General features: G+C 41.2%; 2 protein-coding genes across 7 annotated transcripts; both read left to right on the top strand.

Annotated features, from left to right (window-relative positions):
- The first annotated feature begins 71808 nt into the window (after positions 1 to 71808).
- TRIM2 (tripartite motif containing 2) lies at positions 71809 to 199060 on the top strand. 5 transcript variants are annotated; one of them, XM_082605496.1, is made up of 12 exons: positions 71809 to 71918; positions 141987 to 142171; positions 146649 to 146886; positions 158034 to 158185; positions 159571 to 159751; positions 160564 to 161287; positions 174987 to 175090; positions 175329 to 175496; positions 182667 to 182835; positions 183899 to 183969; positions 188645 to 188785; positions 194647 to 199060. In XM_082605496.1, the coding sequence occupies exons 2-12, from the start codon at positions 142038 to 142040 to the stop codon at positions 194797 to 194799; spliced, it is 2235 nt and encodes a 744-aa protein (XP_082461622.1). In that variant the 5' UTR covers positions 71809 to 71918; positions 141987 to 142037; the 3' UTR covers positions 194800 to 199060. The 5 variants fall into 5 exon arrangements, with proteins under 5 accessions (XP_082461622.1, XP_082461621.1, XP_082461623.1 ...); XM_082605495.1 differs by lacking the exon at positions 71809 to 71918 and adding an exon at positions 96818 to 96905; XM_082605493.1 differs by lacking the exon at positions 71809 to 71918 and adding an exon at positions 105519 to 105564.
- A 13396-nt stretch (positions 199061 to 212456) lies between these two features.
- MND1 (meiotic nuclear divisions 1) lies at positions 212457 to 284710 on the top strand. Of its 2 annotated transcripts, none has more exons than XM_082638201.1 (8): positions 212457 to 212515; positions 222141 to 222206; positions 225561 to 225618; positions 229079 to 229227; positions 264330 to 264404; positions 267817 to 267931; positions 279138 to 279182; positions 284470 to 284710. In XM_082638201.1, exons 1-8 carry the CDS (start codon positions 212513 to 212515, stop codon positions 284574 to 284576), a joined length of 618 nt encoding a protein of 205 aa, XP_082494327.1. In that variant the 5' UTR covers positions 212457 to 212512; the 3' UTR covers positions 284577 to 284710. The 2 variants fall into 2 exon arrangements, with proteins under 2 accessions (XP_082494327.1, XP_082494328.1); XM_082638202.1 differs by lacking the exon at positions 212457 to 212515 and adding an exon at positions 213103 to 213194.
- Positions 284711 to 288358: the final 3648 nt, after the last annotated feature.

The raw sequence follows: 288358 nt of genomic DNA, 5'->3' as shown, positions 1-288358 counted from the left end.
CACCTTATTTTAATAGTTTTTCTTTAAAAGGTATGGCCTCAACAGGCACATGAAAAGATGCTCAACATCACTATTAGAGAAATGCAAATCAAAACTGCAATGAGGTATCACCTGGTCAGAATGGCCATCATTAAACATCTACAAATAATAAATGCTGGAGAGGGTGTGGAGAAGAGAGAACCCGCCTACACTGTTGGTGAGAATGTAAATTGGTACAACTATGGAGAACAGTATGGAGGTTCCTAAAAAAACTAAAATAGAGTTACCATAGGATCCTGCAATCCCACTCCTGAGTATATATCCGGAAAAGACAAAAACTCCAATTGGAAAAGATACATGCACCCCAATATTCATAGCAGCACTATTTACAATAGCCAAGACGTGGAAACAACTTAAATGTCCATCAACAGGTGAACGGATAAAGATGTGGTACATATATACAGTGAAATATTACTCACCATAAAAAAGAATGAAATAATGCCATTTGCAACAACATGGATGGACCTAGAGAATATCATGCTAAGTGAAGTAAGACAGAGAAAGACAAATATCATATATCACATATGTGGAATCTAAAAAAAAAATGATACAAATGAACTTATTTACAAAACAGAAACAGACTCACAGACATAGAAAACAAACTTATGGTTACCAAAGGGGAAAGGGGGATAAAGTAGGAATCTGGGATTAACTGATACACACGACTATATATAAAATAGATAAACAACAAGGCCCCATTGTATAGCACAGGGAACTGTATTTTGTAATAACCTATAATGGAAAATAATCTGAAAAAGTATATATATATGTATTACTGAATTGCTTTGCTATACACTAGAAACTAATACAACATTGTAAATCGATTATACTTCAATAAATAAAAATTTACATTTAAATTTAAAAAATAAAACAAAATTTTTAAAAAACCTGACGTTCAAGCCACACCCTAGAATAATGACATCAGTGTATCCAGGGAGGTACCCAGGCATTTGTAGTCACTTGGAGTCCCCAGTGATTGCAATGTGCAGCCAACTTTTTTTTTTTTTTTTTTTTGGCAGTACGCGGGCCTCTCACTGTTGTGGCCTCTCCCATTGTGGAGCACAGGCTCCGGACACACAGGATCAGCGGCCATGGCTCACGGGCCCAGCCACTCCGCGGCATGTGGGATCTTCCCGGACCAGGGTGAGAACCCGTGTCCCCTGCATTGGCAGGCGGACTCCCAACCACTGCACCACCAGGGAAGCCCTGCAGCCAAGTTTTATTCATTCACTTAATAAATATTCATTTTATTTTTTAAAAAAGTGTATTATTATACATCAACATGGATTACTGATTTAAAATTAAGCTGCTTGGGAAAATGGATACTGTATAATTTTCAAAGCTTGCTTTCACTTTTTTGATTCAGATACTGTCTTAAAAGTTGAGGTATTTCACTTAAATGAATTTCATTCTCACGAAGTATAATAAACCTGTGGCATTAGGTTTCTGGGATTTAGACTAAGTCAGGACCCAATGTCCCTTTTTTAAAAAATTTTATTTATTTAATTTATTTAATTTTGGCTGTGTTTTGTCTTCGTTGCTGCATGTGGGCTTTCTCTAGTTGCGGCGAGCGGGGTCTACTCTTCGTTGTGGTGTGTGGGCTTCTCATTTCTGTGGCTTCTCTTGTTGTAGAGCAGGAGCTCTAGGTGCACGGGCTTCAATAGTTGTGGCACACAGGCTCAGTAGCTGTGGCTCACGGGCTCTAGAGCTCAAGCTCAGTAGTTGTGGCGCATGGGCTTCGTTGCTCTGCGGCATGTGGGATCTTTCCGGACCAGGACTCAAACCCATGTCCCCTGTATTGGCAGGCGGATTCTTAACTACTGTGCCACCAGGGAAGCCCCCAATGTCCCTTTTTTTAAAATGTCGAAATTTCTATAATCTCTTATGCATAATAAAAGATTAACAAACTTGGAAAATAAACAAACAAACAAACAAATAAATAAATAAATGGTATGGCTTCACTTTATAGCCAAAATTTTATCTTAAAAACCAAATCACTTATTTTCTTTCTCTATATAAATTTTTTTAAGCATATGATTTAAAACTCCTTCCCTTTTAAAGATTAGAAACAGAATGAATAATAAGGGTGTGTAGGACGTTTGCTTTCAGTAAAGGTAGCTGGATATTTAAAACCATGATAAGAGTAAATTACTTTTTGTAAATCTCAAATCGAATTATTATCTTGTGTATCAGTAACTTATCACAAGTGCTTAGGACAGCTTTACTCCCCTAAAGTGCTATTTGCCAAAAATGAAGAGTACATTTTACAATCCCTCCCTAATGGATATCAAAGAGTAAATACTCTGTATTCCACTTTTTTTCACTCAGCAGAGGAGGGGAGAACAGAGCATGGGCATGGCCTTGCTCTTCCTTAACTTGTGAGAATATTCGGTTTGTGAGTCGTCACCAAATTTTAGGTGTACCACTCACTAACTTAAGGCCTTGTTGAGGTTACTTAACTCTTGTAAACCCTTAGTTTCACCATAGGAAAAATGGAGGTAATAGTGGTGATAATAGAATTAAATTAGATAATCCATTATCTAATTAGTAAGTGTGCAAGACATGTTAGCTGCCAGGACCAATACCACTACCACCACCATCAAAATCACTCTCTGTCTTCCTCTGTTCCCCTCTCTTTGCACTTTTTTATTGTAAAATCAAGCATATAGAACCCCCCCAAATAAACACAGAGCTTTAATGAGTCATCATAAGGTGAACACTCATGTGACCAAAAGTGCTGGCCTCCCAGACACCTTGTCCATGGCACAGTTCCAACCTCAGTTCTTTCCCTTCCCTGGAAAGTAACCACGATGCTGACTTTTGTTGTAATCACTTCCTTGTTTCTTCATGGTTTTATCAACCAAATGTGCATGCCTACCTAGACACGCTATAGTTTAGTCTGTGCGCCTCCCCCCTTATTTTTACATTTTACATCTTTTGTTTGTTTGTTTGTTTGTTTTTTGCGGTACGCGGGCCTCTCACTGCTGTGGCCTCTCCCATTACGGAGCACAGGCTCCGGACACGCAGGCTCAGCGGCCATGGCTCACGGGCCCAGCTGCTCCACGGCATGTGGGATCCTCCCGGACCAGGGCTCGAACCCGTGTCCCCTGCATCGGCAGGTGGACTCTCAACCACTACGCCACCAGGGAAGCTCCTTTTTATATCTTTTGATATAAACTTTTGAGTTTACTTTAACCTACAGGCTCCGCTCTGTTCCTTTTGTTACTGACCAGGGTTCTTGGCCTCCTTAATCGATAGAAATCGATCAGAGGCCAGACAAGAAATTCAGGGAAGGCTCTACGGGGGCCCCTGCTGCAGCAGTGGGGAGCGAGAACAAACACCAGGTTCCCTTGCTCACTTGCTCCCCAAAGTGGGGCGAACTGGTTCCTTATATGGGGTGAGGGTAGGGGCAGGTCCAGGGGTCAGGCCAGAGGCCTGGCTTAGGTAGTTTGCCCACCCCTTGGTGTTGGTGTGTGCAGGGGACATATGCAACACCCTGCTATTGCTCCTTCTGCTTCAGAAGTGGCAGCTGGGTTTTTTGGTCTTTTGGTATCTTGTTGTCCAGAATTCGCCCCAACTGCGCATGCATGCAGTTATTTTTAGTCCCTTATAGTTTCTTTGCATTTTGTTGCTCAAGGAGATGTTTGTCCAGGTGCAGGCACTGCAGCAAAGGGTCCCAGGTCCCAGGTCCCAGCTTGTCTCACTTTATTTCCTTTTCAATTGAGCTGTTCACCTAGGGTATTTGACCTACAGAACACCTCAGAGTCTGTATTTCCCCGACTGCAGATTTGTGGGTACAATCCAGCATCTCCCCCGTCCTCTGTATATCTTGCACATTTGTAGCTGGGTCCAGAGGCTGGATCACACTCACGTTCAGTCTCTTCTGCAGGACTCCAGGTGGTGGTGTCTTCTTGTCTCTCTTTTTGTGAGGTTACCTGCTGTTGCTACTCAACATCTATCTCCATTAATTCACTGAGGTATGCAAAGTTGTGATATTCTTATTTAATCATTTATTTTTTATTCATTAGTTGGACATTTTCGTACAGGGTAGCTTCCCTTCTTTTGTATTTGCTTTCTCAGTGGCACCATTCACATAGAAATAGCTTAATTTTCTTTGCTTTAATTACCAGTTTCTGAGAAAATGAATTCGTCCCTGTGATGGTTTTAAAACGTGGCTGCGAATTCTCTGGCACTTCTGAGCTTAAGTGGTGGGGTCTGTGTCCCCTCCCATTGAATCTGAGAGGGCATGTGACTGCCTCAAACAATAGAGTACGTAGAAATGACCTACAAACCCCTGAATTGAAAAATATTTCATGATTTCAGTTGGTCGCCTTTATTATGCTTTTTGATTCTCAAATTGTCCCTTATTTGGTCAATGGTGCCCCTTCAAGTTGGTTTCTGAGTCCTTCTGACATGACTCTAGTGGTCTTTGCTAGTTGAGTCCTATTTTGTATGACAAGATAGTCCAGGCTAATACTGTACCGGATTCAAACATTGCTCCAGGAAGCCTTGGTTTCTTTGAGTGGAAAATGGTATTTCAAGCCACCATCCGGGTATTGGAAATGTTCACTGCAACTGGATTGGGTGATTGTTTCTAGGCCCCTTTCAATAGATAGGTAGATACATAGATATCAATACATAGATTGATAGATAGAGATAAAATATCTCATGAATTCCTACTGATATTTCCAGTTCAATTCAGGACTTCAGGTTTTTTATAATCTCTTTTCTGTTATAGTTGTATCTCTTTGAAAATGACAATCCTGGTTCTCAAGGGACGATAGAATTCGTATATCCATAATACTCATTTGCTTTAGTCCACATTACATATATAACAGCCTCAGAATAACATTACTACCATCACCAATAAAATTATTGAGAATAGTCTAAAATTTTTGCGTGCGTTCTTTCTATTCTCCTCTATTATTTTTTATACTTGTTCTATAGTCACATTGTCTGCACTTTCAGCCATGACACACTATATACTCTCCTTTTTAACCCTCACTTAGTTTTAGTTCTCTATGTCTAATGTTCCCCCCTCAGTCCATATATCAATGTATCTCTAATCATTCTGGCTTTTCGAGTCTTTCTCTAATCAACTCCTCAGGAAAAGCTCATGGAAACAATATTCTCTGATGTTGATAACAGTTTGTACCTTTTACCCAAAAGCCAGTTTTGCAGGATATAAAATCTTTGCTCACATTTTCTTTTCTTGAGTATCTTAAACATATTATTCTGTTTTCTTCTGATGAAAATCTGATTTTCTTTCTCTTATAAGTCTCTCATCAGTTTTGCATGGACAACAAAAGGTTATTTTTCTTTTCTTTCTTCCTTTTTTTCTTTTTAACTCCAGTAATTTTACTAAAATAGATCTTGGCATCGATTGTTCGGTCGATACTCAAGATGTGTGTTCTCTCTCAATACATAGTTTCAACTCTTTTTCATTTCAGGAAAGTTTTCTTGAATTATAGTTTTCAGTATTTCTTCTTTTCTCTTGTTTTGATATTTTTCTTTAGAAACTCCTACTATCTATGTGTTTGATCTTCTTCGTTTCCAATATTTGTCACTTTCTCTTGAATCCTTTTAATATCTTTCATTTCTTTTTGATTTTAAAAAATGTCTTCCGTTTCACCTTCTATGTCTCTTAAAACATTATCTATTGTTTTTATTCAATCTGTTGTTTCTTGTAGTTTAGTCCTCGTTTCTGAAAAGATTTTTTTCTTTTATTTCTAATTCTTTCTGAATTCTATCACCTCATTTCTGAGTTTTGAATTCTGGTTTATATTGTTCTTTTATGTCTTTTATAATTTTCTTCCCTTAAACAAGTGCTTTATGAAATAAAATTCTCATACCATACAATTCACTTATTTAAAGTGTACAGTTCATTGGGTTTTAGTTGTATTCATGTCATCGAACCCAAGTTCACGTGCCTGATGCACAGTGAGGCCAAACAAACCGAAACATCGGAGTTTGGAGCAGAGAAAGGTTTATTGCAGGGCCATGCAAAGAACACGGGTGCCTTGTGCTCAAAATACCCAAACTCCCTGATGGTTCCTGGGGAAGAGTTTTTAAGGCAAATTTGGGGGTGAGGGCCGCAGAGTGTGTGATTTTTTTCTAATTGGTCAGAAGTAAATTGGTGGTGAGGTAACAGAGTGGTGCTCCAGGAATCCTGTGCTCAGCCTGAAGTTACCATCCTCCACCTGAGTGGGGGCCTTAATTGCTACAGAAGAACACAAAGATATTGTTCTGTATATTCCTTGAGGAGGAATTAGGACTCTGCTTTACTGCTGCTCTATTGTTTGACTGCTTTTCCTTTGTTTCTGCATTCCCTCCCTTCCCTAAGCAGTAACGCTTCGAATCTGCCCTTTGGAACTCAGGGAAGGTCTAAGAGGTTGAAGACTTTTTCCTATAAACAAGATATGAGGGACACATAAAGGATTTTGTGCTCAGGAGGGCCCCACAGTGTCCTGCTCAGTTTCAATCACCCCTTTTCTTTGATACTCCTCAATCTTCAGGGGAACATGTTTTGGACAAAGAGGGAATAACGTTTTGCATAGAGAGGTTAATTATAGACTCGGCAGAGGAACTCAGTTTTAGGGGAACTCTGTTTCATTCACAGAAAAGTGCAACCATCACAGTTTTAGAACATTTCATTGCTCCAAAAAGAAACTCTATACCCATTATCACTCCCCATTTCCCCCCAACTCCTGAGGCAACCACTAAACTACTTTCTGTCTTTATTGATCTGCATATTTTGGGCATTTCATAGAAATGAAATTCAATATATGGTCTTTTGTGCCAGGCTTTTTCACTTAGCATATGTTCATCCATGTTGTAGCATGGATCAACACTTCATTCCTCTTTATGGCCAAATAATATTCCATTGTATGGCTGTACCACCATTTGTCCATCCATTCATCAATTGATTGTCATTTAGGTTGTGTCCACTTTGGGGCTATTATCAACAACGCTGCTGTGAATATTCATGCACAAGTTTTTGTGTGGATGTAGTTTTTCAATCCTCTTGGTTGAATACCTAGAAGTAGCAATGCTGGGTCATATGGTAATTCTGTGTAACTTTTTGAGGAGCTGCCAACTACGTTCCAAAGTGGCTGTGCCACCACCAGCGATGTATGAAGTTTCCAAGCCCTCCACACCCTTGGCAACACTTGCTATTGTCTGTCTTTGTGATTATAGCCATCCCGGGGGTGTGAAGTGATTTTTTATTGTGTTTTTGTTTTTTGTTTTTTGTTTTTTTTTGCAGTACGGGGGCCTCTCATTGTTGTGGCCCCCCCCCCCCCGTGGTGGAGCACAGGCTCCGGACGCGCAGGCTTAGCAGCCATGGCTCACGGGCCCAGCCGCTCCGCGGCATGTGGGATCCTCCTGGACCGGGGCACAAACCTGTGTCCCCTGCATCGGCAGGCAGACTCTCAACCACTGCGCCACCAGGGAAGCCCTTTATTGTGGTTTTGATTTGCATTTCACTGGCGGCTAATGATGTGGAACATATCTTGATACACTTATTGGCCATTTCTATGTTTTCTTTGAAGGAATGTCTATTCAGTTGTATCATTTTCTTAATGTATTTTAGCTCATTTTTAAAGAGAAAGTTATAACTGTGATCTTTCCTGTGAACTTTTTTTTCTGGTATACTTTCAACATCTGTATATAGTTATTCGGCTCTTTTATTCCCCCTTAAGAACTTTATATGGAATTTGACTTTTTATATTGTTTGTTTATAGGAAAAATTAATTTTTCTCCACTTGTAGAAGGAGGTAGGGTAGCTTTTCTATCTTCACAGAACTCCCTCTTGGTTTTTGATTGTGTGTGTGCGTGTGTGTGTGTGTGTGTGTGTGTGTGTGTGTGTGAGTTGTGTTCTGAGATTTCCTGGCTCTGTTTCCCTTCATTACCTTTATCTGGACTTTCTCTCTCCTGTCTTTCTTGTCCATGTCCTGCTCTATTTTGATTGCATAGTTTCTCCTCCACGTGGAGTTCTGTGCCTGAAGGGGGCTCTGGCTGGATTGCTTCGGGGGTTCATAGGGATTAGGCTGAGCTTACCAAGGACCTCTTGGATCCACCTGCTCTTGGACTGGATGGACGCCTTCTGGTTTCCTCTCAAACTGCTCCATCAGGCTTTTCGGTGAATACTTGATGATACTTTGGGATTCTCCTGTTCAACGGTCTGTCAGTGTCTCAGCTACTTGTAGTTTGGGGTTCGTGGGGATGGTTTAAATTCCAGTTTCATTGTAAAGATTGTTCATGGGGTTTTGGTTTTGCTCCTTTGTTGTTTTTTATGAGGAAATTTGATGTGATTTAAAAAACTATTCTTTCACAACTGCCATCTTTCCAGAATCTCTCTCAGACCGTTTCACTGCCAATGAAATTTAATTTGCCTTTCAATTTGCTATTTGCTTTGAACTTAATTCATCTGTATAGTGCAGATTCAGGTCGAGGTTGATCATCATAATGGGGATTGTGAGTTACTTCAAATGGTGTATATTCTTCATCACTATGGTTAATTAGAGCTGAATGCTATGTGAGTTCTGAGTTTTTCAAATCACATTCAGCAATCAGCAGCCCTCAAAGCCAATGATTCAGCAAGTCTACCTTAGGCCTCTGACCAAGAGCTGAGCTGCAACAGCTCAAGTTCTGGCTCATCATTCCTCGTGCCTTTGCATGTCTACTGTGCATCTGGCAGATTACATCTTACTGAGAACTTACTATGGGCATGTTTTTTGAAAATTTCAGGATGCCCCCTCTAATCCCATGTACTAAATGTCTAGGATTCCATGGACTCTGGACTCTGTACAAACTCACAGCCCCCGGAGCAAGAATAACCTCAGTCTAGACTAACCTCCTCAGATTGCATTGTGCTTGTTATCAGTCCCTTAACAGGTACTTATCAGGTGCCAGCTGTGTACCAGGCACGCCATGCTGGATGCTATGAATGTAAAGATAAATGGATCCTGCTCTCTCCCCTCTAGCGACAGGAAGGAATGATACACAGATATTAATTGTGGTTTAGGGAAATAATTGCTAGACTAGAAACGTGGATTACCTGATGTGCTCTGGGGGAGGTGCAAAGAAAGAAACCACTGTCGATAGGAATTCCTTTGTCACCAAATAAAACTGTATGTTTTCTGTGATCTAACATATAAGATGTATGTATTTGGCAAAGGTGGGAATGGAATGCACAACTACAAATATATTTTGTGTGTTAGTAGAAGAATAATGGGTGGGGTTTTGTTAAAATGCTTTTATAGTTTTACTGTTCAGTAATGATACATGTACACACACACACACACACATGCACAGTATGATCCCTTGCTATTTTCTTGATGCACGTTCACATGAGTCATAAGCAAAGTTCTTGGCACAGAGGGTAGACACCATGAGGGTTTTTATTCACTTTCCCTCCTCGTGTGTACTAGTGGGATTTCAAAGTGTCACCAGCATTATGATTTTCAAAAGAGAAAAGTAGAAAAAACTGACTAGGAAAGTGATCGTGACATAAAACCCTGACAGAATCGTTTTGAAGCAGAAACTAAAGCAGGGAAACGCCAAGCAGGTGTTTCCAGAATCATAATGAGACTTCCAGCAAGCATGGCAGGAGCATCTTTGCGGATTGAGAGACGCCCAGGGAACGGCCCACGGTGGGGGCGGGGCAGCAGCGGGGTATTCACAGGCCCTTCGTGGGGGGGGGCGGTGCAAGAATGACAGATGTAACGGCCCCAGAAGTTCACCAAGGACAAGGTGTGCCACACGTGGTAGAGCGTGGGATTTTAACACGGGTGGAAGTAAAGTTGTGATTTCAAGAAAATGGGGGGCTTCCTGGTGGCGCAGTGGTTAAGAATCCGCCTGCCAATGCAGAGGACACGGGTTCGAGCCCTGGTCTGGGAAGATCCCACATGTCGCGGAGCAACTAAGCCTGTGCGTCACAGCTACTGAGCCTGCGCTCTAGAGCCCACAAGCCACAACTACTGAGCCCGCGCGCCACAGCTACTGAAGCCTGAGCGCCTAGAGCCCGTGCTCCACAAACAAGAGAAGGCACCGCAATGAGAAGCCTGCGCATTGCAATGAAGAGCAGCCCCCGCTCGCCTCAACTAGAGAAAGCCCGTGCACAGCAACGAAGACCCAACACAGCCAAAAATAAATAAATAAAATAAATAAATTTATTAAAAAAAAGAAAAAGAATATGGGCCATTTGCACTCTTCATGCAGACAGAATAAGAGAGTGCGAGCTATGTAAGAAAGGGAGAGACATTCACTTGATCTTGGACTTAATCTTGGATGACTGTCAGCCAGGGCGCCAGCAGATACATCTGCTTCTGGTTGTTGTAACATCACCAAAAGTGCCCTAGAGCCCGGCTCCTAACTTCCAGCACCTGCTCCCCTATCCAGCCCGTGTTGGGACACACAGTCTGAGCAGTGCCAGGAGCTGCAGGTAATTTCCTCCCTACCCAGCTGGACTATATCCAAAAACCATAAATGAAAGTCTGGAAGCTTCCTGAGTCTGAGACTCTCCAAACCCTGCTCTCCTGGCTTACGTCCCCAGCCCCTCCCTAAACTCCGAGGGTGAAGAATCACAGATGAGTCACAGGATTCTCCAGCGACTGCCAGACAGAGCATGGTGTCTACTCGGCTTCAAACCTGCCAGATGACAGACACAACATTTCTATGTGTCTGAAAAACTGAATTTTCCTCAGTCAGATTCTATTTAATATGTCTTGGGGGAGTTCTCTATTTTTTGTAAAAATGGTTTCAACAGGAGAAAGCAGGAAGGGAAGGTTTCAAAGGGGGTGGTTTCCTCCCTTTACTTTATTGAACTTTTTAAAAGGTATTCCCCTTCCCCCCATGGATTCAGTAGCAGACGCATGACAGGTGCTTAACATCAAAGATTCTTCAGTCTGAGTTGTTGGGAAGGAGCATCTCAGGAGTGAGGGTGGAAGAATGCTGAGGTAGGGGATGGGGTTGAGGATGGGAGCGAGCCCTGAACACACAGCGTTAGGGACGGCCAGAGCCTCCTGAAGGCAGAAGCTGCTCTCCAGGTGCCAGCTCCAGCTCTGGACTCCACAGACCGGCAGCATCACCTCTAGAACAGCCCACGACCCAGTTCCAGACAAGAATCACTGACTGCAAACATCATGGGATCAAGTGTTCCCAGGAAACTGCAAAAGCTGGTGTTGGTTGCAAGGGAGAAAGTACCAAACAATCTCATCAGCATCAGCATCTTTCTCATCACCCTCAGAACTGCATTTCGGGTTTTATTTTATTTCCCACTCTGGTCATGTGCAGCCTTTATCTGAACAAGGACGCCCGCCCCAGGCCCGTGGGTTCTGGTTGGTCGGTGGCTGGCAGCTTATCTAAAATGACAGAAGGCTTCTATGACTCAGAGAGCTAAGTGCCTCTTTTCTTCTTTTCAACAAAAGGCTTTGGTAGCAGAAATGTTCATTTCTCTCTGATTTTCTACAGACTGTGATATATAGGCTCCTCTTCCAAGTTCTAAGGATTACCATATTTGGATTGTTGCCTTGACAATGAAATGTTAAATGTGCCACAAAACATCTTAGGTGAACTGTGTGAAAGTATGTTACACTTAAAATCTGATAAATGAAAGTCTGAATGTACAGAATGGAAAGAACTATGGTCCAATCATCTTCAGGGCGGAATCTTTCTCTTCTCCCTGAAAGGGTTTATCAAAAGCTCTTTTATAGGTTTTTACAAGGTTCCTTTGTACTTTGGTGATAAGAAAGAGCTCTAACATTAGGTAGGGCTCTGATCTTAGGCCACCTGAGCTCAAGTCTGGCTTTGCCATGTATGCCCACTGGGATCTGGGATGAGCTAAGGAATTGCTTTGTGCCAAACTTCCTCATTTGTGCCCTGAGCATAGGGCTGCCTAGATGATTCCATGAGACAAAGCATGGGGGGAAAGTTAGCCCCGTGCCTGGTGCAGGGAAACACTCAGGAAAAGTTAGCTGTCATTGTCACGTGCAACAATTGATGTCCCCCCACTCTTTGGGAGTATATCTGTAACACAGAATCACATCTATAGCACTTGAGTACTCTGGCCTCTTTTGAGTCCATTTCTGAATTTTACAAACCAGTGAATGCAGATTTAGGAAATATGAATGGGGATCTTTCTCATGCCTGATGAATTAAAAGAAGAAATTAGATGCTATAAAACACGGAATCTGAAAGGTGGCCTCTGTCTTCACCCTGAGGGTTGTTTCCTACCACGCGCTGGTAGAACACAGGAAATTCTTTGCTTCCAGCACCTGCAGGGAAAGTGATTTCGTGCCCAGTATCTGCCTCAGAGATGCCCCTTCTGCCAGGAGCTCAGTCTATGCGCGGTGCATTCGTAGGCCAGGGACTGCTGAGCCTTGACGTACGTTGTTTCTAAAATTGCAGACACAGGCAACAAGGCTTCACCAGGAGGCACGAGAGAGACCCACACCTAACTATCTCCGCCTGTGCCTGCCCCCTCGGACTGACGGGGCTTGCAGGGTAGGACGGGGGTGGAAGGGACTGATGCTGGGTGGAGGGCAGGCAGGGAACACTTGGAGGAGGGAGGGCACAATTAATAGCTCAGGCTCCGGACGATTTGGGCGTGACCATAAAGTCACAGGGCCTAAACAGAAGTTGGTGAAGAGTTTTGGTAAGCACTTGGTAATCACATTTTTAAAACTGTGATAAAATAGACATAACATAAAATTTACCATTTTAGCCATTTTTAGGTGCAGATCCACAACACTAAGTGCATTCACTTTGTTGCGCAACCATCACCACCCCCCACCTCCAGAAAGGCACATTTTTTTGTTGAGGTTGTTGAAGACAGGGAATTGAGGATGAAGTTTTATTAAACAAAATGTCATAAATCCCTGTAATGAGTGTCCGTACAATCAGGAGAGACTGAGGTTCAACAGGAATTTGGAGGAAGGTCCTGCTTCGTAGGAAGCAAACTGCTCAGTCAGGTTCCAAGAACCCATGAGACTGATTTTCGTCCTCTGTAGCAGTTAACTCCTGCTGACTTTATTCCCAGTTAGGGCTGTGGTCACTTTGGGCAGAATGGAGGGAAAATGAGTTTGCCTTTGCTTCTGGCCCTTTGCCACATCCCTGGTCTCCCACCGCCTTCCCTCTTGTTTCTCACTCTAGGACGTGGTCCCCTCAGCCTTCCATTAGGTGTCATGTGGGGGCTTGACTCCCGCTCCAGGGTGAATCCCAGCAGCTTTTGGTACCCACGGTCCAGCATCTTCTCGCACTCCCGGTCGCCCTCTGGCTGCAGCGCTGGCTCTTCCCTGGGTGTTACAGGCCAAGCCCCATCTGTTTCCCCCTCCATAAAGTGGGAACAGGTCCCGCCTCCCAGAGTGCGGCTGGCTGCAATACAGGACCTGCATCCAGCGCCTGGAGTAGGTGCTCCAAATATGCCCGCGCCCCTTGTTGACCCATTAGCTGTGGTGCAGCATGCTGCAGTCCACATTTTTTCTTTCTCTTTCTTTTTTTCTATTAAAAATGACTGACTCAATACATTGGGCCGATGCTATGCACTCTGAGTTACAACAGTGAGAAAAGGCAATATTTTCATGGAAAGAATGGGACAAGTACACAAAGAGTGGTGCACACAGTAGGTGTGCAGTCACACAGTAGGTGTGTATTCTCAGTTCTGGAGGACAAATGGAAGGGAGGTGAAGGGCTCTGAGCCTCCCCAGAGGGAGCTGTTTCCTTCGGTCTGAGGAGGGTGGTCTCTGGCGAAGGGTGCGTAGGATTTTGATGGATGGGGTGGGAGAGCTAAGTGTGATCTTCAGAACCCACAGCTTTCCCACCTCTGCAAGGTGTTTGTTTACTCCTCCCCTCCTGTGTGTCCAGCCCTGAGAGAGGACTAGTGGAGGAGGATGGTTCACTTATAGATAAGAGAATGCTTTCATGATAGAGTGCAGCAGGGAAAGGTGATAAAGACTGGCTGTTATGTGGATGAAATGCTGGAACGATCTGAACTGAGGTGGACAGGCTGAACTGGAGACAAATATGGAGAACTGGTTAAAACAGAGACTTTGGTTTCAGACCTGGATTTGGGCCCCCGCTCCGTCACACATGTGCTGTGTGGTCTCTTACTTAGCCACTCTGAACCTCAGTCTCCTCATCTGTAAAATGAAGCTGCAACTTTATAAGATTATCTGAGGATCAAATGAGGTGAAGCATATCACGGTGTCTGACATACAGTCAGCAGTGATAAATGTCAACTACTTTCATTTGAGAGCCATAAGATGGAAAAAATAAACTTATGTTTGCTCAGTAAAAGAAGTTTTCTTCATATCAAATCACTAATGAAACTTTTAAAATAAAGGTGGTAAATCAGACCCTGAGGATCTGTCTTTGATCACAAGTACCATACATTTTTCATGCTACTGATGTTCTTCAGAATTACTGTTCGCATTTTGAGGATCCAATCTTCTCAGGTGGATCAGACAAAGTAGCAACGATGCCTCTGTTCCTTTGTGCCTTTAGTTTTTCTCCTTGGCCTTTTCTAGGCTTTTGCTTCAAGAACTGGCACATACATTCTATGTTGCATCGCAGTAGAAAAGCCTTACAAAGATCAGGGAATTACTGAGTGTCAGGACGTTGGGCAGCAGTCAACCTGGTGTCTGCATGTTAGAATTCTGAAAGTTTGAAAAACAGTTGCGAAACTTTTGTGAAAGATTTATGAAAAATCTAGGCAAAATAGAACTTTCAGGCAATGTCTAAATGACACTGTAGTTTTAATATGAGCATCCTCAAACTAAATGTCACATCTTAAAATTGTAAATGACAGAAAACTGAAATCAGTTTGCCTTATAAGACAAAGGGAGTTTATTGATTCAGTGGTAACTGGAAATCTAGAGGTGCTGACTTCAGGTGAGGTTTGATCCAGCAGCTCAACAGACGCCACCTGGGGCCAGATTTCTCTCCTCCCCACTCTGCCTTCTATGGTGTTGGTTTTATCCTCAGCCTCCATAAGGTGGCCACAAAGGCAGCTCCAAGGTCTCCCTTAATGGAAAAATTGCTACAGTAGCTCCAAAGTCACATTCTTATACCATACTATCCAGAGTAAAAAGGATAGTCTGTTCTCCCAGAATCGCTACAAGAAAAAGAAGGTTTATTTTCCCCCAAAGTCTCAGCAAATATCTTCTTGTGGCTCACTGGCTCTGATTGGGTTAGTGCCAATCCAGGTGACTTGGGGGCACAAGTGGGTGTGCCACTGGTTTAAGATTATGGGGCCCACTCCTGGAACTTAGTTTCAATCTGACCAAGCCAAACTTTCTCTGGAAATTCAAGCATCTGTTGCCAGGCTGGGATGATAAATGCTGGGTAGCAAATAGCCAATGTGCACTATATTGCATCTTTAAAAGGGAGCACCAAATTTGTGCTTATAGATTTGTATACTAAAAGCAGAGGCAAGGGAAATACCTATTTCTCACCTGACTTTCCCTGTTGATAGATCACAATAACCAGGAAGCATTTTAGCACTTGGCAGTTTTGTACCTTGGCTCTGTCCTGGAAGCGGGTGGGGGGGGCAGTGGCGGGTGTGATGTTTACAAATAAGTAACCAAAGACCAAGGTCAAATGAATGGAGGCCCTAATTAGTTCCCTAAACAAAGAAATATGTCTGGTGCCTTCCTGGGCCCTGTTCTCCTCTGAGGGCGCTGTCGGCTCCAGCCCAGAGGGCTCTGCATTCTTTGGTTTCTGTTCGTGTTACTGAGATCACCCGATCTTAAATGACATTGCCCTCTGACTAATGCTAATATACATATATTTTTAAAGGTTAGATGAATCACGTGTACCTTAAAGAGAAAACGGAATTTAAGCCTTGGAGTGAAATAGGGTGCTTAGTCTGCCGTGACCAAAGAGGACTGGAAATGACAGGAAATCGGGAGGGGGTGGGGGGTGAGGGGAGGTCCAGCCAGAGCAGCCCACAGACTCAGCCTCAGCTGCTGTACTTCTCCCCTCTCAGCCCATGTGGTGACACTTGGAGTGCACCCTGGGCTTCCAGCCCAGAAAACAGAAGCCGGGATAAGTGGTTTCTATAACGTAATGGGGCTAAATGAATGGTTTCTAACTCCAGCTTTCAATTACAGTTTAGAAAATGTTTTAGTAATAGATTTGAAGGTAACAAGAGATCAGCTGGAAGAAAGATGTGGAATCAGATTTTCCAGTGTTCCAAATAGCTCTGGGGGAGGGGCTATTCATTTAATTAACAAATATTTTTGTAATCCAGCAAATATTTATCCAAGGCCCACTCTGGGCAGGTCCTGGGTTACAGTGGTGATCATGACCCTGTCCACATGGGGTTTATGGTCTAGCCCAGAGGAGATAAGCAATAACCAAGTGACTGTGCAATTCCACTGAGGGTAAGGGCTAGGCATGAAACGTACAGGCACATTTATACACAGTTAAGAAAGTCTTAGATGAATTTTGTGGATTAAATGGATAGAGAAACTCCCAGTATAGAACACCCTAAAATGCTGGATAAAATATAAAAACCTTAGTCTTTTTTGTCCATTCTGTTCAGGTATTATTTACATAGAATGAAATTCACTGATTTTAACTGTACCATTCAGTGAATATCGACAAATGTATAGAGTCACGTAACCAGCACCATAACCACGATACAATACATTTCCATCACCCCCCAAAGTCCCCTGTGCCCCCTTATTGTCAGTCTTTTCCCCTCCCCCTCACCCCTGGCAACCACTGATCTCTTTCCAATTACTATAGTTTCGCCTATTCTAGAACTTCATATAAATTAAGTCATACTGCATGTAGTTTCTGTGTTTGTTGGAGGAGGTCATCAAGAGAACATGACCAATAGTTGACCCAAGAGCTGGGCAATTGGAGGCTCCTTACCTCCTCCCCGTCCTTGGAACGTGAGCTTTGCCTGCCTTCCCTGTGCTAGAAACCACCCAAGGACACAGCCTGGAGATGGTGATGTGGTGCTGAGGCCATGGGGACAGTATACAGGACTAAACTAAGTTAAGGCCTCTACATAAACTTTTAAGATTCTGGCAGGCAGGTGTGACGATCGACCCATGTTTCAGCTGCCCCAGACAAGCCTCGTAAGTAAGCTCCCTTGGTGATTAAACCGGCCACCTTCCAATACGAAGCGGGCTGCCTCTTTCTTCTGTGTATGGGAGCCAGTTTCAGGTTTCAGAATAAAGTAGACCAACAGTAGTCACATTCTTCCCCTGAGCGCCATGATTTGTCGATTTCTCCATGCCGTTGTGCATGGCAGGAGCCTGCTCCTTTCCTACTGATGAGTGGTGTTCCACTGAATGGATATACCACAATCTGTTTTATTAATTCACCTGTTGATGGATATTTGAGTTCTTTCTGGCTTTTTGCTACAATGAATAAGTGGATATAAATATTTACCTTTAAGTCTTTGGGTAGACACATATTTTCACTTCTCTTGGGTAAATACCTAGGCATGGAATGGCTGGCTCATATGGTATGGTAAGCAGAATTCTGAGAAAGACTCCCAGTGATACTCACCCTTGCCTAATTCCCTCCCCTTTGAGCGTCAGTGGGACACGTGAATATGATGCGCTATCGCCCCCATGATTATGTTACCTTACACGGCAAAGGGAGATTAGCTGGGTGGGCCTAATCTAATCATGTGAGCCTTTTAAAAACTTTCAGACAAAATAGAAAGTCAGAGAGATGTGAAGCACAGGGGAGATGCAGTGTGTCCTCACTGACTTGAAGACGGAGGGGACCCCTAAGAAGGAATATGGACAGCTTTAAGAGAGAAGACCTCACCTGACAGCCAGCAGGAAATGGGGACCTCAGTCTTGCAACCACAAGGAACTGCATTCTGCCAACACCCTCACTGAGCTTGGAAGTGGATTTCATACTAGAGCTTCCAAAAGAGGACTCAGTCTGGCTAACACCCTGACTTCAGTCTTGTGACACCATGAGCAGACAACCCAGCCACACTGTCCCAGACTTCTGAACTTCACAGCTATGAGATAAAAACCAAAGGTAGTTTTAAGCCACTAATTTGTGGTTTTGTTATAGCAATAGAAAACGAATACAGGGCTTCCCTGGTGGTGCAGTGGTTGGGAGTCCGCCTGCCGATGCAGGGGACACGAGTTCGTGCCCCGGTCTGAGAGGATCCCACATGCTGCGGAGCGGCTGGGCCGGTGAGCCATGGCCACTGAGCCTGTGCATGTGGAGCCTGTGCTCCACGGAGGGAGAGGCCACGACAGTGAGAGGCCCGCATATCGCAAAAAAAAAAAAAAAAAAAAGAAAACGAATACATATATGTATGTTTAACTTCATAAGAAACTGCTAAGTTGATTCCCAAAGTGGTTATACCATTTTAAATGCCCATCAGCAACGTCTGAGGTTTGCAGTAGCTCCATGTTCTTGGCAATACTTGATATTGTCAGTCTTTCTCATCTTTTAGCCATTCTTGTGTAGTGGTATTTCATAATTTGCATTTCCCTGATGTTCTTATTTGTTATCTATATATCTTCATCAGTGAAATGTCTGTCTAAATCTTTTGCCTATTTAATAAAATTGAATCGTTTGTCTTACTCTTTCAAAGCACTGCGGAGCTGGTGGTAAAGTAAAGGGAAGGCAGAACTATGAAAAAGCTTGATTGTAGAGGGGAAAGCAGGCCGTTGCTGAGAGGGATGAAGGAGAGGGGGCATTGGCCAACCCCAGAGTCTCAGTTTGAATGAGCCACATCCAGGAGGCAGGAGATGAAAATCAGTGGGCTTGAGCAGGGTGGGAGGCCAGAACCCCTGAAAGACAGCACAATGGCTATACCAGAGCACAACCTGCCTGCATAAGGAAATGTTACCTACCTCAGTCCTGGCACTGGGAAGAAAACTCTGCCCAAAGTACTTCCAATTTTAGGCTTCCACTCACAAGTGTTTGAGCCTGAAATTTACATCTCCTACATGGACCTGAACACTTTAAACATAAAATTTATTTTAAAGTGGTCCCATGTTGGTAGTGCTCCCACCTCTCCAGCCCATCTACCTGGGCATTTCACTTTAACACAGGACTCAAAGAGGTCCCACTGATAAAGTTCAAAGGTATGTGAATTCACAATAAATAAAAATCACTAAATAAATAAGGAAATGAGAGTCTTGTGAGCCAATAAACTGTAAAGGCTATGAATACTGGATGATTGGGCATAGAATATTAAATAAGTGTGTTTAATATTTTTAAAGAGATAAGATAATGGAATAAGAGCATAACAAAGAACAAAACATTCAAAGTTGACGGATATCCTAGAAAAAAGTGAAAATTACACGACAGCTATTCTTCATTAGCAACAGTGAAGCCAGGAGACAGTGGAATATCTTCAAAGTGCTGACTGAAAATAACCATGAACCTAGAATTATATGTCAAGTGAAACCATATTTCTAGAACAAAATCAAAAGAAAGACATTATCAAACCAATACTGGGAGATTTCAGTAACAAAAATCCTCACTATGAATGTTCTTAGGGATGTACTTTAAGGAAAAGGAGATTAATCCCAGAGGAAGTTCTGAGATGCAAAAAGGAATGATGAGAAATATAGGTAAAAACTGTGGACAAATGTAAACAGCATTGCATATATGAAACAATAATTTCTAAATGAAGTTTCAAAACTATTCAGTGTAGAATTAAAATCCTGGGAAAAATAGCCTAAAAACTGGGATTCATGTATTTGCTATAATGAACACAGTGCCAGGCCCTGTGCTGAGGCCTCACATTACTTAATCCTCCCAGCTACCTTATGAGGAAGGTGTTATTCTTAGCCAAGTTTTTCAAATGAGAAAACACACATAGCCAGGAAGTGTCAGCTGGAACTTAAGCCAAGGCTATTTGTTTCTGAGCCTCTTCTCTCAAGCAGCCTACCACACTGCTCTCACTGGTAATATTTGTTGTGGAAATCATAGGCAAGTGTAGAGAAAATATAGGCAAGTGATATAGGCAAGTGTAAAGCCAAGAATTCCCCTGCATCATCATTGTCATATGTACAGGTACACACACACATAACTTTGAAAAAAATTGGGATCATAACTATCTACTGTTTTGAATCTCAGTTAATCTTACCTATGAATACGATATTTTAAATATAATCATCTTCCTCTTAATTATTTTTTGGAGCAATATTTTTAAATGGTTCATTGCTTAGTATTTTTTAACTCCTTTACCCCTATTCTTCTGTCTTCTACAGTATTCACTGTTAAATTTTGTTAGACGTGAAGATAATCTGCTTGATACTTTTATTTTCTCAGACTTGAAATGTAATAAGAGAGAGAAGTGGATGACTATTCTATTGCTGGCTGTACTTTTTTGTTTTAGAGATCTTCATTTGCAAATAAACATCACGTCACATGATTCCAAAATTATGTGCTTCAAAGCAGATTCAGGATACAGCATGTGGATTTTCAAAACATGTAAATTAGATGGTTCTTCTTGATGAAAGTCTTTGCTTTATGACAAAAATTTCCTATATGTTTTCTTTCACATAAACTGTTTTCTTAAAATATAGAAATATCACTTCCTTTATGAAAACTAGGTGCCTGTGGAACTTAACAGAAATGCATTTATGACTTTTAAAGAGATGAGTTTGTGTATACACACACACACACACACACATACATACAAATATATGTATTTCAGTCTCAACCCAGAGGTTAATTAAAATCATCATCATATTATAATGTGTATAGTAAAATCTCCTCAATTCAAATATGCCATTGATTTTAAACTTTCAATAACTCAGATTCGAAACATACAATTTAGAGTAAGGAGAAACCAGTATGGGGTATGTGTGTATTTGTCTGCAGTCCTATTATACCTTGCACAAAGCACATTAAGTTGTTTCATTTTACTTGTGAATACCGACTTGTTTGACGAGTATAAAATGCCCGTATCCAAAAGTAACAAGATGGCATATGAACGTTGAACCTTTTAACAGATATGGATAGTCTCATCCACCCTTCTCCTTTTCCCCACCCAAACCAGCACATGCGTTTAATTTTGTAGCCATGTGTTTTCCGTGGCCTGATAGTGCAGAGAGTGCACAGTCAAATGTTATTCACACGAGGTCTCCCCTCGGCTTCACACATCTTTGTGGGCCTCTCCTCACTTCTCCCGGGAACTAGCTAGTGCTCCGTCTGTGCAAAATAACTTTTATATAGTATCTTAAGCAGAATAGAGAAAAGTAAATATGCTGAAGAGAATGAGGGAATTTGTTCTAAAACCAAGTGTAAACTCGTTTAGTGGGGGGTAAGGGGGGGGAGACATGCGGCCCCCCGGGCCTGCGATGTCCACTATCCCCACCCACAAGCAGGCTCCCGCGGCTCCGCCTCCATTCCCAAATATCACTCACTGCCCTCCTGTTTCTGCCCTCCCAGCATCGAGAATCTCTCTGAACCTGTGATTTAAAGCAGGCATCCATTGCCATCCCTCCTGGACCGCCTGATGCTAGGTCGCAGTTGTCGGGGTAACAGCGTGTCCGAAGGGAGGACTGGCTCTCCGGAGTTTCCACGGAAACCACTCCCCGCAGAAGCAGGTGCGGCGGGCGCAGCGGGTGGCGCTGGGAGGAACCCTCGGGGCGGGGCGGGGCCCCTAGCGCCCTGTACGGGTTATATATGTACTATATTTTATCAAGTACTACCTTCGATGTGGTATTTCACATGCAAAACAGAACCACTAATTCCTTCCGGCTTGATAAAAACCCAGTGGCTCTCGAGGCGCTGCCCGCGCTTTGGAGATGGTCCAGGTCGAGGAGGAGCTGCAAAGGAGCCCCCCACCCCGCAAACAGTAAGGCTCTGCTGGCCAGTGTCCTCTGGAGAGGCTGGAGCATTCGTGTGCGCGACAAAACGTGAGCGAAACCCAGTTTGATGAGCTTCTTGCGCTTTGCATAGTGCCAGGATATTCCACCAGGGCCCAGAAAATCAAGTATTAATAGGTTTGAGGCTGGCTGCGTTCCTCTAAGTCCCCTTTACATGTGAGACGCAGGTTGGGTTAACTGGAAAGGCACTCGCCCTCTTGCTTTGTTTCACGAGTATGGAAGAGTATCAGTTTTATGCTCAGAGCGACTAGGAAAGAACTGAGGTTTCTGGAGAATTCCTGGGTCAAGGCTGGAGTCTGAACCTTTTCCCGGTCCGTGCCTGCGCAGTCATTCCAGCTGCGGCATCGCTAGGGATGAGGCAGGGTGACTGCGGTCGAACATGCTCTCCTTGGTCCCCAGCCTGTCATCTTTGTGTCTCTTTTTGGGGGGAGGGGCTGTCTGACACAGTTATTAAACCTGGCAGCTGCGTTGGCGGCACCGAGGCGCATTTTGAGGGAGCTTTTGCAGAAAACCAGGGGCTTTCAGCGGGGCGCCAGCTGGTCACTTCTCGCGGCCTGAAAGGCGGCTCTCAGAGCGCTTTCTCTGGCTTCTATTAGTGGCCGCGGGGAGTGCGCGCGCTTCACGAAAACAATTGGAAACGTGAGTATCTGTGGCTCCGCACTGCTTGCAGGCGGCTCGGCTCCTAGGGCTTCCAGCCTAGTGGCGGGGACGCAAAGGCAGCGGGAGGAGAGGCCGGCCCGCCGGGGATCGGGCTGCGGGAGGGCCTCGCGACGCGCGTCGCCACGCCTTGTCTGTAGGTGGTGCGCGCTGGCGCGACAAGGAGGCGACAACCGGGCTGGCTGCGAGAGGAGGCTGGATCTGGTCCTGTGCTTTGGGGACGCATGCACAAAGAAAAGACCTCGGGCCTAGGCAGCCGGGGTAGACAGTCCTGTTCAGCCCCCAGTACCTCGGGTCCTTTTTGAGAAAGGGGAGAAGCTGCATTTTACGGTTGGCTCGAAACAATGAGATTAGGCCTCCCGCTCGGGAGGACCCTTGTGCAATGGCAGTGACCACCGCGGCCAGGCCTGCGGGGACCCGGGAGTGGCGGGGCCTCCGGGAGCATCGAGCCTCCCGACGGCGGCCCGTCCGGATTCTTTTGCGATTTAAGAGCCTCTTGGGCCTCAGGTCCCAAACCCGGAGCTCGCTCCTTCCCTTCGCCTCCTCTCACACTGTGTTCTAACAGGGCAGATATTTTATGAACACCATGCGTAAATAATTCCCTTTTCTCCCCGAAGTATGAGGGTGAAGGGGTGTGCTTTTTCTTACTGTTGGTTGCTAGAGGGAATCTTGAAGTTCAGCTTCGGTTTTATATGTATTTCTGGACAAGACTTCCAACATTCCAGAGCTGGCATCATGCCAGGGTGGCTCCGTGGTTTATGTATTTCTTAAAGAACCTTGGCCTTCCCCTAGGGGTTCCAAGGAGCGTTTAACAGCGTCAGCTGGCTCCGGAATATCATGTTCAATATTTCGTGTGCGTTTCCATGTCAATCTGGTTCAGGCCCGGATGTGCAATACCCAGACATTGTATCGAAAGCCTCACTCTTGTCATCTCTGAGGCTGGATTTCTTGCTGTGCTGTCTGATATCCAGCGTCAGGTGAGGTTCAGGGGGCCTGCCAGAGCCAGGACTCCTCCGATGTTGGGTGTGTGGGCAGTCAGCTGTGGGTGGGGGAGCCTTTCCAGGCCTCAGTTTCCTCATCTATAAAATGAGCACAACAAAATGATAGAGAGATGCTGGTGTTCCAATCCCGTCTCCCACTAAGCAACTTTTCTGTTATAACCTGATAGTTGAGGATTATGTTAACGAAAACAAAAAGGAAAGAAAGGAGAAGCCTACAAAATGGAAAAAAAAATTAAATAACCCTAAGAAAAGCAGTTATCAAGTTAGCTTGGAAATTCCCTAAAAACAGACTAGCCTGTTGGGAGGAAATTAATGTATAGGTAAAGAAGTAAAACTGTCGTGGACACGAATACGGCCTATTTATTTATTTATTTTTGGCCCCACCATGCCTTGAGGGATCTCAGTTCCCTAACCAGGGACTGAACCCCAGCCATAGCAGTGAAAGCCCGGAATCCTAACCAGTAGGCCACCCGGAAGCTCCCCATATGGCCTCTTTAATTTTACATGATCAGGTTGTGGCCCTTGAGGAAGTTTCATGTCCCTCTAACAGGGAAACGAGGACTGATATTCGGTGCTTTATTTGCCCCCAAACTTGGTTTTCCATCCTGGAGTGTGGTGTCTCAGGTTTTTGCAAATGAGTTCCTTGTTAACAAAAACCAGATGATAATGAAGTTAAAAAAAAAAAAGGCATTGTGAAAAGAAATTAATGTGGTTCTGAGGCGTTAAGTATGATATGATAGAACCAGGAATAAATGCCCCTACTGAATTCTACTATAGTAAAATAATGGTTAGGGTATTGTTTCTAACTTTGTCCATTGTACTTTAAAAAGAATGTGGAGAAACTGGAGGAGGGGTTCAGAATGGAGCAACCAAAATAACAATGTAGCAGAAAGAGGTGAAGCTTTCAAAAAAAAATTTTTTTTTTAAATCCTGAGGCTGGGTGAGGTTCTGAAAAGAATGGAATAAGAGAAAACCAGGTTCACTAGAACAGAATGAACTTCTAAAATGGTGAAAGAATAAAATGAGGCACTGAGGAGCTTCAGAAAGAGAGTAATTTACCACCTGCCCTTCGTGGTCTAGCCCCAGCCCTGCATAAACCTGGCTGCCTGTTCGCGTCATGTAGGGACTTTAAAACTCTTCTAAGCCCCAGGTCCCTCCCTAGGCCCAGATTCTGCCTTCACTCGTCTCAGCGTGGGTGTGGATATTTTGTCAGAGCTTCCTAGGTGAAACATTAGGTAGGGAAACATTGGGCATGCCTAAGAGGGCAAAGTCCATGGCTGCAGGGGCCAGCAGGGAGCATAAATGCCGGAGGAGGACCAGGGGCTGCCGGGGCTTAAGGAGGGAAGGCAGCTGTGATGCACACGGGGATGTCAGCCAGCTTTGCCAGATCTTCCGCTTTATCAAGCATTTCTGGAAATCCAGTTATCTATTTATTAGTATGAAATCTTCAGATCTTTAAGGGTTGCAACTAATTAAGAGTAAAACATTTAAAAGTAAGCTGTGCTTGCCAAACAAAACACATCCCACAGGCCAGATTAGGCAACCTCAGCCACAGACTTGTGCCTTCTCTTCAGGGGAGGAGCAGGGGCTGGACTAGGGCCTATCCCAGGGCCTCTTCTAGTTTGAGTTCTGTTGTTTTGCTTTGTTTTGTTATTTGTTTTAGTAAATTTATCTTATCTGTTTATTCTTTTTTAAGTTGAGATATAGTTGATTTACAATGATGTGTTAGTTTTAGGTGTACAGCAAAGTGATTCAGTTATACATATATGTGTATATACGTATCTATTTCAGAGTCTTTTCCCTTATAGGCTATTATAAGGTATTGAGTAGAGTTCCCTGTGCTGTACAGTAGGGCCTTGCTGGTTCTCTATTTTATATACAGTCGTGTGTGTATGTTAATCCCAAGCTCCTAATTTAACCCTCCTCCCCTTTCCCCTTTGATAACCATAAGTTTGTTTTCTGTGTCTGTGGATCTATTTCTGCTTTGCACATAAGTTCATTTGTATCATTTTTTTAGGTTCCACATATAAGTGATATCATGTGATATTTGTCTTTGTCTGACTTAATATGATAATCTCTATGTCTATCCATGTTGCTGCAAATGGCATTATTTCATTCTTTTTTATGGCTGAGTAATATTCCGTTGTATATATGTACCACATCTTCCTTATCCATTCGTCTGTTGATGGATACTTAGGTTGCTTCCACATCTTGGCTATTGTAAATAGTGCTGCTATGAACATTGGGGTGCATGTATCTTTTAGAATTATAGTTTTCTCCAGGTATATGTCCAGGAGTGGGATTGCTGGATCATATGGTAGCTCTATTTTTAGTTTTTTAAGGAACTTCCACACTGTTCTCCATAGTCCTGCACCAATTTACATTCCCACCGACAGTATAGGAGGGTTTTCTTTTTCTCCACACCCTCTCCAGCATTTATTATTTGTAGACTTTGATAGATCTCTCTAGATTATTTGAATGAAGAAACATTCTCTGTTCCCTAAGCTTCCCCTGACTGTAAGTTAAAGGGGCCGGCCCTGGGGATTGAGATAGTGCCCACAGGCCCCCGAGGTAAGAAGTAACCAGCATGCCCCCTGCCCAACGCCTACCACTCAGAGTTTCTGGCTGCCTCTGCTGATCACGGAGATAAGGCGAGTGAGGATTGAGAAGCTTGATCCGTTCTATGGGAGGCCTGGGAACTGTCCTGAAGCTGCCTTCTGCTGTCGCTGGGTTAGGGTAGGGGGAGGGCATGGGTACCATAAATTGTCCATGCATATAAGCAGCACTGATGTTGAAATGTGATTTCAAAAGTTCCCAGTTCACACATCTTTTAAATTTCCCTCAAGCCTTCCCTAAGCTGCACAAGCAACGGAAGAAGGTGTGTCTCCACGAGCAAAGAGGAGGCATTCAACACCACTTTCCACAGATAAGAGCTTAGCCAGAAGTAGAAAAACTCAGAGGACCTTAAAATGCGACTTGGCTGGATTCTCCCTGCCTTTTGCCTCTGGTTTAGGGCTGCTGTTATTTTGTTCGGATGTGGGGTCAGGTGAAGTAACAGGAAGGCAGGACACCTGCCTCTCTCTCGCTGTTCCTCCCACCGTAATGCTGAGACCAGGGTGGTACCTCCCTCCCCAGACACAAGGCAGCCTTGCAGGCTGACACAGAGACCTGGGTGTGCACAGTGGCAGGGATTCAGCACAGAGGAGATGACCACTTACCCCAGGACAACGAGCAGATGCCAGCTTTGTTCAAAACAGCTTTGTCAAGTAAGGCGGCACGGTACGTAAATGAAAAAAGCACTCTTTAGCAGCTGCCATTTTCGCTTCCCATAGGCTCTGGGTAGGCAGGCAAAACCAGAGTAATTGAACAGATGCCTGGTTTCCCTCTACAGGCTGTGAAAAGCCTCCCAAAGCCATGGCCATGTTGTCTTCAGTCCTTTTGCCAGCCCCCCGGTTCTCCAGTCAAAAAAGCAGTACCCGTAATCAAAGATTTCACTATCAAGGAGAAAGGAAGGAGAGTTTTGCAGCTAGAATGTGGAAACAGCCCTGAGAAAGGGAAGGAAATAGGATCCAGGTGTTTGGTTGGATTCGGGATGCCAAAACCCAGAAATTAGTTTCTTGCGGGGGCAGAAATCACATCAGCTCTAATGTTGAGCTGCCCAGGCCTTAGGCTGCGGCAGAGATGCTCTCCTCTGGTGTAATCTTCGTCTCTCCTAATGGCTGCCTGAAAAACAGTGGTTGGTTCCCCCATGGGAATCCTAGATGACCACATTCTACCCCATCAGCCTTTGCCACTAGCCGGGGACCAGCTTCGGAGGACCAGGGTGTAAGGGGCGGTGCTGTGAGGACCCTTTGAGGGTCTGACTCACTTCGCAGCACCGTGCAGCCTCAGGACTGTGGCTCAGGACTGGGCCGCATACAAGACTCCTCCCACTGGTGCCCCGTTTAGTCCTGGGACCAACCTTCAGGGTGTTCTTTGGAATCGGCTTCCCTTCATGTCTGTCCTTCTTCCGGCCATAGCCCAGGCTGATGGTTAAATATACCAATTGCCTGCCCTCCAATGCCTGGAACAGCAAGTTCCGTCCATTTCTGGCTTGATAATGACAGGTTGCCTATGGAGCATCCTGGCCCGTGAGCTGTCTACCAGGGTTACGCAAGCAGCTTCTAGTTTCTCTTGAGGTAGTTTATCCAGTTGCCTTTCCATTCTATAAACTTCCGGTTGGCTCTTTTTAGTAAATTACTCTTAACAGAAGATCTCTTTATGTGTGTCCAGGGACAGAGAGAAAAGGTAAAACTCCATTCCACTTTTTTGAATTTCTTCATGATGGTGGTAGAAAAATTGATTAAGGGGAAATTTGATACTGTTGGCTAAAATGCAACTATATATTCATGACTCTTCAATTCATCTCTGTCCTGCATGATCAAATATTCTTGTTATATGAGATTAATAAGAATATTAGTAAAGTTCAATTATGCAGTGATATGAACTGTGAAGGGTTTAAAAAAACAACAATTCCACTGAAAATTTTATTTTAATGTAGATTATTCTCATCACCATATAGTGGTAAGCCAAAAAGTAAATTATCCTAATGTGTAGTTATATATAGTGGGTAACCAAAGTGCAGAAAATTTTATTTTTTAAGTTTTATTGAAGTATAGTTGATTTACAATGTTGTGTTAATTTCTGCTGTACAGCAAAGTGATTCAGTTACACATATATATTCTTTTTCATACTCTTTTCCATTATGGTTTATCACAGGATATTGAATATAGTTCCCTGTGCTATACAATAGGATCTTGTTGTTTATCCATCCTACATATACTAGTTTGCATCTGCTCACCCCAAACTCCCAATCCTTCCCTCCCTGGCCCCCCTGCCTTGGCAACCACAGGTCTCTTCTCTGTGTCTGTGAATCTGTTTCTGTTTCATAGATAAGTTCATTTGTGTCCTATTTTAGATCCACATGTAAGTGATATCATATGGTATTTGTCTTTCTGTTTCTGACTTACTTAGTATGATAATCTCTAGGTACCTCCATGTTGCCAAAATGCAGAAAATTTTAAATTAAATCTATGAAATAGTTACCCTGTTTCTCCCACTAAGTATGAGAAAAGAAGGAAGCATATGACCATTTTAAAAACTAGCTGTTGCCATCATGTTTAGAAGAAAGATTTACACACACAAAAACAGATAAAGAGTATAACAAAGAAAGTGTTAGGTGGAGAGCTAGACTGACTAATCAAATGTGGGAGCAAGTGACACAGACAGTCTGTTCTATGCCAAAGCCAGAAAGGGGGACACTGATGCTTGCGGGTATAATCAGGTACTCTGTGGTGGCTCCAGGGCTTTGAGGAATGGTCTAGAACTGGAAAGGTAAGCAGAGAAGGTGGAGGTATTTTTCACCTAAAGGCAGACAGCTTAAGCAGTGGCTCAAGAGTCAGGGATTTGGGAACTTAACTTTTTTTTAAAAATTGAAGTATAGTTGCTGTACAATACTATATAAGTTACAGGTATACAATATAGTGATTCACAATTTTTAAGGGTTATACTCCATTTATAATTATTATAAAATATTGGCTATATTCCCCACATTGTACAGTATATCCTTGTAGCTTATTTGACACATGATAGTTTATGCCTCTTAATCTCCTACCTCTGTCTTGCCCCTCCCTTCTTCCCTCTCCCCACTGGTAACCACTAGTTTGTTCTCTATTTCTGTGTGTTTCCTTTTTGTTATATTCACTAGTTTGTTGTATTTTTTAGATTCCACATATAAGGGATATCATACACTATTTGTCTTTCTCTATCTGACTTATTTCACTCAGCATAACGTCCTCCAAGTCCATCCATGTTGCTGCAGGTGGCAAAATTTCATTCTTTTTTATGATGGAGTAGTATTCCATTGTATATAAATACCACATCTTCTTTATCCATTCCTCTGTTGATGGACACTTAGACTGCTTTCATGTCTTGACTATTGTAAATAGTGCTGCTATGAACCTTGGGGTGAGTGTATCTTTTCGAGTTAGTGTTTTCGTTTTTGCTAGATATATACCCAGGAGTGGAATTGCTGGGTTATATGTAATTCTATTTTTAGTTTTTTGAGAAACCTCCATACTGTTTTCCACAGTGGTTGCACCAATCTACATTCCCACCAACAGTGTATGAAGGTTCCCTTTTCTCCACATCCTCACCAACATTTGTTGTGTGTGTTCCTTTTTTTTTTTTTTTTAAGGAAAATAGTTTATAATCATTGGAAGGAGGAGAGTTCTTTCTTTCTTTTGATGAAGGCCATTCTGACAGGTATGAGGTGATATCTCATTGTGGTTTTGATTTGCATTTCCCTGATGACTAGCGATGTTGAGCATCTTTTCATGTTGGCAACTCACTTTTGATGGTTAACAGAGAGAAAGAAAACAGACCTTCTCTCTGGAGGCAGATGATAGGTATTTGTATCCCAAAGGTGTGTGACCTTGAGCAATTTGCATAACACATATAGATGAGTTTCCTTATCAGTGAGTGGGGATGACCATTTCATTATTTTAAGGAATAAAGGGAATTGATGTAAAGGGTTCAGCATGGTTCATGGCACCCAGATTATTAACCTATCATGAGCATTGTTAACAAGAAAGACATACGGTAAGACTCTACCCAACTTCAACATTCTCAAAGAATGAGGAATTTGAACTTGTTCTTAAGACAATATGGCACCATCGTAGAATCTTTAGGAAAAGGAAAATGTCTTGTACCACTTATAAAAAAGCTCATTAAATTTTCACAAATTCCTATATGACCATTTGAATCTCTGCTTGGATTTGTTTTCTCTTCTTTTTTGTGTTTGTAATTCAAACTTTAATACTTGGACAAATTAACCAGAATTTAAATACACTCCTCTTAATCTGTGAGAAGATTGCCACTCAAGGTGGTTTGTCAGGAAACTGTGATCTGTGGTCAGTATTGTATTGGCCTCCAGCCTGTCTGGAGGACTAACCGTAGCTCTGGGTTTAATGATGTGTTAAACTCTAACTGCCAGTTCCTTTTTTGACAGATGAACCTTGTGAAAATTCACTACTCAAAAATTTTTATTAAATATATAGGATTGCCTCATTTCCACTAGCATATTCTTCTTCTTGGACTTTTCCCCACAACCCTTTATTTTTAGCTCTTTTAAGTAAAAGTTACAACTTTACTATGCTTTTGGTTTGGCAATGAGCAATGTGTTTCCATTGTTATATCTCTATTTTACAACTTTCCAGAATTGTTTGGTGTTATTTTTAGAAGATGAGTCCGTTGCAGTCTTCACACTGTGGTTTTGAGAGTGTTTTTATAACCCTTCTGAGGGAGATGTTTCTCTGAAATTTTTCTCCCTACTCCTCCCCTCCCTCCTTTCCTTAATTCCTTTGAGTTTGTCTTTATTAAACATAATCTTGAAGTGGAGTAAACTATATCTGACTCTCGCCCCCCACCAAGTTCCTAAGAAAAAGCATTTCTGAGATAATCCAGCAAAAATCACTGATCTCATTAGTTTCCCCAAAGGAAAAGAAATCAGTCTTGTGAGGTAGTATCAGGATTTTTAGAAGATGATTATTTTCCAGGCTTAATTTTTAAAGGGGGGTGAGGAGGGCTGGGGGCCAGCTCTGTGCCTCACAAACAGTAAAGCCTTCCATATTCTGTTCTTTCATTCACATTTATGTTTCCCTAGGAGGGAGAGGGAGACCAGGCACGGTCTTCTTGCCAATGTGGATTAACTCTTCATTGGCCAGATTCTTTGGACATCCACTTACCACCCATCCTCTAGTTTTCTGAGTAACCAAGATCCTGTTTTACTTGGAACTAGCATAGGTCCTTTGTTCAAAAAGCTGAACACACAATTTTGACATGAGAACTGTAATCCTTCCTTTATAAAGAAATGCTTTGCAAGCTAATGTTTATAACCAACCCTACTGCCTTTACAAGCACAGAGATGGGATCAAAATCCACTCCGTGGATTAGCATGTGTGCTATCGAGCAGACACCGTCCTTGTCACCGTGCAGCTGGGATCCCATTGAGTCCTAACAGGAATCCTGTGAGAAGGTACTGTTGTCCTCATTTTAGAAGGTCCGGGAGGCTGGATCAGTTGTCCAAGGTCCCCAGCTACTAAGAAGCAGGCCCAGGAGTCTGCCTCAGACCTGTCTGACTTTAAAGCCATAGTTCTTTCCAGTACACTCTATTCTGCTGTCAGACAGTATGAGACACAGCAGAATCCTTTGGACTAGTCTGTTCCCCAGTTTGGGTCTCATTAGAGTTCTCTAATGAGTGAATGGTTCACACTCAAACAATTCTCACAGACAAGACCAGTACTAGTTTTCCTTGAATCATCTAGTTCTCATAAACCAACCAGTACAAGGCAGGTCCAGCAAATTTCCTGGATGATCGACTATTGGCCAGTAGTTCAAGGTGGAAAACTGTGTCTAAGACCACTCAGAAGTGTAGTAAGGGTAGCTGCATGGACCACCAGCAGGTAAATGCACTGTGTCCTCAGCAGCTGGCCTATTAGGGTGTGGGAAGTTGTAGCTTTTCACTGGAACCTTCCATCCACTGGAAAAAAACAGATAAGGCAAGACTGGAAAAGCCAAGTACTTAAGCAAATTTGATCAGGCTCTAATCATGAATAAGCCTGATGAAGCCTCAAGCTCCTAGATGAAATTCATGTGTCAATTCTCTCTTGCCAACTTACTCTTAGGAGAAACTATTTGTTGTCATCATTATTGTCAAATTTCTAAGTTTCCAAAGGTAAAGACTGTCATTTTAACTCTTTATCCTGGCACTTAGCTTGTTGCTTGGCACACAGTATATGTTAAATAAACATTTGTTTGAATGAGTGTATTAGTCAGGGTTCTCCAGAGCAACACAGCCAATAGGATATTGATTGATTGACTGATTGGAATTGGCTCATGTGATTTTGGAGGTTGGTAAGTCCAATCTGTAGGGAGGACAGCAGGCTGGAGATGCAGGGAGAGCCAATGTTCTGGGTAAAAGCCATCAGGCAGGAAGAGTCAATGTTGCAGATGAAGTCCAAAGGCATTCTGCTGGTTATTTTGCTCTTACTCGAGAGAAGGTCCGTCTTTTTGCTCTATTTAGTCCTTTTTTTTTAAAATTTTTTATTGAAGTATAATGGATGTACAGCATTATATGTTACAGGTGTACAATATTGTAATTCACAATATACTTCATTCATAGTTATTATAAAATATATGCTATATTCCTTGTGTTGTACAATATACCCTTGTAGCTTATTTTATACATAATAGTTTGTACATCTTAATCCCCTACCCCTGTATGGCCCCTCCCCCTTTCCTCTCCCCAGTGGTGACCACTAGTTTGTTCTCTATATCTATGAGTCTGCTTCTGTTTTGTTATATTCACTAGTTTGTTGTGTTTTATTTATTTTATTTATTTTTTTAACATCTTTATTGGAGCATTATTGCTTTACAATGGTGTGTTTGTTTCTGCTTTATAACAAAGTGAATCAGATGAGGCCCACCCACATTATGGAGGGCAATCTGCTTTACTCTACCAATTAAAATGTTAATCTCATCCAAAAACACAGTTGCAGAAACACCCAGAATAATGTTTGACTAGATATCTGGGCACCCCGTGGCCCAACCAAGTTGACACATAAAATTAACCATCACAATGAGAAGGAGCAGTTTCTGGACTGCAGCAGAGCAAGTGAGATGTCAGGGGTTGGTCTCTTATTGCAGGCTTCAGTTAAAATGACATCTTACTAATAAAAAGGACTCTTCTTCCTCGTGGGGCAGCTCCAACAGACTACAGAGTTTGAAACCATGATGCCCAAGCTTCTGGGAGAATCTTCCTTTGGCCACTTGTGCCCAAGTGATCAGTAATCACTGGATCAAGTGAATTAAAGGGGTTGACACACGTATCATGCTCTCTGGAATTCAGGGGTAAGATTTTTTTTGGCATCAGAATCCTAACAACATGAAAGAACCTAGCTTTTCCAAGACGTAACGGAAAAATTAACCTTTATGTTTCCCGAGTATACATAGCCATATTCAAGACTACTTTCTTTAGTTGCTTTTTTTTTTTTTTTTTTTTTTTTGCGGTACTCGGGCCTCTCACTGTTGCGGCCTCTCCCGTTGCGGAGCACAGGCTCTGGACGCGCAGGCTCAGCGGCCATGGCTCACGGGCCCAGCCGCTCCGTGGCATGTGGGATCTTCCCAGACTGGGGCACGAACCCGTGTCCCCTGCATCGGCAGACGGACTCTCAACCACTGCGCCACCAGGGAAGCCCTCTTTAGTTGCTTTTTAATGCAGTTAGGTGGTTACTGAAGATTTCTGAAATTAGTAGATTATTGATTCTCTAAAATCATAACTCATGTCATGTACTCTGGGATCAGTTTTCTAGATTTACATGTTAAAAATGTGCTCTGATGTAAAGAAACTTAGGAAACATGTCCCTTCTTTGAGATTTAAGTAGTATTTATTTTGTTATTCTCATACAAATTTATTTTCTACTGTACCTTTTTAGACAAAAGGTGTTTGGGGGGGAAAAAGGTGTTATTAAAGACATTAACATTTTGCTCACTCAGGGTTGACATCTGCATAAATTCCTGCTGTAACCAGTTTTCTTTCACCTCACCTAGTTTACCTTTACAATTGTTCTCATAGTCTAATTTTGTCTGACTTTTTATTTATATAAATACATGCACTTCATTTTAAAAATAAAATGGTATTGTTAAAAGCTTATACCTAAATACAGCAGGCTCTTATCTGTTACCCCATCCCCCGGTTCTCCTTCCTAAAAATAACCCCTTTGAACAGTCTTAACCATTTTTCATTAGTTGTTTCATGTTTCTAAAAATTATCCTCTTTCTGCTATTTCTTTTTAATTATTTCTTTTCTTTATTCAAAAGGTAGTATATCAACACAGTTCAAAATTCAAAAGAAAAAAGGGTAAAAATAATGAAAAGTCTCCTTTTAACCCTGGTCCCCAGACTCTCTAATTCCCTCTCTGGAGGCAACCAATATCACCCAACCCTCATATATTTTTCCTGAGATTTCCTTACATATACATACACTACTGTTTACTGATCAATTTTGGGTATTATCTGTTGACTCAGTCACAGAAGATGAGAATTTAGGTTTCTCTCTTATACTGTGTTTCCTCACTTCCTTCCCCACAACTTAGTTATAGTACAAGTCTTGATTAAATCATTATTTACATTATGACTATATAAATGTTGTCACTGCTGAGCAATGTAGTTTATATACTGCATTTTATTTTACCCAGAGCTAATAAACACTTCATTTTTTCATTAGATTTTCTATGGGCCAATTGTTAACATTTTTTCCAACTGTCCTAGCAGATGTGTCACATGGCCTCTGTTTTCCAGTTTGGACTGTTTTTTTGTTTTGTTTTTTTCTCTACTCCCAGTGAGCTGTTGTTTGGAGACATGCTTTTGTCAATTCTTCTGTGTTGGATTCTCTTTTCTTGGACCCCAGTGTCTTTTTCTTTCTTGATTTAATTCTGTTTTTCTGAAATACATCCTCCAGTAGCTTTTTAAAGAAAAGGTACATACAAGGTAAATTTTGAGTCCTTGTATATCTGAAAATGTCTTTATTCTACCCATACACTTCATAGTTTGGCTGGGTATAGAATCTCTAGATGAAAATAGTTTTTCCTAGAATTTTAAAGGCTCATGTACTCGCCTCTGGTCTCCATTATTGCTACTGGCAAGTCCTTTGCCATTCATTCCCTTTCTCCATCTCCTTCAGTGTTTTTTCTCCCTATATATTCTGCTATTTCACAGCTATTTGCCATGATTTGAGTGTTTTTTCATTAATTATTCTGATCACTTGGCCCTTTTTAATACAGAAACTCATGCTTTTCATTTCTGGGAAAATGTACTTTATTTTCACTTTACCGATTCCTTCCCTTTTATTTCCTCCTGTTTTCTCTTCTGGAACTCTGGTTAGCTGAACAACACACCACTTGAACTGATCTTCTAATTTTCTTATCTTTCATGCTATTGAGATCTTTTGTTTTCAAATTTTTAATTTCTAAGGTGTCATTCTTGTTTTTTAATTTTTAAAAAATATCTTGTCATTTCATGGTTGCAGTATCTTCTTTTTTGGCTCCAAAGATATTAAACACAGTGGATTTTTAAAAACCTTTTTCCTACTCCCTGTATTGTTTCTATGGCCTCTGAGTTCCATTATTTTTATTTGTTTGTTTGTTTGAGACTCACGTGTCCGGAGATCTTTGTCCACACACAGTTAAGAGTGAGGCTCTAAAGCGTTTGATTGCAGTCTTTGTGTAATTGGTTGGTTTGGTAATTGGTGGACCTCCTTTGAAGAAAGATCTGGCAGTGAGCCACGTTTTTCTTTGGGCGACCCCAGAAGGCAGTGTTGTAAGGATTTTTCTTTAATGGGAACATTTAGTTTCTTCTAAGACTAAGAAGTCTCCTAAGAATACTTCTGCTTTGGATGGATGAAATTGATTTCCACCATTCTGGGAGCATGAAAGAGAACAGAATCTGGAATGCTTATCATTCGTTATGCAGACTTCATTTTAATCTTTAGCTTTTAGCTTGAGATGCTTTGACCTCCCAGGAGTCCATCTGGTGAGCTCAGATTAAATTCTCCTCTTGAATAATTTTTAAACTTTTTACCTAACCACAAAACTGGGTGTGTGTGGTGGAATCAGCCATATAGTATATAATATCAAGAATTTGGACTCTGCAGCCAGAATGTTTGGGTTCATATCTTAGTTGTGACCTCGGTCAAGTTCCCTAAGCCCTGTAGTTCATGACTCCATGCTAAAGGTGAACATCGCAATGCCCAGGGAAGAAAAGAGCACATTTCTTTTTCAAGTTAAAGAGAATTTATTTCTCTTTAATCTGAACTATTGATTTTGTATTTTTAAAATGATTTCTCTTGTACAACCAAACCAATGAAAGCACAAAGGAGTACAATTGCACACATGATCTTTCTGCAAAGATGGTATGGAGTTTCCCACTGAAGTAATTCATTGTTCACAGAACTTGGCAAAAAGAAAAGAAAAAGTCTCTAAACAAATAGCCCATTGAGAAATATACCATGACAGGAGGATGATGCAATGGCAAATTGCAGCATAGAAAGAAGTCCTGAATGAAAATTTTGTGTTACAAAAGGATCAAAAGCAGTCCAACAAAATGGCAAGGAAACAACATTTATTTTGAAATCTTATTTGGTTTTCATGTTTGGAATCTTTAACAAGTTATTTGTTTCCAGTTCACCACCACACGCCATACCTAGAGTTAGCATGGGCTAGACCTCAGCTCCTGAATTCCCTTTGCCTCTGGGAAAAGTATGACTATGGGATGCAGAGAACCTGACACCTCCCACAGTGAGAATGGGAGCAGAACAACTGCCCCAAGTGCAGGAGAGGAGAGATGCAGACAGACTTTGGTCAAAACCTCACTAACAGCACAATTCAGGAAGAAGGAGACAGGCCTGAGGTTCTGTCCCCCAAGGGCCTATGCTTGTCGTTGAAAGTGTCCCTAAATCCCTCCACCTAGAATTTCTCTTCTTCAGATTCTCTGGCTCAAAACCATAGAAAATGACAAAATATGAAGGGTTTGAGTAACATAAAATATAAAAACATGTACTTTCCAAGGCTCATTTGCCCATTTCCTTCTCACTTAATTCTTGATTTATCTATGGTGATTTAAAGAAAATAATAAAACAGGGGAAATATAACCAGCTACTTATATGTCAAGAGAACATTTTTTTCTTTTTTGGCCGCACCATGGGGTATGTGGGATCTAAGTTCCCTAACCAGGCATCAAACCTGCTCCCCCTGCATTGGAAGTGCAGAGTCTTAACCACTGGGCCACCAGGGAAGTCCCAAGAAAACATTTTAAATAGGAGAAATTTGCAAAGGTGTATGTACAAGAATTTTTTTTTTTGCATTTGTTTATGATATTGATTTATCCACATAGGGGATTGGTTAAATAAATTATGCTACATCCATAAAACAGCATACTATGCAGCTACACACCAAAAAATAGGCTTATAGGCCCAAACATTTCCATAAGGGAAGTTATCCATGATATGTTATTGGTAGGAAGGTAAAAGAAATGATAAATTATTGTGAATTATTTTGTTTTAATAAACACTGTTTTACTAATATGTTTGCCTAGAAAACCATCTGACATGATGCTGAATTGTTAAGTAATCATTTCTGTGTGGTAGGATAATAGATGATAGTTGAACTTTTGCAAAGAGCATTTATTGCTTTTGAAACTAGAAAAAAAAAATATATATAGCTATAAAGTGACCAAAGGCAGACAATGGGAAGCATGGAGTTAGCAAAAGACCTTAATATACACATAGTGGATAATCAGGATTGATTGAGATTAAAACTATAGAGACCTTCTTTGAAATAACTCAAAATGTTAATTCTCCATTTTCTCAAATGAAACCAGTTTAATAGGCTTAAAGATATAAAAAGAATGTTTCTTCAATTAGAAAGCGTAGTGATATACAGTGGTTGATTTAATTGCATTGTTAAAAGATCTTTAAAACACATTCCCAAAGTGTTGACTTTTCCAGCTCTAATCTAGCACTTACTCAAATTTCTTTAAAAGATTTTCATGTGATATAAATTCTGTGGTACTGGAGGCACCTTGTTCTCTTCAAGAAGTCAATCCACGTTGAAGGGTGGAGAGGTTGTTACTCATGACATGCAGCCAATTATTTCAAGCAGATTCTTGGAAGAAGTGTATCATTGTGACTGGCATGCCTTAGAAAATGTAGACTCACACACCATGCTTTACTATAGATTTAATGTTTCTTGTCTGCTGTTAAAAATTATCCCTACCCTTGTTATCTGGAAGGCAGTAGTCTTCGTTATCGGACAAGTCAAAGAAAAACTGTGTAATATGCTGCGCTATTGCAATCTACCTTGGTATATGAATTGGGATTTAATTTCCCTTGACTATTTGAGGCAGCATTTTTTAAAAAATAAATTTATTTATTTATTTTTATTTTTAGCTGCACTGGATCTTTTTTGCTGCGCACGGGCTTTCTCTAGTTGCGTCGAGCGGGGGCTACTGTTCGTTGAGGTGCGCAGGCTTCTCATTGCAGTGGCTTCTCTTGTTGTGGAGCACCGGCTCTAGGCACGCGGGCTTCAGTAGTTGCAGCACTCAAGCTCCGTAGTTGTGGCACAAGGCTTAGTTGCTACGCAGCATGTGGGATCTTCCCAGACCAGGGCTCGGACCCGTGTCCCCTGCACTGGCAGGCGGATTCTTAACCACCACGTCACCAGGGAAGCCCTTGAGGCAGCATTTTTTATCTGTCATTTTTCTGGTGTAATTCAAAATTTATAAATGTGTACAAATGTATATGTAATTAAAGGGCATTTTACTAGAAAAGATAGTCCTAAGCCGTAGTATTTGTAAAGATGTTAATATTGATGAAGGCTCCCTGTGATCCTTGGCCATAACAATGACAGAAGTGCCAACCTTGTGAAATATTTCTCCAGCCTTCCAGATAGTCTGGAATGGATTTGAATATATTTGCATTTTTGATTTCTGAATGTCTACGTGTAGCATCTGGCCATGCCTGAATGTCCTGAATGTGGTACACGTGAACCATGTACATTTCCCCCTACAGCCCAGTGCTTTGCATGAATGAGGCACGTATCCCTTCACAATGGCATCCACACAGTCAGGCACATTCTAGCTTCATCTGCATCTACAAAACAGATGTGCACTTGTGTGACTGTCCATGGAAGCATTAATGGCGCCTGCAGCTGGGATGTGGATGGTACATTTCAATCCACCACATAGCAAAATACTTGCTGAAGTGAATGGCCTGATTGTTGGCCGTAACAGTGTTTGCCTTTTTTTTTTTCTTTTTTTTTTTCTTTTTTTTTTTTCGGTACACGGGCCTCTCACTGTTGTGGCCTCTCCCGTTGTGGAGCACAGGCTCCAGATGCGCAGGCCCAGCGGCCATGACTCACGGGCCCAGCCGCACCGTGGCATGTGGGATCTTCCCGGACCGGGGCACAAACCCGTGTCCCCTGAATTGGCAGGCGGACTCTCAACCACTGCGCCACCAGGGAAGCCCCCAGTGTTTGCCTTTTAATTAAAGCAGGGTGGGGGGGAGGAGGAGGAGGAGAAAGAGGAGACAAAACAAAGTAAGGGATAATCAAGACTAGAGATAAAGTAACTTTCATTCCCAGTAAAACAAGCAATTAATCTACATTAATACATTGGTCACCATTCCTATTACCGTCATTTAGGAGAAATGAAAATACAATTTTAAAATCCATCCATAGGATTGAGCACTAGGAATGGCATGGTTAACAAGACCCCAGCCGTGTGAGGTTAAGCCTGGTGGTGGAGGGGCAGAGTGGGCCTGGGGGGAGTTGGTTGTACAGCGTCTGCTCTATAGGTGGTTGTTTTTTCTTAACCTGGCAATCCTGCCATAATAACCCCCAAACACAATTTGGTCAGCGCCAAGCACCAGTGTGCTTTTTGAATGCTAAGCACGTTCATCCACATGCTCAATTGTAGGCAAGCACTGGAGCTTTCCTTCCTTCTGGGAAATTTGAGGGGGATCAGGGTGGGCCTGGGAAACGTATTCAGAGGCCCCACATATGATATACAGATTGATCCCTACACAGGGGAGCCCAGCCAGGCCCTTCACCCTTGTTTCTGGCCGTGCAAGCCCTGAGAAAAGGGCACTTTTTTCTAATGGCACAAAGGGCTACTGCTAGGCTGCTCTAACCAGACCATGATGTTGGTCATTGTCATTGGCTCTGTATCAATAGCCTAAGCAGGTACTAGGCTAAGCCTGTTATTATCTTAATACTCATAACCAGCTCACGAAGTGGGTCCTACCATTAGCTGCTTTTTATAAATGAGGAAACAGAGGCTTAGGAAAGGTAAGTGGCTTGTCCAAGACAGCCTGGTTAGTAAGGGGTGTGGCCAGCTTTAGAATGGAGGCTGCTGACTACTGCTGAGCATACCCAGCTTCCAGGAAGAGTCAGGGTTTTCCATACCCAGGCAACCAAATATAAATCACCAGAGATATTTATCCTGTACATATTTGATATTTGATCATGTCTTATGTAGCTCTGTACCCCTCACAGTTCCTACCTCAATGCTTTTCACATAGCAGGGTTTCAGTAAATATGCATTGAATTAACTAATGGAAAAAAGATGATACAGCCTGGTTCAGGGGTTGGAGACTGTGGATTCCACTTGTAAAATATTTTTCTTTTGAAAGGTTTCAAAATTACACAGAAAGTAGAAAAAATGGTATAATGAACCTCCACAAATCCAAACCCAGTGTCAACAATTAACATTTTGCCAGCCTTGTCCCTTCCGTGCCAACTTTTTGTTGTTTTGTTTTTTGCTGTTATAATTAAAGCGAATCCCAGACAGGTCATTTCAACTATAAATACTCAATATGGATAACAGACTAAGACTTAAAAAAAACCCCAACAACATAACTACCATGCAATTGTCATACCTAATGACATTAACAGTAACATTTTAATATCATGTAATACTTCATTCATATTCATATTGGTTGTCACAAAAACATTTTTTATACTCTGTGGAATCAGAATGGAAATTATCTGCACATTGCATTTGGTGGTCTCTTGTATTTTTTCTCTTATAGTCCCTCCCATGCCTCTGTTTTTAGTGACTGACTTTTTCTTTTTCCCTTCCTCCCTCCCTCCCTCCTCCCTCCTTCCCTCCTTCCCTCCCTCCCTTTCCCTTTCTTTTCTTTTCTTTCTAGAAACCAGGGCATTTGTCCATTACAGTGATTTTTAGCTGACTCAGGAAACCCTTCCTGGGGGGCGTTGATGGTGCCCAGTTTTCAGGAGTTCTTCACTCCCAGTATCCTCTGGAACGGTGTCTATGTTGATGGGTTTCTGGGTTAGACCGAAATCCTTCCTTCAGTGCACAAATGTGTATTGAAGGCCTGCTGTGTGCCTGCCCTGTATCCACTGCAGGAGATATAGCAGCATCCCAGTGGGGCTACAGCTGGATGGAGACAGAAGTTAGAGCACTGATGTCTCTGTCTTTAGGTTCAAAGTTCTAAAAAAGAAATGCAGGTGACACCTTCTCATAGTGGCCTCAGGAGGGACAGCCCCAGAGGTGCCAGGTCACAGGTGGGAGCGGCCCGCCACACCTCTTCTCTCTGCCATCTGGCCTGGAGCCCCGCTTCCCTCTAAGCCGGCCCACCCTCGGCCATCACAGCATGCGCAAGGGCAAGGACGCCCGTCTGACAGCCACAGAAGGAAGTACTTTAACGACGGCTTTCTTCTCAGGGGAAACGTTTGCACTGACCATGGTTTTCTTCTCACCCATCCGGTGATTCTGAATCAATGCAACTGCAGTTTGAAGATGTGGCAGCAATTATGCAGACAGTGGTCTTCCCTGAAAGTGCAGTCAATGACCCTCCCACCCCATCCCTATTCTTTCCAGCTGGCTGGAGTCTCCAGGCTTCAGCCTGAGACCCCAGTTCAATGGAGAGAAACAGCACGTAAGTGTCTCCTAGGCCAGTGGGGTTATCGTTAGGTGTGGGGCTTCCCTGGCTCATCAGCAGGATCCCCAAGGGTGTCCAAAGAAGGGGTCCTTGTCAACTCACTTATCAGGCCGCCTGCCCTCCCCACAGAGCGGCAGCCAACCCGCCCCCGATGATTCCTCGGTAACTCTTTCTTGGGAGCAGAGAGACTACTTTAGTAATATACCCATCTATGCCTATTAGTAAATTTCATTCATTAAAAAAATCCTATCTCTTTCCTTATAAAATGGAAAGAATTGACTGGTGCCCAAAGAATAAGCTCAGTGAAGATGCGGAGAGCTCTGCTGTACATCAGCGATGGGCTGTCAGCAAGCCTGGTTCTTGCCGTAGAGACAGATATGGTGGAAATAAACCCTCAAGGATGAATAAATCATACCTCCTAAGTCACCTTATCAAATGCATTCAAGATATCGATTGCTGCTACATCTGAACAAAACTCAGACAGCTGTTTAGTGGCTGGTTACATCCAGTAGGCTTAAACGATCACTGTTCCCCCCTCTTTGTCAAGTGCCCGTGCAATTTTTTCCAGTATTGAGTCCATCAGGCAGTTATTGGAAATGGTGTGCACGACGGGGTGATCTCCACTCCTGACTACCCCGTAGGTGAGGACTGCTAACACTGAAGTTACCGCGGCCTCGCTGTCACTGGGACGCTCAGAACTCCTGGAAGTAGCATGGGGAATAATGGGAGAAGGGGGTGTGGGGAGATCTAGAAAGACACAGTGGGGCGGGGGTGCTGCTGCATTCAGGGGCCTAAAATGGAGCTTGACAGCAGGAGAATGGCGGATTGTGCATCATTAAAGAGGTAGAAGTGGCGGGGAGCTGGATATGCAAATAATCTGATTTCTTTTAATTTGGATTCTTCTTTCTTTTTCTTTTTTTTTTTTTTAAGAAATACTCCATTAAAAATGGTTATCTGAGATACAACAAATAAATATATGATTCTAATTGGATCCTGAACTTTTTCTTATGGTTAATAACTTTTAATGAGACTGTCCTTTTTTTTTAAAGCTTTTATTGAAACATAGTTGACTTACAATGTTGTGTTTCAAGTGTAGAGCAAAATGATTCAGTTATATATAAATAGGTATATATATATACACACACACACATAAATATTCTTTTACAAGATATTGAGTAGAGTTTCCTGTGCTATACAGGAGGTCCTTGTTGGTTATCTGTTTTATATATAGCAGTGTGTATATTCTAATCCCAAACTCTGAATTTATCCCTCCCTCCCTTTTGGTAACCATGTTTGTTTTCTATGTCTCTGTTCTATTTCTGTTTTGTATATAAATTCAGTTGTATCATTTTTTTTAGATTCCATATATAAGCAATGTCATATGATATTTGTGTTTATCTGTCTGACGTCACTTAGTATGGTAATCTCTAGGTCCATCCATGTTGCTGCAAATGGCATTGTTTCATTGTCTTTTTATGGCTGAGTAATATTCCATTATATATATACACCACATCTTTATCCATTCATCTGTCAATGGACACTTAGATTGTTTCCATGTCCTGGCTATTGTAAATGGTGTTGCTGTGAACGTTGGGGTGCACATACATTTTCAAATTATAGCTTTCTCCAGATATATGCCCAGGAATGGGATTGCTGGATCATATGGTAACTCTATTTTTAGTTTTTCAGGGAACCTCCATACTGTTCTTCATAGTGGCTGCACCAATTTACATTCCCACCAATAGTGTAGAAGGGTTACTTTTTGTCCACACCCTCTCCAGCATTTATTATTCATAGACTTTTTGATGATGGCCATCCTGATCAGTGTGAGGTGATACCTCATTATGGTTTTTTTTTTTTTGCGGTACGCGGGCCTATCACTGTTGTGGCCCCTCCCGTTGCAGAGCACAGGCTCCGGATGCGCAGGCTCAGCGGCCATGGCTCTCGGGCCCAGCCTCTCCGTGGCATGTGGGATCTTCCCGGACTGGGGCACGAACCCGCGTCCCCTGCATTGGAAGGCGGACTCTCAACCACTGCACCACCAGGGAAGCCCCCCTCATTATAGTTTTGATTTGCATTTCTCTACTAATTAGTGATGTTGAGCACTTTTTCACGTGACTTTTGGCCATCTGTATGTCTTCTTTGGAGAAATGTCTATTTAGATCTTCTGCCCAATTTTTGATTGGGTTGTTTGTTTTTGAGCTGTGTGAACTGCTTGTATATTTTGGAAATAAATTCCTTGTCGGTTGCATTGTTTGCAAATATTTTCTCCCATTCCGTAGGTTGTCTTTTCGTTTTGTTTATGGTTTCCTTTGCTGTGCAAGAGCTTTTAAGTTTAATTAGGTCCCATTTGTTTTTGTTTTTTTTTTATTTCCATCACTCTAGGAGGTGGATCCAAAAATATATTGCTATGATTTACGTCAAAGAGTGTTCTGCCTATATCTTCCTCTAGGTGTTTTATAGTATCTGGTCTTAAATTTTGGTCTTTAATCTGTTTTGAGTTTATTTTTGTATATGGTGTTAGAGAATATTTTAATTTCATTCTTTTACATGTAGCTGTCCAGGAAAAGACATTATTCAGGCAACTGGCAAAATTGGATTATGAACTATAGATTCGGTAATAGTATTGTATCAATGCTAAAGTTCCTGAATTTGGTGACTATGGTTATGTGGGAGCTCTTGTCCTTGTTCACAGTGAAGTACTTAAGAGTAAAGGAGCATGATGTACACAGTTCCTTCTCAAGTGGTTAAAAATTGTGTGTGTATGAAGGGAAAGTGAAACAGAGAGGTTAAGAATGATAAAGCAAACGTGGCAAAATATTAACAAATTGGCAAATCTGGATAAAGAGTATACCAGAATTCTCTGTAACATGCATTCAACTTTTCCGTAAGTTTAAATTTATTTCCCAATAAGAAAATGTTTAGGCGCTATCTGTTGCATTAGTTAAGACTTAATTGAGCTGTGACAGAAAACACAATAGATTAATCAAGAGGAAAATGTATTTCTCTCTCAGGTAAAAGGGATCCAGAGGTGAGTAGCCCAGTTCATAAAGTTGTCAGGGTCTAGGGCTCCAGTGCTCACGTTTTTTTGGGTACCCTCTTTAACTGGCTTCTACCTCATGGACTAAGAGGGCTGCTTAAGTACCAGCCATTTCCCTCAATCTAGTCAGCAGGAAGGAAGGGTTTGAAGAAAAGGGTGAGGGAGAACAAAAGGGCCCAGGTCAGCTGTCCTAAAACAAGGTCTCCTGGAAGCTGTCACTCAGTGTTTCCACGCACATCTCACTGGTCAAAACGTAGTCTCTGGCCACAGCTCGTTGGAAGAGAACCTATGAAATGAATCCTTTATAGGTGTTCCTGGGTCCATTTAAAAATCAGGGCTTCTAGCAACCCCACTCTTGGGTATATATCCAGAGAAAAACATGGTTTGAAAGGATGCATGTACCCCAATGTTCATAGCAGCACTATTTACAATGGCCAAGACATGGAAGCAACCTAAATGTCCATTGACAAATGAATGGATAAAGAAAATGTGGTGTATATATATACAATGGGATATTACTCAGCCATAAAAAAGAATGAAATAATGCCATTTGCAGCAACATGGATGGACCTGGAGATTATCATACTAAGTGAAGTAAGTCAGACAGAGAAAGTCAAATATCATACGATAACACTTATATGTGGAATCTTTTTAAAAAAATGATACAAGTGAACTTATTTACAAAACTTAAAAAGACTCAGAAAACGAACTTATAGTTACCAGAGAGGAAGGGTCAGGGGGAGAGATAGATTGGGAATTTGGGATTGACATGTACACACTGCTGTATTTAACATAAAATGCCTTTCCATGAAAAAAAAATTTTTTTAAATCAGGGCTTCTGGTATATGGAACAAAGGGAGAATGGACAGTGAGCAAACAATTAGCAGCCCCTACCAAATGAGGTCACCTGACAGAGACAGCTTCTGCCCAGCAGCCTCCATGAACTTGTGGCCCAAGAGCCCAGCTGGGCCCTCAGGCTGGCCCCCTTGAATACAATTCAGGTAATGCAGTGGGTGAGGCTTGCAGGCTGTTGGTGCCATAACACTCTACCGTTTCAAACAGCGCTCCACCACCACCCCAACCCCACTCAGCCAAACTGGATTTGTAGGAGACTCACTTGCCAGTGACCAATTATTCTACTTGTTGAAGATTATTCCCTCAGAAGGTTTTGGTCTAAGAGGACAGACTATTAAAAATAACAACAAACTGAAGAGGATATCTTGAGTCGGAATAAAGACTCTAGTGACTTCTGGCTGCCTCCCGTACTTATGGGCAGACGAGTAATATTCCTCTGGGGCTTCCCTGGTGGCGCCGTGGGTAAGACTCTGTGCTCCCAATGCGGGGGGCCCAGGTTCGATCCCTGGTCAGGGAACTAGATCCCACATGCATGCCGCAACTAAGAGTTTGCATGCCACAACTAAGGAGCCCACATGCCACAACTAAGGAGTGGGTGAGCCGCATCTCAGGAGCCTGCCTGCGGCAACTAAGACCCAGAACAACAAAATAAAAAAAAAAAGAGTAATATTCTTCTGGCTGCTTACAGAGACACAAGAGTCATATTTATTTTGCAGTTGGTAGAGGATAAAAAGGCCTATTTTGTGGAAAAGTTTGCTATGCTAATAAGCAGTTTTTATAGTCCCTTGAGATATTGGCTTTGAGGCAAGGGGAATGAAAAATGATTTCTGGTCAAACCAATTTGAGGATCACGTATACTATAATCTTGTTTGAGGATCATGTATACTATAATGTTCACAATACGTAATAATACACTAAAAACTCTGAGAAGTTCTGCAGTGAGGAAGGCTGTTTAATTCACAGTCCCCAGCCTTCTTGTTGCCAACTTTGAATTTTTCCTGCTGTTCCCTACTTGCTTCTCTCCCATGGAGCCCTTGGAAAATGGTATATCAAGGATGCTTTTGCGTCATGAAGCTCTTATTAAACTGCCTTCAGCTTCATACTGATAAAGCAACCCTGGATTCTGATGGTACATATTGCGCAAAAAATGGAGAATAAGTCACTATTAAACATAATGACAGGTTTTTTTCAGATGGCTGAATTTGGAAGCAAATGGCAGCTGCAGCCCTGCGGGGAAAGGTGGATTGGCACCTGAGTGGTTTCTAAGGAAAGTATCAACACGTTGTTTGTGGCAGCAAGCCTGCCGGGGCCCAGAATGGAGATGGCCACGGCTCTGCGTGCGCTTAGGGTGCCTCGTCAGGGGGAAGACCGCCTTAGCTGTGAGACTTTCATCACCCGGTCTATAATGGTTAACTGGACAAGGAGTGAAGACCTGGAGTTCTCTTCCAAACCCTGTCCAGTGTTCAGAATTCATACTAGGTGAAGTTTTATTTAAGCTAGTGAGGAGATGAGGGAGGATAGTTTCACTTTGCATTTGAAAGCTGCAGTGAATAAATGGATTTGCTTTATCTCCAGAGAGCTGAGAACACCGTCCCCTTGCCTCTGGGAAGGGAACTAAACAAGAGGAATTGGTCTTCAATAAATGAACAGCCCCATTAACTCAATGTGTTTCGGGTACATTTTAAATACGGTTGCTTTATAGGAATAAATAGTAAGGTTTGCTTTTGCAAATTTCATGGCACATTTCCCATGCCGTCTCATGAATTTTGACCATACCCCTAGGATTGGGTGGTGTTATTCTTATCAGAAAACAGAGGCTTTAGACAGCCTCAGGTGTTGCAGCGAATTGGGACATGGCTGGAAGCAGAGGCAAGGCTCCTGGTCCCAAGTCTTAGCTGTGTGAGCACAAAGCCTTTGAAAGGCAAGTTGGGGGGCTTGCAATCTTGCCCAGAAATTAAAAAAAAAAAATACTCCTTGGGAAAAATACTAACTAACCACTCTCGCTAGCTCCTAGACATCCTACAGAGTACTGCATTCATTCATTCATTCAGTAAATACGTGTGAAGTACCTACTGTGCCAGGCCCTCAGAGGTGTGCCTGCCATTTGTCCCAAGTGTCACATAGAGCCCTCTGGGTGTGTAGAAAGTGACAAGGGCTGAGGAAGAAGACCACAGGAGAGTGAACGTTTATAATTGTAATAATAGTGAGAACAAGAGCTAACTCTCACATAAAGAGCCTTGCACTGTTCTAAGTACTTACTTATGTATTCTTATCATGATGCCGAAACTCAGCCTCTCTGCACCAGTTGCCAGATTGAATCTCGGACACAGAGTTTTGGGTGAAGTAGAAAAGAACAGCTTTATTGCTTTGCCAGGCAAAGGGTCACAGCAGGTTAATGCCCTCAAAAACTGTGTGTCCCAACCTGGGAAAGTTTGGTGAGGAGTTTTATAGCAGTGGTTCAAGGGTGGGGTTGCTGATAAGGATCAGGGTGTGTGCAGGGCCTGCATTCCTTTAGTCTGGTCTCAGGTGATCTCCTGATGAGCTTCTGTGGTTATCAAACTGTGACCTTCTCTGGAATGAAGAACGCTTCACCAGGTAGTGAACGTCTTCCATTTGTTGGGGGTTTTAGTTCTGTAAAGAGCTCAAAGATAGTGTTCTGTGTGTCCCTTGAGGGGGAACCAGGACCCTGCCCCAAGGCTGCACTGTTGTTCCTTGGCTGCTCCTCCCTTGTCTCCACATCCCCTCCCTTCCCTGATTAGCAACTGTTTGAACCTGCCCTTTGGAACTCAGGGAAGATCATGGAGGCTGGAGTCTGTTCTCTACAAACAAGGAACAGAGACCCAGAAAGGCTTCCATGTCCAGGAGCCCCGCAGGGTCCTGCTCGGTTTCAATCACAACTCTTTGAAGTGGATACCATGATTAAATCCATTTTACAGATGAGGAAATAGAGGCCCACAGTGGTGCAGTGACCTGCCCAGATCTCACAGAAGAGGTGGAATCCTATCCAGGCAGTTTGCATTAACCACTCAGCCATACTGCATCTCTAGAAAGCCCTTAAGAGGCAGGCTAGGGAAAGGAGGCAGTTCTGAAGGTCCCATGAGCTCTGATCACAAGTGTCAGGCCAGGGGAGTGGTTCTAGCACACGAGGCAAGGACCATGTGATGGCCAAGGGCTGAGTCAGTTTGGAATAGCCGTTGAACAGAATGAAGGTTCACTGCCTTCCCAGCCCCCAGCAGACACACCAGAAAGACTTACACCAAACAAACACCTTCCGGACTGTGAGAGGCTGTGCGGACTGTGGTCCTGCACCCCACCACCTCCCGGTCTGAAGGCAGCTCTGGCTTTCAGCCTTCCCTCATCCATTAGGGATAAGGGTACGGGGCCAGAATGCAGGATACAGGGATGTGGCAGTAATGAGTCCTGGCACCCTTCCCCTCTTGTTTGGACTCAATCCCAGCATTCCTGTAGACCAGGGCTGCAGGTAGCACGCACAGGGCATCCTGCTTACTTGGGGCCGTCAGATGCTCGTTGGCTGCCCTGCCCCTTTCGTGGCCCAGCTCATGACTCCCTTCCTGTCCCCAGATGACACTTGGCGCCCTGTGCTGGGGAGGGTGCTGGACAGGAGTCAGAAGACGTGGGTTTCCACCCTCCAGACAATTGTCTGGCAATGGAGTACTTTGCTTTTAGAAATGGGCGTGCTCTAGAAAATGGTGGGGCTGAGTCCTAATGAACAGGTTTGCTTCATCCGGGCCTCTGACTCCTTCTGGTATTTGAGGGGAAAGCTAGGAAAGGGCTGAGAAGGCTCCCTACCCACTCAAGTCCATTGAGGACTCACAGCAGCCCATTTTACAGGTGACAAAATTGAAGCCCTTGGTCAGATAATACGTGATAGGAGGTGAGGAAGAAATCCTTTGGTTCAGAATCAGAAGGGAAGCCAGAGCGGCGAGGGCGCTGGGATGGTGAGCCTCCTGAGGCCGCAGCCTGAACTACTGTACTTGCAGACACTGAGTGTTTTTTGAGATCATAGAACTTGGGAATAGTAAAGAGACTGGAGTCCAAGTCAGGCTCCTTGATGTAGCTGCCCTTCTCCAAAGGCCTTACAGAAAAGATGTCAGAGGTGGTGGTATGACTGAGCCCAGGCCTGGAGCCCGAGTACGTGGGTTTGAGCCCCCACCTGCTACTTCTCAGCCATGTGTCTTTGGGTAACGTGTGCCTGTGACTCAGTTTTCTCATCTGTAAGTAGGGCATGCTCCATAGGGCTGTTATTAGGATTGAGTGAGCTACTAAATGAAAATAAAAGCAGTGAGCACAGCGCCTGCCATGCAGTAGACGCCCACCCAGTGTTGGCGTCATGGAACAGGAGTTCATTTTCAGAATAATGCCATTTGCGGCAACATGGATGGACCTAGAGATGATCGTACTGAGTGAATTAAGTCAGACAGAGAAAGACAAATATATGATAACACTTATATGTGGAATCTAAAATATGACTCAAATGAACTTATCCATGAAACAGAAACAGACTCACAGACACAGAGAACAGACTTGTGGTTGCCAAAGGGGAGGAGAAGTGAGAGAGGGATAGAGTGGGAGTTCAGTTATATGTATAACAGAATTACTTCGCTGTACACCAGAAACTAACACAACATTGTAAAGCAACTATACTTCAGTAAAATTTTACAAAGCATTCATTTTCAGTATTTGGAGTGCATACAATATAGAATTGTTCATTTTACGGTTTTGTGGATTTCTTCCCCAAACCATCAGGTGTTTCAGAATAATTTAATTCTTGAGTTAAGTTAGTGAAACTGTTAGTGTCTTCCAGCCCCATTGGCCTCTTTGTGTTCCTCCTTCTCAAAAAAGTGCTTCCCTACCTGAGGGCTGCTCCTTCCTCTGCCTAGGGTGCTCTCCCCACTTCCTCAAGATGCACTTCCTGTCCCTTGAACCCTCTATCACATGACCCTGGATAGTCCTTTAGAGCCGTTGCCCCAGCCTGTGATCCATTATTGTCTGATTTCCCCAGAGAGCATGTTCACTGCTGTATCTCCAACACCCATCATAGGACTTGGAACACCATAAAGATATGATGAATGAATGAATGAATGAATGGGCATCTGGCCCCAAAGCCTGAGCCCACCACACGACGCTGCCTCAGATGCCGCTTGCTCCGGGGTCTTTCCTGCCTGTGCTGGTGTACAGCCACCTCTGTCTCTGCAGATGTAGCCTTTGTGTCTGTGCCATCCCTGGGAGACAAGGCATGGGCTGCTTCTCACCCCTCAGACTTGTCTTCATGATTTCACAATTGCAGTGTTTCCCATTCCCATGACGAAGCCCTGTGGCCTCAGCGGGATGATGAATGTTCCTGCATTGTGTGAAGGAAAAGAAAAAGACATCTGCTAGGTAGCGGAGGGCTGTATTGAGAAGGTGACAAAGCTTGGAACAGGGATGGGGACCATGCCTCCAGCCACAGCTCTGCACACAGGTGCTGAGAACCTGAGCTACACCCAAGGGGTAAGACAGGATGGTCCAGAGTGCTATAGAGGAAGGGAGAGGATGATGTGAGACCAGGGCCAGATCAGTACATCCAAATCTGTAGGAAGCTCATCCAGGAGAGAGGATGTGGAATGCAGGGGCCTGGCCTGTGGGTGAGAAAGAGCCTAGGGTGTCCCATGAAGGAATAAACAAGGTCAGAGGTTCGCAATGAGAAAAACGCCCAAGCAGAAGTTAGCAGCCCTTGCAGATGTGGGTCAAATGACAAGGAGCTTTCAGAGCTGTGTTCTATATAATTCCAGCTCCACAACACAGGTCAGTCTTTTCTTGGGCAAGTTTCTTAACTGTTCTAAACTTCACGTTCCTCATCTGTAAAGTGAGGATGACAATTGCCAACCTCATAGAGATTCAGTGGGAGCATCAGGGTAAAGCATGTACACTCAATAGTGTAAAAGCCAGGCTGCATGGTGATGAGCTTCCAGAATGGACTGGGTGAACCAAGGGCCTTTTACCTTGGGCAGGGCATTTGCTTGGGCTGCCATAACAAAATACCACAGCCTGGGTTTCTTAAGCAACAGAAATTTATTTTCTCATACTTCTAGAAGCTAGACGTCTGAGATCAGGGTGCCAGCATGGCTGGGTTCTGGAGAGGGCTCTCTTTCTGGCTTGCAGATGGCCACCTGCTTGCTGTGTGCTCACACGGCCTTTCCTCAGTGTGCGTACATGGAGAGAGAGAGCAGAGCTTTTTGTTGTCTCTTCTTGTGAGGACACTAATCCTGTCAGGTCAGGGCCCCACCCTTATGACCTCTTTTAACCTTAATTACTTCCTTGAGGGTCCATCTCTAAATACAGCCATGTGGGGATTAGGGCTTCAACATATGAATCTGGGTGGGGGCACAAATATTCAGTCCATACACGGGAGGATAAGGAGTAGCTTGAGGGACAGGACGTCCTCTGGGCACTTTGAAGAGGGCCTGTTCTCCCCAGCTGTAGCCTGGGCGGGCTTTGGATCCCGGGTGCAAGGATGGATGGGTTCAGCATTGCCCTCCTGTGACTGGCCTCACAGTGATATTCCCGTGTGCATGGCAAAGATCGGCCCTCTGGGATTCAGGACGTTACCATCAGTACCGCTGCTTTTTTCCTGTCCTCGGGAAGTGGCATGGGCATCCTCAGATACTAGAACCCTCACCAGAAGCACAGGCCCCCCCTTCACACCTGGCGATGCCACCCAGAGCACACTTCTGCCTCATCATCTTCTCTGTGGTGGGGATGCCATGCCTAGTTTGGGGAGTCAAATACAGTCCTCTTTCAAATACCACTTTCTAGGACAAATTCCCTAGCAGGGCGTTCTGATGTTCCCTCAGCAGCATTGTTCCATAATGATTCATCCTTTCTGACACATACATTCTTCCCAAGTATTTATTGAATGAATTACAAAATGAATGGGTGAATGGATGAATGAATGAATGAATGAGTCTCTTTCATTTTGACTGTAGTTTCCTGAGAGCTGAGTTCCACAAAAGCTTTCTGGCTGAAAGAGCACCTAATATGGTTAGTTCCTTAAGTGACAGACTCATCATACAGCTATTTACTTAGTATATACATTTGGAAATCTCAGGAATATTTTCATTTTTGCCGTGTTGGCCTTTTTACCCCAAGTGAGTTCCAGCCTCACTTACATAAAGTGAGAAAGAACGTCGATCTTCAAGACTTTACCTCCGTGTGTTCACAGCCTGTGCGTTCTCCGGATGACTCCGTGGGTCTTGAGCCCTAGAGTGACTGTCCTTGAGTCAGTTTCCAAGGGACGTTCCTTTCACCTTTGCTCTGATGTTTACACATGGGATCTGAGCAGCTGTGCCTTTGTGTTTGAACAGAGCCTTCCTGAAGAGTTGGTTAGCCAGTGGCTAACACTGCAGGCAGTAGGGGCCGCCATGGGTTGAGTTACACCAATCAAGGAGGATACACCTCCACCCTCAGGAGCTCAGAAATGATTTGGGGAGGCTGTACATAGACAGGAAATCACGTGAGAACTGATTTCTGAGGGCCTGTTAACCCAACTGGGGCTCATCTCTCACTGAGGAGGAGTTTGATGAGAAGTGTTGAGTTCCATTAGCAGCTGGTTAGGGGACGGGAACTAAGGAAGGGGGGCTTGTGCAGACAACCTTGTTATTAAAACTGGGTATCCCTTAGCCCACCGTGGGAAGGGGGCCGAGGAAATTGCTAGACCAGTGGTTCTCAACCAGGGCTGATTCGCCACTGCCCCACCCCGCCTGGCCCCCTGCCACCGGACCTTTGGCAATGTCTGGAGACATTTTGGGCTGTCACCACGGAGGAGGGAGAAGAGGTACTCTGGCTTCTGGTGGGTAGAGGCCAGGGATGCTGCTAAACCTCCTGCAGGTTTAGGCCCACAACACAGAATTCTGCAACCCAGATAGCAAGAGGGCCGAGGCTGAGAGCCCCCGTGATAGGCTGGCGGAGAGGCTGGAGTCCGGTCAGAGTGGTGGGAACTGGGTCACTTCGCCTCCCTGGGTCACGGTCTCCTTATCTATGACGTAAAGACCTCTTAGGTTACATTTGGCTCTAACATTCTGTGATGCAGTGAAGTTGACTCAACCTGGAGATTAAAGACGGGATGTGAATATCTTCAGAATTTCATGCTTTTAAAGAAGCAGAAGAAATGTAGAGGGTTTTTAAGAGACTTACTAAGAAATAGTGCTTAAACGCCAGGCGAATCTTCAAAAATTTGAACCATTTCATCCTCATAAAATCCATAAAAGGAACTGCAAGAGCCTCATTCTCATGCTTTGTCACTAAGGAAGGAATTCTTGCTGGGACTCAAGGGACAGCCTGGAACAGAATCTTCTAGAGTTACACAGAATCTAAGATGCTACCTGGCTGCACCTGAGGGCAGCTTTTCAAGTATTGTCCCAGCTGCCAAGTCCCTGAAAGGGAGGCACAGCTCTCTCAAGCCTGGGCCTTTCTTCCCTGTGCTTTGAATGAATTAGAGCCGCTCCCTGTCTGCCACCCGTCTCTCTTGTTATCAGAAGGAGCCTGCTCTTCTAGACCTTAAGAAAAGACCAGAAGGGAAAGAATGAGAAAGTAAGCTTTGCCTGCATGGGGAAGCTGGTCTATGGAAAACACAAACTGTTGGAGCTGCCCAATAGATTGATGATAGTACATTTATTGGTACTTTCCAGAAAAAGAAATCAATTCTAATAAATTCCCTTGCCACAAAATAGCAAAGGCTGTTTTTGTACTGCAAATTTTTTTTCCACTATTAAAAATTCAAATCATATTTGTAAAACACACTGTTTACAAAGAGAAAATTCTATATAACTCTAATTAAGGATCTATTATCATATCACAAATACGATAAATTCGAATTTCAGAAAGTTTGAGCAATATTTTCATGGAAATATCAAAATTTATTTGTAGGTATTTACAGTCACCAATCATATATATGTAATTAGAATGCTAACACAGAATGCTTTCTGTATCGGTGAAATCAAATGCTCCAAAGGTCAAGAAAAAATTAGTAGATGCCGCCTACGCTCAGGAGCAAAAGCAAGATAAGTTCTCCGTGAAGGGCTTACCAAGGCGGGGACCAGTACCTGTTCTGGGGCCCTGAGCCCATCACCCAATTTGAGGCTTTCTTTGGATCTTTGGAAAGGTTGTCATTGTGTGCGTTTCCCTGTCCCACCCCCGCCCATGGCCGAGGGAGGGCGTGCTTCTTGCTCACCTTAAACCACGTGACAATGGGAAATTCAAGAGGATTGTTCAGAGTTTGACACTCATCCCAAAGGCTGTAAGAGTGTAAGGACTAGTATGAGACAGAGGGAGAGGAAGAAGGTGACATTGAGAGTCACTGCTGCCCCCGAGTGGTGGGGACAAGTTTCCCTCTCCTCAGGGCCCAGTGGGAGCCACTTCAAGAGGCCCTTGCCCAAGAGAGCTGCGTGGAGGAATGCCTGGGCCTTGACAAAGGGAGAGTTTGTGTGAGGTCGACCCCAAATAATGAGGCACTGACCCTCAGTGGCAGCTACATCATGGGAATTCCAACTGGGGTTCACAACCCAGCAAGCTCCAAGACCCTCAAAAGCCTTCCAGGAGACAAGTGACAGCTTCCGACATCTGCCAAGTCCCAAGGGTACCAGTGTCCTATTATATCTGTACCCAAAGACTGTGACCATTTTTCCCCAATTCTCCCTCCTTAGGGTAACTCTAGAAGGTTAGAAACCTCACAGCATTGGGAGAAGGAAGTAAAATCTAGCAGAAAGAAAACAACCCAATTTTTCCCCATATCTCCACTCGGGTTTGGAGATGAAAGCGTAAAGGAACTGGGGAAGGAGAAGCCCTAAATAAACCAAGGGGTCGAAGTTGTCATCGCTACACTGGAAGGGGTAAAATTCCCTTTGTTAAGAGGTCTAACTTACATACAATAAACTGCACCCATTTTGGGTGCACAGTTCAGTGAGTTTTGACAACTGTGTGTCAACTGAAAATAAAAAAGCACAACCTAAAAGCTGAGAATTACGTTTTATTTAGCAGACTAGCTGAGGACTTAAGCCTCAGAAACAGCCTCTCAGAGAGCTCTGAGGGACGGTTCCAAATAGATAAGGAGGATCCGGGATGTACAGGAGTTGGTTTTGTGGTTGTTGTTTTTTTTTTTGCAGTACGCGGGCCTCTCACTGTGGTGGCCTCTCCCGTTGCGGAGCACAGGCTCCGGACGCGCAGGCTCAGCGGCCATGGCTCACGGGCCCATCCGCTCCGCGGCATGTGGGATCTTCCTGGACCGGGGCACGAACCCATGTCCCCTGCATCGGCAGGCGGACTCTCAACCATTGCGCCACCAGGGAAGCCCTGTACAGGAGTTTTTGCAACAAAGACCAGGCAGTCGGAACATCAAAAGATTACCGTTAATTAAAGAAAAACAGACATCTCAAGTTAATGAACTTAGTGCTTTTCTGTGTACGGGAAGATGCAAGAGTCTGGGCTTAATTGACCTCGTTCCTTTGATAGGTGCCTTAGCTATCTAGGGCCAGTATCATGTTTTTCTCCATCCTGAATCCCCTCAGGCTGCAGTGGCTGATGGCTAGATGGCCACAGCATCCTTTGTTTACTAATGTAGCCGGTGACGTTCTTTGTCCACCTGTCTATACCTGCATACCCACCACACCGTCAAGACACACAGTATTTCCACCATCCCCCAAAGTTCCCTGTGCCCCTTGACAGCCACTCCCTATCCTCCTCCAGCCCCAGCTAACCGCTAATCTTCTCCCTTCTGCCACTGCAGATTAATTTGCATTTTATAGAATTTCATACAAATGGAGTCATACCAGTATGTACTCTTTCTTGTCTGGCTTCATTCACTCAGTGTAATATATTTGAGATTTATCCATGTTGTGTGTATCAGCAGTTTGTTCCTCTTTATTGCTGAGTAGTGCTCTATTGAATGGATAGACTATAGTTTATTTTCCATTCACTTATGGATATACATTTGGGTTTTTTCCAGATATGGGCTAATATTAATAAAACTATGCACATTCTTTTACAAGTCTTCATTGTACATGATTTCATTTTTTCTGGGTAATTACCTAGGAGTGGAAATTGTTGGGTTGTTTGATAGATGTGTGTTTACCTGTAGAACGAATTGTCAAAATGTTTTCCCTTACTGGTTGTTCCATTTTCTACTCCAAACAACGTATGAGACTTCCAGTTGCTCCACATCTTTGACAACTTTTGGTCATGTCAGACTTTTAAAAAAAAATTAATTAATAATTAATTTATTTATTTTTGACTGCATTGAGTCTTCGTTGGTGCATGTAGGCTTTCTTTAGTTGCGTCAAGCGGGGGCTATTCTTTGTTGCGGTGCATGGGCTTCTCATTGTGGTGGCTTCTCTTGTTGTGGAGCACGGGCTCTAGGCACGTGGGTTTCAGTAGTTGTGGCACGCAGGCTCAGTAGTTGTGGCTCACGGGCTCTAGATAGCTGGATCAGTAGTTGTGGCACACGGGCTTAGTTGTTCCATGGCATGTGGGATCTTCCCGGACCAGGGCTCGAACCTGTGTCCCCTGAGTTGGCAGGCGGATTCTTAACCACCACACCACCAGGGAAGCCCAGACTTTTAAATTTTAGCTATTCTAGTGGTTTTGTAGTGCTATCTCATTGTAGTTTTAATTTTCATCTTCTGGGTGACTAATGATGTTGAGCATCTTATTATGCGCTTATTGGCCATTCATAGACTTTTGGTTGTCAATACCTGTTCAAATGTTTTGTCCTATTTTTTATTGTTATTTGTTTTCTGATTATTGGGTTGTATGAGTCTTCATATGGTCTGGACACAAGTCCTTTGTCAGATATAGTTGCTAATATTTTCTTTCAGTCTGTGATTTGCCTTTTCATTTTCTTAATGGTATCTTTTGGAGACCAGGGGTTTTTGTTTGTTTGTTTGTTTTTTTGCCCTGCTGCATGGCCTGTGGGATCTTAGTTCCCCAACCAGGGATTGCACCTGTACCACTACAGTGAAAACACCTAGTCCAAACCACTGGACCACCAGGGAATTCCCCAGGAGACCAGATGTTTTTAAATTTTGATAAAGTTCTATTTATCAAATTTTCCTTGTTATTGTTTGTGCTTTTTGCTTTATAAGGCATTCAAATTACTGAAATGAGATTTCCCTGGTACTGAAAGTGCTCAGCAGACCTTTACTTATTTATTTTTTATATTTGTGTTTTAAATTTTTTGGTAAAATCCATATCTATATATATGTTAAAGTTTCACGTATACAACATTACATTTCTAACAACACTTCATGAAGTTGTGAGACTGAAGGAAACGATACTTAGTGCTCTTCGAACTGTGTGCCACATGACAGGGTCTCTATAAATACAGACTCTTGTCAGAGCTTTTAATTACCTGCATGTGACTGAAAAAGCTATTGGGGACCTGCCAGCAATTCCATCCAAAGGGCTGAGAAAGACCAGCTCCCTTGGGGGCCACCTCTGTGTCATGGGCCATCCCAGAGAAGGAGAAGTCACTATAAATTGGACAGCTACCATCAAGTGGATGTATAGAACACAATAATGAGGAACATGGGTACCTTAAAAATGTTTAAATCAGAATGCATAGTTGTACAACTGATTCAGTGTACCACAGGGTTCAGTGGAACTCAAGTAAGCTGTGCTTGGGGAAATGTACTCAGGCAGAATTCTAGGGAGATGTTAGCTAAGCTTCCTGTTTTTTGTAGGAATATATATATATATATATATATATATATATATATATATATATATATATATATATATATTCCCCTTCCTTTCAATAATTTCAGAGACTGGGGGTGAAACAATCTGCAGTGTTTTTGTTTGTTCGTTTATTTACAAATGTCCTTAAAGTCATCATGCTGCAAGTCAAGTCAGTTTTCTTCCAGTTTGTTCTCAGAGGAAATGGGTAAGAACACATAAGCATCTCTTCTTCATACTAAGTAATTGCATGCTCAGACCCTAAAATGTCCCTTCTGGATTTATTTTCCAATTCTTTTATTATGTTAGTTACTCTCTGCTACAAGCCCCTCAACTATCTCCGAATTCCCTGTTGGATGCTAAGCCCAGATTTAAGTGGTCAGTCATCTAGTGAAGCCCTGAGGACAATGGGGTCATTCCTAGCGCCCACTGCTCTGAGCATCGTGGTGATTGTGTAACCACAGTGCCACGTGGCCCACTCATTTCATTTCTATTCCACCATAACCAGCACTGTATCCAGATGCTAAAAAGTGTTGAGGCTCTAAATTCACAATCAAAGTCTCAATCTCTAAACATTTTGGAGAAAAAAAAATGTCAAGATATTTTAAAAATTTAAATGTCAAGGTCTGCAGGTAAAACGCATGAACTTAATGAAAGTTCAACAAATTGTGCCCATCCACAGTCAGCCAATCCACAATAGCCCCTGAACAACTAGGTGCCAGGGCCTCTGGGCCTTTGTACCTGTTATTTACACTGCCAAGGATGGTCTTTCCCCAGGCAGCCCCATGGCAGTCTCCCTGGGCCCATTCAGGTCTTCCCTCAGAGAGCATCTTCCAGGCAAGGCCTTTCCTGGTCATCCTCACCACAGCTCTCTTGTTCAGCTCAGCCCACTCCAACCCACCCTTGGAAATTCCCAATCGTCCTTTTAGGCTATTTTATATTTCCTCACGGCATTTAACAGACATGGTCTATATTTTTAGTTGTCAATTCGTGTTTTGTCTGTCTCCCCTAGTAGAAAGTAATTTGTGTATGTTATGTTCACTGCTTTATTCCCCAGCTCTTAGAAGAGTTCCTGGCACAAAGACCTCCTCAATAAATAATTTTTGGGTGAATAAATCTATGAATGCAAGTAGAATTCTTTGTGATGAGAAAGAGCACTTGAACATTCATTTTCATCTCTGTTTTATGGAAAACGTATATAATGTTTACTACGTGCTAAACACTATTCTAAATTATCCACAAATATACCTCATCTAATCCTCATGACAGTCGTATGAAGTAGGACTATTACTGTCCCCAGTTTGTGGATGAGGAAACAGAGGCACCTGCAGCCTGTTCCAGAGTCTGTGCTCTCAAACACTACCATGCTGCCTCCCCTACTTAACTGAAATATATTTGGCAGAAACCCAAAACTGCACAGATTTGGGCTGGGGCCAACCATAGGATGCTTTCTGGATAAGGTGATTGAGCACAGATGTTGGAGATGAGGCAGTGGATCACATCCAAGTGTAGAAGAGTTGAAGTTGGCAACTCGGAAGAGGCAAAAGAAATAAGGAGGCCTATGCAAGTGAGAGTAGGGGTGGGGGGACCCAGGTAGACATGGGGAGAGGAGCGGGCCTCGGGAGAGGCTGATGAGAAGCAGCTAAATTAGGCTTCAGTGGCTGCCTTACTAGGACCCTACTCTCCAGCGTGGAATTCAGGAGCCAATGGCAATATTGAGCCAGTGGCAATATTGGGCCAATGGTTGATGCAATGAGGGCCGGAGAAAGAAGTGTGGACATGGGCCTGAGCATGTGAGAATAATTTGGAGGTGAGGCAGGGAGAGAGAAGGAGGAAAGAAAGAGGAAAACCCAGATTCTTCATGTTCTCTCATCTCTCCCCCAATCTTGGAATATCAAATTAATTCACTGATTAAAGCACTCCTTTAAGAAGTGAGAAGATAAACAAATTGTGCTATGTTCATATAGTAGAACAACATTCAGCAATAAAAATGTATGAACTACTGATACACCCAACAACCTGGATGAATCTCAAAAAAAGGTGGAATAAAAGGAGTTTCTGTGGTCTGCATGTTCATGTCCCCCTCAAATTCATATGTTGAAATCTTAATGCCCAGTGTGTTGATAGTGTTAGGGGTTGAGGCCTTTGGGAGGTGATTAGGGCATGAGGGTGGAGCCCTCATGAGTGGGATTAGCGCCTGTATAAAAGAAGCCCCACAGACCTTCCTACTCCCTTCCACCACATAAGGATACAAACAGACGTTTGCGTCCAGGAAGAGGGCCCTTACCATGCTGGCACCCTGATCGTGGACTTCTAGCCTCCAGAACTGTGAGAAATGTCTACAAGCTAATCAGTCCATGGTATTTTGTTCTAGCATCCTGAATGGACTATATTTTGTATGATTCCATTTTAAAATAAAATACTAGATAAGCAACTTAATTGATAGTAGCAGAAAGCAGATCCATGGTTGCCTGGGGCTGGGGCTGGGGTACAGGAAGGGGCAGGAGAGAGGGATTATAAAGGGCTACAAGGAAGCTTTTGGAGGGGATGGATATATTCCTGTCTTGATTGCGGTAATGATTTTGTAGGTGCACAAAAATAGTCACAAAAAATTGGGGATGATCAGATCCATAAATCTGTTCTTTGGGGTTGTTTTCCCAAGGCTTTTAAGTTGAGAACTTTCACCTTTTCTTAAGATTTGATAAATAATTTCTCTTCTTCTTAGTTTTTTCTTTAAGTTGGGGATGAGGGGTGGTAGTAGAAACACCTTTGCTCAGCAGATTTTCCCTGTATAGGGTTAACTACACTTGCCCCTCTCCTCCTTTCTGATATGAGGAACCCTTCCTGGCCCTGGAGGTTTCTCAGGGTTCATAGTGGATTGAAATGTGACCCACAAAACATATTCCACTTGGAACCTCAAAAGTGACCTTATTTGGAATAAGGGTCTTTGTAGCTGTAATTAAGGTACGGATCTCAAAATGAGATCACCCTGGATTAGGGCCCACCCTAAGTCCAATGACGAGTGGTCTTAAAGCAACATCAAAGGAGAAGACACAGACATGCTGAGGGGAAGGCCATGTGAAGACAGAGGCAGAGATTGGAGTGATGCAGCTGTAAGCCAAGAGCTGCTGGCACCCACCACAAGGTACAAGAGAGGCATGGAACAGTCTCACCAAAGCTCCAGAAGGAACCAACCCTGCCAACACCTTGATTTTGGACTTCTGGCCTCCAGAACTGTAAAACAATAAATTTTTGTTGTTTAACACATAGTAATATGTTATGGCAGCCTTAGCAAACTAATGCAGGGCCCCTAGGTATTTTTATTCTTTACTATCCTTAGCTGGTTATAACTCTATATCTTCTTTCTTTTTTTTTTTGGCTGGTGCCATGTGGCTTGTGGGATCTTAGTTCCCCAACCAGGGATTGAACCTGGGGCCATGGCATGAAGTCCTAACCACTGGATCACCAGGGAACTCCCCTTATATCTTATTTCTGCTGTTTGTTTTTCCTTCTTGGAACTAGTCCTGTTAGAATTTTATTTTCTTGGTATTTGGCTACTTCTACCTAGATGGCTATTCATTAACTTCTCTAACCTTCAGTTTCCTTGTCTGTAAAGTGAGTGTGAGTACCTGCTGCCTAGGGTTGGTTGGGAGGATTAAATGAGTTAATATATGTATATGCTCTTATAACAGCACCTGGCATATTGCAGATGCTGTATACATATTTTTACCTCTATTATTAAGTTCTGCTCCCACTTCTGAAGGGGTGGCTCAACTTGTAGCTTCCTCAAAATTGATGGTACCTTTTCTTCCATCATATGGGTTATTGGTGAAAACACTGCATTATTCTTGGAAGGACCTTTTCTTATGGGTCCTGGGCTTAATTCTGAACTAGGTTTTCAGCAAACCCCCTCATGATCTTTACAAACTAATTGAAAGCCTTTGTGGTGTCAAAGCTTGTCATGCTTTAGCTCAGTGGGCTGGGTGAGCAGATGGGCCCAAGGTCATTGCGTGGTCCACCATATAAGTCAATTTACCTTTCTTTTCCACGGCTACAGCCTAACTTTAAGCATTATTTTGCAAATGTGGGCCATTGCTCATTTAGGGACAGAGCAAAAGACTATAGGAGGGCTTCCCTGGTGGCACAGTGGTTGAGAGTCCGCTGGCCGATGCAGGGGACACGGGTTCGTGCCCCGGTCTGGGAAGATCCCACATGCCACGGAGCGGCTGGGCCTGTGAGCCATGGCTGCTGAGCCTGCGCATCCGGAGCCTGTGCTCTGCAACGGGAGAGGCCACAACAGTGAGAGGGCCGTGTACCGCAAAAAAAAAAAAAAAAAAAAAAAAAGAAGAAGAAGAAAAAAAAGAAGACTATAGGAGGCTTGTAAAAATCCACCAGCATGGTTGGAAAAATAAAAGTACGTTCATGTTGATGTGTGGTTAGCAGAGTCCTCTTCATGGCCCATCTTCATATGAACCTGACTTTAAGCATTACCATTGCTGTCTTCCTCAGAGAATAGAATAATAATATTGGAACATCCACATAATTAGTTATAAATGCCTCATCTGCAAAGAACAAGTGAGTTTGAGGATGATGAAAACTTAGTGGAATGTGTTTAGAACTTTTCATCTCTTTAACAAGCTGTGGGCAGACCAAGAATGAATGATTTTTATCCATAATTGACAATGCATTAGGGAGCAGCTAAGCAAACAAAATCAAAAGCTTTGTCAAGTTAATAAAATATTGTAACTCTCATTCCTTCTATCTACAAAGTCCTTCAATGTCACTGATGGTTAAATTTCAGCTTCTCCTCTTTATTAAGACATGTTGCCTATTGATCACTTATATTTCCCTAAAAAGAAAGTAAAGGATTTAGCCTTAGAAGTTTATAATTTCCAGAATCTTCTGAGAAGACTTAAGGCATCTGACCATTCATCCATATTTTACCCAAAGGACCTCTATTTTGACTACACAATTCCATTAACTGTATGCTCTGCTAACATGAGAATCTAGTATTTGTGCATCACTTTAAAAAATACATCAGTAGACCATTTAATAGTTTTCCTTCAGTATAGTGTGTTGTATGTTGGCAACTCATGGGCTTGATAACAAGAGCGCTGTGGGATGTTGAACTAAGTCATTTAATTGAGGCTTCAGCTCTTAGGAGGGTTGGGTGAAGCTCTGCTCATGGGTAATTGAAGCTTCAGGTTGCCAAGAACTGGGTGACTAAGAGGTAGCTGTTTCGGATCAAGGGTAAAATTTTAATTGGATGATGAGCATTCTCAAAGAGGGTATAGCAATTTTCTGAATTGCATAATCTAATGGTTTGAAATTTAGAAAGTAATGATGTCACCTCTCCATCTTTTAAAAGAACATACATGTCCCTCTGTAATTATTTTGTGTATTATGTTTAATAACAGCAATAGGCCAATGCCAAAGGATACAGGGGTCAGTAAAGACCAGGCCTCAGGGTTGTGTGGGACAGCATGCTCAGAGAGTTTCAGTCCTACATGGTTGTGTTTTCTTGATGAAAGTCCTGGCAAAGTCTCCTTTCTGTGTTTTCAGAGCCTCCTCCTTCTCCTTGTTCTCAGTTCATTTACTGTTCCAGCTTTCCAAGAGGCTTACCTGTGTTAAAAACAACTGGGTCCAAAGATAATCCTTCCCAAATTATAACTTGTGAATCTCTCTCTTGTTTATTGGTGTTTAACAAACTACATGAAGAAAGAAATTGTAAACTCTCAGAGAACATCAAATATATGCTGTAGGTCATTACACTTGGAGTTTATAATAGAGAGTCAAATTATGTCTGCTAATTCTATGGACAGGTAGAGAATTTGAGATCTACTCAGAAAAAGATTAATCTGGGAATGGTTTCTTAATTTTGTGTGTGTGGCATATAAGTTAACAGACTTGAATCCGAGCTTTGGTTTTGCTGCTATTTTGCTGTATAATTCTGGACATGTCACTTAATTCTGCAGGGAATTGGATTTCCCATCAGAAAAATGAGGGTATCTGGTCAGATTACTTAGAAAATTCCTCTGCGTCAAAGTTCTGTGGTTGTTTTCTGAAAATGAAACTTTCTGAGTAAGGCTTTGACAAGTTTATGTTTTCCCCTGGTTTTGTGTCTTTATCCCATTAGAAAGAGAGCCACACAGTTTTTTTTGACATCTAAAATGCTTCTTAGTACATTTAAGTCTATGTATTTTTTCTTTCTGCCTTGGGAATGGATCCTATTTCTCACACATCTCTGCTCTGGGAGCAGCTGGTGGAAGAGAAAGAACATGCCCCATTGCCTATGGGCTGGGTGACTTTGGGAAGGTAATTAAACTCTCTGACTCTCAGTTTCTGCCTTGATAAAAATGGGAACAATAATTCTAACCACCTCCACTCCCAGTGGTTTTGAGTAGTCAATGAGATCAAACATGAGATGACCTAGCAGGTGGCAGCCATTTATCAAACATTAATTCTCTCACCCTGCCTGCCATGTTCCTTTCCCGGTTGGGTGGTCCTGTTCTTTCTCACCTTTGAGAGACAGGGTGCAAGTGGGTCTCCTGGCACCCACGGCCCCACAGTATCTGACGCATAACAGATGCTGAACAATACACAAATAATGAATGAATGAATAAATTGAATTGAATACATCTTCTTTTAAAAAATTTTTATGCATATCGTTAATTACCTTAAATGTGAATGGATTAAATGCTCCAACCAAAAGACACAGGCTCGCTGAATGGATACAAAAAGAAGACCCATATATATGCTGTCTACAAGAGACCCACTTCAGACCTAGGGACACATACAGACTGAAAGTGAGGGGATGGAAAAAGATATTCCATGCAAATGGAAATCAAAAGAAAGCTGGAGTAGCAATTCTCATATCAGATAAAATAGACTTTAAAATAAAGGATGTTACAAGAGACAAGGAAGGACACTACATAATGATCAAGGGATTAATCCATGAAGAAGATATAACAATTATAAATATATATGCACCCAACATAGGAGCACCTCAATACATAAGGCAACTGCTAACAGCTATAAAAGAGGAAATTGACAGCAACACAATAATAGTGGGGGACTTTAACACCTCACTTACACCAAGGGACAGATCATCCTGACAGAAAATTAATAAGGAAACACAAGCTTTAAGTGACACAATAAACCAGATAGATTTAATTGATATTTATAGGACATTCCATCCAAAAGCAACAGATGACACTTTCTTCTCAAGTGCACATGGAACATTCTCCAGGATAGATCACATCTTGGGTGACAAATCAAGCCTCAGTAAATTTAAGAAAATTGAAATCATATCAAGCATCTTTTCCGACCACAATGCCATGAGATTAGAAATGAATTACAGGGAAAAAAACGTAAAAATCACAAACACATGGAGGCTAAACATTACGTTACTAAATAACTAAGAGATCGCTGAAGAAATCAAAGAGGAAATCAAAAAATACCTAGAGACAAATGACAAGGAAAACACGACAATCCAAAACCTATAGAATGCAGCAAAAGCAGTTCTAAGAGGGAAGTTTGTAGCACTAAAAGCTTACCTCAAGAAACAAGAAAAATCTCAAATAAACAGTGTAACCTTACACCTAAAGGAACTAGAGAAAGAAGAACAAATAAAACCCAAAGGTAGTAGAAGGAAATAAATCATAAGGATCAGAGCAGAAATAAATGAAATAGAAACAAAGAAAACAATAGCAAAGATCAATAAAACTAAAAGCTGGTTCTTTGAGAAGATAAACAAAATTAATAAACCATTAGACAGACTCATCAAGAAAAAGAGGGAGAGGACTCAAATCAATAAAATTAGAAATGAAAAACAAGTTACAACAGACACCACAGAAATATAAAGCATCCTAAGAGACTACTGCAAGCAACTCTATGCCAATAAAATGGACAACCTGGAAAAAATGGACAAATTCTGAGAAAGGTATAACTTTCCAAGACTGAACCAGGAAGAAACAGAAAATATGAACCCACCAATCACAAGTAATGAAATTGAAACTGTGATTAAAAATCTTCCAACAAACAAAAGTCCAGGACCAGATGGCTTCACAGATGAATTCTATCAAACATTTAGAGAAGAGCTAACACCCATCCTTCTCAAATGCTCCCAAAAAATTGCAGAGGAAGGAACACTCCCAAACTCCTTTGAGGCTACCATCACCCTGAGACCAAAACCAGACAAAGATACTACAAAAAAAGAAAATTACAGACCAATATCACTGATGAATATAGATGCAAAAATCCTCAACAAAATACTAGCAAACAGAATCCAACAACACATTAAAAGGATCATACACCATGATAAAGTGGGATTTATCCCAGGGATGCTGGATTCTTCAATATATGCAAATCAATCAATGTGATACACCATATTAACAAATCGAAGAATAAAAACCATATGATCATCTCAGTAGATGCAGAAAAAGCTTTTGACAAAATTCAACACCCATTTGTGATAAAAACTCTCTGGAAAGTGGGCATAGAGGGAACCTACCTCAACATAATAAAGGCCATATATGACACATCCACAGCAAACATCATTCTCAACAGTGCAAAACTGAAAGCATTTCCTCTAAGATCAGGAACAAGACAAGGATGTCCACTCTCACCACTCTTATTCAACATAGTTTTGGAAGTCCTAGCCATGGAAATCAGAGAAGAAAAAGAACTAAAAGGAATACAAATTGGAAAAGAAGAAATAAAACTGTCACTGTTTGCAGATGACATGGTACTATACATAGAGAATCCTAAAGATGCCACCAGAAAACTACTAGAGGTAATCAATGAATTTGGTAAAGTTGCAGGATACAAAATTAATGCACAGAAATCTCTTGCATTCCTATACACTAATGACTAAAAATCTGAAAAAAAAAATTAAGGAAACACTCCCATTTATCATTACAACAGAAATAATAAAATACCTAGGAATAAACCTACCCAGGGAGACAAAAGACCTATATGCAGAAAACTATCAGACACTCATGAAAGAAATTAAAGATGATACAAACAGATGGAGAGATATACCATGTTCTTGGATTGGAAAAATCAACATTGTGAAAATGACTATACTACCCAAAGCAATCTACAGATTCAATGCAATCCCTGTCCAATTACCAATGGCATTTTTTACAGAACTAGAAAAAAATCTTAAAATTTGTATGGAGACACAAAAGACCCCGAATAGCCAAAGCAGTCTTGAAGGAAAAAAAACAGAGCTGGAGGAATCAGATTCCCTGACTTCAGACTATATTACAAAGCTACAGTAATCAAGACAGTATGGTACTGGCATAAAAACAGAAATATAGATCAATGGAACAGGATAGAAAGCCCAGAGATAAACCCACACACCTATGGTCAACTAATCTATGACAAAGGAGGCAAGGATATACAATGGAGAAAAGACAGCCTCTTCAATAAGTGGTGCTGGGAAAACTGGACAGCTACATGTAAAAGAATGAAATTAGAACACACCCTAACGCTATACACAAAAATAAACTCAAAATGGATTACAGACCTAAATGTAAGACCGGACACTATAAAACTCTTAGAGGAAAACATAAGAAGAACACTCTTTGATGTAAATTATAGCAAGATCTTTTTTGATCAACCTCCTAGAGTAATAGAAATAAAAAAAAATAAACAAATGGGACCTAATGAAACTTAAAACCTTTTGCAATGCAAAGGAAACTACAAACAAGATGAAAAGACAACCCTCAGAAAGGGAGAAAATATCTGCAAACGAATCAGTGGACAAAGGACTAATCTCCAAAATATAGCTCATGCAGCTCAATATTAAAAAAACAAACAACCCAATAAAAAAATGGGTAGAAGACCTAAATAGATATTTCAGCAAAGAAGATATACAGATGGCCAAGAAGCACATGAAAAGCTGCTCAACGTCACCAATTATTAGAGAAATGCAAATCAAAACTACAATGAGGTATCACCTCATACCAGTCAGAATGGGCATCATCAGAAAATCTACAAACAACAAATGCTGGAGAGGGTGTGGAGAAAAGGGAACCCTCTTGCACTGTTGGTGGGAATGTAAATTGATACAGTCACTATGGAGAACAGTATGGAGGTTCCTTAGAAAACTAAAAATAGAACTACTATATGACCCAGCAATCCCACTACTGGGCATATACCCAGAAAAAAAACATAATTCAAAAAAATACATGCACCCCAATGTTCACTGCAGCACTATTTACAATAGCCAGGACATGGAAGCAACCTAAATGCCCACAGACAGATGAATGGATAAAGATGTGGTACATATATAAAATGGAATATTACTCGGCCATAAAAAGGAATGAAACTGGGTCATTTGTAGAGACGTGGGTGGATCTAGAGACTGTCATACAGAGTGAAGTAAGTCAGAAAGAGAAAAACAAATATCGTATATTAACGCATATACGTGGAACCTAGAAAAATGGTACAGATGAACCAGTTTGCAGGGCAGAAATAGAGACACAGATGTAGAGAACAAACGTATGGACACCAAGGGGGCAAAGTGGCAAGGGTGGGTGGTGGTGTGATGAATTGGGAGATTGGGTTTGACATGTATACTCTAATATGTATAAAATGGATAACTAATAAGAACCTGCTGTATAAAAAAGTAAATAAAATTCTAAAATTAAAAAAAAATTTTTTTCAGTATACTCGTGGGATGACCTTTCAAGGAAGGCTCCTGTTGAATCCAGAAGATAGTGAAGCTATAAAAAGTAAGATAAAACATAAAATTAACCATTTTAAAGTGAACAATTTGATGGCATATAGTACATGTGCAGTTATGCTACCACCGCCTCTATCTAGTTCTAAAATAAACTCTGCACCCATTAAGCAGTTTCTCTCCCTTCCCTGCTCCCTCTAGTCCCTGGCAACCACCAATCTGCATTCTGTCCCTATGGACTTACCTGTTCTGGATATTTCACATAAATGGAGTCGTACAATATGTGACCTTTTATGTCTGGCTTCCTTCATTTACTATAATGTTTTTGAGGGTCATCCATATTGTAGTCCTTTTTATGGTTGAACACTATTCCATTGTATGTGTATACCACAGTTTGTCCATTAATCTGTTGATGGGCCTTTAGAATATTTCTATCTGTTGGCTATCTGTGAATAATGCTGCTGTGAACACGAGTATACATGTATTTGTTTGAGTACCTGTTTTCAGTTCTTTTGGCTACACACCCAGGAGTGGAATTGCTGGGTCACATGGTAGTTCTATGTTTGACTTTTTGAAGGAATGTTTTCCACAGTAGCTGCACCATTTTACATTCCCACTAGCAATGTACTGTACCAAGATTCCAGTTTCTCCTTATCCTCCTCAACACTTTTTTTTAATAGCCATCCTAATAGTTGTGAAGTGCTACTTGCTTTGATTTGAATTTCCCTAACGACTAATGATGTTGAGCATCTTTTCATGTGCTTGTTGGCCATTTGTATATCATTTTTGGAGACATTTCTCTACAAGAGCTTTGCCCATTTTTAAATTGGGTTATTTGTCTTTTTGTTGTTGAATTGTAAGTGTTCATTGTGTATTCTGCAAACTAGACCCATATGAGATATATGATTTGCACATACTTCTCCTGTTCTGTAGGTTGTCTTTTCACTTTCTTGACAATGGACTTTGATACACAAAAGCTTTTAATTTTGATGAACTCCAATTTATCTGTTTTTTTCTTTTGTTCATGCTTTTGGTGTCCTGAAGCTTTTTTTATGACAGGGACGTAATGCTTTAGAGGAAAACTAGACCTTTTCCAGAAGGTAACTTTACTTTAAAATCCAGAGCCTTGCAAGTACAGATGTAACAGCTCCTTTGGAATCAATGGAAGAATAGAAGGGCCAGAAGCCACCTCAAGCACTGTTTAGAGAAGCGACTAGAGGAATCTCACTTCAATACAAATTAAACATCAGTGGCAGAATCATAAGTATTTTAAACGTATCATAGATCAGAAAGGACAGTGTCTTTGAATTATTATGTTTAAAATCAAAGTCAGAAGGTTTGATACAAAATTTGTGGAAATGATGATACTGGGTTGGCCAAAACGTTCATTCAGGTTTCTCCATAACATCTTATGGAAAAACCAAAACGAACTTTTTGGCCAACCCAGTATTTCAACATTTTTCTGTTTCTATGCTAGTTAATTTCGGTAGCTACTGTGCTTCCCTTTATCAATAAGGAGACTATTCCAAATTACAATGACTGTATTTTTCTCACAGTTTGTTTGCCTATAATTTACCTGATACCGCAAAGCAGCCAAATGGATCTTAACTTTCTTTTTACCTCAGTGTATTATTTAGAAATATATACAAGGGAAAAAAAGCCACAGTTTATTTTCTGGTTCTTGGTTATTGTCATAGGGTATTGAAAGGTTAAGCTGATCTAGGAGCTTTACAAGCTCAGAAGAGAGAAAACAGCCAGTGTATTTGCCTTCTCCCAAATACACGGAACTAACTTGTTTCGTGTGCATAAGTATGATCAGATTAAGTGAGCATTTTTTTAAAAAAATGTGAGGCATTTATATTTGGGGAATAAAATAAGCCCACTTCTCTGGGTTCTGAAGACAAATGTATCGAATCAAGCATTTTCTCTGTAGATGTAGTGAGTACGTCTCATCGGATATTATATTCAACAAAATAAGCGGGTCATGAAAGCATTGTCCTTGGACTTTGTTCCTTTCCTTTGTTCTTTGATTGAAAAATTCCATTCTACCCCAATGAATACTATATTTTTTATCCCCAGGAGACCAGAGATGGCTAGTGCAACACAAATGTCTGAGTTCTAAAAATATATATTATTATGTGCGAGGCATGCGAACGCCTCCTTGAAAATGCTCTGCAAGCGGTGATTAAACTTTTCAACTTGGACCCCTTTCATGCTGCTGGGCTGGGCCTTCCAGCGTTTGCTCTCTGTCTCCCCTTCTTCAAAATGAAACACAATATCTTAAGCTAACAGAACCCGAAGAGGCTGATCATTGGCTCCCATTGTCCACTGAGGCTGAAGCCCCGCCCCCTTGGCTTGTGCTGACAAGCTGTTTATATTTTTGTAAGGGCCACCCCTTAACTGGGCAGCCTGATGACTATAATGGGCCCGATTGTCTGTGGGCTGCAGAGAGCTGAGTCCCCACATCTGAGGAGGCTGGGGCCCGGCTCTGATGCACTGGAGTGGCTGATATGGAACGCGGGTAAGGGCGCTTCTAAGTGTGTGGTGATGCTTTTTCCGGGCTGGCTGGTTGATCCTGAGCACTGTTTTGGAGAAACGAGTTGTGCTTGAATTGCTAGCTTTTTCCTGGTTTTAATTTTCTGCCTGCTAAAGACGGAGGGAAGAGATCGGTTCTCTGGATTTGCAGGCGAAGCTCATAGGGATCCCTGTCAACGCTGACAAGAAAGGAGAAGGGAAGGAAAAAATTGGGGAGAGATGCAAGCAAGCGGGTTTGACACTAAAGCAACACGGAAGAGGCAAAGCGTAGGGCTACTTTGGTGATGCTGTGAGACTCAAAGCCTGTTTTATTTTCTAACGTAGCTGTTCACAGACGGGAGTTTAGCTTTGCCACTGTGGGGTTTCTGTAAGCCAGCTGTTAGCCCGTGTAACTCAGCTAACCCGCTTTGAAAGGGTCTAAACTCTGCTGGTGTTTTCAGAGGGCAAACCGTAGTAGTCTTGTTTGCCATAAATAGTTCTATTCAGAAATTTGGGAACGGTTTAGAGCTGCAGGCTGTAAAGTTTTATTGCCCCATAAAAGTGCTCAGAAGGTACTAAAGCCAGCTGCAGTGGGGCTCAGGAATGACGGGAAGCCCCGGGCGATTAGAGCATTTGTCCTTGACTAGCCAAGAGAGAAGCCCGCGGAGCCAGAGGACATCACGTGAGAGGTGGCGCTGAGCCCTGAAATGGGTTTCGCTAGCGCTGCTGGGGCTCTGTCTGGTGTCCGGCATGTCGGTGAGCGAGGGCAGACGGCTGTTCATCGGTGCCTGGCTTCATCGCCCTGGACGCCCCCTGGGGCGGAGTAGACACCCCTCCCAGGGCAGAGGGCTGTTCATCGGTGCCTGGCTTCATCGCCCTGGACGCCCCCTGGGGCGGAGCAGACACCTCTCCCAGGGCAGAGGGCTGTTCATCGGTGCCTGGCTTCATCGCCCTGGACGCCCCCTGGGGCGGAGTAGACACCCCTCCCAGGGCAGAGGGCTGTTCATCGGTGCCTGGCTTCATCGCCCTGGACGCCCCCTGGGGCGGAGTAGACACCTCTCCCAGGGCAGAGGGCTGTTCATCGGTGCCTGGCTTCATCGCCCTGGACGCCCCCTGGGGCGGAGTAGCCACCTCTCCCAGGACCGTCATTTTCTTTCTTATTCTCTCTGCCCACCAGCTCGCTGTTTTAAGACCCACACTGCGTCCTGCAATGGAGGCAACTCTTGTGCCAAACGCTTATCAAAAAGGTGCCAGGGGCTCCTCACATCCCAAGACCGGCGGGGTTGGGAACCAGGGTGGCTTCACGTTCTCTCCTTTTCTCTCCTGCCGCTCTCTTCCTCTTCCTCCCTTCCTCGCTCAGACATTTACGGATCCCTAGTCACTATGTGCAAGTCCCTGGGGACATAGAGCTCAGAAGCATGGTGTCGGCCCTGGAAGAATTCACAGTCTGTCAGAGAACCACCAGGGCAGAGTTATGATAGAAATATGTACGAGGCGCGGTGGGAGGGTAGGAGGGAGCACCCTTAGCCAGATTGGGGATATCAGTGAAGGCTTTGTGGAGAAAGGGAGGATTCCAGAAGGGAGTCTTGAAGACGCAGGAGGAGTGGGTCAAATGGACATGGAGGGAAGGGTGACGTGCTAGAAGTCTCTGGTGTGGTCGGTCAGTGGTGGGTCTTGTGAACACCTGTGTACCAGGGCTGGAAACCACTGAGCCGAAGGGTCCAGAGGCAGGAGGCAGTATTCAGGGAACAACTAAACTGCTCGTTTAGTGTGTTTGGAACCTAGTATGTGAGTGAATAAGTGATCCTGGCTGAGATGAAACTGACAGAAAATGAAGCCAAAGAAAATTGTTCCATAAGGCTGAAGCAAAGTGGCAAGACCTTGACACCTGTTTTATCAGGGTAGTAGATATTTAGGGATCCGTCATCTATTTTAAAAAATATATAAATTTATTTATTTATTTGTTTATTTATTAATTTATTTATCTTTGGCTGCATTGGGTCTTTGTTGCTGCGCGCAGTCTTTCTCTAGTTACGGCAAGCGGGGACTACTCTTCGTTGCAGTGCACGGGCTTCTCATGGCGGTGGCTTCTCTTGTTGCAGAGCACAGGCTCTAGGCACGTGGGCTTCGGTAGTTGTGGCATGCGGGCTCCAGAGCACAGGCTCAGTAGTTGTGGCACACAGGCTTAGTTGCTTCGTGGCGTGTGGGATCTTCCCGGACCAGGGCTTGAACCCGTGTCCCCTGCATTGGCAGGCGGATTCTTAACCACTGCACCACCAGGGAAGTCCTCCATCATCTACTTTTGTGTTTGTTTAAATTTTTCATAATAAATTTTGTAAAAAGTAGGATGCACCAAGACCAGAACATAGCTCAAACAGAGCTGAACTTGAATCCCAGGTCTTCTGGTTTCTAGTGACTACAGGAGACCTTGTCAAGTTACTGAACCCCGCCAGTTCTCATTTTCCTCATCTGAAAATGGGAGTAATAATGTCCACCTCACTGGGCTGTTATGAGGATTGAGATGATAGAACATGCAGACATCCCTCCATAGTGTTTGGCATGGAATCATACCTTTTCCCTCTCCGATGAACCATCTCATCCATTCTGACTGAGGTTTCCAGATGATGCTGTAGGGGGTTCCAAGCAGGGAACCTTGAAATGTTCTGTAAGCTACACGAGCAAGAACCTGCAAAGCAAGATATTGAGCTGGAAGCAAATCTGGGGCTAGACAAGTGGCCTGAAAAACATCCACACCACAGACTGACACGTGTGAGTTTACCAAGGTTAGCCCTGCAGATGGCTAAGGGACAGAGAGCCCAGTGACCTTGGCTCTCCCAAGGCCTCCCTACCTAGAGCAATGGAACCCCAATTTGATTTACATTTATAATCCCTTGCATTTCACGTATTCTCTGTCTACTTAAATTGTCAAGTGAGGCACACTCACACCGCCACTCACATGCAATTAATGATAATTAATAAGCATGCAGTTTGGTCATCCTGGGGGTTAAAAGGACCCATCAAGAAAGATGGAAAGCAGATCAGAACCATAGACAGGGATTTCATCCCCTGGGGAGCCCCTGGGAGCCATTTAGATAAGCATCATCTCACCTCAAGCCAAACCTGCTGGGAACAGGATCCCTTATCACACCCGCAGTCCTGTTCAGCCTTTCAAGGAGAGCATTTCCTGGTATGTAGGTCTTTAACTACCAGGTGTGTTTGCCCACTCTTGGCCCTTGCTTTCTAGTACCATACCTGAGGAGTCAACACTGAGGGAACGGCACCCTTCACGTTTTGCAGCTCTTGTGCAAAATAGGACTTCAGTGAAATTCCTCAACCGGTTGACTGTACAGAAACCGCAAGGAGCCAAAGGGCCAAGCTCTGACTTTACAAGCGCCAGATACGCTTCTTGACACCGGTCTCTGCAACTAACTTGGCAAATGCTGTCCATCCTTAATGGTTGTGTAGGGGGGAGGTATTTAAGTCTATAGCATCCTCAAAGCCTCGGTACAGACCTGGTCAGGGCAGGCCGTGTCCAATGTGTGTTCTTCAGTGTGTTACGGAGCTGAGCCTATCTTCACTGAGATCCCACCAGGGACCCTCCAAGGACAGAGTTCTCACTGGGTGTGTTTGTCCCCCCTCCGACTTCTCCCACTCTGCCCACAAGGGTAAAACAGAGTTCACGCTGAACTTTGAAGCTGTAACCTGGCCTCAGAACTATGTACCATAAAGGGCACTCACGTGTTTTCCAAGGTAGTTTCAAGTCCGTATAGTTTCCTAGTCACAACACTGGGTGATTTCACTTTAACTGCAGGAGCTTTAAGCAGAATCTTTCTGAGGAGCCTCTTTGTGCAAAAGCCCTGTGAAATCTGCGAGGCCAACTCCTTCCATGGTCCTCAAGTGCTCCGCGGGCGCCTGGACCATCACTGCATTTCCACGACTGCCCAGGAGAGCCGAGTCTCTTTGCTATGTCACTAACACACAGGTTTTCGCACTGGGAACCAAGCGACAAGAACCAGGACTCTTAGGATACAGGATTCTTGTCCTGTGCTCCTCACTGGATGATTCTATTATCTTAAGAGCATTTTTAATGAGAAAACAGCAGCCATCGGTGATTTCTCAGAAATGTGGCCCATTTCAGTATACCCTCAGGGAGGCTAGCTCTTGTGTCTTCTGGATACTTTCTGTGATCTGGGCACACTGAGGGGGGGGGGCAGCATAAATATTAATTAATGCCAGTCCATTAGGAAAAGAAAATGGAAAGACCCCTAGAGCAGTGACCCTACAAGCCCCAGAGGCCTTGCTGGAACTGTGACAAGGAAAGGCAGTGACACGGCCTGAGAAAAGCAGCTTTCTTCCCACACTCAACTCAGGCACTGAAGCAGGGGTGGCATTGTCTGCGCTGTCGCTGGCGGGCGGGAGGGGTCCCTGGCAGCCCTGGCAGCCGCCCAGCATCCCCCATCGCTGTCCGGGGTATTCAGGGACCACGGGCCTCCTCGCCGACCGGGGCTCCGCAGCTGCCGTCTGCACACAGACCTGGGGCTCATTACGAGGGGCAGGGTCCTCGGGGGAGGGGACCTGGGCTCAGGGCGGAATAGGGCCGGTGGAGGGAGGGCTTGGCGACCGCCGATCCTTGTCCTTTCCGGGAATTGGAGTCACTGGGTCAGAGAAACGTCTCAATACCTTCCGGGTTTCCAAGGCTGGTTGTAAACCTGCTCCTTTAGGGTGGAAACCACGTCCTTGTATCCTCACCCTTATGAGGGCTTTAGGATCCGGGTGGGGAAGGGAGTCCATCAGAGCAGCTCCCAGTTCTTTCTGTGGAAGCTGATACTGCAGATCCCTTCCCCCGAGTGGTTGTAAATCTCCCTTCTCCTCCATTTTTGTTTAGTCTATGAAAAGCCTGAGAAGGGGATGGGGGCGGCAGGCAGGGAGAAGAAAAGAGGCGGAGGGGGGCGGGGCTGGAGAGGAGGAAAAGCTTCCAGCTCCTTCCTCTCGCCAAGGCTTGTTTGTTACTGCGGTGGGAGGTTTTGTTTGGGGGCCTTTCGTTTTTTCCTTTGAATCGACGCAGCCCGTTGTGGTGCAGCCCGTGGAACAGCTCTTTCCAGCTCGTAGCCCCCAGGCCGAGGCTTGTGTCTCTAATGCCTTCTATTAACGCCGGGGGAGCTTCGGTTTTGTTCTGATCTCCTCCAGTTCCCAGTCATGCACTTTCCCAGCCCTGGACTGGGGAGTTTTGTGCGTGTGGTAGAGCACAGAGCCGTCAGGCTCCAGCCCTTAAAATGGAGGGACTAACACTGATTAAGCACCAACTGTATGCCAGGGACTGTTCTAAGTGCTTTGTGTATACGAACCAGTTACCCCTCCAAGGTAGGTATTATCATTCTCTGTTTTCAGGTGAGGAAACCAAGCTTGGAGAGTTAAGAAAATTGTCCAGGGTTGCACAGCTGGTCAGGGGCAGGCTGGCATTCTGGCTCCGGAAGCTGCATTTTTAACCAATATGCGATACCCCCAGGGATGCATGGTATTCTTTCATATGTATACAGAAGAGTGTATGTATTCAGGCCCCTATTTCTGGTTATTTAACTTCGTTCAAAATTTTTTCCTATTATTGATAATATAATGATGAATGTTTCTGTAATAATAGCTAATAATTCTTAACATTTATTGAACTGCTAACGGTGACAGACACTGTTTCAAGTTCTTTATGCATCGTAACTAACTTAATCTTTGTGACTACGATGAGTACTGTTTCACCAGTGAGGAAAGCGAGGCCAGAGCAGTTGGTTAAATATTTTGCCCCAGGTTGCACAATTAGGACGTGGCAGACTTATCTCAAAGCTGTTGGTCTTATGATGCTGTCTAGACATAGGTCTGTGACCACACCTCTGATATTGCTTCAGGAAAGATTCTGAAGCTGGAATTACTAGGGCAGAAGATAGAAATATTTTTAAGGATCTGCGTATATATCACAAAATTATTTTCCCGGAACACCGGATACTTATGCTAATTTGTATTCCCATGAGTGCTATGCAGTTGATTAAGGAATCTAAACAGTTGCATGAGCCCCTGGGCGATGTGCCCATAAGCCTTTTGGATGTTGTCAGTTAATCTGGGCATTTACTATCATTCATGATATTATTTTTATGAAAATAAAATATATGTCTGCTTCAAAACTACATTTTGGTGGGAGCATCTGAGGTGCTGGTAATGTTCTATTTCTTGATCTGGATGGTGTTTACCCTGTTATCACAAGGATGAACTATCCTTGTGATAATTCATGAAGCTATTGCCTTAGAACTTATGCACTTTTCTGTTTGTAATTTATACTTAATAAAAGTTTATTTACACACTACTATGTGTAAAATAGGTAAACAACAAGGACCTATTGTATAGCACAGGGAACTATATTCAATCTCTTTTAATAACCTATAATGGAAGAGAATCTGAAAAAGAATATATATATGTATAACTGTATCACTTCGCTGTACACCTGAAACTAACACAACTTTGTAAATCAATTGTACTGCAATTCTAAAAATTTAAAAATTAAAATTTATTAAAAAAAACACTATCAGGGACTTCCCTGGTGGTCCAGTGGTTAAGAATCTGCCTGCCAATGCAGGGGACACAGGTTTGATCCCTGGTCAGAGAACTAAGATCACACATGCTATGGGGCAACTAAGCCTGTGTGCTACAACTATTGAGCCTGTGCTCTAGAGCCCGTGAGCCACAACTACTGAAGCCTATGCACCACAACTACGGAGCCCATGCGCTCTAGAGCCCATGCACCACAACTAGAGAAAAGCCCGAGCACCGCAACGAACGATTCTGCATGCCACAATTAAGACCCGTCGCAGCCAAATAAATAAATTAATTAAAAAAAAAACTTTAAATATAACCTTTTGGAAGTTAGGGATAGAAAACATTGGAATCCATTGTAAAGAATAAGAAAATGACTCAGTCATCACCATGTTTTCTCCACGTGTTGGATAAAAGGAGATTTTTTTTTTTTTTTTTTTTTTTTTTTTTTTTATGCATATATTTTTTATTTTCTCCCATTTTTTTAATAACAAATTTAATCAGTTATACATATACATATGTTTCCATAACCCCTCCCTTTTGCGTCTCCCTCCCACCCTCCCTATCCCACCCCTCCAGGCGGTCACAAAGTACCGAGCTGACCTCCCTGTGCTATGCGGCTGCTTCCCACTAGCTATCTACCTCACGTTTGGTAGTGTATATATGTCCATGCCGCTCTTTCACTTTGTCACAGCTTACCCTTCCCCCTCCCCATATCCTCAAGTCCATTCTCTAGTAGGTCTGTGTCTTTATTCCTATCTTACCCCTATGTTCTTCATGACATTTCTTTTTTCTTAAATTCCATATATATGTGTTAGCATACAGTATTTGTCTTTCTCTTTCTGACTTACTTCACTCTGTATGACAGACTCTAGGTCTATCCACCTCATTACAAATAGCTCAATTTCATTTCTTTTTATGGCTGAGTAATATTCCATTGTATATATGTGCCACATCTTCTTTATCCATTCATCCGATGATGGACACTTAGGTTGTTTCCATCTCCGGGCTATTGTAAATAGGGCTGCTATGAACATTTTGGTACATGTCTCTTTTTGAATTATGGTTTTCTCAGGGTATATGCCCAGTAGTGGGATTGCTGGGTCATATGGTAGTTCTATTTGTAGTTTTTTAAGGAACCTCCATACCGTTCTCCATAGTGGCTGTACCAATTCACATTCCCACCAGCAGTGCAAGAGTGTTCCCTTTTTTCCACACCCTCTCCAGCATTTATTGTTTCTAGATTTTTTGATGATGGCCATTCTGACTGGTGTGAGATGATATCTCATTGTAGTTTTGATTTGCATTTCTCTAATGAGTAAAGATGTTGAGCATCCTTTCATGTGTTTGTTGGCAGTCTGTATATCTTCTGTGGAGAAATGTCTATTTAGGTCTTCTGCCCATTTTTGGATTGGGTTGTTTGTTTTTTTGTTATTGAGCTGCATGAGCTGCTTATAAATTTTGGAGATTAATCCTTTGTCAGTTGCTTCATTTGCAAATATTTTCTCCCATTCTGAGGGTTGTCTTTTGGTCTTGTTTATGGTTTCCTTTGCTGTGCAAAAGCTTTTAAGTTTCATTAGGTCCCATGTGTTTATTTTTGTCTTTATTTCCATTTCTCTAGGAGGTGGGTCCAAAAGGATCTTGCTGTGATTTATGTCATAGAGTGTTCTGCCTATGTGTTCCTCTAAGAGTTTGATAGTGTCTGGCCTTACATTTAGGTCTTTAATCCATTTTGAGCTTATTTTTGTGTATGGTGTTAGGGAGTGATCTAATCTCATACTTTTACATGTCCCTATCCAGTTTTCCCAGCACCACTTATTGAAGAGACTGTCCTTTCTCCACTGTACATTCCTGCCTCCTTTATCAAAGATAAGGTGACCATATGTCCGTGGGTTTAACTCTGGGCTTTCTATCCTGTTCCATTGATCTATCTTTCTGTTTTTGTGCCAGTACCATACTGTCTTGATTACTGTAGCTTTGTAGTATAGTCTGAAGTCAGGGAGCCTGATTCCTCCAGCTCCATTTTTCGTTCTCAAGATTGCTTTGGCTATTCGGGGTCTTTTGTGTTTCCATACAAATTGTGAAATTTTTTGTTCTAGTTCTGTGAAAAATGCCAGTGGTAGTTTGATAGGGATTGCATTGAACCTGTAGATTGCTTTGGGTAGTAGAGTCATTTTCACAATGTTGATTCTTCCAATCCAAGAACATGGTACATCTCTCCATCTATTTGTATCATCTTTAATTTCTTTCATCAGTGTCTTATAATTTTCTGCATACAGGTCTTTTGTGTCCTTAGGTAGGTTTATTCCTAGATATTTTATTCTTTTTGTTGCAGTGGTAAATGGGAGTGCTTCCTTGATTTCTCTTTCAGATTTTTCATCATCAGTATATAGGAATGCCAGAGATTTCTGTGCATTAATTTTGTATCCTGCAACTTTACCAAATTCATTGATTAACTCTAGTAGTTTTCTGGTAGCATCTTTAGGATTCTCTATGTATAGTATCATGTCATCTGCAAACAGTGACAGCTTTACTTCTTCTTTTCCAATTTGGATTCCTTTTATTTCCTTTTCTTCTCTGATTGCTGTGGCTAAAACTTCCAAAACTAGGTTGAATAAGAGTGGTGAAAGTGGGCAACCTTGTCTAGTTCCTGATCTTAGTGGAAATGGTTTCAGTTTTTCACCATTGAGGACGATGCTGGCTGTGGGTTTGTCATATATGGCCTTTATTATGTTGAGGAAAGTTCCCTCTATGCCTACTTTCTGCAGGGTTTTTATCATAAATGGGTGTTGAATTTTGTCGAAAGCTTTCTCTGCATCTATTGAGATGATCATATGGTTTTTCTCCTTCAGTTTGTTAATATGGTGTATCACGTTGATTGATTTGCGTATATTGAAGAATCCTTGCATTCCTGGAATAAACCCCACTTGATCATGGTGTATGATCCTTTTAATGTGCTGTTGGATTCTGTTTGCTAGTATTTTGTTGAGGATTTTTGCATCTATGTTCATCAGTGAGATTGGCCTGTAGTTTTCTTTCTTTGTGACATCCTTGCCTGGTTTTGGTATCAAGGTGATGGTGGCCTCGTAGAATGAGTTTGGGAGTGTTCCTCCCTCTGCTATATTTTGGAAGAGTTTCAGAAGGATAGGTGTTAGCTCTTCTCTAAATGCTTGATAGAATTCACCTGTGAAGCCATCTGGTCCTGGGCTTTTGTTTGTTGGAAGATTTTTTATCACAGTTTCAATTTCAGTGCTTGTGATTGGTCTGTTCATATTTTCTATTTCTTCCTGATTCAGTCTTGGCAGGTTGTGCATTTCTAAGAATTTGTCCATTTCTTCCAGGTTGTCCATTTTATTGGCATAGAGTTGCTTGTAGTAATCTCTCATGATCTTTTGTATTTCTGTAGTGTCAGTTGTTACTTCTCCTTTTTCATTTCTAATTCTATTGATTTGAGTCTTCTCCCTTTTTTTCTTGATGAGTCTGGCTAATGGTTTATCAATTTTGTTTATCTTCTCAAAGAACCAGCTTTTAGTTTTATTGATCTTTGCTATCGTTTCCTTCATTTCTTTTTCATTTATTTCTGATCTGATTTTTATGATTTCTTTCCTTCTGCTAACTTTGGGATGTTTTTGTTCTTCTTTCTCTAATTGCTTTAGGTGCAAGGTTAGGTTGTTTATTCGAGATGTTTCCTGTTTCTTAAGGTGGGATTGTATTGCTATAAACTTCCCTCTTAGAACTGCTTTTGCTGCATCCCATAGGTTTTGGGTCGTCGTGTCTCCATTGTCATTTGTTTCTAGGTATTTTTTAATTTCCTCTTTGATTTCTTCAGTGATCACTTCGTTATTAAGTAGTGTATTGTTTAGCCTCCATGTGTTTGTATTTTTTACAGCTCTTTTCCTGTAATTGATATCTAGTCTCATAGCATTGTGGTCGGAAAAGATACTTGATACAATTTCAATTTTCTTAAATTTACCAAGGCTTGATTTGTGACCCAAGATATGATCTATCCTGGAGAATGTTCCATGAGCACTTGAGAAAAATGTGTATTCTGTTGTTTTTGGATGGAATGTCCTATAAATATCAATTAAGTCCATCTTGTTTAATGTATCATTTAAAGCTTGTGTTTCCTTATTTATTTTCATTTTGGATGATCTGTCCATTGGTGAAAGTGGGGTGTTAAAGTCCCCTACTATGATTGTGTTACTGTCGATTTCTCCTTTTATGGCTGTTAGTATTTGCCTTATGTATTGAGGTGCTCCTATGTTGGGTGCATAAATATTTACAATTGTTATATCTTCTTCTTGGATCGATCCCTTGATCATTATGTAGTGTCCTTCTTTGTCTCTTCTAGTAGTCCTTATTTTAAAGTCTATTTTGTCTGATATGAGAATTGCTACTCCAGCTTTCTTTTGGTTTCCATTTGCATGGAATATCTTTTTCCATCCCCTTACTTTCAGTCTGTATGTGTCTCTAGGTCTGAAGTGGGTCTCTTGTAGACAGCATATAGATGGGTCTTGTTTTTGTATCCATTCAGCCACTCTGTGTCTTTTGGTGGGAGCATTTAGTCCATTTACATTTAAGGTAATTATCGATATGTATGTTCCTATTCCCATTTTCTTAATTGTTTTGGGTTCATTATTGTAGGTATATTCCTTCTGTTGTGTTTCTTGCCTAGAGAAGTTCCTTTAGCATTTGTTGTAAAGCTGGTTTGGTGGTGCTGAACTCTCTCAGCTTTTGCTTGTCTGTAAACGTTTTAATTTCTCCATCAAATCTGAATGAGATCCTTGCTGGGTAGAGTAATCTTGGTTGCAGGTTTTTCTCCTTCATCACTTTAAGTATGTCCTGCCACTCCCTTCTGGCTTGCAGAGTTTCTGCTGAGAGATCAGCTGTTATCCTGATGGGGATTCCCTTGTGTGTTATTTGTTGTTTTTGCCTTGCTGCTTTTAATATGATTTCTTTGTGTTTAATTTTTGACAGTTTGATTAATATGTGTCTTGGCGTATTTCTCCTTGGATTTATTCTGTATGGGACTCTCTGTGCCTCCTGGACTTGATTAACTATTTCCTTTCCCATATTAGGGAAGTTTTCAACTATAATCTCTTCAAATATTTTCTCAGTCCCTTTCTTTTTCTCTTCTTCTTCTGGAACCCCTATAATTCGAATGTTGGTGCGTTTAATGTTGTCCCAGAGGTCTCTGAGACTGTCCTCTGTTCTTTTCATTCTTTTTTCTTTATTTTGCTCTGCAGCAGTTATTTCCACTATTTTATCTTCCACCTCACTTATCCGTTCCTCTGCCTCAGTTATTCTGCTATTGATCCCATCTAGAGTATTTTTTATTTCATTTATTGTGTTTTTAATCGATGCTTGATTCATCTTTAGTTCTTCTAGGTCCTTGTTAACTGTTTCTTGCATTTTGTCCATTCTATTTCCAAGATTTTGGATATGGGAAATAGAATCTTGGATCATCTTTACCATCATTATTCTGAATTCCTTTTCAGGTAGAGTGCCTATTACCTCTTCATTTGTTAGGTCTGGTGGGTTTTTATCTTGCTCCTTCTCCTGCTGTGTGTTTTTCTGTCTTCTCATTTTGCTTATGTCACTGTGTTTGGGGTCTCCTTTTTGCAGGCTGCAGGTTCGTAGTTCCTGTTGTTTTTGGTGTCTGTCCCCAGTGGCTAAGGTTGGTTTAGTGGGTTGTGTAGGCTTCCTGGTGGAGGGGACTAGTGCCTGTGTTCTGGTGGATGAGGCTGGATCTTGTCTTTCTGGTGGGCAGGTCCACGTCTGGTGGTGTGTTTTGGGGTGTCTGTGGACTTTTTATGATTTTAGGCCACCTCTCTGCTAATGGGTGGCGTTGTGTTCCTGTCTTGCTAGTTGTTTGGCTCAGGGTGTCCAGCACTGTAGCCTGCTGGTCGTTGAGTGAAGCTGGGTGCTGGTGTTGAGATGGAGATCTCTGGAAGATTTTCGCCGTTTGATATTATGTGGAGCTGGGAGGTCTCTTGTGGACCAGTGTCCTGAAGTTGGCTCTCCCACCTCAGAGGCACAGCACTGACTCCGGGCTCCTCAATTTGGGATGATGTGTTGTCTATTCATGTATTCCACAGATGCAGGATACATCAAGTTGATTGTGGAGCTTTAATCCGCTGCTTCTGAGGCTGCTGGGAGAGGTTTCCCTTTCTCTTCTTTGTTCTCACAGCTCCTGGGTCTCAGCTTTGGATTTGGCCCCGCCTCTGCGTGTAGGTAGCCGGAGGGCGTCTGCTCTTCGCTCAGATAGGACAGGGTTAAAGGAGCAGCCTCTTCGGGGACTCTGGCTCACTCAGGCCGGGAGGGAGGGAGGGGCACGGAGTGCGGGGCGAGCCTGCAGCGGCAGAGGTCGGCGTGACGTTGCACCAGCCCGAGGCGCGCCGTGCGTTCTCCCAGGGAAGCCGCCCCTGGATCCCGGGACCCCGGCAGTGGCGGGCTGCACAGGCTCCCGGAAGGGCGGTGTGGGCAGTGACCTGCGCTCGCACACAGGCTTCTTGGCGGCGGCAGCAGCAGCCCCAGCGTCCCACGCCCGTCACTGGGCTCCGCGCTTTCAGTCGCGACTCGCGCCCGTCTGTGGAGCCCCTTTAAGCAGCGCTCTTAATCCCCTCTCCTCGCGCACCAGGAAACCAAGAGGGAAGAAAAAGTCTCTTGCCTCTTCGGCAGCTCCAGAGTTTTCACGGACTCCCTCCCGGCTAGCTGTGGCACATTAGCCCCTTTCAGGCTGAGTTCTCGCCGCCAGCCCCAGTCCTCTCCCTGCGCTCTGACCGAAGCCCGAGCCTCAGCTTCCAGCGCTGCGCGCCCCGGCGGGCGAGCAGACAAGCCTCTCGGGCTGGTGAGTGCCGCTCGGCACCGATCCTCTGTGTGCGGATCTCTCCGCTTTGCCCTACCCAGGTATGTGGGGAGTTTCTTGCCTTTTGGGAGGTCTGGGGTCTTCTGCCAGCGTTCAGTAGGTGTTCTGTAGGAGTTGTTCCACGTGTAGCTGTATTTCTGGTGTATCCGTGGGGAGGAAGGTGATCTCTGTGTCTTACTCTTCCGCCATCTTACCCGGAAGTCCAAAAGGAGATTTTACAAGAAACAGTTTCTTGATTCCTTTTTTTCTCATCTCTAATACGAGAATTGAATAGACGTTAAACCACAATATTCCTAAGAAATACAGTTCTAAAAATGTCCTTTGCCTGTTTCTATTGTTTTGGTTTTGTCCAAGAAAGGTTTTTTCTTTGAAACTTCAAAAGTATGACACAAATTTAAAATAGTCAGGGCTTCCCTGGTGGCGCTGTGGTTGAGAGTCTGCCTGCCGATGCAGGGGACACTGGTTCGTGCCCCGGTCTGGGAGGATGCCACATGCCGTGGAGCAGCTGGGCCCGTGAGCCATGGCCGCTGAGCCTGCGCGTCCGGAGCCTGTGCTCCGCGGTGGGAGAGGCCACAGCAGTGAGAGGCCTGCGTACCGCAAAAAAAAAAAAAAAAAAAAAAAAATAGTCAGAGTTATGATGAATGAGTTTTTGGCAAGGACTTGAGAATAATGATTATGACCCCAGAGAGAGTTGTTCTCTTTCTGTCTTCTCTTTCTAATGTGTTCTTCCTTAATATTTGGTTTTGAGATACTGGGTTCTGTGATATGGCCTGATGCCTCTATTCAGCAATGTCCCTAAAGACTCAGGTACATCTTTCCATGGCTAATGGATCAGCCCAAGAAGATCAATATATCATCATTTCAAGAAAACATTATAAGAAAGTATGCTCTTACTCTAATGGAAGCCAGTTGCAATTTCCTTATCAATGGTTGTAAAATATTATTTTAGTGCTTATTTCCCTCTGCTGACTTTATATTCGATCTAAAATGAATTATTTAGCCCCATTCAATTTCTTAGTTCCTGGACTCCAGTTGTTATTGTTATCAGTTTTTATTCCTCTGCCACAGAGAACTGATGTGGCTGCAGGATGAGGACCTTTCATGACAAGACAGAAGGAGCCATGTTTCCCAGTTCTTCCTTTCGTTTCTCCCCCCACCCCGCCAAAGTCTCAACGTGAGATTCTGTGAGTTCTTTTATTGAGCTATTAATATTCCTTTATTTAGACTGACTTTCTTCCATTTCTACCAAATATCTCACCACTGTGTTCGTCTGCTCAGGGTGACATCACAGAACACCGTAGGCTGGGTAGCTTAAACAACAGAAATGTATTTTCTCACAGTTCTGGTGGCTGGAAGTTCAAGATCAAGGTGCCCACATGGGTGGGTTCTGATGCGAGCCCTCTTACTGGTTAGCAGATAGCAGCCTTCTCACTGTGTCCTCACATGGTCTTTTCACTCTGCATGTGGAGAGAGAGAAATCTCTGGGGTCCCTTCCTCTTCTTATAAGGACACTAATCCTATTGGATTAGGGCCATACCTTATGACCTCATTTAACCTTAATTACTTCCCTAAAGGCCCCGTCTCCAAATATCCCTGAAATAAATGGGGGTAAGGGCTTCAACATATGAATTTGAGGGAGGGCACAACTCAGTCCATAACATTACCAGAGTAACTACAATTAAAATTCAGCTTTGTTGGGACTTCCCTGGCAGTCCAGTGGTTAAGACTGCACACTTCCAATGCAGGGGGTGTGGGTTGGATCCCTGGTTGGGGACCTAAAACCCCACGTGCTGCGCGGCCTAAAAAGAAAAAGAAAAATTAAGCTTTGTTTTCCCTTTCAAAGTAGGTCTTTTTTTCCCCCTAGTGTTTCTGTTAAATGACATTTAATTTTTTAATATGTAAAACATTTTTGGATTTCTGCTAACTGTACTATGGGAATCTAGACATAAAGAAGACATAGACCTACTCAAGTAGATGCCTCCAGGGGTTTATATAAAGTAATGAAGGAGATGATTGCATGCACAAAGAACCAGAATACATAGAAGACTGGAGATTCTTTAAAAGACACCATGCTATGCTATGGGATTCAGAGGAAAAGATTATCCTCCTCCAAGGGCCACCATTTGAGCATCATAATCAGGGACAGGCAGGCTGTGGACTGGGGAAGATGTAGACAAGGCCACACCAGGCTCAGCAGGAGTGGGCACCAGGAAGCAGGAAAGTGCAGTGCAGTTGGAACTGAGGGAGTCAGGAGGGAGCACTGTGGAGGCTAATCTTAGGGCATAAGAGCGGGTTGGTCATGCTCTGAAATCAGCACTTAAAAAGAGTCACTGTGACTAAATGGCCCTTGACAATCTGGATATTTTGTCTCAGTAATTCTGATGCCATCAATTTTTTCTCCAGGGTTGCAACAGACCAGTTTCTTTGTGCACCAAATGAAGTATGTAGCTGGCTGTGCGGTGTGTGGGAGAGGGAAGGGGAGAGAGAGGAAAATGAAGGAATGAGACTGTATCTTTAAAAAATAAGGTCACACTTACCTGCCGTGGCAGGATGCTCACACAACGAAAGCCATGAGAACACCAAGACTAGCTGAGAGAACAGCAGAGTCTTTCCAAGTTCCCCCCCCCCACCAAAATATTTCACTTACAACACTTGATGTAAACATATAAACTGGCAACATAAAGAAAATATTCATGGAAGGGAGCATATTCAAAATGTTCCACATCACTAGTGATCAAATAAATACAAAATTTAAAAACAATGAGTTACTATTTTCTCCTTATCAGATTAGCAAATATTTTAAAATGATACTGCTGGCGAGGGTGTGTGTCTCATGGCGCACATTGCTAATGGGAATGTAAACTGTTACAACCTTTCTAGAAAGTAATTGCACAATGTTTTACTCTCTTGAGAGCCCCAGAAATATTAATACACTTTGATGGGATAATTCCACTTACAGGAATCCATGCTGAGAATACCGAGGTGTGGACAAAGGGGTGTGTTTAACAATTTCACTGAAGTTTAATTTATAATAATTGGAAATTTAGAAACAATCTAAGTGTGAACTCTTGGAAAACTGGCTGCATAAATGACGTATCAATTAATGGAATATTCTTCAGCTGTTTAAAAATGTGTTTTCAAATAATTTTACCGATATAAATTTGCATATTATAAATATGTTTTAAAAAAGCATTTTCCAAAATTATGTATGTAATAAAAATATGCATGAGGAAAAATATAGAGATAATAAATTGTAATGATATTTATTCATATTACAAATATTTATTAAGCATATTGTATGTCTGGCAATGTATTCGTCTGTAGGTAGTGGGTCTATAGATTATCTATTTTATTCTTTATACTTTGCTGGGTTTTCCAAATTTTCTAGAGCATTTAATTGCTTTTTGTCCAAAATATGCATTTTAATAAAACCTTTCTTAATAAAACCTTTCTATATTTTAGGGCCCAAGTCCACCCTTCCATAAAGTATTTTGTGGTTACACTAATAGGAAATAACCTCTAGCTTTTCTATGACTCTTTCATACTGATCTTAACATATATGGTCTTGAATTGGAGCCACTCTATGTATGATGTTCATCCCAACTGGTTTGGGAGCTACTGGAGAACAGGGATTATGATTTAGAGGTCCTGAGTACCTAAGCAAAAGCCTAGCTCTCCTTCCCCACCTTCCATAAAGCCTTTCCTGCTACTTGAAAAAGTGGGTGATTTTTTCTTCCCTTGAATCCTCAAAACAGCTTTTATGCCTCTTTTATTGGAGGTCCATTCTGCTTTGGATGATAGTTAATTGTGCTTGTCTTGACCCCCTATTCGTCACCCAACTCCTGATTATAGGAAATGAATCTTGTTCCTCTCTGTGCCCAGAGTGGTGCCTTGTATAAGGTGTGTGTTTAATAGACAGTTGGACCTATGACTGAATGTGTATTGTGTTAGAGAGTGTTCTAATTTCATTCTTTTACATGTAGCTGTCCAGTTTTCCAAGCACCCACTTAATGAGGAGACTGTCTTTTCTCCATTGTATATTCTTGCCCTCTTTGTCATAGATTAATTGACCACAGGTGCGTGGATTTATTTCTGGGCTTTCTATCCTGCTCCATTGATCTATAAGTCTGTTTTTGTGTCAATACCATACTGTTTTGATTACTGTAGCTTTATAGTATAGTCTGAAGTCAGGAAGCCTTATTCCTCTAGCTCTGATTTTCTTTTGCAAGATTGCTTTGGCTATTTGGGGTCTTTTGTGTCTCCATACAAATTTTGAAATTTTTTGTTTTAGTTCTGTGAAAAATGCCATTGGTAATTTGATAAGAATTGCATTGAATCTGTAGATTGCCTTGGGTAGTATAGTCATTTTGACAATATTGATTCTTCCAACCCAAGAACGTGCTGCATCTTTCCATCTCTTGTGTCACCTTCAGTTTCTTGCATCAGCATCCTAAATTTTCACAGTACAGGTTTTTTGCCTCCTTAGGTAGGTTTATTCCTAGCTATTTTATTCTTTTTGATGTGATGGTAAAGGGATGGTTTCCTTAATTTCTCTTTCTGATCTTTCATTGTTGGTGTATAGAAGTGTGACAGATTTCTGTGTATGGACCTATGATTGAATGAACATGGGCTCTTTCCAGCTATTTCCAACAGGTGCCCTGCAGTTAGCACCTGCTCAGAAGAGTTGAAGACTGCTGTACAGGCCCAGGAGCAGAAGGTGAGATCAGAGATGCCTACAAAGACTGAGTATCCCCAAAGCACTGAGCAATGGTAGTCATGAAGCCCAACCCCCCAGAAGAATCTGCCAGGAAATAACTTCACCTTAGACCTGTGATGCCCCCAATACTACTCTTTAGCTCCTCTCTGGGTCCTGAGAACTTCATCTGTAAAGCTTTGCCTTCTTTCACCATTTCACAAACTCATAGAGATGAATTCCCCAAAGAATTCCACTCCTCCAGTCATAAATTGAACATCATAGATTTGCCCTGCTGCCCATTTCAGGCCCTAATCCCCCAAAGGTGGTCATTAAGAGAAAAGTTTAAAATCAAGGACTGCATAAATATAATTTTAGAATAAAAAAACACAAGGAAATAAGGCACAAGATTCGGTTCCATGGAACTTGCGTTTATTGTGCTCCAAATTTTTGCAAAGCCTTGTCCTGGGCACTGAAAATAATCCAAAGATTAAATAGGACATTGATCTCATTCATTAGATCTCCTGTGAATATACCGCACTGTAACAGGAAAGGGGGGAGTGGAGGGGAGGTGGGGGGTCGCTGCACAGGGCTGCAGGGGTCTGCAGTGGGACTGGATAGAGGTGGGAAATAAATGGAAGAGCTGTTGGAAGTTATGCTCATAATTGTGGACATTGATATTTTGGGTCTGTGCCCAGGAAATGTAAGATGTGGGTGTAAAAGAGTTCTGAGCACAATTTTCAATGTTTGTATGGGGGCTGGGTCCTCCGACACCACCAAGCAATTCTCTGCAACACCAGCAGGGTGTCCTACAATTCAGCTCAACACTGACACTGCTACCTAGAGAGAGCATCAGACTCCACAGGTTAAAGGTTTGGTCGCACAAGACTACACCCCCACACACATTTCCACCCCCTTCCACCCGCTTCCGAGGCCAGTCACAAGTCCAGGTTGTCACCTATGCTTCTGATCCACCGGCTACAGACAAGAGGTTTCAACGACCCCTTCCTTGGGCTCGATTAATTGGCTAGAGCAGCTCACAGAACTCAGAGAAACATTTTTCTTGCTAGATCACCAGTTTATTACGAAAGGATATAACTCAGGAACAGACAGATGGAAGAGATGCACAGGGCAAGGTGTGGGGAAAGGGTGAGGAGTTTCTATGCTCTCTCCAGGTGCACCACTCTCCCCAGATCTCCATGTGTTCCCCAACCTGGCTCTCAGAACTGTGTCCTTTCGAGTTCTTATGGAGGCTTTATTACATAGGCATAACTGATTAAATCATTAGCCATTGGCGATTGATTCAACCTCCAGTCCCTCCCCCTCCCCAGAGGTCAGGGTGTGGACTGAACATTCCAACCTGCAAATGACAATGTTGGTTCTCCTGGCAACCAGCCCCCATCCTTAGGTGTATAAAAAGACATTTAACGTTAAAAAAAAAACATTCTTATGGGTCTCATCACTTAGGAAATTCCAAGAATTTTAGGAGCTCTGTGCCAGAAATGGAACGAAGACCAAATATATATTTATTATAAATCACAATATCATGGGGTGGGATTCAGATAGAATAGGGAAGTCTTTAGGAAAAAAACCAGAAACCAAAATTCTAAGGCAGTATTGGATAGAATGTGTGATATGAGACAGGTTGTCACAGAAAAAAAAAAGATAGAAAGGGCTTCCCTGGTGGCACAGTGGTTGAGAGTCCGCCTGCCGATGCAGGGGACACAGGTTCATGCCCCGGTCCGGGAGGATCCCACATGCCGCGGAGCGGCTGGGCCCGTGAGCCATGGCCGCTGAGCCTGCGCGTCCGGAGCCTGTGCTCCGCGGTGGGAGAGGCCACAGTAATGAGAGGCCCGCGTACTGCAAAAAAGAAAAAAAAAAAAGATAATAAAAGATGGTATTTAACAGAACCCAGCGCATCTGTCAATGTTCTTAGCTACTGTCAACACTAGTTAGTTTGAGCATAAAAGGAATTTGTTAAAGAATATTAAAACACCATCAAGAAAGTGAAAGACAACTTACAGAATTTAAGAAAATTTTCTCAAGTCTTATTTCAATAAGGGACTTGTTTCCAGAATATAAAAATTAAAAAATAAATTTAAAAAAGCAATTAAAGGGACTTCCCTGGTGGCGCAGTGGTTAAGAATCCGCCTGCCAATGCCGGGGACATGGGTTTGAGCCCTGGTCTGTGAAGATCCCACATGCCGCGGAGCAACTAAGCCCATGCACCACAACTACTGAGGCTGCACTCTAGAGCCCGCGTGCCACAACTACCGAAGCCCACACGCCTAGAGCCTGTGCTCTGCAACAAGAGAAGCCACCGCGATAAGAAGCCTGCGCACCGCAACAGAGAGTAGCCCCCCGCTCACCGCAACTAGAGAAAGCCCGCATGCAGCAATGAAGACCCAATGCAGCCAAAAATAAATAAATAACAAGACAAAAATGGGCAAAGAATGATGATTGCACAACAATGTGAATGAATGTGCTTAATGTCACTGAACTGCACACTTCGAAATGGCTAAAGTGGTAAATTTTATATATTTTTAACCACAAATAAAAAAAATTTTTAATGGGTAAAGGATTTTAATAGACATTTTTTCAATGAAGATACACAAATGGTCAAAAAGCACATGAAAAGATATTCAACATTATTAGCCTTAGGGAAATACCAGTAAAAACCACAATGAGATACCACTTTATACCCACTGGGAAATTGGAACCCTAATATAATATTGCTAGTGGTAATGTAAAATGATGTAACTGCTTTGGAGAACAGTCTGGCAGTTCCTCACATTTTTAAACATAGAACTACCACATGACCCAGTAATTCTCCTCCTAGATATATATCCAAGAGAAATGAAAATATATTTCAGACAAGAACTTGTACACAAATGTTCATAGCAGCATTATTCATACTAGCCAAAAAGTGAAAACAATCCACTGATGAACAGGTAAACAAAATGTAGTACATCCAGACAATGAAATACTATTTGGCAATACAAGGGATGCTGTACTGCTATGTGCTACAACATGGATCAATCTTAAAAAAATTTTGCTCAGTGAAAGAAGCCAGACACAAAAGGCCACATGGTATATGATTCCATTTATATGAAATGTCCAGAATAGGCAAATTCACAGAGACACAAAGTAGATTAGTGGTTGCCAGGGGCTGGGAGGAGGGGGAAATGGGGAGTGACAAGCTAGTGTGTGTGAAGTTTCTCTTCAGGGTGATGAGAATGTTCTGGAATTAGAAGTGGTGATGGTTGCACTACCTTGTGAACATACTAAAAGCCACTGGAGTGTACACTTTGGTTTTTTTTTGAAGATTCTTTTTTTTATTGAAGTATGATTTATAATGTGTTAATTTCAGGTTTACAACAAAGAGATTCAGTTATACATATATATATCTTTTTGTTAAAGATTCGTTTCTCTTATAGGTTATTATAAGATATTGAGTATAGTTGCCTTTGCTATACAGTAGGTCCTTGTTGGTTATCTATTTTATATATATGGGTTGTCCACTTTAAATGGATGAATTTTATACTCTGTGAATTATATCTCAATAAAAGCAGTTGTGGGCTTGGGGTTTTTTTTGTTTTGTTTTGTTTTTTGGTTTTTTTAAAAGACTATTACATGACTCAGAGAATCTTCAAGAAATACAGAAACTTGCATTTCTTGAAGGCTTGGAGGCTACCCCACTGAGAACAATGCCTGAATGGTATCACAGGATGGTTCCAGGATGAGCCCCAGTACCGCTCCTCCGGGCACAGGCACCTAGGACCTTCGCCCCTGCTGCTTCTGGGCCTCCATACCCTTCCACCAGACTCCATCACCTCACAGAAAGCAGCTTCCTTAGAGTCTGATTTCCCATATTGCTTTCATCCAGACTGAAGCCTAGCATCTATCTGCCTGACTGCCAGAGCCTAGGCCGCAGTTTCGAGCCCTAACTGCAAAGGAGGCTGAGAAAGCAGGCTGGTTGTAGGAGACGTGTCAAACAAATGTCCACCGGCACCCCCCCCCCCACTTCCCTCAGGGAGTTTGCCGGACAATGACTTTATTTTATTGTTTTATTTTAATTTTTATTTTTTTTGGCCATGCCGAGAGGCATGCAGGATCTTAGTTCCCCGACCAGGGATCGAACCCACGCCCCCTGTGTTGGAAGTGCGGAGTCTTAACCACTGGACCGCCAGGGAAGTCCCTGGACAGCGATTTTAAAGTCACAAAATATTGGAGCTAAACAACCCCTTTGAAGTTCATGTGTTCTGACAGTTCTCCAATGACTACCACACTGCCAAAGGCAATGGCGATTTCTAGCTCTGTTTTGCCTGACTTTGTAAGCATCTGGCAATGTTAATCATTCCTCTCTTAAACATTTCTCTTCATGGTTTGTGGGTCACCCTTCTTGTACCTTTCTAATCATTTTTCTCTCACTTTCCACCCAGAGCTGCTCTCTTTGTCCACTTAAAACTGGTGTTTCTCCACATCTCCAAACTCAGTCCTGCTCTTTTTTTAGTCTTTATTGAATTTGTTACAGTACTGCTTCTGTTTTATGTTTTGGTTTTTTGGCCAGGAGGCATGTGGGATCTTAGCTCCCCGGTCAGGGATCAAACCTGCACCCCCTGCATCGGAAAGTGAAGCCTTAACCCCTGGACCCCTGGGGAAGTCCCTTCAATCCTGCTGTGAACTCACACTGTGAATGTTAGGGGTTAAACTGTGTCCCCCTAAAATCCGTATGTTGAAATCGTAACAGCCAGTACCTCAGAATGTGACTTTATATGCAAATAGGGTAATTTCCAAATAGGAAATAGAGATAAGGGCAGATGTAATTAGTTAAAATGAGATCATACTGGAGTGGGGTGGCCTCTAATCCGGTTATCACTGGTGTTCTTATAGAAAGGGGACATTTGGACCCAGACGCTCACACAGGGAGAAAGCCATGTGATTGAAGTAGTGCTGCCACGAGCCAAGAAACTACTAGAAGCCAGGAGAGAGTCCTGGCACAGATCCTTCCCTGGCGCCCTCGGGGGAGCATGGCCCCACTGACACACTGATCTTGGATATCTAGCCTCTAGAACTGTGAGACAATAAATTTCTGTTGTTGGAGCCACCCAGTTTGTGGTACTTTGTTATGGCAGTCCTAGCAAATGTGAATATCCTTTACCCCCGTATTGATCTTCTTCTATTACAGGTGGGCAACTGCTTTATTTGTGTTTTTAGCCCGTAACACCCCCAAATACCTTATAGATCCCCGCGGCAGTGTTGTCTGCTAGGACATTTGCATTTGGATAGCCCACAGAAACTAGAACCTCTTAAAGCACACTCGCCATTTCTCAGATGCCACTTGTTCCCCCTTCGTGATTTGTCTCTTGCTGTATCTACCCCATTGCCCACTGTCAGAAACCTGAGTGACAGCCTACAACTCTGCTCACCCCTTGTGACGGGTCATCAAATACTAAAGGTCACACCTCTCGCCCATCTTTGGAGTCTTTTCTGTGCACCCCAGACCCACCTCCGCTCCCTTCCAGATGCCTTCCACAGCGATCTTTCTGAAACACAAATCTAATCAACACAAATCTAAGCAACTTATCTGCTTTAAAATTCTTCAGAGGGGCCTCATAGCTTCCAAACAAAGGTCTCATCCTGGAGTTTAGCTGATAAGATCTTTATGGTCTGACTGCTTGCCACCCTGGATAACCCCATGTCTCACCTTTGCACCTCTCGCCTGCTTTCTGCTGACATACAGACGTTCAGATCTCCTCCTACCTGTCTTCATTCTACCTAATGCTTGCTCAGTCTTCTAAACTCAAACGCAGCCTCTTCTGGGAAGCCTTCCTTGATTTCCAGCATGATTCAAAACCTGCTTCTGGGTGCCAGTAACCCTCTGAGCGTAGACTATTAACAGCAGTTTCACAATGCACTGCATTGTTGGTTTCCACCCCCTTTCTCTCCCCCCGCCCCCCGCCCCGCTACTAGTAAGGCACTTGAGAGTAGAGACCTAAGGCTTTTTCCAACTTTCTTTTCTCAGCCTAGTGCCTGGGACACGCAAACGTTTCCAGGCGGAAGGAAGGGGAGGGGAGGGCGCGGGGAGACTCCCTACGCTGACCTGTTTTACAGAGGAAAATATAAGACCTTGAGACGCAGTCATTTCTCCTAATTTTCGGGGCCAATTGGGTCCTCGTTGACTCATTGTCAGAATTCACTGAAAGTAAACGCAGAGATTGTTTTCCTCTCTCACTTTCAGGAGCTGTGATTGCTCTGAGTAATGAGCCATTCTGTCCTGGAGACTGGCCCTTTGCAGCCACGGCAAACTGAAGTCATTCCCCCGAAGGGTCAGACTTTGCAGCGTGTTTACAGGGCTGGGGGGAGGACGCGTGTTCAGGAGTAGCCCTGAGAACCGCGCCCACCTTTCTTCTGCCCGGGGACTGCGATTGGTCCTCCCCCGCGGCGGGCCGCGGGAGTCCGCAGTCAGCGCGCGCGAAGAGCAGTCGGGAACCGGGCGCCGCGTTGCGTGTGCTCTGCCTGCTGCGTGTGCGGAGATTAGCGGCCGCGCCGGGGGCCGGAAACGCGGCGGGCGCCGGGCAGTGCGTAATCCAGGATTTGCCGCGGTCGCGCGGTTGATGGAAAACAGATGGCTCAGCCCTGGGCCTGAGCACAGGATGGAAGTGACCGATCCGAGCGCATCTTGGAAGCGAGGACACCGAGTTGAGGCTCTTCGGGATCCAGCCGGGAGGCGGCTCTCCCTCGGCTCGTGGGTTTCCGCGGCTTCAGCATAGAGCCCTAGAGCGCCGGGCGGTGCAGCGGCTTCACCCGCCGCGGGCTGTGCGCGCCTCTTCTGTCGCCGAGCGGGTCGCCGTCGCTCAGTAAGTTGGTTGTTGCTGGGCCGCGGCCCGGGCTGTGCGTACGCGGCTGCGCCGGTGGGCCCGACCCGGCCCCCTGGAGCCTCCCCTCTGGGCAAGGTTTGCGGGGACCGAGGTGTGCGGAGCCGGCGGAGGCTCCGCTTCCGGGTCCTAGTCGGTGGGGCGGGGGTGTGCATGGCGGGGGAGCCAGGGACCGGCCGCCAGCCGCGCGCCTGCCTCGCTCTCCTGGGGCGGGGACTCTCCGCCAGTCCCGAAAGGTGTGCGCCGAGCTTCGGAAGAAACGCTTTTCTCGTCATTTTGCAACTGAGGGGAAAAGAAAAGAAAAGATATTCTGCAACCTTAAAGCAGTAGATGTAATAATTGTTGAAAAGATGGGTTTCCTTCTCTCTGTCTCCTTACATTTCGGTCGATTCCCTACAACCAACTACTGAAACCGATTTCCTTCCTAATTAGCCTCTACTCAGATCCTCTGCCCAAGTTCTTGAGGAGAGAGATGTTGATTTTTGAGGGTTTTCAGGGCTTTTTGGATTGATACATTATGAAAAGACATGCCCCATGTTGAAAACTGCATGCTGCTTACAAATTAGGTAAGAGGCTGGGAGTGGAGAGGAACGTTTGTCGCGTGAAGTGCCTGTCAGGTCCCAAGCTTTCTATGAACTCTAAATTGGTTCCCACCTCTAATCCAACCCCACAGGCAACTGGGTCTTCACCCCTCCCCTCCCCCCAGAATTCAGGAACCTTAATTTATGAACAGAGACACCTTTAGATTCAACCGCTTTTGAAATGGTTGATTTTAAAGCACCTGGAATTCCAGACATCCAAAGAGTGGCTGAGCCCCTAGGGTGGTAGAGTATGCTCACCAATGCCTTTTTTCCCCCACGAGACAGTTTTTAGCCTATTTTCTTCTAAAAATGGAGAGTAACTTTTCCATCAGTCATTTTAGAATACAGTTATGGACTTGTTGCGCGGCTCCTTGTATTTCCGAGTCCTTTACGGGGGGTGGAAGAGGTAATGTGCTTGTTTCACTACCACCCTGCTCTCTTGACCTCCAGTCTCAGTTTGCCACGTGATTTCAACCCTGCAGACCTAGTACCTGCCTATGGCGGAAAGAAACAAAAGAGCAGGAATGACTCAGAATCCTTGGGATACCACAACCTTGACCAAAGTTGCCAGGGATTTGATTGAATTCTTTACGACTCACATTACTTTGTTACTTCCTCTTCAAACCTAAGTATATCTAGCAATTAAGGATCAATTATAAAAAAAACAAGCAAAAACTCTACCTCCCTCCACCCTTAGGATCAACACAGATTTGGTTGAGTCGGGCATGGCCACCTACACTAATGAAATGTCTTCATGGTGAGATAATTCATCTTCTGGACTGGGTACAAGAGGATAGCACCAGATCACCCCCATATTTGCACATTCTTTTCCCTGGACCCTCCCTTTTTTCCCCTACCATTTTCTATACTGTCTTATTTAGGTACATACCATGCCATTCTTTTGGATCATGGAATCTAGGATATAATTACCTTTTAGAGTCAACTTTGTTTAGATGACAGTGTCCCCTTATCAGTATTCTCAGAACATTCTTCCAAATCCTGCCTTTGTTTCCCTGGAAAATTCTTTGTCTATTAAATCCTCCATTGGAAATTCCGTTGTATGTTTCAAAAGCAAATATGGCACCTACATCTTGAATTCTTTCTCTTGCATCATCATTTTAATGTTGACTTGCATGTTTTCCTGATTGTCTGGTCAGCTTATTTCTGCTTCATATGGAAACACAAATGGAAAGAACTTCGCGGGCTTCCCTGGTGGTGCAGTGGTTAAGAATCCGCCTGCCAATGCAGGGGACACGGGTTCCAGCCCTGGGCTGGGAAGATCCCACATGCCACGGAGCAGCTAAGCCCGTCCGCCACAACTACTGAAGCCCACGTGCTTAGAGCCCATGCTCCGCAACAAGAGAAGCCACCACAATGAGAAGCCTGCGCACCGCAAAGAAGAGTAGCCCATGCTCGCCGCAACTAGAGAAAGCCCGCGCGCAGCAACGAAGACACAGTGCAGCCAAAATAAATAAATAAATTAATTAATTAAAAAAGAGGAAAAAAAAGAAAGAACTTTGCATATAAGACACTGAGTATAAGTGGGTTAAGGAGTCTCCCTGAGAATTAAGAGCACACACTCTGACCTTTTCTTTGGTCTGTCCTAGGGTTGAATTCTGCCACTGGAGTTTCTGTCCACTGCTTCCTCTAGAAAGAGGCTCGGTATTTATCTTGGGGCTCATGCATGATCTGTTTATTTGGCCTTTTCTGAGCAGCAGTAACTCACCACCTCTCCAGCCACTGCTTGGTGAGAATTTGGCCTGCTCAACAGAGAAAACCCAATCTGGTAATACAGCAATGCTGAACAAACCTTTCAAAGTGCCATACTGAAATTCTAAAATCTGGGAAGATAACATGTTCTTCTTCTCTCATTACTCCACTAAAAATGACACTGCTTGGTTTACACCAAAATCCATCTTGGATTATAAATCGCCAAAAGACAATCTTAGCTTGATTTATACAGGCTCTAAAGGTTTATGCTGGCAGGTGCTGGCTACGCTTCTGCTGCTGCTAATGATGCAGATAGGAACGGTGACGGTTTTCCTTTGGGGTTTCATAAGAAAAATGTAATACTTTCCCGAATATCTGTTTGAGAGGCTTCTCTGAGACTGTTATCTTAAAAACCTTGAGTCAAGGCTGAGGCACTGGCATACTCCGTCTCCAGCATTATTTCTTATGCTGTTAGATATCAGACCTTAAGACTGACCTGCCAGTTGGCAGGTCTGAAAAAGTCACTGCAGGTTATCTGAGAGTTTAGTTTATTTTCTCTGGAAGAGAATGGTAGGTCTTTGATATGGCTAGTATTTGTTCTTAGAAGAATTGGTAAATGCAGCCTTCGAGATAAGTAGCTAGAGGGGAAATGAAGAGGAATAAACCTAGTGAGACTAAGCCAACTGTTTACCAGCCACTCAGCTTTTATGTATTTTTTAAGAGTTTAGTGGAGGGCTTCCCTGGTGGTGCAGTGGTTAAGAATTCACCTGCCAGTGCAGGGGACACGGGTTCGAGCCCTGGTCTGGGAAGATCCCCTGTGTTGTGGAGCAACTAAGCCTGTGCGCCACAACTACTGAGCCTGCGCTCTAGAGCCCGAGAACCACAACTACTGAGCCCAGTGCTACAGTTACTGAAGCCTGCGTGCCTAGAGCCCATGCTCTGCAACAAGAGAAGCCACCGCAATGAGAAGCCCGCGCACCGCAACGAAGAGTAGCCCCTGCTTGCCGCAACTAGAGAAAGCCCGCGTGCAGCAACGAAGACACAGTGCAGCCAAAAATAAATAAAAGAAAGAAACTTATAGAAAAGAAAGAGTTTAGTGGAAATTCAACCTCAGAATTTGAGCTCTTGTTGGCAAATATTTTGCCTTAATGAATACTGATTCCTTCCTATGTAAAACTATTATTTTTGCATATCCTGCCTTTGAATCTCATCTTAATCCTTGAACAGAAATATCCTCTCCCTAGAATTTACAATACCTTCTTCTTTTTCATAACACAGTGGATGTCTAGATGAAATTTATTTAGGCAGAAGGGCTGGCCAGGAAGCTTAGGATGTGTCCTTGAGTCACAAAAACACTGTATAGGTCAGCATCTTTATTAATTTGTGACAGTTTAGAAGGTCCCAAATAGAAGTTGTGAAACTGGTTCTCTTCCAACCCGACTGCAGTAAAATGAATCAACATGCAGACTTCTGGAACCAGAGCAGTGTGTACAAATATGCTGGAGGCGATTGGAGTTCTGGGAGTTGATTAGCTTTCTAAATCACAGTCTCCTTATTAGAAATGTTTTTCAGGTTTCAGAATGTCTGCTGTTGGAGGGATGTCTTTTTTAGTTTAAATATTAATTGATTTAAACCAAAGTATGGAGAGAGGCATACAGTCTGGCTGACCTGCTTCTTTCCTATTAGGATCAGAGCTAGCATTTTAGGACTCTCATTGCTGACCTTCAGGGATGCCGATTGTGAGGACCAGGAAGCAAACAACATGGAAAGGTTCTCAGATTAAGACTCCTGAAAAGAGAGATCTGACTGAAGACCCAAAATGTGAAAGATTAGACCCAGTTTTGTTTTAGAGTGTCCTGTCCAATCAGGTAGAAGAAAGGAAAGCTGTGTTTCCAGCCCAGTCTTCCATCAAGACGATTTATTGAACAAATATTATGTTTCAAACCCCCTGCTTTATGATCTGAAAAGTACAGTAGTGTAAAAGGCAGAGCATAAACCTTGAAGGGATTTTCAAGCCTTGGTGGTACCTTTAGACATTAGCGAGCATCTTTCTCCCACCTGTTCTCTGATTTCCTCACCTAGGAAACCAGGTCTAGGGCTGTGGTAGGAGCCCCCTCTGTAGTTCAGCTCAGATTCCTGAGGGAATCATGATGGCCCCTTGACCTGAGAGTTGATTCCTTTGGCAGCGAAAGGTGTGTTCTTGGCTCTTCAACACGACCCAGACAAAGTGACACTTTCTACCTATCCCGAAGACTCCTATTCGGTACAAGGCTCTATTCCTATAATATTCCTTCCACAGCCACCAAGCAGTTTGACAGTGACCAGGCTAGCATCAGAATTACCCACAATGGGGGCATAGCTATCCTTGAGATTTGCCTTAATTAAGAGGGCGAGATCAGGTCTCTTTAATCATGAAAATAACCTCTCAGATTAAACAAAGACAGAACTGTCTCTTTTGCTGAACACATGCAATTTATTTAAATTAGTGTTGCACATTCGACAATGATGTCAAAGCTATATTATAAAACCACCTAAAAGAATGAATTTTCTGGGCCTTTGCATAGGGATAAAAAAGGCATTAGCCACATTGCAGGGGATTTGCATCTTGTTAGCTTGTCTGGATATCCTCACTGTTGGACACAATGGGAGGGTGCACAGCTGTCTTTGTAGCCGGGCAGGCTGCCTTAGTTATAATTCTGCTGGGAGTGAAGACTGGAGGTGCAGGATGGGGAAGGGAAAGCACAGGAACCTGCAGGACTCAAAAGAGGGGAAGCTTGGGGTCAGTTCTGACCCCTCCCCTTTTTGTGTAGTTCAAGGTTAACAGCACGCTTTGGTTTAGTTTTAATATTTTTTTAATTGAAGTATAGTTGATTTACAGTGTTGTGTTAATTTCTGTTGTATAGCAAAGTGATTCAGTTATACATATATATACATTCTTTTTTTAATATTCTTTTCCATTATGGTGCATCATAGGATATTGAATAGAGTTCCCTGTGCTATACAGTATGACCTTGTTGTTTATCCATTCTGTATATAAAAGCTTACATCTGCTAACCTCACCCTCCCACTCCATCCCTCCCCCAACCCCCTCCCCTTTGGCAACTACCAGTCTGTTCTCTATGTACAGATTCCGTTTCTGTTTCGTGGATAGGTTCATTTGTGTCATATTTTAGATTCCACATATAAGTGATAGCATATGAAATTTGTCTTTCTGACTTACTTCACTTAGTATGGTAACTAGTTGTATCTATGTTGCTGCACATGGCATTATTTCATTCTTTTTTATGGCTGTGCAGTATTCCATTGTATATATGTACCACATCTTCTTTATCCATTTATCTATTGATGGGCATTTAGGTTGTTTCCATGTCTTGGCTATTGTGAATAGTGCTGCCATGAACATGGGGGTGCATGTATCTTTTTTAAAAAATAAATTTATTTTATTTATTTTATTTTTGGCTGCGTTGGGTCCTCATTGCTGCACATGGGACTCCTCTAGTGTGGCGAGCGGCGCTACTCTTTGTTTCAGTGCACGGGCTTCTCGTTGCGGTGGCTTCTACTGTTGCTGAGCATGGGCTCTAGGTGCGTGGGCTTCAGTAGATGTGGCACGTGGGCTTCAGTAGTTGTGGCACATGGGCTTAGTTGCTCCGCGGCATGTGGGATCTTCCCAGACCAGGGTTGGAACCCGTGTCCCCTGCATTGGCAGGTGGATTCTTAACCACTGTGCCACCAGGGAAGCCCTGCATGTATCTTTTTGAATTATAGTTTTCTCTGGATATACGCCCAGGAGTGGGATTGCTGGATCATATGGTAATTCTATTTTTCGTTTTCTGTGGAACCACCACATTGTTTTCCATAGTGGCTGCACCAACTTACATTCCCACCAACAGTGCAGGAGGGTCCCTTTTCTCCACACCCTCTCCAGCATTTGTTATTTGTAGACTTTTTTGTTGTTGTTTTTGCAGTACGCGGGCCTCTCACTGTTGTGGCCTCTCCCGTTGCGGAGCACAGGCTCCAGACGCGCAGGCTCAGCGGCCATGGCTCACGGGCCCAGCTGCTCCGCGGCATGTGGGATCTTCCCGGACCGGGGCACGAACCCGTGTCCCCTGCATCGGCAGGCGGACCCTCAACCACTGCGCCACCAGGGAAGCCCTCTAGACTTTTTAAAATTTATTTTTTAATTAAAAAAATTTTTTTGGCCATGCCACACAGCTTATGGGATCTTAGTTCCCCGACCAGGGATCAAACCTGGCCCCTCGGTAGTGAAAGCGTGGAGTCTTAACCACTGGGCTGCCAGGAAATTCCCTGTAGACTTTTTAATGATGGCCATTCTGACCGGTGTGAGGTGGTACCTCATTGTAGTTTTGATTTGCATTTTTCTAATAATTAATGATGTTGGGCATCTTTTCATGTGGCACAGTTTGCTTTAGTGGCAGCGCAGGCTGTATCTCAGTGCACAGTCATCTCCTCGGTATTGGTGAGTGAATCATCTCCTTGCAGATTTGGGGCAGCTGGCTCTCCAGTATTGTTCAGCATATATCCAGGGCTCCCTCTGCTTGCCTCCTGCATTGGGGTTTTTTTTTGTTTTTTTATTGGAGTATAGTTCATTTACAATATTTTGTCAGTTTCAGGTGTACAGCAAAGTGATTCAGTTATACATACATATATATCCATTCTTTTTCAGATTCTTTTCCCTTCTAGGTTATTACAGAATACTGAGTAGAGTTCCCTGTGCTATACAGTAGGTCCTTGTTGTTTATCTATATAGTAGTATCTATATAGTAGTATGTATATGTTAATCCCAAACTCCTAATTTATCCCTCCCCCCAGTTTTTCCCTTTGGTAATCATAAGTTTGTTTTGTAAGTCTGAGTCTGTTTCTGCTTTGTAAATAAATTCATTTGTATCATTTTTTTTCAGATTCCACAAGTAAATGATATCATATGATACTTGTCTTTCTCTGTCTGACTTCACTTAGTATGATAATCTCTAGGTCCATCCATGTTGCTGCAAATGGCATTATTTCATTCTTTTTTATGGCTGAGTAATATTCCATTTTATATATGCACCACATCTTCTTTATCCATTCCTATGTTGATGGACATTTAGGTTGCTTCCATGTCTTGGCTATTGTGAATAGTGCTGAAATGAACATTGGGGTGCATGTATCTTTTCATGTTATAGTTTTATCTGGATATATGTCCAGGAGTGGGATTGCTGGATCATATGGTAGCTCTATTTTTAGTTTTTTACGGAACCTCCATACTATTCTCCATAGTAGTTGTACTAATTTACATTCCCACCAGCATTGTAGGAGGGTTCCCTTTTCTCCATACCTCTCCAGCATTTATTGTTTGTAGACTTTTTTGATGACGGCCATTCTAACTGGTGTGAGGTGATACCTCATTGTAGTTTTGACATGCATTTCACTAATAATTAGTGATGTTGAGCAGCTTTTCATGTGCTTTTTGGCCATCTGTACGTCTTCTTTGGAGAAATGTCTATTTAGATCTTCCTGCATTGGATTCTGCTTATGAAATGCAAAATAATTGCCCGATTAGTCAGGGAAGGAGATTGTAAAAGTGAACCTCTTATGAAACATGAGCACATATCCTGGATATCCTTCTTCTTTTAGTGTGACCAATCAGAAGTCACCCAAGGGAAGACGATAAAAAGGTACTCGAAAAGGCTGAATGTTTGCGTCTTGATACCTGCAGAATAGAAATGGCAAAAATTAGGTGCCTTTCTCTTCTAAATCTTAGCCAATAGTGAGGACACTGATCAGAGCCAAACTTAACAAATAGCTACAGAACGTGGTCTCCAGATACCTGGTACCATGGAAAAGAAGTCTTGTTTTACAAAGCTATTTCCATTTTAGGGAAGCAACGCCCGTAAATCTGTTGTGCTACCTACTCTACAACAAAAGAGCCTTAGATGACAAATGCTGTCTTTTGCCCCAGGTCACCTGGAAGTCACACAGTCATGTTGTACAAGGAAGTAATGTGACGGGGTGCCATTTGCTTAGAGGAAGGATGAGCAGAGGCTAACTGGGGTCTTCGTGCTGTTTTTGTCTGCTTTCAGCCATCAAGTAGCAATTACCTTTCGACTGTCTTTCATCCCCTCCCTCCCCAAACGTCTCAATCCAGAAACCTGAAGTACAAAGTAACTGATACCTGAAGGCTCAAAAACCCACTCAAGGCTGCAATCCACCCACCAAAACTACATGGAAAGATCTAGGAGCCTGAAACGGGAAGAGGCGGGAGTGTGAGGGGGTGTCTGTGCAAAGTGTTCCTTTTTCCTGTGACATTTATTCTAATGTCTCTGCTTCAGCTACAGACCCCACAGAAGAAGGTATGTTTTATTCATTTTTAACACAATGTCATTAAAAGAAAAAAAAATAGGATCTCTCTGGGATTTCCTCTATAAGGCTTTTACTTGAGGAAATGCTTAAACAAAGCTTCTGAATTTTTAATAAGCATCTATCACAGATCAAATTCATACTGCTTTCTAAAAAAGCCTTCACATGTCAAGAATAATTAAGAATTTGCTTTGAATAGTTAAAAGCAGTTTCTGTAATGGGAGGGAGCCAGATGTGTTGAGTTATAAAACTCTGAATTCCACCTGCATGGGAGCTGGTTTTCAATTTGTAAGGGAGGGCAAGATATTCTTAACATGTTCGGGGCTTCTTCCACACAGGATGCTCCATGCTAGAACTAAATCTAAATAGCACTGAATAGATTTCTTTTCTTAGATATTTTTCCCAAACCATTCCCTCTTCATCAAGTCGCTTGGGTAAAGGCATTCACCGAAGTGCCGCCAGGTCTCTCTACAAGTCCTTCGGTCTTCAGTCTGCATTATTCACCTGTTGAGCTAGAATCTGTCGATGGGTGGTCCGTGGGGACAGGAGGTCACCAGCAGACCAGAGGGAGGGAGTCACTCCCAGTGGAGACACTCAGACCTCCTGCTTGTCTCCTAGATGTATCTTCCAGGCCGTAGAGACCCAAGGCTCAGCTTTCTGAATTCTACACATAAAAACCGCTACAACACTTACATTCTTAACATGCAGGCTGTATTTGGCATCCACAACTTAAGACGGATCACTTAATTCACTCAGAATCATTGGCCAGGCTTTAAAGTTTTTGGAACAAGTACCAAAGTGAAGTAAAAGAAAAAAAGTTAATGTAACCCCTTTCAAAAAAGCAACATTGAAATTGAGAAAAACAACAAGTCTAAATTCATATGGCTGGGGAAAGTTTGGTGGTTTGGGGATGTGAATACTTACCAAACACATCAACTCCATATACCACTAAAGCTTGTCTTCTTTGGAAATTGGAGAGAGCTTGGCTCTTCTTTGATTCAATATGCTCATGGGATGAACCCTATTGAGATTCTAAATTGACAGAGGTTGACTTGCTTTTTGTATTTCAGGCATATTTAGCAGTTCTTGTTTAGCTTTCGGTCATAAAACCAGTAGAGTTAAATCACCAAATAAAAACAGAACAAAACATTAAACCTGTTGACTTCAGCATAATATATTACCTGCAGATTTATTGCACCAGAGCTGATGGTGTCAGGGACTGTCAGTTATGTCTTCTGAGAGCCTGGGGTACTGCATGCCTTCAGGTAGACTGAGGTGACTGCGCGCTGTCTATCTTTTATTTATGAAGGTGACCCTGCTGACCCGCTGGACGTGCTTCACGGTTTGCTCCATCCTTCTTCCCACGCTATTAGTCGTGAAATTTATTGGCCCAGGTGGCACGAACCTAGAAGAACCAGCTCACTTGACTCAAACCCATAATTTCAGCAAGGCAGCTAACTTGCCACTGAGATGATAATAATGATTTAATCTCACATTTGAGCAAATCTTTACCTTTTAAAATTCACTTTCACATAGATGGTTCCATCTTATCTTTACAATGACTCTGAGAAGTAACATTTTAGAGGTGAGGGAAGTAAGGCTCTGGGAAGTCCAGTGACTTTTCCAGGAAAGGAAGAGTTAGGAATCACAGCTAGGATGTCCTTCTCGCTAACCCAAATGATGCTCAGTAATATTTGATCAGATGTTATGTGATAAAATAATACAAGAATTGTGGGAAGCTCTGGACGAAAGGATGTTTTACTGAGAAAATAAATTGGAAACCACTTTTCCAAAGGCGTTTGGAAAAGTGGTTTCCAATGGGGACTTAAAATTTAACTCAAGACCGAGACTGTTACACAAGAAACCATTAAGGAACTATGTGAACGAGACACGATCAGGTGTCAATTCATAGGACACAGACGATTAGTACATTGACAGTTCAGAGAAGGGAGAGAAAACAATAGTGACAGGGTAATGGAGGAAGAGGGACTGAAGTTAGAGCTTAAAGAACGTGCTAGGTTTAGATGGGAGAAAGAAGTGGGTAGGGTATAACAGGCTGTTGGGGACATCCCAAGTAAAGGCGGAGAGCCATTTCCAGATGTAGATTAGAGGGAGACACATCTGATTGGAAGAGGGACTGACCAGAAGGTCTATGTAGGGAAGTCGTGGGAATTAAGTTTGAATGGGGAAGATGGGGCCAGATCAAAGATCTTTAGGGCAGCGGGCCTCCCTGGTGGCGCAGTGGTTGAGAGTCCGCCTGCCGATGCAGGGGATACGGGTTCGTGCCCCGGTCTGGGAGGATCCCATATGCCGCGGAGCGGCTGGGCCCGTGAGCCATGGCCGCTGGGCCTGCGCATCCGGAGCCTGTGCTCCGCAACGGGAGAGGCCACAACAGTGAGAGGCCCGCATACCGCAAAAAGAAAAAAAAAAAAAAAAAAAAAAAAATATCTTTAGGGCCAAACGGAGAAACATGGACTGATGTTTTTGTCCATAACATGTGTGGGCAGAGTTGGCTCCTTTTGAGGGCTGGGAGGAAGTTGTTCTATGCCTCTCTCCTAGCTTCTGGTGGCTTCAGGATTCCTTGGCTTGTAGATGGTCTTTTCCCTGTTTCTTCATGTCGTCTTCCTTCTCTGTGTCCAAATTTCCTTTTTTTTTTTTTGTAAGGACACCAGTCATATTGCATTAGGGTTCACCCTAATGACCTCATTTTCACTTGATCACCTCTGTGAAGACCTATTTCTAACTAAGGTCTTTCTGAGGCGCTGGGGGACTTCAACACATCTTTGTTTTTCTGGGCTGGGGGAACACAATTCAGCCCATGACAGGAGGGTTTAAAGAGTCCTGAGCTGCGGAGTAAGAGGGGGAAAGGTTGTTTCAGTAAAGATAGACAAACAACAGAATACAGTGTACACTGGACGGAAGGGAGGGAGCTGTAGGCTGGCAGCAGAGGCTGGTGAAAAAAATAGGTGAAATCTGCAGACATTTCAACGGAGTAGTTGAAAAGATTTCAGGAGTAGAAATGATAATCAGTCTAGAACATGACAGTTCACAAGAGCATTTCCGCTGTGCTACCTGCTTTGATCTTGATGGCTGTGTCTGGAATCCCAGGGTTTCTGGCCTGGGAGAAAGACCAACGGTGAAGTCTTCCACACCAGTGAGGGCAGCTGGCAAAGGCAGCTGCACGTGCTGAATTTGAGGCAGTGACAGAGTGGAGATGGCCACTGGGTCACTGGGAACCCGAGCTAGCTGTCCTCTCTGTAGACATAGGTTTGGGAGTCAGATGCACTCAAGCTGTCCTCTAATCCACAAGAGTGGGCGAGATCTCTGAGGGAGAGAATACAGAAGGAGAAGGCAGCGGGCTTGGAATTTTGGCAAATTCCCAGAGTCCGAGGATTGCTAGGAAGTCAAAGCAGCAGCGTTAAAAGAGGTAGAGGAGGGATAGCGAAGTTCTGAATTAAAAGAGTTTCTAGTATTAGTTTCAGGAGCTGTAGAGGGTGGGAAGGGAATAGGAAGAGAACTGGGGGGCGGAAGCAGTTGGGATGGTGACCTGGGGGAAGACTTGGGTTTTAGCTCAAATGAAGACCACAGGGAGAGCAAGTGTGGGGAAAGGGAGGAAGGAAAAAAGAGGACGTAACCCCAGGGCGGCAGGATTCGGAAAGGGGGGGGTGTTATTCTGAAGTCATGTTTTTTTAAAGATACAGTTTACAAATCGTAAAATTCACCCTTTCTGGTGTTCAGTTCTCTGAGTTTTGACCGTGCACACAGTCGTGTCACCACCACCGCTACCAACGTGGAGGGCAGTTGCAGCTCCCCCAACATTCCTGCGTGCTGAGGGGCTTTTGGAGAGGACACAAGCGTGTATTTGAAGTCAGAAGGGAGAGAAGTTATGTTATAGGAGAAAATGGTGGCGCTAAAGGGGAAGGAAGGGTTAACTGAGGGAGTGAGACCCTGGAGGCCACTCAGAACAGGTCAATTCTAGGGAAAAGGAACATCTCCCCTCTTCCTATGAGGCGGCAGAGAGAGTGCATACATTCAGGGTCTATGATATATTTTGGCAGTGGATTCCTAAAGTCCCGCCAGCAAAATCATTTCCTGCTGAGCAAGATGTTGACTGCCATAGTCCACAACTTCCGCCTTGGAGGTATTGTTTCCTATTGCAGTTACTGTCTGCAGGAATTTGGTTTGCTTTGGGCTGTGTGCCCACATTCCGCTGCCACGGAATACTGTAGCAATTTTAGAACTAACAACTTCAGTATTCTCCAAAGTGCATCTGCATCTTTTCCTGAACCATACAGTGCAAACACTTGGCAGCAAAAATGCTTCCATCCCCATAAATGTGTGTGACAGGCAGTGAACGGCTCACTGCCGAAGGGCTAGCTTCCACAGACAGGTCCTCAGGGTGAAATTTGGCAAAAGAAATTCACTTCTCATCATGTTATACTTTTGGCTTAAATCACCCTGCAGTGAAGTTCCCTCCTGTGGTCTATGATGTCACTGACATCTCTCCTCACCTTTGAGGTCCCACCCCTGTCACCGAGTTCAGGTGAGGGAGGTAGGAGGAGTTGGACAGCCGTTCTTAAACTGTGGGTTCCACGAGCAGGTTGTGGATCAAGTTGTGGGTTGCCAGTAGCCTATTTAAAAAATGAAACAGAATAGAAGGCAGCAGGGGGCTAAGTGGTCTCAGGCAACTTTTGTTTTCAGTGAAATACACATTTCTGGACTGGACGGCAATGTAAAACGTGTTTCTATTGTGGATCACGTTCACAAATGTGTGAGAAGTTGAGGTGTGGTGTATGGGTCCTTTACTAATAGTGTGGCCCTTGGCAGGTCATTTAATGTCCTCGTGGCTTAGTTGGAGTCATAGTCTGTAAAATGGGGGTAATAACAATATCTATTTCATATGGTTGTTGAAAGGATTACAGAGAAAATACATGGAAAGCATTATGGAGTGTACCTGGTTAATAGTCCATGCTTATTATGATGATTTCTTTTCCTGCCCAGATCTATAGCCCAAACCTTTGTTTCCTACCCAGACCTTTCTTCTGAGACTAGAACTGTGAACCCAACGGTCCAAACTTGAACTCAACTCATCAGCACCTTCTCTCTCCAATCCACCCCCTCCCGCCGACCCATCCCCCCTCCCAAGTGCACAGACCCCTCTGCTCTGGCGTCCACTTTTCTATGAGAGGGGCCATCACTTCCCTCTCACTGAGGCTGTCTGAGCGTCATCTTACTAATTCTTCTAGGAAGAGAATTCTGAGCGTGGTCACCATCGAGACTCGCTGGATTAGTGAGGTTCTGCCAGCAGTCTTTCCCCGCTCACCACACCGCGGCGCATATGTGTCCGTCCCCTCCAGCCTTTCATGTATGTAAGTCTTCAGTGGCTCTCACGGGTTCCAAGTTAAAGTTCACACCCTTCAGCCTACAAAGCGAGGTCCACCGTGGCCTGGCCTCTGACTGCCTCTCCACCCTCATCTCTCCCACCCAAGCCTTGTGCCTCCCTCTCTGATCATTCCAAACTGCTTGGTGACCCACACATGCATGCCTTGAGGTTTCCTCTGCCTGGAATGCTTGCTCCATCTTTCTGTTGTATAGCTCTTACTTGTCTTTTCAGGGCTCAAGGTTGATTTTCAAGTGAGAAAGATTTAGGTTTGAATCCCCTGATCAATAGTTAATAGCTGTGTGATTCTTTTCTTTTTTTTTAAGTACTAAAAAGAATTTTTATTTTAGTCCTGGTTGCTTTATGTTTTTTTTTAAATTTCTATTTTATATTGGAGTATAATTGAGTTACAATGTTGTGTTAGTTTCAGGTGTACAGTAAAGTGATTCAGTTATACATACACATATATCTATTCCTTTTCAGATTCTTTTCCCATATAGGCCATTACAGAGTGTTGAGTAGAGTTCCCTGTGCTATACAGTAGGTTCTTGGTGATTATATGTTTTACATATAGTAGTGTGTATATGTTAATCCCAATAGCTGTGTGATTCTGAGAAGCAAATTTCTGAGGCACTTGAAGTCAGTTTGTGCATCTGTAAAATGGGAATAGAAATGTCTACCTCATAGAGTTGTGAGGATTAAATTAACAGTGTAAAGAATAGTGCCTGGCACATACTAAGTACCTAATGAATAAATGGCTGTGATTGTTAGTTTATTTAATATAATTATTTTAAATAAATAATAAAAGTTTCAGTTCACATCCTTCTGGACCAGAGCCTCTCACAGACCGGAATGTGTCAGGTTGTCCAAGATCAGTGTTTTTGTACCAGCTGTTCCTTCTGACCAGTTACCCTTCCCACTCTTCTTGCCTTGACCAACCCCTACCTAACCCTTAAGATTCAACCCAAGGGTCACCTTCCAGGGCACCTGTGCTCAGCTCCATCAGAGTTCTTGCCTCCTGAACTGTGGTACCTTTTTTCTCCCTGGAGAAAGTCCTAAGAAAGTCTAAGTCCTGAGGGCTCTGTGCCTCAGTCTCCCTCAGTGCGTGCAGATGCCCGAAAATATATTACATGATCAATAAATGTATCCTCGATGAATGAATGGATGGATGAGCAAACTGCTGTAACTACTTCCTGACTGGTGTTCCTGCCTTCTCTCTTTTGGGAAATTCATTCTGTTAATTGCAAACAGATTAGTTCTCTTAGAGTTCTGTCATCCCCCTGTGCTTCTCAAACTGCTCTTGTCACTGCACTCTGGCAGTTAACACTGGCAGTTAGGACTACCCATAGATGGCTTCTATTTAGTGTTCCAGACTTTTCTATTTTTCTCTACCTTAACCATGGAAAACCAGGCTGTTTTCCCTCCCTGTGGAGTGGGCCCCACAAACCCTGTGAAGCCCTCTTCAGTGCTACTATATGACAATTCCAGGACCTTTCTGATCCATTTGTTAATGAACAAAAGTAACTTTCCTCCATCCCCCTCTGCACCGTCTGCAATCTGCTACGGTCTTCTCTCCTGGAGAAGATTGTCCTCTATCCAGCAACTTATTTACATATTTGGTTTTGACGGTAAGTGTTTTGAGTCCTAGAATTGTGTCTTAAACGTCTACGTGAACTTTCCAGCGTCTGGAACATCATGTTACTTGTCGTGTCTCATAAGTAAGGAAACGAACAGAACTGAAAATCAGCCAGATCTGGCTCTCCTTTCTGCTTGCTGCTTTAACTTTGGGGGGTTGGGGTAGGAGAGATTAGAGTTTAACCCTTGCCCTTTGATTCTTAAATGTAATTCATTTAACTGTACATTGGCACCATGTTATAACCACATTGTACCAGGTATCAATAAGCATGTTTGATGAATTAATGATTAATTAGTGGTTTGGTTTCTTTTAGAATGAATATACCTTCAAGTCCAGTGTTTATGGTTCTTAGTGACTTAGGAGTGTACATACTAATAAAACAAAGAATCAAAGTATATGAAATGTGAAGATGTAAATACACATACACATTGGTGGGTGGTCGTTGTATATGCATATATATACGTATATACTCTACATTATCAAGCAAAAAACTGGAGGATCAGGACAGCCTATGAATGGGCTTACAAACATTGAAACCTAATTTTATTTCTTTTTTCAAAGACGAGAAGGTCCATTGGTAGTTTGTTCTCCAACTCCATCCCTCTGTGGTCTGCAGCTTCCCTGGTCGTGCAAAGCTTGAGGTGTGTGATGGGCCATCTGCCATGGTGGTGCGGGGGCCGTGGAATGACCTTCAGACCTGGTCCTGGGTCCAGAGAGTCTAAAGCTCAGTTTCTTTATACATGAAACTGAACTGCCTGCCTCTAAGCAGAGGCCCAGGCGGCTGGACCTTCTGACCTTTATTTGTGCTTGTGCCCCTCTTTTCATCTGACCCCTGAGTAACTGTGAGCCTTAAGGGGGTGGTGGCTGTAGCTTTTGTGTGTCTGAGTCCAAACCGTACTCAGGAACAAGTTGACAAACCCAATTAACAAAGCAGTTTTTAGGGAAAGTTTGCCAGTTCTCAGTTGTGTATGTGTTTTGACGGCTCCTAACTTCCAAAATTATTAAGGCATGCCATGTGGCATAACACATTTCACAATTTACACCTAAGCAGATTCCCTGGAGGTAAAGGTAATGAGTTCGCTGTTGTGAAATATCACATCTGCCCTTTCTGACAGGAGACACATGTGGAGTATATTGGTGATGACCAAAACATGACTTCTGTGCGCTTTTGATGTTAGTCCTAGGAAACCACACAATCAGAACAATAAAAGGTCATTTATCTTGGCATCTGAACACCAGAAGTATCCCAATAGTGGCATTATTTTTAAAGAATTTTTTCATCCGGTTTTTAAAATTGTGCCAGTGTGATAATTGAAGAACATTTGTGCCGAGGAACCATGTGAGTGGGGATGCTGTGATCCACCATCTTCAAAGGACTAGTGGGTGGTGTTGCAACAGCGCAGTCCACTGAATACAGGGTCAGCCGGACCATGGTGGACCGCTCCACTCACATCAAGGTGTTCTTACTGTCAGTGCCATGTTGGGTGGTTCTTGGTCATTTACATGTTTTGGTAGGTCCAGGCTATGCTAAATGTTAAATTTCAATCATTCATAGAACACATGGTACTTGTGAAGCACTGTTTAAAAACTTTTATTGAAGTCTAGTTGACTTACAATATCGTGTTAACTTCTGCTGTACAGCGAAGTGATTCAGTTACACGTATGTGTACATTCTCGTTCCTATTCTTTTCCATGATGGTTTATCACAGGATATTGACTATAGTTAGTTCCCTGTGCTATATACTAGGACCTTGTTGTTTATCCATCCTGTAAATAATAGTTTGTATCTGCTAATCCCGAATTCCCAAACCTTCCCTCTCCCACCTGACCCCTTCACAACCACAAGTCTGTTCTCTATATCTGTGAGTCTGTTTCTGTTTCATAGATACGCTGTTTGCGTCATACTTTAGATTTCACGTATAAGTGATATCATATAGTATTTGCCTTTCTCTTTCTGACATACTTCACTTAGTATGATCATCTCTAGGTTCATCCATGTTGCTGCAGATGGCATTATTTCATTCTTTTTAATGGCTGAGTAATATTACATTATGTATATATACCACATCTTCTTTATCCATTTATCTGTCCATGGACATTTAGGTTGTTTCTGTGTCTTGGCTATTGTGAATAGTGCTGCAGTGAACATAGGGGTGCATGTATATTTTCGAATTATAGTTTTGTCTGGATACATGCCTAGGAGTGGGATTGTAAAGCCCCATTTTCAATCACTGCTCTTTTAGAGTTAAGATAACTAAGCTCCAGAAATATTATTAATCCAAAGTAGATTAGGTAGGTCCCTAGACGTTTTGAATAAATACTCTTCTCTTATTTCTAATAAGATGGTTCTTTGGTCTCCATTTTATTCAAACCAATGATTCCTATCTTACGAATTTGTCTTGAGAATAAAATGGGGTATTGAACATAGAACCTGGTACATAGTAGGTGCTAAATAAATGTGAGTTCCCTTGCCGTTCACATACCATGAACCAAAATGTGTGTAAGGAAAAAGTAATATTCATAGAATAAGTGACTGTTATTTACTGAGCACTTACTTACATCTAGACCCTGCTATATCCAGGGATAAAAAGACAGGTAAGGCCCGGGCCCGGAGCTCACTCTTTAGTAGGTAGTAGTACATACAAGGAGGGATGAATACCTTGCCTGAGTGAAAGGGCTATCGGGACAGTTTTCAGAATAGAGGTGATGTATCACTTGAATCTCTAGCAAGAGAAGAAAAGGATTGGATTCCAGGCAGAGGGAAAGCATGCATAAAAGACACAGGGAGAGGAATAACTCAGGACTCTCTGGAGGCCTAGAATGGGTGCAGTTAAAATCCTTCATAGCAGACTTGTTGGAGGGCAAGCCTGGAGCCAATAAGTGCAGTAATTCCAGCCCCAAGTACGTGCATTGCAGCGGCTGGGCTTAAGTGTCCCATGGTCAGTCGTGGGATCTTAGTGTGTACAGTGACCTGGAGTGGTTTCAATGCTCTAGTCACCGCAGGGGGGACCAGGATATGAGGTCACAGAGGCCAAAGAGGTCCAGACCCTCTTGTACCAAAACCTAAAGGCTCCTGTAATGGACTGAATGTTTGATTGCCCCAAAGTTCAGATGTTGAAGCTGTGACCTTCCAATATGATGGTATTCATTTGTAGATGGAGCCTTTGGGAGGTAATTGGGGTAGATGAGGTCATGAAGGTGGCGTCCTCATAGTGAGATTAGTGCTCAATCTCCCAGTTAGAAAATAACTGTGGCTTTTTTATTTTATTTTTTTAATTTATTTTGGCTGCACCAGGTCTTAGTTGTGGGATCTTTTAGTTGTGGTGTGCAGACTCCTTACTTGCAGTATGCATGCGGGATCAAGTTCCCCGACCAGGGATGGAACCCAAGCCCCCTGCATTGGGAGTGTGGAGTCTTACCCAGTGGACCACCAGGGAAGTCCCAGAAAGTAACTCTGGCTTTGATTGAATTGTTCCGGAGATTTTTATCATATAGGCAGCTCTCTTTTTCTTTTGCCTTTCTGTTTTCTTATTCTCTTTCTAGTCCCTTCTGATCTAGAGAAAAAGTTATCGCCTTATTTGTAATCGTCAAAGAATCACCATCATACTGCTTTGACTTCCCCTTCTGTGCAGAAGTGCTGCCGGGTAAAGCAGTAACATCATTGTTGAGTGAAAGTGGAGGGCAGGAAGGGATAATGCATGTCGTGAATCAGTGGCCTGCTCCTGGTCCTCTCTCCTTTTCTCCTCTCCACTTTCCTCTTTTCTCTTCAACAAATAACATGACTGTTAATCAGGTAGTATCTCCCTTGTTCATCTTTGGCTTAATCAGAAGCAGAATTTTAGAGAAGCATAAAATGCCCGTGCATGAGAACATCTGAACTTCCTGCAGTGACAGATAGGATCACTAAAAAAAAGCTGAATATCACATCCATAATTCCTTATTTGAATTAAATATAAAAGATTATTACTGCCAGACTGTGCATAAGGATTGCGAGGCTATTTTTGGAAAGGTTTCCCTGTAATGAGATGGCAGATACTTAAGGCCAAGCAATAAAAATAAAGAGACACATCTTATTTGGTAGTGTTTTCTTTCCAATATGGTTTTAGGCTCCCTATTTGAAGGAAGAGGTTTTACACTGTAGTTTGAACTACTCTTTCAAAACGACATATTTGCATAAGCAGTATTTTTCTCTTACTTAAAAAAAAAAAGAATATCAAATAACTTTTAATAGGCTACCTTCACCCACTGTGAAAGGACTTAGTCTGGGAGTAAAAGGTATCCTTTTCTCTGTTGCTTCTAGGACTCTACATAGTGTGAGGTCTCACTAATTCAGAATACATGAAAAAGCAAGAGTGAGTTACAGAATATCGAAAAACCTGTTTATTTTTCTGACTTCCAAGATTTACACTTATCCAGCACCCATGTAAGTGTGTTATAAGGCATACCTTTACTGGATGAAAACATTTTCAGTAAGTGGTACGAACACCTTTACCTGGAATGTAACTCTTAAGCAGGTTACACTGTCCTGATCGTCTTGCTTACACCATTTTCCTAGCAGAGCCCTTCTACAAATAAAGCACAAAGTTATCTTTAGTGGAGGTTCAATCATAACAAGTATTTCTGGAGGTGTTTTACAGGAGAATCTGGCCAGTGAGACTGTGTTCTCCTAGGCGTGCTGGTCCAGCCTGGGGAACATGCAGGCAGGCCGACTCTTGGTGGGTCTGCCTCGTGCGCTATTGGAAGCCGCGTGCCAGGACTTCATGTGCACTTGTGGCATCCTTGGGGTAGGACCCTGTCCCCATGGGGTTTACAGGTTGGTGGGGAAGACAGCTCTAACCAAGCGTGCAAAAAGATATGTCATTACAAGCGGTCCCAATTGTCATACAGGATTCCAACAGGGTAAAGTGCTAAAAAACAAAGGGGCGGACACCCACTTACAATGAGAGGGTCAGGGGAGGCCTCAAGGAGGAGGCATCATTTGGGCAGAGAGCCAGCCTTGCACCTGGGGTGGGGGGCTGGGAGCAGTGGGACGGTAGGCACAGAGAGTCCTCCCTCGTGAAGACACAGTCATTTTGCCACTTACTTACGAGAGGCAGCCTCTTTCTCTGGACTTGAGATCTCAGTGGACTTGAGGTAATGGGTTGACTGGTCCTTTTTTTTTTTTTTTTTTGTCGTCTACACCACGCGGCTTGTTCCCTGACCGGGGATCGAACCTGGGCAGTGGAAGCACGGAGTCCTAATGACTGGAGGGCCAGGGAATTCCCGGTTGACTGGTTTTTGTTTTGTTTTGTTTTGCGGTACGCGGGCCTCTCACTGCTGTGGCCTCTCCCGTTGCGGAGCACAGGCTCCGGACGCGCAGGCTCAGCAGCCATGGCTCACGGGCCCAGCCGCTCCACGGCATGTGGGATCTTCCCGGACCGGGGCACGAACCCGTGTCCCCTGCATCGGCAAGCGGACTCTCAACCACTGCGCCAGGGAAGCCCCCGGTTGGCTGGTTCTTGAAAAGCCAGAAATAGTGGACGGAAGAGCAGGAGCCTGAGGGCACAGGAAGGCTGGAGAAAGGTCCCAGAATGCTGATAGGAGAGCCCTGACTGTTAGAATAAAAAGAAAAATAGAAATAAAACCTGTTTTTATCATGAATCAGCTTTATGGGCAAGTCTAAATTAAGACTGGGTTCTTCTGTTTCCATTTCCCGGGACAAACAAACACGTGTTAATAGCTTTTTAAAAATAGAATGGAAATTCTACCGGGGCCCATCAGGGAACAGAAAAGAGACCGGCCAGAACACACTGGCCATCTGATGTCAACAGCGCGCTCTTTTGAGTAAACCTGTGTGCTTTTATCACTTTACCCTACTCTCAAATTTGACTTGCTGAAAAGGCTTCATATGCGGTCTATACAACAGCTAATGATTTAACTTCCACTCTTCCGTGTTTATTTTAGTGTCAGATTTTTATTGTCAAGGTCATTCTGAAGATATGCAGCTTCTTAACTGTGCAAAGTTGGTAAATATCCTCTATTATGTCTTGTATCTTTTCTTTTTTTTCCTTTCTATTCCCAGGTGCCTGCCTTCTCTATGAATCCCGCTCTAACAGGATGTCATGGTTTATTTTTTCCCTGCCCTTTGCTGAGTGGATGGCCGGCATTTTAACCTTTTAGTACTCTCATCCTCTGTGGCGGGTTCCTGTTTCTCTGCTATCTTGGGAACTCCTGCTGTTTGGCTGCAAGGTTTGCGTATTCATAAACTCTGAACCTTTAACTCTTCAAGCAGACCAGCTGTAGTATGAGAGCTGTTTGTTATTCCTCAATATAGTTTTCTGTTTTCACTTGACAAGACGTACACCTGTGTTTGTATTTTCAGTCGTTTCTGTTGGGGAACAGTCTCCAGAGAACTAATGGAATCATAATGAAACCCAGGCAGCCTGCAAAGACGGCTCCCCAGGTCTGCCTGTACACAGAGGGCGGGGCCAAATGGAGAGAGGAGTGAGTGCACTCAGGGTCACGCTTTGCCACTAGCTAGTTGTACGGCATCGGGGGAGTTACGTCACCTCACCAGGCCTGCTTCATTGTCTATACACTGGTGATCTGGACTAGATATGGCCACAGAGGCCACAAGAGCTCCAGGTATTCTGAAGAGATGCGTCAGGCCCAGCAAAGTGAGAGGCAGGCAAGTTGGCAGGGCCCCCAGGATCAGGATCAGGTCTTTAGAGAAAGTATTTTGCGGCTCTAAAACCATGGGACTGTATCATCTCTCTGTCCTGTCCAACTTTAAATACTACTGAGTCTTTGAAAGGATGAGAGTCTTGTGCCTTCCTGCTTCCAGTCACCGGTAGAGAGGCTCTGCTGGGGCAAGATGGGATTTGGATCAGGATTCAGGCTAGGAGCTGGGGTGGTGAACTGGGCCCCCAGTGGGACTAGAAAGTGACGGAGTTTATGCCCTTGATCCATATGACAAGGTCTGAGACTGAAGATCCATATGACAGAGGGGTGGCTTGTATCCCTTTAGAGAGTACCAGTGCCATGCCACGTGGTAGGGGAAAGATAAAAGAAAATGCCAGGTTCTTTGACCTCGGACTTGTGCTTCTGGATGGGCAGGGAGGGAGGATTGGGCGCTCCCTCCCTGCCAAGGTAAATCCTGGCCAAGGTTCCTTCCTAGATCCCAGCTCCTCACTTTTTCCTTTCTAAAGAAGCCTTGCTTTCTTTCCACATTAGGTAGCAGTTAAAACAGAGAGGCAGTTCAGCAGGGAGCCAGCAGGTTATTGATGACTTGAACTATATATATGTCCGTGACTGAGCTGTGCTTCTCCTGGGGAGAGTCCTCGCCAAGCTAGAGGACATTATTATGACATCCGACCTTGAGGGCTACTCGACAGTTCAGTCAGGCAGGATTAGTAGGTTCTTCAGGCAATTAATGAGAGCAGGACATGGATAACACAGTTTTGTTTTGTTTAAATTTATTTTTTATTGAAGTATAGTTGATTTACAATGTGTTAGTTTCAGGTGTACAGCAAAGTGATTCAGTTATACATACATATCTATCTATTTTTTTTTCAGATTTTTCCCTTACAGGTTATTACAAAATATTGAGTATAGTTCCCTGTGCTATACAGTAGGTCCTTGTTGGTTCTACTTTATATATATAGTAGTGTGTATAGTTTTTAAAAGATGTACAAGAACCGATTTGTTTCCTGGAATGGCTTTATAAGAAAGTCTTTGCATTTCCTCTGGGTCAAGGGAAACAAGTTTAGTTATTAATTGCAGTGTATCTAGAATATGGCCTTTTTATAGCATTAGAGAAAGAATGTCTGGCCTGAGAGGAATTTGATATGAATTAGAGAATGAAAACCTTCTTAGGTTGCAGTGGAAAGTGAAGCACAAAGTCCTGTTTCCATCTGCAGATACTGAGGAAGTTTGGGAGGAGGCAAGGAGAGGCGGGAATTAGAAATTATGTGGCATTACTTGGGGTCCCTAACTGTTGTATAAACAATCATCTTAGAAATTATGTGGCATTACTTGGGGTCCCTAATTGTTGTATAAACAATCATCTGCAATTTGATTTCCACGGGGGGTGGGACTTGGCCTGTTTTCTTGCAGGTGTCTCTTGCCCACCCTCATTTTCCCCAGGCTTCTTCACTCGCCACACATTCTGTTTTCTTTCACTCCCTTTGTATAAACCTTAGGGGTGTTGTGACTCTCTGTGACGTTTCCTACAGCTGGGTGTCTCTGTACACAGCCCTGAGAAGTGCAGTACACACATTGCTAATTCTTCCACCTGTGGAAACAGCTTGCCTTTGTCTACAAAACACAGGGCAATTGTACATCTATGGAACGGATTTTCTTTTCTATTTCTTATCTTGGACACATGTAAATTGTAGGTATTGTTTTTCTTTTATGAGATTTTTGCTGTCCTTGGGTTGGTCTGTACACTTGTTAAAGTTTGTCAGGCTTGAAGTAGACACTGAATTAGGGTATTATGGACCCACCAACTGGATTTCCCTTTGAGGCAAAATCCATGAAAGGAAGTGCCAGCCCTTGCATTAGGCTTGATCGGGGTAGGCAAACTATAGCCTGTGGACCAAATCCAGCCCGCCGCCTGTTTTTGTACAGCCTGTGAGTTAAGAATGGTTTTTACATTTTTAAGTGTGTGGGGAAAAAGTCAAAAGAAAAATAATTTTCTGTGCCTATGAAATTTATATGAAATTTCACAACCAGTGTTTATAAATTGACTTTTGTTGGTGCACAGCTACACTCCTTAACGTATTGTCTATGGCTGATTTCACTCTATGACAATAGGGTTGAGTAGTTCTAACAGGTACTGTGTTAACAGGCCCACAAAATCTAAAATGTTTACCGATAAAGCTTGCTGACCCCCAGGCTTGAGTAATTAAAACCACCACCGCAGTTGATGTCTTTTGAGTCTTACTGGGTGCCAGGCACTGTGCTCAGTGTCTTTCAGGCATTAGCTTATTTTATCCTCATAACAACCCTTTTATTGCCATTTTACAGAGGAGGAAAAGGAGGATCAGAGAGGTTGTGTAATTTCCCACAAATCACACTTCTGGTCAGCGTCAGGGCTGGATTTGCATGCACATCTCTCTGATTCCAGAGTCCGGGATATCATCCACCAGAGAACGCCATCCCAGTCAGCTGGAGTGACACCCGTGAGCATCCTCGCTGGGTCTGAGGTGGAGGCCACAGATAAAAATTGTCTGAGATCAAATTTATTTTTATTAGTTTAATTTATGTTTAATTGAGACTTTGTTTGTCTCTCATGAGAGTGCACACGTCCCTTAAGGGTGGTGACTGAATGTGGACCCCCGCGCAGTGCCCAGCACATAGTGGAAGGACATTAAAAGCTGGTTGAATGAAGGAAGTGGGTGGGGAGGAGGGAGAGGGCAGGAGAAGAGGGGAAGAGACACAGGAAGAGGAAAGCCATTATCAAGGAAGAGTCGGGATGCCTCCGGCACTGGCCCTCAGGCCATGGTTGGCTCTGCCTGGCACCAAGGTGGCTCACCTGGTACCAGATCTCACAGGACGCCCCGGGCTGGGCAGGCCTGACGGGACTGGTGTGCACACCCCTCTGCTGCGGCCTAACTACTCCCATTCTCCTGCCCCGATCCCCTCGCCTCTGGTGGCACCGTGGCTTCCTGGCATCCAGCCCAGACACATTGCCAGCTGCTGAGGGAGAGAAGAGAGCTGGGCCCGTCGGTATCTAGAGCAAGTCCATTCAGAGGAGGACATGAAAGCGAGGCCTCCCGTTCTTACATTTAGAGAGGATGACTTTCATCAAAGGGAAAAACTTTGGAAAGGTGCCAGAAGGAATCCTCCCTCTTCTTATCTTCCCAAGAAGGCTGCTGACTCTCAAAGCGAGAAACTGGCTGATGAGGACTCATTTCCACTGGCTGCTGACCAGCAGAAAGTACCAGGGCTGTTTGTCACAAGAACGAGGGGCGGGGGAGCTGGAGCAGAGACCTCTTCCTTCCTGGGGCTGACCTGCGATTGGGAGTTAGTGTGAGAGCTCACCCAGAGCAACAAAGTAGCGCCACAGCCTCTTCCTCAACTGTGTCAAAGCCACCTGGGAGATAGCAAGCAGTGCTAAGTGGCCGAGGCCAAGGGAGGCCTGTCCTTCCGGGATGAGAAAAGTAGATAGATACATTGCTTCTGATTTTGCATGATTCTGCCCACTCTCATTTCTTGATTTATTTTAGTTGGCATAAGAAAAGAATTTAATGGGGAGTAGTGTATTATTCGTCTCTTCATTCATTCAACTAAATGTTATGTGAATCCCTACACAAGCCAGCCTCTAGGAATACAAAAGGGGCTCATTAGTCATCCCTAAAGGAACTCAAATCTAATAGAGGCGATACTGGTAGGTACCACTGCTCTACTAATACATGAACTGATGCTGCGTGTCAGGAGCTGGGGTACGTTCTCTTCATAGACTAAACCATTTAATTCTCACAGTAACCCAATGAACTAGGTTATTATCCCCATTATACGGAGGAGGAAATTGAGGCACAGAGAGGTTAAATTACTTGCTCAAAGTCATATTTGGCAGAGTCAGGACTCAAACCCACCCTGGCCCTAGGCCCATACTCTCCACCACTGCCCTGGTCATAGTTACTTGAGACTCGCTGTGCCTTGAGCAAGGTGCTAAGACCCTTACACGCTATACCATTTAATCATCACGACAGCCTTATGAGGTGACAGCTCACAAATGAGCTTACAGAGGCAAGGAGCAGCCTGCTTGCAGAGCCAATGCAGATGTGTCTCCAGAGCCTGTGCCTTAATTACAGCTTCATGCTGACATTCGCAGTATGCTTCTAATATAGGTGACCAGTGTGGCGTGTGCCGCATTCGCTGCTTAGGAAAATACTCTCTCCTGATTACAGGTATGGGGGAGGCAGCCTCCTGCGGGTGATTATTCCTCCTGCCAAGGCGCCCAGCCTCCTCCGGTAGTACCACCCTTCGCGTTAGAGCACAGAGCTCTAGAAACTCTCAGGCCTGTTAACGGCAGAAAGTCCCCCCTTGACTGCGTGGCACCTTCGTCACGTTAACTCAGATGCGGAACCCAGCCGGGAGAAAGGTAGGAGCGCCGCAGTCCTGGGGAAGGAGAGGGCCGCAGTTGGCGCGCCCACATTTCGGTAGGGGGCAGGCCTGGGCGATCCTTGGAACTCTGTCGCCGCAGTAAAAGGCCTGACTCCCCACCGCACCCCCCCCACCCCCACCCCGGCGCCGCTGCCATCGCCACCACTTGAATCAGTTATTTTATAGAGTCATCCTGTCTCCCGGGAAGAAATAAGGTTAGGAAAGGAAACCTCGGAGGGTGGGGGGGGGGCGGCGGAAGGAGATTTAAAATATACGCTTAGCCGCGGCCGCCTCTATGCAGAAGGCCTCTTGGGGAGGAGCCTGTTGCCATAGAAACCACCACGCGGTGGTGTGGGGACCGGTGAATGTTCTCCGGGCTCCGCCTGGCCTGGGGAGCCCGGGCTGTGGGAGACCGGCCCGTATCTGTGATTATTCCTTTAGAATAGAGTTCTAGAAGCGGAATTACTTGGTCAACAGACACGAACTTTTGTAAGGTTCTGTCTCAACTACATGTTGGTTAAAAAATAATCCCTTTTATGGGACAGAGAGGAAGGAACATGGGGAAGAGAGGAAGTCAGCGTCCAGTAAGGCATCATCAGCGGCGCACCCACATCAGCCACCCCCGGCTCCCGGCTCCCGGCTCCGGCTCCCGGCTCCCGACTCCCGGCTCCCGGCGCCTGCCGGTCGGGGCTCTGCCGGCCCCGCCCAGCTCAGGTCTGGGCTCGGCCTCTGCGGCCTCAGCTTTGGCAGGGCATTTGGCAGGGCAGTCACCGAGGGAAATTTGCTACCTAGGATCCCTGACTCTAAATCTCAACCTGGTAGTCAGAGCCCCTGCAGTGATTAGTTAAACAAGGTAAACCGCTGAGGCAAGCAGGAACTTGGCACTGACTTGACTTTAATTGTCCAAATGAAAAGTGTAATCACGAAACTGATGAAGAGAAAAACAACACTGGGTCCTGATGTGCTCATCAGTGTGGACATCGGTGTAACTAGGGATCCAGAGTTAGGACTGGGAGGTTATCTTCCAGGTATACTAAGGACAGTCAGCTTAAAATTAACCAGGCCCAAAGAAGGCAAAACAAAAGAGCACTTAGTTTGCTTGCTTTTACTTGTTGTTTTTGTCATAGTCAGACCAAGACAAAGAATAAGGGAGAGGAAGTATGCTGCTGGGGTGTCTGATGTATGTCGAATGGCAGAGCCTTGTGTTTTGCTTGAGTCTTCTGTGCATAGGACATCTTGAAGTTGAGAAGGGGCTTCAGGGGGCTAATAAGAAGGAACTCGGACTAGGAGAGGCCAGCAGCACAGCTGTGGGTTCAAGCTGCCAGTCAGACTCACAAGACACAAAGAGGCTTTAATTTAATAATATGGTTAGTAAGCACTGGCAAAGGAGGCAAAGCAGGAGATACAGCACCTTCATCTCATCGGGAGGCCCAGAAGCTTCTTTGCTCCTCACCCACTTGGGGTATGTACCAGGGATGAGAGCCAAGGTGTGTGGCACTCACCTTGACACACACAAGTTGTAGTCCCTTTTTCCCACCAACCTTTTATGCCATCCTAGTTATGCAGCCACCTCACAGCTCCACTAATGCACATCAGAAACAAGGCAGATATAACATTCTCCATTTATCTCAACTCTATTTTTGAGAGAACAGTGCTGTGGGAAAGCCAGGTCATTTTCAGGTGGACCTGTGTCAGCCCAGGCCTCATGTTAGCCTTTTACCCACAGTAGGCGTTATGGGTTGAATTACGTCCCTCAAAAAGACATGTTAAAGTCCCAAACCCCAGTACCTATGAATGTGACCTTTTTTGGAAATAGGGTCTTTGCAGATATAATCAGGATGAGGTCGCACTCTATAATGGTGGGCCGTAATCCAATATGACAGACGTCCTTATAAGAAGAAAAAACAGAGATACAGGTACGGGAGCTCCATGTGAAGACATAGATGTGTACAGGGAGAAGATAGCCGTGTAACAGCAAAAGTAGATTGGAGTGATGTGCCTGCAAGCCAAGGAGTGCCTGGGGCCATCAGATGCTGAAAGAGACAGGAAGGATCCTCACCTAGAGTCTTTGGAGGGAACTTGACCCTGCTGATACCTTGATTTTTATACTTCTAGCCTCCAGAAGTGTGAGAAAATAAATTTCTGCTGTTATAAGTCATGCCAGTCTGTGGTATTTTGTTACAGCAGGCCTAGGAAACAAATACGGTAGGTAAAAATAGAAAATTCAGTTGCCTTAAATAAATTTTAAATCCCCTGGCTTCAGTAAATGACATTCTAGGTGTTTTTAAATAATACATAGCCAAGATTGCCCAATCACAGCTCCTAATTTTTATGAGATCTTAGGGAAAAGGTGAGTTTCTTAAAGACTGGAGGTGGGCAAATATACTTTTTATTTACAAAGATCAAACCCACAAATTGTAGGCTAAGGAGCTCTATCAAGTGTAATTTTATAGGGGAGTGTTAATGGGATGGTTTACAAGCACGTAGAAAAGAAAGCATCCTACGTTCCATATGAATAAATTATACCAGACCAATTTGGAGTTCCTTTTTTGATAGAGTTATTAGACATGATTTTTTAAAAAAAAATATTTATTTATTTATTTTTGGCTGTGTTGGGTCTTCGTTTCTGTGCGAGGGCTTTCTCTAGTTGTGGCGAGCTGGGGCCACTCCTCATCGCTGTGCGCGGGCCTCTCACTGTCGCGGCCTCTCTTGTTGCGGAGTACAGGCTCCAGACGCGCAGGCTCAGTAGTTGTGGCTCACGGGCCTAGTTGCTCCGCAGCATGTGGGATCCTCCCAGACCAGGGCTCGAACCTGTGTCCCCTGCATTGGCAGGCAGATTCTCAACCACTGCGCCACCAGGGAAGCCCCTAGACGTGAATTTTAATTATCTGTTCAATATGATTCAAAATGACAAAAGTGCCAAGAAAGGTAAAATGAACTCAGAGGTTATAATAAAAGGATACGGCCTAGATCAAGGAAAATGATGGGTGTCCCTCTCTTCTGTGCTGGGCAGACCCTGCCTGGATTATGTCATCATTATTAAGCAGCACCCCCTAGAAATGCACAGACATCTGGAGGGGATGCTAAGATACTGGGCAGGGAATCAGGGTGCTTGATCTGGGTCACCATTTCTGCAAACACTCTGCCTGTCTGGGAAGGCCTGTCCTCACTCCTGAGGCCCAGTCAACTTGCCTGTGACTTGGAGGCAGAAAACTCTGTCCCCAGGAGTGATTTTGAGAGGTTCTGCTCATGTCTTACTTATTTTTGTGTCATCAGTGCCTAGTATACCACCTGGTACATAATTATTTGTGAAATATATAACATTAAATGGTAATCCCCACCCCTCCCCCACATTGCATGGTAATCCCAAGACCAGTTCTGGTGTGAGTTCCTGGGCTGTAACTGGGTGAGCTGACTCTATTTCTATCCGCAGGACCCGGCTAAGTTAAGACCAACTTGGACCATCTCTCTTCTTAAGGACATTTTTAAAGGGAAGATCCGTTCTGCTTCATCACCATTATTTTCAAACAGTCCTGTTTGGTCTAGGACCTCCCCATGGCCACTAAAGAATGGCCCCTAACTCCCAGTGTTGGGGGAGGGTCTCTGCAGCCTCTACCAATAGAGAGGAAGGAGCCTCTTGGGGTCCAAGCCAAACCACTCCCTCAAACTGGTTGCAAAGAGTCTGGACTGGCTGGAAGAGCCTGGTTCTGAGGGGTCCCGCGTGGGGTGCTGACCTGTGGAATCCATCCTAACAATATCTCTTCTCCACTCACTCAAGCCTGAACTGAAGGCAGGAAATAATTTTTCCTTACCATGTTCTTTCAGAAGACTATTTGGCAACAATTTTCATAAAAGCTTTTGCAAGCAAAGATTAAAAAAAAAAGAAAAAAACTAAACTAAATGATGATTGCATTGGGCAGACTTTATAGGCTCCTGATTTCAGGCTGCCTCCTCCTAGTTGACTGTATTTCTCTCTCACTGAAACACATCACCTCTCTAATCAGCTGGCTTTTTTCCACTGCGGAATTGCCTGATAACTGTCTCAGCTTTTGCCCATCCTTGTGCACACTGAAAGCAGAACTATACCAGTCACAGAGTCTGAACTCTAATTCACCTCTACTGCTTAATGGCTCTTCCACTCTGGGCTGGTCCTGTAAACTTTCTGAACTTCAGTTTCCACTAAAATAATAATAAGTCTGCTCTTGTTACCAAGTCCAAGCTTGTTCTGCTGGCCGCATGACAGGCCAGTAAATCGAGACGAGTTGTTGAGGCAAGGAATAGTGACTTTGTCTGGAAAGACAGCAGGCCAAGAAGATGGTGGACTAGTGTGCCAAAGAACCATCTTCCCCGAGTTAGAATTCAGTCATCTTTTATACTAAAAGGGGACGGGGTGTGCTTGGTTGCAGCAAACCTCTTGATGCCAGAACCCTTTGTTCTTGCAGCTGTCCACGTAGGTCCAATCACAATGTTCCTGTAAACCTCCAACAAGACATTATGCTCTGTTCTGCAACTCTTTTTATCTCTATATGAATGGAAAAGTGTTATACCTTTAGAGGTCAGAGCCTTGAGAATGCACTGTCCGGCATACTTCAGACTATAGGCAACATTCTTAACTTGTAGCAAAAGCAATAGAATACAGAGGTTAAAGTAAAAGAAAAAAGAGCTAATGTGGACTCAGATTTGTTCTTCCCTTTTACACTCGGTCTCTGGGTTTGCTTTGCTTTATATTATGAAGGGGGTTTCTAAATTCTAAACCAGCAACCAGATATGAAGAATTGCCTTTCCCTAATGGTCTCTGATCCAACTATTTTCTAATTCTGAGATGAGCGTTTACCTTTACATCATGTTATGTCACTCATCCATTTGTATCAATAGAAGGACTTCCATCATTCTGCATCTACTTATTGGGCACCTATTATGTGACAGGCACTGCATAGGGGCTGGGGAGTTAGAGGTAAAAGATGGAGCTGTCAGTAATTTTCAGCAAAGAATGCTATGGAGCACATGGGGTTGATACCCAATCCAGACGGGGGTGGGAGGGTCTGGGATTGGAGGAGTCGCAGAGAATCCTCCCTAGGGAGCAGGTGTCTTTGCTGAGTTCTGGAGGATTTGAAGGAGTTAACCAGGTGAAGGAGTCAGGAGAGGACGAGCATTCCTCTCAGAACAAGTGGCGTGTGAACCTAGAGAATAGTGTTTCTCAAAGGGGGTGCTATCAGCAATTTGAGGGGACAAAGGTACTTGTATGAGATCCTCCCATGCATTGGAGGATGGCAGGCATCCCTGCCCTCAGACACGAAATGTCACAGTACCTCCCCACCCCCCCACCCCCAAACACACAATCAGTATGACAGTCAAAAATGCTCCTTCCGGGGCTTCCCTGGTGGCGCAGTGGTTGAGAGTCCGCCTGCCGATGCAGGGGACACGGGTTCGTGCCCCGGTCCGGGAAGATCCCACATGCCGTGGAGCGGCTGGGCCCGTGAGCCGTGGCCGCTGAGCCTGCGTGTCCGGAGCCTGTGCTCCACAATGGGAGAGGCCACAACAGTGAGAGGCCCACATACCGCCAAAAAAAAAAAAAAAATGCTCCTTCCCATTTACAAATGCATACGTCACTGCTGCATCAGGGAGACTGGTACCCTTCCCTGGTTGAGAGCGACTGCTAAAAAATGAACAGTGGCATGGCTTAGGAACCAGAGTATGATTGGGGAAGAAAAGAATGAGGAAAGTAGAGGCCAGATCATAAGTGGCCTTATATGCCATCCTAAGGAGTTTACTTTGTAGGGGAAACGTCCTTGATTAGGGATAGATAGATGGTATATTAAAGGGCTTTGAATTGAACCTGGCACATAATACGTGGTCAATACATTTCAGGGCTCTGTATCTCTCAGGATCCTGCCAAACGCACGTCAGTTGGCACCTGTCCTGTTCTTACGCACATACACTGTCTGTACACTTCCCGAGTGTACATCGCAGTCAGACTGGCTGATGACGGTTAGCTCTCTAATGTCCATGCAACTGAAGGGAAACCCTGGGGAGGGGCAAGACGGCTGGACGTTCAGTAAGTGTTCACTGCCATGAATGACTGAGAGAGTGAGTGAACCTTCTCTGACTACAAGCCCAGCAACAAGACCAAGGATTTCTCTACCATCTTGTGAGAACAGAGACTCAGTCCAGTTGTGTGCCCCAGAGTTTGGGTTGAGTGGAAGAAGAGAAGAAGAGAGGTCAGGGGAGAGGAACGTCCTAGGGGAGGATCCACTTTTGAAGAATTTGTCTACTGGATTCATCGTGGTCAGTAAATTTCATCAGAAACACACATGAGAAGAAGAGGGGACTCCTGTCTTAGCAAGTCAGGGACCATTGTGATGGCCTGTCTCAGGAAGAGGACATTGTAACATGCAGTGGGGTTTGCCTGCCTGTAGTTTCCAAAGTTGGTTCTAATTAAATTGTAAATTTCTAGAACAGAACACATGTCCACACAAACACAATAGCAGCATTATTAGTAATAGCCAAAAAGTAGAAACAACCCAAATGTCCGTCAACTGACAGATGGATAAACAAAATGTGCTACATCTATACAAGGGAATATTTCTCAATCATACAAAGGAATGAAGTACTGACACATGCTACAATGTGGATGAACCTTGAAAATGTTACACTAAGTGGAATAGGCCAGATGCCTAGGACCACATATTATATGGTCCCATTCATGTTACAGGCCAGAATAGGGAAGTCTGTAGAGATAGAAAGTAGATTGGTGGTTGTTTAGGACTGTGGGGTATGGGAAGGTAGGAGTGATAGCTAAAGGGTGCAGCTTTTTCTTTTTTAATTGAAGTATAGTTGATTAACGATGTTGTGTTAGTTTCTGGTGTACAGCAAAGTGATTCAATTATATTCTTTTTCAGTTTTTTTATTACAAGATAATGAATATAGTTCCTGTACTATGCAGTAGGACCTTGTTGTTCACCTGTTTTATATATGGAAGTTTGTATCTGCTAATCTCACACTCCTAATTTATCCCTCCCCCTGCCTTCTCCCTTTGATAACCATAAGTTTGTTTTCTATGTTTGTGAGTCTCTTTCTGTTTTGTAAATAAGTTCATTTGTATCATTTTTTTTAGATTCCACATATAAGTGATATCATATGATATTTGTCTTTCTCACTTCACTTAATATGATCATCTCTAGGTCCATCCATGTTGCTGCAGATGGCATTATTTCATTCTTTTTAATGGCTGAGTAATATTCCATTATATACATATGTACCACACCTTCTTTATCCATTCCTCTGTCAATGGACATTTACGTTGCTTCCATGTCCTGGCTATTGTGAATAGTGCTGTAATGAACATTGGGGTGCACGTATCTTTTCAAATTAGAGTTTTCTCCAGATATATGCCCAGGAGAGGGATTGCTGGATCGTATGGTAGCTCTGTTTTTAGTTTTTTAAGGAACCTCCATACTGTTCTCCATAGTGGCTTACACCAATTTACATTCCCACCAGCAGTGTAGGAGGGTTCCTTTTTCTCTTCTCCCTCTCCAGCATTTATTCTTTGTGACTTTTTAATGATGGAAATTGTACACTTTAAGTGGATGAATTGTACAGCCTGTGACTTATATTTTAAAAAGCTGTTAAGAACAAAACAATACTTCTAAAGCAGGGTGTTAACCTGGGCTTTTGAGAACTATGTACCACCCGGAATAGTGTGCCAGAATTGGCACGTCTGCATTTCCCTGAGTCTGTCAAGTTGCCTGAATTCTCTGTGACCCCCCTCCCCTCTGCAGAGCTGGGCGCCCCTTCACAGGGCTCACTGCAACGCCTGACTACATGGAAAGAGTGTGATGAATATTAATGTCATCAAATATGCAAATTCAGTCTTAATTATTTACAGAAAATGATTAGTGTCTACTTTTAAGCTAGTAACTAACCAAGGAATAGAATGCAATCAGTTTCCCTACCTCCATTGCTGTAGAAAAGGGAATGATTATGACTTCCATTCTGATAGGTAAGATTTTTTAATTCTAAAGTTTTATTTGTAATATTTTTTCTGGTCATTTTTATGTTATTCAAAGCTTTTCAAAATCAGTTGGATGACCTTATAGGGGTTATGTCAATATGTCAAGTTTGACAAGGTTCTCAACCTTTAAACTGAAAACTTTTGCATCATCAGAAAAACAAAAGGTTCTGTTCACTCCCTGAATCAAGTAAATGTTGATTTATATGATTTTTCTGTAAATGACTAGAACCACAAAAAGCAGAGAAATGTCATTTGCATTATCTGACTTTGAGGAACTGTATTTTATAGACCCTTTTCTGGGTAAATATCAAGAGTAGTAGAGGCTTGTTGAACTGGGCTGTTTTGCATTTTTAAAACTTCGCATTGGTGTTTCAAGCTACTTAAAAAGTCTAAGGAAATAGCTCTTTTTTTTTTTTCCTTACTAAAGAAAGTGAGTGTGTGCTCACACTCACCCAAAACACTCCTCTAAGTTTGAAATTTTCATACTGAGGTCCCGTGTGCCTAGTTTTCTTTCTGGGATCTGGGATCCCACTGCATCCCCTTTTGCTTACTTAAGAGCACACCCTCTACGATTTGTAACCCAGCGCCTGTCCCGGCTGCGTGGCGCGGGAGATGTGCACGGGCAGCCCTCCCCCTGGTAACTGTGCAGCCACATTCTGGTGATGGACCCCAGCGGCCCAGCACCAGAACGTGGAAACAGCTGACTGCTGACTCAGAGGGGAAAGCAAGCTACCCACGAATCTCATTGCAGCTAGCTGCTGCATCCCTATCCCATAATCCCTTGCTTGGTCTGCTGCAGTCTTTTCAACAGACGCTGAGTGAGAAAAAGATGTCCTGTAAGATAAAGATTGATTGGTTTGGATACCGAAAGGGGTCTCCTACTTGTTAATGACCCAGAAACATTCCTACCGACTTTCCTGAGCCTCCTCTTATTTCCTCCATTTTTCTCTTCCTCTCTTCTGTTCATGAGCTGGCACATCACTCCATAGAGCAGAAGATATGCTGGGCTTCTGATGATGGCTGCACTGCATGGTAGGGAATTTTAACCAGTCTCTTTGCATGGTGTTTCCAAACTTGAGATGTTAGCAGAAACGTGCATTGATCTTGTGGATTGTCGCGGGGCTGCAGCGCCAGGCCGGGGAGGATTGAATTCTTTGCCTCGTTAATCAGTCTGTCTGCAGAAATGGGTAGGTCCTAAATGTTCGGATTGCTTAGTCTTATGCCAGGTGAATAACTAATTTCTTCTGCTGTCTCTGTTCTGGCTCCCCGAGACCCCCACCCCTTCTCTCTCATGGGGATGCTGTATGCTCTGTAACTATAAGACAGAGGGAGACCCCCACTCTGCTTAAACAAAAGCATCAAATTAACAAGAATAGGGGGAAAGTCATGCAGGATTTTTCTTATCACTTTTCTAATGTGATCTGACTAGATCTTTATTTTTACTCGTCTTTATTTTAATGTGTATGTCGGCCTATTTTAAATATAAGATTTGTTTTCCCCAGGCATCTCTCTGCTGGGTACAAAGATGGGGATGAAGTGTTTAATTTGCAGGATTCCTTCCTTGGTACCCCAGGGTGGAGGAGACTGTGATTCGACCCTTCCCCCACTGTGTCCTCTGTTAGAGAACCCTGGGGTTGAGTGCCACAGTTCCCAGTTACCATTGGAAACCCATTCATTCATGATGCATGCCTCGACCCTCTGAATTCTGAATGCCATTGATAATTGGAAAATATGCAGGAGATCATTTGGGGTCTTTTCTGGCATTTTTTTCCCTGCCTTTGAAATAGGCTCAAATCTGGGTGGAGTTCAATGGTAGCATTACACAGAAGGGAGATAAAAAAGAAAAAAAAAAAAAAACTTGGGTTGGACCTTAGGTTTGCTTCCTGAAACAGTGGGTCTCATTTTGTATCATCTTTGCAGAAACAATGATGCCCCACCCTGTCTGTCATTATTCCTTACTTGGTGGGTTGGGGGGCGGGATAGGAGAGCAAGCAGGAAGGCTATTTATTTTAAACTAAAAATTGAATGTTAATTAGTAGATTTCTGAGCATCAAGGTAAAATGATATTTCTGTCTTAAACGATGGTTTCAGTGTCACAGCTTTAAGGAACAGATCTCAATTCAGAATGAGGCATTTTAAAAATTATTCGGTTCTTTGGCTTAGATCATTTTACAGTAGTTTTATTCCTCGTGAATAAATTGTTAGAGGTTTTTTGTTCTTGGTTTTATTTTAATTAGAATATGTAAGGAGAGCCATTTGTTTGCCCAGTTGCTTGAATCGATCTCTTAAGTATTAGGATTCACTCCTGCCTACTGTGAACCTATTTTCTGGTGTCTTTCAGTATTTTCGGGCAGATGCTTTAGCAGCATCTTTCCCAAGCCACTGTGGTGTTAAATAATGCACGCCCCACCCATGCAAGCACACAATGAGAAGTTTCCTGTGTGCTGTGGTACAAGAAAGCAGTTTTCTGTTGCAGAGAATAGTGGCCTTTCCTAAACCTCTAAGTATTTCTTTCCAATTTTCTCCTAGAAAGACACAAGGGATTGGCATCGGACAGGTTAAAACACGGCTGAAGTAAAAATGTTCTCGGATAGAATGTGCTGCTTCAAGAAAGAGGAATGTAACGTAATATAACCCACACATTTTTTAAATGGAGAATAAAATCTATACATATTTTCACCATAGTTAATATTATAATCCTGAGATGACTTAATTTTTTATTTATATGATAACAAAAGCTGAGTGGATTTTGTTGCTTGAGAAATAAAGTAAAAAATACTCATTCTTTGTCTTACTCAGAAATAAAAATGTCCTTCACTTGGATACCATTAGACATTAATTTCTCCAAACTCATGACTTTCTTTTATCTATCCTTATTAAGTAGAAAAAAAATCCTAAATATGTGGCAATTTAAAAAAATTTAACTAAGCTTAATTTTTGACTCCCATGTGCCTTTTTTCATTACCTCTCAGATAAAACTAAGACTTTAACCAAACATTTGTGTGTATTATTGATATGTATAGAAGAGAAGTACTTTCAAACTTTAAAAACACTGCTACCAAATTATTTACTGTCAGTTTTTTTTCTTTTAAAAAAAGTGGCTGAATTACTTCTAATTGTGGCAAAATTCTCATCTGCACACACCTGTAATTGCTTTTTAAAAAAAAATCTCTGATGCCGTCTGTGCCCCTTTATTACTTATGTAAGAATTTTAGTGTAGATTTTATAGAATATGCTCTATAATGAGCTTGGCTATTAGGGTTCTTTGAATATTATTATTATGCAGATTGTTTGAATTTAACTGATCAGGTTTCCTTCTAGAATTTGAAGATATAGATTAGACCAAATACTGAAGAAAAAGAAGCCCAATATAATTATTCAAATAGCATCACTGGAGGAGACATTCATTCCTGCTTTTTGCATGCTAGTCTGTCTACCTTTTCCTACTTTGTCCTCTTCTGCCTTCGTATTCTCAATAGCTTCCATTCCTCTGTTAAGTGCTTTTTATTATTATTCTTGAAAACTTAATAGTTTAAGTAAACATTTATTTTAATAAACAACAGATTTAAATAATATGCTTCCATCCACCAGGGCAAAGAGGGGGTTGCTGTTTTTGTAGGACTGTGTCTTTTGAAGTTCTGATGTAGAATGCATTTCTCTTCCCCCTTCTCACTAACCTCACCCAACTCCCAGAGCTTAGGGCCCTGGCTGCCCTCTGCCTTTCCCAGAATATTCAGCTTCTTTGTGTAGTCCCCAAGGAAAGCAAGGGAAGAGACTTGGCAAGGTGATGAATGTGGGGAGAGGAGACCCCACTCACCCTGACTGTCCCAGGGCACTGTAAAGTGAAGGTCAATTAGCCTGACCACTTAACACTTCATCACACAGAGCCGGCCTTCTGGAACTTAGAAAACCCAAAGTAAATCTTTTTTTTTTTTTTATCTTTGGCTACTCTGGGTCTTCATTGCTGCGCATGGCTTTCTCTAGTTGCAGAGAGCGGGGGCCACTCTTCCTGTGGTGTGTGGGCTTCTCATTGCGGTGGCTTCTCTTGTTGTGGAGCATGGGCTCTAGGCACACGGGCTTCAGTAGTTGTGGCACGCGGGCTCAGTAGTTGTGGCTCACGGGCTCTAGAGCGCAGGCTCAGTAGTTGTGGCGCACGGGCTTAGTTGCTCCGCGGCATGTGGGATCTTCGCAGACCAGGGCTCGAACCCATGTCCCCTGCATTGGCAGGTGGATTCTTAAGAACTGCGCCACCAGGGAAGTCCTGAAAACCCAAAGCAAATCTTCAGAACTGACTACAAAAGGTGAGGACTTTTATGAAGAAGGTAACAACAAACAGTTATCTCTACTAAGGAAAGAGGTAGGGGCAATAGGCATAAATATTATAAAGACAAGTTGGGGCATGGCTTAAAAATCAACTTCCAGGGGCTTCCCTGGTGGCGCAGTGGTTGAGAGTCCGCCTGCCGATGCGGGGGACACGGGTTCGTGCCCTGGTCCGGGAAGATCCCACATGCCGCGGAGCAGCTGGGCCCGTGAGCCATGGCCGCTGAGCCTGCGCGTCCGGAGCCTGTGCTCCGCAACGGGAGAGGCCACAACAGTGAGAGGCCCGCGTACCGCAAAAAAAAAAAAAAAAAATCAACTTCCGTATGGTAAATCCCAGCAGTCTAGGGAAGCTGTCATACATCTGACCCTGGAGAGAAGGAGAGCCCTTGGAGAGCTTGGGCACATCCTTCCCTGGAGACAGAAGATAAAGTGGACAGCCTCCTCAGGTCCCCCTCTTCACCCCCCACACACTCACACACCTACTATCAAGAAAGATATTGCATCTGGCTTTTCTAATTTACAAAATGGCCCATTTGGGATAGAGGCTTGATTTAACTGGAAATAGGTCACCCTGTTTTAATTTCACTGAAGATCGTCCTCTTTTCTTTCCTCTGGTTGAGTCCTCAGTAACGATGCAGATCCCATTGAAGGTGAATAATAATATGCTCCTAAAGTTGAAAAATTCAAAATACTTTGTTTTTAAAATTGTGTTTTAATCTGTGCCTTGAGCTCTAGGTACCACCTGCTCTGGCAGGGAAAAGGTAGCATACTGGGAGTCAGAGATAATCCTAGTGGTTGAAGATCTACTTTCTATAAATGTAAAAGGAGATTTTTAACTTCTTGGGAAGCTGATTTTAGCATGGCCACACCACTGTCGTTGACCCAACCACAATAAAAAAGGTAAATATATTAATAAATAAATTCAGCTAAGTGGCAACAAAGAGAAACCATAATCCAGGAATGCCATAAAATTAAACAATAGAAATGGAATCTAGTGCCTTTAAGATGATTTATAATCAAATATGCTCCTTCTTGCCCACAAATCACATGTTAAAATTTGATTTTCCTGAGGATTCTTGACCTGTTTCCCTACCATGTTTCCTAGCCCAGCCAGACAAGCTTTCACCAACTCCCTCTCCTTCTCCAGAAGATGCTTTCAGTCTGTCTTTTCTCTTCCATTCCTCTTTTCCTCCTCTTCCTCACTCTAGTGTCAGAAATAAAAGGTTTGGAAAGTTTTCTGATCTCAGTGGTATAATTTGGAATGGGAAATACGGTTTCAACTTTGGAATTGTGGACGTGGGCATTTTTCTTTCATTTCGTCTCCTCCTATCAAATTCTTCTTTTCCATTTGGTTGTAATTTCCACCAAGTTGTAGATTTGAGACAGCGAGCCGGGCAAAATACCAGAGATGACGTGAGGAAAAAAATGCTGGGACAGGGTTTTTCTATGCCCAAGGATTTTGTTTTGTGATGGTTGCATTGTTTTTACCTACACAAGCTGTGTTTAGTTGGCAAATCCCCACTAATTAAGAACTTATATGCCAACCTCCTTAGATTTTTTTATTTCCATGCATATGTGTCTTCAGTAGTTCTCAATTTCTTTTCCTGCATTTGTGAGTGTGTTGAAATACGTCACTAAATATTTACCCTCTGGATCACGGCTTATGTTGCTAAACATTAGACTATCACTTAGGAAGGCAGGTAATGTCTGATGTCAAGTGAAAATGTTCACATGAGATCAGCAAGTGCTGCTCTTTTCTGCTACTGGGACCGAGTCTGTTCCCATGTTATACCTCATTCGTTCAGTCCATTTGAAAAAAAAAAATGTGTCTACTATGTACCAGGCATAGTTCTAGGTGCTGAGACTTCTGCAGAGCAATCAGATAAAAATCCCTGCCCTCATGAATTTTACATCCTAGTGGGCGGAGGGAGACAATATGCAAAATAAATATGTTGCACACTGAATTGGAGAGAGACCAGTGCTATGGAGAAAAACAGAGCAGTGATGGGGGTGGTAGCAAGTGCTAGGAGATAGGGGCAAGTTTCAGTTAGAAACAGAATGGTCAGATGAGAATGGTCAGGTGATGTTAAGCGCAGAGCTGGAGAGGGGAGTGAACCCCTCTGTAAGCAGTATTGTTGGTTTTCCGCTGACAAGGAACCTCAGCTGGTCTCCCCACACAAAGGCTCTCATAGCTGGTTCATGTCAGTATTACACTCATGTAGGCTATTTGTGTAGTTTTAAAATGGTTCTTCCTGCCTTCACTTCTGTATCATTTCCTTTCTATTGGCCTTTTGTCAACGTGTCTGGTACTACTTCCTGCATCCAAAAGCGTTTTGGCTCCTTCAGAGACAAAGTCCAGCCAGGTGTGCTTTCATGTGTTTCTCTCTAGAAATTAGTTTTGCAGATCTCCAGCAGAAGAGCAGTTCTATATTCTGATCTCTATTATCATACACTTATTTCTGCTGGTTATGTGAGTAAGAAGGATCTTTGACAGTTCAGAAACCAAGATGGTGAAAGGAGAACAGCCGAGAGTATAGATAAGTATTTACAGCTTTTCTAATTAAAGGAGACCAGAAACTGTGGTGTGCCCAAGCACTTTGATGAAAGGCTGTCGGATATTTCTTGTATATTCCTTGCGGCATATTCCGTTGGATAGAAGGCTTCCCACAGTGCTTCTCAGCATGCCCTGTGCCTCCGTCTTCCCTTCAGGAGTAGTCAAATTCCTTTCTACTGTGGGTGTCCAGTTATATTCAGGGAACCATCCTTATCCTGGCAAAATCTGGGTTTGGGGCTCTTTGGGGGTTGGAAACCTTTTGTGTTGATTCTGGGAGTCCTGAAATCCAGATGTCTTCAACAGGTCACTTGTGACAGGTTGTAATATTGTCATAATTTTAAATTACTGCTAATGAGTAAACTTAATTTACCATATAAATTAACAATACTAACAAAGACTTACTCTCACCCACTACAGTAATTATCATGAAATTAGAGTGAAAATTAGAATGAAATGTCTTTTATTTCCACTTTGGAGAATAAAAATGTCAGCTCAGGAAATTTCATTTAGTCAACATATATCACTTGATTAAAACAAATGTTTTTTCCTTGCCAAAAGTCCAAAATTTAAGGTTAAAAAAAAAGTAAAATCCAATATGATGTTTTCTCCCTGCTTGTTTCAATACTCCACATGACTGATTATTCTGAAGGGTTAAAGGAACATTTTCAAAAGCTATTCAAAATAAAATTCTTTTTAACTGATTTTAACTGAAAAGTTTAATATGATTTTTTTGAAAAAATATGGAACACTTCACAAATTGATGTGTCATCCTTGCTCAGGGACCAAACCAATCTAATATTAGTGCTGCTGAAGTGAACACTCTACAAGTTTTATGTCACACACACACACACACACACACACACACACACACGCCAGGAAAGTGTTAAACTCGCTTCAGATTAGGTAACATCAACTTATCAGATAAGGCAGAAATCTTGAAATCCGAGCTTTCTGATTCACCGATTTTATTGGATGACCTTGGGCAAGTCATTTAAACCCTCAGCTTTGGTTTCCTTATCTTAAAGCCAGACAAATCCATTCCTTCCCTATGCTGATGTCTTAGGGATGCAGTTAAAGAAAAGCAGACAATGTGCCAACATTTTTAGCTCCTGAGAGAAGAGCTGCATTTAATCCCATCAATGGGTATCATTCTCTACTCTGGTTCTTTAGGAAGACAGTCTATGAAAGTCTAGCAGATAATGCTGGCTAATTAGGTATGTCACACCTACGCTGTTTAACTAATGCATGGAGCTCCAATTGAAGGTGACACTCTTGTACAGCAGGTGCTTTTACAAGCTTGATCTGTTTATTAATCATGCTCTTTAGAGAACTTACCTAGAAGGCACAGAGTTGGAAAATGGGTGTGTCATGTTTGTAACTATACTCCAATATGTGTAAATAGCAGAATTTTCTGGAGAAAAGTTGACATGCTTTTTTAGAAGTTGGTGATTTGGTGGGGGAGAAAGAAGACCATCATTTATATTTGGAAAAGAGTGGTTCCTTTAGAAAATGTGGAATTGTTGACTCTGTAAACAGGTCCCAGGCCAAGTTAAAATGTTATATGTAAACCAAGCTTCCATAGCACAGCTTTTTGAAAACCCAAGGTCAAGGGTTGTGGTTGTTTAACGGGTGAAAAGGTCATGGGTTTTGCATTCTGGCAAACTTCCTACCTGAGCCTTGTTTTTTAAAAATCTATGGAATGGGAATAATACTACTTCCTGCCTAGGGTCATATTGAACCTTAACTACTTTTTTTTTTGGAAAGAGCATTTCCATTGGGAATTAAGAGGATGTGGACACCTTACCAAATATTTAGAAAATTAGGTAGTGAGTTTTAGCTCAGCTTTGGTTCACCCCTTTGGGATACAAGCCAGAAATTCTTTAAGGTGATAAATGGAGCTATGTTTTATGTTGTAATTTTTCCCTCCCTTATTCTTTCATAAGCCCTCTGCTTTCTCTGTTACCCTCTTCCAATTCTCATTTTCTGGCCTGAACTTTCACATTTTGAAACCTCCTCTGAATTAATTCACTCACCAGGCCCTCAGACACCCACACGCGAATACCAACAGACATTTCTTAAAATAATAGAGACTACCTCTAGCTTTTTTCCCCATTCCATGGCAAACACATTTTAGTTCTGAAGAAAATACTCTGAACCCCATACAAAGTTTTTAATGAAAAATTCTAATTATTTCATTCCTGGATATTAACAGTATGTAGGGAAGGAAATACTTTTCTTCTATACACTTAAGTTCTGTAACTGAAGCCTGTGAATCAAACTGGCAAAAGACAGATATCAGGAGAAAAAGGTATACACATTTTATTGATATTTCATTTTTCCAAAATAAAATATATATTTTATTAAACTCCATTGATTTACTATTTTAAATTTTACATGCATAGGGACTTCACAGAAAAGAAGAGGCCATTAGACCCAAGACCACAGATTATGGAGAATTGACTAGACAAAGGAAAAGGGAATTTGGACTCCAAGGGGCAGTAAATTGTGGGAAGGGGACCAGGATATGTATGGTAGATAAGGGTGGCTTAGTAAGGTTTGTTATGCATACAGGAGAGTGGGGCACCTTTACAAATGGGAAATGTGTGCCCTGCTTTCAGGCAGATGGCAGAGGGAGAGGGCTCTTCCTCATCTGCTGCTTCTCAATTGCCTTCAGCTCAAAATAATCCTTATATCAAAGTGGCTTATTTGGGGGTGGCATATTTTGACCCCCTTCAAGTATAATAGTTGGGAAAACACATTCTATCCTAGTAAGACTATTCTATTTAATATAGACTATAATAAGACTATATATATATATATATATATATATATATATATATATATATATATATTCAGATATAGTCATGGCTGAAGTCATGAACAGGCAGGACTATGTAAGTATTTATCCCTTCAGCTGCCCCCACTTTGAAACCCAGCAAGCTACCTCTTCTTTGTTTCTTGCAGTAATTTAATTTTTAATACAATTTTTAAAGGTTACTTTCCATTTAGTTATTTCAAAATATTGGCTCTATTCCCCGTGTTGTACAGCACATCCTTGAGCCTGTCTCACCCGTGGTAGTTTGTACCTCTCACTCCCCCACCTCTATCGCCCTCCTGCCCCCACTGGTAACCACTAGTTTGTTCTCTATATCGGTGAGTCTCCCAGCAAGCTACCTCGCTGTACAACATACCTTCTTCTAATTTGTTTTCTTTGCATGCTGAACCTGTGATTACTTTATTGATCTACAAATAGGCCCCTCACTGTACACCCTCTATAGCGATGAGGGTTGGTTATAGTCATGTCAAGGTCACAACATGGAATTCTACCCATATTCATAACACAATGCCTCTAGCGAATAAACCAATGATTGATTTGCATTTGCAGATTATTATATGTTTTTCCGTTTTGGTTTTTCTGTCTGACAGCGGCAGCGTGCAGGGTCAAAGACAGCCGGCCCCCCATGTCAGTGGTCTAGGATGGCAAGTGAAGCCACCAACATCCCAAGTCCTGTGGTGCGCCAGATTGACAAGCAGTTTCTGATTTGCAGTATATGCCTGGAAAGGTACAAGAATCCCAAGGTTCTCCCCTGTCTGCACACTTTCTGCGAGAGGTAAGCCTCCTCTGTGCTCAGAGAAGGGGGTTTCACAGACTGACCTCCTACAACCTGCCAAAGGGTTCTTTCCAGAATTCTACAGTTACCTCTGGGAGACAATAAATCTTTTGTGCTTCTGATAGACATCTAGAAACGCAATCATGAGTTGCCAAGAATGTACTTTATTTCAAAGAACTATTCTAAGCGGGAGAAAGCAATCCAATCGCTGTGATTTATTTCCGCAGGAGATGGAGCTTACATATTTTAAGATTCAAACATTTTTTAAATTTTCCCATTGTTCCTTGTGAAACAGTTTTTGCCAACCATAGATCCCTCATGGCGGATCTTTGGTGAGGGCCAATGAAAAAGCTATCATTTTCAGGACTTCCCTGGCTGTCCATTGGTTAAGACTTTGTCTTCCAATGCAGGGGGTGCCGGTTCGATCCCTGGTTGGGGAGTTAAGATCCCACATGCCTCGTGGCCAAAAAACCAAACATAAAACAGAAGCAATATTGTAACAAATTCAATAAAGACTTTAAAAAATGGTCCATATCAAAAAAATCTTAAAAAAAAAAACTATCATTTTCTCCCATATAACAAATCAGGTAAAATACCTACATATATGAGGAGTTAGTTGAAAGGAGGGAGCTTTCTTCCACAGAAGACACATACTAATGGCATATTTGAACATTATGATGTTTTGGATAAAGAAAAAAACTATATATATTAAATGACTATAAATCACCTGAATATACAATTTGCTACATATGAAAACACACTTCTTTTTTTTTGTAAACTAAAATGATTTATTATTTTTTTTTATTTTTGAAAACACACTTCTTTTAAAAAAATTTCTTGAATAGTTTTTTTACATTGAATTAATCAGTTTTCAGAACATATTTTTACCCTCTCGTTCAACTTACCCCATCAGCAATTAAGCATAAAAAAACGTTGTTGGTAATTAGTTTATCTGTGGTCTAATTTTAGTATTTCCCTCGTAAGTTTACATATTTTTCTTAAAGGCAATATGTTAATTATGTTTTAGAGCAGTTTATTAAGTACATTTTCTTTTATTAATTAATACACATAGTTAAAACTTTTTACATCCTGTCATAGAACAGGAAATTGGTATTTCCAATGACTTCAAACCAATGGTAATTACATTTACCATCCAGTTTAAGGTACGTTTGTTATCTCATTGAACGTGCTTTGAGTTGATTTACCTTGGAAGGTCTCAACTGCAACAGAATAACTACACCTTTGGTGGTGACGGATGGATGGAGAAGGTGGATTGGTTACTGGTGGTTGTGGTGTTTTGTTCGTTTTGCTTTCTTTGTTTTGGGTTGTTGTGGGGTTGTGTGTGTGTGTGTGTGTACATTTTTTTGTTTGTTTTAAGTGGTGGTATATAGGGCACTGATACTTTGTACTTTATTCATAATTTTATACCTTGGCTTAAGTAATTTAAAATTCGTATTCCAAAATGGCGACATGGAGAGTGATTTTTTTCCCCCCTCACTCAATGGAGGTAGCTAAAGCATGACCAGCAGCTTTAACTGTCCATGGGTCCCTGGGCTCACATGGTAAGGGCATTACTTGAGAGGGAGTAGTCGACATAGCTGGGCACTCTTTATACCCGACACTGAGAGCCACTCAGCTTGAGCTTAGCAGGGCGGCCCCATTCCCCAGTGTTCAGTGTCTCGTCAGGCTGTTTTTGGCTCCCGTTTCCGTGCTCTTGCGGGTGAGAAGCGGCACTTCCGGGCTGCCCAGGGTTGGCCTCCTGCCCTCTCAATTAGGTCTAGCCCACGCCACTTCCACTCCCCATCCAGTAGCTACTGCTGGCGATTTTCAGGATCCCACCATGGCAAGTCCCTAGGGAATGCTAATATGTTGAAATTGTTTTAGCATCGTGTGCATTGAACTGATTTCCTTTTGAAGGTGCTGGCAACTTTCCCTAAGATGGGAAAATTCGGTTTATGCAGAGACAAAACTTCACGGCTGGTCATGGAGAGACCCAGGACCCCGTATCTCCATCTCCTGCTGGGCACAAACACCGGCTGCTCAGTGGACAGCCGCTCTCTTACTCTCATTTGTCCTAAAATGCCATCAGTGGGGCTTGGAGGACACAGACACAGTCCCCGGCCTTATGAAGCTTCCAGCCAAGTGCAGGAGCCAGTTATTAAACACCTACTCACTCAGATTAATGTGAGATTAAGCCAGTGACAAGGGCCATATACCAGAAGTACACAGGCAACCACGTAATAGGGGAATTTGCTCTAATCAGGGAAGGCTTCCCTGCAGAAGTGATGAATAGGCAGAAATCCCAAGGATGAGGAAAAATTAATTTAGCAAAGGGGAGTGAGCAGAAGAAAAGAATTTCAGGTATGTGCAAAGGTGTAGAGTGAGAGGGGCTATCACACTTTGGAAGAACTTAGATAGGCCCAAATGTGCAGCAAATGAGGGGGAAAGACAGAAAATAAATAGGTCCAGACCATATAGGTGGGTGATCCATATTACCACATATGGATTCTTGTCTTCACTGTAAGAACAGTGGAAGCCATGGAAGGGTTTCATCTTAGATGTGAGGGGGAGGAGATTTAAATGGTTGGCTTTGCATTTGGGAAAGGTCACTCTGGTTGCAGTATGGAGAAGGGTGAGGGGGGGTACAAGCTGGATGGCATTATACCAGGGGTAGGGCGACTGCAGATATCTAAGCAAGGGTGTCTTCATACAGATGAAGAGACCTGGGGAGGCTGGAACCATATTGAGGAATTTCCAGGCGTTGGTGATGGGTTGCATGTGGACAGTGAAGACCAGTGTGGGAATGACTGTTTTTAGAATGACTCATAGTTCTGGTTTGCTTAGATGAAGGGATGGAGGTGCAGTTCACTGATGGGTGGAGGACACAGCGTGCGGGAATATCATGGGTTTGGTTTTGAACATGTTGAGTTTTAGGACCTGTGAGACCTCTAAGAGGAGATGTCAAGAGAGCAGTTGGTGTACAGTTACGGGGCTCAGAGGAGGCATCCGTGGGAAGAAACATGAATATGAGAGTGTTATGCTTATCGTGCATCATAATATAATATAATACCCAGGGAAAGAAGAGGGCTTACGATAAGCCTTGATTAACTCCAAACTCTATTGACTCAGTAGAAAAGAGAGCAGGCAGACGGAGAAGCAGGTGAGTGTGGTATCGGAAACCAAGGAAAGAGAAAGTGTCATAAAAAGGCGGGGTGGGGAGGCAGTGCTCAAGCTTGATGAATGACACAATCAAAACATGTGTATTAGATTTAGATGCTGCCAGTGACCTTAGCAAAAGCTGTTTCACCTCTGGTATTGAGTCAGTGCTATCTACTGTGTGACATAGGGAAGGTCACTTAACCTCCTTGATGTCCGTTTCCCCATCTGCAAAATAAGAGAAATGGGGCGAAATCAGAGGTTTTCAAATGTGTTGGAGAAACTGGGAGACGTTGTAGTGATGTCGAGCTTAGATTCTGGTGCCAAATTGCCTGGGTTTGAGCAACCACTCTGCCTCTGACGGCCTAAGTCCCTTGGGCAAGTAACTTACCCTCTCTCTGCCTGTCTTTCCTCATACATTTAAAAGTGATCACAGGATGACTGGAAGTAAAGTTGACCCCCGAACAACACGGGTTTGAACGGCATGGGTTTACTTACGTGCGGATTCTTTTCAGTAGTCAGTATTACAGGATGACAAGACCTGCGGTTGGTTGAACCTGCAGGTGTAGAACCCCGGATGTGGAGGAGCTGGGTAATTGGAGGGCTGGCTCTGAGTTATACGTGGATTTTCGGATTTTCCACTGCACCAAGGGTCGGCGCCCCTAACTCGTGCGTTGTTCAAGGGTCAACTGTATTAGCCATACATTTCGCTAATTAAATGAATTAAGTTGATGGCTCTTAAGGAGAGGCTCTTAAGAAGATATGGTGTTGGTGGGACTCTGGGTGTCCCATCCCTGTTTCAAACAAACATTTCCACTTCGATGTGTTTTTAACATCTGAAATCTGCTTATGATTTTGTATGTAAAAAGAGTTTCAGCGCTAACAGAAAACATGTGACATGTTTCTTCCAATTTGTGTAAAAGTTCCACAAATTCGTGAATGCCATACTAGGTATTCTAGGCCAGTGCTTCTCAATCTTAAATGTGCATACACATCGCCTGGGAATCTGATTCATCAGGCCTGGAGTGGGTCCTGTGAGTCTGCGTTTCTTCCAAGCTCCCCGTTGAGGCCAGTGATGCTCACCTGTGGACCACACTTTGCCTGTGTGGCAAAGCTCGAGGAAACAGTACCAAAGTCAATGAGATTATCTGATCAGTTGACTGGTGCAATGTGAGGTGACCTATTGACTTCAGAACTAATCTTTTCCTAGTGAAGGAGACCACAACGGAAGTTATGCAAAGTAGCCCTGTAGTCACCGAGAACCTGTCTGGTAGCCCCTGCAGGAGCCCCACTGTGCTGACCGCCCCGCTTCTGTTGACAGGTGCCTGCAGAACTACATTCCTGCCCACAGTCTAACCCTCTCCTGCCCCGTGTGCCGCCAGACCTCCATCCTGCCCGAGAAGGGGGTGGCCGCGCTCCAGAACAACTTCTTCATCACAAACCTGATGGACGTGCTGCAGCGAACTCCAGGCAGCAATGCTGAGGAGTCCTCCATCCTGGAGACAGTCACCGCTGTGGCTGCGGGGAAGCCTCTCTCTTGCCCAAACCACGATGGGAATGTAAGTGAGCGGATTGCAGGCACTGCCTGGCCGAGGGGCTGCTTCATTTGGGGAGTCTTTGGTCAATCAGAGGGTATATACACTGAAACAGAACTCCACCTGGAAAATGAGTGATTGAAAACACTTTTTACCTATCCTCAGACTATTTTGCCTGCTTCCTTTCTCTGACCCAATTTATTTAAATAATAAGATCAATCTTCATTGTGCCGACTTAGCACAAATTGTTGGTTTCTCCAGGAGAGCAAACTGACAACTGTTTGCGAGCTGGGCATACTTTGACCCACAAACATCTGTGTAATAAATTATGGAGAAAGATTGAATAGTAGATAAGTTCTGCAAATTGAGAATGATTATTAAAATGTTATTTACAGTATTTTATTTTTCTTGTGAGGGAAATTTTTCTCATGCTCCATTAGACCCTATTCCTCAATCATAAATCCTCTGAAGTTATGTGAATCCCTGATCAGAGATTATAGCCTGTAGATTCCAGACATACTTACTGCTGCCAGCAAACCCAGTAACCATTATAAACTCGGGAGGACCGGTGTGTACCATCAAACGATGGATTCACGGCAGCTGTGTGGCCTGAAGAGGCAGCATTGCATAGCAGCTCACTGCCAGCTTTGGAGTCAGACTGCCTGATTCAAATCCTGCTCTTCAAACTCATTTCCTGTGTCAGCTTGGGGAAATTTACTAAACTCTCTGTCTCACTTCCTCATCTGCAGAAAGTCTCCCATACAGGATTATTTGGAGAATTAAATATTTTAGTCATAGAATTAAATATTTGGAGAATTAAATATTTTAGTCATAGAAAGCATACTGTAAGCGCTCTATAAATATTAGCTATTAAAATTATTTCTAATTAGTGGCTTATTTCACTTTTTTCTTTATGTAGTGGCCCCTTCAAAAGTGTTTGAAACTGCTATAATCAAACCACTGAAGTAACATGAGGTTCTTAGGGCAAAGCAATAATTATTAGCCGTCACTAATAACTGTTGATCTACCGCTCATAGACCCACTCTGCTGCACCCTCACTGGCCTCCTAGAACTTGCCAAGTGGTTTCCCACCTTGGGCCCTGGCTGCTGTCTGTTCCTCATGCCTGCAATGCTCTTCGTTCCCTCTTTATGTGGCTAGCTCATTCTCATCCTCCATGTCTCAGCTCACATTCCTACACCAGGCAGTCCTCTCTAGCTCACTCTCTAGGGCAGACCGCCTCTGACACCCGGTTTCCCGCCATCGTACCATGTCTTGATTTCCTTCATGACATTTGCCGTGTTCTGCCTGCCTCCAGCTGTGTATGGGCTGGCTTTCCTTGTAGAAAGTGAGCTCCGAGAGGGAGGGACCATGTTCATCATTATACCCCTAGAACTCAGCACAGCATCTTACACATGGAAGTGTACATATAAACAGAGGCCAACCGAATGAGGAAAAGCAAAGGCTATTCACTCAGCACTTGCTGTAACAAGGAGTCAGACCATCACTTGTGTTTCGTCAGAGACTCAAGGTCAGGCAGAGGAGCGGGACAGCTCTGTAGTGGAAAAAAGGGGAGGCCTCAGCTGTGCCCTGATTGGGAGTGGTTGGCATGGGGAAGCTGGGGGCCAACTAATTAGAAGGGGGACATCCTACGTGACTTCTTAGGGGTGCAGATTTGGCTTTCTCTGGTCGGTCCTAAGTTGGAAGAGGGACAAAAATTACAGGAGCTGTTAATTATCAAGTCCTAGCCATTTGGGGTCAATTGGTACAGAAGTTATTATTTAGCTTTTTGGATTGTTAACAGAGATAGCGGTCTGACTTAGAGCAGGCTGGCTTCCTGGTTTGTTTCATTGTGGATAAGGGGGTTGGTTTCTTGGGCAGGTTGTGGGTCAGAGTTTTATTTTTGTATGGTCCGTGTGCATTTTTTTTTTTTTTTTTTTTTTTGTGGTACGTGGGCCTCTCACTGTTGTGGCCTCTCCCGTTGCGGAGCACAGGCTCCGGACGCGCAGGCTCAGCGGTCGTGGCTCATGGGCCTAGCCGCTCTGCGGCATGTGGGATCTTCCCGGACCGGGGCACGAACCCGTGTCCCCTGCATCGGCAGGCGGACTCTCAACCACTGTGCCACCAGGGAAGCCCCCGTGTGCATTTTTATATTCAGTCTCTCAAAAGTCAGTAGTACATATTTTTAAACAAATGGCCAGACACCATGCTAGGCTTCTTACACACCACTCTGTGTAAATTCGTACTGGTTACCTTCATTTTATAGATAAAGAAACTGAGACTTGAACAGTTTAAGTAACATAGCTAGTTGACACATCATAAAAGCTAGACCAGGAGGAAATAGCATCCTGAGCGTTTTGCTAGCCAAAACAATAGAGACATCGTGGATTACATATCCTTAATTATTTAATCGAAAGCACACCAGGCTATCGATAACTGTAGATTTTCTGCACACTGTACTCCAAGGGAGAGTTACCATGTAAGTTTTGCAAAAGGAACTTTAAAGGGTGCTCTCTTATGATGGCTTCCCACACTGGCTCTTAGTGAATGCTAAGGCTGTCTCCCCCTGGGGCTCACATTCTAAATACTCGTCTGGGAAGGCATTTCCATCAGGTACCTGAGTCCCCTTCAAGAGTAGTCCAGGTGGAGCTCTCTGGAGATCTGACTTGATAGGGGAGTAAAGTTTTAGAAACTTTAGGAGATCTACTATAGACACTGGTCCAAATTTGGGGTGTAAAGGACAGTCATGTGGGATGAGAAATAACGGCAACTGGAAAGATTACATCAGTAAGTAAAGGCAGGAGCGTCGTGGAATTCAGGGATGAGCTGCAGCCCAGCACAGCTGGAGCACGGAGATGCCCAGTGGTGGTGGGAACAGAGGCGGGCCGGAGAATACAGGATGAGTCTAGAAAAGTAGAGGGGAGACACTGTGACGAGCTAAGAATGTCATCGAGGAAAGGTTTGACCTAACTTCCATAAGCAGTGGAGAAGCATTAAAACCTTTTAAACAGGAGATGGGTATGTTAATGGCATTGTGGAGGAACAGCGTAGCAGAGACTGGAGGCTGCACCACCACTTGAGTTTAGTACTGAGTTGTCCCAATGCGAGATGATAAGGGGTAGAAGAAGAAAAGCATCCATGGACTTGGAGAGGGAAGGATGAGTTTCAGAGAAGAGAGTATGCTTTCACTCGAGAATCTGCCTCCCACTAAGAAAAAGGCATATACGAAAATCTGTTCAACTAAGCTATTAAGACTGTGAGAATTGGAGCGATTCAAATTGATCATATAATAGGTCATTTTAAAAAAATCGCTGTATTTTTCCATTGTGTAGACCAAGTTCCTGCACCACAATGCAATAAAATTACACTAGTAACATATGTTACAGAAGAAACCCCAAATCCTGTTTAAACGTTTGTAATTATTCAGTCAAAGAAAAAATAGCAAAATTAGACTATTTACAAAATATTGAAAGTGTAAGCTTTATCTATTAAATGTATAAGATAAAGTCATGATCTACACTCAGGAAATTTTATTTGTTTAAGTGTTTTATTTAAAAAGAGTTCATTTCAAGAAGTTAGGAAAAGAACATTAAAATAAATATATGGCACATGAAAAAAAGAAAATAGGAACAATAACCTTGGAGAGTTTGAAAATAATGAAACAATTGTGTTGATGAATAAATCCAAGAGCTGAATTTTTTTAATTAATGAAATAATCTGACATCTGATAAAGCACCAAAGGGTAAATATAAATAAATCAAATTGGAACTAATAAAGAGATATCAGTATAGATAAAAAGAAGATTTTAAAATTACTAGATCAATTCTCTGTGCTAAAGGCTAATATAGTGAAAGTTTGAATGAAGTGGATGATTATCTAGGAAACTACAAATGATCAAGAAAACCCAAATAGACCTATAATCTTGAAGAAAACTGGTGAAAGTTCATTTAAAACTGAATGCATTCAAACCTGTATAAAACAGATATGATGCATAATATCTATACTTCTGGATCATAAGAAAAGATAGGAAGCTACCAAATTCACCTATGATATACTCATTAACTCTGACACCAAAATCTAGTGAAGACAGAACAAGAAGAAAACTATGAATCATTCCGTTTGTGAAAGTAGCTGTAAAATTCTTATTTAAAATACCTGAGCAGGGACTTCCTTGGTGGTCCAGTGGGTGGGACTTTGCTCTCCCAATGTAGGGCACCCAGGATCGATCCCTGATAGGGAAACTAGATCCTGCGTGAATACCGAAACTAAGAGTCCGCATTCCGCAAAGAAGATACTACTGCGTGCTGCAAGGAAGACACGGCACAGCCAAAATAAATAAATATTTTTTTAAAAAACAAATAAATAAAATAAAATACCCCAGCAAACTTTTACCATGTAAGAGCACTTACTTACTAATTAAGAAAAAATATTGAATATCACAAAAGAAAATGAGCCTAGAACTTGAAAAATTCACAAGAGATCTATAAACAGTTAATAATCATAGGAGAAAATAAATGTTAAGCTTCACAGAGAATTCCTAAAGATGTATTTCCTGAGCATGCCTGAGCAATAGAGACCCTTGGATGCCATAGGCTGCTGAGGAGAAACAGTCACAGAGATGCTAATTCCAGCAAAGGTGAAGAAGCCTTTAGGTTGAAATGTTCCCTCTTTCTCTACCAAACATATCACATCAAATCACATTAAAAATTAACTCTAAAGAATTGGATCCTCCTGGAGGTGAATGAAGCTATTTAAAGTGTGTTTTGAGCACGTTTTCTATGCTGGGTCATTGTGAGTCTTTGGAATCATAAAACGTATAAACCAGCAAGAGGCCTTGGAAAATTTACTGCGTGTCTTGAATCATTCTATTTTTCCACCATAGATTGTAGGAGTTCTCTGCTGATGCTCTAAAACGGGGGTCTTCACTGCATATTCAAGTCAAAGGCATGCAATATTATAGATAAATGGCTGCGATTAATTGCCATGGGTAAATCTTTAAAAACAATTCAAATGATTCATAAAATTGGGTAATTAACAATGAAGCAGGATGTTGCCCTCATAAACTGCCTGGTGCTGATTAGCACATGTGGATGAAAGCCTGTCATTTACTTTAAGTGCTGTGACACTATCTGTCTTCTAATTAAACTGCCATGGCTGCATTGTTCAAATACAAAGAAAAATGGGAATAATGGTCAGTGATTTAAGAGGTTCTTTGCACTTAAAGCAGACATTTGAGCTCATGCCTCAAAGTCCCAGAACACAAATGACCCTTAAGCCCTGCTGTTGCTGGCTTACGTGCCTTCCTAACAAGCATGTTAAGAAGTGCAAAGGAGAGATCCTCATTAAGAATGCCCTGCTACTAATCAGCCCCCACTTCCAGAAGCCTGGCGGTGGGGGGCGGTGGCTGCAAGGCCCTGACCATCCTTTTCAGCACGTTATTATGCATATAGTCCTGCCATCTCCTCTTCTAATGAACACAAATGGTGACTACCTGTCAACAACAACAAGCTCATCCTGGGCTCTGGCCCACCCACCCTTGGGAGCACCAGTGTCCTCTCACCCAAGATGGATGGGTTCAACTGAGTTGCTCACCTCCCACAATGAAGTCAAAGCTGTCAGAACCTGAGCACAAGCATTAGAGAATGACTAGTTGTAGACGCTTCAAAATGATTTCAGGGCCTTTACTTCCCAAGAAACATGCAAGATACAGAACCAGGGACAACTGCCCAGGTCTGTGGCTATCTCTTCAAAGATGCAATCAGTTTCTTAAAATGGAGGTTAACATCACTTAACATAAAACTCAACATTTTAACCCCTTTAAAGTATACAATTCACTGGCTTTTAGCATATTTAAAAGGTTGTCCAAACATCACCACTATCTAATTCCAGAAGTTTTTCATTATCCCCCCAAAGAAACTCCATACCTGTTAAGCAGCCATTCCTCATCCCCTCCCTGACACCCCAACCCCTGGCACCCACCAGCCTGCTTTCTGTCTCTAAGGATTTGTCCATTGTGGACATCTGATATAAATGGAGTTCTACAGTATGTGGGCTTTTGAGTCTGGCTTCTATCACTTAGCATAATGTTTTCAAGGTTCATCTATATTGCAGCGTATATCAGAACTTCACTCCTCTTGTATGGCTAAATATTATACCATAATTTGTTTATCCATTCATGAGTTGATGGATATTTGGGTGGTTTCCACTTTTTGGCTATTATGAATAATGCTGCTATGAACATTCATGTACAGTTTTTGTGTGGACATACGTTTTCAGTTCTCTTGGGTAGATACCTAGGAGAGTGGAATTGCTGGGTCATATGGTAATGTTTAACCTTTGAGGAACCGCCAACTGTTTTCATAGAATTACACCATTTTACATTCCCACCAGCAAAGTATGAGAGTTCTGATTTTTTCACATTCTCACCAACACTTGTTATCTGATTTTTTGAGTCTAGCCCTCCTAGCTGGTGTGAAGTGGTGTCTCACTGCGGTTTTGATTTGCATTTTCCTAGTGACTAATGATGTTAGGGTATTTTCCTGTGAAAATTGGCCATTTGTTTAGCCTTTTTGAAGAAATGTCTATTTAATTCCTTTGACAATTTTTGAATTGGGTTCTTGAGTTGCAGGGGTTCTTTGTATGTTCTGGATACTACATCCTTATCAGATATATAACTAGGAAATATTTTTCCCGTTCTTTTTACTTTCCTGGTACTGCCTTTTGATACACAAGTTTTTAATTTGATGAAGTCCAATTTATCTACTTTTTCTTTTTTTGCTTGTGTTTTTGCTATCATATCTAGGAATCTATTGCCAAGTCCAAGGTCATGAAAATTTAACCCTATGTTTTTTTTTTCTAGGATTTTTATAGTTTTATCTCTTACATTTAGGTTGTTAATCTATTTTGAGTTAATTTTTGTATATGGAGTGAGGTAAGGTTTCAACTTCATTCTTCTACACATAGATATCCAGTGGTCTTGACATCCCTTCTTGAAAAGACTCTTTTCCCCCATTGAGTGGTCTTGGCACCCTTTTCAAGAATCAGTTGACCATAAATGTATGGTTTTATTTCTGGACTCTCAATTCTACTCCATTGATCTATATGCCTATCCTTATGCTGGTAACACACAATTTTTATTACTCTAGCTTGGTAGTAAGTTTTGAAATAGGGAAGTGTGAGGCTTCCAATTTTGTTCTTCTTTGGAAGGTTGTTTTGGCTATTCAGGGTACCAGTGTAATTTTATATAAATCTTAGGAACAGCTTGTTCACTTCTGTGAAAAAAGAAGTTGGAGTTTTGATAGATATTTCATTGAATCTGTAGATCAATTTGGGAATATTGCCCTCTTAACAATATTAAGTCTTCCAATTCATGAGCATGGGATATCTTTCCATTTATTTCCATTATTTAGGTATTCTTTAATTTCTTTCAACAATATTTTGTAGCTTTCAGTGTACCAGTCTTGCACCTTCTCTGTTAAATTTATTCTTTAAGTATTTTATATTCTTTTGGATGCTATTATAAATGGAATTTTCTTAATTTCATTTTTGGATTGTTCATTGCTAGTGTATAGAAATACAACTGATTTTTGTTTGTTCATGTTGTATCCTAAAACTTTGCTGAATTCATTTGTTAGTTCTAATAGTGTGTGTGTGTGCACGCGCACATGTGTACATTCTTTGGGATTTTCCATATATAAGTCATCTCTGAATAGAGAAATTCTTACTTATTCTTTTCCAGTTTGGATGCATTTTATTTTTCTTGCCTATATGCTCTGGCTAAAACTTCCAGTACATTGTTGAATAGAAGTGGCAAAAGTGGACATCCTTGTCATATTCCTGATCTTAGGAGGGAGTCACCATTAAGTAAGCTGTGGGGTTTTTACAGATGCCGTTTTTTCAAGTTGAGGAATTTTCCTTCTATTTCTAATTTGATGTGTTTTTTGTTTTGTTTTTTTATCATGAAAGGGTGTTGGGTATTGTCAAATCCTATTTCTGTATTTACTGATCTGATCATGTAGGATTCTTCTCCTTCATCTTATTAGCGTGGTGTATTACAAATATTGATTATTGTATGTGGACCACCCTTGCATTCCTGGAATAAATCCCACATGGTCATGGTGTTTAATCTTTTTAATATGTAGCTGGGCTCAGTTTACTAGTATTTTGTTAAGGATTTTTGCACCTATATTCATAGGGATTATTAGTCTTTAATTTTCTTTTCTAATTTTCTTTTCTTGTGTGATATCTTTGACTTTGGTGTCAGTATATTACTGGCCTAATGAATTAGGAAATGTTCCCTTCTCTTCTGTTTTTGAAGAGTTTGGGGATTGGTGTTAATTCTTCTTGAAATGTTTGGTAGAACTCACCAGTGAAGCCGTCTCGCCCTGGACTTTTCTTTGTTGGAGGCTTTTTGAATATTGATTGATCTCTTTACTTATTGTAGGTCTATTCATATGTTCTATTTCTTCTCTGAGTTAGTTTTGGTAGTTTGTGTGTTTCTAGGAATTCATCCGTTTTATCTAGGTTATTTGATTTATTGACATACAACAGTCCATAGTATTCTGTTTGTCAATTTTGTTGATTCTTACAAAGAACCAGCTTTTGGCTCATTGATTCTCTCTATTGTTTTTCTATTCTCCATTTTATTGATCTCCACACTAATCTTTATTTTCTTTCTTCCGCTTGCTTTGGGTTTAGTTTGTTCTTCTTTTTCTAGTTCTCTAAGGTGGAAGCCTAGGTTATTGATTTGAGATCTTCTTTTTAATGTAGACATTTACAGCTATACATTTTGCTCTGAGCACTCTCATAAGTTTTGATATGTTGTGTTTTTATTCATCTCAAAATATTTTGTACTTTCCCTTATAATTTCTTCTTTGACTCATTATTTGTTTGTGTTATTTAATTTCCACATATTTGTTAATTTTCCAGATTTCCTTCTGTTATTGATTTCTAATTTCATTCTACTGTAGCCAGAGAAGATACTTTGTATGACTTCAGTCTTTTTAAATTTATTGAGACTTTTGTGACCTAATGTATGGTTTCTTCTGGAAGATGTTCCGTGTGTACTTGACAGAAATGTGTCTTCTGTTATTGAACAGAGTGTCCCACATGTGTGTGTTAGGCCTAGTTGGTTTATAATGTTGTTCAAGTTCTCTATTTCTTTACTGATCTTCTGTCTAATAGTTATATCATTATTGAAAGTGGAATATTGAAATGTCCAACTATTATTATTGGACTCTCCATTTCTCCCTTCAATTCTGTCAGTTTTTGCTTCATATATATTGGGACTCTGTTGTTGGTTATATATTTATTAATAATTGTTATATCGTCTTGATGGATTTACCATTTTATTATTATATAATGTCCTTTTTTTAATTGAAGTATAGTTGATAATGTCCTTTTCTGTCTGTTATAACAACTTTGGTCTTAAAGCCTGTTTTGTCTAATATTAGAATAGCTACTCCAGCTCTCTTTTGGTTACTCTTTGCATGGAATATCTTTTTCCATCTTTCTACTTTCAACCTAATGTGAGTATCTTATAAACAGCATAGAGTTCACACATTCAGCAATGTTATTATACACGTACTATGTGCAGGGAATTATCTAGGCTCTGGATGAGAGAGTTTCAGTGCTCAGTAACTTAAAATCTTATAAATATTTCATAAAAGGGGTATGAATAAAATTGTTTTAGTGGGTGCATTCACTTTATGAAAATCCATCAATCTGTGTTAGGATTTATGCCATTTTTTTATGTGTGTTATACTTCAAGAAAAATATTCCCCCCGCCCCAAGTGCTTTGGGAATTCAATATTGGAAGAAGTTATTTCCAGCTGAGAGAATCAGGGGAATGCCTTCACAAAGAAACTAACCTTCAGGCTTTATGTTATATTGATACCGTGAGTTCACCACAGTCAGGGTAAGGTGGCTTTATTTTCAGGTAAGCAAATGATATCATCAGCGCCATCACCACTGCCACTACTTATTAGAACTTACTACGTGCCAGTGCCAGGCATCATCTGAGTTCTTTGTGCATATTAATCTACCAAATCCTCACAGCAGCCCTGTGAAGTAGATTAGTGTGTTACATGACTGTCTCCATTGGCCAAAGCGAAAATTGAGACACGGTGAGGTCACATAAGTGGTGGAGCCAGGATGCAAACTGTTGCACCCAGCTCATCTCTTATCCAAACAGTAGCCGTTCTCAAGGTGCAATCCAGGAACTCTTATGGGTCTCCAGACCCTTTCAGGGGACCCACAAGGTCAAAACTATATTTGTGACAATACTAAAACATTATTTACCTTTTTTTTTTTTTTGCGTGGGCCTCTTACTGTTGTGGCCTCTCCCGTTGCGGAACGTAGGCTCCGGACGCACAGGCTCAGCGGCCATGGCTCACGGGCCCAGCCGCTCCACGGCATGTGGGATCTTCCTGGACCGGGGCACGAACCCGCGTCCCCTGCATCAGCAGGCAGACTCTCAACGACTGTGCCACCAGGGAGGGAAACCCTATTTACCTTTTTTACTCTCAACCTCTCAAGAGTATTCAGTGGCATGTTCCAGAGATTCTATGTGTGCTAGCAAAACAGATCGAATGCAGAAGCAAATATGAGAATCCAGCTGTCTTCTATGAAGCCAGACACTGAAGAGATTTACAAATATGAAAAGCAATGCCATTCTCCTCACAAAATTTTTGTTTTGCAAAATATACTTCTCATAAATTCTATTATTAATGTTATCATTTATTTTTGCTTTTGATAAATTAATCAATATTTTGAATGTTTCTCAGTTTCCATTTTTAACATAATAAATAGCTATAGATATAACTCATATAAACACAAAGCATTCGGAATCCTCAATCATGTATAAAGAGTGGAAAGGTGTCCTGAGACCAAAAAGTTTGAGCACCAAAGCACTATACTGTTCTGCCTTAGGGGAGTGGCCAAGAAAAGCTGGTCTTGTGGCCATAGCAACAGCTTTGGAGTCCAATCCACCTCTGTTCGGGACCTGGAACATAAAAGTTTATCTTTCCTTTTCTCCTGTGAAACTGGATATAATACTGCCCACATCCTGGGGAGGCTGTGAGAATTAACTGAGAGGGTGCAAGTGAAGGCTTAGTGCATGGTCAGAACTCAGTCACTGGCACCAAACCTGGAATTGCTCTTGTGTCACCCGCAGGTGATGGACTTTTACTGCCAGTCCTGCGAGACGGCCATGTGTCGGGAGTGCACGGAGGGGGAGCACGCGGAACACCCCACAGTCCCCCTCAAGGACGTGGTGGAGCAGCACAAGGCCTCACTCCAGGTCCAGCTGGACGCCGTCAACAAAAGGTGTGCATACCTCCGCCTGGCTCCTGACTGGCCGCCTGTGGCCTCAGGGTCTCGTGTCCCAGTGGGATAGAAGATTCATGTCACCTAAATAAATTGTCCTTTGATCATAGGGCTGTAGTCATAAACTAGTGAGTGATGAGGGTCATCCCCTGCCCCTTGGTAAAATTCCAGCCCCGTTTTGTTATGAGTGGTGGTTTTCCTTTTAGTACCTTAGTAAGATTAAATGAACAAAATATACTCGAGGAAAATACACTCTCAGGAGATCTCTGAAATTTGTGCCTGAAACCAGGCTGTCTGAAGAGCCTTTCTTAGCTGCTGTTCTTGACACACTTAGAAGCCACTGGGCAGACCGTGACTGGCTCATCTCTGTCTGAGCAAAATGGTCCTGAGCAGCAAGTGCTCAATTTTCCTATTCCTTCCCCACTTCCAGGCTCTTTATTTGGAAATGAAGAAACAGAGTAGCTGTGTGATGCATGAGAAAGACCAAAGAGAGCAAATAAACAGCAAAATGAAAATAAATCTCTTTACCAAAAGTTGAAGTGAGAAAAGTGTGGCTATTCTATACTAATTAAAAGAACTTGGGAACTTGCAAGAAATTCCCAGGAAACTCTGAGTTTGGATAAGTTTTTCATGTGATTGGGTAAAAAGATACAGCTATATATTTAGACCAGTGGTCCTCAACCAAGGGCAATGATACCCCCCAAGGGACATTTGGCAATGCCTGGAGACAATTTGGTGTCACAACTGTGTGTGGGGGCGGGGTAGAGGAAAGGATGCTGTTAAACATCCTACAATTCACAGGACAGCCGCCTGCAACAAAGAATTATCTGGCCCAAAATATCAATATGTCAAGTTAGAGAATGCCTGATTTATTTATTTTTTCTTTTTCTTCTTATTTTTTTATTGAAGTATAGTTGATTTACAATGTTGTGTTAATTGTTGCTGTACAGCGAAGTGATTCAGTTATACATATATATATACATTCTTTTTAAAAAAATTCCTTTCCATTGTGGTTTATCACAGGATATTGAATATAGTTCTCTGTGCTCTACAGTAGGACCTTGTTGTTTATCCATTGTAGAGAACAGCTGATTTAGAGTGTGAGAAAAAGCCATGGGGTTCTGAGAGCTTTGTACCATCAATTTTTAAAATTAAATGACTGAGGTAGATTGAAGTAGACATCGACCCTCAAAACCTGTTCTCTCAAAGGCAGTAATTATGTCATGTCTTATTCACTCTGTTCTTCAGTTATTACTTTTTAAAGATGATGAAAAGCACAGAAGATGTTTCTTGACAAAATATAGTGTTTGGATAGTTTTTTTTTTTTTTTTACTATTTCCGTGTGGATCTTATTATAATAACGACCTCTGATAACTGTCTTCCAGGCTCCCAGAAATAGATTCTGCTCTTCAGTTCATCTCAGAAATCATCCATCAGTTAACCGACCAAAAGGCCAGCATTGTGGATGACATCCATTCTACCTTTGATGAACTCCAGAAGACTTTAAATGTGCGCAAGAGCGTGCTGCTTATGGAGCTGGAAGTCAACTATGGTCTCAAACACAAAGTAAGACTCCACCCTTTCCTACAGACATCCTGGGAGAGGTGCACTATCCTATCCGGGGCCTCCCTGGCGCTAGCTTACTGTGTTCTACCAGCGGTAAAGGGGACTCTAATGGGTTAAGTGTCACTGTTGTTCAGTAAACAGTAGTTTTTATTTAGTGGCTTATCCAGCTATTTCTTCCTTCCTGTTTGCAGCAAAACTATGATTCTGTGGCCTTAAGTACCACTTGATAACTTGACACAAGGCGAAGTTGAATATAAAGTAATGCTTTCAGGATTTAGGGTTAAACTGGATTGTTTTCCTTCCTTAATTATAATGTCTAATAGTCTCTTAATTGCTCTCTCACCCACACCAACCTGTTAGTCAACTTCAGAGTGAGCCCAGACTTCAGCCTTTGTTTAACTCTGCACATCCCATCACAAAACCAAGGATGAAAGCTTCCGATATTCAGGTGTGGAGTTTTCGTTCGTCTGGTTTCTGTTCCTTTAGGTGGTGACAGGGAAGCTTTGGACATTAGACAAAGATACTGAATAATGAACAAAATTTCAGATGTCAGGCCTAGCAATCTGGCTGCCAAGCTGTCGGTGACGTTTCTGCTTGCGCCTATCCAAGACACATGACCCCATAAATATGTGTGTGGGAGAGACAGGCGAGGAGGAGGGGAAAGAGAAGGGACTGGTAAGGCGATTTAGGATTCAGCGTGAGAATGGGGCTCCCTGGGTTAAACTGAACCCCCCCTGCCGGGGGCCAAGAGCGCGGGCAGGTGCGGGCGCGGGCGCCCTGGGAAGAGCTCACCCGGCTTGGTTTCCCCGCAGGTCCTCCAGTCGCAGCTGGATACTCTGCTGGAGGGGCAGGAGAGTATCAAGAGCTGCAGCAGCTTCACGGCGCAGGCCCTCAACCATGGCACGGAGACGGAGGTGCTGCTTGTGAAGAAGCAAATGAGCGAGAAGCTGAACGAACTGGCGGACCAGGATTTTCCGCTGCACCCGCGAGAAAACGACCAGCTGGACTTCATCGTGGAGACCGAGGGGCTCAAGAAGTCCATCCACAACCTCGGGACGATTTTAACCACCAACGCCGTCGCCTCCGAGACGGTGGCCACGGGCGAGGGGCTGCGGCAGACCATCATCGGGCAGCCCATGTCCGTCACCATAACAACCAAGGACAAAGACGGCGAGCTGTGCAAAACGGGCAACGCCTACATCACGGCGGAGCTGAGCACGCCCGACGGCAGCGTGGCGGACGGGGAGATCCTGGACAACAAGAACGGCACGTACGAGTTCCTGTACACAGTACAGAAGGAGGGCGACTTCACCCTGTCCCTGCGGCTCTACGACCAGCACATCCGCGGCAGCCCGTTTAAGCTGAAGGTGATCCGGTCGGCGGACGTGTCCCCCACCACCGAGGGCGTGAAGAGGCGCGTGAAGTCCCCGGGGAGCGGCCACGTGAAGCAGAAGGCTGTGAAGAGACCCGCTAGCATGTACAGCACCGGGAAACGAAAAGAGAATCCCATCGAAGACGATCTGATCTTCCGCGTGGGTAAGGGGGAGGCGGCGCTGCGCCTGAATTCTGAGCTTCGCGTTGGGTAAGGGGTGACTGGGACGGTGTTGCGAATTGCAGCTTTGCAGGTCACAACGGAGGCGGACGGTGCTGGGAGATACGCGGGTATTTGATTAGGTGAGCTTCTCCGGAGATTTTATGACTTATTTTCCCCTCCTCCCCCCTCCTCCCTCCCTCCTTCCTTCCCCCTCCCCCACCCCGCCTCTCTCCCGCTCCTCCCCCCTCTTCCTCCTCCTCCTTAACACACAGCGCTGCATATTCATTATGGAAAATTAGAAACTGAAAATAAGCAAAAGGAGAATTAGAAAAATCACAGCACTCATAATCTGGACTTTTTTTTGGTAGCAGGTTTTTTTTTTAAACTTTTTACTTTATATTGGAGCATAGGCGATTAACAATGTTGTGTTAGTTTCAAGTGTACAGCAAAGTTATACATATACACGTATCTATTGTTTTTCAAATTCTTTTCCCATTTAGGTTGTTACCTAATACTGAGTAGAGTTCCCTGTGCTATTTTAAATATAGCACCGTGTACATAATCTGGACATTTTAAAGGAACTGTTGGCAACCTTACCCTCCGCCCCGCCGTGGGAATGTCTACAGTACTCCTGCCTAACCCCACGGCAGAGACATACTTCTACCACATAAGTTCACGCATCTCTCTGGAATCTGCCAGCGTGGGCTATAACTGTGGGCAGAGGGTCTGATGCCTCTCTGTCACTGCCTCCTCATTGTAAGGGCTGGGGGTGAGGGACAGGGTGCATTGCACGTTGTCATGTCCAGTCTCCTGTAGCTGGAGAGCAGCCCCGAAGAGGAAGGGGTGGGTGGAAACCTGGAGAATGGAATGCGGTTGGGGCGGAAACAAGAAGGCTTAGGATGAGCCACGAGATTTGGGAAAGCAAACAGCCCTTCCCTTGTTAGATTTATTGCGTCAGATTTTTTCAAGCTGTTTATTTTCTCAATAGAAAGCAAACTAAACATAAACAACCAACAATTTGATAATTCTTTTTTAAAATTTATTTATTTTTTGGCTGTTCCACACGGCATGTGGGATCTTAGTTCCCTGACCAGGGATCGAACCCATGTCCCCTGCAGTGGAAGCATGGAGTCTTAACCACTGGACTGCCAGGGAAGTCCCCACAATTTGATCATTCTTAAGAAAAAAGTCTGCATGTTAGCTACCATATCCAAAAGTGGCTCCAACCTGCTTGTCTTTCTGCTTCCTCAGTCCTACAATGCAGTATCTCTAAAAGGATGCTGCGAGGTATGTTCACGGACACATGTAGAAAAACAGTTCTGTGGTTCAGAAAGATTGGGGAAAGCTTAGCTTAAGTGAAGGAATCAGATTTTTTTTAAATTTTTTTACTGTAGTACCTTTAGAATCTGTTGATGTACACAGTTTTTTGTTTGTTTTTTTACTGCCACACTGGCAGTCTCAAAGGCAGTGGAGGGATAACAGGCAGCACTTCCAAACTTGTCTGACCATAGAAGTTTTTCCATGGAACATCTTGGGAAAATAAGGCTCCTTGGAGCATTCTTGGGCAAAAGCTACTCCATTATTATTCATTTCTCTTTATTATTTAGTATTCTATATTATTTATTATTTTTTAGGTTGAATCTTGGTAAAGACCATGATATGGCAAGTAAACTCTCCATTCAGGGCATGGAGGCCCTCGTGCATTCACTGGCCATTTATGCAGTGTGGGTACAGAAGCCATTGAGATACCTGCCAAAGCAGAGTGGGTGGGCCGGGACAGGCGCAGGATTGGAGCCTCATAGGCCTACCACTCCAGTTCTACCACTTATTTCAACCTTGGCCAGGTCTCTCAGCTTCCCTGACCTTCAGTTTCCATGTCCATAAAAAGAAAAGATAAAAATATCAGCTTCTCAGGACTCAGTTCCAAGCTTAATGCCTGGCATGTAGGAGGAGCTAAATAAAGAGAATGATTGTTTTTGCACATGCTATTAAGGCTGTTAGGTGTTCCCTGCTGCCTTTTCTTCTAAAACAATTGACCTGGCTGCTCCCCATTGATCTGCATTAAGAACAAATTCTGTCTCGCATTTAGAATCTCCCCTCCCCCAGCCAAGGGACCCCAGTCCACTTCCCAGGCAGTGTGCAGAGTGGAAAAAGGCCCAGATCTGTGTCTGATTCTGATTCTCCTTGCCAGCTGACAACTGGCTTGCCCCTTCTTAACCTGGTTTCTTCCTCTGTAAAATAAAGGGAGTGAAATATTACCTAACTCTTAAGGTTGCTGTGGGGGTGAAATGATAAGGGATTCTTGTAATACGGCTGGTACTTGCCTATGTACAGTAATTGCTCAGTTAATGGTGGCAATCATTTTACTATTGTTATAATTATCAGTCATCACCCTTCCACCTGTGATTCTCACCTGAGAAAAGAGATATACCTCTTAGGGTGTTTTTCCCCCAACTATATTTATTCTGAATGCCCAGCTCCCACCCTAGAGGGAAAGGGATACACTCTTCTCCCCTCCTACCCATTGAGAAATGCAGCCGTAGTGATTCACTGGCACTGGTGGGAAGGTGTTTAAATGTTGAAGCATTTGTAAAATGCTTAGAACAGTACCTGGCATATGGCACTAGGTCCAGGTTTATTAATGCTGGAGCTGCCATAACAAAATACCACAGACGGACTGACTTAAACAACAGAAATTTATTTTCTCACAGTTCTGGAGGCTGGAAGTCCAAGCTCAAGGTGGCGGCAAGGTTGGTTTCTTGGGAGGTCTCTCTTCTTGGCTTGCAGACGGCCGCCTTCTGGCTGCTTTGTCCCCCCATGGTTGTCCCTCTGTGCACGCACACCCCTGCTGTTTCTTCCTCTTCTTAGAAAGACACCAGTCATATTGGGTTAGGGCCTCATTTTAAGTTAATCACCTTTAAAGATCTTAACTCCAGGGCTTCCCTGGTGGTGCAGAGGTTGAGAGTCCGCCTGCCGATGCAGGGGACACGGGTTCGTGCTCCAGTCTGGGAAGATCCCACATGCCGTGAAGTGGCTGGGCCCGTGAGCCATGGCCACTGAGCCTGCGCGTCCAGAGCCTGTGCTCCGCAATGGGAGAGGCCACAGCAGTGAGAGGCCCGCGTACTGCAAAAAAAAAAAAAAAAAAAAAAAAGTGTATCTTAACTCCAAATACAGTTACATTCTGAGGTACTGGAGGTTGGGACTGGACTTCAATGTATGAATTTTGTGGAGATACAGTTCAGCTTATAACAGATGCTATACACCTCAGGTATGTAAGGGCAGCAAGGGAGATGGGTCTTACTTATCCATTCCTCTTTAACTTTATGAATCTAATCCAGAGTCTAGCCAAAAGACACCACCATTATGCAGTAATATAGCTCATAAAACATTGCTGGGTGTTGGGAATACAGAGATGAAAGAAATGAGATCTTTTCCCTCTAGGAACTTAACAGAGGTTTGGGGTGACAGATGTGTCATCTACTCACAGCATGGATTAGGAGAAGGAATTTAAACCAGACGTGAAGGGCCAATACAACTTACCCAAGTTGAAATGGCATCCTGGGCAAGGGACCGGTGTGGAGGACAAAGGCAAGGGGAACAGGAGTGAACGTGATTAACGTTTTAGGGGGGACACGTCCATGAGAAGATGTGGGGGAACAAAGATCAGAGGGGTGGAAAGTGGCGGGGGGGGCGCTGGGGAGAGGAGCTGGACAGGTGAGCGTTGGAGTCCGCAGCTCCTTGAACACCCTCTGTGCTTTCACACCTGGGCTCCTCCATCCGTGAATTCTGTCCCCAATCTTATCCTTCCCTCAAATCCCACCTTCTCTTTTAGAATCCACTGTGGTGGATTATTATTTCTGCTGAGGTCTTATTTCCTGATGATATTACGCATTACTTGAGGTCAAAGATGACATCTTTAATCATTTATAATCCCCAACCCACAAGAACACTTTGCCTAAGTACTTTGCCTATTTGAATCGAATCAAGTCATGACTCACCGCATGATTTAACTTCCTGCTCACCACTGTCAGATTCCAGTTTTGAAGCCCAGGGACACACAGACCAGGCAACAAAGCACTAAGCTCAAGGGCAATCATCTCATGTATTCCCACACACAGAGCTGTGCTAGGCAGTATTAGACAAACAGTACTGGCCTTCTAAGAACCTGTCTTTTCAAAATCTATACTGTTGGCTACATAGGGGGAGAGTTTATATAAATAATTAGAAGAGTTCAACTTTCTTTTACAGTTATAGCTTTGTTTTAGGACTCTAAGCTTGTCTGTACTGTACAGTCAGGTTGTTAGGTGGTTGTTCCATGATACTGGAACATTCATGATTAGAGCAGTTCCCCCTCTGCATGTATTGAAGTCAGAATTCATTCAAATCCAACTACACACATAAGCTGGCAACTGGGGTTCTGCTGTTCCCTCAACTGGTCCCACATACTGAGCTTCTTGAGGCACTGATTTCTTGTCATAAGCTACATTGTTTTCATAAACATGTATTAGGATTCATTTAACAACCCTAAATAACGTGTGTTAATTTTGTGTATTTGTGAAAGGGAACCATCACTTTCTGGGCTATATAAAGGATTTTCAGGGGTAATTCTGACTCACATTTTCACCTTCCTCCCTGATTATCCAGCACCGTAGTTAGATGGGCCCCTGCTGTTTGAGCTCCTACTATGTGCCTCATACGTGGCTGGGTCCTGCTATAAAGGGAGGGGTGAGCTTCTGACCCTGACCTAGAGGAGACCATAGCCTGGAAGGGCACAGGCGTGTGACAAATGTGGTACCTTCAGTATGCGTACCTTCAGAGGCTGGGGTGGGGTGGGGGAGGAGGCTGGCAAGCAGCAGGGAGTTAAGGAAGGATCTAGAGATGACATCTAAACCTCAGCTGGCTTTGAAAGAGAAAGAGTCTGTCAGATGAAAGGAGGAAAAGGGGGTTTTAGATGGAGGGAAAGAAGACGAGAAACTAAGTAGTTTCGAGGAACTGTAAATGATTCCATTACCTGGAGTGTTAAACGAAGTAAGATAGCAGAGAAGAGGTTCTGTTTCCTTGCAAAGGAGCTGAGACTTTGTTCTGTATACCTGTGTTTCCCATAAAGCACTTGAATTCCTTGGGGTGCTTGGTAAAAATGAGAATTCCTGAATTCCATACTGCATTTACAGAATCAGAATCTCTGGGAGAGGGACCAGGAATCTGCATTCTACCAGCTCCACGATGCTTCTGCACACTGAGATTTGAGAACCATGTGGGTGATGGGAGGCACTGAACAGTGTAATGTAATGTAGTGACTTGCTGACACACTGATTTATAGAGAGGCTGGGGACATTATAAGGGATCTGCTGACAATGTCCCCCGGGAAGCAGAGAGCTGCTTCCTGTCGCAGTAGTCCATGTGAGCTGCTCCACGTGCCAGAATTAAGAGTGTTGCGGTGGAGTAGAGAGGACGTGGCAGATTCATAGCACGCTTAGGAGGGAGAGCGCGGGACTTGAGGACCAAATTGAACTTCCAGCTGTTTGACTTGAGTGATGTAGGGGCGTGAGGTAGAAGAGTGAATGGTTAAAGCTGTGGCCTCGGAGGCTCCACAGCCTTGGGTTCCAGCCCCAACACTGCCACTTTCCTACCCATGCAGTTGGGGAAGTTACTTCACCTCCAGTTGCCCCTCTCCAGCCCTCTGCCTCTGAACCCCAAGTCTGATCTCTTTTCTGAGTTTGGTTTTTTGGTTTTTGGTTTTTTTTAGACTCCACATATAAGTGAGATCATACAGTGTTTGTCATTTTTTGTCTGACTTATTTCACTTAGCATAATACATTCAAGGTCCACCCATGTTGTTGCAAGGACTTTTCTCCCTTTTATGGCTGAATAATGTTCATGCACGCACACACCCACACGGCCCACAACTTCTTGATCCATTCATCCATCAGTGGACACTTAGGTTGTTTCCATGTCTTGGCTGTTGTAAATAGTGCTGCTGTGAACATGGGGGTGCAGGTATCTTTTCGAGTTAGGGTTTTTGTTTCCTATGCAAAAATACCCAGAAGTGGAATAGCTGGATCATATGGTAGCTCTATTTTTAATTCTCAAAGGTCCTTTATACTGTTTTCCATAGCGGCTGTACCAATTTACCATCCCACCAACAGCGCACAAGGACCAACAGTCTACATCCATGCCAGCATTTTTTATCTCTTGTCTTTTTGTTGATGGCCATTCTCACAGGCATGAGGTGGTATCTTGTTGTGTTTTTAATTTGCATTTCCCTAATGACTAGTGACGTTGAGCATCTTTTCATGTGGCCTTTGGTGAATCTTCTTTGGAAAAATGTCTATTCTGGTCCTTTTCCCATTTTTTAATTGGGTTATTTAGTTTTCTGCTACTGAATTGTATTACATTCTTTATGTATTTTAGATATTTACCCCTTATCAGATATATGGTGTGCAAATATCTTTGCCCATCCTGTAGGTTGTCTTTTCACATTATTTTTATAAATTTATTTTATTTTATTTTTGGCTGAGTTGGGTCTTCGTTGCTGCACGGGCTTTCTCTAGTTGTGGTGAGCCGGGACTACTCTTTGTTGCGGTGTGCAGGCTTCTCGTGCGGTAGCTTCTCTTGTTTGGAGCACAGGATCTAGGCACGTGGGCTTCAGTAGCTGCGGCTTGTGGGCTCTGGGGCGTGTGGGCTTCAGTGGTTGTGGCTCGTGGGCTCTAGTGCGCGGGCTCAGTAGTTGTGGTGCATGGGCTTAGTTGCTCCACCACATGTGGGATCTTCCTGGACCAGGGATCGAACCCATGTCCCCTGCATTGGCAGGTGGATTCTTAACCACTGCACCACCAGGGAAGTCCTTTTCACATTATTGATGGTTTCTTCGCTCATTGACAGAAGTGTTTTAGTTTGGTATAGTTCCACTTGTTTATTTTTGCTTTCCTTGCTTGTGCTTTAGGTGTCATATCCAAAAAATCGTTACTAAAGCTTGAGTCAGGGAACTCTATTCCTGTTTTCTTCTAGGAAGAAATTAGACCTGGTTTCAGGTCTTATATTTAATCCATTACAAGTTAATTTTTGTCAATAGTGTAAGACAGGGGTCCAGTTTCGTTCTTTTTCTTTCTTTCTTTCTTTTTTTTTTTTTTTTGCAGTACGTGGGCCTCTCACTGTTGTGGCCTCTCCCGTTGCAGAGCACAGGCTCCAGACGCTCAAGCTCAGCCGCCATGGCTCACGGGCCTAGCCGCTCTGCGGCATGTGGCATGTGGGATCTTCCCAGACCGGGGCACGAAGCCGTGTCCCCTGCATCAGCAGGCGGACTCTCAACCACTGCGCCACCAGGGAAGCCCCCAGTTTCGTTCTTTTATGTGAATATTCAATTATCCTAGCACGAAGTTTTTTCTCTCTTGAGTATTCTCGGCTCCCTTGTCAAAATATTAGTTGACTGTATATATTTGGGTAATTTTGATTGATTCTGTTCCATGGGTCTGTTTGTTTTTATGCCAGTACCATACTGTTTTGATTACTATAGCCTTATATTATAGCTTGAAATCAGGGAGTGTGATGCCTCCCTGCTTTGTTCTTTCTCAGAATTTCTTTGGCTATTCAGGGTCTTTTGTGGTTCCATATAAATTTTAGGAATGTTATTTCTACTTCTGTAAAGATTGCCATTGGAATCTTGATAGGAATTTCATTGAATCTATAGATGGCTTTTGGTAGCATTAACATTTTAACAATATTAATCCTTTCCACTTATTTGTGTCTTTTTCAATTTCTTTCATCAGTATCTTGTAGTTTTCAGAGTAGAAATCTTTCACAAACTCCTTGGTTAAATTTATTCTTAAGTATTTTGTTGTTTTTGATGCTGTTATCAGGGAGATCAAAATCTTTGTTTCTTTTTCAGAAAATTCGTTGTTAGTGTATAGAAACACTACTGAACTTTGTATGTTAATTTTGTATCTGCATCTTTACTGAATTCATTGAAGTCAGCCGTGATGGTAGTATTTACACAATAGAAACAGGCCAATGCTACAAATCAGAACTCCTCCCCCAGCCCTACAGCCCCTGCCCCTCAAGAGCCAAATTACCAGGACAACATATAACCATCCTTAGCTTTGAAGGAATGGAGGCTCAGGAGAGCCCAGGAAGGAACCCAAGCCACCTGTGACTCTGATGCCCCTGCCTTTTCAATTGCATGACGATTCCTCTTCATCTAAAATGTCCTTTAGGGGCTTCCCTGGTGGCGCAGTGGTTGAGAGTCCGCCTGCCGATGCAGGGGACACGGGTTCGTGCCCCGGTCTGGGAAGATCCCACATGCTGCGGAGTGGCTGGGCCCGTGAGCCATGGCCGCTGGGCCTGCGCGTCCGGAGCCTGTGCTCTGCAACGGGAGAGGCCACAACAGTGAGAGGCCCGCGTACCGCAAAAAAAAATAATAAATAAAAAAAAATAAAAATAAAAAAATAAAATGTCCTTTAACTACTGTGGTTTTCCAAGGTTGAGATATATGACATCTCCCACACCTGAAAACATAATGCACACCCACTGTGAATGAGTCATTGTGTTACTCTAATATTGAATTGCAAAACAGTCCTGAAGGAGTGTAAGGAAGTGGCTTAGAACATCTGTTGATTCCTTGAAACGAGGGGATTATTTTTCCCTGCACTGTCAGAGTTTGCTGACTAGAAGCCATGAGCTGGTTTTGTCAGCTACTAAAAAAAGTCACTGAACAAAGGGGAAGCCTGAAGAGGTGGGAGGGAGTGAAAGAATTACAGATGAATTGTTTCAAATTATGCAGTTCATCCACCATACCTTAATGAATCCTTGGGATGTGTTGAATGAACCGTTCATTTGTACTCTAGATCAGTGTGCTCTCTTGTCATATCAAATGGATGTGTAACATCACTTAGCATGAGTTCAGAGGCTTTACAGGACGGCATGAGATTTTACCCCCCTCTTCTCTGCCTCCCCTCTGCAAACCATCACCTTCCCTCCCTAAAAGGAAGGGAGAGCATGCTCATTTGGCATCTGAGGTCATTATAGGAACCCTGTCCCCAGCCCTTGAGAATCTCATCCTTGGAAACTCCTCTTGGATTTCAAATGTAAAAAGATGCCACTGTTATTTACCGAGTGTCAGGCACTGCGCTGTGTTGTAGGATGCAACAGAGAACAGGACAGGTGTTGCCTCGTCCCCCAGGGAGCTCATAGTTTAGTGAGGGAGACAGTGAACCAGTTAAAATGGAGTTTTCTGAAAGATTTAATGGAGAAAGCATGACCCATGTGAACCCAAAGGGTAATTATCCTCACCTCAGAAACCTGATATCCTAATGTCCATTAGAAGCAATGTGTGTATTTAAAAACTATATAAAGGGTCGGGGGAACCAGCTTTTATTCTTTGGTCTGTCTCTTCCCTACCTTTGTGATAAGGCTACCTCCAATTTCTCATCTATAAAGTGGAATGATAGTATTTATGCTGCTGACTCTTGGGGTTGTTACAGGGAGTGCACAAGAGAATGTATATGAAAGTGCTGTAAATATTACTGAGCACTTCCTTCTCCCATGATGTAATGTGGGTTGTAATTTACTCAGTCATTAATAATTCATTTAGGGACCCATTCATTCAGCAAACATACGTTAAACACGTACTTGGTTAAAGATCCTGTGTTAGACCCTATGTTTGGCTTAATTTCATCCTCTTGCATTATCCCATTCTAAGTATCTAGTTTCATTTAGCATTAATTTTCTTACTAAGTAGGAGTGCGGGTGAGAGGAAGTGTACAGTTCTTGATCCCCTGCTTCAATCCAGGGACTTATTACCTGACTTCTGTCATCTTTCTGGAGGCAAGGGCAGGAGCACAGACGAGAAGCTGTTGGCTTGAAAATTCATTCTGTGGTTCATAGGCTAGTTTAAAATCTGGGAAGTCTGGGGAAAACAAGGGTAATTATCTTATGGAATTGTTGTCAAATGGTTCATAATTACTTTTAAAACTCACATTGCTCATTTTACTAGCCCAAATCTAACCATCAAGTGAAATCTTTTACATCAGAGTAGACAGGAAAAGATTTTATAACTACTGTATATGTTTTATGTTACATTTATATTTGTTATGAAAGAACTAGTTTTCATAATTTAGAATACTGTGTGGAGGGTGGGGAAATTTTCTATAGACTAAATAGTATTTACTAAATATTTTGAAGAGGGACGCATGACCCCAAATTATTTCTAACTTCTGGAATTTCTGTTATTTTATTTTGGTCGCGAGACACTTTTATTTTGGTTCCAAGACACTTTACAAACACTTGGACTTTGGGCATTTCAGTGTAATGATACTATGCTGTAGTTCTGCATCATTACTCAACATTAAGATTTTTCTAGTTTAACTGCTAGTAAAAATAGTCAGCATTAATTGTCCCTCAAGAGTATGCTGGTGGATTTCCTTTAATCCTTGGGAGTAACACTATGTTCCTGCTGTACTTAAAAAAACAAAAGTAGAGTTTTTTGGGTTTTTTTTTTGGGGGGGGGTATGCTGGCCTCTCACTGTTGTGGCCTCTCCCGTTGCGGAGCACAGGCTCCGGACGCGCAGGCTCAGCGGCCATAGCTCACGGGCGCAGCCGCTCCGCGGCATGTGGGATCCTCCCGGACCAGGGCACGAACCCGTGTCCCCTGCATCGGCAGGTGGACTCTCAACCACTGCGCCACCAGGGAAGCCCCCACAAATAGAGTTTTTTGTAAAAGAAAAAAAAAGAAAAGTGATGATCAATAGCTCTGACGGGACAAAAGATGCTCATAAGAATCAAGTGTTGTTACGAAAATGCCAACCCCAGCTATTTGGAAACCGAGCCCTGTGGCTTAAAGAGAAAGATTTTTTAAAACAAATATAAAATTTAAATGGCAATGCCTGTTGCATCTAGCTCTTTCAAAAGTATGTAAGCAATCTGGGACTAACAGATGTGCCTCCAACCCTGTGATTTTTTATTTACACGTGGGGCAGCAGACTCAAGCTCTAGTTAACTTGAGACCAAGAATAACAGGGGGGCCTACGCATTGGCCTGGAGCTTGGAGGGGGCTGGAGAACCTCCCGCCAGCAGTGTGGTCCTCTGCAATGTAGATGTGTTGGCTCTCATGGCAGGTACTGAGCATCCTCACATTCATTTCAAACTGGGCAGAATCTTCCTTCTCCTTGGTCCAAATGGTACTGATACAGAGTCCAACTAAATGTCTTCCCAAGTTTTAAAATTATACCCCCAAGTACAATTCTTTCCCATTTATACTGACACTCAAAAATGTGTGTTTATTTCTGCAGAGAAAACAAACGTGCTAGTATTTTTTGCTCATATATTTTCCTTCAACATCACCTCTATTTTTTCCAAAGGACAATTAAATCTTTTTGGCTAAGGCACCCCTGAACTTCTACTAAAGCACGTGTCTCCATTTTTCCTTTCATTTCAAAACTCAACTGCTGCTGCCTGCAGAGCCTTCTCTGAATAGAATAGGCTTTGTCCTTAGTAGGATGGACCAAAGTTTAAATGGAAGAGGGCAGCAGGCAGGTTTAAGGACCGCAAACCAACGCTCATGTACTCTGTGCAGGTGCTTCTTACTCCCCTCCCCGTTTTCAGTATTTCTTTCCCCTGCCTGTATGTCCTCTGAGCCATGGGTGCACTTCCAATTTTACAAAAGCAGGATCTAAAACAGCCTGGGTTTTTCTGTACAGTCAATTCTCCAGTCTCACTGGTAGGACTCTTTTTTATTATGTTTCTTTATTTGGGCCTCAGTTCTTCATCCCGCTAATAATTTCCATGCTTCTATTTATCAACCTTTTTTTTTTTTTTTTTTTTGGCTGTGTTGGGTCTTTGTTGCTGCATGCAGGCTTTTTCCAGTTGTAGCGGGCGGGGGCTACTCTTCGTTGTGGTACATGGGCTTCTCACTGTGGTGGCTTCTCTTGTTGCTGAGCACGGGCTCTAGGCGCGCGGGCTTCGGTAATTGTGGCTCACGTGCTCTAGAGCACAGGCTCAGCAGCTGTGGCACATGGGCTTAGTTACTCCGCGGCATGTGGGATCTTCCCGGACCAGGGCTCGAATCCATGTCCCCTGCATTGGCAGGTGGGTTCTTAACCACTGCGCCACCAGGGAAGCCTTTTATCAACGTTTTTGATGAATTAAGTTTTTATTCTTGAGAGACCCTGGCCTTGCCCCCACTACCTTTTAAAAGGTATTTATAAACTGAGCATTTTAGAAGAATTGTTTCTTTTCCTGGTCCTTCGGTTTTGCTGTACCTGTTAACCAGGTGTTACTCAGACATCAGAAGGAATGACCAACAGCTAATACAAAGTGGGCACATACCTCCTTCAGGGGCCAACAACTCCTTTCCCTGCCACCCACCAACAGATGCCAACACACCATTTTTAGAGTGTTAGCTGATCCCATGGACTTGAATACTATAGGGATTCTGTGCAGATCAGGTACAAAGATCATCTCTGCTGAAACATCTGAAATAAAGTAGAATCATTTGCCCTACAACCTAGAAGACATTCTTTTGAGGATCTGGATCTCAGAGTTTTGTTTCATGTTAGGAAGAGATAGAGAGGCGGTGAGTCATCTTGTTAGGGTCCAGGATCTCAATAAAGCAACTACCCTGTGGGTCTGGTGAGAACCAGGTGACAAGATGGTTCACCCAGCAGTTCTGTTGTTGATTTTGTTCTGAGTTTAATTATATCTCAGTTTTACTTCCTAAATGCAAAAACCAGTTTCAGAAGAATCTACCTGTTCCTAAGCAGTCTAAGCACAGGCTTGACATTGGCCATCGGCAGCATATGTTTTCTACTCTTTCTGAGGCCCTGCATTGACGTCTAAAAACAAATATCAAGTTGCTATTTTGAATATGAATGAAATGATAAAACTGAGGCATAGCGCTCTCTCTCCAGCTATGAAAATTTAAACCTCCTTCCTGGTCGTCTCTGAGCAAAGTTCCTTCTGTTAATATTTGCATGGTCTTATTAAAATAAGTTATAAACACTTCATTTGAAACAAAAACAAACATCTGTTAACTGTAGTCACCTTAGCTTTATTTTTTCTCCTGCTTCATCTCTTCCATAAGAAGTTCTAGTAGGATGAGAGTATGCCTTGGATTAATTAATTTTCTTTTGCCTTTCTTATTTATTTAATCTAGAAAACATGGTCAGGATATCTTTTACAGGAAAGATACACTTATGAGACACCAAGTCTTTGAAAATAAATCACTCCAGTGTATGAAAATCAGCCCGCTAGTTTTATAACATCTCTGACCTTATGGTTTGTTTAAAGTGCTGAAAGTCAAGTGTCCAGGTGTCTAAGAGCTGCTGAGTGAGAGGGTGAGATTTTGGCACAGCTTCCAAATAAGGCCCGCTCCTATAAAGTGTCCTCAATTATAACATTAGTTTTTATAATTGTGTCTTTGTGAAATCTAAATATATTTTAATCATGTTAATATGCAGCTATAGTTTAATAAGAGAAGATTGGTATTTGCCCCCCAAAAGGTGATTTTGCAAAGACTTTACAGAATTGGTCTGGAAGAGAAGTTTAGTAGAATATGGATTAAGTCAGGGAAGGGGTTCCTCTTTTTTTTTAAGTGTAATTTAAAAAAACATTGCATTCTCAGGCTACCTATAGAAGACTGAATGTTCTCTTGCCGAAACTGAGAAATCTCTCTATTGTTTAATTTTCTGTGGTTTTATCGTTTATTTTTAGGAACCAAAGGAAGAAATAAAGGGGAATTTACAAATCTTCAAGGGGTAGCAGCCTCTACAAATGGGAAGATATTAATTGCAGACAGTAACAACCAGTGCGTGCAGGTATGGCCCCTAATTGTATACCTTTAACCACTTACACTGATAAGTAGACCTGCAGAGTTTCCTACTTAGGACTTAAGATGCAAGGAAAGAAAGGGAAGCTTATGATGTGTATATAGGCTTTTCTTCAGATAGAGTTTGCATGTTCTGACCTGTAGTACTCATGGCAGATGTTCTTGCCTGTCTCTCCCACTCATTTCTACGCTAGTTCACATTCCAATGAATGTAATTTGTCTTCCAGATATTTTCCAACGATGGACAGTTCAAAAGTCGTTTTGGCATACGAGGACGCTCTCCCGGGCAGCTGCAGCGGCCCACAGGAGTAGCTGTGCATCCCAGTGGGGACATAATCATTGCAGATTATGATAATAAATGGGTTAGCATCTTCTCATCAGATGGGAAGTTTAAGGTAAGATTAACTACAACTGGCCAGTCTAGAGAAGGGATAGGAAATACAAGATGAAATTGTCTTTTTCTTTGAATCCAGATCCAATAAAATATTCAGTTGTTCATATGTAAAGACATCTTGACTTCGTTACATCTAAGTTGAATGAAGTGAGAGTCACAATGACATTGTCATAAATCTACTCATGTATGACCTAAATGTGGCTTCATTTTATAAAGCAATTAGTTTGCTCAGTTGCTTTCTTTTATACATTTTTTAAAATATTCTTTTCCATTATAGTTTATCCCAGGGGATTAGATATAGTTCCTTGTGCTATACAGTACAACCTTGTTGTTTATCCATTCTAAATGTAATAGTTTGCATCTACTAACTCCAAACTCCCAGTACATCCCTCTCCCTCCCCCGCTCCTTCTTGGCAACCGGAAGTCTGTTCTCTATGTCTGTGAGTCTGTTTCTGTTTCATAGATAGGTTCATTTGTGCCATATTTCAGATTCCATATATAAGTGATATCATATGGTATTTGTCTTTCTCTTTCTGAATTACTTCATTTAGTATGATAATCTCTAGTTACGTCCATGTTGCTGCAGATGGCATTATTTTGTTCTTTTTAATGGCTGAGTGGTATTTTATTGTATATATGTACCACATCTTCTTTATCCATTCATCTGTCGATGGACATTTAGTTTGTTTCCATGTCTTGGTTATTGTAAATAGTGCTGCTATGAACATAGGGGTGCATGTATCTTTTTGAATTATAGTTTTGTCCGAGTATATGCCCAGGAGTGGGATTGCAGGATCATATGGTAGTTCTATTTTTAGTTTTCTGAGGAACCTCCATACTGTTTTCCATAGTGGCTGCACCAATTTACATTCCCACCAACAGTGTAGGAGGGTTCCTTTTTCTCCACACCCTCTCCAGCATTTGTTATTTGTAGACTTTTTAATGATGGCCGTTCTGACCAGTGTGAGGTGGTACCTCATTGCAGTTTTGATTTGCATTTCTCTAATAATTAGTGACGTTAAGCGTCTTTTCATGTGCCTACTGGCCATGTGTGAGTCTTCTTTGGAGAAATGTCTATTAAGTTCTTCTGTGCATTTTTCAATTGGGTTGTTTGGTTTTTTGTTGTTGAGCTGTATGAGTTGTTTGTATATTTTGGAGATTAAGCCCTTGTCAGTCACATCATTTGCAAATATTGATATTTTCTCCCATTCTGTAGGTTGTCTTTTTGTTTTTTGTTTTTTTTTATAGTTTCCTTTGCTCTGCAAACACCTTGTAAGTTTGATTAGGTCCCATTTGTTTATTTCTGTTTTTATTTCTATTGCTTGGGAGACTGACCTAAGAAAACATTGGTACGATTTATGTCAGAGAATGTTTTGCCTGTGCTCTCTTCTAGGAGTTTTATGGTGTCATGTCTTACATTTAAATCTTTAAGCCATTTTGAGTTTATTTTTGTGTATGGTGTGAGGGTGTGTTCTAACTTCATTGACTTACATGTGACTGTCCAACTTTCCCAGCACCACTTGCTGAAGAGACTTTTTCCCATTTTATACTCTTGCCTCCTTTGTTGAAGATTAATTGACTGTAGGTGTGTGGGTTTATTTCTGGGCTCTCTATTCTGTTCCATTGATCCGTATGTCTATTTTTGTACCAATACCACACTGTCTTGATTACTGTAGCTTTGTAGTATTGTCTGAAGTCTGGGAGAGTTATGCATCCTGCTTTGTTTTTTTCCTCAGGATTGCTTTGGCAATTCTGGGTCTTTTATGGTTCCATATAAAGTTTTGGATTATTTGTTTTAGTTCTGTGGAAAATGTCATGGATAATGCTTTTTTTTTTTTTAAATACTGTCAGGTTTACCTCAATTCAATGAAAAACAACAACCTTTAGAAAAGGTTATTACGAGGCAATTTATATTTCCCAAATTAGCCTGCAAGTTGTCATTTATGAAATTCCTTCTACTTTCTCAGTTCCTATCTATCAGTACTTTCTGTGATAGATGATATGGGAGAAACAGAATTAATAAGACATGGTCCCTACCTTTTAAAAATGGAGAAGCCTTTTGAGGAAAAAAGACATACACAAGAGATAACAGAAAACAATTCAGTCAGCCTTTAAGCAATCATAAATTGTTTGGTACAATCTAGAACCATAGTGTTATAGTATATGATATAGGAATTGGAGGGAAAAGAAAACAGGGGCCAGCTTCATGGAGGAAATGTGAGTGGGCTACACTTGGAGGGATCCCATCATTGACGCACTTGCTGTTACTCCCAGCATCATCCTCTGTTTCTTCATCCAGTCAGTCACTGAAGAGTAGAGAGCCCTTTGATGATGACAACAGAAATCTCTCTTCTAAGGTGTCATCAAAGAATACTGTCATCCAGCCCATTTTCTACATTTGTTCACAAGAAGATTATGAAACACTTTGTCACAGGTGTTTTGAAGGCCATGTTCACTATGCCTTCCACATTCCCCCATCCAGGCTTCTCTTTCTGTTGACAACATGAGCTTTAAGTCAGTTCAAACCATTGGAATCCCAGCTCTACGGTTTATTAACTGTTTGGCCTTTGGCAAATTATATGACTTCCTTGAGCCTCAATAGCCTCATATTTCAAATTTGGATTTAAAAAATCTGTCTTACAGGATTTGGGTAAGGGTTACATGAGATTTTATTTCTGGATTGTATATGTGCCTTGTATGAAATAGGCATCGAAGAAGAGTTCTTTTCCAGTGCCTTTAATGACCCTGCCCAAAACATGACGTCTGTTTGATCAGCTGTGATTTTGGCTTCATGACCTCATACCACCTCCTGGTGGTCACTCCTTCTTTGTCCAACCTTACAGAGATGACGCTCTTCATAATCGATTCTGGAATTCAGAAGATACACGAAGTTCACTCATTAGTCTCTTATTGGAGGAATTTATATTTTCCTTTTTAAAGTCATTGGATCACCACAGTCACCTCATCATTTGTATTAAAAGAAGTTACTTATGCAATTATTCACCCTCCAGTTGGAGCCTCTGTTTTGCATGGGGCAGCATGTTTTCAATCTAGGGGAATAAAAACTGTCATCTCTAATTCCACCGTATTGCACACGAATCTTCCATTGTCATTGATGTGTTCTGTTCCACTAGAGATGTGATGACTCCGTATGGTGGCCATATACACAGGAAGTTCTCTTCCCTTTCTGCATCTCTAACTTCCTCCCCTTCTTTTCTGTTTTCATAATCGTATTTGTGGTAAGACATACCCAAATATGACAGCTTTAACATCAATAGCATGAACACTGTTTAGCGACCTCTTGAAAATACCCTTTTAGTTTGGAGACAACCCATTTGTTCTGGTTTCATACCCTAGCAAAACTATGACCTGTCTTTTCAAATTTAGAAACTAACACTAAAATAGTTATTGAAACAGTTCTATATCTAGTTTATTGAAATATTTTATATCTAATATATTAAATTGAAACAAAGGTTTTATATTTAAGAGAGAAGTGTTTCCTAAATTAAGTATTTTTCACTCAGTGATTCAGTGTTCTAAATGTAATAGGCTTTCTTCTTGAAAGAACTGGATTCTGATCGTTGGAATACTGTTGGTAATAATTGGAATAAACACGAAAGAACACTCATGCCCCCTAGAGGATTGGGGGAATGGATATGGTGTAGTTTCATCATATTCCCTTTTTTTAGTAGATACTGATCAAAACCCAAAGGGTAAAAGGATAGCAAGTGAAAACACTTTTGTAGTTTAATGGGATCTCCTCCAAGTCTGATGGCCATGACCATAAACAGAGAGAGACTTATTTTCTTCTTCAGTGGAATTTAGTAAAATTAAACAGGTGCTCAGAAAGACAAACTTTTAACACAAATGTGGATTCTCTGTATTTATTCCTAGTAGTTCTAGGGATATAATTTCTTATCTCCTTTTCTTTCTTTTACTCACCAACTTCTTAGCCCTGATTTTCATTCCTCTCTGCTTCGAATTTTTTCCTTTCCATCTTCCCTCCATCTAGGAAACTTTTGTGACCCCAGAACAGATGCAGAGACCCCTGGCCACCACATATTCTAAAATATCTCATCTCTTCGCTCTTCAATTTAAGGACCTATTTGTTGAGTTAAATACTTTCATTTAACTTTTCCAAAGCCCGGGTCTAAAATATCCTTGCTTATTGTTCTGTTTAAGATGGCGGGCACATTGTCAGGACACATTGTCTTATTTCACTTGGTAGAATCTAGTGCAGCTAAATGGGGAGTGATGAAAGGAAATGGAAGGAAAGGAGGTTTTGGTTCAACATTTAAGTTTCTTCTTTTAGACGTGCACTAGTTCTCGTATAATAGAATGGCACTGGTCCCTTATTTTCTGTTTTTATGCTACATAGTTATCATCCACTTGGTATTTTATGGCTGAGTCATTCTAAGTAACAAACACTGTTCATAATATTAGGTAGTGTTAATATTCTTGTTAATACTCAAGAGTTTCCTCTTTTCCTTTTGATCTCTACTGACATATCTTCCATTCTGACATGAAAGAAAGTATATAATTTTTTTGCAAGCTATTATATTATAGTCTCTGATCTTTGGGCTAGATTGCAAAATCAGAATTAAATTAACCAACAGATTCCCTTGCAAGAATGCCAGTGTTTCCTTCCTAAGTAAATGTACCTCTTTATTTTAAAGAGATCAAATCTGAATCTCAGTCATTTATAAACTTACAAGATCCTACAAAGTCTGAACCTCCACTGTGGAAAGGTCCCCATCCTTCTCTCCATACTCTCTCTGCATGTATCTTCATGTGTTTGGGGGAAATAAGATAATCCTGCCAGTCAAGTATAATGTCAGCTGGATAGGGTGGGAGAGAAGGAGATGGTGCTTGACAGTCTCATTTATCCTTCAGAATCTGCACGACCCAGGAGGTAAATAGCATAGCTGCCAGTTTATAGATGAGGAAACTGAGGTTCAAACTGGTGAAAGAAAGGATGAGTTTTACTCTGAAATTTTGATCCTGGTCGACTGGACTAACTGTGGTGTCATAAAAGTAATTAGGAAATCAGGAGGTGCTAGTTTGGGGTTTCTTTTTTATCGTTTTTTTGGTTTTTTGGTTTGACATTGGTTGAGTTTGAGGTGATAACCTGTAAAATAGGCCATGACTAAAGATATGGATTTGAGAATCTTACACATGGAGGTGAAAGTTGATGCCATAGCATAAATGAGATTTTAGAAGTGTGTAGAGTTGTGCTGTCCAATATGGTAGCCACAAGCCACATGTGGATACTGAGTTCTTGAAAGGGGGCTGGTCTGAATTGAGATGTGCCATGAGTGTAAAATACACACTGGATTTCAAAGACTTAGTCCCCTAAAAAGAATGTAAAATAGTTCATTAATAATTTTTATATTGACTACATATTGAAATGGTACCTTTTTGTTATATTGGGTTAAATAAATACATAACTAAAATGAATTTTCCCTGTTTCTTTTTCTGCTTTTTGATGTGGCTACTAGCAAACTTTAAGTTACATATGTAGCTTACATTACATTCCTATCAGACAGCATTAACAGAGAGAGGGAAAATAAGGGGACTAAAACAGAACCTTTGAGAATGTAATTTTTTTAAAGTTAAAAATTTTAAGTTAGAAAGTAACACATGCAAATAGGTTTTTCAAATAAGCCTACAGAGAAGTATAAAATAAGAGTTTTTCCTACCGTCACTAATATCACTTTGGAAGATATAAACACTATTTGGTTTCTTACTTTCTCTTCCAGGAATATGTACACATACAAAGACATATTTAATACAGATGGGCTCAGACTACTCACTGTTCTGTACCTTGCTTTGTTCAGTAATATGTCTGAAGGTCCTTCGTAAAAGCACAGAGAGATCTGCTTCGCCCTGACCTTTTCCGTCCTGGTGCCGGGGAGGACTGCGGTCCTTGCCATCCCTGTCACCTCCCAGTCCCTCTGGCCCACCGCTCCCTCGCCTTGGGTGCTCCTTCTCCTTCCTTGACCTGTCTCATCAGGTCGTTGTTCCACATGGCTTCTGAGATGGCCTATTGAATTCTCCCAAATCTACCAAATTGAACATTTGACACCAGTCACTTTAAAAACGGCACAGTAGACAGTGCAACTGAGATGTTGTTGAGGGTAGGCGCTGTGTCTAACTCATCTTTGTCTACCAGGTGCCATGTAGTGGGTGCTCTATCAGTGTTTGTAGAATTAGTGAATAAATGGGTGAATGAGTAAAGTACTACTTGATAAATACTCTAGAAAATGGAGGTAGAAAAGGAAAGGTATAAGACATGTAGCTTGCAACAAACAGACATCTATATGCATACTATAGTCTATTCAGAAAAATGAGTAAGATTTTAGATGCATATGGTATATGTTTAATAGAAACCTAATGCTTTTTTGTCATTTTAAAATACTGTGAAAACTGGAATCATCATTATTACCCTGTAACAATGCTAGACTTTGGAAGTTAATATATTGAACAAATATTTGTTGAGTACCTGTTAGGCGCCAAGAAGTGTGCTAGGCTCTGAGTACACAGTGCTGGATAAAACAGATATGATTCCCACCTGTGTGGAACTTAACTGTAGTAAAGTTCAATGGCAGATGCCTCGCAATTTCGATATTAATTACGACATATAATAATGACAGTGACTGCTTCCCTTTAATGACTGCTTGACATGTGCTATTATGCTCTACACTAAACACTTTACCTACTTTATTTTACTTAATACATATTCCAGAAATATCAATGGAAGTGACTGAAGTCATTTTTTGACATTTTTAATATATAAGGAGTCTGAATCTTAAGGAAATTAAATCCGTTTGTACTATATCAGGTGTGTCCGAAGCAAGTGACAGGTGTGGGACGGTCTTCCTACTCCTCACCCGGTGATCTCTTGCTATACCACACTGCCTCTTTACAAGGGAACTGTGGCCCTAGTTAAGGAGATTCTAGAACAATTTTGGTAGTGATTCCTTAAAAAAATGATTTCCTATAAATATCGGTAACAGATAATGGATGTGACAAAGACAGTTTTCCAAGACAGACGCTCATCGTGGCACTGTGCACCTCTGTTTGAACAGTCAAGTAAATGTTTGCTGACACCAGTGTCTGTCTTCATGTTCTGTAGTGCTTTCAACTTCATTTCTGCACTTGTTTCTAACAGACAAAAATCGGATCAGGAAAGTTGATGGGGCCCAAAGGAGTTTCTGTGGACCGCAACGGGCACATCATCGTGGTGGATAACAAGGCGTGCTGCGTGTTTATCTTCCAGCCAAACGGGAAAATAGTCACCAGGTTTGGTAGCCGAGGAAATGGGGACAGGCAGTTTGCAGGTACACTCGATGGTAATATGTAAACCCCCTTTTTTATGCCTCTTCTGCTCACATTTGCATGATGTTGGAGCATGTTGAAGACGCCTCATCCCCAGTGTTTTTGCTGGCTTTGGGAAAGACACTGGGGATGGAATCTAAGCGAAAGCATGGTTAGATGCTGCTCAGTGACTCCGCCCACAGTAAGTTCAACTGCAGCCCGTGTGTGGCTTTTATTGGTGGCAGTTTACAACTCAGAAGTCTAACCTTCGAATATTAACATTAAATAAAATATAAGCTTTAACAAAATATTTTTTAAATAAAAATGTTTGAGGAACCACGGAGAACCTCCGGGTTCCACCTAGCTATAGCTTTATTTGAAGAGCTTCTGAATGAGAATACTTTTCACCTGTCTAGGTGATTATAAGCGAGCAGGAGTTTAGAACATTTGCTAAGCACAGGAAGGGCGGTCTCTTTTCCTTCTTTTTCTGGTGTGCCACTTTGCAATCACTTCGTTTTTTACATCTGCAAGAAGAGGCTGAAAACAGTTGATTACTTTTCTTTTGGAAAGGATGCTTTTGGCCATTCGTGTTAATTTGCACAACCTTTCTTTATGCTTTGTCTCCAGTTCTGCCAGGCTCTGAATGTCACCCAAAATTATAAAGTGGGGGTTTCTGCTCTACTTGAAAAAAATGTTACATATTGGTGCTAAGAGTTACCACGTCTCTCCTCGGTGAGAGCTGAGGGTCCTATGTGACTATCAGGGAAGCTGGCAGATGTGACTTTCAGACGGTGGTGCGGAGAATGAATCCTGATGCTTATTGCTCATTCCACTTCATGAGGGCTGCTGGAACTCTTAGCTTGATCTGGAAAAAGGCAGAGTAGACAGTCACAAGTGTAGAATGCTATCGAATTCGTGTTATCTGGAGCCAGAGGTCAGGCTGAATGACCTTTCAAGGGCTGAATTTACGATTCTTTGTTCTTTCTTAAATAACTAAGTTAATATATGAAGTTTCGTAACTACTGTGTTGTTGTAATCATTTTAGTTGTTATGGTCATCACATATTTTTTCCTATCTTTATTTCAGGTCCCCATTTCGCAGCTGTAAATAGCAATAATGAGATTATTGTTACAGATTTCCATAATCATTCTGTCAAGGTACCATAAACACATCAATTGTTGTTAACTTTTAACTGCTTTTATTGAGGACTCAGTCTGGGAGAAAACATAACACTCATATATACACACAGGACCTAGGGGAGGTAGCCGAAAAGAGTAGATTTTTGTTTCTCCTTAAAGATGCGGGTTTTAATTTGGACATACAGACTTTGGAGAGTCAGAAAAGTGAACAAAATATGGTGGCAATAAGTTTCTTAATTTGAAACGTGTAAATGGAGATAACTTGAAAATGAAATTCAAAGAAACAATTGCTTGGGGGCTTCCCTGGTGGTGCAGTGGTTGAGAGTCCGCCTGCTGATGCAGGGGACACAGGTTCGTGCCCCGGTCCGGGAGGATCCCACATGCCGCGGAGCGGCTGGGCCCCTGAGCCATGGCTGCTGAGCCTGCGCGTCCGGAGCCTGTGCTCCGCAACGGGAGAGGCCACAACAGTGAGAGGCCGACATACGGCAAAAAAAAAAAAAAAAAAAAAAAAGCAATTGCTTGAACTTAGAGAGGCAGAACTTTCTGAAGCTTAACATTTTGTGGCTATTCAGTAAATTAAAATGGATCACTTTCTTCAATTTTCTGCATTATAAGACCTTTCAAACAAAATTAGATATCAGAACTCTGCTACAGCAACAGATTTGGGGAGGGAAATAGCCCTGGCATGCATTCATGTAGTGTATTTCATACATCTTAGAATCCTTTCACACGCTTGGTGTTCCTGAGAAAACAATGCCCACCCCCTCTCCCAAATAGTGTAGTACATCTTTCTTACTAGGTAGAGGAGAGAAGAGAGATTTGACCTTTATTATGAGCAGACCAGGAAATACTAAAGTGACTGGAAACCAATGTCTCACTTACCGAAAAGAGAAAATGTTTAATAACATTCTAGACCAAGCTTCTCAAAGTGTGATGTGTGTTCCATTGAAAGGGAGTCCAAGTGGTCCTGGGCAGTGCACTGGCAGACATTTTTCTTTTAAGAGTTGTGTATATGTTTTTAGAGTAACCTTCTGTTTACATCAAGTCATACTGGTTTGCACTTATAGAAGTGATACGAAGTTTTCCTTGTAAGGAAATTCATTTAAATTTTTTAAAGTGAGGCATTTCAAATGTGAGGGAGGATAAGACAACAGCACAGGTGGTAAAAGCCAATGACTAAAGTTTGCACTTAGAGACAACCATTGAGCAACCAAACTTTAAAAACAATTTGCCATTGTTGACGGCAGGAATAGCTAGATGGGGATAGGATTTTAACCCCCTAAGGGGTTCGTTTCCCCAGCTCTTCCTGGAAGAAGGTACTTTTAACCTGAGTAAAGGGGAAGGCCTTGAGCTTTTGAGATGGGTGTCAAGTCCCTGTGCAAAGAGGAGAGCACAGTGGGCCATGGTGACGGGCAGGACGAGGGGAGATGGTGCCCGCTGCTGCTTACTTGTAAGGCTGCTTCCTGCCATGTAGTCTCTCCAGAGTTGCTACCATAGTGGCGGGGCTCCATCGTCATCTCCCCCGCCTCCCTCAATGCCCAGCCTTGGTAAAAGGAAGAGGACAGTTTTGGAGGAGGAGAGGAGCAGAGAGCAAAGAGGCCGCAGGGCCCGGGCTTGTGAGGGTCCTCCCGGGGGGCTGTGATGGTCCTCCCGGGGGGCTGTGACGGTCCTCCCAGGGGGCTGTGACGGTTCTGTGTGATAAACATAACTATAAAAGGATAACTTGGCTTCCCGCCCTTCACTCTCTTTATAGAGGAATCCTTCATTTAACTGTAGCGCATTCAACGAGAAGAAAATGCATATAGATCTTAACAGTGTCAAAGGCCAGCAAAGCCTGGCATAGGTGCTGCCCACCCCCACCAGAAGACAGTGATGTTAATCAGCTTGCTCTTTTCTACTAAGCACACCTGTGGCCTCAGAGCCTTCCCCGTCCCAATGCCCCAGGCAGCTCTCTGAACCACCTAGTGTTGGTATGTGGGAGGGCTCCTGTTTACCAGCCCTGACGGGTGCTGGAGGAGGAAATAAAACATGTGAGTGACCAGAATGCAAGGCAGGAGCAATGAATGACTTTTAAAAAATAGGTACATATAAAGTCCTATAGGTATCCAGAAGAAAATACATGTCCATTGCTAAGATCGTCAGGGAAGACTTCCAAGTGGAGGTGGTATTGAGTTGAGCAGAATTTTGAAATCAGAAAAGGATTATCGTCCAACTTATAAAAACTTGCTATAAAAATCTGTTATCCAAAAGCAAAGCTATAAAAACGATTTCAGCTCATACTTCTGCCTCTTAATATGTTTTCATCTGAATAATTCATAAATAATGGAATGACATTTTTAGATGGGAAAAATAGAAAATATGTGACATCATTATTAAGATTATGAAAACACTTTAAGTTTTCAGTAGTGTAGAGGCAGTTTAGTTATTTAAACTCAATTTTCTTCTTATTTAGAGGGATAAAAAACCCAGTCATTTTGTTTTTTCTCTTCTCTTTGACAGTTGTTGCCATATAGCTTTTATGGAATAGTTGGGCTTTTGTTTCCTATATAACACAGGGCAGTTAACAAGAGTTCTAGTATTCAAGTCACTTCTCTGTTGGTAAATGTTAAAACCAGACCTATAGGTCAGGGCTAATGAGTGGGCTAGCTAGTTCTTCAGCTACCTTCACTTTAGACCTTTTTCTCATTGCAAAACAGTTAAGACTAAATTTGGCCTTCTCCATTATTTCAAAATGGAGCAGAAGCATGTAAGCTGTCTGAATTATGCCAAGGAAAACATACTAACTCAGAAAGATAAACACAAACAAACAAAAAATTATTTGTACATAATATTTTTCATATTTATTTTGTATTGGAGTACAGTTGATTTACAACGTCGTGTTAGTTTTCAGGTATACAACAAACTGATTTGGTTATACATGTATGTATATATCTATCTATTCTTTTTCGGATTCTTTTCCCACTTAGGTTATTACAGACTATTGAGTAGAGTTCCCTGTGCTATTGAGTAGGTCCTTGTCAATTGTCTATTTTATTTATAGTAGTGTGTATATATTAATTCCAAACTCCTAATTTATGCCTCCCCCGTACAACTTAATAAGGGAAAGATCAGAGAATAATCAGTCATGTCCTCGCCAGCGTACAAATTTTGGTCTTTAAAAGTAGAATGTTTATGTGAAGGAGATAAAAAGAGTCAGGAAAGATTTTAAATGATATTTTAGGAAAAGCTATTCCTGTCTCTGTCCTTTCTAAAGAACCAAAGAGGCAGCTTACTTACTTGGCAGGTATGTAATTAATTCAGGAAGTGGTCATGACATTTTTTTACCTTAAAGAGAGTTTAGGCTTTAGAGATGGAAGTGTCCCACTTTCCCATCATGAGAAACTAAAAGAGGGACTTCCCTGGTGGTCCAGTGGTTAAGACTCCATGCCTCTGCTGCAGGGCATGTGGGTTCGATCCCCAGTCAGGGAACTAAGATCCCGCATGCTGTGTGGTGCGGCGGAAAAAAACCCAAAAACCAAAAACAAAAAGACAAAAAAAGAAACTAAAAGAAATAGCATCATTTTAATCTTTTAAAACCAAAGAGATGGCAATAGGAGAATCTCTAAAAGGTCCTGAGATCATCTTCAGATTAGATCTGTGCTCAGACATAGTGACCTCTCTCAGGTCCATATCTTAGGAACCTTACCCTCATGGGTGCCTTGTATGTAACATTTTCTGATTCGTTAATGAGTACTTCTACACATGTTGCATGATAATGGAAGCTTAAAATAATTCCCGAAGACGTTTCAAAGTATCACCAGAATCATCGAGATAAAATCATGCTTACTATAGACTTATCATTAAACGCATATTAAAATTTTAATTCTCTCAAGATTAGTAATCTGCAGTTGATACAGATACAGTAACACTCTATTAATAAGAATATTTAATTAAGCACAACAGCCCAGTGCTTGACCATATCAGATATTAGAGACTTGGAGAGTTCTTAAGAGTTCTGTTTAGCCCCGACTTCTGTCAGCCTCCCTCTCTTGTAGGCTCTATTCAGCAAAGCCTTAGGGTCATGTAAACTCTCTATTCTAACTAAAATATATTCTGAGAAAGTCTATTTTAAAAAGTCCTTTTCTTATTCCTCACCGGCTGCCATCCCACACACATACACGCACATACGCACTCACTCATTCGATGAATTTTCCTTATTATAAATGTGTGGTCCAGCCTACCACCCTTTCTTGTTATGTTGACTTAGTAAAATGGTAGTAAATTCTGAGTATCTGGCTTAACAAAAAGCTCTTACTTTCCAATTCAACTTTGAGCGATCATCCATCCTGTTAGAAATACAATGCCTGTTCTTGAAATTAGCTGTTTATTTAAATGCAGAAAGAATAATGTTGGAAATTACAGCTCTGCTTACTCGTATTAGCTTATGTTTGTATATATTTTATAATTTATAACAAAAGTCTTTTCACATAGTCATATAACCAGATATAAGCTCGAAAAAGAAGTGGTTAACAAAGGCTAAATCAGATTTAGACCGTAAATTGGGGAACCACAAGTGAATGGAAGTCTAGCTTATAGACTTCCCCCCTCTTTTTTAAGAATATCTTAAATAACCTGCTCAGATATTTTTAAAAGCCATAATGTTTGCTTAACTATTTTAATTTAAAATAAAATAATCTTAAAATATTTCATACAGGTGTTCAATCAGGAAGGAGAATTCATGTTGAAGTTTGGCTCAAATGGAGAAGGAAATGGGCAGTTTAATGCTCCAACGGGTGTAGCAGTGGATTCAAATGGAAACATCATTGTAGCAGACTGGGGAAACAGCAGGATCCAGGTAGATTAAAATACAGATTCATTTGTTTAGAGTGATTGGTGTTTGTTGAAAGTGGAGAATCGTCTGTACCCCAGACTGGGTTCATTGATTAGGTAATTAGACTGTAAATAATCCAACTAAAGAAGGTGGAGTAGAAAAAAGTCAACATATTACCAGAGTGAAACCCTCTAAATCAGGGATTCTTAGCATGTATCCCACACACCCCAAAAGCATTTGTAGCTAGAATTTAAGAGATCCACTGAACAAAAATATTACATCATTGTTTTTACTAACTTCTAACTGAAAATTATAATTTCCTTTAATTATGAATATAGGCAATAATCACAGTACTTATAGTAAATACCTATAACCTTGTCACCAAGAGAAATTACAGAAATTTTCGTATTACAATTGTAGACATCTCGAATTATCATTTATACTGATCACTACTTAAGAAGTACAGTCATCGTTGTTCCTTGTTATTTAATGTGTTAATTTAAAAAGCACCCATATTACTATATCACAGTTCTGTAGCACTTTGATAACTCTATTTTAGTGTAGTTGTTTTCCTTTATAATCCCATGTATTTTGTCTTATGCATTTAAAAACATTATTTTGCTAAATAACCCATGAGTCAAAGAGGAGGTCTCAAGGAAAAGTTAAAAATATATTGGAGTGAACGAAAATGCAAATATTGCATATCAGAGTTTGTGGAATGCAGCTAAAACGTTGCCGAGAGGGAATTCTTTTCCCGCAGCTCTATTGAGATGTAATTGACATAGAACACTGTATAAGTTTAAGGTATACAGCATGTTGATTTGATACACTTCTATATTTCAAAATCACATCACATAATTACCATTTCTTTTTTTGTGGTAAGAACACTTAGATGTACTCTCTTAGCAACTTTCCAGTACATAACACAGTATTATAACTGTAATCAGCACCCTGCGCATTAGATCCCTAGGACGTGTTCATCTTCTAACTGGAAGTCTGTACACTTTGACCAATTTCTCCCCTATCCCTACCCTCTGGTAACCACCATTCTACCTGCAAGGGAAACTAAATAACACTAAATGCTTCCATTAGAAAAGAGAATATGTCTCTAATGAAGAACCCAAGCTCCCACCTCAAGAAGCTAGAAGGAGAAGAGCAAAAACTGAAAGCAAGCTGAAGGAAGGAAAGAGTGAAGATAGTATCAGAAACCATTTACCTTCGGGGCTTCCCTGGTGGCGCAGTGGTTGAGAGTCTGCCTGCCGATGCAGGGGACATGGGTTCGTGCCCCGGTCTGGGAAGATCCCACATGCCGCAGAGCGACTGGGCCCGTGAGCCAAAATTACTGAGCCTGCGCGTCTGGAGCCTGTGCTCCGCAACAAGAGAGGCCGCGATAGTGAGAGGCCCGCGCACCGCGATGAAGAGTGGCCCCCGCTCTCCACAACTAGAGAAAGCCCTGGCACAGAAACGAAGACCCAACACAGCCAAAAATAAATAAATAAATAAATAAAGCAAACTGTCAACAAGTAAAAATAAACACTATTATAAAAAAAAAAAAAAGAAATCATTTACCTTCAAGAGGAAATCAATGAAACAGTTATTCTTTGAAAAGATTAGTAAAGCTGACGAACCTCTAGCAAGACCGAAAAGAAAACAAGACAGAAAATGCTAGTATCGCTACAGACCCTGCAGACATCAAAAGAATAGTAAGGAATTCTGTGAACAACTCTACACGCATCCATTTGGCAACTTAGATGAAATGGACCAATTTCTCAAAAAGTACAAACACCTCAACTCACCCAATATAAAGTAAATAATTTGAATAGCTCTACAGCTATTAAGGAAATTTAGTTCATAATTTAAAAACTCCCCCAAATGAAACCTCCAGACTCAGAAAATTTCACTGGAGAATTCTACCAAATATTTAAAGAAGAGTTAGCACCAGTTCAGTTTCTTCTAGAAAATAGAAGACAGGGGAACACTTTACAGTTCACTTTCCAACTCAGCTTCTGATACCATGGTACCAAAATCAGACTAAGACAGTACCAAAAAGAAAAGCACAGACCATATTCTCATGATTATAGATGAGGAATATTTTAATATTCCTTAAAATGTTAGGAAATAGAATTCAACAATATGTGAAAATCTTTCCATGGCCAAGTGGGGTTTTTTCCAAGAACGCAAGGCTGATTCAGTATTTAAAAATCAATGTAATAAAGGGAGAATTTTTTTAAAAAATCAATGTAATCTACCCCATTAAAAGGCCAAGGAATAAAAATAATATCATATCCGTTTATGCAGAAAAAAGCATTTGATAAGATTCAATACCTATTCATGATTTTTAAATCTCAGAAAACTAGGAATATACAGGAACTTTCTCAATTTGATAAAGAATGTCTATGAAAACCTACTGCTAACACCATACTTCATGGTGAAAGAATGAGAACTTTTCCTCTAAGATCAGGAACAAGGCAAAGATGTCTGCTCTCACCATTCTTATTCAACATTAGTGCTGGAAGTTCCAACCAGTACAATAAGGAAAGAAAGGGAAATAAGAAGATTACAAATTAGAAAGAAAGAAAGAAACTATCCCTATTTGGAGAGAACATGACTGTTTACATAACAAAATATCAAGGAATCTACAAAACAGTTCTTAGAACTAATAAGACAGTTCAGCAAGGTCACAGGATACAAGATCAGCATACAAAACTCAATTGTGTTTCTATATAGTAGCAACGAACACGTGGAAACCAAAATTTTAAATACAATACCACTTAAAATTGCTGAAAAAATGGAAATATCTAGATATAATAACAAAGCATGTCTAGTATGTGTATCTGAAAGCTCACATGCTAATGAAGAAAAGAAAAGAAGATCTAAATAAGTGGAGAGACATACTGTGTTCATGGATTGCAAGACTCAAGAAAAAAGTCTGTTCTCCCCAAACTGACATACAGGTTTAACACAGAATGCCAGCGGAATTCTTGTAGATATAGACAAGATTATTTTAAAATGTATGTGGAAAAGTAAAGGGACTAGAATAGCTAAAACAATTTTGAAAAAGAAGAGAGAGAAATCCCTCTACCTGAGTTCATGACTTGTTATATAGCTATTCTATAGCTGCAGTAATCAAGACTGTGTGGTATTAATGGAGGGATAGGCACATAGGTCAAGGGACCAGCATAGAGAATCCAGAAATAGACCCACATGTGTGCAGCCAACTGACTTTTTGACAAAGGTACAAAAGCAATTTAATGGAGGAATGGTAACCTTTCAACAAAAGGTGCTAGAACAATTAAGATCTCCGTAAAGGAAAGAAAATGAACCTCATCTTATGTAAAAGTTAACTCAAAAAAGATTATAGATTTAAATGAAAAGTGTAAAACTATAAAACTTTTAGAAGGTTCTAAGAGAAAATCTCTGGGACATATGGCTTGCTAAAGAATTTTTAGACATGATACTGAGAGTATGATCCATTAAAAAAACAAAATCAATAAATGGGACTTTATCAAAATTGGAAACTTTTGTTCAGTGAAAGACTCTGTTAAGAGGATAAAAAGATAAGCAACAAACGGGGAGAAAATATTTATAAACCACACTATCTGACAGAGGACTTATACCTGGAATATATAATGATTTTCAGAATTCGACATAAAAGAACCAAACAGTCCAATTAGAAAATAGGCAAAAGACATGAAGAGAAGTTTCACTGAAGAGGTTATAAACATGAAAATATGTTCTATATCACTAGACATTAGGGAAGTGCAAATTAATACCATGATGAGATACTACTACACACTTATTAGAATAGCTAAAATTAAAAATATTGATGATACCAAATGCTGGTGAGCATGCAGAAAAACTAGATTTCTCATACATTGCTAGTGTGAATGTGAAATGACGGTCAGCCTTGAAAATAGCTTGGCAGGTTCTTAAAAAATTAAACATACACTTACCATACAACTCAGTAATTGCACTCCTGGGTATTTATCCCAGAGAAATGAGAACTTATGTCCACAGAAAAACCTCTACATTGTTGTTCATAGAAACTTTATTTATTATAGCCAAAAATTGAAAATAACCAAGATGTCTTTCAGTAGGTTAATGGACAAACAAATTGGTATATCCACACTATGGAATAATACTCAGCAGTTAAAAGGAACAGGGTGATGATACCCTCAACAACTTAGATGCATGTCAAGGGCATCATGTTGAGTGAAAAAAAGCCGCTTTCAAAAGATCACATGCTGTATGATTGCATTTAGGTAACATTCTCAAAATGACAATTACAGAGAAGGAAAACAGGTAGTGGCTGGCAAGAGTTAGAGATGTTGGGAGAAGGGGAGTGGGTGTGACTATAAAGAGGCAGCATGAGGCGGATCTTTGTGATGATGGAATAGTTCTGTATGTTGGTTGCAGTGACTACATTAATCTATACTTGTGATAAAGTGTACAACTATACACACACATTCCAACGTCAGTTTGCTGGGTTTAATATTGTACTACAGGTATAGAAGATGTAACCATTGGGAGAAACTGGATGGAGGGTACGCAGAATCTCTCTGTACTATCTTTGCAACTTTCTTATGAATTTATAACTATTTCAAAATAAAAAGTGAACCGAAAAAGAGTAACTATAATTAATTCAAATATGTTTCCATGGTTTAGGAATAATGGTATCTTGAATGGCATTTGGCATTTTGATTGAATATAAATGATAATAAAACTGGTTACATTCTGGAAAAAAAAACTATTAAAACACTATTTTGAGATGGGCTCTATAGTCTTTGTCAGACTACCAGAGGGGACCGTGACACAAAATTTTGCTTTTCCTCTAAATTAAGAGCCAAGCTTTTCAGTCCTCACTGAAGAAAGACTTTTCTTTTCTCCCATGTCTCTTGTGTAGTCACCTGCATGTACCTAAACATGCATTTACAGACAGGGCAATTCATCCTCGCCTGTGTGGGTCTGTGCAGTGCACCTGGGACCACAGGGTGCTCTGGGTAAATCTAGGAGCATTCTGATGTTACTGTGAGGACAGCAGCTGAGCAGTTGAATCTGATATAGGTATCCACTTCTCAGGAAAAGGGTTGAGACTTTAAATGTAACACTGTATGCTTTAATTTCTCTAGTATATTTATCTTGCTTAATTATCCCAGTGGACCTCTACATTTGGAAGAGGTGTCTATATCTGATGGGAAGCCAGAAGCAGACAGGAAACGAAGTTTACAAAGCAGTTCTGTATAGGACCACAGATGCTAAGCTGTTTATATTGTGGCCCTCATCACACCTGCCTTTTGAAACACCCTACGGGCCAGCCAGAATGGTTGAAAGAAACCAGCCTGGGCCTGGGAAGGAGGAGTGTTCCTCTTATTTCCTCATAGCAGAAGCTTACAGACCAAAAAAGACCACTTTCTATCGAAACGTACATGTGGAACCCTTGACTTCGTATAACTTAGTCTTTTCTGAAAAGGAAAAAAGTAATTTCTATTTTCTCATTGCACATTGTGACTCAGGACATTCTTCTGTGGTCTAGTTGCTGATTTTCTCTCTTATGATTGGGAATAAGCTTAGAGTGAGAAATAAGGATCTTTTATTCTTCAGGCAGCATCCAGGTCCATTCCCCTCACATGTGACCACTGCAAGAGTATAAGTGAGATCCTATGGCCAATGGCACATCCCTTGTCAGTGACTGTGGGGCATAGAGAGTGAGGGGAGGGAGAGCAAGGTAAGTGGAGGGAGGGGTTTTCTGTGATAGTGACCTGAACAAACCTGGGGGGTTGCACACATGCTTCTATACTAAAAGCATCAGCATTAAGGGTTTTCTAACCCCTATTTCATCCTATTACTGTAACTTTTCCTATTACACTCTGACTTTATATTTACAGGTTTTTGATGGAAGTGGATCGTTTCTATCCTACATTAACACATCTGCTGACCCACTCTATGGCCCCCAAGGCCTGGCCCTAACTTCAGACGGCCACGTGGTGGTTGCAGACTCTGGAAACCACTGTTTCAAGGTGTATCGGTACTTACAGTAACAGTGGGCAACTGGACACCCCCTTAAAAAGATCTTACACATAAACTGGAATGGATTTCTCAACGCAGGACCAGATTATACTAGACTTTTCATGCTAGAAGGAATCATCGGTGAACTTTCCAAGGTTATTTCTGAATGTAACGATTTCCTTAAAAACTGCATATCTGATTTCCATAATCCACATTTAGGGTTGAAAAAAAAGAAATCTCTTCTACTGAATCTATAAAAACTGCAGAGTTTTACACCTGTGAACTATGGCTTATAGGACAGGGATTTATGTAGTTAAACTAATTTTGCAAATCAAGTAAGCATTAAAAAGCAACTAGAATATGTAAAGGTATTTGTTAATCCTGTGAGTGGTAGCTTTTGCGCAGAGCTTCCAAAAACAAAACAAAAACAAAATCTGTTATAGTTATATACTTTATTTAACCTCGGTCACAAGACCCAGGGGATCTTCTAACCTCACTTTTACAGTAGGTATCACCCTTGTGACATTTTTTTGGTTATCAGTAGCTACATATAAATTACTTTGGGAAAAACGGAAACTGTCTTGCAAAATCCTTCCAGCTGGGATTAGCAAGCGTCTTGAGTTTAGCACTTAAAAAAATCAATGGAAATTTCACATCCTTTCTGAGTTAGAGCAAAGATGTTCTTCATGTGTTCTTTTCATCTCTCTCCTGCTCACCTTGTATCAAAAAACAAAGTTCATTTTCAGGGAATCCTGAAATTCCTAATACTTTGAAAAGCGTATTACAGCAGCCCCGTTAACTCCAGATTAATGCACTGGAATGTAATGAAGAAAAAGTCAGTCACATTTTCTGTGCCACATTCTCACGTGTCTCTCCTTTTCCACTTCACGAATGCGAAAGCTTTATCTCCTGCAAAATGTCAGCACATGTAGTAAGACACCAGTATCCTAGGACAGAGAGCCATAAGCAGCCCTTTGGAGGACTGATGGTGTCAACCAAAGGCATGTGATTGATCAGTGGTTTCCTTTTAGAAACAAGTGTTACCAAAGTCGTGTTATCTCAAAAGCATTACAGGTAAGGGCATGTTATGGTTATTTATCATTGTCTAATGACTAGTAGAGGCATTAAAGGACTATATATACATGATTAGGGTAGGGTAGAATGTATCATATATAGATAGATATAGCTGAATCTTTGGTGTATTGAAATAGGCAGCACTCTGAAAGACAGAAGCATCTTCAGCACATTCCTTCACTGCACAGTTTAAAGCCGTCCTAGTAGAGCAAGCCCTAAAGCAGATGTAATTTTTGCCATTTTCCAGGAATGCTTGTATCGGCTGACTTTTAGTCAGAAAATGGCCTCTGTGCTTTCAAAAACAAAACAAAAAACAGGTCAAAAGAAAAAAAAGTTCAACTTGAGTTACATTTAACTTTAAGTATAGATGCAGTTTGAAAATGTTAAGAATAATTTAGTCAATCTAATACTGTAAAATAAGATGTGGTCTATTTCCACTGTTTAATTTTCTACTCAGTTCTACCAAACAGGATGTCATGTTTGGCATTTGCAGTAAGGACTTTGGGACCTTTTTCACTGAAAGCACCTTAGAACTGTACTATAAGAAAACATTTCCCACATATATAACTATATGAATGTGATGTTTCTTGCTTATTAATTTATAATTCAGCCATTCTCTTATATAGGACTTTTTTAAATTTAGAAGGGAAATCTTCCAATTATCTATCAAATTTATTATGCCCAAATCAACCTCTGAAAAAAGTTTTTTTCAGCAAGATTTACATTTAGGTTTAGTATTTTTTTGGTTAGGTAGAATTTTCAAAATATTTGAGACTGTCCGTGGTCAAGTTAAATAAATCAATGACATTTTTAGAATGTTAAACTAAGACACTGTTTCCTAATGTCAGTGAAATAAGTCTTTGAATTTAAACATTCATATTTAATGAGCGCTTACCGGGTGCCAGAGGCTACTCTAGGCACTGGGGATAAAGTAATGGATAAAACAGACAAAAATCCCTGCCCCCTTGGAGCTTACACTCTAGTGAGGGAATTTCATTTTACCGTTTATTAACATTCTGCATAAAAGATAAGCTAGACCCTTGATAACTCCTGGAATGTTTAAAAGGAAACTTTTTAAATTGGTTAAATGAATTTCAGTTTATTTTCACAAGTAAAAATGGCTTCCTATGTAGATTCTGTCATAGGCCATTGATCTTAAGACTAGTTTACTTAAACAGGTTTTTTTGCACATTTAAATTATACTTGTGAATTTAGAAATTAACCAGCCATCATACCATATGAGACTGGATATCCCGATAGTAGATTGAATACAAAGCTAATTTCTTTACATGTCAATATTGGAATGAAACTGGAATGAAAGAAGAGATACTTTGATTCAGACCTGTTCCACTGTCTGCTACTAAAACACATGCTATGGGCACTCCAGGAAACACTATATATCCCCCAAATATGTGTAATCATATATGTTAAAGTATAGATAACATTTCAAATTTGGATACATATGTGCATTTACTGTATTAGTAAGCATATTTTAGGGGGAAAAGTGCTGCTGATAAGATAGGAATAGACAAGATTTAAATGAAACTTTGTCACATTCTTTGAAAAATGGTTTCTAGTAAACTGAGAAGGATAGTAAATAAGTGACTTTTTTTCTGGGCTACCATTATTGTTTGATTTCTCTTTGTCAAGTGTACAGAACCTGTCATACATTCACGATAAGTAGCACTGAAAAATTACCCATTCAGATTTCCCCTGGGCACTTATGGCAAAATGTTGCCAGTTAGAATGTAAAGGTAGGTGACAGTGCATTCCCTCCCCGCTTATAGATATTAGTAACTATATCTGTGACACAGACCTCCCCTGCTGGACACAGGGAGGTGGGTGGAGAGTCACTTCACCACCTAGAAACACATGAATAAAAAGCCTTTATGACTGTTAGCCATTTTTTAAAAAATGGTTCTTAGTATCTTGATCAAACTTTAATCTCTGGTAACTAAAGTCCCCAAGTTTCCTTCTTTTAATTTACTCTTTAACTAGATTTGAAGCAAATAAATATTAAGAGGTCCATGCAACTAGAACACACTTGATTCTACTACTAAATATACAGGGTATGTCCTAACGGAGTTAACTGGAAAAGCAGTACGCTAGCAAGTGTCTATGGATCCTTAACACTGAAGGGTTCACATAAATGCTTTGGTAATACCTATTGAGTTAATTGGAGAAAATAGCAAATAAGCATCAGGTAATCTGCAGATTACTTCAGATGGGAAAAATCTTTATGTACATTTGGACTGTATCTTATCCTCCCTATTCACCAGCTTCTGAAAAAGGAGGAATATTTTTAGTATAATTTAAAAATAAGACATTTCCAGGTAGGATAAAATTGAAGTTATTTGCTGCAAACGTTGTCTAATTTTGCTTAAAATCAAAAGTTGTAATACTGTTGCATTCTGTAAATGTTGCAGGGTTTTAAACTTTAAAATTATTTTAATATTTTTGATAACTAGGAATCTAGCATTGCCATAAAGGAAATGAAGTGCCCATCAAAAATTTGGTATAAATAAATAATTTTTTTTTGTTTTAAATGACAGTAAGCCACAAATCATGATGTTAATCTTAAACTTTCTGAAGATGAATTGTGTGGCAGTGATTGTGTGGTCTGTTTGTGGAGAATGTATGAAAGCTATTAATATTCTAAAACAGATGAATAAATTGGCTATGTTGTTCCAATGAATGTACAGCACTTCCAATAACTTTTGAAAGCAACACAGCCTTAAACTCAATGTTTTTGCTTTATGACATGGGAATGTTCTGTCATGAGCAGAGTGTATTCTTAGAATTCTTTATATCATTCTCAATTCTATAGCCTTTCAATCCTATGTATGAGTATGAGGGGTTTTCACTTGCTTTTTTTTCTTTTTAAATTTTGTACATTCCGCCTTTATAGGTCTGTTTCATATGTTTTGTGTATAGAACACTAAGTCTTGCGCTCTCTGACATTGATACTGATATATTCTCATCATTTGTTCTTTTATGAATAAAAATGCTGACTGCCTATTTGAAGAAAAGAATGAACGCTGTGCATCAAAGTGTTTGTATGTTCATAGCTACCTATGTACCACAGTATTTTGGATGCTTTAGTCTACAATAAATCTTTAAATTAATTCTGTCTTGAAACATAGGAGAAACAAGATTCATGTGTATATCTTTACCATGCACAAAATCTCAAGTCATCATAATAAAGTTTGTTTTCTCCATTTCCAGGGTGAATGTTTATTTATTTAAACATTTAAGCTATATATTGTCCTCTTTCTTAGCGAGGGAATAAATGAAGGTATGTTCTAGAATATGTGGAAGATATCAATACCTCAACCAAACTGTTTGTACTAGGGAGAAAAAGTTTAGTTAATGGGATTGTTTTCGTAATTTCTCTTTCTGATAATTTGTTGTTTATATACAGAAATGCAAGAAATTTCTACATATTAATTTTGTACCCTGAAAATTTACTGAATTTATTAATTAGTTCTAATAGATTTTGGTGGCACCTTGAGGATTTTCTATGTATAGTATCATGTCATCGGCAAACAGTGACAGTTTTAATTACTTCTTTCCAATTTGGATTCCTTTTATTCCTTTTTCTCCTCTGACTGCTGTGGCTAGGGCTTCCAATACTATGTTGAATAAAAGTGATTAGCGTGGGCATCCTTGTCTTGTTCCTGATCTTAGAAGAAATGCTTTCAGCTTTTCATCGAGGAGTATGTTGAGTATACTGTTAGCTGTGGGCTTATTATATATAGTCTTTAATATGTTGAGGTATATCCCCCATACCACTTTGTTGAGAGTTTTTATCATAAATGGACGCTGAATTTTGTCATTGAAACATCCTTGCATCCCTGGGATAAGTCCCACTTGATCATGGTATATGATCCATTTAATGTACTGTTCAGTTCAGTTTGAATTGAATATTTTGTTGAGTTTTTTTCCATCTATGTTCATCAGTGATATTGATGTAATTTTCTTTTTTTGTGATATCTTTGTCAGCTTTTGGTATTAGGGTGCTGCTGGCCTTGTAAAATGAGTTCAGAAGTGTTCCTCCCTCTGCCATTTTTTGGAATAGTTTAAGAAAAATAGATGCTAACTCTTCTCTAAATGTCTGGTGGACGTCTCCTGTGAAGCCATCTGGTCCTGGTCTTGTAATGCTATAAACTTCCCTCTTAGAACTGCTTTTCTTGCATCCCTTAGATTTTGGATTGTTGTGTTTTCATTTTCATTTGTCTCTAGGTATTTTTTAATTTCTTCTTTGATTTCTTCAGTGATCCGTTCGTCATTTAGTAGCATATTGTTTAGCCTCCACCTGTTTGTGTTTTTGCAGTTTTTTTCTTGTAGTTTCTAGTCTCATAGCATTGTGGTCAGAAAAGATGCTTGCTTGATATGATTTCAATATTCTTCAATTTACAGAGGCTTGTTTTGTGGCCTAGCATGTCATCGGTCCTGGAGAATATTCCATGTGTATTTGAAAAGGAGATATATTCTGTTGCTTTTGAATGGAATGTTCTATGTTTATCTAGTAAGTCCATCTGGTCTAATGTGTTATTTAAGGCCATCTGCCCATTGATGTGAGATATTAAAAGTCCCCTACTATTATTTACTGTCAGTTTCTCCCTAATGTCTGTATGCTTTATGTATTTAGGTGGTCCTATGTTGGGTACATGTATATTTACAATTGTTACATCTTCTTCTTGGATTGATCTCTTGATCATTATGTAATCCTTCTTTGGCTCTTGTAACAGCCTTTGTTTTAAAGTCTATTTTATCTGGTACAAGTAATGCAACTCTGGCTTGCTTTTGATCTACATTTGCCTGGAATACCTTTTTCCATGCCCTCACTTTCGATCTGTGTGTGTCTTTAGATCTGAAGTGAGTCTCTTGTGCGCAGCATATATACAGGTCTTATTTTTGTATCCATTCAACCTCTCTATGTCTTTTTTTTTTTTAATTTATTTATTTTGGTTGCACCATGTCTTAGTTGTGGCTCACAGGCTCCTTAGTTGCAGCACATGTGCTCCTTAGTTGCGGCTCACAGACTCCTTAGTTGTGGCATACGAACTCTTAGTTGTGGCATGCATGTGGGATCTAGTTCCCTGACCAGGGATTGAACCTGGGACCCCTGCATTGGAACGCAGATTCTTAACCACTGTGCCACCAGGGAAGTCCCCACTCTATGTCTTTTGATTAGAGCATTTAGTGCATTTACACTTAAAGTAATTGTCTTTTTTTTTTTTTTTTTGCGGTACGCGGGCCTCTCACTGTTGTGGCCTCTCCCGTTGCGGAGCACAGGCTCCGGATGCACAGGCTCAGCGGCCATGGCTCACGGGCCTGAATGCTCCGCAGCATGTGGGATCTTCCCAGACCGGGGCACGAACCCGTGTCCCCTGCATCGGCAGGCGGACCCTCAACCACTGCGCCACCAGGGAAGCCCAAAGTAATTGTTGATATGTATGTAAATCCTTATTGCCATTTTGTTAATTGGTTTGGGGATGTTTTTGTAGTTCTTTTTTGTTCCTTTCTCCTTCTTTTGTTCTCTTCCCTTAAGATTTGATGACTATACTTAGAGTTTGGATTTCTTTCTCTTTTGTGTGTGTATGTATAATAGATTTTTGGTTTGTGGTTACCATGAGGTTTATATATAGCAATCTACAAATAGATAGATGATTATTTTAAGTTGCTGCTCTCTTAATTTCAAACACATTTTAACAGCTCTACACTTTTACTCTTCTCCCCTCATGATTACTGTTTTTGACATATTTGACATCTATTTGTTTCGTGTATCCCTTAACTGCGTAATGTGGATATAGATGATTTTACTGCTTTTGTCTTTTAACCCTGCTAGCTTTGTACATGGTTGATTTACTACCTTTACTGTATGTTTGTCTTTACCAATGAGCTTTTTCCTTTCATAATCTTCATATTTCTAGTTATGACCTTTTTTGCTTAGAGAAGTCTCTTTAACATTTCTTGTAAAGCTCGTTTGGTGGTGCTGAACTCTTTTAGCTTTTGCTTGTGGGTAAAACTTTTGATTTCTCCATCAAATCTGAATTGAGAGCCTTGGCAGTTATTCTTGATAGTAGGTTTTTCCATTTCATCACTTTAAATATATTGTGCCGCTCCCTTCTGGCCTGCAGAGTTTCTGCTGAAAAGTCAGCTGATAGCCTTATGGGAGTTCCCTTGTATGTAGCTTGTTGCTTTTCCCTTGTTGCTTTTAATATTCTCTCTTTATCTTTTCTTTTTTTTTTTTTTTTTTTTTTTTTTTTTGCGGTACGCGGGCCTCTCACCATTGTGGCCTCTCCCGTTGTGGAGCACAGGCTCCAGACGCGCAGGCTCAGTGGCCATGGCTCACGGGCCCAGCCGCTCCGCGGCATGTGGGATCTTCCCGGACCGGGGCACGAACCCGTGTCCCCTGCATCGGCAGGCGGACTCTCAACCACTGCGCCACCAGGGAAGCCCTATCTTTTCTTTTTAATGACAAAGTGTCTTAGTGTGATCCTCTTTGGGACTTTCTGTGCTTCCTGGACTTGGACGTCTGTTTCTTGTCCCCAGTTAGGGCACTTGTCAGCTATTACGTCTTCAGATATGATCTCGGCCCCTTCCTCTCTTCTTCTGGGACCCCTATCATGTGGATGTTAGTACCCTTGATGTTGTCCCAGAAGTCTCTTAAACTGTCCTCGTTTCTTTCCATTCTTTTTTTCTATTCATCTTTAGTGATATCCACTACTCTGTCTTCCATCTCACTGATCCATTCTTCTGTATCATTTGGTCTATTGTTAATTCCTTCTAATGCATTTTAAAATTTCAGTTACTGTATTCTTCATCTCTGTTTGGTTGTTCTGTATATTTTCTAATTCTTTGTTAAAAACTTCTAACTTCTCCTTCTGTGCATCCATTCTTCCCTCCAGTTCTTTAATCAGTAGCTATCATTAGCTTGAACTCTTTCTAGGGTAGCTTGCCTATCTCCAGGGTTTTATCTTGTTCCTTCATTTGGAACATGGTCTTCTGTTGCCTCATTTTGCCTCGCTTCCTTTTTTATTTCTATCTATCTGGTAGGTTGGTTACGTTTCCACACCTTGGACAAGCGGCCTTTTCAAGAGGTCCTATGCATCCCAGCAGTGCACTCCCCTCTGATCACCAGAGCTATAAGCTCTAGGGGTGCCCCCTACATGGGCTGCGTGGGTCCTTCTGTTGTGGTGGGCTGACTATTGTGGGTGGTCTGGTAGGTGTAGCTGGCCCTGGGTCAGTTAGTTGCCAGGCCCTGTCTTGTGTGGAGGCTGCCAGCCACTGGTTGATGGGGCTGGGTCATGAGGTGGCTGGCTTTGGAACCTTGGGGGGCCCTGGGGATAGCACTGGCTCACTGTTGGACAGAGTCGTGACCCAGGAGACTCTGGGGCTGGTGCCTGACCACTGGTGGGTGAGCCAGGTCCTGGGGTCTGGCTGTAGGACCCAGGGGTCCTGGAGCTGGTGTTGGACCACTGGTGGGTGGGACCAGTTCTTGACACAACTGGCTATGGGGTCTGGGGTATTCCAAAGCTTGTGTTGGCCTGCTGGTGGGCAGGGATGGGTCCTGTCATGGCAGGCTGCATGGCTGTAGTTGTCCTAGGGCTGGTGTCCCTCCTCTGGTGGGTGTTGCTGGTCTGAAGGCTAGAGGAGGCTCACTGGTGGGTGGGTCCAGAGCCAGCAGATTCTGAGGCTGGTGTCTGCCTACTGGTGGGCAGGCTTGGTCCTAGGGTTCTCTGGCTGCAGGGCCCTGGGGATCCCAGGTCTAATGCCTATACTGGTGTGTGGTGCTGGGTCCTGGGCCTTCTTGTGGGCAAGGCCATGTCCAGGGATGGCTCAGAGATTCTTTTTTTTCTTTTTTTAAGATACTCAGTATTTACTACTGCCTTTGGGAAATACATTGACTTTTTTTTTAAGTTATTTAATTAATTAATTTATTTATTTTTGGCTGTGATGGGTCTTAGTTGCTGTGCGCTGGCTTTCTCTAGTTGCGGCTAGCAGGGGCTACTCTTTCTTGTGGTGCATAGGCTTCTCATTGCAGTGGCTTCTCTTGTGGAGCATGGGCTCTAGGCACGCGAGCTTCAGTAGTTGTGGCACTTGGGCTCAGTAGTTGTGGCACGTGGCTCAGTAGTTGTGGCACACGGGCTTAGCTGCTCCGTGGCATGTGGGATCTTCCTGGACCAGAGCTCGAACCCATGTCCCCTGCGTTGGCCAGTGGATTCTTAACCACTGTGCCACCAGGGTAGTCCCGCTCAGGGATTCTTAAGATTGCCTATCTGCTGGTGTGTGGGGCTGTGTCCCTGCCAGTTAGTTGCTTGGCCTTTGTTGTCCCAGTACTGGTGCCTCCAGGCTGGTGGGTGGTGGCGGGGCTGGGTGTTGAGACTAATAAGCTAGAGGGAGAATTCCAAAATGGCGCTTGCCAGCACCATTGTCCTTGTGGTGGAACAGGCTCCCCAAAATGGCTGCCCCCAGTGTCTGTATCTCCAGGGTGAACTCCAGCTGCCTCCTGCCTCTCCAGGAGGCTCTCCAAGATCAGCAGGTGGGTCTGACCCAGGCTCCTTTCAAATTACTGCTTCTTCCATGGATCCTGGAGTGTGTGAGATTTTGTGTGCCCCCTTTGAGAGTGGATTTTCTATTTCCCTCAGCCCTCTGGGACCCTCAGAAGTAAACCCTGCTGGCCTTCAAGGCCAAATACTCTGGGGGGTTTTGCAGGACCTCTGGGCTGGTAAGCCCAACCTGGGGCTTGAACCTCTCACTCCTTTGGAAGAACCTCTGCAACTGTACCTATTCTCTCATGTGTAGGTCACCCACCCAGGGGTAAGGGTCTTGACTGTATCGCAACTCTGGCCCTTCTACCTGTCTCACAGTTCCTTCTTTATATCTTTAGTTGTAGAAGAGCTTTTCTAGTAGGTTTCTGTCTTTTCATCGATAGTGGTTACTACTTACAGAGTTATAATTTTGGTGTGCCCTTGAGAAGAGGTGAACTTAGGGTCTTTCTACTCCTCGTTGGGGACTCCCTCCCATCCGATGGTACCCCATAGGTCTTGAGGATAAGTAAGCGCTCAATCTTGAGTGGTGTATGGACTTGATGATTATTTGTTCGTTTTCTTGTAAAGGACTCTTGTCCTCCTTAGTTGACTGTAAACAAGTCATTATAACACTTTTGAGTTTTTCATTAAATCTGTGATCTATATTTTGTGTGATGAAGTGAACACTAAAAGTTATCATAATTAGAATAGCCTTTGTTAAAAGTGGAGGGACACTACAGAAATTTCTTTGTTTTGTTTTTTGGAGGATTAAAATTCTATAACAGATTGAAAGTCTGAAAGAGGTGAAAGTCTTGGAAGGAGAGTTGAAACAAAAATGAGAAAAAGACCAAACATGACACTGCTAACTAGTTAATGCGAACATTAGTATTATTGACACCTGATTCCATTCCTCACTTACTTTTTTCTTTTACCCAAGCAGGCACCATTGCCGTCATGGGCTCTTTGGAGGTTTTTAGAGTCAGATTGAGAGTGAGGCCTTTGTGCCAGGTTATAGCATATCTCAGATTGCTTTTTAGGAACTCGGTTCATGTAAAGCTGAAGGCACCCCTTTCCAGAGCAGACAAAGGGTTTAACTAAAGCTGCAGTTTGTTATCGCCTAGGTTAAGAGGCAGGTAGGGCAGGTGACATTCTGTGCTCAGCCCCACCTTGCTTCCTCTTTTTTTTCTTCCACAGTCTTTGAACAAATGTCTGAGCACCTGTGGTATATACCAGGCTTTGGGCTATGTGTAAGGGCTGTTAGGACGAATAATAAAGCCTGTAACCTCTAAGAGCTTACAGTATGGTTAATGAACCGGACCAGGTGATTACACCATGAGCTGCTTTTATATACCTTCATTTGCAAATATTTACTGAATCTAGCATCCTGCTCTAGCTACTAGGGAATAGCAGTAAACACCTTCCTCCCCCCCAAAAAAGTCCCTGTTCTCATGGAGCTTTATTCTAGTGGGATGAGACTTAAATGAATATATACAGGGCTGGCTACATAATTCACGATAAAAAGAATGAAAAAGGCTTTTTCCTTCCTTCTGTGGTCTCTCTTTCAACCTGTGGTGGTGTTTATTTGCTACTTAATGTCACACTCCCTTGGGCATAGGGATGTTTGCCCAGTGAGTGCAGACTCTCACATATACCTGAGGCCCCGCACCATGACTCAGACTCGCCCCATGCCTGTGCCCAGCCCCCCGCCAGGAGTGGAGCGTGGCAGGGGTTGCTGAGTGGGACCAGGGATGCTGGCAGCTGTTAACTCACCCGGGGAGAAGGCAAAGAGGTGGTGTTAAGGGGCATCGCCAAGGCTTGCTAAAAGAGGGCAAGAGAGCATGAGTCGTCCAGGAAAGAACAAAGAGTTCAGTATCTCGAGGCCAGACAATGCTCAAGAAGAAATGATGAGAGATGGGGCAGGGTTACACCAAAGAGTTACTGTGCCTGTTCTCAAGGAGTTTACATCCCAGATGGAAAGATTAAAAAAGCATCAGTACCTATAATAGCAATTTAAGAGAAGAGCCATAAAAGAAGTGTCAATAAAGCATGATGGGGGCTTCCCCGGTGGCGCAGTGGTTGGAGAGTCCGCCTGCCGATTCAGGGGACACGGGTTCGTGCCCCGGTCCAGGAAGATCCCACATGCCGCGGAGCGGCTGGGCCCATGAGCCATGGCCACTGAGCCTGCGCGTCCGGAGCCTGTGCTCCGCAACGGGAGAGGCCACAGCAGTGAGAGGCCCGTGTACTGCAAAAAAAAAAAAAAAAAAAAAAAAAGCATGATGGAAAATCCAAGCTATCACATAATTGATGGGGACAGTCTGCTTTATGCATACTGTCCCAGCATAATTGTAAACAGTAGTCTTTCTTTCTTTCTCAGGAGCGTCCCAGTTTGGATGAGAAATTATATTCTCTCGCTACACCAGTGTTTCTCAGCCTTTTTCCCCATTATCATCCCCCTAAGGAGCTTTTTTAGACGTCTTTTCCCTAATCACCCCTTGCACCCACCCCATGATGCTTTAATGCCGGAGGTATACTTTATATCTGTTTATGTGCTACAGCCCTTTGGCGGCCCATAAACCACTGTACCACAAACCATCCAAGATTTTTTCATCCCCCAGGAACCAGTTTTGATATTGCCCCCATTGAGACTGATGCTCTGCACAAATGACATGGTAGTATTGTCATTTCTAACTCAGGAGATGAGGTGTGACTGAGAGGTCAATAATGTTTACTATTTCTTCCTTGAAATTTTCTCCTCTTGTTTTTTCATTCTCCTACTCCTTTTTCTACCCTGTAGAATTTTCTCTGTCTCTTTCAAATGATGTTACTTTCTTTTCCTACTTCCTTAATAAAGAAGGTTCTCCTATAGGTCCTGCTTTTCAGAATTTCAAGGAAGGGGCATGAGAAGATTGTCTTCAATCTGGGGTGCATTCCTGAAAATTCAAGGGAAACACAGGCCATAGAACATGTCTCTTCTCCTTGGTGGTGGTCATTCTGAGTTTGATATTCCAAGACTGGGGTGCACACCAGAAATCTCAGAGAATGGTAATATTGGCTCAGTGACATTTGGGATACAGTTGCAACCGCACTGACCAACCCTCTCTAGGTGCGCTTAGCACTCATCATTCCCAGGAGAAGATCCAGTGGGGTCAATTTATCACTGCCCAGCACCACGTCGGACACCTCAGAGGCAAGTGGCCTGCCTTATGTTCATCCTACACATGTAGCCTTTGGCTTGGGCACCTAGCCCTGGTCTAGACAGGCACGGCCCAGCTGGCAGAGAGTTCATGGGGTGGATGCGGCAAGAAGCACAGCTCTAAGCAGGAAGAATGCTGGGGGTTTAGAAACTCAGAAAGCAGCCAAGGGCCTGGGAGGCACCTGGAGCTTCAGCACATCCTGTCCAGTGAAGTTCTGTCCTCAGGTCTTGTCTCTCCTGTGTTCTCTCGAGACTTCCACAAACTTCCATTCTCTTGGGCGAAAGAAGATGGGTTTGTAAAGATGTTTAAATGCCCAAACTGAGAAGGGCACACATCTTCAGTGGCTTCTCCTCCCTCCTGTCTCATCCTCACTGCTCCCTCACTCCCACATAAACTATAGGCATTCATCACAGATATTGCAATAAAGTATGATATTGCAATAAAGTCACACGAATGTTTTGGTTTCCCAGTGCCTATAAAAGTTATGTTTACCCTATACTGTAGCCTATTAAGCGTACGATAGAATTATGTCTAAAAAATGTACATAATTTAAAAGTACTTTATTGCTAAAAAATGCTAACCGTCATCTGAGCCTTCAGCAAGGTGTAATCTTGTTGGTGGCGGAGGGTCTTGCCTCCATGTTGGTGGCTGCTGACTGATCAGGGTGGTGGTCACTGAAGGCTGGGGCTGCTGTGACTATTTCTTAAAGTAAGACAGCGAAGTCTGACGCATCGATTGACTCTTTCTTTCATGGACGATTTCTCTGCAGCATGTGGTGTTGTTTGATAGCATTTTACCCACAAAGAACTTCTTTCAAAATTGGAGTCAGTCCTCTCACGCCCTTGCTGCTGCTTTATCAACTGAGTTTATGTAATATTCCAAATCCTTTGTTGTCATTTGAACAGTCTTCACAGCATCTTCACCAGGAGTAGACTCCATCTCAAAAACCACTTTCTTTGCTCATCTATAAGAAGGAACTACTCATTTGTTCAAATTTTATCAGGAGATTGCAGCAATTTGGTCACATCTTCAGGCTCCACATCAAACTCTAGTTCTCTTGGTATTTCCACCACCTCTGTAGTTACTTCCTCTGTTGAAGCCTTGACCCCCTCAAAGTCATACAAGACAGTTGGAATCAACCTCTCTCAAACTCCTGTTAATGTTGATATTTTGACCTCTTCCCATCAACCACAAATGCTCTTAGTGGCATCTAGAATGGCAAATCCTTTCCAGAAGGTTTTCAATTGACTTTGCCCAGATACATCAGAGAAATCACTATCTATGGCAACTAGAGCCTTACAAAATATATTTCTTAATAAGACTTGAAAGTAGAAATTACTCCGTGATCCATGGGCTGCAGAATGGATGTTGTGTTAGCAGGCATACAAACATTAATCTCATTGTCCATCTCCATCAGAGTTCTCGGGTGACCAGGTGCACTGTCAGTGAGCAGTAATATCTTGAAAAGAATCTATTTTCTGAGCAGCAGGTCTCAACAGTGGCTTTAAAATATTCAGTAAACCATGCTGAAAACAGATGTGCTGTTCTCCAGGCTTTGTTGTTCCAGTTATACAGCAGAGTCAGAGTAGATTGAGCATAATTTTAAAGGGCCCTAGGATTTTCAGAATGTTAAATGAGCGTTGCCTTCGACTTAAGGTCACCAGCTGCATTAGCCCCAGTAAGAGAGTCAGCCTGTCCTCTGAAGTTTTGAAGCCAGGCATTGACTTCTCCTCTCTAGCTGTGAAAGTCCTACATGGCATCTTCCAATAGAAGGCTGTTTTGTCTACATTAAATATCTGTTTGTTTAGTGAAGCCACCTTCATTAATCATCTTAGTTAGATCTTCTGGATAACTTGCTGAAACTTCTACATCAGCACGTGCTGCTTCACCTTGCACTTTTATGGAGACAACTTCTTTCCTGAAACCTCATGAACCAACCTCTGCTACCTTCAAACTTTTCTTCTGCAGCTTCCTCACCTCTCTCAGCCTTCACAGAATTGAAGAGAGTCAGGGCCTTCTCTGGATTAGGCTTTGGCTTCAGGGAATGTTGTGGGTGCTTTGATCTTCTATCCAGACCACTCAGACTTCCTCCATATCAGCAATAAGGGTGTTTCGCTTTCTTATCATTCATGTGTTCACTGGAATAGCACTTTTAATTTCCTTCAAGAGCTTTCCTTTGCATTTACAACTTGGTTGTTCAGTGAAAGAGTTTAGCTTTCACCCTGTCTCTGCTCTCGACATGCCTTCCTCACTAAGCTTAATCATTTCTAGCTTTTGATTTAAAGTGAGAGATGTGTGACTCTTCCTTTCACTTGAACACTTAGAAGCCATTGTAGGGTTATTAACTGGCCTAGCTTCAACATTGTTTTGTCTGAGGGAATAGGGAGCCCCAAGGGGAGGTAGAGAGACAGGGAAATGGCCGGATGGTCGGTGGAGCAGTCAGAACACACACAACACGTATCAATTCAGTTCTCTGTCTTACATGGGCCTGGTTCATGGTGCCCCAAAACAATTTCAATAGTAACATCAAAGATTACTGATCGCAGATCCCCATAACAGATATAATAATGATGAAAAAGTTTGAAATATTGTAAAAATTACCAGAATGTGACACAGAGACACAAAATGAGCAAATGCCGTTGGAAAAATAGCGCTGATCGACTTGCTCGACCCAAACCTTCCATTTGTACAAAACGCCACAGCTGCTAAGTGCAGTAAAGTGAAGCACGATAAAACGAGGTATGCCTGTACCAGCACATCTTTGCTTCAGGTTTTGTCATTCCACGAACTCAAACTAAGGCAGAGGATACCGGGTTCCCGGGTTCCTGGTCTAGACAGAAGGTAGTGGGTTACAGATGGGCATGTCCCTTTCGCCCTGCAGACTCCTTGGATATGGGGAGCGATGAGGCTGGAGTGGGGCCAACATAGCCCCAGAGCAAGGTCTAGGGCAAGGGCCCGTTGCCCAGATGGAGGGGCAGCACTGACTGGAATATAAACTGCTGATGGGTGTGGCCTGTCTGCTTCATCCTCACATATTTGGCCAACAGCAGATATTCAAATTTTTTAAAATGAAATTACTGTGTGCTTAAGGTTTTTGTAAAACATGAATTTGTTCAATAAACAAATGCCATTTAGGTACTATGACAAATGCTAAATTGCGGATTCATGATTCAAATGTATGATGCTACAAATATTTATTTGCTTTCATACTTAACTCATATACTACATCTGCCTGCCCCATAATATTGCAAAACTTGGAGCATCTCAAGACATCTGAATGGCATATCAGATAATTTCAGAATTCTATTGGTGAAAATAGTAAATGTGAAAGCACTACTTCATGCAAGTAAAGATTTTTCAAAGTAAAATATCCTTTGTTTTTCTCACCTGAAAACCATATCTAGATGTCCCTAAGTAAATGACGAGATGGTATTCTTGAAAACCTGGTACATTTATTTAATACACACTTATTGAGTGTTTATTACGTGTCAGGCACTGTGCTAGGCCTTGGTGATACCAAATGGTTGGCTTAGTCTCTGCTACAGAAAGGAGTCTGATATTATAGGGAAGTTGTCCAAGTTAATAATTACAAAATGAATCTGGGATGCTGTGATAAAACTACAGAGACCCTTTCTTCTTGTCGGGCGTGGCATGAGGAAGCAGAGAGAAAAAGACTCCTGGAGGCTACCCCTGAGCTGTTGAAAGGATGTGTAAGAGTTACCCAGGTGAAGAAAAACTGTTCTTGACGAGCTGATGAGTATGGCAATCTGCGAGGAGATAAAGGCAAGGCTTCCCACAAATGCCACTTTTATGGTTTTGACAACTCTACATAGCACCAGTAATAACTTAATATTTTTCTTAAATATCACTTTAATTTTTAAAAAATTTTTACTGACATACCTACTTCAGCTGTATCTTAAGCAATACATGAGAAATCTAGGGTATGGTGTGTTAATTATACATTTGCTAGTACTAATATTAAAACACTTACTAAATGGATATCCTTTTACTCTCTTAAAATCATCTCATCAATTGAATTGTATCGAACTGTAGGAAGAACAAAATGGAACTCTTGTTTAATTTAATATACCCCTTACCCTGCAACAGGAGATAATTCGTTTTAGATGCCACTTTTTTTCCTAGTAGAATTACTATACTTTAAAATGGTTCAAAATAACGTACAATAATCTTCAAAGTAACGGAGAAGTCTGAGTTAATTTTCTGGCACCTTGAGGTAAAGGGACCCGAGCTTTTGATCTGCATCCCCATCAAGTAACGAAGCAGCATACTTTCGACCGTTTTGATTTGAAATTCATTCTCTTGTATTAAGAAAACAAAACAAACAAAAAACCTAAAGCAAAGGCAGACAAACAAAGGGATTTTTAAAAGCTGGAAAAGCAGTGGATACCGGTGGGAGAGAAGATGAGGCGTAAAATTAGAAGAGGGAAGAATGTCCGCCCCAGACCAGGCAAATCCGCATGGATGGAGGCAGGGTTTCCTTCTCCAGCAGCCAAACTGCCTCTGCTTTGTAAGGCAAACTTAGGCCGCGTTTCCGCTGAGCGAAGAAAGAAGTCAAGGCGAGGGCTCGACTTTCTGGAAAAAAAAAAAAAAAAAGGAGTCACAGTCAGCACGCAGGACCGAAGAGGCGGATGCAGCTGGGAGACCCTGCTCGCCAGCATCTTGAACCGACCAGGACGGACCGGCAGGCAACCAGGCCCCGCCCCCAGGACAGGCCTCGCCCCACCCCGGCCGGCCGGCCGCTCCGCGGAGCCACCAGGGGTCGCTGCGCGCCGTCTGGGCGACAGCCGGTCTCTCTTCCCCGCCTCCCTTTCGCTGCTCCGCCCCCGGGGCGGTGTCGGCGCCAAAATCAAACCCGCCTGGGCCCGCCCCGCCCCTCGCCGCGCTCAGGCCACGCCGCCGGAAGACGCGCCGCCCGCGCAATGGTAAGAGCAAGGGGCGAGCTCCCCGGTCCCCTTCCTCCACAGTGGCCCGGCTGCAGAGCCCCTCGGCTGCGTGCCACCCGGGCCCGGCGTTGGCCCCCGGGTGGGCTGCAGAGGCCGGCTCCCCCGCCAGGTCGACGCCCCGGCCGCCCGGCGCTTTTCGGCTCCCGCCGCCTGAGCCCCTAGGCTGAGGCGCCGCGCTGGGATCCCCGTTCTTGTGCCTCCCGGCTCCCTCCCGGGCGGGTCAGGTTAAATACGGGCGTTCGGTAACGTGCCCCGAGTGTCTCACGAACTCAGCCGTCTGTCAGCAAGGCCACGAGTCACTTCAGAAGCGGTGCCCAGGCTCCCCGCTTCCGGCCACCAAGGCGCCGCCCCCGGTGGAGAGCAGGGAACGGGTGTCGGCGGGCAGCGCCGGGGCGTTCCGGGGGCCCGAGGAGCTTGCTTGATTTTTGAAGATTGAGTGGTTTGGGGCGTTGTAGCATTTAGAGCACATTTCAGTATTGCTCACAATTTCCAAAGTGACCTAACAAATCTTCATCTTATGCCAGTTAGAGAATTTCTGTGAAAATGCGTTGGTTTTTACGAAGGACAGGGCTGCCCTTCTGTGCTTTCGGAGTCGCTTTGTTAGGGAAGCACCGTGCCGACTTCGTCTTCCTTGCATTGCCTGATGGGTTAAGTCCTGGTGAGATTCCAAATCGTCTCTTTCTCTTTGTGAATTTAATGGCTTTCTGCTCATCAAATCATTTTCATACACCTTCAGAGTTTCATCCCCCACGCCCTTCTGTTGGCAGAGAATCACCGTCTAATGAAGTGGATCTAAGATTTTAATATCTTAATTAAGTGGCCGTTATTTTGCCAAGCTGGTGGTGGACGGAGATATAGGTTGTACGATGTTTGTTTGAAGATACTTGTCCAGATGTAATCAAAACTGATAACGGTTTCTTTGTGGTTAAACTAACAACCCAGCCACCTGGGCATAAAATGGTGTAGGAAGCCAAACAGGCCCACACTTAAATCTGGTACCAGTGTTCCGTGATACCATATTTCTCCTTTATAGAGTTACTGGCCTGATAGAACTGACTACTGAGTACTATGCAGCCCATATGCATTAATTTTTTGGTTTTTGTCCTTTTTACCTAATATCTCTCTACACCTACATCACCTTCTAATACTAAATGGTTTAATGTGGTATTAACTCTTTTCTGATGTTTACCTCTAGTAATGGAGAAACATGGAACAAGTTAGAATAAAACTTTTTGTGAGACATACTTCCTATTTTTCATGTATTATTAAGAACTAAGTTTAGTGTTATCTTGATCAAAGATAACTTTTGTTCTTTTCCTGATTGTGAATTAATAGCTGTTTGTTTCAATTTTGGTTGCGCTTGCTGAGTAAACAGTTGTTATAAGTCCAAGCATATTTTTGGAATTGGAGAACTGTGGTGTGGTCTGCCACTTCTGAGGGCAGCAATTACCATCTACTTTTAATTTTTCAAAATTGTATTAGTGATCAACAGGGCTGACTTTAGGACATTTTTTTTGCGGGAACTTAGTTCCCCGACCAGGGATAGAACCCGTGGCCCCTGCAGTGGAAGCGCAGAGTCCTAACCACTGGACCACTTAGGATTTCTTTAACTCCTAGTTGGAGAAGTTTCCTTCATTGTCCTCAAGTCAAATTTTAAGCCCCCTTACTTACTAATTTGAGTGCATCTCTAACTGATACTACGAGGAGATTTTCTTTAATCCTAAGTATTACATGAGCCCTTGTTGATTTTTTGGAGAAATTTCTAAATATGAAGTAATATGGCATCCTTTTACATTAGTTACTTGTAAAAGGCCATGATACTCTCCCACGGTGGTTAGTATTGAAAGTTCTTTGTAGTGGTGAAGGAGACTGATGAATAAATTAGCCTGAAATCAGTGTTAACGGATGATACAGCTCATCCATATTTCTTTTTTTTTTTTTACATCTTTATTGGAGTATAATTGCTTTACAATGGTGTGTTAGTTTCTGCTTTATAACAAAGTGAATCAGTTATACATCTACAAATATTCCCATATCTCTTCCCTCTTGCGTCTCCCTCCCTCCCACCCTCCCTATCCCACCCCTCTAGGTGGTCACAAAGCCCCGAGCTGATCTCCCTGTGCTATGCGGCTGCTCCCCACTAGCTATCTATCTTACATTTGGTAGTGTATATATGTCCATGCCACTCTCTCACTTTGTCACAGCTTACCCTTCCCCCTCCCCATATCCTCAAGTCCATTCTCAAGTAGGTCTGTGTCTTTATTCCTGTTTTACCCCTAGGTTCTTCATGACATTTTTTTTCCTTAAACTCCATATATATGTGTTAGCATACGGTATTTGTCTTTCTCTTTCTGACTTACTTCACTCTGTATGACAGACTCTAGGACCATCCACCTCACTACAAATAGCTCAATTTCGTTTCTTTTTATGGCTGAGTAATATTCCATTGTATATATGTGCCACATCTTCTTTATCCATTCATCCGATGATGGACACTTAGGTTGTTTCCATCTCCGGGCTATTGTAAATAGAGCTGCAATGAACATTTTGGTACATGACTCTTTTTGAATTATGGTTTTCTCAGGGTATATGCCCAGTAGTGGGATTGCTGGGTCATATGGTAGTTCTATTTGTAGTTTTTTAAGGAACCTCCATACTGTTCTCCATAGTGGCTGTACCAATTCACATTCCCACCAGCAGTGCAAGAGGGTTCCCTTTTCTCCACACCCTCTCCAGCATTTATTGTTTCTAGATTTTTTGATGATGGCCATTCTGACTGGTGTGAGATGATACCTCATTGTAGTTTTGATTTGCATTTCTCTAATGATTAATGATGTTGAGCATTCTTTCATGTGTTTGTTGGCAGTCTGTATATCTTCTTTGGAGAAATGTCTATTTAGGTTGCCCATTTTTGGATTGGGTTGTTTGTTTTTTTGTTATTAAGCTACATGAGCTGCTTGTAAATTTTGGAGATAAATCCTTTGTCAGTTGCTTCATTTTCAAATATTTTCTCCCATTCTGAGGGTGGTCTTTTGGTCTTGTTTATGGTTTCCTTTGCTGTGCAAAAGCTTTGAAGTTTCATTAGGTCCCATTTGTTTATTATTATTAAATTTTATTTATTTTATTTATTTAATTTTATTTTATTTTATTATTTTTTTTGCAGTATGTGGGCCTCACTGTTTTGGCCTCTCCTGTTGTGGAGCACAGGCTCTGGACGTGCAGGCTCAGTGGCCATGGATCACAGGCCCAGCCGCTCTGCGGCATGTGAGATCTTCCTGGACCAGGGCACGAACCCGTGTCCTCTGCATCGGCAGGCAGACTCTCAACCACTGCGCCACCAGGGAAGCCCCATTTGTTTATTTTTGTTTTTATTTCCGTTTCTCTAGGAGGTGGGTCAAAAAGGACCTTGCTGTGATTTATGTCATAGAGTATTCTGCCTATGTTTTCCTCTAAGAGTTTGATAGTTTCTGGCCTTACATTTAGGTCTTTAATCCATTTTGAGCTTATTTTTGTGTATGGTGTTAGGGAGTGATCTAATCTCATACTTTTACATGTACCTGTCCAGTTTTCCCAGCACCACTTATTGAAGAGGCTTTCCTTTCTCCACTGTACATTCCTGCCTCCTTTATCAAAGATAAGGTGACCATATGTGCGTGGGTTTATCTCTGGGCTTTCTATCCTGTTCCATTGATCTATCTGTCTGTTTTTGTGCCAGTACCATACTATCTTGATTACTGTAGCTTTGTAGTATAGTCTGAAGTCAGGGAGCCTGATTCCTCCAGCTCCGTTTTTCGTTCTCAAGACTGCTTTGGCTATTCGGGGTCTTTTGTGTTTCCATACAAATTGTGAAATTTTTTGTTCTAGTTCTGTGAAAAATGCCAGTGGTAGTTTGATAGGGATTGCATTGAATCTGTAGATTGCTTTGGGTAGTAGAGTCATTTTCACAATGTTGATTCTTCCAATCCAAGAACATGGTACATCTCTCCATCTATTTGTATCATCTTTAATTTCTTTCATCAGTGTCTTATAATTTTCTGCATACAGGTCTTTTGTCTTCTTAGGTAGGTTTATTCCTAGATATTTTATTCTTTTTGTTGCAGTGGTAAATGGGAGTGTTTTCTTGATTTCACTTTCAGATTTTTCATCATTAGTGTACAGGAATGCCAGAGACTTCTGTGCATTAATTTTGTATCCTGCTACTTTACCAAATTCATTGATTAGCTCTAGTAGTTTTCTGGTAGCATCTTTAGGATTCTCTCTATATATAGTATCATGTCATCTGCAAACAGTGACAGCTTTACTTCTTCTTTTCCGATTTGGATTCCTTTTATTTCTTTTTCTTCTCTGATTACTGTGGCTAAAACTTCCAAAACTATGTTGAATAAGAGTGGTGAGAGTGGGCAACCTTGTCTTGTTCCTGATCTTAGTGGAAATGCTTTCAGTTTTTCTCCATTGAGGACGATGTTGGCTGTGGGTTTGTCATATATGGCCTTTATTATGTTGAGGAAAGTTCCCTCTATGCCTACTTTCTGGAGGGTTTTTATCATAAATGGATGTTGAATTTTGTCGAAAGCTTTCTCTGCATCTATTGAGATGACCATATGGTTTTTCTCCTTCAATGTGTATCACATTGATTGATTTGCGTATATTGAAGAATCCTTGCATTCCTGGAATAAACCCCACTTGATCATGGTGTATGATCCTTTTAATGTGCTGTTGGATTCTGTTTGCTAGTATTTTGTTGAGGATTTTTGCATCTATGTTCATCAGTGATACTGGCCTGTAGTTTTCTTTCTTTGTGGCATCCTTGTCTGGTTTTGGTATCAGGGTAATGGTGGCCTTGTAGAATGAGTTTGGGAGTGTTCCTCCCTCTGCTATATTTTGGAAGAGTTTGAGAAGGATAGGTGTTAGCTCTTCTCTAAATGTTTGAAAGAATTCGCCTGTGAAGCCATCTGGTCCTGGGCTTTTGCTTGTTGGAAGATTTTTCATCACAGTTTCAATTTCAGTGCTTGTGATTGGTCTGTTCATATTTTCTATTTCTTCCTGATTCCATCCATATTTCTTGAGTGACTTTCATAAGCTGTTGAGCTGAGTGATAAGAGCTTTCCTAATACAGTGTGCCCTCAGGACATTAGATTCTCCTCATTGCCTGCCTCTGCGTGGCAGATTCTTGCAGAGTCCAGGGTCTCTCAGGGAGCAGTTTATAATAACAAATTGTTAGGAGCCTTTTCTAAAGCTTTGGCTCTATTTTCCACTGATGCAGCCACAGACTAAAGTCCTAAAGGGATTCTGAATGCCCCACAGTGCCCCTAACTTAACCTTCCGATTCTGGGCTGAGAGAAACAGTGTTTTCAATCCTCGGGCACAATTAAAGCACCTCAAGATTTTTAAAATATGAGGCCAAGGGGCCCCATTTCAGAGATTCTGATTCATTTCTTATGGGATGTGCCTGGGCATCAGTAGTTTTAAAAGCTCCTGGGGTGATTCTAATCTCTGTGTATGGCAGTTTGAGACCAACTGGACTAGAGAAATAGCTGAATGGGCCTTCTAACTGAGTGTGGATATCTTACTTTATTCAGATACTGCAGAAGCCAGTGTGAAGGGAGGCTAGTAACGTAGTACTGAACTCTAGCTCTCTACCCTAGGTTTAGTGAACGTGTCTTCATAGTATATGGTTTCTTAGAACTGAGATTCCTTTGGTTTATCTCTCCAAGTAAGGCAATAAATGGTTATCACAGACTTCCTTATTACCAGTTCACCCTGAAATGTATTTATGGGAGTGCAGAGGGATGTTGTGGGATTTGGGAATCTGAACGGCCTCAAATTTTAGATACATGGTCCTGAAATTGAGGGCTGGTCTTTACAACTGCTCTTCTAACCTGGCACTAACCTCTAGGAAGGCAAAGGCGGTTCATGTTCTGAAGAACTCTTTTTGTTTTGTTTTGCTTTGTTTTATTGAATGAAAGAGTCTTTAAATTCTATAGTACTTTACAGTTTTCAAGTTTCACACATATGATTTCATATAATCCCATAATAACCCTTTTCTCCCCCAACCCCTATTTTGCCCCTCCCCCATCCTTCTCCCCACTGGTAACCACTAGTTTCTTCTCTATACCTGTGAGTTTGCTTCTTTTTTGTTTTATTACTAGTTTGTTGTATTTTTAAGATTCCACATGTAAGTGATATCATACAGTGTTTGTCTTTCTCTGACTTATTTCACTTAGCCCTCCAAGTCCATCCATGTTGCCACTTTTTTATGACTGAGTCATAAAAATCCATTGTGTGTGTGTGTGTGTGTGTGTGTATGTACATATGTATATAAGTACGTATGTATATGTGTATTATACATATACCACATTTTCTTTATCCATTCATCTGTTGATGGACACTTAGGTTGCTACCATATCTTGGCAAATGTAAATAATGCTACTATGAACACTGGGGTGCATGTATCTTTTTGAATTAGTGTTTTTGTTTCTTTGGGATATATACACAAAGGAGTGGAATTTCTGGGTTATGTGGTGGTTCTATTTTTAGTTTTTTGAGAAAGCTCCGCATTGTTTTCCACAGTGGCTGTACCAATTTACATTCCCACCAAAGTGTACGAGGGTTCCCTTTTCTCCACATTGTCACCGGTTTGTTATTTGTGGTCTTTTTGATGATGGCCATTCTGACAGGTGTGAGGTGATATCTCACTGTGTTTTGTTTGTTTGTTTGTTTTGTTTCATTTTGTTTGTTTTGTTTTGTTTTGTGTTTTTGGCTGCGTTGGGTCTCTGTTGCTGCACGCGGGCTTTCTCTAGTTGCAGCAAGCAGGGGCTACTCTTCATTGCGGTGCGCGGGCTTCTCATTGTGGTGGCTTCTCTTGTTGTAGAGCACGGGCTCTAGGCGTGCGGGCTTCATTAGTTGTGGCTCGAGGGCTCAGTAGTTGTGGCATGCGGGCTCAGTAGTTGTGGCTCACAGGCTGTAGAGCGCAGGCTCAGTAGTTGTGGTGCACGGGCTTAGTTGCTCCGCAGCATTTGGGATCTTCCCGGACCAGGGCTTGAACCCGTTTCCCCTGCATTGGCAGGCGGATTCTTAACCACTGGGTCACCAGAGGAGTCCTCACTGCGGTTTTGATTTGCATGAGAGGAAGGTGTTTTAGATAGAACAACATTTTTAAAAAGGCACAGAGATGGGAAAGAGCATGCTGCAAGTGGAGAATTACAAGTAGTTTTTGTATTACAGCTTAAATTGCTTAGTTCTTCATGTTGTTATGGTAAATTTGAGGTGGGGAGTGGTACCTGTGAGAGGTAGGTTGGGGTCAGGTGACAGAAGGCCTTGTATGTCATTCTAGGGTGATTGGATACTTCTGGATGGTTGAGGGCCACTGAAGAGTTTTAAACAAGGGAGAGGCATGGGTAGGCATGGCAAAGGAGAGGTTTGCTTTTTGGCAGCGTGGAATGTGGCTGGAGGGTGGGACAAAGCATGGTTAGCGGACTGCAGGTATGTAGTAGGGAACAGATAATGAAGACCTGAACTAAGGTAGAGGTAGTAGGGATGGAGCAGACAGGATCGATTTGAGAAACAGTTTAGCTCTGAAATTGGCAGAACTTGGCGATTGGTTGGATGTGGAGTGAGAGAGATGAAGGAACCTAGGGTGACTGCCAGGCCTCTGGCTCGGATAACAAGGTAGAATCTAGCTGAACTCAAGATCCAGAACAGCAGGTTTAGGGAGTAGATGTGGGAGAGGAGAGGTCAGTTTAGACCTCCTGAGTTTGACGTCTATTCAGCAGACAGGTAGGTACGTGAGATTGGAGCTCAGGCCCCCACTTTATCCAATGATGTAAAAGATTTGAGTTCTCAGCATAGGTGTTTGTTAAAACCATGAAAGCAGGTGAGATCAAAGAAAAGGTGCGAGGAGAGAGGGGATCAGTAGAGAAAGAACCCTGGGGAACTGCAGTATTTAAAATTGTGGACACAGGAAAAGAGAAAAAGATAAACTTTGAGGCTACTTATTTTACCTGTGCAACTCATCAAGGAACACTGGATAATTTGCTGCGAAAAGGAGTTAATGGGTTTCTAGACCATGCACTCTGGAATGCATTCAGAACGGCAATTCCAAATTCCTTTCCCTGTCTAGTGTAGGCTCTCGTTTCTGATGGAGTTTATGGTTGGATAGGTTTATTATTGTTGGTTTATTTATGTCTGCTTTTTACATGGTATAAAGTATTTTAAAGTTCTTACTAAACAATTTATGTTCCTCTATAATCCCATGCAATTTTAAGAGAGATGCAGATTACTTCAGAAACATTAGGGTGGAATCCTCCATGAGAGTCCTAGAGATTATGGTTCTCGTTCTCTTTTGTTCTTTTCTGTGAATATTTGCATTGAGGAAATTTGGCGTTTTGAAATTTCAGCCTTTAGCTTTAGGTATATACCCTATATAAAATATATGGTAAAATTTATTATTAAAATACATTTCAGTTACATCTTTTTAAAAATATTTATTTAATTTTATTGTTTTTTTCTTTATATTTTTGGCTGCGTTGGGTCTTTGTTGCGGCACGCGAGATCTTTTTCATTGCGGTGCTTGGGCTCTTCATTGTGGCCTGCAGGTTTTCTCTCTCTCATTGAGGCATGCAAGCTCAGTAGTTGTGGTGCGCGGGCTTAGTTGCCCCGTGGCATGTGGGATCTTAGTTCCCTGACCAGGGATTGAACCTGCATCCCTGGCATTGGGAGGCAAATTCTTTACCACTGGACCACTGGGGAAGTCCCTCAGTTACATCTTAATTATCTTAATTTCAAGTTAGCTAAAGGGTAGTGACAGGATAATAATAACCTGAAGTAGGCTTTCATTTTCTACTTGGACATGGTTTTTCTTCCTCCAGCCTGCCCTCCACAATGCTACCTAACTCTTACCTTGTCACTCCCTGCTTTAGAAATTGCTCAGTAGCTCCTCGTGGCCTGAAGTAAAGTCTGCTCTCTTTGGCTGGACAGTCAGCCTTCCATAATCTGGCCCCAGACAACCTTTCTCGTCTCATCTGCCACTCCATCTACATACTCCACTTGTATAATAATTGTCCCTGAGTGTTTGTCTTTCTGGAGCATTCCATGTACTTCTGTAACACTGTGCCTGTGTGTGATCTGTCCAGGACACCCTTCTCACCATTTCTCAACTTGCCAAAATCTTGTTCATCTCTAGCCTTCCTAGCTAACCCTCCTCCCTTTTCAGGGTGGAATTAATTTATTCTTTCCTGGGTAGCAATTTGTACATGTACCTGTTCATTAATTATAAGTAGTTATGTCTATTTATTTTCCTTGAGAGATTAAGTCTTTTGAAGGTAAATACAGTGACTTATTGGATCATTTCATAAATATTGAACTTCTACAAAATGCCAGGCACTGTCTCAGTCACAGTTCTTATTATTATACTGGCAGCATCTACCACAAGGCTTGGCATAAAGTAGAGTGATTAAAATCCATCTTGAGGCCTCGCTCTGAGAATTATTAAACCTCTTGGTCTCAGATGAGATCATGCATTATTTCTGATAATGTTTTGAACCAAGTTGTCTTAAAAAGCATTTTTTTAAATTGCACTGTTTACTTTTTAACTTTTGTGCTTTAGTCGAAGAAAAAAGGACTAAGTGCAGAGGAAAAGAGAACCCGCATGATGGAAATATTTTTTGAGACGGTAAGTCGTTTTCCTTAAGATTTTTAGTATTTTGTGTAATTTTCTCCTTAAGTTTATGTGATCCAGTGTTAACTGTACCTTTTTTTATTAGAAATCAATAGTGACCAATATCCTAAAGAATGAATAAAATTCTACAAACACCTGTGGTTGCTGTGAGCTGTGGAGCATGAAAGAATCCTATCCCAGGGTTTGTAGAGTCTCTTCTATCCAGACTGCCCTATACTCTGGCACCATAATTAACTTTCTGAAGCATATATTTGATTGTGTCCCCTTTTACCTGAAAATAATAATGATAATAGCTCACATCTACTGAGTGCTTCCTAGGTGCCATTCACTATTCTAAGCACTTGGTGTAGTTATCTGATTTTATCCTTTTTAACTCTCTGAGATCCTCATTCTACAGATCTGGACATCTGAGACACAGCCTAAGATACCAGCCCTGGATCTCAAAACAAGAAGTGATAGTACTAGGCTAAAAACCCAGGGGGGATCATCTGATTATAGAGATAGTGCTGAATACAGCCTCTTTACATTTATAAGCCTGCATAAGGTATAACACATATGTGATGGTACATAGCCTCCTTAATTTATTCCAGTTATTCGTGCCTGCCACTAACAGGAAATATGTTTAAAGTTTCTGCTCCTAAGTGGCAGAACCAAGATTCAAACCCAGTCACCTGGCTCTAGAGCCTGTTTTCTTCACCACATTGCTGTACAATGGATTTTCTTGCTTCCAGGTTAAAATCTAAACTTTTGACCTACAAAAATAGTAATTTCTTACGTCTTACTTATTGACAGGACCTTCAAAGTCTGGTTTGGCCCCAACCTACTGGCTATTTTCATTATTTACAAATATCAATATGAAGAAGGTGGGGAAAATGGCAAAATAGAATGTAAAATTAATAAGTAATGATAATACTTGACATTTTCATTTTGATAATGCAGATTCTCAGTGAAACAAGTGAAGTATTGTGGGTACTTTTTTTTTTAACTGTTTGCCCTTTAAGCGAAATCTTACTAGTCTTACTTACATACAATGACTTACTAAAAGTCATTGGCAATTCAGAACAGAGTATCATATTAATAATGATGATATGATTAGGACGATAAATTGATTACGTTTGTAGGTAAAGATTATGACTATTTATTCTGCTGAGTTGAAATATTTTTCCTATGGTCTTAGAGCAAGAAAAGTAGATTTAATTCCTAGCAGGCAGTGGAAAGCTGGGGAGAGTGGTGAGGGGAGTTAATTTGTTCTTTATGATATTGTTGGCTGTTTTTGATTAAAATTTTTTCAACGCTGTTCTCAATGACATTAAGACACTAATGACTAAGGTACCACGACTATAATGAGTATTAGAGGTTAAAGAAGTTCAATAGTCAATGAGTTTTTAGGTAAAGATAGGAATTAATTGTATTAATTGATTGATTTCAGTTCATATATTCCTATACATATCAATTCATATGAATACATTCATAGATTTATTTGAAGTTACTAATTCTTTGCTTGTTACACTTAGGAAGAACATGGCCACAGTACAGCTCAAAGCTAGAGAACTTGTACCTGAGGTCTGTTTTACCTAATAGCTTTGTGACGTTAAGCAAGTTACTTGACCTAAGTCTCAGTTTCTTCATCTATTAAAAAGGCTAATAATAATTGTACCTAGTTCACAAAGTTGGTATGAGGATTGAATGAAATAATCTGTGTAAAACATTATAATGCTCAGGTCATAAGTGCTTAATTAAAAGTTATCTAACTTTATAACTGTGTGTCTTCCATGGTATCTTTACACACAGTTTCTTGTTTTTGAGATCTAGAACCATTGTGTTCATCTCTCCTTTATTATCTCTGTTTAATGTAGGGGAGAACCAATATTTACTTGAGACCATTTTCTCTGTCCACTTAAATGACCACACTTTAGTCTTGAGGCTAATTCTTTGCAAGCCCATTTATTTACATAGCAAGCCCACTGGGGCAGCCAGTGTGTCTGGGGCTTTTCCTTGATAACCACATCTAGGCAGATGTCTCAATGAGTTAGTTTATGTTCTTTTTCCTAAGATGTTTGCGAATAGGTTTGATTAATTGGGTTTTTTTAAACGCATTAGAGGCCTGAAGTTAGTAATTTACTACATGTTTTCTGAGACCCTACAGAATTCTCTTTTAACAGTTTATTCCCAGATGTGCAAAAATTTATTTCACACTCTAGGACCAATGACTTAGTATTTTCCTTAATTTACTAGATCTTAAGTGTACTGAGATGAAGTTACTTTTTTCAACACTTTATTATTAAAGATGAAAGAATTTCACTGTGAATACCTATATGCCCAGCTTAGATTCTACCGTTAACACTTTATACTCTACTTGCTTTGTCATATACATATATTCATCTATCCATTCCTTTATCCATCTATCAATTCATCTTTTTTACAGGGGGTTGTATATCTGGGCTACTGGTCTTTTGTCTGGTATGTTTTGTGAATATTGTCTTCCAGTCAGTCTTTTCAGTTTCTTAGTGCTCTTGGATGAGCAGAAGTTTTAAATTTTTATGATGTCTAATTTCCATCCTATTGAAGTTACCTTTTCAAGTTTATGTTGGAAGAAATAGATCCCAGATTTCCATAACAATAATCACAATAATTCTGTTCTAATTACTGAATACTTCAGTCTTTTCAAATATTTCACTTTTATTATCCAAGTTCTTTTTACCAGTTCAACCACAGCTTATTACAAGAAGAAAGGAGTATTCTGCATAGATTTTTTTTCCAACCATAAGATTAAATATTCCCTGTGTATGTCTTCCCATAATGTTTTGCTTTGCATGTGGTGGACATGCAGCATGTATAGGTGAATGATTGACAGACGGCCATACATTGTATGTTTTTCTTCCTTAGGTGTGGCTCTTCCATGACACCTTAAGTGTACATAACTCTTGACAGCTGTCCGTTTTGCTTTTAGTTAGAGCCGCTAATCTGTGATGTATGGTATATGCCAAGCAAAGCGCTATTCGTGTTTCCTTCAAATCAAAGTGTCAGAGACGCCGATTATCTCATGTTAACAAATGATTCATCATAACTAGATTTCATACTTCATTGGGAAGATGTTCTTCGCAGTCTGCCCTCCAGTTGCTTTAAGGAATCGTATGTTCATGCAAAATCTGTCCATTTTAGGTTCTGTTGAAGGTATTGAACAAGATAATTACAGTTTCTTCTAGCTCTAAAATTCTCGATTCTATTGCACTATTCACTTCCAGTCACAGTTTTTTAGTACAATATTTTATAAACATAATTATGGTAAATATAAATATATAGTAGAAAATAAATGCATGTTTTTCATCTTTCAACTCTTTTAAACAGAAAGATGTATTTCAATTAAAAGACATGGAGAAGATTGCTCCCAAAGAAAAAGGCATTAGTAAGTATCAAAAAATGTGCCAGAATGTTTTGGTAAATACCCATCATCTTTCCTGCAACAGTCTTTCACTTCATGGAACCGTAAATTTCTAGAGATGAAGAATGTTTATAAACGTCCCAATATAATGTTTCTGGGCCATGACCATGATTCTTGTGTTTGAAGTATCTGCTCTAGGGAAACTACAGTGGAATATGCATGCATGCCTGTGTGTGCACACACATACGTATACATACACAGAATTATACACATTTGTTTATTTATGGGTATAATTTACTTCAGAAGAAGTAAAAACTTCTTCGTGTATGTTCTGGTATTTGTTAAATGTGACTTACGTAGTGTATTAGTTTTCTACAGCTGCTGTAACAAATTACCATAAACTTAATTTCTACTTAACACAGTAGAAATTTATTTTCTCATAGTTCTGGAGGCCATAAGTCTAAAATCAAGGTGTTGGCAGGGTTGGTTCCTTCTGGAATCTCTGAGGGAGAATCCATTTTATGCTTCTCTCCTAGCTTCTGGTGGCTGCCCACAGTGCTTGGCTTATAGACACATCATTCTAATCTCTGCCTCTGCCTTCACATGGCCTTCCCCATTTTTTTTTTCCTCCTCTTCTGTGTCTTATAAGGACATGTGTCATTGGATTTGGGACCCACCCTAAATCCAGGATGATTTTATCATGAGGTCCTTAATTACCTCTCTATAGAACCTTTTTCCAAAATAAGGTCACATTCACAGGTTCTGGAGGTTATCTTTTGAGGGGTCACTACATATGATATATATATTTTTAAACCTTACTTTCTGATTATATAAGCTATACATGTTATTTTAACAGATTTGGAAATTATAAAGAATATAATAAAAATAAAAGCTGTTCATAATCCCTCTATTCTGAGATCACCACTGTTAACATTTTGGTGTATTTTGATATCTTATTCTTAGGTTCTGTTTATCTGTGTTTGTATGTATCTGTCCATTTCTCTGAGAGGGAACCATGCTGCATATACAGTTTTGTGTTCGTGTATTTTTCCATATACCATCATATCACCTACACTTTCCTATGTCATTTGCTTTTAAAAAAATGATTTACAACATCTGCATCTCCTAATGTTTCATTCTGTGGCCACCCACTGTGCCATAATTTGCTTAGCCCATTAGCTATTGTTGACCATCTAGGTTGTTACCAAATTTTGCTGCTAAAATTAATGTGTAATTAACATGCCATCCATAAATTTTTTCTAAGACTTATTTTTTAGAGTATTTTTAGGTTCACAGCAAAATTGAGAGGAAGGCACAGTATTTCTCCTATACCTCCTGCCCCCACACATGCATAACTTCCCCTATTATCAGCACCATTTCCCATTGTGCATTTGTTACAGTTGACAAACCTGCATGGACACATCATAATCACACTAAGTCCATAATTTACATTAGTATTCACTCTTAGTGTTGTACATTCTATGAGTTTGGACAAACACGTGTAATGACACGGATCCATCATTACGGTGTCATTATGGTATCCTACGGCATATTTTCACTGCCCTAAAAATCCTCTGGGCTCCTCCACCTAGTCACCCCTTCCTCTCCCCCTGCTATAAGCTGTTTCCCACATCTCATATTACTTCATTAGGAAATGTCCCCAGAAATAGAATAGAAAAAGAGACTTGTCTAGTTTTAGGCTTTTTATGTGTGTTCTCAAATTGCCTTCAGGAAAGGCTATTATACCCACATTCGTTTCTCAGAACTATTTTCATTTTTAGAATTCTTTGACATTTCATTTCAGTTTGTACTTCTTTATAAATGAGGTTGAATGTTTTGCATTTGGTGTAGACTTTATTTTTTTATTTATTAAATCTTTAAATATTTAATAGATTTTATTAAATTGGGGGATCTGCTCTAGGAAAAATTAAAATGGACTTTAAAATATGGATAATTTCTTGGTATAGTTTTACTTAATAGAAAGTAAGAATGGTTTATAATTTCAGACATTCGTGAAATATGACTTTGTATTTTTACAGGCTATTTTAAAAACTCTTTTCTGATTTTTAATCTTACCCCTAACCATAGCATCCAATATATTTATTTATTTATTGTTTAATTTTACATAGTAGTTTTGTTTTAGTTTCCTTAGCAAGAAAGGTAATACATGTTCATTGTTGGAAAAAAAATACGAAAAATAAGCAAGAAGAAGGAAATAAAAATTGCCTCTTAACCTTAATTCACAATAAGTACTGTCACATAAGGGCATACTGTCTTTTAACTTACTTTTCTATATAATACATTTTGGATGTATATATATCCAGGCCATTAAATATTTTATAACGTAAATTTAATGATGCATTGTATATCATAACAAAAAAAATACTTTTGAGTCCCGTTATTGTACTGATTTCCAGGGTTTTGCTATTGAAAACAGTGCTTTGACAAGCATCCTTATACATATCCATCATTATTTTCTTTAGCTGAATTTATAAAAGTGAAATTTCTGCATGGGAGATATGTATAAACCTAAGGTTTTAGGTACATATTGCTACATTTTTCCACCCATGTTGAGAGTACCCATTTCCCTGAATCCTTTATTACAATTTTTAGTGTTTTAAATTTGGTAGTCAAGAAATCATATCTCATGCTTTATTTTGCATTTCTTCAATTATTAGTGGGTTTGAACATTTTTCTTGTTTATTGACGATATTATTACAAATATCAGGGCTTCCCTGGTGGCGCAGTGGTTGAGAGTCTGCCTGCCGATGCAGGGGACACGGGTTCGTGCCCCGATCCGGGAAGATCCCACATGCCGCGGGGCGGCTGGGCCCGTGAGCCATGGCCGCTGAGCCTATGCGTCCGGAACCTGTGCTCTGCAATGGGAGAGGCCACAGCGGAGAGAGGCCTGCGTACCGCAAAAAAAAAAAAAAGAAACAAATATCGTACATTTAAAAAAATACTTATTTATTTTTTTGGCTGTGTCGGGTCTTAGTTGCAGCATGTGGGCTCTTCGTTGTGGTGCGTGGGCTTCTCTCTAGTGTGGTGTGCAGGTTTTCTCTCTCTAGTTGTGGTGCGTGGGCTTCAGGGCGCATGGGCTCTAGTTTGCGGCACGCAGGCTCTCTAATTGAGGTGCACGAACTCAGTAGTTGTGGCACGGGCTTAGTTGCCCCCGGCATGTAGGATCTTAGTTCCCCAACCAGGGATTGAACCCACGTCCCCCCTGCATTGGAAGGCAGATTCTTTACCACTGGACCACCAGGGAAGTCCGTGACCATACATATTTTATAGATGCCCATTGATGTATTTTATTTTTCTGTTGGAGTATTTGTCTTCTTTTGTTACTATTTTTAAAAGCTCCTTATTTATTAACTTATTGACTCAACCTATAATATTTATTGCAAGTGTTTCCCCAGTTATTGGCCTTTTAATTTGATTTATGATGTGTCTTAATATGAAGTCTTTTAAAAATTATCTCTCCTAGCTGCTATGTCAGTAAAAGAAGTCCTTCAAAGCTTGGTTGATGATGGTATGGTTGACTGTGAGAGAATTGGAACATCTAATTATTATTGGGCTTTTCCAAGTAAAGCTCTTCACGCCAGGAAACGTAAGCTGGAGGTTCTGGAATCTCAGGTACACCACCACAATTTAAAATAATAGATTTGGTTTGTAAAGGTGGCTACTAAGTGACTAATGGGCAGGATACACTGGACAAAGGGATGACTCACGTCCCATGTGGTATTAAGCAGGAAAGTGCAACGTTTCATCATGCTGCTCAGAATGGCATGCAATTTAAAACTTATGAATTGTTTATTTCTGGAATTTTCCATCTAATATTCTCAGACTGTGATTGACCACAGGTAACTGAAACCATGGAATCTGAAAGCACAGATATGAGGGGACTACTATATAGGCAAGGAATGAAACTTTAGGGAAAGGGACTGTGGACTTGTTTTGGGGTGAAGGGAGAAAGAATCCCGATTTTTCTGGAAGATAACAAGAACAGGAAAAGTTAATCAACAATAGTAAAGTAAATTAATTTCTCTCCGGTTAGAGGTTATGTGAGATTGTGTTTCTTCACAGGAAAATCCTCCAGAAACACCACTTTTTAAAATGATGCTCCTGGGTTTAAGAAGGTTCAACTTTATGGGGAGCCTTCTTTCAGTCAGTGTTCTTAATTACAAGCAACACAAACTAACTCTGGCTGACATTAGCAGAAAAGAAATTTATTGAAAGATATAAGATAGACTTGCAGAATCATGGGGAAGGGTGGACACACAGTTCTAAAAGTAGGCAGGAACTGAGGGAAGGTACACGGCCAGACCACAGCCAGAACACACCATGAAGCCTTTCTGGTGAGGATCCTGGTGCCTCAGACCCTGCACTGAACTCTATTGACATTGCTGACCTCAGAAGATAACTCCACTGGCACTCCTGGCTGAAGAACCAGATGTTGCTGCCACCAAAATAAAACAAACAAACAAAAAACCACCAAGAAACTTCTGTACCAGCTCACAATTCTGGAGGTGCATGAGACTGGCCAAGCCTCGGCCATGTGCCCACACTCTAGTTATCAGGGGAACTGGGGAAGTAAATAATTGGGGTTTCTAGTTTCTATGGTGGGAGGTAGCTGCCTCCTTTTGGTGCCTGCAATTTGCCAAAGTAGGAAGGGGGTTTGGATGCTCCCATGATAGATACATACCCACAAAATAAATCAAGAGAAAAAAATGAAAAAGAACACAGGATTTGAAGTCAAAATAACAACAACAGATTTATTGGATACTTACTTTCCTCTGTGTGCCAGATACTCTTCTAGGCATTTGGAATCCATTAGCAAACAAAGAATGGAAGCAGGAAACCAGGTAGTTAAGTTCTTGGAATCATCCAGCTATGAAGTAATGGTGGTTTGAACCAAGGTCATAGCAGCCCACCTACACCCCCTCAGCCCTAGGCAAGCACTAATTTACTTTCTGTCTCTGTAGATTTCCTTGTTCTGGACATTTCATATGAATGGAATCACATAATATGTGTCTTTCTTGACTTGCTTCTTTCATTTAGCATAGTGTTTTCATGGTTCATCCATGATGTAATATGTATCTGTATTTCATTCCTTTTTACAGCCAAATAATATTCCATTACTTGGATATACCGCATTTTGTTTGTCTCCTCATCAGTTGATGGCCATTTATGTTATTTCCACCTTTTGACTGTTATGAATAATGCTGCTATAAAATGTCATGTACAAGTTTTTATGTGGACATATGTTTTTATTTCTCTTGGGAATTTCTGGGTCATATGATAACATTATATTTCATTGACTGAAGAACTTCCAGACTGTTTTCTAAAGTGGCTGCCCCATTTTGCATTCCTACCAGTAGTGTATGAGGCTTCCAGTTTCATCACATCCTCACCAAAATTTGACTTTTTGATTCCAGCCATCCTAGTGGGTTTGAAGTGGTATCTCATTATGACTTTCATTCATATGACTTTCATTTCCCTTATGACTAACCATGAGCATCTTTTCATATGTTTACTGGCCATTTGTATATCTTCCTTAGAGAAATGCCCATTTACATCCTTTGCCCATGTCTCTTCTCTTAAACATGATGCTGCATTTTTAAAATTATTATTAGAGTATCATTGATTTATAATGTTGTGTTAGTTTCAGGTATACAGCAAAGTGATTCAGTTATGTGTGTGTGTGTGTGTGTGTGTGTGTGTGTGTGTATTCTTTTCCATTACAGTTTATTATAAGATATTGAATATAGTTCCCTGTGCTATGCAGTAGGAGCTTGTTGCATGTCTATGATGATGAATTTTTTTTCCCTTGCTAGGAAACAACATGCATATTCATCACTCAGGATTGTTTTTAAACTTAGTTATGCAATTAAAAACTTTATACAGGGTAATTTAGTTTTAGGCCTTGTTACATTTTCCTGTCTTCATGACTTTTTGTTCTTGCTTTTATCCCCTTTGAGAATTCCCTTGTCTTTCCTTTCTACCTAGCCAGTTCTAAACATCTCCCCTCAGAAACCTTCTCAACCTCCCATAGCTTACTGTGTTCTTGCCCTTCTGTAAACTCCTGCAATATTTTTGGTTTTACCATAAATAAAATATATGACTTTGGCAAATACTGCTGGTTGCCTGTCTAATAAACATTGCTCCCCTCTTCATTACTAACAAAACATTTACTATGCTGAGGGAGCAGTGTGTCTTGCTAAAAAATGTTTATCTTCCCAGATTCCCTTGCATCTAAGAATGGCAGTGGGAAACACTTTTGATGAATGAGATGTACGTGGAAGACTAGCTTGAGGTTTCTGAGAAAATGTTCACTTTCCTGATAAAGGCAGAACCCCTTCTTCTTATCTGTGATATGGACATGAGATCATATTGTGACCCTAAGGCAACAAGTGTTAGGATGAAGACATTCCCTAAGAATGGCCGGGCCTGAATTAAAAGGGCTTGGGTGTCTGGTGGCATTTTGACACACTGCACTAGCCTTGGACTGCCTTACCTCTGGACTTCATATTGCATAAGAAAATTAAGCCCCTGTTTAACGTAGTTTTAGTCAAATACTCTCTTTGTATTCTAAAAGTATATATCCAAAATGGATAAATTTGCTTTGAAGACTTTTTTTTATATAAATGTGACTTAGATCTTATATTAATTATCTATTGCTGGAACAGAACTGCATACCCCAAAACATCATGGCTTAAAGAAACAAACTTTCATATCTCACAGTTTCTGTGGATCAGGTTTAGTTAGGCTCAGAGTCTCACATGAGGCTGTAGTCAAACTGTTAGCCAGGGCTGCATTCTCATCAGGAGGCTCATCTGGGAGAAGATTTACTTCTGAACTCAATCTTAATGGTTATTGAATTTAGTTCCCTACAGGCTATGGGGCTGAGGTCTTCAGTTCCTGGAAGGCTATTGGACTGATGGCCTTAATTTCTTGATAGCTTTTAGCCAGCTGCCTCCCTCGTTCCTTATATCATGGGCTTCTCCATAGGACAGCTCACAATGTGGCAACTGCCTTTCCTCAGAGGAAATGTGTGTAGAGAGTCCAAGACAGAAGCCACAGGGTTTTTGTATCTTAATCTTGGAAATGACATCCCATCACCTCTGCCTCATTCCATTCCCTAGCAACAAATCATTAAATTTAGTTCATATTCAAGGAAAGATTATACATGGGCATAAATACCAAGAGGCAAGGATCATTGGGACCATCTTAGAGGATACATATCACAGATTTTTCATTCTTTTTACTTCCCAAATGTATAAATCTTATCTTTTTGCTTATTTAAAAAAATAGCTTTATTGAGGAATAATTGACATACCAAAATTGCTCATATTTAAAGTTGATATACTGATAAGTTTTGACATATATATACATCCATGGAACCATCACCACCATCAAGATAAGGAGCATGCCCATCACCCCTAAAATTTTCTTCATTCCCCTTTTTAATCTTTGTCTCCTGCCCACCACCCTCCCCCACCCCCCAACACACACACACACACACACACACACACACTGCTTCCCTTGCCCCCATCCCCAGGCAACCACTGATTTGCCTTCTGCCATTATACATTAGTTTATATTTCCTAGAATTTTATATTAAGGGAATCATGCAGTACATACTCTATTTCCTGGCTTCTTATACTTAGCATAACTAAGATATATCAATGTTGCTGTATATATTATCATGCATTTTTATTGCTGAGTGGTATTTCGTTGTATAGATATACAACAGTTGTTTACCTGTTCATGGACATTTGGGGGTTTTGTTTGTTTTAATTTGGAGTTATTATAAATAAAGCTTCTATGAATATTCATATATGTCTTTGTATGAACATATGTTTTCATTTATATTGTGTAAATACCTACGGACGGAATGGCTGGATCATATGGTAGGTGTATGTATAACTTTTTAAGAGATTGCCAAGACTGTTTTCCAAAGTGCCTGTGCCATTTTAGATTCCTACCAACAGTGTATGAGAGTTCTGGTCTCTCCGCATCCTCATTAATACTTGGTATGGTACCCATTCTAATAAGTATGTAGTGATATCTTAGTTTCCATTTCCCCGGTGACTAAAATTGTTGAGTATTTTGCATGTGTTCATTTGTCATACATATATCTTCATTGATGAAGTGTCTGTATACAGATCTTTTGCCTTTTTTAAAATCTATATGTTTGTTTTTATTATTAAGTTTAGATAGTTCTTTGCACGTCCTGGGTACAAATCCTTTATCAGATAAATGCTTTCCAAATGTTTTCTCCCAGTCAGTGATTCGTTTTTTCGTTTTCTTAACTGTGTTTAGGAGAGTTGAAATTTTAACTTTTAGGGAAGTCCAGTTTATTAACTTGTTTCTTTATGGTTGGTATTTCTGGTATTGTTTCTTACCTTCTTCCAGACAGTTATTCATGCCTGAAACTAGCCATAACAGGTGCTGATTAAGCATTTCTTTTTTGACTTTGTAAACCAGAGATAATCTGGCCAAATGTATGCTTTTCATTTCTTAGCCTCTGGATTTAACATAATCTCTATTTAGCAAGTGAAGGAGTTTGGCATAAAAAGTAAGCAAGAGATTCTTGCTAGTGTAGTGAATCTATTTTTAATAAGTGAACTTAATATCATTGTTTATCCTGAATGAGGGATAAGATGTTCTAATTAGTTGCTGTCAATATACTTCTTTCCCTACTGGTCTGAGAGTAGGCTTCCAGTGTGTTTTGTGACATACTCCTATCCTCGCAGTCCCTTGTACAAGCTGGAGGTCAAAGCTTAATCTCACACACTTGCTCAGAAGTCACAGTTAAAGTCATAGGCAGTAGGTGCTATACCTTCTGTTCTCAGCACTGCAGAGTGAGATTTTGATATGTCATTCATAAAAGATTGTTATCACTTGGCATTTGCTATAAATATTAAAAAACACAAACACACACAAAAACTCAGTACCGAGAAGCAAGAAGAACTACAATCCTGCAGCCTGTGGAACAAAAACCACATTCACAGAAAGATAGACAAGATGAAAAGGCAGAGGGCTATGTACCAGATGAAGGAACGAGATAAAACCCCAGAAAAGCAACTAAATGAAGTGGAGATAGGCAACCTTCCAGAAAAAGAATTCAGAAAAATGATAGTGAAGATGATCCAGGACCTTGGAAAAAGAATGGAGGCAGAGATCGAGAAGATGCAAGAAATGTTTAACAAAGACCTAGAAGAATTAAAGAACAAACAAACAGAGATGAACAATACAATAACTGAAATGAAAACTGCACTAGAAGGAATCAATAGCAGAATAACTGAGGCAGAAGAACGGATAAGTGACCTGGAAGACAGAATGGTGGAATTCACTGCTGTGGAAAAGAATAAAGAAAAAAGAATGAAAAGAAATGAAGACAGCCTAAGAGACCTCTGGGACATTAAACGCAACAACATTCGCATTATAGGGGTCCCAGAAGGAGAAGAGAGAGAGAAAGGACCCGAGAAGATCTTTGAAGAGATTATAGTCGAAAACTTCCCTAACATGGGAAAGGAAATAGCCACCCAAGTCCAGGAAGCACAGAGAGTCCCATACAGGATAAATCCAAGGAGAAACATGCCGAGACACATAGGAATCAAATTGGCAAAAATTAAAGACAAAGAAAAATTATTGAAAGTAGCAAGGGAAAAACAACAAATAACATACAAGGGAACTCCCATAAGGTTAACAGCTGATTTCTCAGCAGAAATTCTACAAGCCAGAAGGGAGTGGCATGATATACTTAAAGTGATGAAAGGGAAGAACCTACAACCAAGATTACTCTACCCGGCAAGGATCTCATTCAGATTCGATGGAGAAGTCAAAAGCTTTACAGACAAGCAAAAGCTAACAGAATTCAGCACCACCAAACCAGCTCTACAACAAATGCTGAAGTAACTTCTCTAAGTGGGAAACACAAGAGAAGAAAAGGACCTACAAAAAAACCTCAAAACAATTAAGAAATGGTCATAGGAACATACATATTGATAATTACTTTAAACATGAATGGATTAAATGCTCCAACCAAAAGACACAGGCTTGCTGAATGGATACAAAAACAAGACCCATCTATATGCTTTCTACAAGAGACCCACTTCAGACCTAGGGACACATACAGACTGAAAATGAGGGGATGGAAAAAGATATTCCATGCAAATGGAAATCAAAGAATGCTGGAATAGCAATACTCATATCAGATAAAACAGACTTTAAAATAAACAACGTTAAAACAGACAAGGAAGGCCACTACATAATGATCAAGGGATCAATCCAAGAAGAAGATATAACAATTATAAATATATATGCACCCAACATAGGAGCACCTCAATACGTAAGGCAACTGTTAACAGCTATAAAAGAGGAAATGGACAGTAACACAATAATAGTGGGGGACTTTAACACCTCACTTACACCGATGGACAGATCATCCAAAATGAAAATAAATAAGGAAACAGAAGCTTTAAATGACACAATAGACCAGATAGATTTAATTGATATTTATAGGACATTCCATCCAAAAACAGGAGATTACGCTTTCTTCTCAAGTGCGCACAGAACATTCTCCAGGATAGATCACATCTTGGGTGACAAATCAGGCCTCAGTAAATTTAAGAAAATTGAAATCATATCAAGCATGTTTTCTGACCACAACGCTATGAGATTAGAAATGAATTACAGGGAAAAAAATGTGAAAAACACAAACACATGGAGGCTAAACAATACGTTATTAAATAACCAAGAGATCACTGAAGAAATCAAAGAGGAAATCAAAAAATACCTAGAGACAAATGACAATGAAAACACGACGATCCAAAACCTATGCGATGCAGCAAAAGCAGTTCTAAGAGGGAAGTTTATAGCTATACAAGCTTACTTCAAGAAACAAGAAAAATCTCAAATAAACAATCTAACCTTACACCTAGAGGAACTAGAGAAAGAAGAACAAAACCAAAGTAGAAGGAAAGAAATCATAAAGATCAGAGCAGAAATAAATGAAATAGAAACAAAACAATAGCAAAGATCAATAAAACTAAAAGCTGGTTCTTTGAGAAGATAAACAAAATTGATAAACAATTAGCCAGACTCATCAAGAAAAAGAGGGAGAGGACTCAAATCAATAAAATTAGAAATGAAAAAGAAGTTACAACAGACACCACAGAAATACAAAGCATCCTAAGAGACTACTTCAAGCAACTCTATGCCAATAAAATGGACAACCTGGAAGAATGGACAAATTCTGAGAAAGGTATAACCTTCCAAGACTGAACCAGGAAGAAACAGAAAATATGAACAGACCAATCACAAGTAATGAAATTGAAAGTGTGATTAAAAATCTTCCAACAGGGCTTCCCTGGTGGCGCAGTGGTTGAGAGTCCGCCTGCCGATGCAGGGGACACGGGTTCGTGCCCTGGTCCAGGAAGATCCCACGTGCCACGGAGCGTCTGGGCCCGTGAGCCATGGCCTCTGAGCCTGCGCGTCCGGAGCCTGTGCTCCGCACCGGGAGAGGCCACAACAGTGAGAGGCCCGTGTACCACAAAAAAAAAAAAAAAAAAAAATCTTCCAACAAACAAAAGTCCAGGACCAGATGGCTTCACAGGTGAATTTTATCAAACATTTAGAGAAGAGCTAACACCCATCCTTCTCAAACTCTTCTAAAAAATTGCAGAGGAAGGAACACTCCCAAACTCACTCTATGAGGCTACCATCACCCTGAGACCAAAACCAGACAAAGATACTACAAAAAAAGAAAATTACAGGCCAATATCTCTGATGAATATAGATGCAAAAATCCTCAACAAAATACTAGCAAACAGAATCCAACAACATATTAAAAGGATCATATACCATGATAAAGTGGGATTTATCCCAGGGATGCAAGGATTCTTCAATATATGCAAATCAATGAATGTGATACACCATATTAACAAATTGAAGAATAAAAACCATATGATCATCTCAAAAGGTGCAGAAAAAGCTTTTGACAAAATTCAACACCCATTTATGATACAAACTCTCCAGAAAGTGGGCATAGGAGGAACCTACCTCAACATAGTAAAGGCCATATATGACAAACCCACAGCCAACATCATTCTCAGTGGTGAAAAACTGAAAGCATTTTCTCTAAGATCAGGAACAAGACAAGGATGTCCACTCTCACCACTCTTATTGAACATAGTTTTGGAAGTCCTAGCCACAGCAATCAGAGAAGGAAAAGAACTAAAAGGAATAGAAATTGGAAAAGAAGAAGTAAAACTGTCACTGTTTGCAGATGATATGGTACTATACATAGAGAATCCTAAAGATGCCACCAGAAGACTACTAGAGCTAATCAATGAATTTGGTAAAGTTGCAGGATACAAAATTAATGCACAGAAATCTCTTGCATTCCTGTACACTGATGATGAAAAATCTGAAAGAGAAATTAAGGAAACACTCCCATTTACAATTGCAACAAAAAGAATAAAATACCTAGGAATAAACCTGCCCAGGGAGACAAAAGACCTGTATGCAGGAAACTATAAGTCACTGATGAAAGAAATTAAAGATGATACAAACAGATGGAGAGATATACCATGTTCTTGGATTGGAAGAATCAACATTGTGAAAATGACTATACTACCCAAAGCAATCTACAGATTCAGTGCAATCGCTATCAAATTACCAGTGGAATTTTTTACAGAACTAACACAAAAAATCTTAAAATTTCTATGGAGACACAAAAGACCCTGAATAGCCAAAGTAGTCTTGAGGGAAAAAAAACGGATCTGGAGGAATCAGACTCCCTGACTTCAGACTATACTACAATGCTACAGTAATCAAGACAATATGGTACTGGCACAAAAACAGAAACAGAGATAAGTGCAACAAGATAGAAAGCCCAGAGATAAACCCATGCACCTGTGGTCAACTAATCTATGACAAAGGGGGCAAGGATATACAATGGAGAAAAGGCAGTCTCTTCAATAAGTGGTGCTGGCAAAACTGGATGGCTACATATAAAAGAATGAAATTAGAACACTCCCTAGCACCATACACAAAAATAAACTCAAAATGGATTCGAGACCTAAATGTAAGGCTGGACACTATAAAATTCTTAGAGGAAAATATAGGAAGAACACTCTTTGACATAAACCACAGCAAGATCTTTTTTGATCCACCTCCTAGAGTAATGGAAATAAAAACAAAAATAAACAAATGGGACCTAATGAAACTTCAAAGCTTTTGCACAGCAAAGGAAACCATAGACAAGACGAAAAGACAACCCTCAGAATGGGAGAAAATATTTGCCAACGAATCAATGGACAAAGGGTTAATCTCCAAAATATATTAACAGCTCATGCAGCTCAATATTAAAAAAACAACCCAATCCAAAAATGGGCAGAAGAACTAAATAGACATTTCTCCAAAGAAGACATACAGATGGCCAAGACGCACATGAAAAACTGCTCAGCATCACTAATTATTAGAGAAATGCAAATCAAAACTACAATGAAAAAAAGAAAAAACTACAATGAGGTATCACCTCACACCAGTTTGAATGGGCATCATCAGAAAATCTGAAAATAACAAATGCTGGAGAGGGTGTGGAGGAAAGGGAACCCTCTTGCACTGTTGGTGGGAATGTAAATTGATACAGCCACTATGAAGAACAGTATGGAGTTTCCTTCACAAACTAAAAATAGAATTACCATATGATCCAGCAATCCCACTACTGGGCATATACCCACAGAAAACCATAATTCAAAAAGACACATGCGCCCCAATGTTCATTGCAGCCAGGTTATGGAAGCAACCTAAATGCCCATCGACAGATGAATGGATAAAGAAGATGTGGTACATATATAGAATGGAATATTACCCAGCCATAAAAAAGAACGAAATTTGGTCATTTGTTGAGACATGGATGGATCTAGAGACTGTCATACAGAGTGAAGTAAGTCAGAAAGAAAAACAAATATCGTATATTAATGCATATATGTGGAACCTAGAAAAATGGTACAGATGAACCAGTTTTCAGGGCAGAAATTGAGCCACAAATGTAGAGAACAAACGTATGGACACCAAGGGGGGAAAACCACAGTGGGGTGGGGGTGGGGGTGGTGGTGGTGTGCTGATTTGGGCAATTGGGATTGACATGTATACACTGATGTGTATAAAATGGATGACTAATAAGGACTTGCTGTATAAAAAATAAAGTAAAATTCAAAAATTCAAAAAGAAACTCAGTACCATTTCACCAGCCTAAACCTACTTTATTCTCTCACTGAAATTTGAGAGGGAATGTCAGTATCATACTATGCCCCTCAACCATGGCTTTGAAGGGCGCTCATCATCTTAGAGAAGCAATATGGCTTAATGGGAAGAGAAGTAGTTAGAAATCAAACATGGATTGAAATCACAGTTTCACTTTTTACTAGTTGTAAGGATCTTGGAAAAATTTCTTAAGCTCTTTGAAACCTTTAAAGTTTCCCAATTTGTAAAAAAATGTTTATATCTCCTTCAAAGGTTTGAGTGGATTAAGTGGTATATGTAAAGTGCTGGTGTACATAGGCACTCAGTTATGTAGTGGCTGGAGATTTGACTAAATCAGTACTCACCCAGGAGTATATACTGTAAGTTTATTTGTTCAGTTAGAACAAATATTTGAGGGTCCACTATGTGCAAAATATTTTACCAGATACTGGAGGTAATTCAAAAAAGTAGAAATCAAGATCCATGCTTTATTAAGAAAGAACCTGTAACCTGTGCTGAAGATAAGATATATACACATGAAATAGTAAAATGAAGAGTGGAAAGTGTTATATGGCTGACTGCCTGAACGAGTGATAGAGATTAAAAACGCTGCAAGAGATGGTGGGATTTATATAAAGATAGAAGTCACTCAGTTAATTTTGAATTGAAGCAGATTCCAAATTCAAGTGCACTGAAAGATCAGTTTGGTCAACATATTGCCAAAGTAAAATGTTAACTTCTTTTGAGTTTCTTGTTAATTACTTCCAGATTAGAGAGAGGGAGGTCTTACTTTTTTTTTTCCTATCATTCTGTTCTGCTTTGCTTCTGCCAGTGATTCCAATTATGTACAGGAATGTTCTTGTCTCTTGAGAATGGGCATTCTTGTAGCAAGTCTGAAAATTAAATCAAGAAACATTTTTTTTTCTCTCTTGCCTTTAGGTTGTATATGTTGATCATTATTAAAGACAGTCTAAAAAGCCTCATGGTTATAATTTATGTTTCTCTTTAACATTTTCTAAGATAGCAAATAAACCATCAACTGTGTGTGGATTTTATTAACTGCTTCTACAGATATTCACTGTGTGCCTCTGTACATGCTTGGTGCTAAGTTCTTTGAGCAATATAAAAATAATAGAATATGTGCTTCATGTTGAGATAATTTATACTTTACTTGGTAAGGCAAGATACATGCCTTACATAGTTAATTAAGTTTTAATGAAAAGATGTTAATTAGCTTTTATGAAAAAAAGTCTATATAGTTAAGGGAGACTTCTTAGAAATGACTATTTTGAGCTGAAAGTTGCCTAGATTTAGATGGATGGAGGAGATTACTGAGGGGAACAGAGGGAGCCACTGATGCTGCTGTTGGTAACGGTAGCCAGAATTTACTGAGCAGTCAGCCAGGGACAGTTTTAAGAGTTTATCTTAGTCCATTCAGGCTGCTGTAACAAAATACCACAGATTTGGTGGCTTATAAACAACAGACATTTATTTCTCATGGTTCTGAAGGCTGGAAGTGAATGAGAATTAGAGGAAACAAAAGATACGAAGTTAGTCTTGATAGCAATCCACTGATTCAGAGAGTTTCATTAGTGCTGCAGCAAGTCTTTGTAGCAGTTTTTAACTGGTTTTTTAAATTTAAAGGGTCAGAATTATGGAAATCATACTCTTTGTTTTCTTGCTCTGCTGAGATCTTCCTTAGTTCTTCACCAAGTTCTGGTTTGCAACCTATTTATTACTAGTGGAAGATAGTTTGGGGGACAGATGTTCTAGGAGTCGGGTTATGATACATTTTGAAATCCACACTGAGTCGGATTTCAGACACAGTATATGGGTTTTGGGAGACACTAATAGATTCTCAGGATAATTTTAAAAAAAACCCTTTTTACCAGTTTTTAGAAATGAGTACAGATCTTCCTCCACTTACAGTGGACTTACGTCCAGTAACCCCATGGGAAGTTGAAACTATGGCAAGTCAAAAATGCATTTAATACACCTAACCCACCGAACATCGTAGCTTAGCCTAGCCTACCTTATAAGGGCTCAGAACACCTACATTAGCCTACAGTTGGGCAAAATCATCTGACACAAAGCCTATTTTATAGTAAAGTGTTGAATATCTCATGTAATTTATGAATACTGAAAGTGAAAAACAGAAGTATTGTCTGGGTACAGAATGTTTGTAAGCATGTTGGTTGTTTACCCTGGTGATGGCGTGGCTGCCGGGGAGCTGCTGCTCACTGCTGCCCAGCGTGCAGCATCACGGGGAGTATGTACTGCCTGTCACTAGCTGGGACAAGATCAAAATTCCAAATATAATTTCTACTGAATGTGGATTGCTTTTGCACCATCATGAAGCTGTAAAATTGTAAGTCAGACCATCACAAGTTGGGAACCATCAGTATATGGAATTCTTTATTGGTAAAACTGAGTGGATAAAGAGCAAGTCCACTCTTGGGCTGTGTGGACAGCTTGAAATGGTTTTGAATAAAAATAGGCATTACCTCTATTGAAATTCATTCAATTCAGTAAATGTTTAGTGAATGCTTGCTATGGCAGGCATTGTGACTAATGAGAGGGATATAATGATAAATTAGGTAGTTCCTGTCCTCCAGGACTTCAGTCTAGTGAGGAGACACACATGTCAACAAATCTCTGCAATATGGTGTGATAATGTACAACATGGAAGAGGATGGCCAAGGGTGAAGGTTAGTTCTGCTGAGGAAAGGCTTTACAGTTAAGGAAGGAGACATTTAAGTTCATTCTGGAAAGATGTATGGGAGTCCATAAGGGAGTTGAGGGTGAGGGCATTCTGAGTACAGAGACCTGTATGTTAAGGCAGTGTAGCACAGTGATTTAAGAGAGTGGACTCTAGACCCAGACTCTCTAGATTCAAATCCAACTTCTTCCATTTACTAGAAACCTCTTGTGCCTCTGTTTTCTCATCTATAAAGTGGTCGTAATATTTCCTACTTCACAGGGTAGTTGTGACAATTAAATGTGTTGTATATAACTGCCTACAACAATGACTAATCCATAGTAAGTGCTTTAGCTTTTACTATATGCCAAGACCAGATAGATGTGTATAGACTACATAATGTATGAGAGAATCTTGAGTTGTTTTGTACCGCTCAATTGTGCATGAGGGATGCATGAGCCAAAGCTAAACTGGTAGGCAGATCCTGATAATGAAGGGCTCTGTGTATCTAAGCTGAAGAATTCTGAGTAGGAAGTGAGACCATCAGAACCTTATTTTAGAAAGATGCTTCCACTGGCAGTATGGAGGCCACATAAGGCGTGTGCACTGTGAAATTGCCCAGCTGGTCGTTGTCCCAGGCCCACTCTGCTCCAGAAAACAGAGGCAAGAGTGCTTCTTTGCACCTCCTGTGCCATGATGGTGTGGACAGTACCTGTGAGGCTGCTTCTTCCCAGGGTTCCAGACAGGAAGTGATAGGTTTTCTCTGTTCCTATACCCTCCAGGTTTTCTAGTTGTACTCCTCTCTCTGTATTTGTAGCTAATCTTACAATACCAGAGAGGGTAGATAAGGGCCCTTATGAGAAACCCTCAACAGTGTCTAATGTTCTTCCTTTCCTCTTAGACTCTCCTGCCTCTCCTGCCTTCAGTTTGTCCTTTGAAGAGGACAGTACAGGACTGGTTCTGGCTGGTCTTATATTTTTCTGACTTAAACCTAGACTTTGACTTTTGAAACAACAATAAGAAACAAATCTCATGGTTCCTCTTTGTGCTGTCGTTGAAGTTTGTTCGTGCTCTGTTAGAGCATTTATCACACTTGTCTTCTTTACACATCTCCCTCTTGTATTGAGTGTGGGTGTCTCAAGCTAAAAGCTGTATTCAACTTTCTGTCCCCAAAACCCACTACTAAATCCTGATGTAAAGTAGGCATTTAACCATGTAAACAAATGAATGAATGAACACATCAGACAACTGACCAGCTTCTAAACCATGTTCTCGTTAGCCTGAAAGTCGTATGTTTGATCAAGAATGCTTTTGTCTAAAAATAATGGAATATCTGGCTAACAGTGGCTTAAATAAATGGAAGTTTATTTTTCTCACATATAGTCTAGAGGTGGGTATCTGTTAATGTTGATCGGTGGCTCAGTGGTATGTCCGCATCTTTGTGGTCCTCTTGGCCTTTCCATCATGGTCATCAGATGGCTGCCATGGCTCCTCTTGTCATATCTGAGAGATGGTATGGAAGAGGGGAAAGGGAAGCTGCTGGAATGTCTGTCTCTCTTAGCAGGAAAACAAAAGCTTTCTCAGAGCTCTCCAACAGACTTCGGCTTACATCTATAGAGTGAAACAGTGTCACATCTCTCTGTAGAGGAGACTAGGAGTGGAAGTGGGTAAAAGGGAGGAAGGAGGTTGGGGATGGCTTAGATGAGTCAGTCAACCAAAAAGGTTGGCTGCAGGCATAGTGTTATAAATAGGGTGTTATTTTGTGAGAGTATAAATTCTGTAACTGCAGCACGATTGATCAGATAAAAGTGTTTAATGGTTATGTAGCCTATTCCCTGTGAATACATGGGTATACAGAAAATGCTCTGGTTTATTGTTGATTTTTTCCCGTTTGGTTGTAGGGGTGATGCAGGGCATCAACAAAATAATATTTGTGTTTTTATATATCCTTGAAATAGGGAGATACTTGGCCAATATCGTATTTGTTGTATAGATAATCTCTTTTTTGCTATTTTTGCTGTACAAATATATTTTCATTGATATGTGTTCACATTTTGTCTGCTGAGATTTTTTTAAATATCAGAGGCTCTTATTTATTTTAGAAATTTTAGTTTCTACATTGAAAGGTTCTTCTTGATCAAAAATACCATTTTATTCTAATCCCTTGTTTCAAAGTAATAGTATTAGGGGACTTCCTTGGTGGTCCAGGGGTTAAGACTCTGTGCTTCCAATGCAGGGGGCGCAGGTTTGATCCCTGGTCAAGGAACTAAGATCCCACATGCCGCACGGCACGGCCAAAAGCAAAACAAAACAAAGTATTAGTATTAGCTAAGTATATGCTTTATCGCTCAAAATATAGTTTTTTTTTTTCCCTTGGAGATGCCTCCCTTGAAATTGTTCTGGACATTGTGTATTTGTATTTAGAAAGTTAACAAATTTAATGTATTAGTATGATGCCCAGAGGAACAGGATTCTCAGTGAAAAACATAGGCTTTGGTATCCAGATAACCTGGATTAAACCAGCAATATTGCCATTTACTACCTGGTCAAATTACCTAATCTCTCTGGATTTCAGTTCCTTAATCTGTACAATGGCAATATCAAAACCTCCAATGAGGTCGTGTATATACTGCATCCTCTACAGGCCTGGCTCTCTAAAGGCAGTCATTGGTAGCTATTATAACAGGTAAGTGACTCTTGACAGTGGAGAGTACACAGAGACTGTATGGCTTGTTGCATTTGTAGTTTGTTGCTCGTCATTGTTTTTATTTACATAAAGAAAGAAAAAAGAAAATGAAGAAGAATGTGACAGTTTTTTGAAGTGACATTACTTGCTTCTTTAGTTAGAATTATCAAGTTATGTACAGTTTATTAAAATAAACTGATTTGTTTCATAGAAGATAGTGCAACTTTCTCTCTCAAAAAAAGTTTTATATTTACCTCTCCCATGTCAAAGCTCCATATCCCTTTGTTAATGAGATTCTCTCCATTGTTTTCCTGTAGTAAGCCAGAGGCTCATCACCTAATGGCATAATGGCATAATCACATTATAAACTTCCATAATTATGCTTAACTAATGTTCCAAAATGGACTTTTCTTAGGAAATAAAACTGTGAGAAGTAATATACATCAAAAGCAAGCCAGTTTTTCTCAGTGGAAGTTCTTTCTATCTTTATTATATTGGATATTACCTCTTCAAATAATTTTCAATAAGGATTACAAGTCACCACTAGACATTGTAATGATTCCATTCTTGATTTATAATTTTTAGTATCTCTTCCAAATAAGAAGGAACTTTTATTTTTGTAGCATTTGATATCACAAAGTTCACATATATATAAAAATGGTAAACAGTTGGCAACTTTTTATTTCTCCTTTTAATAAGCTAAATTACAAAGCTACTTCCTATTTGTAGTTCTTAAGTAAAATTACCAGTTCTTTTTGGAGTTTTGATATTGCATTCTACTTGATGGAAAAGACTGAGAGCATCAGGTCTTAGCTTTTCAAACTTTCTCACATACAGATGTTCATTTATTTTTCTACTTCCCCCATCCCTACTTTCTTCACCAAGGCCACCTGTGCTTGATCACACCTATGGCAAGTCTATGTGTTTTCCGTTGCTTCTTTCTTACCAGCTTTCTCTTCCTTTCCTGGATTCTTCCAGTATCTAAATTTGAAATATCCTCAGATACTCACAGTGCTGAGAAAGTATCACCACACCTTCTGGCAGACTCTCATTTTCTGTCTGTCACTGTGACTCATGTGTTTATTTATTGAGCAGACTCTGGGCCAGGCACCATTCAGGGTGCTTGGGTCATGCATCAGTGAGCAAAACAGACAAAGATCCCTACCTTTGTGGAGCTCACATGCTAGTGGAGGGAGACAGACATCAAACAATAAACATCACTAAGCAAACTATGTATTGTATGAAAAAGTGGTGGGTATGTGAAAAAAAAATTTAAGTAGTACTAGAGTTGGGGGGTGGGGTGCAGATTTAACATAGAGTAGTCAGAGTAGACCTTGAGAAAGTGAGATTTGAAGGAGGAGAGGGAGTTAACCTGTGACTATATCTTGGGGAGAAACATCCAGAGAGAGACAACGTTTGGACAGAGAAAACAGCCAACACAAAGACCTCAAGACACCAGCATACCCAGTAAGTTTAAGAAACGTCAAAGAGGCCAGTCTGGCTAGAGTAAGTGTTAGTGAAAGGGAGTAGTAGAACTCAGAGCAGAGAGACAAAGTGGGAAGGTGGCCAGGCAAGGTAAGGCCTTCCATGCTATCGCGTGGTTTTTATCCCGAGTAAAATGGGGAGCCATTCGGTCCTTCAGCAAGTTCTTGTGAAGTACACACCGTCCTTCAGCATGTACTGTGGCACCATGCTAGGTGCTAGAAATAAAAAGATTAAGACATAGCCCTGTCCTCGGTGAATTCATATTTTAGTGCAAAGACTAGACCGTAAATAAATTGAATTAATGAATGCGTGTTCAGCAAAAGAGAACCGAGCAGGCACTGTTGTAGGACGGAGAAGCGGTAGCAACTTCTGTCTTGCTGTTGACGCTGCTGCTTCAGTGTCGTCTCTGGAATTTCGCGCTTTTAGTGCCAACACTTAATGCCTTCAGTGCCGTTCTTCTGCCGGACTCTCTTCATAACCCCTTCCTTCTAACAGTTTTGATGAGGTTGACTGTCTCTTAGAGCTCTTTACTCTTGATAATTAGTCTTTCTCTGACCATTCTGCTTTCGTTACCTACTGTTTTCTTCTCTCCATGTTCTTCAAGAATCATTCTAGAGGGTGTTTTCTTCTCCACATTTACTCCCTTAGATCAGGGGTCCCCAACCCCCAGACCACGGACCAGTACCGGTCCATGGCCTGTTAGGAACCAGGCAGCACAGCAGGAGGTGAGCAGCGGGCGAGCAAGCGATGCTTCGTCTGTATTTACGGCCGCTCCCCGTCGCTCGCATTACCGCCTGAGCTCCGCCTCCTGTCAGATCAGCAGTGGCATTAGATTCTCATAGGAACCTACTGCGAACTGCACGTCTGAGGGATCTAGGCTGCGCGCTCCTTATGAGAATCTAATGCTGGATGATCTGAGGTGGAGCTGAGGGGGTGATGTTAGTGCTGAGGAGCGGCTGCAAATACAGATGATCATCAGCAGAGAGGTTTGACTGCACAGAGGCCATAATAAATCAGTTGCTTGTAGACCCATATCAAAACCCTATCAGGGAATGGCAAGTGAAAACAATCTCAGGGCTCCCGCTGATGCTGCATTATGGTGAGTTGTATAATTATTTCATTATATATTACAATGTAATAATAATAGAAATGAAACGCACAATAAATGTAATGCACTTGAATCATCCCAAAATGATCCCCCCTTCCCCTGGTCTGTGGAAAAATTGTCTTCCACAAAACTGGTCCCTGGTGCCAAAAAGGTTGGGGACCACTGATCCTGGCTATGTTTTAGATTTATGACTCTATTGCTTTATTCCCATTTTATTAAAAAAATTTTTTTTAATTTATTTATTTTTGTCTGCGTTGGGTCTTTGTTGCTGTGCGTGGGCTTTCTCTAGTTGTGGTGAGTGGGGTCTACTCTTTGTTGCAGTGCACAGGCTTCTCATTGCAGCGGCCTCCCCTGTTGCAGAGCATGGGCTACAGGCACACAGGCTTCAGTAGTTGTGGCACGTGAGCTCAGTAGTTGTGGCTCACGGGCCCTAGAGCACAGAGTTAGTAGTGTGGCACACGGGCCCAGTTGCTCCGCAGCATGTGGGATCCTCCTGGACCAGGGCTTGAACCCATGTCCCCTGCATTGGCAGGCAGACTCTTAACCAGTGCATGACCAGGGAAGCGCCCCATTTTATCTTTATTTTTATTGACTAAATTCCCCATGCTGTACATTTCATCCCCATGACTCATTTATTTTGTAACTGGAAGTTTGTACCTCTTCATTTCCCTCACATATTTCACTCGTCCCTCACCCGCTCCCCTCTGGCAATCACCTGTTTCTTCTCTGTATCTATGACTCTTTTTTGTTTTGTTATATTTGTTCATTTGTTTTGTTTTTTAGATTCCACATATAAGTGAAATTATAGGGTATTTGCCTTTCTCTGACTTATTTCATTTAGTATACCATCTAGGTCCATCCATGTCATTGCAAATGGCAAGATTTCATTCTTTTTTTGTGGGTGAGTAATATTCCTGTGTGTGTGTGTGTGTGTGTGTGTGTGTGTGTGTATGTATCATCTTCTGTATTCATTCATCTATCGGTGGGCACTTAGGTTGTTTCGTATCTTAGCTATTGTGAATATTGCTGCAAAGAGCATAGGAATGCATATATCTTTTTGAATTAGTGATCTTGTTTTCTTTGGAAAAATACCCAGAAGCAGAATTGCTAGATCATATGGTAGTTCTAGTTTTAATTTTTTGAGGAACCTCCATACCCTTTTCCATAGTGGCTGCCCCAATTTACATTTCCACCAACAGTATACAAGGGTTCTCTTTTCTCTGCATCCTCACCAACACTTGTTATTTCTTGTCTTTTTGATGATAGCCATTCTGACAGGTCTGAGGTGATATCTCATTGTGGCTTTGATTTGCATTTCTCTAATGATTAGTGATATTGAACATCATTTCATGTGTCTGTTGGCCATCTGTATATCTTCTTTGGAAAAAATATCTGTTCAGATCCTCTGCCCATTTTTAAATTGAGTTGTTTGTTTTTTGATGTTGGATTGTATGAATTCTTTGTATATTTTGGATAGTAACCCCTTATCAAATATATCATTTGTAAATATCTTGTCCCATTCAATAGGTGGCCTTTTTGTTCTGTTGATGGTTTCCTTCACTGTGCAAAAGCTTTTCAGTTTGATGTAGTCCTGTTTACTTTTGCTTTTGTTTCCCTTGCCTGAGGAGACATACCCAAAAAAATATCTTGCTAAGATCCATGTCAAAGAGCATATTGTCTGTGTTTTCTTTTGATAGGTGTATGATATCAGGTCTTACATCTAAGTCTTTAGTCCATTTTGAGTTTATTTTTGTATATGGTGTGAGAAAGTTCTAGTTTGATTCTTGTACATGTGGCTGTCCGATTTTCCCAGCACCATTTATTGAGGAGTTGGCTTTTCTGCATTGTATATTCTTGCCCCTTTTGTTGTAGATTAATTGACCATAAGTGTGTGGATTCATTTCTGAGCTCTCTATTCTGTTCCATTGATCTGCGTGTCTGTTTTTGTGCTAGTACCATACTGTTTTGATTACTGTAGCTTTGTAGTATAGTTTGAAATCAGGGCACATGATACCTCTAGCTTCGTTCTTTTTTTTAAAAAAAATAAAATTATTTATTTATTTATATTTATTTTTGGCTGTGTTGAGTCTTCGTTTCTGTGCAAGAGCTTTCTCCAGTTGCGGCGAGCAGGGGCCACTCTTCATCGCGGTGCGTGGGCCTCTCACTGCCGTGGCCTCTTCCCTTGTGGAGCACAGGCTCCAGACGTGCAGGCTTAGTAGTTGTGGCTCAAGGACTTAGTTGCTCCGCGGCATGTGGGATATTCCCAGACCAGGGCTTGAACCCGTGTCCCCTGCATTGGCAGGCAGATTCTTAACCACTGTGCCACCAGGGAAGCCCCGTTCTTCTTTCTTTAGATTGTTTTGGTTATTTGGGGTCTTCTGTGTTTCCACACAAATTTTGGAATTATTTGTTCTAGTTTTGTGAAAATTGCCATTGGTATTTTGATAGTCATTGTTTTGAATCTGTAGATTGCCTTGGGTAGAATGGTCGTTTTAACAATTTTCTTCCAATCCATGAGCATGGTATATTTTGCCTTTAATTTCTTTTGTCAGTGTTTTATAGTTTTCCAAGTAAAGGTCTTTATCTCCTTAGTTAGATTTATTCCTAGATGTTTTACACTTTTTGATGCAACTGTAAATGGTAATGTTTTCTTAACTTCTCTCTCTGATAGTTCATTATTAGTGTATAGAAACGCAACAGATACTTTATTTTAGCTTTGTATCCTACAGCTTTACTGAATTATTTTATTAGCTCTAACAATTTTTTGGTGGAATGAAAACTGTGAGAGTGAGCATTGTTGTCTTGTTCCTGATCTTGAAGGAAATGCTTTCAGCTTATAACCATTGAGTATAATGTTGTCTGTAGGTTTGTCATATACGGCCTATATTATGTTGAGGTATGTTCCCGCTATACCCACTTTGTTGAGAGGGTTTTTTATCATAAATGGATGTTGAGTTCGTCAAAAGCTTTTGTTTTTGCATCTGTTTAGATGATCATATGATTTTTATTCAATTTGTTAATGTGGGGCTTCCCTGGTGGCACAGTGGTTAAGAATCCAGCTGCCAATACAGGAGACGGGTTCAAGCCCTGGTCTGGGAAGATCCCACATGCTGTGGAGCAACTAAGCCCGTGCGCCACAACTACTGAGCCTGCGCTCTAGAGCCTGCATGCCACAACTAATGAAGCCCGCATGCCATGACTACTGAAGTCCACATGCCTAGAGACTGTGCTCTGCAGTAAGAGAAGCCACCACAATGAGAAGCCCATGCACCACAACAAAGAGTAGCCTCCGCTCGCTGCAACTAGAGAAAGCCCACACACGGCAACGAAGACCCAATGCAGCCAAAAATTAAAAAAATAAAATAAATTTTTAAAAAACTAAAATAAAAAATTTGTTAATGTGGTGTATCACATTGACTGATTTGTGGATATTGAGCCATCCTTGCATTCCTGGGATAACTCCCACTTGATCATGGTTTATGATCCTTTTAATGTGTTGTTGAGTTCGTTTTGCTAATATTTTATTGAGGATTTTTGTGCCTATGTTCATCAATGATAGTGACCTATAATTTTCTTTTTTTGTAGTGTCTTTGTCTGGTTTTGGTATCAGGGTGATCCTGGCTTCATAGAATGAGTTCAAAAGTGTTCCTTCCTCTTCAATTTTTTAGGTTAATTTGAGAAGTATAGGCATTAATTCTCCTTTGTATGTTTGGTTGAATTCCCTAGTGAAACTGTCTGGCCCTGGACTTTTGTTTGTTGGAAGCTTTTTTCTCTCTTTTTACTGATTTAATTTTATTTCTGGTAATTGGTCTATTTATATTTTCTATTTCTTCCTGGTTCAGTCTTGGGAGATTGTGTGTTTCTAGGAATTTATCTATTTCTTCTTGGTTGTCCATTTTATTGGCATACAATTATTCATAGTAATCTCTTATGATCCTTTGTACTTCTGTGGTATCTGTAACTTCCCCTTTTTCATTTCTGAATTTATTTATTTGAATCCTCTCTCTGTTTCTCTTGATGAGTCTGGTTAAAGGTTTATCCGTTTTGTTTATCTTTTCAATGAACCAGCTCTTAGTTTTATTGATCTTTTCTATTTTGCTTAGTCTCTGTTTTATTTATTTCTGCTCCCCATTGCATTTTAAGTTATTTTTTCCCATTTTTTTAAACTAGAGATACATATGACACCAATGAAAGCTTTTCAAAATTGATGTGAAATAACTAGTGCTAACATACTTAGTTGATATAAATCTAGGCTTTAAAATAATACTCCAGTCTCCCTAATTGAGTTTATTCTTTCCATTAGAGTCTCATTTTTGAAGAATTACCATTTAGAAGAATTTAAATCCTGAGATTTTAGCTAGCCTTTTTAGCCCCATCTTAAGTAAATACATGTTTTCTGTTAACATTTTCGAAATGGGGGGGGGGGAAGCGCTCAAAGCCAGGCAGCCACTCTTGACATACTAAGGACCCACAGACTGGACCATAGCCTTATATCCTCAGTTCCTTTCCCTAGCTCTGCACACTCTTCTGGGAGGTCTCACCTACTCCTATGGCTTCCATTGCCACCTGTATACTTCTGATTCCCTGGTTTTATCTCCTGCCTATACCTCTGCACTGAACTCCACACCTGTGTATTCAGCTACTCACTACACATCCCTACTTGAATGGCTGGCAGGCAACTCACATTCAGTTTGTTCAAAACTCAGTTCTTTACCCAAACCTGCTCCTCTGTGTCTTATAGACTCTGAAACTACTATCCCCTTAGTTGCCCAAACCAGAAACCTGGTAGTTACCTTAGATTTCTTTTTCTCTCCCTTTTCTCCAGACCCAGTGGGTTCCAAACTCTTCTGATTCACCATAGTTATATCTCTCAAATCTCTCCCTTCCTCTCCATCTTCACTGCTACTGTCTTGGCTTAGACTCTCATTATCTCTGGCTCAGAATTTTGAATTAGTGTCTTTACTGAACTCCCTGTCTCCAGTCTTCACTTTCTTCCATCTGCTGTAGTAGTGTCTTTTAATGCCATTTGGATGGTTTCCTGTTCCTGAATAACAAGTCCAGATTCCTCAACCTGACTTTAAGGCTCTCTGTAATCTAGCTCCTGCCACTGGCCAGACTAATAACCTGCTGTTACCCTTCTACAACCCTACACACCAGTTTAACCAAATTGTTTACACTGTTTCCTGAATGCTGTTCATTTTATTTCTTGTGTTTTCACATGCTGCACCTGGCTGGCTCTTTTTACTTGTCTACCTAACAAACTCCAACCTGTCCATTAACCAGAGATATTTAAGACCTACGTCAGAAATCTTTTCTTCTGGGAAGTTTTTATCCCCTGCTCAGCAAGTTCAGTACTACTTGGTGCTTTGTCTCTCTTACATATATTTCTTTTATAGGGTGAAGTCTTTATGTGCCGTATTACCACGGCACACATTCTGAGAGCAGGGATATCTTAACCATGTTTTATCCCCAGCATGGAATGCAGTTACTGAGACACATAGAAACAAAATACATGTTATTGAATGAATGAGTAAATCAATACAGCACTGCCTAGTCTCAGTCCTAACTATCGTATACTTGGTCTAGGAGCCTTCCCCCCGGACACATTGATATCAGAGGTCTGGACTGGCTTCTCTGATGGTTTTTGGCTTTCCCTTTTTGAATGCACGTAGCTATTACAGCAGCTACATCTTCCCATGACGGTGTCCAAAGCAGGAATAAGGATGGGCTTTCTTCTTATACATCTCTGTCTTTTTATCCAGGAGGAAAATCCCAGAATGCCCCCTTTCCCTAATAGGCTTCCCTTTATTGTCTCATTGGCCAAGTCTGAGATACATGCTCATGCTGGAAGGGTAAGCCATCATAGTTTAACCTCTGGGACCTGTTAAATGGGAGGGGACCCGTTCTCTCTGAGCACACTGCCATCCCAATCTGAACAAAGTTGGAGTTCTGTTTACAAAGAACAAAAGGCTTTAGACAGGCAACTAAAAAGATCTGCAAAATTATATCTTTAAACACTTAAAAGTCATGTCTTTTAAATTGAATGTTTTTATTCTCTCCACCATCTCAGATAATCAAGAATTAAATATATTTGTTGAGGTTGAGTGACTCAAAAATTGTAGGTAGGTGGGGGAAGTATGTAGACAGGATTTTTATTAGTAAATAATTTTAAATAATAAAAATTATAATAGTTAATATTACAACTTGAAACTTGCAGGAATTTTTACCATAGAACTTAAGATTTCAGTGATTTATTTTTTATATTTGTTTGTTTTGCTTTTGTAGTAGGTAGCTTTGGGCTAGGCTTCTGAACCTTCCCCCAGTAATTATTCTCCTTTGCTGTTGGATTTACTTGCTGGATGAGTTTGAGAAACCTGACTCCAGAGATATAGAATTCCCTATACCATACCCAAAACATTCTTCTGTGCTTCATATGGATTACAAGTTTGTAACAGCTATTCTCATTCATAACTATTTTCTCCCCAAATCAGCCAACCTGGAAAGACTTATTTCACAAAAAACTGAACCTACAATTTTCGTGTCATGCCACCAGGTGGTGGCAGTGTCAACGTCATATATATCCTTAGCTTCCTGGGATAGCCCTAATTTCATTTGTCTTGTTTTGCCCTCAAAAAGTATATCAGTATTTTGTACATTTTAATATTTCAGTGTCCATAATGTCTCTGGCTGTTTTATATATTTAGAAGTTTCACAAAAATAACCCTATTAGTTGGGTGCTTTTTTTGTTTAAAGGATGGTTCTTACTTGACCAAAGGGCATGGGTCCGAACTTCCAGGCCTGCATTTCATCAGATTCAAATATGGGGCTTTGTTCAGGTTCCCTAGTATTTATATTTATTTATAACCATACATTTCCTAGTCTATAACTTTTTTAAAATTTTCGATTGGATACAAAGAAACCTCAATTAAAATTTTTGTTAATTATTATAGTTTTTAAAGTTAAATACATTTTTACCTTTTCAGTAATTTCTAACACTTAAACTTGCCACAAATCTTAGTTTGGTTGGCTGCTCTCAGCTCTTGAGTTGGTTTATACCATCCAAATGTGTTAGGTTGCTCTCTTCATTCTGCTAAAGCTGCTTAGGCTGTGGAAGAAAAGGCCTTCGTTTGCTTTCTTAATCCTTTAAAATCCAAGTTCTCTTGAATCTTTTCACTATAAGAGGCAGAAATAGGAAAAAAAAAAAAGAGAAGAGCATCATTCTCTTAAAAAGAACCCTTTAAGGGCAGCTACTTTATTCAGCCACTATTTCTCAGCACTGTTGTCTCTTTATGACTTTTTCTTTGGCTTTATAAATTTAAGGTGAAGTTTATTATAACGTATATTTGAGCTTAACTTAAGCTCTTTAACTAATGCTTCTTAGCAAATAATCTGTTGTATTTTCGGTGAGTGGATTCTAATGAAACTAAATTACTTAAACTGAATAACTTATTGGATCAAAACATTTTAAGTAGTATTTAAGTTAACATTTGTATTAGAAATTTCAATAGTGGACGGTCTTAATTCTCACAAGAAGTATTCATAAATGTTAGGAGTGAAATGTGAGCATATCATTTCCCAGTGCTCTTGAGAGACAATAGGAAAATAAGCAATTCCTTATGTAAAAGTAATTTTGCTGATTTTAGCATCTATGTAGATCTATTGGTAGATTCTGTCAATTATTACAATACATAAAAGTAAGGAATGGGCCAGCAATCCTGGAGTTTTTTGCATACATGAATGCCCCTGTGGACTACATGTGAGCCAACACTCAAAAGTGAGAGAACAAGAGCCCATCTGGAGGCACGTTACATTCTGTTCCAGAGGGCATTGAAACCTAACACAGAGTGTGGTGTGTGTGTGTGTGTGTGTGTGTGTGTGTGTGTGTGTGTGTGTGGAATGAATCTGAAAAACCAGGCTGGAAGTGGGTAGAAGGCAAGCTAGGGAAGGGGGACGGTGAGCGGGAATGTTGTGTAGCCCTCAGAGCAATAAAATGTATCTTCTGCATCATGGAGATTACGGATAGTGGAACCCTGGGTTCTTACTACAAAGAACCTAGGAGCACAGCCATGCAAGAATTCAGCAAACGTGTCAGGCCCAGAGAGCGCTGAGACATCTTAACAGTAAGATATTTCGGGTCCCCTTTACTTGTTCTGTTCTCTCTCCCCTTCTCCAGGCTTGGTAGAGGTGGGGAACAGGAGGCAGAAACTTCAGTCAGTGGACTAAAGGGAGGACAGAAACTCTAGGCCAGGAAAGAGAAAAGGACGATGCACCCTTTACAGCAAAACCCACCGGCAGCCAGCAGTTGCTGAAAAGGAGAGAAGTCTTACCTTTAAATCAAGATTTGAAGTATTGGTTATTATGTTAGACATTCTAATTTCTGAATTAAGGCTTTGTTTGGCAACTTAAAATAATTGTAGATCTTGATTTAGAGTGATGAAAAACGTCATGGGACTCCCAACTCTTCATTTAGTGGCAGAGGAAGTACTTCCCTCACTGAGCTGTTTCTAAAATGGCAGATGTGGGGGGAGGAATTAAGTTGCTTCTATGGTTTTACCCTATGAGTACAATGCAAAATATGTATAGGTTATTTCTTATTATTTTTTTTTAATAGTGTTTATTTTATTTTTACTTGTTGACAGTTTGCTTTATTTATTTATTTATTTATGGCCGTGTTGGCTCTTCGTTTCTGTGCGAGGGCTTTCTCTAGTTGTGGCAAGCGGGGGCCACTCCTCATCGCGGTGCACGGGCCTCTCACTATCGCGGCCTCTCTTGTTGCGGAGCACAGGCTCCAGACGCGCAGGCTCAGCAGTTGTGGCTCACGGGCCCAGTTGCTCCGCGGCATGCGGGATCCTCCCAGACCAGGGCTCGAACCCGTGTCCCCTGCATTAGCAGGCAGACTCTCAACCACCACGCCACCAGGGAAACCCTAGGTTATTTCTTAACACAAAGATATTAATAATACAGATCTGTTCATCTTTATAATTAATTTTAAATCTCCCCTTGATTTAAAAAAGTTTACTTGTTAAACAATTCTGTCATTCCAAATAATTTCAGGGTTGCCCTTCCACCAAGTGGATTTTGGGTTTTCTTCTCAGATGGATTTCTTAACAGACTCCCTATCTAGGACATATTCTTGCCCACAGCACTGAAAGATAGTAATTCCTCTTTATTTTCACTATTGTTTGAGGTCCTATTACTGAGAAAAAATGGAAGTTGGCAGACAATTCGTAGCCCCTACTACTTAGCCCTCATTTCTGAGTTTGTCATATTAGAACCCAGTTCTCATGTCTGACGAGTCTATGTTCCTCCATAACTTTGTATCTAACTTCCCTCCCAGTATCATTTGGATTTTGCATGGCTTTGGCTATCAAAATATCTGAATGACTTCTAATTGGATTCTGCATAAGGCTTTGACTAAAGTCACAACTTCTAACTTCATTCTCACCATACCAGAAGGCTTCTGTTGGAGCTTCTTTTTATATCTTCTGTATCTCTTAACTACTTCTTAATATTTTTTACTGCTTCCTAGAAATTAAAAATAGTTCATCTACAATAGTTCATTTTCAGATAGTTGATTTTCAAATCTTGCTTTTTTCTTCTTGTAATTTCTTTAGCTTTCTGTTTCTCCTTTTATCACTTTAACCTTATTGAACATGTTCCTGATATTTCTAGTTGAAGGAATGCTAATCTCTTGTTTGTTGTGCACTGCTCTAACAGTTTGTTTCTTTACACTGTAATGTTTGATTACCATGATCTCATCTTCAGCAGTTATTATGTGTGGGTGTTTGAATTCTCCTCAAGTGTGCACTTACTGAGTGGCTTCACTTTCCCTTTATGTTGCTTTCCTGATGGGATTCCCATGTGTTTCCTGTGTCCATTATTTAGGATTCCTTATATACTTTTCTCAGGTTCTTAAGTGTGTTCCACAGGGCTGGGTTGCTGGAAATTTGATCTCCTGGTTAAATGGAATATTAATATGCTATATTTTTACTAGCTTCATGGAGTGTTATCTTTTAATGAGCATTGTCTTGTAGCGTAAGGAAAATATTTCAAAACTACTCAACAGACATTCAGTGCTCGTACATGTCTTGAGTTATTTGTTACTATATTTCTTTAGTGAAAAGGTTTGAGCCAGCAGTATTGTAACTGTGTGTATAGTGAGCACTTCATAAATGTTTATTGAATGAAGAGCCTTCTGGTATATATTACTTTACTCATTCCTATTCTTGGAGACTTAGTTCTATAACCCAATATAGAGGAATAAGAATCTTTTAAATTTGATGTCTTCCAAAATATTTCACAGCTTTCATAGCTGGCCAGCACTGTATGAAATAGACTATTGTTAAAGCTTTATCCATTGTAACAGTTACAGTGTTTACTGTGGTAAAGGTAGAAAACCCGAGTTTACTTGGTATGAATGATAAAGGTGAGATTGATTTAATGGCTCATTTAAATTAAAATATTTCAAAAGTAGAGCATGCTTCAGGCATACTTTAATCAAGATTCTGACTCTGTTTCTCTTGGTTTTGCCTTTTGTGTAATGCCTTTGTCCTCAAGTTGGCTTTCTTCATGGTTCTAAGATGGCTGCCAGCAGTAATTTGGTTTGTTTGCTTGCCTGTAGCTATACAGTTTACAATCCAGAGGGCAGGAGAAAGTTGTTTCCCACAACCATTGAACAAAAGACTTTGATCTTATCCTGATTCAACACTTGAAATCGACCACTGTGAAGAAGAGCATTCATACAATGATAGGCTAGGCCTGGGGTCGTCGCCTATCCCTCAGCACCAAAACCAGTATTAAACCCTAACAAGAAATGGGCAAGGCAAACATGAAGAAAATTGCAAAACTCTACTGAAGGACATGAAAGAACTCTTAAGTAAATGGAGCAACATATTCATGAATGAGTAAACTCAACTATAAAAACATCAATTTATGTCATTTATATGTTATGCTAACCAAAATCCCACTAGATTTTTATGGATAATTCTCAAGTTCATGTAGTAGAGAAACTACAAGAAAGACCAAGGAAGTATTTAAAAAGGAAGAACAATGGGGTAGGATTTTCCCTATCAGATATCAAAATATAATGCTACAGTAATTAAAACTTGCTAGTTGTGTAAGAATAGACAGATAAGTGTAGCAGTACAGAGAAGCCAATTGCATTCTTTGAGATTTACCCAGATGGGTGGAAAACATGTGCATACGAATGTTTATAACAGTTTTATTCATGATCGCCAAAACTTGGAAGCAACCAAGATGTCCTTCAGTAGGTAAATGCATAAAAAAACTGTGGTACGTTCAGACAATGGAATATCATTCAGTGATTAAAAGAAATAAGCTATCAAGCCATGAAAAGACATGGAGGAACCTTAAATGCATATTACTAAATGAAAGAAGCCAATCTGAAAAGGTTACGTAATGTATGATTCCAACTACATGACATTCTAGAAAGGCAAAACTATATAGATAGTGGTTGCCAGAGGTTGGGGGGAGACAGGCATTAATAGGCAGGGCACAGAAGATGTTCAGGGCAGTGAAAATATTCTATGATACCATAATGATGAATACATGTCATTATACATTTGTTACAACCCATTGAATGTACAACCCCGAGGGTGAACCCTAATGAAAACTATGGACTTTGGGTAATAGCGATATGTCAGTATAGGTTCATCAGTTGTAACAAATGTACCACTCTGGGGAATTATGATTGGGGGAGCCTGTGTGTATGTGGAGGCAAGGGTTATATGGGAGCTCTCTCTAACTTCCACTCAATTTTGCTGTGAACCTAAAACTGCTCTAAAAAATAAAATCTATTTTTTAGAAAATGAAGTAGACCTTAGAAAATATGTTGACATGAAACATAAAGGATAATTCCATGTGTGTTTTGACATGTTCTCCACATTGATCATATCAGTATATGAAGCAAAGGAATTGGGACAAGAAGGATGCCCCCTAGACTTTATAGGGGTCCCTCCCTAGGAGGGGGTTAGTGGTGATGGTGCAGAGGTGGAGAGCAAAGGGGAATTTCTTTAAATACTTCTGCATTGTTTGAGTCTTTTAAAACAAAAATGTACTCATTTTAATTTTTTGAAAATATATTCATATATTGCTTATAATGGGAAAATAATTTTTCTTCAAGTTTTATTGAGATATAATTGACATACAGCACTGTATAAATTTAAGGTGTACAGCATGATTTGATTTACATATGTCATGCCTTGATTACCACAGTAAGTTTAGGGAACACCCATCATCTCATATAAATAAAAAATGAAAGAAATAGAAAAAAAATTTTTTTTCTTGTCATAACTAGGATTTACTGTCTTAACTTTCATATATAACATATAGCAGTGTTAATTATATTTATCATGTAGTACATTACATCCCTAGTACTTATTTATCTTATATCTGTAAGTTTGTACCTTGTGACTGCCCTCATCCAATCCCCCCAACCCCTGTCTCTGGTAACCACAAATTTGATCTCTTTTTCCGTAAGTTACTATACTTTGTTAGCTCCTATTACACAACATAATGATTCTGTTTTTCTGTACATTTCAAACTGATCACCATGATAACTCTAGTTGTGATACATCACCGTACAAAGATATTACATAATTATTGACTATATTCCCCACGCTGTACATTTCATACCCATGACTCATTTATTCTGCAGTTGGAAATTTTTACCTCTTAATCTCCCTCACCTATTCCTTTCCTCCACCACCCCCTTTCCCAGGAAAAGGATTTTTTTTTTTTTTTTTTTTTTTTTTGTGCAGTACGGGGGCCTCTCACCGTTGTGGCCTCTCCCACTGCGGAGCACAGGCTCCGGACGCGCAGGCCCAGCCGCTCCGCGGCACGTGGGATCCTCCCGGACCTGGGCACGAACCCGCGTCCTCTGCATCAGCAGGCGGACTCTCAACCACTGCGCCACCAGGGAAGCCAGGAAAAGGATTTTTTAAATAGTAGTTATCTATGCTCATAATATAGAAAATTTATAAGTATGTTCTACAATACAGAGGTAACCATTTGTTAAGTTTTGTGCACATTCTTGCAGTTTTTGGGGGGGTTTGAGTTTTTTTGGTGATAGATAGGCTCTCAAATGTATTGACATTTTTGTTTCCAGCTTTTTAAAAACTCTGTTCTGTATCTGTGTCATTAAAATTTCTTTTAAAATGTTTCCTTTGGCTACATAATTGTGACACATCCATACTATGAAATAATGATTTAACATTTCTCTATTGTTAAGACAATTATATAGCTCCCATCTTTATATATAAATATATCTTTATAGTGTTCATTGTTTCCTTATGATTGATTCCTAAATGGAATATTGCCTTAAAGAATAAATTTTAAAATTGTAGATACACTAATAAGAGTTTTTAAACATATGAAATCTTAAATTATACTGCCTTGCTTTTTTTTTTTTTTTTTTAAGGAAAAACAAGACATAGAACCTTTTTTTTCCATAACATACCGTACATGGGTTTTGATAAAGCAGTAGACTGTTTCGGTTTCTCTTGCTATTACCTCTTTTCCCCATTCTCTGTTCCTTGACATTCTTTCCCACCTATGAAAACTCTATATTTTTTTCATAATGCTTTGAAATTTGTTTTATTTCTGAAAAGGAGCAAATCAGAATTCCAGTGCAGCCAGCTTGAATCAATCTTCCTGTTTCTCTTCTGAATAGGCAGTTCCTCCAGGCAGTGAATTAGCTCTTTAGAAAACATTGGCATTATGTTTCTGAACCCTGAGTATCTGTATAGGTGGTCTGGAATGCATTAAAGAGAAGCATTGTGTCAGATCCTTCCTCAAGTCTAAAGATGAAATCCTGTTCTTACTAATTACAAGACATTTTTGTTGTTGCTGCTGCTGTTTTTTCTGAGTTACTTGGTTTTAAAAATTATTATTTGTTTAGTGAAAGTTGGAAATGGATTTGTTACAGTGTTAATATGTAGTTGGCTCTTGTTTTATGTTATAGAAATGTGTCAAGAGAGTTTGCTCTTTAAAGGAATCCTGTGGTGAATACTTTTCTTAACTATAGAGTATCACTTCTTTTTCTATTTTTGTAAATGTGAACTTTTGTATTTCTTTCAGTGACAGAAATATTGAGATATTTTGTTTCTAGTTCAGACTACAGTATTTAGCAATAATTCATTTTTGCTGATGAACTAGGTAATATTCTCCCATATATTAATATCTTGTGTGTTTTAGTTGGGTTTGTTACTGCAAGAAAACAGGTTTTTGTGTAGTCCAGTAGTTCTCAAAAGTGTGGTGCCCCTAACCAGAAGCATGTTAGAAATGCAAATTATTAGGCTCTATCCCAGACCTCTACTGTTCAAAACCTGGGAGGTGGAGCCCAGCAACCTGTGTTTTAACAAGCTGTTCAGGTGATTCTGATGTGTGCTAAAGTTTAGAACTTGTGGTTTAGATAATACCTATAGAGTGGCTGAAAATCTCAGCTCTTAATCACTTGAGGGCTGGATTTGGTTTAATTCCAAGGTATGTGTTAGGAACTATAGCAGTATTGCTTCTAAGCGATATGTAGATGAAAAACTGGTAGCATGGGCTGCCTCAGAAGAGTTGCTTTCATTGTTTCCAGTAGTTCAGGTTTTAAGAACTAAACAGAGCCAAGAAGCCTTCACTATTGAGTTGAAGCAAATTGTTTCAGTACTTAGGATAACTAGCAGAAGCTTCTCATTTGATAATTTCATTTAGATTGTGCCTCCCTCCATTACCAAGATACTTAAAATGAGAGTCATGAAATCACATTTAAAATACATAAGGTTATCTTCAGAGTTAAGGAATTCCTGAATTAGCTCTCTTTCAAATGCTTTTAAGTTGTAAATAATTACAAGCAGACATACAATACCTGGAAGACACTTCATTAATAGAATTAAGATATATGTCCATTAATTATTGGCTAATTTTTACATAGTTCTTCATTTTTTGGGTAACATCTGCCTACTTGTTTATTTTAAAAACATTTGTAATGGAAAAGTGTTATGCTAATGTATGTGTGTATTTTTTCATTGGAAAATTCTCTACTCCTGAATTCAGATGTTACATGCATTTATTAATTACTTCAGGTGGGTCATTCAGGGTAGAATATTAACCTTTTAAACAGAGTGTTATTTTATAAGTGAGAACCCTTGTTTTAAAGAACAAGATCTCTTTGCTAAATTTAGGGCTTTAAAGCTTATTTTGGCTCTTAACTCTACAGCAGATTTTTGTTTTTTTAACTTAGGAAGATAATTACTCTCAAGAAGAGGTATAACTGGTTTGGTGGTGGTGTCTTCTTGGCATCATAGATGGATCTTGTTCATGCTATGGATTAGAATCAGGGACTAGAGAGCCATTAAAGGAAAACTGACAATGTTCCCTTTGTGCATATTGAGAAGTGGAACATTTCCCAAAGTCAGGGTAAAGCTACAAACTTTTTGAAGTTACTGTTTGTGATTTTTAAGAAAAAAAGGGTATCTAAATATAATTCACCCTCTACATATAACAAGGTCATATGGTGAAACGTCAGTTTCTTAGAATCAGCCAAAGGAAATTACTCATCCGTTCGTTAATTATTTCCCAAATGTTCATAACTCAAGAGTGAGTGAGGAGTGGAATATATTTTTAAAAAGCCCTTACCCAATCAAATGAGTCTAAAATTTCTAACTAGTTTATGTAGCAAAAAATGTGATGGAGAATTTAGTATTGAGAATTTCCTGTGATTATTTATTTAATCTTGGGCCCAGGTGAGATTAATAAAATTGAGATGGGGAGGCAATGTTCTGAAGTTAACCAGTCCTTTTTGGTGTGGGCCCAACCACATGGTAATGAATATTCTGTATCTAAGGTCTCTTTAGGCTCGTATTATTTAATCCTTTTACAATATAACTTACTACTTTCTAAGCTTCATAAAATGCTTAAACTGCTCACTTTTAACGTATGTAAAACATGCCTAAAATTGGCAACAATCTAATAGATTTTTTCTTCTCTAAGAACTTAGTATACAGTGATGTGTTCATTTTTGATTCTATGTTAGTGAAACAGGTCACAGTACTACCAGCCTATAAGAAACAGTATAGAGTGTTTCAAACAAGACTTTCGTCAGAAGTGAAATGAAATGTGAAGAGAGAATTTATATAAAACAGATTTTTTTTTAACTTTCAAGTTAAGTTTTTAACTAAATAATATACCTCAAGTTATTTGTGTTGGGGGCGGGGAACCTAATAAATCAAGACTGTAGAAAAGATTGAAAGCATATTGTACATTTTTTTGTATACTATAAAAAGAAATATTTTAAACTTTTTTTTTTCAGTCTGCCCTAATGATTCATGGTACTTGGTTTTCTTCAAATTAGAGAACTTAGTTCCCAACGTAGTCTTTGACATTTTTGTTATACTGACTTGGGCTGAAGACAAATCTCATTTTGTCTTCTTGATTCATAAACTTTATGTTAAGCAAGTTTATCTTAGCAAACCATTTTATTTGTTTCAATTTTCTAGTTATCTGAGGGAAACCAAAAGCACGCAAACCTGCAGAAAAGCATCGAGAAAGCTAAAATTGGCCGACATGAAACGGTAAGTTTGTATCTGTAGATTCTTTAATAATGTCAATTCTAAATAGAAGAATAAAAGCATCGAGCTTCCTGTGAGGAGGATGCTGTTCCCACTAGAAAAGAAGTGAGTCACAGCAAAGGCTGTGAACATTTGACCTGGTAGGATTCCCTAATTGTGAATCTAGATTTATTATTATTGTATTATATTGTGTATAGCAGTGTAGCATAGAAGCATAAACCCTGGAGCCAGACTGCCTGGGTTTGAAAGTCTCCTAAACTCTTTCTTCTCGGTTTTCTCAGTTGTAAAATGGGGAATAATAAAATCTATGTCCCGGGGTTATTGTGTGATTAAACTAGCTAATATTTGCAAAGCACTTAGAAGAGAGCCTGGCACAAAGTAAGCCTTATATAAATGTTTATGTAAATTTTTAAGAGTCAGCTTTTTAAGAGTCTTGGCACTGAATAAATTGAAAACTATCGGACTTCCCTGGTGGTGCAGTGGTTAAGAATCCGCCTGCCAATGCTCTTCCCCATGCCACAGAGCAGCTAAGTCCATGTGCCACAACTACTGAGCCTGAGTTCTAGAGCCCCAGAGCCACAACTACTGTGCCTGCGCACCACGACTACTGAAACCCGCATGCCTAGAGCCCGTGCTCTGCAACAAGAGAAGCCACCGCAATGAGAGCACCGCAATGAAGATTAGCCTCCACTCGCGGGAACTAGAGGAAGCCCAGGCACAGCAACGAAGACCCAATGCAGCCATAGATAGATAGATAGATAGATAAATTTAAAGAAAGAAAGAAAACTATCAATACAGTGTCTTCATGGCCTTGTAATATTTCTAAATTATTTACATGAATTTTGACCTACTATTTTATTTTTTAAAATGTTAGGGGTTTTTAAAAATTCACTTTACTTTTTAGTTTTATCATTATCTCAGGTATGGACTTATGACTTGAAAAAATGTTGAAGATCAACATGAACCTCTAAGCATTTCATCTCAACCTCTATTTGTACCACTTGTGAAAGAGACTCAAAAACTTGTCACAGGGCTTCCCTGGTGGCGCAGTGGTTGGGAATCTGCCTGCCAATGCAGGGGACGTGGGTTCGAGCCCTGGTCTGGGAAGATCCCACATGCCGCAGAGCGACTGGGCCCATGCACCACAACTACTGAGCCTGTGCATCTGGAGCCTATGCTCCACAACAAGAGAGGCCGTGACAGTGAGAAGCCCGCACATCGCTATGAAGAGTGGCCCCTGCTCGCCGCAACTAGGGAAAGCCCCTTGCACAGAAGCAAAGACATGACACAGCCAAAAATAAATAAATTAATTAATTAAAAAAAAAAAAAAAAAAAGTCACATTGTATTGGGTTGGCCAAAAAGTTCATTTGGGTTTTTCTGTAACATCTTACAGAAAAACCCAAACGAACTTTTTGGCCAACCCAATAGAAAAGAATACATCACAGGTTTACATGGCTTTATGCTTTTCAGAGTTATTTTACATACATTCTTTCATGTGAATAGTCAGGACAGTGACAGATAGGAATTGGAGAATGGTAATTGCTGAAGAATATTTAAGGGAAGGTAAGTTCTGGGCGTAACCTGAAACGATTCTATTTCTTCTTCAGTTGACAGCAATTACCACCTCTTTATCTGATCCTGTTTTTTTCCTTTGATTTGGCAATAACTTGTAGAAGCACCTTCAACTAATGGTGACATGTTCATGCCCCAAAGTAGTCAGCCAGTCTGCTGAAGGTTGCCTAGTCCACTGTAACCACTGAAACTAGGAAAAAAAAACCCACTAGCAAACCCAGTTGGTACCTACAGCTATCAGATTATAGTAGTTCAGAAAGACTCCTGAGAAAGATGAACTCTTGTGTTCATCCTGAGTTCACTAGTCACAAGTTTTCAGAAATATCTGAAAGCTTTTTCTATCTACTAGATATTATTCATGGTGATGATGATACTGCTGATGATGGTAATGAAGAAAAAGAAATAGCTAACATATATATTCTGCTTACTATGAGCCAGGCAGGTACTGTTCCAAACACATTTTCTATATTGAATCCTGCCAACAGTCTAAGGAGGTAGCTACTATTACTATGTGCATTTTTACATTTGAGGAACTGAAAGCAAAAAAAGGTTAAGTAATTTGGCAAAGGTCTTGGTGCTAATAACCAGGCTCCCAACTCAGGGTATCTGGAGAGCTGTCATTGAATTCACACAGATAGTCACCACCCTGCTTCTCCTGTCTTCATTAGCTTTTTCTCCTCTTGTTTTTCACTGTGGAGTATGTATAATTTGGGTGTTAATAGCAAATAATGATCATCTTATATTGCAGTTATTTTTAAATCTCTCCTATGCTATGCTAATGTGGTATACACTAATCATATGTAACAATTTACATTTGAATTAAAAGTAAATACGATTAAATTCAGTTTCTCAGTAACAGTCACATTTCATGTACTCAGTATCTCTATGTAGTATCCCTATGTAGTTTCCTGCATTGGAGAACACTAATCTAGAACATTTCTATCATTGCACAGTTCTGTTGGACTCTGCTACTTCGGAGGTCTGTACATGCATTCTGTTATATAACTGCTAGCAAAAGTAGCTTTCTTCACTTGGAACCAAGAAGAATAGCTTAAGGCAAAAGTAGAAAAATACAAGTACAAAAATACAAGCTAGCAAGGAACCTTAAACAAGTCCCATCAGGCAGTTTGAACTCTTATTTGGTTTTGCCTCAGACTTTTCCTGTAATTCTGTACCGTAACCTTTTCCAGTATTTGGGTTTTATTTGGACTTATTTTTCACACATATGAACTGAATACCGATAGCACTGTTACTTCTACCTGTTAGTGAAAACTGTGGCTAGAAATTTCAAATGGTGTTTATTGGATCATTTTGTGTAAAAGCTTTATTCTGGTTTACCTTTAAAGGAAAGTGATGGGAGGTCACAAGCTACAGTTCTGTTATTTGTGATATTTTTAAAGGTTAATCATCCTTGAAGTCTGGAAAATTATCTAGAACACTTTCGAGGAAAATTTTATAATGATTGATGTTGCCATAAAATATTACTTACATATATATAGATACAATCTTGCGAAACTACCCAAGAAGTGGTATAATTTTTTTCCTAATGTGATGACAGTCCTCTTTTGAGTTCAGACATAGTTGGTAACCTCTCATCTATTTATGAGCATTCCATTCTACATATTAATTTCCATTCAGTTAACGTATGTATAAGATAATTGAGGTTGCAGAGAAAAATGAGAATTGAGTTCGTTCTTATACTATAAATATATATGTATATGTATATATAATATCATCAAAACCTAATGCGTATCAGTTATGAGAAAATCAAATGTTTATAAAATGTATAAACTTATGGCATTTTGTTTGTCTTAATTGTACATAATGTTATTTTGAATACAGGAAGAGCGAACCTTGCTAGCAAAAGAGCTTTCTTCACTTCGAGACCAAAGGGAACAGCTAAAGGCCGAAGTAGAAAAATACAAAGAATGTGACCCGCAAGTTGTGGAAGAAATACGTAAGTTTGTATTACACCTTGAGGGTTTTTAACTTTGCTAACAAAGATACTTTATACTTCTGGTTGCCTGGTAACCATTCTCCACGTATATGAGAAAATAAAGCCCTTAATAATATTAATATTGCATTAATATTTGCATTAAGGAGCCTTAATGTTAAAGCACTGAACAGTGACAACTTTGAAATTATGAGCATTTCCAGACTAAGGACGGTCAGTGGGGTAGCAGGATAAAGACATAAAATATCGGCTTAGGAAACCGAGAAGTCAGAGAACAAGTTGGCCTCAAGTACCTTGACTCCGGAAAGAAATCCACCATTATCTTCTAGGAAAAGTAATACCAAAAAATACGAGTTTACAAGTTGCAGAAAAGTAGTCTGTGTGTTGACTTGCTTTTTAAATATTCCAATGATGTTTTTCCTTACTTTTAAAACAGAGTCCCCAAAGCTTCATTTTCAGTATATTTTTTACATTTATGTAATGATAGAATTTTGAATATTTGAGGAAATGAAAGATACTGCATTTAATTGCTTAGAAAAGTATGCATAACTTTCCTCATATTCTTCTGTTTTAGCCCGTCTTTTCATTTAGGAAACTTTATCAAGTGAAACATCTAGAAAAACTGATATTATAGTATGGGATTGAAGACTTTGAGAGAGATTGAAAATATTTGGTATTTTTAAATTAACCTGAGAACAGTTTGGTTACAATTAACTTTGATGGTATTCTTTACAATTACAAAAAAATTTAAGCAGTTCAGTTAGTATAATCTAAAGTTAAACTTAATTTTAGAGACAGGTTCCGCTTTGCACAACTCCAGGAGATGCCATGCAAGTACGTGTAGTCCATGCACGGCCTAGATAATATGTAGTAGCCCTGGTTCAGCTGATTACCCAGGGTGATTTTCAAAGCAAAGTGGAGGCAGAAGAACCCTCTGAGCCAGTCATTGTCTGTGAATTAAGTACTTGGGGAGACATGTGAGCTCTTTCGTGCTGCCCATGGATTCATTTCATTTATCATCTTCCTGCAGAAGAAAGTACTAACTGAATGTGCTACAAAATTAAGCACTTTAATCTGTTTTAAAGTTTTAACTAATATCAAATGACCCTCAGTGAACACAAGCACATCAAAGCAGCAGGAGACAAGTTAGGAGTTCACTACTAGGAAGTGAGGGCTGCTCATGATTCACCTTTAAAAGGAGACACAGACTGCTTGTTAAAGAGGACATCAAATGGTGTGTATCCTATCTAGAGCATTTTCTTGTGAAAGAGCATTTTAGAAACAGTTTTCTAACCCAGATTTTTAATACCTTCAGGTGGTTTATTTTCCGGATCAGCATAGCTATGCCCTCTAGCAGTTGATCATGGAAATTCTGTTTTCACAGTAACCAAATGTGATCCTTCATTTATCACTTTTACTTGGTTCTACCTTCCTTCCTGATTTTAGTTTTGTGCAATTCTTGGACTTTTTTCTTGAAGTACCAACTCTTTGCTTACCCGCCTCATTCCCTTTTCTGTCTAGGGACCCATAGCTCTTAGCCATACCCAGTGAAGGCTTCTGCTTTTTCACTTTGTGGTCCCCATTGTATTGCCACAGCTCTTTCCCTGGGCAGATGACCCTGACTGATACCACCTCCACTTGTGACCTCTCATTGTTAGTCCTTTTCATAATTTGATGATTTCTGTCCACACAGAAATGACTAAAACCTCTTATTTAGACTTACAAAACTATTCTGAAATATACTGATTGTGATCGTAAGCCAGTGGATCATCTTGAGGTACTGAAAATCACTAAGAGTAGAGAATTATGCCAGACTAATTCATGAAGTGGGAAAACTCATTTCAAGCATGTAACTTCAGATGTTGATATCCCTTGTACCTCTGAATCATGCGGCAATTTTGGCAAGTGCATCACCTCTTAGAAAGGTAATAAAACTTGAAGGAAGATGTTTCAAGTATGTTAAGGATGGTGTGTTTTCTGGAGAGTAGAATAGCATAGTTGAGATAGAAGTTGCAACTATAATTTTATACTGGTTGCCTGAATTCTGGTCTCCATCTTTACCCTTAAATTTCTTGCCTTTTGGGAAGTCTGAGATCTTCTGCCAGCATTCAGTAGGTGTTCTGTAGGAGTTGTTTCACGTGTAGATGTATTTTTGATGTATTTGTGGGGAGGAAGGTGATCTCCACGTCTTACTCGTTGCCATCTTGAAGGTTCCCCCCAAGATTATTGTTTTTATTAAAATGTGCTTTTTGATAATGATGGGCTTCATAGGATTTGGCCATGTGTTATTGCAGAACAGATTATACTAGATTAAAGGATTATGAGTTTCACAAATTTAATAGGATTCGGTTCTTAATAACATGGCTATAGTACCCAAATTATAATAATCAGGCTTATCTCTAAGTCCGTCATCGCTTATTTTGAAACAAGTTTTCTGCTGATAATAGCTGTAACCCTTATGTTCATGTAGATAGAGCTATGTATTATCTCTTATTTCTCAATAATTCCTGCAGGAAATATTTATATTTCATCATGTCAATTGAATTATTGATATCACTAAACAAGTATTAATAAGATTAGTTGCAAATATCCAAGAAATGAGAAGTAAAAGCAATAATAAATTTTTATTTTAGCTACTCTGAACATTATTTAAGTGAGAACAGATAAAATAAGTTGTAGTAAAAACTGAATTCTCACAATAAAGGGTTTGGAAAGTAAATCTTAGAAGTATTTAAGAGATTTTCTTAGAAATAAGTGCCCAGATGACAATGAAAATGGTGGAGTGAGGACCTTTGAAAATGTATACTTCCATTCCATTGTTACAACTTTTCCAGAATTTTAGAAACTGAATGAAGAATTGTCTGTTCAAGAAAAATGGCCTGATCTCTGCATGAAGAGCAAGCTTTGTGGTGTTTAACTTGCCCTATTCTCCTCTCCTACTCTCCAGCTCAACAATAATCTTGAAAAATAATGGCCCTGTCTTCTTGGTATCAAGGGAATAGAATGGACCTGGAGCTCTTTAAGACCCTCACTCCAAAGAATTGTCATTATTTGGCGTCTCTGGTACTTCCCTAAAAGCCACCAATAGAAAGGATTGGTTTTTTTTTTTTGACCTGACTTGGAGTATGCCATCACTAACAGCGTCTTCCTGGGGAGTATTTGTCTAAAACAATTACAGGCAAGAGTTTTAACTTCATAGCTGTCTTGGGTGATGAATAGCAGTTAAGGAAAAGAGTAGACTAACCAAAAAGTTTAAAAGGAGAGGCCAAAAAAGATATTCATAGGTGCCTTGAAATCAGTATATTCCTGGAAATCTAGAATGCCACATGCACACCTTGGGCTGTGCACATTCTCAGAAAAGACCTGAGATGGTCCTAATCTCCCACTGCTCGCTGACCTTGACACTCTGTACAGAAGTGGAGGCTAAAGCAGAGTTGTAAATTGCCTGAGTATTGTTGAAACCTGCCCCAGCACACACACACACAGACTCTCAGCAAAGACTTGAAGATTTAGTCCAGGTGTTTAAGGAAACTTCTGTTCAGTCATTGGCTGATCAGTAATCAAACTGACTAGAGGCTTCAGTAGCCACACATAACAAAGAATATAGACTTCACAGAATTAGTTCAGAGAAATCACTAAATTATCAATAACTACAGGTAGCAGCAACAGCAACCCTGGGAAGATGGGAAGAATCTGATTTCCAGAGTTGCAACATTATATTAGTTTAAATGTCCAGTTTTCAACAAAAAATTGCAAGACATGAAAAGAAACAAGAAAATATGGCTCATGCATGATTTTGGACTTTAAATCAGCTATTTTAAATATGTTAAAAGAGCTAAAGAAAAATATGTCTAAGGAGCTAAAGGAAAGTCTGAGAATGATATCTCACCAAATACAGTAAGTCCCCTACATGCAAACAAGTTCTGTTCTGAGAGCATGTTCGTAAGTCCAGTTTGGTCTAAGTCCAACAAAGTTAGCCTGGGTACCCAACTAACACTATCAGCTATAACGTACTGTACTGTAATAGGTTTATAATACTTTTCACACAAATAATACATAAAAAACAAACACAAAAAATAAAACATTTTTAATCTTACAGTACTTGAAAAGTTCAGTAGTACAGTACAGCAGCTGGCATACAGGGGCTGGCATCGAGTGAACAGGCAAGAAGAGTTACTGACTGGATGAGGGAGAGAGGAGGAGGGAGCTGGTAGAGCTGAAGGATCGTCAGCAATAGGAGACGGAGGGCGAGCTGCAATTTCACTCACGCCTGATGTTGATGGCACAGTTTCTGGTTCCTTGCTGGATTCAATTCTGTCTACCCTCTTGAAAAAGCGATCCAGTGATGTCTGGGTCATAGCTCTTATTTTCTCATCATAGTTGACACGGTAGCACTGGATTGGATTCTGAACGGCTGCTTTAACATTCGGGTCCTGTGCCTCAAAAACTAACAGTGCCTCCTCAAATAAAGAAAATCCCCTGCCATATCCTGCATTTTGAATCTCTACAGTTCTTCAGTTACTTCTTCTTCCTCTTGTCTCTCTTCATCCTTTCTCTGGGCCTCCGATTCCATCATTTTGCCTCATTCCACTCTCTCAATTATTTTCACTCTTGTTTCCATTGTTATCGCTTGGCAGTTCTTAGCTGTATCAGCTACATCACTGCTGCTCTTATGCTTGCTTCTGGGCATCCTTGGCTTGAAATAAAGATACTGTACTATTTTACTCTATATAGTACTGTAAGTAAAGTACACAAAAGCACAACCACTTGTGGAGGATGCATGCACGTGACCGTGTACGCCAGATATGTGAACTGACTTACTTGATTGGACATGCAAACACATGTTCACATCTTTGAAAGTTCACAACTTGAAGTTTCATATGTAGGGGGTTTACTGTAGAGAATATCAATAAAGAGGTAGAAATTATTAAGAAGGCACAAAATAAAAATTCTGGAGCTGAAAACTATAATAATTAAGTAAAACATTCACTGGAAGGGTTAACAGCAGATTTGAGCAGGCAGAAGAAAGAATCAGTAACTTGAAGATAGTTCAATAGAGATAATCCAATCTGAGGAACAGAAATCAAAAAGAGTGAAGAAACATTAACAGAGTCTCAGAGACCTGTGGTATGGCATCAGGAATGCCAACATACTCACAATGGTAGTCCCAGAAAGTGATGAGAGAGAAAGGGCCAAAAGAATAAGGCTGAAAATGTCCCAAATTTGATGAAAAACATTAATTTACACATCCAAAAAGCTTAATAAACTCCAATTAGGACAACCTCAAAGAGATCCACACATAGGCTCACCATAATCAAATTGTCAGAAGATAAAAAGAAGCTTGAAAGCAATAAGAAAGAAGCAACTCATTATATATAAGGGATCTTCAGTCAGATTAACAGCTTTTTTCTTATTAGAAGCCATAGAAGCCAGAGACATTGAGATGACATATTCAAAGTGCTGCAAGAAAAAACTGTCAACCAAGAATTCTATATACAGAAGTATTTTCCTTCAAAAATGAAGGGCAAAGTAAGATAGTCTGAGGTAAATAAGTGAAAGAGTTTGTCATTAGCAGACCTGCCCTTAAAAAAAAAAAAGGAAGTCCTTCTCATTGGAGTGAAAGCACACTAGACAGTAACTTGATCAACATGAAGCAATAAAATAGATTTACATAGGTAAACCTGAAGGACAGTATATGTGTAGTTTTGTTTGTATCTGTTATGTTCTATCTGATTTAAATTACAGCTGCATAAAGCAATACTGATAAACATGTTGTTGGGCACACAATGTATAAAATATATTTTGTGACAATAACAGTATAAAAGTGGGGAGGGGAATGGAGCTACATAGGAGCAAAACTTTTGTGTACTATTGGTATTCATTCTAATTAAGATGTTAATAGTAATCCCCAGGCCAATCACTAAGAAAACATCCCCAAAATATTTGGTAAAAGAAATAAGGGAATTAAACTGATACACTAAAATATCTGTTTAACATAAAATGAAGCAACTGTGGAAGAATTGAGGAACAAAAATTCATATGACTTATAGAAAATAAATAGCAAATGGCAGATGTAAATCCTACTTTGTCAGTAATTGTATTAAATGTAAATGGATTAAACTCTCCAATTAGAAGGCAGGGATTGGCAGAATACTTTAAAAACACATAAACTATATACTATCTACAGAAGAGTCACATTTGACTCAAGGACACAAATACAGTAAAAGTAAAAGCTGGAAAAAGATATTCCATGAAAACAATAACCAAAAGCAAGCTAGAGTGCCTAAACCAATACCAGAGAAAATAGATTTTAAGACAAAACTTGTTACTAGAGACAAAGAAGTACAGTTTATAATTGTAATGATAAAAGGATCAACTCTTCAAGAAGATATGACAATTACAAACATATATACACTTAACAATAGAGAACCAAAATACATAAGCAAAAACCAAAAGAATTGAAGGGATAGACAATTCAACAATAATAGTTTAAAATTTAAATACTCCATTTTCAATAAAGAATGGAATAGCAAGATGGAACATAAGCAAGAAATTAGAAGACTTAATGCTACAAACCAACTAAATCTCTATAGAACATTCAACAACAGCAGGGGACACATTCTTCTCAAGTGCACATGAAATATTTTTCAAGGTAGACCACATGTTAAGCTTAAGTCCCAATAAATTTAAACGGATTGATAATACAAAGTATGTTTTCTGATGACAGTGGAATGTTATGAGATAAATTACAGAAGGAAATTTGGGAAATTCACAAATATGTTGAAATTAATCAACACACTCCCAAAAGGGATGGCTCAAACAAAATCACAAGGGAAATTAGGATATACTATGAGATAGTGAAAATGAAAACATACAGAAACTTTTTGGGTGCAATGAAGGCATTGCTCAGTGGGAAATTTATTAATATTTTAATGCCTATGTTAAAAAATAGAGAAAACTCTCAAAACAAAAACCTAGCCTTCTATCTTAATAAACTAGAAAAAGAAGAGCAAACTAAACCCAAAGCAGATATAAGAAAGGAAATAAAATGACTAGAACAGAAATAAAAGAGCTAGAGAATCAAAAAACAAGAGAAAGTCAATAAAACCAAAAGTTGGTTCTTTAAGCAGATCAACAAAATTGACAAACTTTGGCTAGACTGACCAGGAAAAAAGGAAGATTCAAATTACTAAAATCAGGAATGAAAGAGAAGGATCATTGTTGACCTTACAGATATAAAAAGGACTATAAAGGAATACTATGAGCAGTGGTATGTCAATGAATTTGATAAGTTATATGAAGTGAACAAATTTCTAGAAGGATACAAGTTACCAAAACTATCTCAAGCAGAAATGAACTCTGTAAATAGATGTATAACATGTTAAGAGACTGAGTTAGAAATTAAAAACTTCTTACAGTGAAAAGCCAAGTCTACACTGGTGAATTCTGTCCATTTAAAGAAGTAACTTTTCAATTAAAAAAAAATTAGAAAAGAGAGAACACTTCCTAACTCATTCTTTGAAGTCAGTATTACCTTGATACCCAAACCAAAGACTTCATAAGAAAAAAAAACTATAGTTAAGTATTGCTTACAAATATAGATGTAAGTATTCTCAATGAAGCTCTAGCAAATCAAATCCAGCAGTATATAAAAAGGATTATACACCCTGATTAAGTGACATTTATCTCAGGGATGAAAGGTTGGTTCAAAGTACAAAAATCAATCTAATGCAGCCCATTTATAGAATAAATGTGGAGGTAACCCCACATAATTGTCTCAATAAAAAAGTATTTGATAAAATCCAACACCCTTTTGTAATAAAAAACACTCAATGAACTGGGAAAAGAAGTGAATTTCCTCAGTCTAATAAAGAGTGTATCTGTAAAAAATGCACAGCTGGGACTTCCCTGGCGGCCCAGTGGTTAAGACTCTGTGCTTCCAATGCCGGGGGCACAGGTTCCATCCCTGGTAGGGGAACTAAGATCCCACGTGCCACGTGGTGCAGCCAAAAAAAAATGCACATCTAACTTTTTTTTTTAACATCTTTATTGGTGTATAATTGCTTTACAATATTGTGGTAGTTTCTGCTTTATAATAAAGTGAGTCAGCTATACATATACATATATCCCCATATCTCCTCCTTCTTGCGTCTCCCTCCCACCCCTCTAGGTGGTCACAAAGTACAGAGCTGATCTCCCTGCGCTATGCAGCTGCTTCCCACTAGCTATCTATTTTACATTTGGTAGTGTATATAAGTCCATGCCACTCTCTCACTTCGTCCCAGCTTACCCTTCCCCCTCCTCGTGTCCCCAAATCCATGATCTACGTCTGCGTCTTTATTCCTGTCCTGCCCCAACGTTCTTCAGAACCTTTTTTTTAGATTCCATATGTATGTGTTAGCATACGGTATTTAGTTTTCTCTTTCTGACTTACTTCACTCTGTATGACAGTCTCTAGGTCCATCCACCTCACTGCAAATAACTCAATTTCATTTCTTTTTATGGCTGAGTAATATTCCATTGCATATATGTACCACATCTTCTTGAAACATTCATCTGTCAATAGACACTTAGGTTGCTTCCATGTCCTGCCTATTGTAAATAGAACAGCTAACATATTGAATGGTGAAATGCTGTATGCTTTCCCCAAAGCACTCTCACCTCTTCTGTTCAACACTGTACTGGAAATGCAAGCCAGGGCAATTAGGTAAGAAAGAGAAATAAAAAGCATCCATATTGGAAAGAAAAAAGGAACACTATCTCTATTTGCAGTTGACATGATCTTAGATAGATAGATACCCCTAAACAACCCACAAAACAACAAGAACAACAGCAAAATACAACTATTAGAGTTCACAAGTGAGGTCAGCTGATTGCAAGATAGAAAATCAATATATAAAAAACACTTGTAGTTTATAGACTATCAATAAAGAGCCTGAAAATGAAATTAAGAGAGAATTCCACTTACAGTAGCATCAAAATGAGTAAAATACTTAGGAGTAAAATTAATCAAAGAAGTGCAAGGCTTGTACTGAAAACTGAAAAACATTTAATGAAATTAAGGACCTGTATAAATAGAAAGACATCCTGTGTTCATGAATTGAACGACCTAAATGTTGTCATGTTGGAAATATCCCCCAATGGGTCTACAGATTAACTGTAAAACCTCCAAAATTCCAATTTCTTTTCTGCAGAAATTGATATTAGTCCTAAAATTCATATGAAAATGTAGGGGACCCAGAACAGCCAAAAGAACCTTGGGGAAAAAAAAAGTTGGAAGACTCAAATTTCCCTATTTCAAAACTTACTACAAAACTTGAGTAATCAAGGCAATTTGGTACTGGTATAAGAATAGACATACAGGTTAATGAAATGGAATTGAGCATCCAGAAGTAAACAAGGTTTTGAACAAGGGTACCAAGACCATTCAATCAGAACAAAATAGTGTTTTCAACCAAGGACGCTGGGCACAACTGGTTATCCACATGCAAATGAATCAACCCGGCCTCCCACCTCACACTGTATACAAAAATTAACTCAAGTAGAGCAAAGACCTAAACGTAAGAACTAAACCTATAAAACTCTTAGAAAAAAACATAGATGTGTGTCTCTGTAGCCTAGTTTTCTTAGATGTGACATCAAAAGCTCAAGCAACCAAAGAAAAAGTAGATAAATTTAACTTCATCAAAATTAACAACTTTTGTGTGTCAAAGTACATTGTCAAGAAAGTGGAAAGAAAACCCATAGAATAGGAGAAAATAGTTGCAAATCCTGTATCTGACGAGTGTCCAATATCAAAAATATACATTAAAAAAACTCTTATGACTCAACAATAAAAAAAAAATTTAAACACAGACAAAGGATTTGAATAGACATTTTTCCAAGGAGAATATACAGATGGCCAATGAGCATATGGAAAGATGCTCAACATCATTAGTCATTAGGGAAATGCAAATCACAGCACAATGAGATACCCATTAGGATGGCTGTAATAAAAAGAAGGCAACATAATTATTGGTGAGGATGTGGAGAAGTTGGAACTCTTAGATTGCTGGTGGGATGGTGAAAATGATGCAGCCACTTTGTTTTTTGTTTTGTTTTGTTTTTTAACATCTTTATTGGAGTATAATTGCTTTACAATGGTGTGTTGATGCAACCACTTTGGAAAACAAGTTATCTGTTCCCCAAAATGTGGTATGTATAGTTACCATTTGAGCCGGCAATTCCACCCCTAGGTAGGTACCCAAAAGAACTGAAAACATGTTCACACAAAAATTGTTAAATTATTCATATTAGTAATAACAGCCCAAATGTCCATCAACTGATGAGTGACTAAGCGACATGTGGTGTATCCGTACAATGGAATATTATTTGGCAGTATAAAGGAATGAAGTATTTATGCTACAGTTGACAGACCTTGAAAACATTGTGCCAAGTGAAAAGAAGCCAGACATATATGATTTCATTTATATGAAATGTCCAGAATAGGCCAATCCATAGAGACAGAAAGTAGATAAGTGGTCTCCAGGGGCTGGGGGTAAGGGGAAGTGGAGTGACTCCAAATGGGTATGGGATTTCCTTTTGGGTGATGAGAATGTTCTGGAATTAGGTAGTGATGATGGTTGTACAACCTTGTAAATATACTAAAAACCGCTGAATAATACACTTTAATATGGTGAATTCTTTGGTATATAACTTGTATTTCAATAAATAAATAAATGCTATCATTATGAATACTATTTATGCCCAGGTGATCATGGCATTGTTATGTGCTGTGTAGATTAACTTGAACGACATCATATAGATACAGATAACATTTAACAGCAAGAAGTATAAATAAATGTAACATAAATATTTCCTCCTTCAGGGCTACTGTATGGCCATTAAAATTGTATTGTCAAGTTTATTGTTGTCTAATATGTATACACTTAAATGCTTATCATTAAACTTAAATTAGTTTATCTTCTTCTGGCATAAATTATTTGAGAAACATATCGGTTAAACATGTTTTTAAACAGGATGTACAATAATAGTGGACATTTAGGAAAGGGAAATTGTTCACATTGACTTTCTATTCATGACTAATATAACTGCAACTATCTAAAATTTCCTTGGGAAGTTGAGCAGGTTTGTGAGATACAGTGTCACTATTTGAGCTTTTTTTTCCAAAAAAGATGAATCTATATATATATGGTTGGGTTTTTTTCAGGTCAAGCAAATGAAGTGGCCAAGGAAGCTGCTAACAGATGGACTGGTATGTATTACAGTGGCCCTGATAAACTAGTCAAACCCTTGTACACTTACTATGATATGAAACGCAGGAGCTATTGTGCCCGGTTAAGTTCAAGAAAAGACATTTCTGACAGTGTATGTATTAGTCAAGTTTTTATATCTTAAATCATTTCATTTACTTAAGGAATTTTTTAAGTCTTATTATGAGTCATTTTGTAAAGTGCAAGGCATTTTTGTAAAACCAATGATTACTTTAAGTTTTGTGTAACTTTTCCCAGATAAATCACTTGGGCTAATCACTTAACCTTCTTATATATTAATTCAAGATACAACTTTTAAGAGTTTCATGCAATCCTAAAGATTTGCCTTCTTGCTCATAATAATAATCGCAAACATTTGTCAAGGGCTGATTATGAGCCAGGCATTTTAAAGCGTGTCTGTGGTGCATTCTCATTTTATCTCCACAACAATCTTATGAGGTAGATAGGATTATTATCCCTAATTTTAGAGATGAAGCTGAGGCCACTAGGAACCCACAGTCACACAGGTGCTAGGCAGTGGAACAGGAATTAGATTTCAGAGTCCAAGCTCTCACCCACCACACGGGGTAGTCTTCTCTGTGTACCTGCTTTCATGTAAATGCCTCATTAATCCATTTGCCAATGGATACACCCTCTGGTCTATACCAGGTATATTCTAAGAAATGGGAACTAATGAGGCATTATCTATGTGTCTTAAAATTTAGAAGAACGTTAATAAATAATGATTGTTGTGAATTATATACAAGTATGATTATTGTTAAAACCTGTCTGGAAGTTACACTGATGTTTTTTCAGTATTTAATTATAAAATAATGGTAATTGAACATTTCCATCCTGGTAAGAGTCTTTAATGCCTTTATATTTGTTACCCTTATTCTGTTTCTGTGGGACAGTATGGATAAGATTGCACTGACACAGAGATGGAGAAAGCTTGAAGTAGCTGCCTTAAGTCAAAGGTGATTAGTCGCTGGAAGAACAGGGATTAGAGCCAGAGTTCCCTGATTCCATGTCCAGACCTCTGTATTTCACAGAAAACTTAAGAATCATTTTTCCTTGTCTATTTTAGAATTAAGTACACTGATAAAATCAATATAACTGGCCTTTGTTTCCTATAAAATTGCAGTCTTATTTATTACAGTTATTTCCTAAATAGTGTAATGCTTTAGTGATAAGAACAGAGGAGGGTAAAAACAGCAAACTAACATTAAATAAAAGAGAATAATGAAATGTGTGTCCAATAAAGTATAAATAAATAATAAATACAGTGATATATAGGTTTGAGAAATATAAAATTTTGAGTAAGAAAAAAGGCAAGTGGATTTTTAGGTTAAAAATAAGACGAGTCAGAAAGTGATTTCCCCTAATTAACAAAGCAGCTTAGCAAACAGTAGGCACAGGCAGTCTGTGTATATAGTGGGAGGAACTTGACTTTCAAAGGAATCCAGGTTGTTCTCCTTATTTGCTATGTGATTTATTGAACCTCTCTGACCCTGCTTCTTCATCTGTTCAATGTGGATAATATCTACCTCACATTTTGGGAGTATTAAATAAAACAGTTCGTAAGCCGTTTAGCACACCATTAGACACATTGATAAACAAATACTCCTCTTTTCCCTGTCTCTTAAAAACATCCTTTCATGTTTTCCAGTTGATCATAAATTTCGAAAATTATAATTAAAAAAATGTGAACAACTTTTTTTTCCCTTGTGTTATTAGCTGAGAAAAAACCTGAAACTTTTTTTTTTTTTTTTTGCGGTACACGGGCCTCTCACTGTTGTGGCCTCTCCCGCTGCGGAGCACAGGCTCCGGACATGCAGGCTCAGCAGCCATGGCTCACGGGCCCAGCCACTCTGCGGCATGTGAGATCCTCCCGGACTGGGGCACGAACCCGTGTCCCCTGCATCAGCAGGCGGACTCTCAACCACTGCGCCACCAGGGAAGCCCTTTTATTTTTTTTTTCTTTTTGGCAGTACGTGGGCCTCTCACTGTTGTGGCCCCTCCCGTTGCGGAGCACAGGCTCCGGACACGCAGGCTCAGCGGCCATGGCTCACGAGCCTAGCCGCTCCGCGGCATGTGGGATCTTCCCGGACCGGGGCACGAACCCGTGTCCCCTGCATCAGCAGGCGGACTCTCAACCACTGCGCCACCAGGGAAGCTCCGAACCTGAAACTTTTAAAATCATATAGGAAGGATGATATTTTCAGAACAGTAGAAACAGCTGTTAAGAGCCATATTTCCATTTGAGTTTACAACTTGCTCCTTCCAACATAAAAGTGTTATGAAAAAATCATGGAGTTAAAACGAATTACACTTCAGAAAACCTTCCTGTTTTCAAAACAAACAAAAAGAAAACATCAATAATACTTATAACTAAAGATTGTTATGTAATTATTAGTTAAGATTTGGTTTCTTTATACTGAAAAGGTCCCTAAAATGTATTTTAAATTGAGCATAGTTACTGTTCAGTAATTCAGTATTTCAATTTTATAGAATGAGAAGTCACCTCAGGGTATAAATATAACTAGAAATATAACATCTAAATGTTTTGTGACATTAAGTAACTTTAAAAATGATTTATCAAATTATATAAAACCTTGCCTAATAACTAAGATAGTGGAGTTTTCACGACTTTGTATGAGAGGCATCTTAATGAGTGAGGGGGGAAAGATGTTGTGAGGTCCTAACGTAGACTCTTGCATGTGATATTGCCCATCCTATTCCTGTATATATCTTGGGTTTGCCACCATATAAATTAATATGAATTCTACCAGTCTTAAGGTTGTTTCTTTAAAAAAAAAAAGTATTTTTTTATCCATTCATAAACATTTCCACATAATAGAAAAATTAATTGACAGGGATGAACTATCAAGATTGCGGGTAACTTTGTCTTGAAGGCAGATATCGAGTGGCCCAAGGACATATTTAATCAGAGCCTTTTTGAATTGGTCCATTAAGCATTGTATAAAGAGGCTTTTTATTTGTTTATTCCTTTTTTTTTTTTTTTTTTTTTTTTTTTGCGCTACGCGGCCCTCTCACTGTTGTGGCCTCTCCCGTTGCGGAGTACAAGCTCCGGACGCACAGGCTCAGCAGCCATGGCTCACGGGCCCAGCCGCTCCACGGCATGTGGGATCTTCCCGGACCGGGGCACGAACCCATGTCCCCTGCATCAGCAGGCAGACTCTCAACCACTGCGCCACCAGGGAAGCCCTGTTTATTCTTTTGTTTGTTCTGAATCTTTGAAGGTTTATAATAAAATGATTTCTTGCCCTCACATGAACCAGGAACTCCTTCCTGCAGAGGCTCTAGTCTTACTATGGTGCCTTGTTTTCTTCCCTCCTGATCCCGGGTTGAAGTACATTCCTCCAAGGCTCCTACAGCATTGCATCTGTCCTCTTGTTTTCTGGAAGTCTTTCTGTATTCTTGGAGCCTATTCTGCAAGCTGTACACATAACACTTGATCTTTTCTCTCTAGCATACATATCACTTTGGAATTGTTTCGTGATAAATTGATTTTTCTCTCTCTACTCTTGTGTCAGTTTGAAGGCGTAGGCTCTTTATGTTCTGGAATACCTGTAATACACTTAATAGCTGTCTTATGTAGCAGTGGGCCCTCTATAAATATTTGGTTGTGACTGTCCAGATCGCACAGGTTGTGTAGACACTAATCAAAGTAAACAGATTATTCTAGAGTCCCTCATGCTAGTAGCATTCTCTCTTAGGTTCTTATGCAAAGTAGAGATTTGGTTTAGATCATTACATAAATATTTACTTTAATGCCGGTTGATATCCTATAACTCTTTAGTTAAAGAAATGAGGATATTTTGTTAACATTATTCCATTTGATATAGTAGTATTCACCTCAGCAAGCATAACTAAATGTTCATTCTAAACATTTAGTTATCAATATCTGATACTTGGAATTAAACGTCCTAAAACAATATTTTTAAGAGTGATCGAACTTCATATATTAATTTCCTAATGGTACCATAACAATATACTTCAGACCAGGTGGCGTAAATAAAGGAATTGATTTTCTCACAGTTCTGGAGGATGGAAGTCCAAACTCAGGGTGTAGGCAGGTTTGGTGTTTTCTGAGGCCTCTCTCTCCTTGGCTTCTTCCCCTTGTGTCCTGACAGAGTCTTTCCAATGCCTGGCCCTGGTGTCTCAGTGTATCCACATTTCCTTTTCTTGTAAGGACACCAGTTAGATTGGATTAGGGCCCACCCCAGTGGGCTCATTTTAACTTAATCATCTCTTTAAAGACCCAATTTCCAAATACAATCATATTCTGAGGTAGTGGGGTTTAGGACTACAACATATGAATTAGGGGGAGGTGATAATTCGGCCAATAACACAACAAACGAACCTACTTTAACCCTTCATTTCATTATCACAACTAACACAGTGCTTAATGTTTTATAGAAATCTGAACCAGAAAACTGTATACCATTATTTTTCTGTATTTATAATACATATTCATTATAAAGATGGTATATGTACATTAAAGAGAATGTGTAAAATTAAAAAAAGAAAACTCACCGTCACTCGCATTCCCTCAGTGCAGCCATTGTGAGCACGTTGGTACTGCCTTGCATCCTTCACTGCCTATGCATTGACACCCTTCTACTTGATTAGACATTTAGATCGCTTTTATTTTTTTCTTTTGTTACACTGGGATGAAGATTTGCTCATAAATCTTTGTACACAATTTATTTCCTTGGGACAAATCCCTTTATATAGATGTAACATTTTTTTTCAGTGGTAAACTGCATTTAAATTCCCTAGAAGGCATTCAGGATATATCTGTTCCTCTTTTAGTCTTAAGAGAATCCCTTCCCTCCTCCTCACCCCTTCTCCCTGGCCTGATTGTCTGGAAGCCATTCTCTCTGTGGGGGAGGGAAAGGGGTTCCATTTGGGAACAGGAGCAACTCTAATTCCTGAGGTAACAGAATCCTGCCTCTGCTGTGGAAATGTGGAAGAGGCACCATTAACCTCTCCCTAGCTTTGGATTATTCTTTAAGTCAGGTATTCTTTAGTGGCAACTAATTTACTGAATTTTTTAATATGAAATCTGTTTATTCAAAATAATCATTAAATCTTTTCTTTCTTCTGAAGTTAATTGCTGCTACTCTTGAAGATACAGAAAACTCCTTATTTTGATACTTCTAAAAGTAATAGAAGTAAAAAAAAAACTGAATGTAATTACATTTGAAATGTTTTGTGATTATGTTTTCAATTCTTAAAAATATTTCTCAATTTTCTTTATAGATAACATATTTGCAATAAAATCTTGGGCCAAAAGAAAATTTGGGTTCGAAGAAAATAAAATTGATAAAAATTTTGGAATTCCAGAAGACTTTGACTACGTAGACTAAAATGTTTGGTGTCAGTGAAGGAGCTATGTGCTTGTGAATACGTAAATTTTTATATTATACAGCTAAATGTACTGAGTTGTCATTTACCTATAACTGTGTTTGTTTTATTAATTTTAAATAAAGTATAAAGTGTAGATGTTTTGCACTCTTTTTGATCAGTCAAAAGCAGAATAATAGCCATGTTCCCTCAGTGCTCATTAGAGTAGGAGAATGCAAGTAAAGTCGTCCACCTGTTAGTTTTACCAATAATTTTTTATAGATTAAAGCCATCATGATAACATTTTTTAGTTTCTCTCAAATATTAAATATTAAGAACTAAGGGTACTTTTGAAGGCTGTATTATACCTATACACCCATACATACCTGCTTGGAAATAACCTTAAAAGCTCTAATGGCTGCTTTACTATTTCTCAGTATTTAGTGGAAAATGTGAGTGATTGATTTTCAGTGTATAGCATCATATTTGCAAATTTCCCGCAGGAAAAAATAAAGAAAGTTGGTGTTCCTCAAACTTAGAGTTAGGTAGTAATTCCTCAGACATGAAAACTACTTTCTTTTGACTGTTTGATGCCTTTCTACTGTAAAGAACAAGCACGTGGCCCTTTGTCCTGATTTATACACTTTTTATGAGATGATATAATGGTGTTAGTATAGCTCACATAACCAGCAAGAGTTCAGGGATGTTTTTTTCAACTACCTAAAAAAGAGGAGGTTAAAAATAATGTATGCCCTTGGGCTTCCCTGGTGGCGCAGTGGTTGAGAGTCCACCTGCCGATGCAGGGGACACGGGTTCGTGCCCCGGTCCGGGAGGCTCTCACATGCCGCGGAGCAGCTGGGCTCATGAGCCATGGCCGCTGAGCCTGCGCGTCAGGATCCTGTGCTCCGCAGCGGGAGAGGCCACAGCAGTGAGAGGCCCGCGTACCGAAAAAAAAAACTGAGCTTTTTCTGGACTTCACCAAAGAGAGATGGCATTCTCATTTCCTTCAGGGAAAATAACTAAAAGACGTAGGTCGGTTGAGCACCGTGAAGAAGAATGAATGAAATGGCCTAGATACTAACGAAAACATTATGTTAAAAAGATAATAATAATGTATGCCCTGTGTATATATCTTTTTCCAGTTCAGCTTAGGCATTTAGAGTATTTTCAGGCACTCCAAGACAAGCTTAAAGAAAAGAAAAATCAAAACTAATGTGTGGGGGCTTCCCTGGTGGTGCAGTGGTTAAGAATCCGCCTGCCAATGCAGGGGACACGGGTTCGATCCCTGGTCTGGGAAGATCCCACATGCCACAGATCAACTAAGCCCACGTGCCACAACTACTGAGCCTGTGAGCCACAACTGCTGAACCCGCCTGCTGCAACTACTGAAGCCTGCATGCCTAGAGCTGTGCTTCGCAGCAAGAGAAGCCACCACAATGAGAAGCCTGTGCACCACAAGGAAGAGTAGCCCCTGCTCGCCACAACTAGAGAAAGCCTGCAACAGCAACGAAGACCCAACACAACCAAAAATAAATAAATAAAATTAATTTAAAAAAAAAGAAATGCCTTTAAAAAAACAAAAAACTAATGTGTGTAATGCCCGTTACATACATGCCTTAATTTTTTTTCACACTGTCCAATTTTGATATTCTTTTGAGTAACTTGAACGAGGTACTCCGTATGTCTGAAATGACCCAGATGGTATTCATGCCGTTTGTTAGTGAATCTGGTCTTTGTATTGCATGGACTTGCCCCAGACCTACTTAATCACTTCCTGGATGTGGGCGGGAGCTTATTGGTCCAACTTTGTTCTCAAGGCCAGTTTATGTTGCCTTCGGGCAATAGTTCTTCTCACAGGAGAAAGTATTTGAGGTAAGAGACAAAGGACAAAAAATAAAAATAACCCATCATAAGCCTTTCCCTAATACACTAATGGGAATTCCACAATTTCTCAGACCCAGTTTGCTATTTATTAGAAAAGGTGCTTCTGGGAATTCCCTGTCAGTCCAGTGGTTAGGACTCCGCGCTCTCACTGCCGGGGGCCCAGGTTTGATCCCTGGTCTGGGAACTAAGATTCCACAAGCTAGGGCTTCCCTGGTGGCGCAGTGGTTAAGAATCCACGTGCCAATGCAGGGGACACGGGTTTGAGCCCTGGTCCGGGAAGATCCCACATGCCGCTGGGCAACTAAGCCCGTGTGTCACAACTGCTGAGCCTGCACTCTAGAGCCCACGAGCCACAGCTACTGAGCTTGCATGCCAGAACTACTGAAGCCTGTGCGCCTAGAGCCTGTGCTCCGCAACAAGAGAAGCCACCGCAGTGAGAAGCCTGCACACTGCAACGAAGAGTAGACCTTGCTCGCCTCAACTAGAGAAAGCCCGCACACAGCAACGAAAACCCAACACAGCCAAAAAAAAATGAATAAATAAAATTAATTAATTTTAAAAAATCCCACAAGCCACTCAGTGTGGCCAAAAAATTTTTTTATTTTAAAAATGAAAAGATGCTTCCTTGTTCAGAGAGAAGGTATGTATGTTCAAAAAGAAATCCATTTCTAATGATCCCTAAAAGATTCTATTTCATAAATATTTAGACAACTTCAAAAAAATTTTTTGAATATTTTATGGGTCTAGCACAAGAATGATAGAGATGGAGTCTGTTCATGAGCTAGCCAGAGGTTGTGGTATCCTCCTAAGCCAGAAATGTGCTGGTGGATGTTTAACTAAACTGACTCTTTGGAAAGTGGACTGGGGCCTAGTTTATAGTATTTGCCTATCTGTGTGCTATAAATACTCTCAGCATAGCCAATTTCAGATTCCCAACATGATGCCAGCTCAGGGTTGGGGAAAGATGCTCAGTAGCACACTGTTGTATAGTATTTCTACCATGCATATACAATAGATGTAAATCTCAAGAGCACAGATAATGGTAAAATGTAAAATAATTAGGGAGTGATGAGTTCTTAGTTTTAGTACCATTGTTTTTAATGTAATGTGGTTCATCATAGTTTATGGGATTTAATCTTAGTGATGTTAACAGCTGGCTCACTACTAAGTTGGCTTTTGCCTATTCCAGCACATCAACTGTTCATCTTGAAGAGATGCTTTTTTTTTTTTTTTTTGCGGTACTCAGGCCTCTCACTGTTGTGGCCTCTCCCGTTGCGGAGCACAGACTCCGGACGCACAGACCCAGCTGCCATGGCTCATGGGCCCAGCCGCTCCACGGCATGTGGGATCTTCCCGGACCAGGGCACGAACCCGTGTCCCCTGCATCGGCAGGCGGACTCCCAACCACTGCACCACCAGGGAAGCCCGAAGAGCTGCTTTTGAGCTTGCTCTTCCCTGTAATTAGAGATACTGATTAAGAAGCCCAGGGGCATTGGTCCAGCCAAACTCTAGGTAATCCTTAGTCCTGGGTTGGTTTTGTAATTGATCTGAAGACTGAGGACAACTTAGGTAGACCTAGAGTCAAATTACTAGTAATCCAGGATCAAATTTGATTCAGTAAATGTTATAATTGATACTCCCAGTATCATTTCAATGAATTGTGAAGTTTAAAAGGTATTTGAGAGCTGATTTCCATCTTATCAATCTTCTTCACATGTAGTTATTTTAAAAATCTCACTACCTGTCTTATTTTTAAAGGATTCTAGAAAAGATTTTACAGTTTCCTAGTAAGTTTCACAATTAATCAGGGCCAGGTCACATCACTGAAATATCACTTCTGAGGTTGGGCCAGGACCAAAGCAATCCATAAGGATGAATTGGATGTGACTTTTCCTCTGATGTTTGCCGCATCATTAGTCTA

The sequence above is a fragment of the Mesoplodon mirus genome, assembly GCF_964341445.2.
Source record: "Mesoplodon mirus genome assembly, chromosome: 2".
NCBI classification, from domain to species: Eukaryota; Metazoa; Chordata; class Mammalia; order Artiodactyla; family Ziphiidae; genus Mesoplodon; species Mesoplodon mirus.
This window is presented reverse-complemented; position numbering and strand designations above follow the sequence as displayed.

What these genes read in the sequence shown, in the direction of transcription:
- MND1 (XM_082638201.1), top strand. An exon ending in TGGAAATATTTTTTGAGACG is followed by an intron (nt 222,207 to 225,560) that starts GTAAGTCGTTTT and finishes TCTTTTAAACAG; the next exon opens with AAAGATGTATTTCAATTAAA. An exon ending in GCAAGTTGTGGAAGAAATAC is followed by an intron (nt 267,932 to 279,137) that starts GTAAGTTTGTAT and finishes GGTTTTTTTCAG; the next exon opens with GTCAAGCAAATGAAGTGGCC.
- TRIM2 (XM_082605493.1), top strand. Translation starts at nt 105,529, where the DNA reads ATGTCTCTGCTTCAGCTACAGACCCCACAGAAGAAG. An exon ending in TACAGACCCCACAGAAGAAG is followed by an intron (nt 105,565 to 141,986) that starts GTATGTTTTATT and finishes TCTGTCTGACAG; the next exon opens with CGGCAGCGTGCAGGGTCAAA. An exon ending in CGATCTGATCTTCCGCGTGG is followed by an intron (nt 161,288 to 174,986) that starts GTAAGGGGGAGG and finishes GTTTATTTTTAG; the next exon opens with GAACCAAAGGAAGAAATAAA.